We start from the raw sequence: 288,358 nt of genomic DNA on the forward strand, positions 1-288,358 counted from the left end.
ATTTTGATCTCGATGAAAAAAGATGCTGAAAACAAACGGCAAAGCGATATTTTACTGAAACTTCTGCTACGATAGATATTTCCAAAATTCTCGGTTTATTATTCCCGATTTCTCGAAAATTCAAAATGTTCACCCCGATTATGCAATGTGACGGATTTGTGATACGAACGAATCTACACTTTCGTTCGAGTTCGAATTTGGCATTCTTTATTCCGTTGTTCGACTTGTATGGTTCTCGCTCGGTATCACTTGAAATTTCGAACACTAACCATCAACACTACTTACATGTTCTATATTATTTATATTATTCATTTCTTAGTAAACGAAACCGCCATACTTGTATAAACAAATTAGAACGATTCTAAACCGAACAGAAGTAATACCTACGCAAATCGATCGAGTAATGTTTAAAAAATGAACAACTCGAACGGAATGCAGAATGGAAATTGCACATTCGATCGGAATATTTCGAATCGATCGACGCACAGAATTGGGGTACTTACCTTACTTTACCTAACAGCTTTAGGCCTGGGGTGTCCTTTGCTGTATCAAGAATACGCTTCCACATAACTCGGTCCATAGATGCTCGTCGCCAGCCACTCAAGGCACGGAGGATTCTACTTGATCGATCCACCTTGCTCGCTGCGCTCCTTTTCTTCTTGTACCAGTCGGATTAGACTCAAGAACCATTTTCACTGGGCTGTCGTCCGACATCCTCATGACATGCCAAGCCCATCGCAGACGTCCGATTTTAGCTGTCCGTACGATGGGTGGTTCTCCTAGCAGCTGTTGCAATTCGTGATTCATACGCCGTCTCCACTTTCCGTCTACCATCTGCACTCCGCCACTCTTCTCGTGTCACAATATCAATATCGTCAGCGAAGCCAAAAAGTTTTTCGGAATTTCGGAAGATCGTGCCTCGCTCTTCGAATCACACCGTCCAAGGCAATATTGAACAAGATACAAGAGAGTCCATCACCTTGCCGTAGTCCTCTCCGAGATTCAAAGGGACTCGAGAGCGTCCCAGATACTCGGACTTAGCATACCACTCTACCCATAGTTGCTTTGACCAATCGCGTGAGGAAAACCGTATTCGTGCATGATCTGCCATAGCTGTTCTCGATCGATTGTGTCGTACGCCGCTTTGAAGTCAATTAATAGGTGATGCGTGGGTACGTTGTATTCACGAAACTTCTGGAGTACTTTTTTATCGCGAATATGTGATCCGTAGTGGCACTGGCTCCAGTAAATCCCGCTTGGTAAGGCCCTACGAATTCCTTAGCTATTGGTGATAGACTACGGCAAAGAATTTTGGGAGTACCTTGTAGGTGGTTTTCAGTAATGTGATTGCGCGGTAATTGCAACAATCCAGCTTGTCACCCTTTTTGTAGACGGGACATACCACTCCATCCATCCATTCTAGCGGTAGAATTTCCTCCTCCCAAATCTTAGAAATCATCCAGTGCAGCGCTCTAGCCAGTGCCTCTCCTCCATGTTTGAGCAGCTCGCCTGGTAACTGGCCATTGCCCGCGGCTTTGTTGTTCCTCAGTTTGCCGATCTCCTCACTTATCTCCATCAGATCAGGTGCTGGGAATCTGTCGTCGGCTGAGCGTGCACCCAGATTGATTCCTGTGTCGTTCTCTGTATCTTGTGCTTCGCCATTCAGATGCTCGTCATAGTACTGCTTCCACCTGTCGATCACCTCACGTTCGTTCGTGAGAAGGTTACCATTGGTATCTCTGCACATTTCGGCCTGTGGTGTGCAGCCTCTACATGAGCGGTTCACCTTCTCATAGAATTTCCGTGTGTCATTAGCGCGGTACAGCTGTTCCATCGCTTCTTGGTTTTCCTGGTGGCGCTTTTTCCTTCGGAAAACCTAGTTCTGTCTGTTCCGTGCCTGTCTGTATAGTTCATCGTTCGCTCTAGTGCGGTGTTACAGCATCCTCTCCCTTGCTGCATTCTTCTTTTCGACCAACTGCTGACATTCGCCGTCAAACCAGTCATTTCCTCGATTCGATAACCTCGTACCTAGTACGGTTGAAGCAGTGCTACTCACGGCGGACCTTATATTCCTCCAGCCGCCTTCAAGCTGCTCTTCCGTTGGTAGCACCTGCTCCAGTTGTTGCGCGTATTCCTCTGCAGTACGAATGCTACGTAGCTGCTCGAGATTGAATCCCGGCGTTCCTGTGCGACGGGTGTTGTGCACCGTCGATAGTTTTGAGCGCATACAAACCGCGACAAGGTAGTGGTCAGAATCAATATTGGCACTGCGGTAAGTGCGGACATTGATGACGTCGGAGAAGAACCGCCCGTCGATGAGAACGTGGTCGATTTGATTTTCCGTATGTTGATCAGGTGATCTCCAGGTGGCTTTGTGGATATCTTTCCGGGGGAAGAAGGTGCTTTGAACTACCATTCCTCGGGAGGCTGCAAAGTTTACGCATCGTTGACCGTTGTCGTTTGTTACCGCGTGCAGGCTCTCCAGCCCGATCACGGGCCTGTACATTGCCTCCCGGCCTACCTTAGCATTCATGTTGCCGATGACGAGTTTTACATCCCGCCGTGGGCAGCTGTCGTAGGTTTGTTCCAGCTGCGCGTAGAATGCTTCCTTCTCGTCAACGGGTCTCGTCTCATGTGGGCACTGCACGTTGATGATGCTGTAATTGAAGAAACGGCCCTTGATCTTCAATACGCACATTCTATCACTGATTGCTTGCCACCCAATCACGCGCTGGCGCATCTTGCCCAACACTACAAATCCCGTTCCTAGAACGCTGGTTGTCCCACAGCTCTGGTAGAAGGTAGCCCCTCGATGCCCACTTTTCCACAATTTCTGTCCCGTCCAACAAAGTTCCTGCAGTGCTACGCCATCGAAGCCGCGGATTTGAAGCTCATCATGCAGCATTCGGTCGTATCATGGGAAGCCAAGCGATTTGCAGTTCCATGTGCCAAGCTTCCAATCGTAGTCCTTATTTCGTCGCGTAAATCTTTGCCGATTATTCCAAGTCGTATTTCTTCTTTGATTATGCGTAACAAGTGTTTTCCGGGCGGCTTGTTAGGCCTGCACCAACCTCCTGTCTCGCCAGAGGGCCATCGTGTCAGCACTGTTTAGAGTCCCACACTGACACAAGGACGGTAATCAGCCGCTCCTAACATGGAGAACAGACGCTGTTTCGAGCCGCCCCAACATGGGGAACAGACGCTCGGGTAGGCTTGCTCTCTGTAAAGAAAAAGCAAGCCCCCCTTCCCTGTCAGCATACGACCAAGGTCCCACCGGGATTGGTTACCCGATCTTTTTTTTCTGTAGTTACTCGTATCCCAGCCGGCACCGCGGGGAGGTAGGGATAGAAGTTACTGGACAAGAGGCTATGAACCACATTGGGGCCTGAATTGCGCATTGTCCAGTCGTTTACCAACCACAGAATAGGGGTGGTTATATTGATATTCGGATTTGTAAATTACCGTGTTTACCAGCAATTGGTCATTTCGTCGAAATCAGCATGATATCATCCTACCGAAATCTCGGTAAACAACTTTTAGACAACCGAAATTCGGTGATTTATCAAAATAGTTATTTTTCTTCGGTGCAAAACTGATTTATGTAAATAAGTGCATGTGCTCATATGTGAAGTCAGTTGCAAATAAAAATTGAATCCGAATATAGTGTATATGTTCCGTGATATTATAAACAAATTTGTTTAATGTTCAACGATTATTTGTGACAAGCAATCCCTCAGAGCATTCTTACGGGATAAAGATCCACGCAACGCTAATCTACTGCATGAAATTGATTGGACTCCGGTATTATGAATATGTAAAGAAATATTAAATATTCAATGTTTTATGGAGCCATTACGTTCGTTATAGCCGGAATCTGATTTTCTGCGGAAAATCGAATTGTATTATCTACTGTAAACATCATGGAAGTGCATCCATTCTACGGCGTATATGGTTGGCAATATTATCTTCATGAGACATATTTTTTTCTTATTCTACATTTCCTAGTTCAACAGCCAACATAATGTTGAAATAAATAAATCAATGATTACGAGTTTCAACTGGAATGTTTATTTAATATATAAAAATTTAATTATAATTAATTGCTTAAAATCTCGGCATTAGTTCACATGCTTGGACACCGATAATTTGTTTCCAAAAGCGACGAAGATCTCGGTAATTTATAGTTTTCTCGAAACCGAATCTCGGTAAAAGCAAAGTATCTGTCAAATGTATTTTACAGAGAATTTCAGTTGTTTTAAGGTTTGCCGAGCCCTCGGCTGTTCAAATCTCTGCAAAATTTTGCCGAGATTCGGAAAAAAAATTCAAGTGTGTAAGTACTGCATCATTTCACCATTAGGTGAATTAAAACAGGTTTTATATAGAGTTATTAAATTCCGGTTCGAAGGACCACAAAATGTTCGACACAATAGAAACATAATAGTGGACTGTATTATCAAAGTTTAAACTGATTCACGGATGGATGAAGGGATTTCGGACTTTTATCACTAAATCGATACAGCGTATGAATTTGTACACTCTTTGTCTTTAATCGGCACAAGTCTCGGAACATTAGAAGTTTTTTACAACCGTAATACTAGTCGATCTTACTCAGCGTAGATAGTCAGGAAAAAAGAAGAGCTATATCTAGTATCAATCTGCTTTTATACTCGCAGAAGCCACACAACCTCAAGTACAACTTGTCTAACCTTTATTTGTAGTCAAATTCGATGTTTCCTCGAGGGGTCGTCAATAAAATTGTTGTGATGTAATTGCGTGGATTCTGCTCGGCACCTTGTTGTGTTTTGTACATACTCCCCCTTGTTGAAAGGTAGCTTTCAACACTCAATTTTTCTTCGGGACAACTGGCTCGGTGACTTCACTTAATTGTTTCGTCTCGTTGATCGCGGGCACTGGAAGGCTATTATCGCTTATGGGTAGAAAGCTTAACCTGGCCAATGACCGCGTGTATACACCCTTTGAAGTTTTTACTGCAACAACTCGCACAAGATTATCGTCCCCAGGAAACAGTGTTACGATTCTGCCCAAAGGCCACCTCTGCGGTGGTACGTTATCTTCACGAATAATCACTAGTTGCCCAACTGCTACTTCAATCTTAGTATGCCATTTAGAACGCTGCTGTAGTTGATGAATATAGTCAACGTTCCACCGATTCCAAAAATGTTGCACATAGTGTGTGATTCGATTCCATCGGGACAACGAGTGTAAATTACGATCAGCCAAGTTGGGCTCGGCAACAGAATTTAGTGGCTGAAAGATGAGAAAATGACCAGGCGTTAAAGCATTAAAATCGGCAGGATCGTCAGAGAGGGCAGATAACGGTCGAGAGTTTAATGTAGCCTCAATTCTAGTCAAAATTGTGGTCATTTCCTCAAAGGTTAAAATGGCTTCTCCAATTGTGCGACATAGATGGTGTTTAAGCGATCTTACTCCAGCCTCCCACAGTCCGCCGAATGCTGGTGCTCGAGGGGGGATGAAGTTCCACTGAATGGCCTTGTCTTCAGTAAAGTTTGTTAGATTCCGCAAAAACGGTTGAGAGCGGAATTGGTCATAAAGTTCTCTTAGATCGTGATGAGCACCGATGAAATTAGTTGCATTATCAGAAAATAGCTTGGCACATTTTCCACGTCGAGACACGAATCTTTGTAACGCTGCGACGAAGGCTGCTGAAGTTAGGGATCCTACTAACTCCAAGTGAATTGCCTTGGTTGCTAGGCACACAAACACACATATGTACGCCTTCACTCGGGACGTTGATCGAATGGCTGGTTTCAAATATACGGGCCCACAAAAATCCACTCCTGTGTGGTAGAATGGATACACTAGCTCTACTCTTTCAACTGGTAGATCGCCCATATACTGCTGCAGAAGCGTGGGTTTATGACGAAAACATCGTAGACAAGAAAAATTTTTCACGGCGCTTTTTCCACGATGGATCCAGAATGTCTCTCGCGAAGCAGCTAAAGTAAGCTGATTGTCAGAGTGCATATTTTCCAAATGATATGCGCGAATGACAGCTTCAGTAAACTTGTGGTAGGGTGGCAAAACGTACTGATGTTTCATATCAAATTGGCAATTCTTCTTCCGTATTCGACCACCGACACGAAGAATTCCTTGTTCGTCGAAAAACGGTGACACGGTAATCAAATATTGTGGAGGTGTAAATACCTTTACATGCTTCCACTGGCGGACAAGTTCAGGGTACCTTGTACAAGCTTCACCAACTGTTGCAATGCAGATTTTACTTCCTCCCTGCTCATCGATTCAGATCTCGGGACGTCAGATCGATTCTTCATAATGCTGATAAATCTTTGTACGTACACCATGACTCGAATCATTCTACGATAAGAACTACAATTTTGAAAAATAGAGAACGATTCTTTTGGTGGCTCTTTACTCAAAAGGACGACAGATTTCAATTCAGGAACGTTTTCTGGTTCTCGGCACTCATGCGGCCACATGGGTTCGCTAAGTTGTAGGAATTCGGGACCGTCCCACCACATTTTGGATTCTCGGAACTCCTTAGGCATTAAACCTCTCGATACGATGTCTGCTGGATTGTCGTTGGTGCCCACATGACACCATCTCATCGTATTCGTTAGAGCTTGAATTTTTGTAACTCTGTTCGATACAAACTGTTTCGACTGATCGGGATTTCTGGCTATCCACGATAGGGCAATCGTAGAATCGCACCAGAGATAAGTTTTATCGATATGGATTTGTAGGGAACGTACGACCTCAGTGACCAGCTCAGCCAATAGCAAAGCACCACATAATTCGAGTTTCGGTATAGTCATATTAGCGTTCGAGGTTTTGCGTTTTTTGGACCGTTCAAGAGGAGCGACACAAGATTTGGAACAAACAAGTGAGACATGAACATGACCTCCTTCATCAACGGACCTCACATAGATACAAGATCCGTAAGCGTACTTAGAAGCGTCACAAAATCCATGGATCTGAATTTTAGCGTTACTTAATGGAAAAACACATCGTTTTAATTTAATATCGCGTAGCTGATCGAGTTGTGATTTGAACTGAACCCATTTATTCATATCTTCTCTGTCAATTTCATCGTCCCAATTGGTATCCTTTCTCCAAAGGTTTTGCATCATCAATTTAGCTACCAATATTACTGGTCCAGCAAGACCAATTGGATCGAAGAACTTGGATATGTCTGATAACACCGATCTTTTCGTAGCTTCATGCCTAATTGATGTTATGGGATTTACATTGAACATGAAAACATCAGCTTCTGGTTTCCAAATGATGCCTAGAGCCTTAACCGCACTTTCTTCATCAGCAAGAAGTTTTTGTTCGATTTCATCTTGGGGTAATTGGTTAAGAAACTCACTGCTGTTTGAACACCACTTATGAAGATCAAACTTTCCGCTTTCAAATAGTTCAAGGAGCTCGTTTTTTAAGTGAATCGCATCTTCAACTGAGTCGGTACCAGATAAAATATCGTCGATATATGAATCCTTCATCACGATCTTTGCTGCAAGTGGATATTTTTTTTTCTTCATCCAGACACAACTGTTTCACTGCACGAACTGCTTGGAATGGAGCGCTTGCAAGCCCGTAGGTCACAGTTGATAATCGATAAACGTCAGGTTCCATTGCTTCATTGTCTCTCCATAAAATTTGTTGGAACGATTGATGCTTATCAGCCAATGCCACTTGTCGATACATTTTGGAAAGACCTGCCGTAAAAGCGATCTTGTAAACTCGAAATCGTATCAATACATCGCTTAATTTAGGTTGAATCACTGGTCCTACCAGAAGGTTGTCGTTCAAAGATCTTCCATTCGTTGTCACTGCTGAACCATCGAACACTACACGACATTTTGTTGTACTGCTTTCAGGTCGTTCAACGGCGTGATGTGGAAGAAAGTAATCATTTCCAAGCAACGCAGTATAATTTTGAAGAGAGCAAATTCGATGCATATGTCCCAGTGCCACATATTCATTTATGAACTCGGAATAGTCTTTCGCTAGTAACCAGTTTTTACTTAAACGTTTTTCTAACGAAAGTAATCGTTTCAAAGCCATTTGTTTGGAATCGCCAAGATTTGGACAGCCAGTCTTGAAAGGCAATTCAACAACATAACGACCATCCTCCTTTCGATAGAAGGTCTGCATAAAATGTTGTTCTGCTGCATTCTCCTCCATCGTGAACTTCGACTGTGCGCTACAATTTTCGATTTCCCAAAACCGTCGTAAGGAATTGTCTAAATTTTCATTCGTAACAAAAGCCGCTACCAGAGGTTTTTTAACTTCGACATTTCCACCTATTACCCAACCTAAAGCTGTTTCTTGCATGACTGGACTTCCATTCAATAATGGGACGCGATTGGATTCCAAAACATTAGCATAAATGTCCATACCCAATAAAACATCGATTCTATCAGGAATGTTGAATGTGGGATCAGCTAGCACAAGATTGTCGGGAATTGATAGCGCTTCAGACTCAAATATCTCAAGAGGTAATTTAGCTGTGATCTTGGGTGTTACTAGACATTCGATTTCGGTTTCAAAATCGGAGGTAGTAGATCGTATAATTGCGCATACCTTATGTTGAATAGTAGAGGATGATCCACAGACACCAGTAACATGTGCTCCCCCTTTCATCTTCTTTAAACTCAGTCGCTGCACACAGTTTTCAGTAATAAAGTTACACATTGATCCTGAGTCCAAAAGCAAGCGTACCTTATGCAATTCCTTGAACGAGTCTTCGACATATACGATGGCAGTATTAAGCAAAACTTGACGTTTTATTGAAACGGTTCGGTTTAGTTGTGAGGCATATAGCGGTGGTTGAGAAACACTCGAGTTTGACACAGAGGACGTAGCAAGTTTTGAACGGTTAGAAGGACGTGGATCGATAGAACTGGAACTAGTTTCTAGATGCAGCAGTGTGTGATGCCTTTTCTGACATACTCGACACGAACTCCTGGTACATTGACTGGCAGTGTGATTGTGGGAGAGACAATTGAAGCACAAACTTAAAGACTTGATTTTGTCTGACCGTTGCCCTGGTGTCAAATTGAGAAATGTTTCGCATTGGTTTATGTAATGATTTTGTTGACATAAAAAGCAGCTAATTTTTGAACGATCTCGAGTGACAGTTGCAGCCAAAGAACGATTATTCGATGGATATCTTTGATTGCCCATTGGTGTATTAATACGACGATTTCCTTGGGGCATAACACAGCTTTTCGAAAGACACTCAAGATTTTCTAGCATTCTGCAGTGGTTTCCCAAGAAATTGACTAACTCGCTCCAAGAGGGGACTTCTGTTTCGCCAAGATCAGCTTCGTAAGCTCGACGAGTTTTCTGATCTAGTCGCATCATAACCATTTGTACAAAAATTATTTCTGACATTTTATCAAGTTCAAACCCAAGCGCGGATAATGCTCTAATGTGCTTCAAAAACCCATCAATCATAGTTCTCAAAGCAGTTGCATTTTCAGATGTTAAAGCCGAAATCCGGAAAAGGTCTCCCAAATGTTTTTCGATGAGCCAACGTTTGTTTTCATACCGACGTATTAGCGCATTCCATAATGACGTGAAAGTTTCCTCATCGCATTGAAGATCTCTTGCTTCTCCACACAAACACATACGTAAATAATGCAATCGTTCAAAGTCATCCAAATTGTCGCGTCGACGAATGATCGCATTGAACTGGTTTCGAAAATACAACCAATTTTCGTAATGTCCGTCGAATTTTGGAAGCGGAATATCGGGTAACCTTGCCTTTGAAGCACAAGGGTCAATGGGTGGTATAGTCACTGAAGACGTTGACGTTTCTGGGAGCGAAGGTCGGGAGACCTTCAAGCGTCGACGGACAATAAATCGAATTTCATCTAGCGTATCTTCTACATTAAAACCTTGATCATTAATCTCAGGTAAGTCATCTTGCTTCACCAATCCGAAAAGTTTAAGTCTTGTCTCACGGAATTGAGTACGCAAATCATCAACGACATCTAATTTGTCTTCTAGCTCGTCAACGTCGCCATCATCAGGAAAATCTTTTACAAGGGTTAACAATTTGGACGCACGCTCTTGAACCGCTTCGACGGTTCTAATGAGGGATGTAATCAATGCCTTTTTCTCGGTCATGTTCGCAAGATAACTCGAAAGAACGCCTTGACGTGTGGATTTACGCTTGCTCAACAAATGAAAATGGCTGGGTCACTTACCTCCGTTCCAAGATGGGGGCTCTGCGTCACAAGTTGCATCTCTCTGAGTGATTAGCAATGGCTGCCTTCCGTTCTGCTTAATCCAGGATTTCTTCGTAAAATAGGCGTTTGAGGAGATTTTTTTTTTATTCTAAACGGGCCGCTTCGGGCACCCACTGTAAATTCACTTCAATTACCCTTCGGCTTTCGCACTTTAATTAAAGTTTATCACTCGGAACGCTATTTCCTTTCACTATATCAGCACTTGGTCAATGCACCTTTGGTGCTAGTTTTTTGCTTCGGTATAGTTCACAGCGATATCAAATGCTTTCAGTCTTTGAAAGCCACAGCACAGGGAGAAATAACACGCATCTCACACGGTAGTTCGATAGACAATGACGAGCAAACACACTTGTTTTCGGCTGATTGGTTTCTCTCGTTACGTGGCGTGCTATTTGTCTTTCTCATGCATCACTTTTTTGTTAAAAAGAGTAGCGCGCGCAATTCGGTACACAATTGTTCTTCACACACATTTTCACATTTTATAAATTTATTGAACCATCCCTTCTTCCATCCGGCTCGAAGGACCAAACTGTTCGACACAATAGAAACATAATAGTGGACTGTATTATCAAAGTTTAAACTGATTCACGGATGGATGAAGGGATTTCGGACTTTTATCACTAAATCGATACAGCGTATGAATTTGTACACTCTTTGTCTTTAATCGGCACAAGTCTCGGAACATTAGAAGTTTTTTACAACCGTAATACTAGTCGATCTTACTCAGCGTAGATAGTCAGGAGAAAAGAAGAGCTATATCTAGTATCAATCTGCTTTTATACTCGCAGAAGCCACACAACCTCAAGTACAACTTGTCTAACCTTTATTTGTAGTCAAATTCGATGTTTCCTCGAGGGGTCGTCAATAAAATTGTTGTGATGTAATTGCGTGGATTCTGCTCGGCACCTTGTTGTGTTTTGTACAATATTATAACATTATAGTCTATTATACAGATATAAGCTTTAACTATTAATTCCTTATATCCTTATATTCCTTATATTAAATTTTGGTGGGGAAAGGGTTCCAATCAGCTTTTTACAGCCCTGTTAAAAACGTATTGCCCTCCCCGTTAATTTGTATCAGGTCGAATTAGCGCATGCGCGCCATATAAACGCCTCTCTCAATATGAGGAAATTACATTGTTACCCAGCATTTTTTTTAATAATGTTGATTTCCTTACCTTTAGTTTTGTGTTACCTTATCCCCCATTGTTCAATTCAACAGAGTTTTTTTTCCTTCTATTTATTTATAAGTTTTTTATTTATACCCGGTTTTAACCTAATTTTGGTCTTCTCGCCGGGTTTGTATCAGTTGGGGGGTAGGGGATTTTAAGGGGTGGGGGGGGTGGTATTGTGAGGGGTGGAGGTTGGGGGAGGGGGTGAGTTTACATCGAGTAGTAATTTACATTTCATAGAGTAGAGAGGGGAAAGAGAGAGGGAGAAGTGTGATTACAGTTTATTGACTCAAGAACTATTGAAGGAGAGAAGGAGAGAGAGAAAAAAAAAAGAAGAAAGAAAGAGAGAGAGAGAGAGAGAGAGAGAGAGAGAGAGAGAAATATGTGTAAGGAGAGAAGCTTAAAACTAGAGGTTTTTAGTAGATTTTCGGTAAGCTGTCAGGGGTATTACAGTTTTAGGTCGTGGTAAACATATTTCTTGCTGTTCTTTGAGGATCCACTCCAGGCTTCGGGGGGTTCGGGTATGGGTTGACATCATTCAGGGCCGCGGAGAACATCCCTGGGGAACTCGTCCCCAGCGGATGGCCGCTAGCGGGTGTTGGCAGAATCCGTCCATGTGTTGTCGTTCACGGGGCCGCGGTGAACATCCCCGGGGGTACGCCCCGGCGGATGGCCGCTTCTGGGTGGGTCGTGGATGTAAGAGATCCGGTATTCCTCGCTGGTGATTGTGATTGAGGCCGTGGTCGACATCCCGGGGGGTCCGCCTCCCGTGGATGACCCACGGAACGGTGAGGTGTCTCAGGTGGTCGCTTTCCGTCCCTCTTTCCTCCAGCCTTTCCAGGAGATTCGGTATGCCGTTGTTGCTGTAGCCATTCCTTTTTTTTTCCTTCTACATTATTTCCACTCCGTCCTTTGATGGCATTTTATTTTGTTCCTTGAATGTAAAATTTAGTTGTATGCAATAATATTATTTTTCTTACCAACATTTCCAATATTAACTATATTAACCAATATTCCATTCCATTCCATTGCGATATCTCTTTTTTGATGGCGTAAATTAAGACGTAAATTAAGAGAAAAAAAAAATTTTTTTTCCTTCTCCAGCTCCACATTCATCCTGTTGTCGTACTGCTTCTGCTGGTCTTATGATTCCCATTCCTTGCTGCTTGTAATACTCTGTATGTTGCTTGTTATCATGTTCTGTGTACCCAAAATAAAACCCAAATCCAAAATGCAATTTTACTTACAGTTTTTCCTATTTTTCTCTTCTTCTTCTTTTTCCCTTCCTTTTTCCTTTTTTCCTTTTCCTACTTTTTATGCGCTTTGCTTGTTCTTGACGAGTATGGTAATTTTTCTCTTTACTTCTTCCATCCTTCCTTCTTTTTTTATTCCTTTCTTTCTTCTTCGTTCCATTCTTTTCTCTCCTCTTGTTCTGTCGAGTTTTAAAAGCGCTTTTGCTTCATCCGATTCTTTCTCTCATTGTCGGCGTGTCTTGCAAGCAAGATAGAGAAATCAAGGGTTAATGTACTATATATACATTATGTGTGTTTTGCCACTCAGAATGGTTCAACGGATAAGGAAATGTAAACATGACGCTAACGCTCAGTGATATTTGACTATTACGAAATATAATTTTACTTTTTAATTTTTTAGCTATTACTTCTAGAACATGTTTCCATTTCATTATCTTCGATTGTTCATTATCTGTGTTTACCATAAACTCAGGCTTTTTGAGCAGCAAGTAAACCTAGACTCTCAATCGAAATGTATCACTACCAATTTGATACAACGCTCTCAAAGGCACGGTGAAATGTATATTGTACATACACACAAAAACACATACATACACACACAGTTACACATATTCACACATGCATACATACCCACATGTATTCCACACGCAAGCATTACAACATTGAGTTACTATTTCTACTCTAATAGATCCTAACTAAAACTAGTGTGCCAATAGACATCTCATTAGTAGAGTCACCATGTTATTTTAGCGATCACTCGACTTTTAATAAATGAATTGTGATAAAACAGAATACAGAGTCTTTGCCTCTTCTCTAAGAGGCAATAACGCATAGTAGTAGCTCGGAAATGGTTCAATACTGCAGTTTTAGCAAAGCAACTTGTTCTATTAATCAAAAGACACGTTTAATAGTCTTTAACTTTATTTATAAACGATTCAAATATCAGGCCTTTCCTCTTTGACTGTGCGTTACTGACTGACTGATCGTATAAAACGAGAGAGAGCACACTCAGATACGTAAATGAGAAAGCACCCAACGAGGGGCAAGCTAATACCACAACATCCTCCTTACTCTAAGAAAAAAAAAATAATATTACTTGAGATAAAAATCTTTGAGTTTCTCCGGTAGACGCTTGATACGTTGCGGACGAATGATCTTCGACTGTGAGCAGTTCCTTTCAGATTCAGACGTATTTTCTTCTCTTGTGATTTGAGGTTGTATAATAGTAGGTTTTGTTTGTAACTTCGTTGGACGTTGGACTTCTATTTCAATTTCCTTGTCAAGCGATATTGGTTGAGTGACGTGTTTGGATGGCGATGAATACTGCTGCTGCGTTGCGGGTTCCTTACGCTGCTTCAAATGAACAAGACTTCTTCGATATTCCGTTCCGTCTACGTTTATCAAATAAGATCTATCGGACAAACGATTTGAAACTTTTCCAGGAGTCCATAGCTTTGAAGTCTCCGGATGTAGTTGAACATAAACGGGCGATCCTGGCTGAAGTTCAGGTAATGGTTTTGATTTCTTATCATAGTGATATTTTGACCGCTTCCGGTTATGTTCGATCGCAGATGGAACATTTTCCATAACTTTCAGTTGCAAATTACTTGCACTGGTTGGTATTCCACATCGAGTTGCTCTAGAAAATAATCGTGCTACCGGGCTGGATCCAACTTTGTTGGGTATGTTCCGCCAATGTAACAGAGCGTACCAAAACTCTGTTCCGCTCTCTTCGGCTTTTTTAATAAGACGTTTTGCGATTTTAACGGCAGCCTCTGATTTTCCATTTGCCTGTTGGTGATGGGGTGCAGACGTGACATGATTAAAGCTCCACACTTCAGCAAACTGTAACATTTTCTGATTCACAAAGTTTGTACCATTGTCGGTCAATACCAGTTGCGGAATTCCATATCGGGCGAAATTTTCCTTGCACACACTTATCACAGATTCGGGCGTAAGATCTTTCAGTAGGTTTATTTCAAAGAAATCTGAATAATGATCTACCGTACTTAGAAATTTTCGCTTAAGACCCTTGTAATCCGCAAAAAACATATCCATCGAAATCATCTGAAACGGATAAACAGGAATTTTATGGCTCTGCATTGGAGGGTTCGTCTGAGATGCAGCAAATTTAGCACAGATTGCACACTCTTTCACAACGTCTTTTATTTGTACTGTCATTCCTGGCCAGAATAAATTCGCCCTTGCCAGCTTCAATGTAGCTTCTACTCCATTGTGGCTTATATGACAGCAATCAACAAGTTTTCTTCGGAGACTAAACGGTACTAGAATGCGATCGTTTCTGAAGACGAGTCCATCCTGTGTAGATAATTCACTGCGATAATTGAAATAAATTTTTACGTCATCTGGTATCCGATCGATTGAACGAGGCCAACCATACTGAATGTAATCAATGATCTTCTGCATAGAGCAGTCCTTTTCAGTTTCCTCCATAACCTCGCAAAGCCTTGCATCGGAAATATTCAAAAAGTTGCTGAGTTTCAACTGTTCCATATCTTCCTGTACACTGAAGATGTTATGTTTTTCGAACTTTTCCAAATCATTTCCGTTAACCAATGGTGCTCGGGACAAAGCATCCGCCACAACGTTCTCCTTCCCCGTAACGTATTCGATAATCAAGTTGTAACGTTGCAGATTCAATAGCATATGCTGGAGACGTCGAGGTGCTGATAGGAGTGGTTTCTTAAAAATACTGATCAATGGTTTGTGATCAGTTTTCACAGTAACCCTCGGGTTACCGACCAGCAGTTGGTCGAACCGAACACATCCAAAAACAATAGCAAGTAGCTCTTTTTCGATTTGAGCGTAGTTTTTCTCTGTGCTAGTCAACGTTCGAGAAGCATAACCAATAACTCCGTTGTCTTGGAAGACTGCAATACCTAAACCATAGCAACTAGCATCACATTCCATTACAAGTTCTTGTGTCACATCATAGTACTTAAGTGTTCTGATATCCGAAACCAACGATTTTACTGCTTCAAATTCCTTTTCTTCTATTACCGTCCACTGCCATGGGGTAGTCTCGGAGATAAGCTTGCGAAGATTTGTCAGATTAGCACTGAGGTTCGGAATGAATCGACTCAGATAATTCACCATTCCCACGAATCGATGTACCTCTTTTCGATTGCAAGGGGTAGCAAAGTTCTTGATAGCCGCAATTTTCGTTTCATCCGGTCGTAAGCCTTGATTTGTCAATATGTGACCATAAAACCTTACAGAGGTTTGACAAAGTTTCATTTTTGATCTGTTTAACTTTACGTTGTTATCTTGAAGACGACCCACCAGCTGCTGTAAGCACTGGTTGTGATTTACTAAAGCTTCTTCTAACGAATCGCCGGAACCGTAGATCAGCAAATCGTCAGCTAAGCATTCAACACCCTTTAGTCCTTGGATGACCTGTTGCAGTTTCAGCTGAAATATCTCTGGAGCAGAGGCTATACCAAATGGCAGTCGAGTCCAACGGTACCTGCCAAATGGTGTCCAGAAGGTAGTCATCTTACTGCTTGCTTCGTCCAGAACGACATGCCAAAACCCTTTTTTGGTATCAATTGTGGAAAACACCTTAGCCTTTCCCAACTCCGGAAGAATTTCATCCAATGTCGTGAACTGAAGATGCGGTCTCTTCAAAGCTTTATTGAGATGCACCGGATCCAGACATATACGAATTCCCGAATCGGACTTACAATTTTGCACTATGACTAAATTACTAACCCACTCTGTATTCATTTCTTCTTTAATAATTATTCCATCACTTTCCAGTGATTCCAGTTCTTGCTTTAGTTTGTCGCGCACTGCTATAGGCACTCTCCGCGGAGGCTGAACTGATCCTCGAACACTACTGTCGATTTCCAGCGTAACTGTACCCGGGAATTTACCGTAACCTATGAACAGATCCGAATGTTTTTCCATGATACTCTGAGCTTTGACACGATAAATGTTCAAACAATTTTCTAACAACACGTTTCTTTCACCAAAGCTTACTGTTTCACAGAACTTTACCAAGCCAAGTTCTCGACAGACTCTGGCGGACAACAGAGGACGATGATTTACATCCACAACCTGCAGTACCAGTCGATATTTTTTCCCCGATCTTTTGCACGGAATCTTCACTTGCCCTAGCACATTAATTGGATTGCCACCGAAACTCTGAAGACGAAATGATGACGATAATAGTGGTGGTTTCCGATTTCCTGACAACTCTTGCAGACTTGTGTAGCCTATTAGACTCGTGTTTGCTCCGGTATCAATATCACAAAGCACTGATTTCCATATTTTTCCGAATTTTAATTCCAGCTCTGTAAGTACACTACCTCCGTGGTCGGAATTGTCAAAAATTTTCCCGATCTCATACTCTTCTTCACCTTCGTCGGATGTTTGTTCACTTTCCGAAGACGATTCATCCTCTGTAGAACACTCTTCTTTCACTTCTTTGATTCGACGTTTTGATTTGCGATTTTTAACTTTTTCACCAGCTCGACACACCTTTTCCAAATGGTTTTTACCCTTACAACGGTAGCATCTTTTCCCAAATGCAGGGCAAACGCCTTTTACGAACTCGTGGCTATCACCGCAAAACTTGCATCGTAAAGCTTTCGATGATTTCGAGTGAAATTTCGACCGTTTAATTTTATTCACTTCAGTACCGTGTACCAAAACACCTAGTTCTTGCGAACGCTTTGCAGTTATCTCTTCTGCGCGACACAAATCGACTGCTTTTGGCAATGTTATGTCAGCAATAGTTAACATTTTTGTTTTTAGATGCTGCCACTTATTTGACGTTACCACCTTGTATACTATCATATCAGTTTCCAGTTGTCCAAGCTTGGCAGATTTAGCCATTATTTTCAAACGAGTGAGAAAATCGTCAATTGTTTCTTGATTGGTCTGCACTGCTGAGAAAAAATCTAATCGATCTACAATAATATTTCGTTTTGTCACCACTCTCTCTTTTATGGCACGTAGCGCTGACTGAGGATTCGCTTTTTCCTCCGCAGTAAGATCGAAATTAAAATATTTCTTTTTAGCTGCCTCGCCTACAACTGTTAACAGAAAGCTGACTTTCTGTGCATCATCTTCATGGGGCCAACGATCCATGCCGATGGCTTTAGAGTAATCGTTCCAACTCTTTTCAAAGAACTCGAAGTTCTCTTCCATATCCCCCACTAACGATAATGGAGACGGCTGGGGAACTTGCACACTGGCAGCACTAGGCTGCTGCACTTGTTGCTGCAATTGCGCAGCTCCTACCGATGCTTGCATTGATTGCATCATCTGACGTATCACATTGGTTTGATGCTCCATGAACATCTTGAACTGGTTGGCATCCATATCGATGAAGACTGCCACTACTTTTAAATCACACAAAAAAAAATCACACCCGGTACGTAGATTTTTCTTTCTAAATCACTTCGAATTTTTTTTGCACGAGAAACAAAAATGGCCGCCAACCCGATGCGACTGATTCTCTCCACAAACTTATTCAACTTTCTGATGCGATTTCACTTTACTGTCGCCGAAAGTATAACACGAAGCACGCGATAGCTTCTGACACCATGTTCTATTAATCAAAAGACACGTTTAATAGTCTTTAACTTTATTTATAAACGATTCAAATATCAGGCCTTTCCTCTTTGACTGTGCGTTACTGACTGACTGATCGTATAAAACGAGAGAGAGCACACTCAGATACGTAAATGAGAAAGCACCCAACGAGGGGCAAGCTAATACCACAACACAACTTCTGAAGTTAATCTATCAAACAGAGATAACAGATGTCACTATAACAAATGGTTCTCGTATATGAAATGACTAATGGATTTGAGATGAATGGGGGTACCGTTACCCGATTTCTGTCTATTCTAATGGTCGATCGCTAATCCTGAGCTGAAACGGTGGCCTTTATTACCATTCTTGCATGCAGTTACTCTTACACTTCACTCACACATCATCCCACCCATCAGGTCCCAAACGATACATCCTCACAATACAAACTGGATGAACATCGTTTGACAGCTATCAGTGGTTTTTCCTTTGGTTAAGTCATTATTATTTCGTTCTATTCTACAATATTCTATCTCATTCCACAGTAATCCATTGTATACAATTCACCAATAAACGTCAAATATGGACTCGATTCACCTTTCACCTGTTGTCATCGTGTGAAACCCAATTGGGATACGTTCAATCCACTTAACTTCCACTTCACACTTGTAATAGGGACCGGTAGTATGAAAATAAAACATAAAAAGAGCTCAGTTAAGCCCTACCGGCCTCTCCAACCCCGGATGTTGGAGCGTAATGCAATCAACATCTTATTCACTCACAATCGAAATGTATCACCATATACGGTTTGATACAACGCATACATACATACATGTATAAATATACACAGGTACCAAGGCATACTGACATACACACATACATACATACATACACACACATGTGTACATACATATACATATACACAAATATGTAATTACACGCAAACATTGTAACATTGATTTACTATTTCTATTATAATAGTTTTTTATTTAAATTCATTGTGCCAATAGTCATTTCATTAATAGTCACCATATTATTCTACCGATTACTCGACTTTCAATAAATGAATTGTGATGAAATCAAATACAAAATCTTTGCTTCATCTCTGATAAGCAATACCGCATAAAAGTAGTTCAGAAAATGTACGATATCGCTGTTATAGCGACGCGAAATACTCCTAACCTCATCTCACTCTCGAAGTCAATCTATCGAACGGACATAACAGATCTCGCTCTAACCAATGGTTTTCATATATGAAATGACTAATGGATTTGAGATGAATGGGGTGCCGTCACAAATCGTTTCATGCCTCACTCAATAAACTCAATAATTAAACTAAAAGTTATAACACATATTTATATTAAATTGTAACAATAATTAATCGTATTTGATGATGTTTGCAATACCGTCAAGCCCATCAACCACGGGAGGGATATAAGCTTTATTTATTAATTGAATAAAATTTAACTTTGTTTATTGTTTACGGCAACGTTTTCATAAAGCGCAATTACCGTCCGGGATACGGTTCAAATTTGTTGCATATGAATATTCTCAATAGATCGTGACGTATCCGAGTCAGCATAAAAAATCAATATAGTTGTTTTGTATGGAAAATGGAATTTTCCACTGATCGATACTTGACATAAATTACAGTCCATCACAAATGAACCAAAGAATATCGCAATTTAACGGTAAGTTCTCATGAATTATTGTCAGATTGTCCAAATTTTATGTTCCAAGTTTATCTTCCTTAATTTGATTATATTGCTCTATAAGTTTCGATGCTTTTTCAAAATTATGCTTGAACGCTATAGGCTTCAGCTCCTGTTGCTCTAATACATAGTTAATACAGCTTTTTAACATCGCGATATTCTTCATCAAATTTCGATTTGGTGCAGTCTGTTCGGCATCCGTCACCGTTAGAATCGTGGTTTCCTCGAAAACCACATCCCCAACCTGCTTGGGAACGTGATGGCTTTTACGCCGATTTCCCTTGGAACTATGAGTGAAGGAACAGGCTGATTGCTGACTGAGAGGAGTTGGTTGCAAATTAGTGGTACATTCATCACTGCTAGTTATTGATAGTCTATTGGAAGATTTACTGGACCTGGTGGTTAAATCATCTTCTTCGTTGTTGTCACTTATTAATCGTGGCTCGTCAACTATCAACATCATTTCATCATGAGTTTCATCCGACGTGTTCAGTTCATATACTTCGTCAATCATGAGGTTCTGATCATCAGAATTCGATCCGGTATCAGATTCGTCCGAGAGATGTAGCGTTTGTAGTGCTCGTACATTTTTTATTTTCAACGGAGGCACAGTTTTACTTGAAGTACTGCCGGAATCGTCCATGCCGCAATATTCCTGTAATTACCTTGAATTCAGCTTACATCGAACTGTTACGAAGACAAAACTTCAAAAGTAATTACCATACAAAAAACACAATCTCATACAATAAAAACTATTGTATTTATTTCTTAACCAAAATCGGCTAGTCTCTGGTAGATGTTGCGAATTTATGAAACAAAACAAATGAATAATCGATAAAGTACACAGCCGACCAATGCGACCAACTAACCCGATTCCAAAGATGCCAGATCATCTTTTTAAACCAATCTAGTGCACACTTTCCATGACATCATTGCAAATCGGAATCATTTTGAAAGCAAAAAATGCTCTGTCAAAAATATATTTACTCTGTGTTTTCCGTAGTAAATTGATAACTTTTAGGAGCTCATTGACAATCTGTGAAAATGTGATTTTTTAAAATCTGTGCAACATAACATATAGAAAATCTACGCAACAAAGATTAATCTGTGGACCAGGCATCTCTGCTTCTTTGTCGACGAAACTCGGATTATTCAATGGCAGCTAGCGAGGACATGAACCCACAATCAAATTAAAACTCACCGTCGAATCACGAGAAAAATCCAGTAAAATGATTCTAAACGCCAATAGGAATATTCCATGCAACAGAGATAAGAGATGAACAGTGTTAGCCTTTAAAAGGTAAATAGTTGCAGTTTTCAAACAAATCTATTCAAAAGTAACAGAGCAAACATGCTTAGAATTAGAGGTATTAGAAATAGATGTTGTTTCAGGTTGCCTTCTGAGTGTCAAACAAACTCACATCGGCAATACCGGCCTCCAGTCTTATTAGCTGCTATTGATTCTTTATGGTTTCGATATTTGGTTTCGGAGCAATACTCTGGTTTTAGGCACTCTAAGTGTAACGATGAAAACATAAACATGCTCTGATATAAATAAATATGGTCGACTCATGTGGAACAAAGCTACTATTTAGGCTGTGAACCATTTCGCAGTTAATTTTAACTTTTGGTTAAAATCTGACGCTTGAGTGGTTATTTTGAGTCGAATAGTTAAATTTGTTTAAAACTGCGGCCTATTTCAAAGTTTGACTGATGGAAAGTTATTTGGGTTTATTTTACACTGGAAATAATTTTGACTAAAGAATTTATATTAGAATTTTAGATTTTTTTCTGTCAAAAGGGTTATTTTTGACAACATCAAAATAACCACACGAGTGTCAGATTTCAACCAAAAGTTAAAATTGACCACGAAATGGTTCACAGCCTTAGTGTACTCTTCCAAATCAAGCAAAAAACAAGTAATTTCTTTATTGGCGCATGGCTGCGAAACTTAATTACCAATAGCACACAAGCAAATAAACAATGGCACTAAGAAAAGCAAAATTCTTCCTAAAATTTTCATGATTTGCCACGATTTTTCGTTTATTCAATAATACAGATAGATATCAGCAATAAAAGTAAACTCGGAGGGGAAGCAGCAGGACTCTTTACATCCTCGTAAAGCTACTATGTTGAACAATTAGGTTTTGCACGAAGATGGCACAACCTCACAAAATTCACTGAATGAACATCATTTGACAGCTAATTAGGTTTTGCACGATGACGACACAAATGAACTGCCGATGAATCAAGTTCATCTTTGACAGTTGCCGTGTACTTGTTTTGTTTTGCGACTGCAAATTAAAAATTGAAAAAATGACGAAAAGGTGCCTGGTTAAAACGTATTCCACAGTGAAAATAACTAAAAAGATTGCCCTGTATGTGTTTCCAGCATCAAGGAGCGATTTATGTATGAATCTGTTGAGTGTGAGGCGACTTGCAATTTTTATATTCGAACGATGAACTTCTGATGAACTTTTAAACTGTAAACAAGTACACGTCGACTGTCAAAAAAAGTTCATTCTGTTAATTTTTGTGAGGTTATGTCATGTTCGTGCAAAACCTAATGGTGGTTGGTTTACGTGTTCATTCTAATTAGAATGCGTGTTATTGGAAATGTAGACAAACCAATGCTGGCGGTTCAATGCATAGGACGCCGGTCTTACAAGCCAGTTGTCGTATGTTCGAGCCCCGACCTGGAAAGATTCTTAGTGTCAGTAGGATCGTAGTACTAGCCATGCAATGATTCTGTACGGTATGAATCGGCTGCGAAGTCTGATGAAACAGAACGGTCAAATTCCACTGAAGGAATGTAATTCCAGGACTTTACTGAAGGTAAACTTCATTTGTGATATCATCTTACCAAATCTAATAGGATAAGGGAAAGGCCATATAAACAATCCTTCTGAATTGTCAAGGATGAACCTGAGTCCATAGATAAAATAATAGTGACTTGGAACAGAATGGAATGATCATGTCAAAAAACCACCGATAGCGGTCAAACGATGGTCGTCATCAAACGCATTTTGTAAGGTTGTGTCAATTTCGTGTAAAACCTTATTATGCATACACTCTTACCAGCCGCTACCTAATTTTGGGTCAAAACCTACCCAAAATCAACTCCCATTTTTAGGTAACAAGAAATTTAGGTAAATGTAAGTTTGTCCAAAGTGTTGTCATGGTAACTTTGGCAAAGCTCGCTGCCCATTTTTTACGATCAAGTCAAAGTTTGAGTAGATAACGACCTAATTTTGGGCACCGATTTGGAAAAGATAGTGTCGATAAAATCGCGACTTTGTCTAGAACAGAATAAATATCAATATCAGCGGAAGTTAAGTGTCTTCGTTGAAAGTTGAGGAATGGAGCTTTTGGCTAGTTAAATTTTTAGGTTTATTAAAGGATTTCCAAAATCGTGCCATCTGATTAGAAATAATAATAATTATGCATTTAAGGAACACTGACATAAGTTCTTCTTCATCCAAGCTTTATCTAAGCGACATAGAGACCTGAATGATGGAAAAGTTAGTAGATCGATGGTTTATAGATGTTTACTTGGGAAGTAAAACCACGTTGACAAAGCTAAATAATTTGAAGTGTACATGTACAGAGCGGCTTTCCAAGATGTGTTTTATGGATTGTAGTTTTCAGCTTCATGGGATTGTAATCTTTATTTTGGCAGCCGTGTGACTATCGGATAAACGAAAATCAAAACTCCGTTCGGGATTTTTATTTTTATTCCAATAATTACAGTATTAGTTGTTTCCGCCATGTGTGTTAAACTATTTGTCGCTCCCTTTGACTCAATCTCGATCATTGACGATGTTTTGTGTTATTTCTTCATTACCAGTTTCCGTGGTTCATTTTTCAATCGTCTGATAACACATCTCACTTTGTCTGCTTTGTTTAGTTGATTCATTTAATTTGTAGTGACCATGTTTAGGGGTAATAACCGTATGTTACATTTATCTCTCTTAGTTATATGTTCATTAGTTAAGATGATCTTACAGTTCTAAGCAGTTTCGCTTCCACTTCCCTTCATCTCATTTTGGTTTCTTTATTTTTTTTTTCTTCTATTTTTTGTAGTGCTAATGGAGCTTTACGAGAGATGGTTTTGAACCGAGTGAAAGATCGACGCTTTTTGACATTTTGAGTGATTTTTATTTGCAATGAGGGAAAGATTTTAACAGTATGATACACAACGGTAATGGAATGAAAATTTTCGATATTTTGCTAGTGTAATGAGATTAGTGCTGTTCAAATGGGTATGAGCGAGTTTTTATTTTACGTTGTTTTTAGTGATCGGATGTTCTGCTGAGATAAGGAATTTACTCAGACATGGTATCGATATCTATATAATGGAATTATTTTCGAATCCGCGAAAATCGGGAATAGTTGTTTGTCTGTGTGATCTTGATTTAGCTTGTCGTGTTTTACAAATCGATGAGAATAGCCGTGGAATGAACGAAGCAATGATATAGTTTGAAATTTTTTTTCCGAACCCACACGCACACTGCAACGTTTCTTAATTTCTGATATGGTTTAAATTTGGTGGCATCTTCTTTGGAGCATAGCTTCTTTGTTTTTGTCACTGATGGTTTTTGAGTTGTTTCGACTTTGGTGGGTAATTTGTCGTTCAATGATTGGATAACGGAATGGAGTATACGAATGGTATATATTTAGGTGCATATCTGGATCTTTATGTTCACTAATTGTGCGTTCGATGTTGGAAACATAACATTTAAACTTGGGAAAACGGATAAGGTGACAAACTATAGTAACATTTTTATTCATGTTCATTTAACCGATACTTCCGTAGTACCAATCAGACACAATCCAATAGCCAAAAATAATCTCTTATAGCATATAACTTGAAGCAAAGGTGTGTCGTTTCAAAATAATTACAATTCGTTTAGTGAGAAGGATTCATTGGAAAATAACATTATGTCCGTAGAAATGAAAATACTATTTTCGACACACTTTTACAACACAAAATTGTAAATTGTAAACCACAGAGTGGATTTGAAGAGAGTAACGACATATCATCCGTTATATTGGCAACAATTCATAAATGTCATTCGATATATTGTCACTTCTCATATTAAATTTTACATGTCGTCTGCTCGTTTGAAGTGACATTGTCGGCAAATATTTCTTCCAAATGAACAGTTGTGTTTAAAAGTACAACTTCAAAACTTCATCAACGGGAAAAGTTCAACGCATACTTCAATAAGTCACCAATTCCGCGTAACACGTGTGAAAAAAAATCAAGATTGCAAATTATTTTGACAAGACCTACTGTGCTTCGAATTGCATTCTGCAGCTGTCTAAAGATTTATGTTAGAGAACACATTATTCTCACATTCCCCAAGTTTCTTTAGGAAACTGCAAGATTTCAACCAAAATGTTAGTTTCTTCTCGAACATATATTCAATGCGAATAAATTATACCAGCTATACATCGATAATGGGATTAGTGGGAGGTGTTCTTCGTTTTATTTGAAAGCTTCACGCTTTCTTACGACTATCCAAAATGTGTTGTGAAGTGATAGCTTGTTTTTCGTTTGTTTTTAAAGTTTCCGATTTGATATTCACACTGAACGTTTCCGCCAGCAACGTCATCTGATTGGTGTGATTTTCGTTTTCTGTATAATTTTCGCTTCATTTGATAAATGCAATTATGATATCGAACTATCTAAGGGTTTTTTTTTTGTTTTTGATATAATATTTTAAAGATATATAACATATTAATAGGACTTTCCATAGCTGAGAAGTTTCCCACGACTGTTTAAGTGTTGCTTGATTTGGAATAAAAGTTTGATCCAAAACAGATTTTTTGTTTTCTTTTTCCGGACATTACCGTGTACTGTAGCTATATTGACACTAAAATGAACTAGTGTTGTTTTCACACGATGAGAAAGTTACTGCGGTCAGATTGAGAGGACTTTCCTGACTAAACGTTCGCACTCTAACTGTCTCGCTGGAGATTTCAGGTCTTGGCTTAGAGTCAACTTTAAAATATTTCTTCTTTTTCGCCTTACGATCTAACTATAGAGTTCATAGATTCTATATATTCATTTTTAAATAAACAAACACCTCTTGCAGGTTTTTTTTCATTTAGCTCCATTCCCTACCATTCGCATTCGTACTTAATCAAAACTATTCAATAATTCTCATTTCATTAATACTATATGGAAGACGTTATATAAAATTTTTATCTCGTATTTTTTGTCATGAATATGCACAGTTACAATTATAATGACAGACAAAATTTAAAATTAAGTGAGTTCAAAGTTACAACGAGTTATATGCAATCGATAATAATAGAAAAGCAAAACAGTTTATTTTTAAACGATGGTTTTTAGCACTGTTTTCAAGTGAGTCATGCACCAAGAAGTTCATAGAATCGCAAAGCCACTCTACAGAAGAACTCACACAACCATTCCAACCTAATAACTAAACGTAACAGTTCAACCCGAACATTTGGTTTTTCCCAATTTCAATTAGAGCCAATACTGTGGAGTAGATTTATTCTTTCGTCTAGTACAGTTTACATACTCGTTATGTTTGTTTAGTTACTTTAGTTCCACAATCTTAAGATTTCCATGTTATTGCTGATCATATTTTGTATCCGCGTTCTCTTTAATTATGTACCTTTGTTACTTGACCTGTCTGATAGATTCGTTCGTTTGAGTTGATTTGCTTTAAATAAACGTTCCCTTCCGGTTAGTTCCTTGACTCGAGGGAATCAATTTTCAATTGGGTGCGCTATTCTTTTTCGTTTTCTTTGCTGGATTGTTTGTTTGCTTATTTAAAAATCATACCTGTTCCGTTTCCTTCGCCTTTACGCTGCATATAATACTAACTTTATACATTTACAGGCAGTCGATGTGGGATTGTTTGGGTTGAATACTTGAGGAGAATGTCGGTCGAACAACTTTTCGATCGGTTTAAAATTTAAACAAAGTGATGCAAAATGAAACTATGATTTATATTGTTGGGTTAATCCAAAGACATCATGCTACAAATATATCCAGCTCTCACATTTCCCGATCAAATCATTGGCAACAACCTTTTTTGCGAGCATGGCGCCCTCAAGCGAGCCCGCATATAATCTCGTACATAGAAGTAGTGGAGAGAAATGTCAAATTCGTGCGCGCCAAAATAGCAGCACTGCGCACCCATACAATTGACATGATATGTTGAATGTGATGCCGTGCGATGGCGTTGCTCAACAGAAAATTGATTCCGCTCCAAGCAAACAGGGGGTAAATTCTTAGTCGAAATATAATCGATCTACTAGTAGGACTCTGCAGAAAAAAATCGGAAGTGCTGAAATAAAAGTATCTTGAAAGTGACACTGAGATAACTCTCATGTTTCTCCTATGTCTCTACTCGACGATCAATGGAGAATGATGGATCGATGATATACCAAGAAGGGGACAGTCGGCAGCCTTGGGCCATTTTTCACTTGACATTTTTTAAACTGCAATTGAAAGGTATTCCAAAATTCCACAGACTGGTATTTTAGTATGCAACCTTACCTTCATTGTGATTTTTTTTTCAAAGGTTCTTTTGTAATTTATACATAAAAATTGAACTTGAAAATTTGTTGACATATGGCCCAGGTTGTGTGCCTGGGGTCACAACTATCATAATTGATCATCTGTTCATGCGCAGTGGCCTGGCCCAAGGCTGCTTATTGATCTGAGGCCCAACGCACCCGATTGTGCATTCTAAGATCTTTATTGATCAAACATTTTTTGCAACACTCGGATCTTAATGAAATCTATATTTTCATATTTTCTGATAGTCAATTTCATTATTTTCTGAAAAACTAAAACTAAAAAAAACTTACATTCTGTCAATTTAATGATAAAAAATCTTGAGCCAAAAAATTTTCATTGCCGTCGTAAAATTGAGGTTATATTGTTGCCAACTTTCCTAGGCAAGTTTAAAGTATTGTCAACAGATGGCGCATTAAATCTTTTTGAGAATATTTCGAACCTAACGCACTATTTTATTTGAATTTAAAACGTTATATTTATTTTTATTTGATTTCCAGCTAGAAACATACTTTCATTTCGTGTTAAACATGTCGATATTCGAGTAAAAATTATCAGCAAATGGCAGATGGAATTGTGATAGTTCAGTTCCCCACGAGTTACCTATCAGCAAAGACATCATATTAACAAGATATCCAGCTCTCGCCTTTTCCGAACAAATATTTGGCAACATCTTTTTTTGTGAGCAGGGCGCCCTCAGGTGAGTCCGCATCGAATCTCCTATATAGAAGTAGAGGAGAGAAATGCCAACTTCGTGCGCGCCAAAATAGCAGCACTGCGTACCCATACAACTGACATGATAAGATGAATGTGATGCCGTGCGATGGCGTTGCTGAACTGAAGATTGATTTCGCTCCAAGCTGACAGGGTCTGCTATCAGGGTGACTCAATGACAGAGAACTTAAGCACTTTGGAAATGGGTTGCAATTTTGTGACCTCTTTTGTATGCATTCGTAACTCATTTCCCTTTCTTTTATCTGTCTTTTCTGTTTCTCTTTCCGTATCAATAAAAACATCACATGAAGCTCGGATCTCGCTTATTAGTCCGCTCTCAAGATTGGTACTGTTAAATCCACCTGAATTGAGAAAAAAATGTACTGAGTTACTGACTCTTGAATTCTTCACCTGTGAAATTATCTGAAAATGTCAATTGGGTTACAATTCATTCTCCATCATAATTGGAGAAGAGCTGGTCGGCTAAACCATGCTGCATCGACCGGAACAAATAGTAATCGGAAGGATCAATGTGTTCTTTTATGTCGTTGGAGCAATTATTTGTACGTGAAGCACTGGCGCTTGACGTCCCTTAAATTCATACGGCACTCAATTGACTACCTTTTAGATCATTAACGTTGTATAGAAACGTTGGCTAAATAACTCCGAATGATTTTGCAAGTTCTTTTTGCGTTCTTTTTGGTCTTTATCGAGCAATTCCTCCAATTCTTTATCTTCAAACTTTAATGGCGCTCCAGCTGGTGCGTCGTCTTACAAATCAAAATTATGACTTTTAAATCGTGCAAACCACTTTTGATACGTTCATTCAGCTAGCGCATCCTCACCATATACTTCCACCAAAATGCGTTGAGTTTCAGCGGCTGAGTATTGTTGTTTACGCTTCAGTTAAATGAATATATGACAGTAGCTTTGTAAATCATATTTGAAAAATATGGAAAAAAAATCAAGTTACACCATATGTTGGAAAACGGCCCGAACTTATTTAAACAACTATTATTAAAAAACAATAATGTTCATCATCATTAACATAATATCTTCAAGTGTTCAATATCATATTGCCCCAAACAATCGCACACATCAACAGCCACTACATGTGCTTCCACAGCACCAAAACATTCACTTAATGCAACTGATCAGATATCTAAACCTTCAACGGAAACATTTGCTCTTACTGGCATAAACTTAAAGCTTCCTACTAAATATTTGCACTACTAGGGAACAATTCAAAACAGAATGGCCCCTTATCGGGCCCTAGATATATGTACAACTAATTACAAGTCGAAGATCGAACCCACTCGATCCTGTAATGTAGACGAAAAGCAATAGCAATCAGCCTTATGTACGGTTTGGTGTGTGTGTGTGTGTGTGTGTATTCGTTTGATGAAGAGTTGCCCATCCGCAGATCCCGTGGGGAAATTGCGGCAGGGCAGTCACACCATCGCCAATCCATTAACCTTGATTCTAGTTAACCATACCCAAATTTCACAGCTTTTTGAACACTGCTTTCATAGTAAGGAAGAGCACAAACTTTAGATTACCTTTTGATGTCATTGATTTTCTTTTTCCTGCCTTTTGTTTCAATCCATTGAAATGAAAAAACGAAGAATTCCTCCTAAATTAAGCTCGCTTATTTCCAAATTTCAGGTTTTCCCAATAGGTGTATGGTCTAACGGAAACCGAAAATTCATACGTCTGAATATTCATTAGATAAAGATTAATAAACATGAAGGGCCAGGGGCCCATTCATCGGTCAAGGTACTATCGTTCAACAGAAAATCAACTTATTTTGACTAGAATTTGTTATTGTTTAATTTTTCAACTACTAACGAAATTACACTATCAAATTTGTCTTCTTTCTGCTAGGTTTTTTTTTAAATTTCATTTTTGATTTTTGAAATATCTATTTAGTTCTAAAATTCTGCGCTCTTTCTATGTATATATATTATTTTACAAATATAATACAACTGAAAAAGTGTGTCATCATATTTTCGTGTCACATTATTGTAAGAGATATTATTAGCTATGTCACGACAAGATTAAGATTTATGATTTATTTCCAGTGGTTGTTGCGAATAGAACTTAGCATTTCTTCTTCCCCTAAAATGTGATCAATAAATCGGAAAAATGTACCACAGACAGTTGACAGTTTCTTGCTCGGTTTGACTAAATTTTAAACATGATTCAGTGTTTTGGTAAAAGTTTTGTTTAAGCATCGTATTGTCCATTGAATTTTGTTGGTTCCGCATTGCAGAACGCGCTATTCGCTTTCCTTTCGTGACATTTTTGCCCAACTGCTTCGATAGCGCAGTATTTGCTGATGGCACCGATCCTGTTAGTAGTGGGTTTTTCTATGTAGTGTTGGCATTGTCGATTTCATCGCGTTTCGTTCGAGTTCATGAGTTCTTCTTACTAATACTTAATATGTATACATCTATAACATCTCACCTTATGACGCATAGTAGCCCAATTACTCTTATTTTCCGGCATTTGTTTTTTTTCTTTTTGCCTCAAACCTTATCTCAAAACAGGAAAGAATCACATATCATTCACCATTCTAATGTCTCCCTAGGTAATAGTGTTCGTGTAAAAAAATCATCCCGCAGTTGTACATCCTCTACAGCTTCTTCGTACGCTCCTGGTGCTGATATAACTTATGGTATAGTCATTTCAGTAGTATTCTGTTGAAGAGTTAACAGCTGGTTCCGATCAAGATTTATCACGCACAGGTTAAGAGCCATATCAGTACGAAGCTCGCTATCGTTGAGTATACGGACGCCCGGAACAAAGCCGTTGCTTTACCGCACTGCTTGATTTCGATTTCCTCCGGATGATAGCTGATACAGCGGCTAGGTCGCTTTCTCAGCATCTTTTCTTTTGCCATTCGGCGTACGCCGCAAGCTCCTGTAATAATAACAAAAAGTTGTAAGTTAGGTGATGTTATATTGGTAAATCTCGCAATTGGTCACATAACTTCCCGCACGACACAAGAACAAATAAAATAAAAAGGCTCATAAAAAAATAACACCCAAATTAGATATTATTATCAATGAGACAAACTCACTCATAGGCTGTTTACTGTCGTGAAATAAGATTTGAAAAGTCTCGTTCACTTGGTAGATACTGTACTGTACTTTCCAAGCAGAAATCTTCGCGATTCTATGTGGTGAACAATCACCACTTCATCATAGAATCTGTGATAAACAATTTTCTTTGTCCGACCATTTCGAAGGTTCTAATGACCTACGGTCGACTTCAATGATGGTATATCGAGCTCATCACCTAAAACGAATGAGTTCATGGGAAGTTATCAAACCGGCTTCATCGATGGTTGATCGACAACGAACCAGATCTTCACCGTGTGACAAATGCCGTGAATACCAGGTCCCAACGCATCACCTTTTCATCGACTTCAAGGCGGCATACGATAGTATCGACCGCATAGAGCTATAGACAATTATAGACGAGAACAGCTGACTAGAATGATCGAAACGACGATGGACGGTGTGCAAAACTGCGGATGAGCTATCCAGTTCATTCGAATCTCGTCGGGGACTGCTTTCATGCCTACTATTCAACATCGTCTTGGAAGAAGTAATGCGACGATTTACAGATACGATTTTCACGAAATTCAGTCAATTTTTTGTGACATTTTCGTGAGAAACCTTGGAACGGTGGCAGAGTTGTATACTCGCCTGAAACGTGAAGCAGCAAAGGTTGGACTGGTGATGAATGCGTGAAACGAAGTACATGCTAGTAGGCGGATCCGAGCACGACAGGATTCGTCTAGGAAGTAATGTCACGAAAGACGGGGATATCTTCGAGGTAGTGGAAGAATTGGTTTACTTCGGATCCTTACTACCGGCTGACAACAAAGTGAATTGTGAAAAACGGAGACACATCATCATTGGGAGTCGTGCCTACCACGGGCTTCAAAAAGAAAGATTTAGCTCCGCACGAAAAGTACCATGTGCAAAACACTCATAAGACCGGCGATCCTCTACGGACACGAATGCTCGAGGAGGACCTGCAAGCTCTTGAAGTTTTCGAGTGACGTGTGCTAAGGACGACCTTCGGTAGTGTGCAGGAGAACGGTGGCGTGTGGTGGCGAAGAATGAACCACGACCTTGCTGCACTCAACGGCGAACCCAACATCCAGAAGGTGGCCAGAGCCGGAAGAATACGGTGAGCAGGGCATGATGCAATAATGCCGGATAACAACCCTACTAAACTGGTGTTCACCACAAATCTGTTTGAAACAAGATGGCGGAGAGCGCAGCGGGCAAGATGGGTGGACCAGGTAGAATGTGATCTGACGAGCATTGGGCATGATCGAGGATGGAGAGCGGGAGCCACAAAGCGAGTATTGTGGTGTACTATTGTGGATTATGTGTTATCTTAAATGTGATGTAGTGAGAATGCAAATTTCTGGTGCCCGGAAAGAGGAGCGTAATACCATTCGAATCTGTTTGTCGAAATCGCAAAATATTTGTATGAGGAGACCGGGGCGAAAATGGCCAAGGCATGGAAATGGCCACTCGCTATAATTCGAGCACTAAATGTCACATCCCATCGGCTATGCCCTCTATACGTGGGCTCGAGCATTAACTACGGTTAGCCTATGTTCATTTGACATGCCGTCTACTCATGTGAGCCTCAGTAGTCAGTGAGTATAAAAGTGTCGATTTTTTCGCCAAAAATAACAAATAACAGTTCCAGAATTTTTGGGTTGTAAAGATTGTCCCAGAAAGTATGGACGCACTTTGATTTCGCTGTAAATAATTCACAAGTGTTAGATATTCAAATTTTATTCGATATTCTGATAATATTAGACTACAAGAACAGAATATTATTCTCAACATTTGCTACTTAGCCATTGTAGACTAGCTGGCGCACCTTCTTGAGAACGTTCCTCATTAAATTCCGTACAGACTTCTTGGCGACAAGTTTTGACACGATTTTCCAATCTTTTTCGAACTGTTGAATGGTTTCGGCTGCCGAGACATGTTTCCTAAGATGTGCCTTCGTTAATGCCCAAAATTCTTCAATTGGTCGAAGTTGTGGGCAATGTGGTGAATGCAGTTCAAATTTCCAGCAAGAATCGTATTGTACAGCTTTCGAACCCTCAGCCAGATCAATGTTTCATGTTTCGGACTACGTTTTGGTTGTTTCTGCCTCTTATAGGTTCGAAGATTCAAACGTTCTTTAGCACGAAGAACATTTGACTTCAAAGTGTCCACTTTTTTGGGTACATCCCAAACTGAAACCTCCTTCTTTTGCTCGAACGCCTTCAGTATTTGTTATGTAACTGAGGGTTAGCAAGACCTTTTTTTCGACCCGTTTTCGGTTTATCCTCAAAGGTGTTATCCTCACCGAACTACCTGATTGCATTTCGCACGGCTTTTTCACTTACTCCTTCCATTTTTGCTTTCTTTTTCAGTGACAGTCCGCGTTCTGTGCACCATTTGTACACAATTTTTCGATGTTGTTCTGCTGAAAGTCCTCGCATTTCGAAACAAACTAATGAAAACGAATAAACAACTGCACAAGTGGTTGAAGAAGAGTGTAAACAACAGGACGAAGCCATAAAAAATGACAGATTCTGCACCATTGCGAAATGGCAGCGGTTTTTGGTTGAGTCCATACTTTCTGGGACAGTTTTTAGAATATCTATTCCCAGGAAAAACTCGTATTAGAAGGGAGTTTTTAGCTAACTAGGATACGCTGAATTGAATGGTAATAGTCATTTTTAAAATAAAATAAGTTTGGCTTGTGGTATGACCTGGCAAAACCGAAACGAAAAAGTGGAGCGAAAATGGTCACTAGACCGGTCTGAGTAGTAGATTTATTATTGTTTTTTTTTACACAAACTTGCTGATTTTATGAAACTCAATACAACTTTCGAGTATTTGCCAACAAAATAGTCCAAAAATCCCGGAGTCTCGGGCATAACCGATGATCACAAATTACCAATATTACCAACCACATGTATACGTTTCTCAGCGTTTTTTCAACACATTCGCCATCGATAGCACAAAAGATGAGCGAAGATTTCGAACCATCGAATGATTTGGACAGATGTTGAGTTTACTAGGACAAATTACGCAATAATCAGCGCAACAAAGTTTGCATTGAATGTTCCCACGAAGCTTACCCTGATTTAGTAGTCAAGTGGTAACATTTTCACATACGTGAATTGCTTCCCTGAGCCAGACAGTGAATTGGATTAAATTTTGGTCTTAGCTCAAAGGTAATTGCATTTCATTTCACTTTTTTTCTGATCATTTGTCATACTTCAGTCATTTTATGATGAAATGATATTTATCATGTACAAAACAGTTGCAAAATAACAATAAGGCGAAAAAAATCATTTACTAAAGGTTGTAGCTTTCGAACAGTATATAACACTCCTAGTGAAAATATTATTAGCAAAAATATTATTTTTAATATTATTCTGGCACAAGACCAAAAGTGGCCATTTTCGCCCTGGTCTCCCCTACCTATATGTGCAAAAAAAATACACTTGACTTTCTCGGAACTGCCGAACGAATTTTTATGAGATTCATACGGGAGGTCTTACTTTCTTGCTGAATGCCATTGAATTTCATCCGGATCCGATTTCCGGTTCCGGAATAACAGGGAAAAATGTGTTTGAAATCTCATACCATAATTTAGAATTCAAAACTATATCAAACAGCAGTTTATATCTGCTACTGGCTAAAAGAACCCATTTCGTCCATATTGGCTTAAAAGTCCCGGTTTCGGAAGATCAAAAACTCCAAAATGGAACTTACTTAATTTTCTCAGAGACACCTAAATCGATTTCCGCTAATTTATATTTTAATAAAAGCTCAAAGGGTCTCATAAGCTGCTAATGAACTTTGTCCAAATCCGATCTCTGGATCCGGAATTACAGGGTGAAGTGTGCTTAAAATTTAAACCCGTCATTCAAATCTATGATGCGAAAAACGAAACAATTTTCCTACATTTAGATCATAACTGGTTGCGCAGTGAGCAAGGTGGATCGATCAAGTGGAGGATGATCTACGAAGCATCCGAGCCCTGACTGGCTGGCGACGAGCAGCCATGGGCCGAGTTATGTGGAGACGTATGCATGATGCAGCAAAGGACACCCCACGACTATAGCTGTTAGGTAAGGTAACGTGGCCACGATCTGAAAAAGTTATGCTAGTTTAAGCCCGATCAAACTTTTTATTCTTATTCAAGATTAAACGAAAAGTTTCTAAAGCATCCTTTAGTAATATTTATAAAAGTATGAATAATATGAGAAAGGCTCCATTACACCACAAGGTGGATTAAAACAGGTTTTTCTGCTTATGTCTATCCGGTACTAGTAGCATAAAGCATTCACTCTTAAACTTTTATCCATTAATGCTAGCTATTGTCGAAACTCACAACCTTGCACTCAGACAAAGGATTTTCACTAAATTTGAATATAAAAACAGCATTTTTTTTCAAGTATCACTACAGTATTCCAGTTAGATTTCTGCAAAAAAAACTAGTTCGACAACTGAGCAAAACACAACACGAAAAATGGAAACGAATGCACCAATTTTCATCCTACTCTTAGAGTTAATGAATCGAAAAGATACAGAAGATCTCACTCCCATTTAAGGTTTTAGTAAATGAGATAATAGTGGAGCTGAAATGATTGGGAATTCCGTTACCCTATCACATGGGACAATCCAACGTGCTAATATTCGTGTGATTTGTGTAAACTCCATCCCGGTATCTCATATCATATAAAATTATATATAATTTCTCTGCATTACCGCAACTACGTATCAGGGTTTATGGCTCTACCTACATAGTTGAATCTGTGTATGGTAGGATGAAATTGAAGGATATTCTATCACTATTGTGGGACTATTTTGATAATAGTTAGTTGGTCAAAAGGGTTCAGCAATCATCCAGAATTGAATGAAACCTTGTTGTTTTTGTTTTCGGGGATACACAATGATTTGTTTTATGTATTTGTGCAGTCCTTCCATCTAACTCAATACACAAGTTCTTTACATGTCCCCTTTATCTTTCCAAAAGGTACAAATCTTTAAACAACCAGGAGAACGAACAACTTGAGCAGCTTGTCTAGCTCATCCAACATTTCCAGCGATGGAATGAAAATTTTGGGTAAAGTATTATCCAGAAGGATCAATAGGGAATAGGGAAGTCAAGAATAGGGAATGTTTTTTCACCAAGTATAAATACAAGGCCATAAACAGTCATGCGCTGTTGTCAGATAAATATCATATAATCATATAACTCTTTAAAGGTGACTAGATATTTCATTAGACTTGGAACAATCAGTCTACTCTTTATCAACCTTCCGAAACTCCACGACACTAGAGAGATTAATAAACATTCCTTCAAACATACCTGCACCACCGGTTACCTCCTGTGGCTCGATGTCTAGTTGTTTCGATCCACAAGGACACAGCACATCCACCACCAGCAGAATTAAATTGCTATGCGGAATTTTCTGCACGCTGAAGGGTCGCTCACATCCAGAAGAATGACAGTTGGTCAATTTACCCTGTAAAAATTGTAATTGACAATATTTTTCAACAAATTGACTGTCATTCTTTATCCTACCTTCAAAGGATTGTTCTGGCCACTGGAATTCAATCGATCCGGTTGCAATATGTAAAGATCGGTCTTCAGGTCACAAGGCCGGGCATGGGCCGGATCGGGAATCACGCGTGGTCCAGATGTTGTTAGCGATCGGTGTGGGGTCGGGGTCGAATGTTGTTCGTAATCTGGTGTCGTGATATCGTGCCCTGTATGCTCTGGTGGCATCTCGTAATTACTTTCGTATTCGTAAGCATCCTCTTCGAAGTCATTGTCAGAGTCATAGTACGAGTTACTCTGTTGCCACGACGACACTGGAGTCGGTAAAACTGATAACCAGTATGTGGCGAATGTAACAATATATTTTAACAACCACGACATAGGTCGGACCGGTTTGGCTATTTCTCCTGCAGCAGTGTACGGGTTATCCCGATCCGAACAAATCCCCTGATAATCCATCAGGGCAACTCTTCTATAGATACGATCCTGAACCAGGGAATCCATTATGGTACCGTCGATCTGGCCAAAGAACTTGCCGGTGTGTTCGTTGCGTTCAGACAGGATAACAAAACCATTGTCATCCAGCAGATAACAGTCTAGCTCATCCGACGCACAGGTTTTCTTGCAAGACGTAGATCCAGTGCACTGAAATTGAAACGAATGTTTGTGAATGGAGATTTCTTAATCTACAAATGTGCCACTTACGGCTGAAGTGATGTTAATGAAATGTTTTGCCAACGATTCATGTTGGAACTGCAATCCAACGACCGCAGCCGGAGCTTTATGACCACGATGATCTATAAACAATGCATGTGTAGCCGTCACCAGAGTCGTACTGTTCTTACCAGTGTAACTGTTTGAATGAGAAAAAAAAATTATGCATCACCTGTATCAAAGTTACTAACTTCAAGAAGCACTTAACCCGTTTTTGAACGATTTTGCTACTTGCTAAAATTGATTACAACCTTCTAATTGTATAATTGTTCCATGCAAATTTTAAAATAATCTTAAAAAACATTACTAAGACCATAATGCGTATATTTATTTTAAGTACAATATCAATATATTTACTCCACGTTATTCCAGGCGAGTATATGATATATGTATATCGCATTACTGATTTACTTAACACTTAGATTCAAATAAAAGAACGAATCACATTATAGGCTATTGAATTCAATTCGATTCTAACTTCCGGATACGGAGTTATGGATATTTGAGAAAGGGTGGGGAACCATAAAATCCCATTTAAGTCACATCGCAAAAGGGAAACATCTGTGAAAATTTCTACCAAATTGCATAAGCCTGTTGGTCTTGACGATTAATACCTGACCTAAGTTGCGAATAAAATCTTTAAGAGCATTTTTCGGACCCCAAGCGCTGTTTTGGTGGACGGAGTCCCCTCACATACTCCGATTCGGATGAATCGTTGTTAACTGCATGCACTTTCTTCAAATCGATTGGGCATTTTTTTTTAATATACACCGTAGAATAAAGTTGAACACTTTCTCAAGAATAAGAACAAGAATGTTACATACGGCGAAGCTACTTTGGACAAAAGCAACGTTTATCAGCGGTACAAAAATTTGAACATACGCAGCCCGCAAAAATTTAAAATTCGCAATACTTTTTGAGAAAATCTCGTAAACGCATGGAAAAAAACGTGTTTAATCCACCTAGCAGTGAGATGATACCTATTTTTATCAATCCGCATGTGTTTTTTGCATGAATATTCTTCGGTGTTTAAGTTTTCATGACATTATTTTAATGACCCTCGTTTTAAGCGACAATTTGAGATTTTAATCACTCATTACTCTGTAATGTCGAAACTGCAAATCGGATCGAATTTGAATCTAGAAGTGTGATAATCGATTAAACATGCCATGATATGTAAGTTCCACTCTGGAGTTTACGGTAATTTAAGGTACTTCCAGAGCCGGTATTCAGGAACCAGCATAACCCAAACCGATTCGTATGGCCATATGACGAATAAATTACAACAGTTTTGAGTTCAACTTTGAAGCTTTTCGGGATTGTCATCTTCTATATCGGTTTGAATTTTAAAAATTCATCATCATGTAATTCGAGAACCGGAAGTCATAATTGGATAAAATAATTAATTTTTGTATATAAGTTTGTTTTAATTAAAATTTTTGTTTCTGAAATTTGATTAGGCAATTTTTGAGAAAACGATTGAGCTTTGAGAAACGATTTTATACTGGAACCGGAATTCTAAAAGCGGTATGGCCGAAGTCAGATAAATTCACCTGAGTAGCTGTACACTTTACATTTGTTTCAAAACATTTGAAAATCAGTTAAGACATCTTTGAGAGATCATAGCACGAATTAAATTTTTAGGTGCCTTCTGATCGACAACTGAATACCACTAAAACTGAAAAAAGTTAATTTTTTTATCGACTATCCAAATCTGCTAACCCGATAAACCTGATTAAATTATGTGGAATAGACATTTTTATACAATCCCCGAAACCGGAAGTTGGATCTGACTGAAAAGCAAGATGTTTTATAGAACTTTGAAACTTTTCATTTGAATCTTAGATGATTCTTAGATTTCATTTGCATCTTAGATCGGTTCAGCCATCTTCAAGAAAAATGAGTTACACAATTTTGATTTCGTTTCACATATCATCCTGTAGTTCCGAAACCAGAGGTCGGAACCAAACATAATGCAGGAACTTTGTTTGGGAGCATACGACTTTTCGTATGAATCTGAATTTGTAGAAAAGAAATTTTCCGAGAAAATTAATTGAAGTTATTTGTCACACACGCCTTTGCTGATCTCGACGAACTGATTCGAATGGTATATGGATGTTATGTTGTTCCAGCATTTATTGCTGTAAGTAGTTTAAAACAAAATAATTAAAAAAAATTCTGCCATCATCTGGTTTATATATGTCATATTCGAACGATTATGTTGCCAAAAACGAGCCGTGCCAAAATCGGTCCGAGGCTAAATGTCATGAAAAAGAATGCTGTAAACAATCCTTTTGGTTCTTAGAAACAATTGTATGTAACAGTATAAAAAATCGTGTTTTCCGTTGCTCCCAAGCATTTCTTTGTCATACAGCGCTCAAAACTCCTACTGCTGGAATAGGGGGAAAAGTCGCTTACAGAAAAATTTCGATATCTCCGTTAAAAATGGACGGATTTTAACAATCTATGGCTTGTTGGATAGGTATTACCGTGCGGAATCTAAGTCTGAAAACATATTCTGTTTTCAAGGTCAATTGTGACAGATACTGTCAAAAAACTGAAAATTTTGACATAAAACTTTGTATAACTCAAAAAGTAAACATCCGATCTCAAAACCATTCAATAGCGTTTTGGGTGACGGGGAGACCTTTCATTTGCGACTAGTTTGATGAAAATCGGTCCAGCCATCTCTGAGATCTCGACCTCTTAGTTGACAACACACATACGCACACACACACATACACACACACACACACACACAGACATTTGCTCAGTTCGTCGAGCTGAATCGATTGGTATATGTCATTCGGCCCTCCGGGCCTCGGAAAAATTTTCGAAAGTTTGAGCGAATTCTATATCTATTTTTTATATATATAAAAATAGGTAAAAAAACAAAAATGCACAAAATATTCAAATAACGAGTACCCACCCAGAATCAAATGGAACGCTGAACACAAAACCGTCGGGTTCAATTGAGTGATGATCAACAGCTCTTTTATACCAACTCATATCCATAGACCGGGAGTTCGATTCACTGAAATGACTGGAAAAAGACAGAGCAATTATGTTTGAACTCGATCTCTGCGGTGAACATCAAGCAACGCTTACGGTTCATTAGTGTTCTCCGGATGTGGCATATGGTCGACCCACCGAAGCAGTCCAGAGCGAGTGGCTACAAATGTCGTTTTTACCTCGAACATTGAGAATCCTTGTCTGTGAGGTGATAGGTGAGAAATGGAGAAAAAAATATTAGAGAGAATCAAAACAACAAACGATTGCCATAAATCTGCAAAATCCTTCTGTAGTGTTGAAGACATGACGAGATCTTGAACGTTAAAACTTTTTTCTGCCTTACTGGCACACAATCGTGTGATCGTGAATAAAAGGATTCTATTTTAAACGGAAACCCTAGCCCATCATACTTACTCCAATGCAAAAGTGCGAAAATAAACTATTAGAAATATGCTTTATGAACTATTTTACCTGTGCAATAATGCCATCAGTGTGGCAATTGGACTAATAATATAAGAAAAAATCGAACAAATGGCAAGGGAAGGAATACACAAATATAAAGAAGAGGTGCAGTAATTGAAAGTGCATAGTTAGTTTCAACGTATTTATTGTGAGTAGAGGTGCAAAATATATATTAACATATCAGGTTATAGTTACATGAAAACGCCGAAGAAGCTTTTAGCCGGTTTATGCTAATGGATTTGTTGTACTGTTAAACTAGCATACAATAAGGAAAACCAAGCATACATGAAAACAATTCTACGAAACAGCACACTGCGCATGTACATTGTGTACGCTCGGTGGTTATATTCTACCTGTTGAATGAATTCGCATCGAAAACAATATTTACGAATGCCAAATAACCTCGACGAAACTGTTTCTATCATTCGCCAGAACATTTAACGTGGAGAATTTATTTTGAATCTTACATTAAGACGTAACATCATAGTTAAATTAGATATTTTTATCAGGACCTATCGAGAAACGAATTAAAATGATAGAATAATGAAAAATACTCTGATGAATATATGGAGTTGAAAGTTAGTAAAATTTACTCTGTTCAGATTTCTACATCTTCTGCTAAAAGGGGCGTAAATTTTGGATTTCCTTCACAAATAATTCTCGGCAATAATCTGATATTCACAAGTGTTATTTTTACATGAAAAATTCGAAACCATCAAAACTCAGTTGCTTCGAGCACTATTTTTTTCTTCAATACATCCAGTTGTAAGTTATAGAGTTTAAAATGGAAATTTCGTATACTACATTAAAATTCCGTATATTTTGTAGCTTTCCTTTGACAAAGCCGAAAATGCTAAGCAGTCGGCTGTAATTGTGAATGGTGTTTATTGTCTTGATACCGATACTCGATAATTTCGATTTGGTTCGGGTATTTTTGAAGTCAAAGATGCACTTCGCATAATGAGGTTCGTCATTTAAAATGTCGAAACAAATCAATATTGATAATGAAACAGTTTCAAACCATTTCCAAAAATCAAGATTTCCGAGGATAGTTGAATGCCACATTAACAATAAAACAGTGTGGATTGAATTTCCATCTGCGAAGTCTTGGCCGAGAGGAATAAAATCGACTCATTTCTTAAACGGATGATGACAGGGGATGAAGAGTGGTTCGAATACGACAACATTGTGCGAAAACGACTATGGTCAAAGTAAGTCAAACGTGGCTAAACCAGGCTAAACAGTCAGGAAGGCTCTGTTGTGAATTTGGAGGTACTTTTTTTATTTGAGTGCTTTTTTTTGGGAGTGCTTATTTTTTAATTTTTTTGCTTATCCTGTAACTCTGGAACCGGAAGTCGGATCCGGTTTAAACTTAAAAGCGTTCTGTTGGGAAGTATGGCCTTTGAAATGAATCTAAGTTTGTGAAAAACGGTCGTACACACATACGCACACACTCAGACATTTTGTTATCTCAACGAGCTGAGTGGAATGGTATATGACACTCGGCCTTCCGGACCTCGGTTCAAAAATCGGGTTTCACAGCGATTGCATAGCCTTTCTATATAAGAAATACAAAAATTTATTAAATATATTTTGTAGAATAGTCATGTATGCTTTGTTTCTGACGCCGACTGTTGGTCATCTCAGATTTTTTTCAGATCATTAGAAATATACCGAGGAAAAAGCAATTAAAAGTTTCATAAAACTGAGGCTTATAAACCAAGTAGACTTCAATTTTATTAAGGGGTAGAGATTCTCATAAAGAGTGTTATGATTTTATCAATTGTTATCAATGCATGTTATAATTATTAGATTTATGTATTTCATCAATAGTTCGTAATGTGGAAATGTTATAATTTTGTCCTATGTTTTCATCATTGAAAAAAAAAATGCAAACGAGGAAAAAAATTCGGATCCCAACTTTCCGGTTAATTAACTTTTTTAATCCAGCCTTGAAAACAACTGTTAAAATTTACTTTGGAGGGGATTTTTCGGAGAACCGGGTCTCGGGAGGGGTATATTCACGAATTTCTCAGCTTTTTCTAGGTATGAAATTCCACCCACAGACATACTCCAGGTGTGAAGTTCGGTATACTCCCAATAGGGCTTCTGATGCTCCTGGTCTATATTCAGTTGATTTTAACAAACGAACAAATTGATTTAATTTAATTCTATGATTTAAGGCAGTTTAATTTTAGTGGTGCATTTCATCTTCAGATCGAACGATTTAGAAATTCCTAATAAATAAATCACTTGAATTTTAAAGGGATTTTTCATTTCTTCATTCATTTTTCTTTTGTTGCCGAAGCTCCCAGAATTCATCGTCAATTGAACAACCGTACCTAATCACTTGAAGTTTTGCTTACACAGTTTCAAGTGCAAAGAGTGTTTCATTGTCTTCACTGTGGGTAGTGAGCAAGTGCAAATGTATAGGAATAAACATCAACTCGATAACAAAAACTCTCTCCATAATGATCATACTGATAAGTAGAGGGTGACGGTTTTCATTTAGTTTTCAAGCAAGTTTAAATCGATAATTTGAAATGTATTGAGATGTATTTCGCAATATTAAAAATGAAAACTGAATGAGGAAACAATTAATTAAAGTTTATTTTGAAATTGATATTTCGGTTATCATGACTGGTTCACCTTTCATCCATTATCTTGAACCAATGCAAATGTTTATATGAACCTCACTTGGAGGTCCCTCTCTTAATCAATTGTAAGAGAATTTTTTTTTACTTCAAGAGATAAACTGACGGTGGTTAAACGAGCTTCGGTAGAAAGAGAAACGAATGAAGGACGGGATAATGCCCATTCGGTGCGACAGCGAAGGTTGTGTGTTAGAATGTGAAGTTTCCTGAAGTAGAGTGATCGTCATTGTGTGTACACGTTTCAATGGAATGAAATGAAATTTCACAGCACAGACTTTAACACGTTTGAAAGCTACTTTCGTACAGTTTCAGAGTCAGTATATATCATTCAGCTGAAACGTAAACAACAATATTTGTTATTACCATGAAAATGTCGAATCTTGTAATGAATAAAGTCTTTTTGTGGCTAGCTCATCTTCTTTATCTCAATGTGAAGAAAACTGCCGCCAAAGGTCATCGTATTTCGATGGAAGTGTATGATGGTATGGTTTAAAAGTGACAATTATGATTTGGAAGACGAAGAACGAACCGGATCGCTACCAAAGTATGAAGATAAGAGAATTTGACGAACTACTCGAGCAATACCAGTCGCAAACTCAAGAAGACCTTGCAAAATCACTCGAAGTTACCCAGCCAGCCATCTGCCAACGTTTAAAATCAATGGAAATGTACCGAGAGTGTAATTGTCTACACTGCCGAATGAATTCATGCCAAGGGTCGTCGAATGCCGTTTTTTCACATGCGAACAACTGCTCCAACACCATCAAAGAAAAGGTTTTCGGCATCAAATTAGTACTGGAGATGAAAAATGGGTCCGTCATTATACCCAGGTCCAAAATGCAGTCCTAAAATTTGGATTACGATTTTCGCTCAAAAATTGAGGTCCATGTTCTGAAACTAGGTCCAGAATTCAGGTGAAGAGTCAAGGTTCAAGGTTCTAGTTTCAGGTTTAAAAACTCTTTGAGGAGCTGATCCGGGATCAGAGTTCTGACCCAGAACCAAAGTACACGTCCAGGTTGAAAATTAAATTCCAGAATCCAGTTGCAGATTTGGTCCAGACTCTGAGTCCAATTTCAGAATTCAGATCCTGACTAAGAATTCCGGTCCAAAATCGGAGTCCCGATTTTAGGTTCAGAATTCAGATTCTGCACTCAGATCACAAATTCATGTTCAGAGGTTAGGTCAAGTTATTCAATTCAGGTCCAGGTTGAGTTTCAATTATAGTGCGGAATCCTGGTCTGGAATTCAGATCTTGATTAGAATCCATGTACAGAATCCAGATCCAGATTCAGAATCTAGATAAAGAATTCTGTATCAGTTTTATAATGTAGGTCCAGAACTCAGATTCAGAAACCAGGTCCTTAGTCATGCTTCAAAATTTCGACCCAGAATCCAGCTTCCGGTTCAGAATCCAAAATCAGGATCAAGTTCCAGGTTCACGATTCTGGTACATTCCCAGTATCTCTGTCAAAAATTTTGAGTAAAAATCTTGTTTAGAATCCTGAATCCAGCTCCAAATTCCTACTCCAGATTTAGACCCGAAATCTTCATCGAGAGTTCAAGCCAAGAAATCAGGTTCAGGTCTAGAATCCAAATCCAAGCTCAGTATCCAAGTGTATTTTTCAGCCACAGGACCAGAGTCTCTGTCAGAATTCTGGTTCAAAAACCATGTCCAGATTCAGTATTCAGATCCAGAAACCTGGTCGGATATCCAACTCCAGGGTCCTGGTTCAGAATCCTGGTCTAGGTTTAGAATCTCTGTCAATAATTTAGTTTCAAGTAAAGAATTGAGGAATCCTAGAGAACTCCAGAATCTAATCAGACCCTGTCAGCTTGGAGCGAAATCAATCTTCAGTTCAGCAACGCCATCGCACGGCATCACATTCAACATATCATGTCAATTGTATGAGTGCGCAGCCCTGCTATTTTGGCGCGCACGAATTTGACATTTCTCTCCCCTGTTTCTATGTATGCGATTCGATGCGGACTCGCCTGGTGGCGACATGCTCGCAAAAAAGGATGTTGCCAATTATTTGTTCGGAAAATGTGAGAGCTGGATATCTTGTTAATATGATGTCTTTGATCTAATGCAGGTTCACAGTTAAAGTGCAAAATAGGTTCAAAGTTTAGTTACGGAAACTCTGTCAGAAGTTCAGAAAAAAGAATTCTGACGCAGAATCCAAGTCCACAATATAGTTTAAGGTCTCTGTCAGCAGTTCCGATTCTCAATCCAACTTCAGGTCTAGAATCGAGATCCATGTTCCGAATATAAGTACTGAATTCTGGTTCAAGTTCAAAATCCATATTCGGAGTCTCTTTAAAGAATCCAGGTTCAGATTCATTATTCTGATTCCATAAACCTTGTTCGACAGTTCAATATTTCAATCCAGTGTTCAGGACCAGAATCCAGATCTAGATATCGCTTAGTTATCACTGGGTGAGAAGACTTGGAAGTTTTTCGAACAATCATAGAACCAAATACTAACAAATGTAATAAACACAGTCGTGCACATCTTTATCACCAAAACTCGCCGCTTGAGAGTCGCAAAGTTACTCGAAAAGTTACTTTTGAGTGAGCTCTTAAAAAAATCATAGTGTTGTCCCTGAGATTATGACTGATAAAATGAAAATAATAAAATCCAAAATCTGGCGTCATAAGCTTTCAGAGACAGTTATAAATCCGTCCGCAACCTTCTCCAATCCAGGAAAATCGCTCTGCCAACTGAACTACTATGGATGTTATAATCCATAACGCAGAAGACTTCCTGCTAGAAAAGAACTTGGTATTTGATCTGACTGTACACGGTCGGTTAAGTTCACATTTTAGTTGATCCCCTGTGATCCAATTTCGCACTCAAAAACTTCATTCCTCTACCAGTCGATCTCACTTTATTTCTCCGGTTGAGCAATAATATGTGAGGTTTTTTGTTGTAGTTTTGCTTACCCAATGTTTGAACGATAGGATCGTGAATTAACAATTAATTTCTACCGCGTTGAGATTGGAAGCAAATTATTTTTTGTATCATTTCTATCTATTTTATATTTAACTATCGAGTTTACTGCAAAAATGTTGATTGTCGCAGAATTTTAATAATTGTTTTCTACTTGGTGGGCAGTAGAACGAATAAATCTTCAGGTTCGAGGCACGCGTCCAGGTGAAGTTCTAAACGGGTTGAGTTCAAACTTAAGAATTTGAATATAGTGAAGGTCGGCTCGATGTTGAACCTGATGGACTTGAGAATTTGCGTGACCAACTAGTGTTGGTGATCGCCGAAAATTTGACAGAACCTGTTATATTGCTATCTATATTGTATACAACATTTTCAATCCGTTAGAAGATGCTACAAGAAATCGTGTCTCTCAATGCATGAACCGCGAAAGAATTTTTCTATATTTCTTCGATCCACTTCATACTCTGAGTATTTCACGCCCTTAAAAAAAATTACAGTCGTTGCTGTGTAGAATTTCCCAAGAGAAAATCGCAAGTTGACAATTATCGCAGAAAATCGAATCGATGATTCAACTTGATGATTCTCATACTAGGTTGCAATATTTCAAAACCCTTGCATTCACATACATTTTCATAGACACAACTTATACAAAGGTTATATGCACATAGTTATAATAAGCGGCAATAATAAAATGATTCTATCGCAATTATCCACTGCCAATACAGAATCGGATCGCGAAACGAGAATAAGCGACCGTTTGTTGCTTCAGAGAGAGTCCCCACAGCAGCGAGCTAACCATTAATTCTCAGACAGATCACCGAGAGAAGTTCGCTCTCGCACTGGTGTCTATTAGGTTTCTTACCGTCACTGCTAACCTCAATCGGATGAACACATTTTGACAGTTCAGCAGTACTGTTTGTAAACAGAAATTTATTTTGTTTGTTTATTGACAAATTGGATCAGACCATTTACGGTCCGTATCGCCTTAATAAAGTTTTAAAACATTTGTTCAAGATTGAATACGGTTCGTTTTTGATATTTATTAAATAAGGGTGACTAGTTGCAAAGTGTAAAGATGATTGTTTTAGATGTGCTTTTCGATTTTTATTTAAGCTTGTTTGTAAACAGTACCGCTGAACTGTCAAGGATGAATACTTGTTCATTTGTGTCGTCACGATAAAAAACCTAATAAATATCAAAAACGAACCGTATTCAAACGTGAACAAATGTTTTAAAACTTTATTTAGGCGATACGAACCGTAAATGGCCTGATCCAATTTGTCAATAAACAAACAAAATAAATAGAAAGTACCAAGCTAATACTTTAAATTAGTTTCAAAACTCCAAATCTTTCTGTTCGAAAATAGAGTTACTTTTCATTAAAGCAATTCATCACAGTGTGCAATGTGGCCATACAAAAGCTAGAAAAAATTTACCAGTCTCGAAAAGTATTAATTACTACATCGGTTACTTCCGGCAGTTCTGAACGTGTTTATAATTTCTAAGGCTGCCTTAATTGAAAAATTTTAGCTACTATCTTCTTCTAGCATCGATCAATCCAACCAAAAGCTTCTCTCAGCACCTAAAAACAACACAGTCAACCTTACCTCCTGTCTTCCTTTCTAGCCGGATGAGTTGGCGCACGATCCAACCCATCCGTCACGATAGCGTCACGCACCAAGCTCTGAACGAGAGTACGATCGCAGTAATACGGTTCCGCTTTACGCGAACCCTGCGAATTGAAATGATGCTGAGCGTAATGCCCTACCGGAATACCACCGTGACCGTGATGCGGCTGAGGAGACCGCGGACGTACCTGTAAAAGCGAGAACTCGTTAGGAAAGTGCTTCACAGTTGACGCTAGAAACAGTGCAAAGTCTAAACAGCTTACCGACATCCACTTCCAGCCAGGCCTGCCGACGCGAGCCAGAAAGTGGAGTACTTGCTCCTCGGGAGTATCGAAATTTTCGTCCTTATCGCGGTAGGTGGATTCCATCGTACTCTCGCCATTGCTTTCCACATCCTTTAGGCTGTTGTACTCACAGTACACCCAGTCAGGATGGACTTTCCAACTGTTACCTTGTAAGTGTTCGGTAACTGCAAAGACAGATTATCAGCAAAAAATTGCCAAATTGGTACTCATACGTTTACCGTTGGTATGGGAATGCCGAATCTCCTGTTGGGCATTGAGTTCGTGAATGCCATAGTTATCAGGCAAAGCGATTCCCAAAGAAAATGGAGTTCCCTCAATAGGTCCGTAAAAATATCTAGTAGAGTAAGAATAAAAATGGATTATTGCTCCCTTACAATTAAACCGATCTTACTTTTGGGGTCTCATGGCAACACGCTTCATGCCATCCATGTGCGTTAGCACAGTCAACTCATTTTCTCCTTCTTTTTGTAGAACCATTTCATTTCGAAGCTGCAAGAGAAATTAGACGTTGAAAGAATATCAGCAAACTCAAGAAATTAAACTGACATCACACTCATATACCACTGATATAGGGAAAGTGAGTTTTTGGTACCATACACAATGCCTTACCTCCTGGAGTAAATTGGTATATCTGTGCTCGTGACGATCGGTAATTCCATTGCTAGGGTTGTCCACTTCCGGTAATTCAACTTCGGTCAAATCTACCGAGTTATATTTGTGTTTCAAACTAGCACTGTACTGTCCGTTATCACTGAGTGGCCGCAGATCCGGATGATACAGAACTCGACCGTTATTATCCACCACAAATGAATACCCGTTGACGCCTAGCTTGTGTTGAGGAATCATCTTTTGAATTTCTTCGATAGGAACATCGGTACCAACTACTCCCAATAAATTAGCTGCCCTAGCAGTGTGATTCCGTCGGTCGAACACCGGAGTGGAAACTGTAGTAACCAGTTTTCGTCGGTTCTCACTTTCACGGCCAAGTATCCCGCTACGACCTCCGGTGAACACCGGGCTCCAGTGAACCGGATGATCGGCTTGGTACAGAACCATGGGACGAGCCATCACGAGTGCGTATTCAACTACCTTCATCTTTGCCTCCTCGATGCTGTTGATCTGCACGTAGAATCCTGGAAGTGGTAATAACAATAATTAAAATCGGCTTTATCAGTAATGAATCAAGATTACCCTTATTTTCACAGGCCATCTGATACATGTTCTGTCCACTGCTTTTGTCCTTTCCAATTAAATAAGTAAAGATTCGAACCGGCATGTGAGGATGATTGTAGTGTTTGATAATATCCGAGAATGTATCACTTGGACCGTCCGTGATCAGCATGATAGCTTGATTACACTGGCTACCTTGAGAACTTTGATTGTACTGAAAATAACAAGTATACATTAGCCAATATGTTAAAAATTGAAAAAAATATTTTTTTACCCTTCGAAGTAATTCAAATGCAGTCTCCAATGCTGCTGAAAAGTTTGCTGTATTTTCGCATTCCACCGTTTGAATAGCCGTTTTTACTTCCTTCAAATTGTCCGGAGTGGCTCGAACCTGCGATAAAATATCGTTGAGACAGTAGTTCGAAATGGTCTTAAACATAGTTATCGGATCAAAGGAAAATTTACCATCTTGTCTTGGAAACAAGGTACAATCACTCTTGCTTGGTCAGAAAACGAAACCAAATTGAAAAAATCATCGTCTCCCAAAGTATCCATTATAGCAGATGCCGTGGCCATTGCCAACTGGTATTCCTTGCCAGTCATCGACCCCGAAGAATCCAACAGAATAATCTGCGAATAAAAAACAATAATAAAGTTACATCCTTCGCAGCTCCAGCAACAAGTGAATAAAAATACGCATCACATACCACGTCTTTCGGTGAGGAAGCGGCTTGTATGAACCAGTCCTCGGTTCGAAAGTCACTGATCTCTTTACTACCGTACGATGTTTCCGGAGGCCAAGCCGTACCAGGGAACCTGCGGAGAAACCCGGTACTGGATCCAAAATACTGCCAAGACAGGGCCGAATCGCGCTCAATATTGTTCGCAAAAAGGGGATCTAAATGCGAAGACCACTTGATAGCGGCTTGCGTTTCCGAATCTGTGTGGGAAAGACCGGGACGAGAGGAAGGGGGGATATTATGATTCAGTTATGCGTTACGCTAGATAAAATTCGTGAATTACCATCAATATTCACCCCGCCAGGCACGAGCACCGAGCTGAGACTGATATTAACCGGGTAGCCTTCGAACCTTCGCATGTGTCTCAACAGCATCTGTCGTGACCCGTCCGCCAATCGTCCATCCGATTGATACTCGTTAATTCGTCTCGCATCGTAAAAAGCTCCCGCGTGACCCTTGCTGGCACCAGACTCCGGATCTGACTCCGAAAGAGCAGCCTGCTCTGCCGAATCCATTATGCGCTGTTGGGTTCAATGGATGCCATCATCGAACAGTGCACACACACACAGTCAGGTCCGGAAGGCAGCACATGTGAAAATAGAGACAGATAGAAAAAGGAGTGAAAAATCGCATTTTGTTCAGCTAATCCATTTTTAGCTTGAAAGCATCACAATCAGTTCCTTCGGTGTCATGTTTTCGCTTTAGTGTTTTTTTTTCTCTCTCTTTCTAATTTGCAACAGGCAAACACATCACACCAACGAAGGAGAACCATTTGCAGACTCGTATCCTGTAAGAAAATGCATTAAACGAGAAAGACTTTCTGGTCCAGCTAAACGAACCTACATTTCAGTAGAGGGACACTCAAAACTATGTTCTATAGTCGTGTTGAGTGAATGCACTGCCATCATCGCTCTTAAAGGCTGGTAAAATAGCTGGAAATTGCACACTTGTCACAAAATTGAAATATGAAGGAGGGTTTATCGAAAGTGATATTTCAATGGAGAAGCCTGGCTTACAATATCCTTATTTTTCGTATTGCTTTGATAGATAAACTCCATCCCGTCGTCACGACCGACAGATATGACAGCATTTTTTCTAACCATTTACGATTGGGTCTATCAAAAAATTGCAGCATAAAATATAATAAAGAAATGATGAAAATTCTATATTCGTTATAATTATAATTATTGAACTTATATGCATTACAAAAACTGCAAAATTTTCATTTTAAAAATCAGTGTATGGCCTCATGTCTACTGTTTTAATTCGACATTTAATTTCCGTTCAAAATTTAGCTCGCACATCGCGAAAAACCGAGAACTACTCGGAATAGGGTAATAAAATGTCAAAAGCTTAACCTCTCGAGATGTCGCAAGCATGAATGGCAGCTAGCTAAGGTAATGACTTCAAAGCATGACGAAAGGCAAACAACTTCCATAACTGAAATATTTTGCGGCCATTAGAAAAGGAACGGTTAAAAAAAACTAAGGGACATGGAGTGGTAAGCTGCGAAACGCATGGTGCATAACTACTAGAACTAAACATCATGCGTTTCCTTCTGATAGAGCTTCAATGGAAACGCATGGTTGATGGTCAATTTTGTTTAGAAAAAATGAAATGTTGTGGTCGTCCACATTTTAAAAACATATGACACCGAAGCGTTAGAGTGCGTTCAAAAATTAAATATTTATTACTAAAAAAGCACTGGAAGCGGCGAATTAGAAATTTTTGAAGAATTTCAAAACTGGACTAAAATTATTCCAATCGGTAGTCATTAATAGTAGACGGTCAAGAGCACTGATTCCCGGTTTTCGATTCCGGAAACACCGGAAATAGTGGTCATATACTTCAAAATGGAACACACTTACTTTTCTCAGCGACCTTACATCACAAGTTTAAATTCAAATAAAAGGTCTTTACATCCGGATCCGACTTCCGCTACCGGAAATATAGGGTGAAGAGTATTAGAAGTTTTACCTTATGATCAAAAAAGAACCGGAATTTTCATTTTAAAATTCCAACCCTTGTCCAATCGGTGAACTTTTATTCTCTCAAAGTTGACAACACTTTTATACACATTCTGTCAAATTTTGACGCATATCGTACGATTAGTTTTTGTTTCACGTCTATACAAAGAAGTTGAAAATTTTTCGTGAGGCGATTTCTATAATGGATGAAAATTTAGAACAACGTGCGTGCATCAAATTTTGTGTTGCAAATGGATATAAGTGTTCCGAACGTTGAAAATGTTAGAAAAGGCCTTTGGTGAATCATGTCTAGGATAAACACAGGCATGCGAGTGATATAAACGCTTCAAAGGTGGTCGTACAAGCTTGGATCATGATGAGATCCCTGGCCGCTCAACAACATCTGTTACTGAAGAAAACATTGAATCGGCGAAGCAAATCGTGTTGCAAAATCGTTCTGTACCGATTAGAGAGATTGCTGTGTTGTTGGGCATCTCTTACGGATCAGCCGAACACATTTAAACTGATGTTTTGGGTTTGAAACGCGTCGCTTCTCGGCTGGACCACCACCACGATAATGCGCCGGCTCACACAGCGTTGGTTGTGTCGCAGTTTTTGGCCAAAACCTCAACCAATATCATCAACCAAGCACCATACTCTTCAGATATGGCCCCTTGTGACTTTTTCCTCTTCCCCAGACTCAAATTGCCATTGCGGGGAACGCGTTTTGAGACCATAGAGACCATAAAAGAGAATTCGCTGCGTGAACTAAAGGCCATACCTTCGGCGGCCTATAAAACTTGTATGGAAAATTGGATCAAGCGTTGGCATGCATGTATTGCCGCAGGAGGAGAGTACTTTGAAGGCGATAATAAAGATACAAAAAGGATCTCACTTCATCTTCTCAGACTTTGGCAGATTTTAGTTAAACCAATTTTCACTAGCTTAGGATTAATTAAAAAGCATTATTGCCCTATAGGCTGCTATTGAATTTTATCCAGATTCGAATTTCCGGAGTTACAGGGATTTGCAGGTTATTTTAGTTTACGATTGAACAAACTTCTCTGTTTCTATTCAATGAACAGTTTTTTAAAGAATGTTGCGGAAATTTTTAATAATATGTTATATACAACCAATCACTAATTGATTCACGTTTTCCCGCTATTTGGAAGCAATCGTTAACGGTTCCCGTTTACAAAAAAGGAGATAAGCGTAATACGGTAAACTACAGAGGAATTACTAGTTTATCAGCTGCTTCAAAAATTTTTGAAATTGTCGTAAGTGGTGTTCTCCTCGAAGCGATTAAATGCTATATATCGAAAGATCAGCATGGATTCATGGCCAAGCGTTCAGTGACAATGAATCTTTTAAGTTTCACCTCTACTTGTTTTGAAAATTTGGAACTCGGATTCCAGATCGACACTATATATACTGATCTGAAAACAGCTTTTGATTCGATCAATCACGACATTCTCATAGCCAAGCTATTCAAGTTTCGGGTATCTGGACGATTTACCAATTGGCTGCAATCTTACTTGACGGATAGAACCCTCCGCGTTAAACTCGACTCGACAACGTGTTCGAATTTCACAAATTCATCTGGTGTGCCACAAGGTAGCAACCTAGGCCCATTGTTATTCATCTTGTATTTCAACGATGTGATGCTACGACTTCAGTCTGGTTGTAGGATTGCATATGCCGATGATTTGAAACGGTTTTTTTTTTTTTTTTTTTTTTTTTTTTTTTTTTTTTTTTTTTTTTTTTAATAACTATTTATTGGAATATGAGTTAAAATTAAATTATTAAGATTTAAATTGGGTGTTCAGCCACAAGTGGTGACTTTTCAGCCCTGTTATATATATATATATATATATATATATATATATATATATATATATATATATATATATATATATATATATATATATATATATATATATATATATATATATATATATATATATATATATATATATATATATATATATATATATATATATATATATATATATATATATATATATATGATTTGGTTATTACCATGAAGACATCATTTGCTTCCGCAATTCTGAGATTTTTGTGTAGGGAAAATTCTAAACCTACTTGTATTGTGTAATGGGGAAAAGGAACTTATATACTAACTTACTAACTAATACAGAGAGCGAATCGATTCAATTGAAGATTGCATCGATTTTTGTCGGAATTTGCTTATAATATTATGTGACATTACATCTAATGGTTCTATATTTGTGAATCTGTGTAACTCATTTGTACTAAACCAGGGAGGACGCTTCAGAATCATTTTCAGAATTTTATTCTGAATCCTTTGAAGCGTTTTCTTCCTGGTGGAACAACAGCTTGACCAAATTGGTACCGCATAAAGCATGGCTGGTCTGAAAATTTGTTTATAAATTAACAATTTGTTTTTTAGACAGAGCTTAGAATTTCTGTTTATAAGAGGATATAAACATTTAATATATTTATTACACTTTGCCTGGATTCCTTCAATGTGATCCTTGAAAGTGAGTTTTTTGTCATACGTTAAACCTAAGTATTTAGCTTGATCAGACCATGTCAATTCCAAGCCATTCAATTTGAGAATGTGATTATTGTTTGGTTTTAGAAAAGAAGCTCTTGGCTTGTGAGGAAAGATAATTAATTGCGTTTTTGCTGCATTTGGTTTAATTTTCCATTTTGACAGATAATCACTGAAAATATTTAAACTTCTTTGTAGGCGACTGCAGATCACTCTTAGATTTCTACCTGTGGCTAACAGACTTGTGTCGTCACAGAATAGCGATTTCTGACAACCAACGGGTAGATTTGGAAGATCAGAAGTGAAAATATTATACAAGATTGGAGCTACACTCGAACCCTGCGGAACACCGGCTCGTACGGGTAGCAATTCAGATTTACAATTCTGATAGCTAACCTGAAGAGTACGATCAGTTAAATAATTTTGAATCATTTTGATCAAATAAATAGGAAACTGGAAATCAGACATTTTTGCTATTAAACCTTTGTGCCAAACACTGTCGAATGCTTTTTCTATGTCTAGAAAAGCAACTCCAGTGGATAACCCAGAAGATTTATTTGATTTTATCATGTTCGTTACTCTGACAAGTTGATGAGTAGTTGAATGTTCATGACGAAATCCAAACTGCTCTGGTAAAAAAATTGAATTCTCATTTATATGAGTCATCATTCTTAACAAGATAATTTTTTCAAAAAGTTTACTGATAGAAGAAAGTAAACTAATTGGGCGATAACTTGATGTTTCTGCTGGGTTTTTATCAGGTTTTAGGATAGGAATTACTTTAGCGTTTTTCCATCTTTTTGGGAAGTAAGCTAATGAAAAACACTTGTTGAAAATTTTAACCAGGAGTCTCAAGGCAACATCGGGAAGATTTTTAATAAGAATATTAAAAATTCCATCATTACCAGGAGCCTTCATGTTTTTGAGTTTCCTAATAATTGATTTAATTTCATCAAAATTCGTCTCAATAATGTCATCGTGTGATAACACTTGGGTTGAAATATGATCATACTTCAGTGAGACTTCATTTTCAATAGGACTCACAACGTTTAAATTAAAATTGTGGACACTCTCGAACTGCTGAGCAAGTTTTTGAGCTTTTTCACCATTTGTAAGAAGTATTTGATTTCCTTCCTTGAGAGCAGGAATTGGTTTCTGAGGTTTCTTAAGAACCTTAGAAAGTTTCCAGAAAGGTTTAGAATATGGTTTAATTTGTTCAACTTCTTTAGCGAAATTTTCATTTCGCAAAAGAGTAAATCTATGTTTAATTTCTTTTTGTAAATCCTTAACTATGTTTTTCATAGCAGGATCACGAGAACGTTGATATTGTCGTCGACGAACATTCTTCAACCGAATGAGCAGTTGAAGATTGTCATCGATGATAGGAGAATTTAATTTAGTTTGAGCTTTGGGAACTGAAAGATTTCTAGCTTCGATAATATAATGATTCAAATTATCAATTGCTGTGTCGATATCCGCAGAATTTTCTAAAATAGTTTCATGATCCACATGATTTTCAATGTGAGATCTGTAATCCAACCAATTAGCTCTATGATAGTTGAAAATAGAACTAATTGGATTAATTATAGCTTCGTTGGAAAGTCTGAATGTTACAGGAAGATGATCTGAGTCAAAATCAGCATGAGTAATCGGTTCACTACAAATGTGACTTTGATCTGTTAGAACCAGATCAATTGTAGACGGGTTTTTCACGGAAGAGAAACAAGTAGGATTACTGGGATGAAGAACTGTAAAGTAACCAGCTGAGAGTTGATTATGAAGTATTTTACCATTACTGTTATTTTGCCTACAATTCCACTGGACATGCTTAGCATTTAAGTCCCCTATTACGAAAAATTTCGATCGATATCTTGTAAGTTTTTGCAAATCGCCTTTAAAGAAATTTAATTGTTCGCCGGTGCATTGGAATGGCAAATATGCTCCAGCGATGAAATAAATTCCATGAATGGTTTCAACTTCGATTCCCAAGCTTTCAATAACTTTAGTATTGAAAGAAGGTAAAATTCGATGTTTAATTTGCCGTTGGACAAAAATGGCAACTCCACCACCAATTCCAGTAAACCTGTCAAATCGATGAACCACATAATGTGGATTACTTTTCAATTTTACATTTGGTTTAAGAAAAGTTTCTGTCACAATGGCAATATGAATTTTGTGAACTTTGAGAAAATTATAAAATTCATCTTCACTCGATTTCAAAGATCGAGCATTCCAATTTAAAATATTCAAATAATTATTTAACATCACTGTTAAATTTTAAATTCATTATAATATTATTTGCAAATTTCCATCCGATTTGAAATGCTTCAAAAAGTGATGAAGTCGAATTCATTTGGATGATCATTTGAAAAAGTTGATCTTGTAGGTAGATCATTTTATTTTCAGTTATATCGCCTAAATCGACTTCATTTAAAGAAGCGAATGGCATTGAAGGAATATTTGTAGGTAGACTGCCATTAGAAGAAGATGATTTGGCCGGTCTACCTATTAATAAATTGATTTCGTTAGAAGAAGAACTGCAAGGCGGTCCTGTGTTTTGATTATTTACATTAGAAGAAATAGGAGATAGATTTCTACCTAATATACCAGCATAACTGACATTAGAAGAAGATGATGACGAGGTCGATCTACCTGTCAATAAATTGTTTTCGTTAGAAGACGAATTGGCAGGTGCCTTAGAAGAATTTTCAGGTATATTCTGTAAATTTAAGGTCGTTGATTTGACTTGTTGTCTAAGCGAACGAGCGTTTAAAATTTTTTCCCTGACAGGACATTTCAAATAATTGGATTTATGATTTCCATTGCAATTTGAACATGAAAATTTATCAGTGGTTTCATTCATTGGACAAACGTCTTTCGAATGCGATTTACCACAATTCAAACACCGTATATCCATATGACAATTTTTGGTTCCATGACCGAAGCCTTGGCAACGACGACATTGCGTTAAGTTAGCAATACGATTATGCCGTTTATAATGTTCCCAATGAATTTTAATGTGGGAAATGAAACGTACTTTTTCTAAAGTTTTCAAATTGTTTACATCACTTCGATTGAAGTGTATTAGGTAAAGTTCATGGGAAATTCCAGAGCGTGGTTTAGAAGTACCATTCGCTCTTTTTTTCATAAGTATTACTTGGGAAGGGGCAAAACCAAGCAATTCTTTTAGTTCATTTTTAATTTCATCAATACTTTGATCATTTGATAATCCTTTCAAGACAGCCTTGAAGGGTCTGTCTGATTTTATATCATATGAATAAAATTTATGAAGTTTTTCGGACAAATATCGAATAAGACGTTCGTAATCTTCCAATCCATCCACCAAGACTCGACATTCACCTCTTCGTCCGATTTGAAATGAGACTTTTACTTCCGGGAGAAAAGTAGAAAGCTCAGTACGGAATGCTTTGAAGTCGGAAATCATCACCGTCACTGGTGGCATAGATTGATGTTTCTTCCCAGAACGACAAGCGTCCATTTTGGGAATTTTTGAAGAATTTTCTTCTATGTCGCTACAGTCGGATTCAGGAAGAATCTCGTAAATATTGTTAGACGGCATAGGATCAACGGAAGGGAAATCCGTCCGTTGTCTTTTATTTTTACATTCAGATTCTATAAGATCGTGAATGTTATTAGAAAAATGTTGAATAACGGATTGTGATTTATTCCGTATTGAATTATTTTTAGCCTTAGGCTTGTTGCCTTTCCGGTTGGACGCAGGCATTTTTGAAATTAATGAAATTTTAAATTAAATTAACTAGGCTAAATTAGTCTTCGATTAGACTCCTAGCTAGCCTTAAAAAAGGCTGATTAATTTCTTAGTCACTCTAATATCACTCTTTGTATCACTTAGTCACTCTAATATCACTCTTTGTATCACTTAGTCACTTAGTTAGTGATTCAGGTAGCCTTGAAAAAGACTGAAGCCTTGAATCAATGAAACTCTAGGTAGCCAGAAAAAAATTCCAGGAGCCAAGAGCTATACGCGTGCGGTGCGAACGACTGTTCAACACCGACTGATGATTTGAAACGGTATTTTGTCGTTCATACCACCGAAGATTGCATCCATCTTCAGTCTACTTTGGACCTCTTCGTCGATTGGTGTCATCGGAATAAGCTAACTGTTAGTGTTTCGAAATGTATAGTTGTGTCGTTTCACCGTATCAAGAAGCCAATTATGTTTGAGTATAATATTTATGGAGCGATCCTCCAAAGAGTTGACCTGATCAGTGATCTGCTTTGCTTGATCAAAAACTCACTTTCAATCACCACTGCACGGCCGTTATCGCAAAAGCTAATCGACAATTGGGTTTCATATCGAAAATTGCAAAGAATTTCACTGACCCGTACTGCCTAAAAGCATTATACTGTTCACTCGTCCGTCCAATTCTAGAAAACGCATCTGTTGTTTGGCTGCCCAATCAATTCACGTGGAGTTTAAGGATTGAGTATGTACAACGCAAGTTCATTCGATTGGCACTTCGTAACCTACCCCATAAACCTTCCTTCGTATGATGATCGTTGTAGATTATTGAACATGGATACATCAGAACGGCGTCGACGTATTCATCAAGCTAGTTTTGTGGCTAAGTTATTGAATGGTGAAGTTGATAGCTCTCCATGTTGAATTTTCGAGTTCCTCCGAGAGTTCTTCGTAGTAGTACTTTACTTCAGCCACGTTTTCATCGCACTACTTTTGGGTATTTTGAACCAATTACTGCAATGGTTCGAACCTTCACGACTGTCGAGGAGTTTTCCACCCGGTTTATTTCACGAATCAAGTCACGTATTTAGTTAACTGTTTTGTGTATAGTTTTAAGTTTTTATTTCATGTAGACAAAAGTCAGATGGAGCTAATAATAATAAATAATAAATAAATAAATAAATAATAAATTCAAGATAACATATCACTCAATAAGTCATGAATAGCGAATCAGCAATCAGCAAATAGCCAGTAGTCACTTGGGGCAACATCTGGTCTATACAGTGGATGAGGAAGCAAATCGAAACGTAGTTCGTTTAATTTAACGATCGTTGCCATCGACTTATGTGGTTTTTTTTCCTCGACATATGAGGTCGTTTTTCTATGTTTTTTATCTAAAGATCTAACAACTTTATATTGTATTTACGATCGTTTGTTTTTCCTTCCTCAAGATTGTCAATGAAAATTATATCATGTGAATCCCAAAATACTGAAACCATAACCTTTCCAGCTAACTGTTGTTCTTCTGGATGCTTCGAACATGTTCACCGGCTGCACTCAAACGATGATCCTGTTGATTCCGAAGTGAAGTGATGGATCCACTTTCCATCCATTGTCACATATCGACGCAAAAAATCTGATTTATTACTAGAAAACATGAATTATCAACACGTTGATGTTTTTACCTTTTTTATATAAAAAAATAGGTATAGAATTCGATCAATTCGGAGGGCCGAATATCATATACCAATCGATTCAGCTCAACGAACTGAACAAATGTCCGAGTGTGTGTATATGTGTGTTGTCAACTAAGAGATCGAGATCTCAGAGATGGTTGGACCGATTTTGATCAAACTAGTCGCAAATGAAAGGTCTCCCCGTCACCCAGAACGCTATTGAATGGTTTTGAGATCGGATGTTTACTTTTAGAGTTAAGTTTTATGTCAAAATGTTTAGTTTTTTAACAGTATCTGTCACACTTGACCTTGAAAACGGAATATGTTTTTATACTTAGATTCCACCAGATAATAGCTATCCAACAAGCCATAGATTGTTAAAATCCATCCATTTTCAACAGAGATATCGACATTAATGTATAAGCGACTTTTCCCCCTATTCCAGCTGTAGGAGTTTTGAGCGCTATATGATAAGGCAATGCTTGGGAGCAAACGTGAAACGCGATATTTTATACTGTTACATACATTTGTTTCTAAGTACCAAAAAGACTGTGTACAGCACCTTTTTTATGACATTTTGCCTCGGACCGATTTTAGCACGGTTCGTTTTTGGCAACATAATCGTTCGAATATCGCATATGTTAACCAGATGATATCAGCATTTTCGAGTTGAAAGTAATTCCATAATTATGTTGATTTAAACTACTTAAACATAACTTCCATATACCATACGACTCAGTTCGTCGAGATCAGCAAATGCGTGTGTGACAAATAGCTTCACTCAATTTTCTCGGAGATGGCTAAACCGTTTTCTACAAACTCAGACTCATATGAAAAGTAGTATACTCCCAAACAAGGTTCCTGAATTACGTTTAGATCCGACTTCTGATTGCGGAACCACAGGATGATATGTGAAGCAAGTTTTAAAATAATGCAATTCATTTTTCTGGTAGATGGCTGATCCGATCTAAGATTCAAATGAAATCTAAAAATCGTCTATGATTCAAATAAGAGGTCTTAAAATCCTATAAAACATCTTACTTTTTAGTCAGATCCTACTTCTGGTTTAGGAGATACAGGGTGATCGGTATAAAAATGTCCATTTCACATAAATTAATCAGGTTTATCGGTTTGCAGATTTGGATAGTCGATTACAAAATAAATTTATTTCAGTTTAAGCGATATTTGTTCTTGGATTCGGAATATACCCCCAAAGTTTAATTCGCACTACAAATTCTCAAAACTGTCTACACACTCCTCAGGTGAATTTAACTGATTTCGGGTACACCGATTTTAGAATTCCGGTATCGAATCGATTCTCAAAGCTCATTCATTTTCTCAAAAAGGCCAAATCGAACTTCAAAAACAAAAATTCAAATTAAAAGACTTAAGGTTCCATACAAAATTGATGAATTTTATCCGATTCTGGAATTACAGATGATAAATTTTTAAAATTCATACCGATATATAAGATGTAAATTGTTTGGCGTATTAATTTATGGCCATTCGAATCATTTTGAGTTATGGTAGTTCCTTAATACCAGCTCTGGAAGTACCAAAAATAATGACGAAAAACTCTAAAGTGGAACTTACTTCGACATCTCATGAAATGTTCAATCGAATGTCACATGTTAAGATTGAAATTCGATACGATTTGCAGTTTCGACATTACAGGGTAATGAGTGATTAAAATCTCAATTTGCCGTTTAAAGCGACGATAATTAAAATAATGTCATGAGAACTAAAACACCTAAGAATATCCATGCAAAAAACATATGCGGATTGATAAAAAAAGGTATCATCTCGCTGCTAGGTGGATTAATCACGTTTTTAATCGACTGTTAGTAAACGTGGCACCCACTTTGAAAAGAACTTTCTCATGGTCAAATGTTCATGTATAATTGTAAACACACTGCCTTCTGATATCTTTACGGTCTCAGCCATCTCACGAAATTTCAATTTAGGATTGGATATAATTATTTTTTTGACATTTTTTTATGATTTCTGGACCATCTCAACCACGTCCAGTTCAGCAAACCAATAACTCGTTTTTTTTCTTTGATAGAGCAGAGTCCGGATAACACTTTTGAAGCTAATAACGAGCTTGTATAATTTTTTTTCATCAAAAGTAATGATAAATTAACCAAAACAAAAAATTATTCAAAACAAGCTATGTATGCAAAAATTTAAAATAGAAGATTTTTTTCCCATCAATTGATTAGAAATACATTTGATATTACAATCAATGTTGTTTCAAATTAAAAGACGGCTTTTTAGTCAATTGGTTTCTCGTCAAAACATTTATTTTTTGTTAATTGGCCAACGTTTCGAAGGTTACTTTTTCATCTTCAGGGTAGTCGTTTTGCCCTGAAGATGAAGGTAAAACATTCGAAACTTTGCCCGTACACGAAAAATAAATGTTTTGACTAGAAACCAAATAACCAAAAAGCCGTCTTTTAATCTGCAATTAGAAAAACGTTCCGGCTCAAGCGAAAATACTGATTCTTAGCCAGTTTTGATATTTGTCGAAAAATATTTAACTCGTATATTTTTAGTTCATCTCTAAGGTTTATGCTGTCGATTATGAGTGATATTTTTTTTCTCTGAATTACTTTTCTCTCGATATTTTCTTGATTTTGGGTCCAAAAAAATCACCAACACTTGTTTTCAAGATAACTATAGAAAACGCTATCGTCAGTTGTCTTCACTGATGCCATTTTCACTAAATTTTGGGCATTACTTTTATGAATGAAACAGCGACAAACCCAGACTTAGATTATTGATCAGAATTGACAATTACACAAAGAAGTTGGATAATTTCGAAATTTCAGTTCATTTAATACATTTTTCCAAACAAAATTTTGTTTTTTCACGAAGAATCATCTGGCTATAATAAAGCTTTCCTCAGATTGTAAGTAGAACCTTAAACACCACGTCTACTTCCAAAACACAATCCTGCCTAGTTCACTGTGACTGAAGCAGCTATAAATAATAGCAAAAACTGGAACGCAACGAATATGAAACTGCTGTTCGGTTCCGTCTTCCTACTACTGTCACGCGCCAGGAATGTATATTATTGGAAAAATGTCAAATGCCAAGCTACTGGTGCGTTGTGGTATTTCTACTACTGCTCGGAGTTACAAGCATTTGATTCTCAATCAAATGATTCGAGTGAAGTAGGTTGGGTAGTGAATATGAACCATTCGGATGATTTTTAAATATTAATTGGAGACACTAAAACCTAATATTTTCATTGAACTGGTTCTATTACTGATTATAACCATAACAAGTTTTTCCAGAACGAAATAAAATGCATTATCAGTATTTTTCTGAGACAATTTATGTTGACACAAATCTTGCGATTGGAGGATTGAAAAACTCAAAATGTTTAATTAATTTCTATAGCAGATTTTAGGCTTGTGAGCTTAACCCAGCAGTACCTAGCTAATATACTGGTGCGGGAATCAAGCCACGATACGCGAATAAATTTTATCTCTTGTCTTATGAGCCAATCTTATGCACTTTCCAAAAGGCATAGCAGGAAAGACGATAATGGTAATTCCGCTCACGTTATCTCTTTGGAATGAAATTTTGAAAGAAAAGTTGGAGCGAGATTATTAGATTTTCAGTATTCAGACAAGCCAAGCTGATTAATTGGAAAGCAATAACTTAAAAGTGAAGTAACCGGGAGACATTGTTCACGTACGAACGTATTTAATAATTAGCTGTTAAGCATTCCAACTCCTAACTCGATACAAAGCAGACAGGTTTTGGAACGCTTCTTAGATCGATGCTGCTATATTTCCATTTTGTTTAATATTGATTCGTTGAACAATTTCCATTGTTATTTCATTAAAATTCACAAGATAATTCAAACTTTCACATAACCATTTTCTTAAGTAAACCTCCCGGCAAACAGAGCGTCCCTCATTGCCTTCAACAGTTTATGACTAATTTAATAACAAAACACAAACTGATAAAGCTACTTTGACCCGAACGCCTGCTTGCATCCCCGTTTTCCAGCTCCGATCTGACCGCAACTGACAGGCTTCCGTTTCGTCATTCTTCTACATATTACAACTCAAATTGCATCCCATTAGCGCACCGAAAACTTTTCCTATAACTTATCTCCTAGCTGAAATCGCTTTGACACCATTTTATCCCTTGGCGTGGTAGGAAAACTTAAAGCTCCAGCAATCCCTGTGGCTAAATCAGTACTGTGCCTGTTGCGTACTCGATCCTTTCCTTCCTCTTCGTCGGGAGTTTCTCGCAAAAGGATGGAAGATTTCAATCCGAAACAATATCCATGTTTGAGGGGAAAAGGATATTCGGGAATCAGATGGAAGCTGTCTATTTGAAATGGTTCGTTTTAATCGAATGACCCGAGGTGTGAGAAAATGTGCGATAGTACTCTGTCCAACTTTTAATGACAGTTTCCATGTCTAACTTTTAATGACTGTACCCTACGTTAGAATTCTTTATTTGGAATGATTGTGCTTCCTATATCTTTCAGAAGACGATGAAAATGATAAAACATTCAGTGCTTTTTTCCCACTGATCAAAATTAAAGACTGTCCCAGAAAGTATGGACGCACTTTGATTTCGCTAAAAATAATTCATAAGTGTTAGATATTCAAATTTTATTCGATATACTGATAATCCTACACTACAACAACAGAATATTATTCTCGAAATTTGCTGCTTAGCCATTGTAGACTAGCTGGCGCACCTTCTTGCAAACGTTCCTTAATAAATTCCGTACAGACTTCTTGGCGACAAGTTTTGACACTTTTTTCCAATCTTTTTCGAACTGTTGAATGGTTTCGGCTGCCGAGACATATTTCCTAAGATGTGCCTAAGTTAATGCCCAAAATTCTTCAATTGGTCGAAGTTGTGGGTAATTTGGTGGATTCATGTCTTTTGGGACGAAAGTGACATTTTTGGTAGTATACCATTCTACCGTTGATTTCGAGTAGTGGCAAAAAGCAAAATCTGGCCAGAAGACAACAGGATCCTTGCGGCTTCGAATCATGGGTAGAAGTCGTTTTTGTGAACATTCCTTGATGCTGTTCATTGAAGCAGTGGTGATGAAGGGCTTCGAAATCTTACCGCAGCTACAAATTGCTTGCCAGACCATAGCTTTCTTATCAAATTTTTCGACTACAATCGATGTCTCGGGCTGGTTTAATACTTGCCCTTCTCGCACCGTATAATATTGTGGTTCCAGCAAGGATTTGCAATCGAGTTTCATCGTCCATGATTATGCAGTTCAAATTTCCAGCAAGAATCGTATTGTACAGCTTTCGAACCCTCGGCCTGATCGATGCTTCTTGTTTCGGACTACATTTTGGTTGTTTCTGCTTCTTATAGGTTCGAAGATTCAAACGTTCTTTAGCACGAAGAACATTTAACTTCGAACTGCCCGCTTTTTTGGCCACATCCCGAACTGAAACCTCCTTCTTTTGCTCGAACGCGTTCAGTATACGTTTATCCAACTGAGGGTTAGCAGGACCCTTTTTTCGACCCATTTTCGGTTTATCCTCAAAGGTGTTATCCTCACCGAACTTCTTGATTGCATTTCGCATGGGATTTCCACTTACTCCTTCCATTTTTGCTATCTTTCTCAGTAACAATCCGCGTTCTGTGCACCGTTTGTACACAATTTTTCGTTGTTGTTCTGCTGAAAGTCCACGCATTTCGAAACAAACTAATGAAAACAAATAAACAACTGCACAAGTGGTTAGAGAAGAGTGTAAACAACAGGACGCAGCCATAAAAATTGACAGATCTGGGACAGTCTTTATCCAAATCGCGATCAGCTCTTTAATACGAATTATTTACAGCACTGCCCATGCTTGCATATCAGCCCCATATGGAAAATATAAATTTTATTTCCTAAGTTTTTGATTGTTCGTGCTACATAACACAAATCTTGGTATTTTTGTACGGAATATTGGCAACACACAACTAACATTTCAAAATATTAAATTTATGAAATTTGCATTAAATAGGACTAATATGCGGGTATTTTGCATATTGGGCAGATAATAGCGAATGCAATTGCATCTCTTTCACGTTTAAACATAATGTACACACAGTTAGACGCTTTGTTAAATTAAATCTCACTTACATAATTAGCGTCTAGATGCATTCGTTCCTTAAGTAAGATTTCAATTTCATTTGCTGCTGGTCTAACTTTGCAACGCTTGAAATCTATACAAATTGAATTTGGTCTTGTAGGCTAAGATTCAGGCTTTGTTAAATCATATTTGACCATTCCGTACACTCTATTGTTCACTGTACTGTATTGTCTTTGTTTCTATTGTTTCGACCGTAAATGATTTGCGACCGTAAATGATTTTCGACTGCGTCGTGTGAGATGCGAGCACGAACTGTATTGAAATTTTATAATATTCTTGAAAATTGCATGACATTAAATAACACATTTTTTTACAAAATAATTATTTGATGCAGATATTTTGACCGGACTGATGAAAAACCAAAACATTGAAAACTAATCAAAATATCAGGGCTTCAATGTGAATTTTTTTTCAGAATTTGAATACGAGCATAAATTGAAACAAAATAGTATAAAAAATTTTGCAAGGTAATTAAAAAAAATTAGAAGAAATCATTTCATTCTTAAAACCAAACCAAAATATGTGATTATAACAAACAAAAGCGTTATTAGAAATAGCTAAATTTGAATTCATTTATTTCAACTAAAAAGTTTGTAAATTTAAACCGCTAAAAACAAGTAACTTAAACTAGAGTTCGTTCATTACAAACTAATTTTTCAAATTGAATTTACTGTGAAATTGTTTGACAAGGACTTGACAAGAACGTATAAGAGAAATATTTGTTATTTCTTCCAAAATATTAATTGAAACAAACTAATCAACTGAGAAAAAATAATCTTCTTGTTTTGTAGTTTCAAGTAGCAATATATGCAATATCAACCAAGATTTCTTTTTGTCACTATATCAATAAAAAAATTCGTTGAATAAAAACTGAATTTTTCTATTTTTACAATATTTTTCTCTGTGTGATCAAATATGAGAAAATGTGGTTGAAATGTTTAGAAAATTCAATAAAATCTATGATCAAACGGATGGAAAAATTTTTGAACATTGTAACGGTGGGCAGAATGGATCAAAAAACATTATTTAGATTGAAATTCGTATTTCCTTGAATAATGACAGATGAAACTGGAACTCTCATCATATCAACATTTAGCCTTAGGCTGCAGACAGAGTGAGCGCGTGAAGCTGTGCTGAGCTTTTTTTCTGACCAAAGTAGGAAACGTACTTACAGCAAAACAGAGGGACCCTGTCAGAGTGAAAGCTGAGCCGATTTCTCATTTGTACTCTAGAAGAGTCCTTTTGATTTGCTTCTAGTATCATTCCCGCTTTTGATTTGCCAATGTTAGTCACCAGCTCGGCTTCGCTTCTCGCGCCCAACTTTATAAATCTCGAATCATTGTTTGCTATTAATCGATTAGCTCGATTAGTGGTACTGTCGCTAATCGATTACAAATACCCGATTACTTAGCCTTTTATTCGATTATTTTGATTAATCGAGTAAAAAAATACATCACTAATACCACACACTGTGAGCCACAGTAATGCATATGAGAATAAGAATAAAATTCGAAGGTTCAATATTCTATAGTTGAAACTAAGTATGATAAATAACGCATAAAAAACTACAGCGCGTTAACTCAAATTTGAACTAAATAAATGAAAGAAATTGTATACAAGATAGGATGGGCAATTTATTGTACCTATCAGTAAATCTACTAATTCTGATTTATTTCATATGTTTTTTAGCTCTGTATCATTTCTGTATTAGGATTAGCAAGCACACCAACAAACGGTGTTCACATTATTGCTAAATAATGTTTTACGAACGTCAAATGTATCATATAACTAAGCTAGGACATTTGGTCAGTTATCACCTCTATTGTTACCTACATCGAGCTTGAACGATTTTTTCCGCAACTCTATCTCAACCAGTTATCTACCGCTAGCATAAAACTCCTGCCATTTGTCCGAACTTTTTTTCCTGGACCTTTCCTCTCATTTTCTTGTTATATGTGGTCTTCACTGGTACTACGTACCATCTTCCATGTAGCTGTTATTGATTAAACAATCCCTGCAGCGTTTTTCTTCTTCATGGCGTACACATTCTTTCGCCTCTCGTCAAGATTTCTTCCGTTCGTTAAACCCGGATCCAAACGTGGAAAGAATAATCATACATTCTGAAGTGGACAGACAGAGTAAAAAAGCTCGTTTGGTAATTGGTTGTTGAATTAGAAAGTTGCGGTATCTTTACCCTAGCTTCGCAATATCGAAACCGATGATTCGAAAAACCCAGCAGTTTTTGAACGATAGTTTCCAATCATCGATCGCTTAAATCAAATTTTAACTTTTTGCAAAAACGAGTATCTAACAAAAAAAAAGATACGTTTTTCAATTCTGCTTACCCGGTTCAAATTACCAGTTACACAAAGTTTCAATAGGAAAAGTTATGGAGCTACTATTATTCTTCGTTCGGGCCTCCTCGAAATGAGAAATAGTTTAACAATCCTAAAAATCTCGTTGAGAAATATTTTTACGCTCAATACATCTGTTTAGCTAATAATAACTTAACGTTTTATTTGATGATTTCATTTTTTCTTCAACTCGCCAGCGCATTATAGCTGAAATACTGAAATTCTAAGAGTAAGAAAGTAGGAGAAACTGTGAAACGTTGGTATGAAATTGGTGCGTTTTGAGATCCGAAAACCCGCGAAGGATTATTCCTGTGCAGGTTTGCGACGAAGTGAACGAACAGGAGCGCACGAAATTGGATGGTAACAGTGATTGAGCTGCATGCGAGTACACGACCTTCAGTCGAATGTTAAAGAGTGTTTTTTTTTAATTATACTTTTTAAATTTTGTTTTAAACGACTCACAACGGTTTAACCATCTCGCTATACTCGTCCCTCAGTGTTATATTCGAAAAGATATGTTGCAACATGGAAAGTTTTGTGTTGACGGAAAATTGTACCCGAAGTGATGTAGATTCCGTTCCATAATATGTCGGGCTGGGTTAAGATAGAGCATATAAGATATCTAGATTTGGATTTTCACTGCAAATCAATACAAAGTCTTCAACATTGGCATCTAAAAATAATATTTTATCTAACATCATCGGCTACACCACCAACTACAATCAAAGTACTAGAAATCACACAGTTCATAGCAATTGAAATGTATTCGTTACTCAGACGTTACTCACCATAACGATACCTGTGCCAAGCTTTTAATAAGCGCAATGTCGTTTCTGACATCTTGAACCGAAGCGGGATGTCATTTCTGACATCTCGAACACCTACATCAACAATCCAAACAGTCATCGGAACGATAAGACACTTCCTGCGAATCTCTCAACGGGTGAGTACGTTGAATCGTGTTAGTGTGGTGAAAATTCGAGTAATTCGCGCGAAAGTAAGAATTTTTATCCGTACTTTGGCGACTCAACGAAGCCACACAGCGAGATTTTTGCTTGTAGTCCAGTGAAAAGAAAGTCCATTGGACTATAGACAAAAATTAACTGGTAATATAGCTTAAGTTACTGTGCCATCAACCGACGTCATCCCAAGCGAGGTGACGCCAACCAGAAAGAAAAAGAAGAAACGATAAGAAAACGAAAGAGTCCATCAACAAAACTTTTTTTTTATATAATTTATTTATACTCTGCTTTAACCTAATTTTGGTCGTTCGAACAAAACTCTCGATAACATTAAAAACGACTACAACAGCACAGCAGCTAAATTGAAGAAATCAATTAAAAACGATTTAAAGAATCCTTGCATGGTTAGCTATAGGCGATTATAAGCCAATATATTTGGTTTCTTCTAATTGTTGTACGATAAGTGCTGGAGATGTAGTGTTCATTACTTTAATTGATAATGGTTAGAGTAACACAAATGAATCTCAAGCATAAACGTACAGCAACTATGAATCTATCCAGACTTATGCAAGAAGGTAAAGCTTCTATAGCTTTGAACGGTATGACTAATCCACGCGAAATGCCTCGTGCATGTATACTTGCAAATAGTGCTCACGATGTTTCTCTCATTACGGAGCTCACAACTCGGGATATTTGTACTGTCACAGTTGGTATGACTATTGATGGCATAGACAGGAAATATGTCTATTGTTCGGCATATTTACCGCATAACCAACCTTCGCCAAGCGATGACTTCAAAAAGGTTGTATCATACTGCTGCAAAAGTGATTTAGTGAGACAAACTCACTCATAGTTGCAGAATATGCAGAATGTCCACTTCGGATTGTGCGAGCTACTAGAGGAACTCCTTGGTGGAATGCTGAACTTGCTAGACTAAGGAAACTATGCAGAAGAGCTTGGAACCGAAGTGGTTGGAAAAGCCTCTGCACAAATGTCTCTAGTCTCAACGAGGCTAGCAGATTAAATAAGTTACTTGCGAGGTCTAAGGACTTTAATGTCATTTTATGGAACCTAGTCGGTGATGGTTTGTTAAGGAAACTGAATAACCTTGGATTTCCGACTTACGGTTTTACCGACGATTATCATATATTGATGACCGGTATAAGCATTACCACTCTCTTTGGTTTAATGCAGCAAGCCCTGCGATCGGTTGAACAATGGTGTTGTCAGGTTGGATTATCTGTAAATCCGGGCAAAACATCAATGGTGCTTTTCACTCATCGTAGGAGAATCACAGGAGCTCGTCCGTTACAGTTCTTGGGTTCAGAGGTCACTGTGGTTTATCAAGTTAAATACGTCAGGGTTATTCTTGATTCAAATCTGAATTGGTCTGCTCACATTGACTTCAGGATTAAAAGAACTTGCATGGCTTTCGGCCAATGCAGACGAGCTTTAGGAAAATCATGGGGACTCAAACCCAGATACATTCATTGGATCTGCACAACTATCGTTAGACCAATTTTAGCATATGGATGTCTTGTATGGTGACAGAAGGGAGCCGTCGCGACAGTTCAGTCAAAGCTAAATCATCTCCAAAGGATGGTCCTAATGGCGATAACAGGAGCATTCACGACAACTCCTACTGCTGCTTAAGAGGCGCTACTGTGCATTAAACCACTACATGTGTTCCTAAAACAAGAAGCATTATCTTGTGCATACCGTCTTAAAGTTACAGGGCTTTGGAACAGTAACCCCATAGACTATGCTATTAGCCACACTCGCTTGTGATCTCAAATGGTTACCTGGGATGAGCATTTACTCGCTCCTAGTGACCTAATTCTCACATGCAGTTTTCCTTTCAAAACATTCAATGTGAGCTATCCTCCTCGTGAGGAATGGTTGACTGGTTATTTGGAATGACAACATGATGAACACATAGTTTGTTATACGGACGGTTCTTCTTTGAATGGTCGTGCTGGTGCTGGTGTCTACTGTCGTGAAATGAGGCTAGAGCAGTCTCATTCACTTGGTAGATACTGTACTGTGTTCCAAGCAGAAATCTACGCGATTCTGTGTGGAATACAATCGGCACTTCGGCAGAGAATCTTTGGTAAGCTTTAAAAGCACTGAGTTAAAATGTTTCACGGTCGAATCTAGTGATCGCATGTTGAACTCCAATTGAGGAGCCCAGCATTTCAAATGCTGTTTACTTCTTATGGGTACCCGGCCATTCTTGTATTACTGGAAATGAATGGGCTGATGAGTTGGCTAGAGCTGGTGCAACGAATGATTTCGTTGGTCCTGAACCAGCTTTACCACTTTCAACTCACGGAACGACCGAAATTAGCTCTGCGCCTAATTCGTATTACTGTTTTTGAATTAGTTGATTTTGACAACAAAATTTCCAAAATAACTATAAAATTAATTAAAGTTGAGAATTTACTTTGCAGAAAAAACTCTTATTTTTAGAGAATGTGTTTAGTTGGTGAATAGCGTGGACACAAACCAGCAATATTTCAATCCAACACGAAATTCTCATTGGCAACTAGTTTTATAATTAAAATCAGAAAATTTGTTTCTATTTGTCTATCACCATCATTACTGAAGCACAGCACAAAGAAAACAAAACTGAAATGGGTATTATTAACAAGTTTATTAGCCAAAAACTCATGAGAAGTGTCAAAGCAAAACAATCCATTAAAAAGCTAAAAAGGACAGTCTTATTGAAACTGCTTGAAAATTGTTTTGATGTTTTTCGCATGTGTTCGATATATCTTTATTTAAATTTCTAAACCGATATGTAAAAATGTCGTAAACTGTTAGTGGAAATCGTATTTATTCAGAATTTGTGCGCACTTGAAGCGATTGTGCGTAATAATGTTTTTACGCGGAACAGTGAAGTGAATTTCGAATGTTTCACTCTGATTGTGATGAAGTTTTTTTGTATCTTCAAACCTTCCGAGCTGCGCCGTCCGGTGTACTACTTGTATTCGGTTTTTGTTTTCCGAGTGCTCAAAGTTTCCAGTGAGAATGAAGAAAACAGTGATTTAGAAGAAAAAAATTCAAAAAGATGTTTATGTTTCGTTTATGTCTTTTTCTCCAATACAACATCGTATTTATACCTGCCAATATAGAAAAGACAACCGCGTCTGAAATTTTGTCGGCAGTAGTGTGCCATCTAGTGGCTAGTAGTCATTACGGTGTTACCGTTTCGGTGACAGGGCGCCATGTAGCTGCAAATTGCAGAAGCCAATTCAACCATTCATATTGGTTGAAAATAACATTTTATTTCTTTAATTCAACTAAAAAATTAGTTGAATGGAAATGAAATGTGCCTTAGCTAAGAAATGACAGCACGTTTAATTTGTGAATTCCACTAAAAAAAATAGTCATTTCAACAAATATCTAAATTAGCAAAAGTGAGATTTTTTTAGTTGTCTCAAAAAATAACTAACTAAAATCAGCAAATCAACTAAATTTTTCGCAAAAATGCTGATGTCGGTCGTTCCGTGCTAGTTTGATAAAGCACAAGATTCGTTCTTGGGCTGCAACCAAACATGCCAGCAACTGGCGCTCCTTGCAAACTTGCGCTCAGACAAAAGCATTTTTACCAGATTTAAATATGAAAATGTCAAAGTGTCTACTGACAGATGCAGATGGCTGAACCGATTTTCACAAACTCAGATTCAAATTAAAGATCTTTTGGTCCCATAGATTACTATTGAATTTTCTCCCGATCCGACTCCCGGTTCCGGAATTACCGGATGATATGCACAAAAAAATGAAAAAAAATTGTCACTCACTTTTCTAAGAGATGGTGTGACCGATTTTAACAAACTTAGATTCAAACGAAAGGTCTTATAGTCCTATAGATCGCTATTGAATTTTATCTTTATCATACTTCCGGTTCCGAAATTACAATGCAACATGTTCAAATCTATGAGAAAATTCGCACTCAGTGTTTTGAAAGATACTGTGCAATTTCATCCAGATCCGACTTCCGGTTCCGAAATTTTAGGGCAAAGAGCATCGAAACTTTCAAACTATCATACAAAATGATACAAAATCGGTACGCATCGGTACATGCTGGTTCGGAAGAAGAAGAAAACGCCACCACCTATCGTGCTTAGTTCAATTTTATATAGCGTTCAGGGTTGCCACATTTAGGTCTCTGTTAACTTGACATAACTGTTTACAAATTGAAAAGGTAATGGTAGTTTTTACCGAATTTTTTTTTGATTTTACACAAGTTTGAAAAATAAACTTGACAGAATCTTCTAATGGTGTTTTTGAAAACATAAGTAGTATGAGAAAAGCATCATCACACCACTAGATGGATTAAAAAAGGTGTGGGTATGTATGTGTGTTGTAAGCAAAGAGGTCGAGATCTCGGAGATGGCTGAACCGATTTTGATCAAACTAGTCGCAAATGGAAGGTCTCTCCGTCACCCTGAACGCTATTAAATGGTTTTGAGGTCAAATGTTTACTTTTTGAGTTACATAAAGTTTTATGTCAAAGTTTTCAGTTTTTTGACTATATCTGTCACAATTGACCTTGTAAACAGAATTCCGTACGGTAATAGCTATCCAACAAGCCATAGATTGTCAAACTCCGTCCATTTTTAACGGAGATATCGATAATATTGTGTAAGCGACTTTTCGCCTTATTCTAGTAGTAGTATTTTTACGCACTTGATGATGAAGCGATGTTTCAGAGCAAAGTGAAGCACGATTTTCAATACTGTTTTTAGCAGCTAAAGAATTATTCACAGTACCTTTTTCCACGACGTTTCGATTTTAGCACGGTTCGTTTTTGGCAACATGATCATTGGAACATAACTTATGTATTATAAAGATGGCAGTATTTTCAAATTCAAAACAATTTCATATTTATGTTTATTTATTTATTTATTTATTTATTTATTTAATTATTTATTTGTTTATTTATTTAGTTATTGATTTATTTATTTATTTATTTATTTATTTATTTATTTATTTATTTATTTATTTATTTATTTATTTATTTGTTAATTTCAGGAGCTACAGGGTGATTAGTGTAAAAAATTCACATAAATTTATTGGATTCATAGATTTTGATAGTCGACGACCAAATAAACTTATTTTAGTTTAACCGGTATTCCGTTTTCGATCCCGAAAGGTACTCAAAAATTTTATGTGGAACGCACTACGATTTTTCTAAGATGGCTACACTGATTTTCAAAAAAATCGAATCTGTTGAAATGGTTAACAATCCATTAGACAAATTTAACTGACTTCGGCTACACCGATTTCCGTATTCCGTTCCCGAAAATATCGGGAAAAGATAAACTAAAAGAAGGCCAAAATGAAGTTAATAAACAAAAATTCAAATTAAAAAAAACTTATGGTCTCACACAAAATTGGTGAATTTTATCCGATTCCGACTTCCAATTTTGAAATTACAGGGTGATGAGTTTTTAAAATTCAAACCGTCATAGAAGAAGACGATACCCAAAAAATCTTCAAATTTGGACTCAAAACTATTTCAATTTATTCTTCATACTAATTTATGGATATATTGGGTTATGCTGGTCTCTGAATACCACTTCTGGAAGTACCATAAATAATGACAAGAACTTCAAGACGAACTCACTTCTACATCTTATGGAATGCGTTTTCATTTGCCAAACGCTTAGATTAAAAGGAATAATTTCATTGTTTCATACAATTTCTATCTTCGATTCGTCTTGCAATTCCAAAATTACAAGGTAATGAGTGATTGAAATTTCAAAATGTAATTTAAAACGACGGTCCTGAAAATAATTTTATGAAATTTAATAACATTGATTGATAAAAAATAATGTATCATCTCACTGTTAGGTAGATTAAGCACGTTTTTATAATAATAGTTGTTTGAAAAAAAGAAACTCTTTCCCAATTTTTATCATTCTGTTATAAGATGACATTTGATATCTCCAAATTTATGGTACTACTTTAATTTAATTCAGATACTTTATTTTAATTCAGCTATGAAGAGATATATTGAGAATGATTGAACAAAGAACTCAAATATAGTGAAAATAAGTTTTATTCTGTGAGAACAGTTGCAATTTTTCATCAGTTCCCAATATTAAATAATTCACGTTCTTTTGTGGAAGCAAGACATAAATCATAATTTGAATGCACATCTCAGGAAACAGAACGCATGCACAAAGCAATTGAATACAACGGAAAAGATAGACTCAATCACTGTATCAACACTCCCTCATTTTGGGACATCCTAGTTGAAACCAATTCGACCGTGTCGACACTGCTTCTGGCTACCAACCAATGCGAGGACAAAGTTTCATTCATCGGGACAGAATGTTTGCAGCAGAAATTGGCGCACACCGGAAGAAGCTGAAGAATGAAGGAACACACGTTCCACTGAACTTGGGCGGCGGCCCATGCCAAGTTAGCAACGACGGTAGTGAGCTGAGTTTATTGCGTTCGAGGCGTTTTCCTCGCGGAAGAAAACGGTGGATAAATCGTGAGCTCGCATCGAAAACACACCGAAAAGAAATAACCGACTACGCTTGACGATAAAATTTTATGTGGTAGATTATACTCAAATGAAATGATCCTCAATGATTCAAGTTTTCTTTTTTTTTTCTTTTCTTTTTTTTTTGAAAACAGAATCTCTAGCTGATTACACCGCACCCTTCGGTAGGAAGAAAATGCACTCTTCCGCCAAGTAGCGTGCGGGACAAAAATCGAAGCCATGGGCGGAAGCGGAAGATCGCGTACGCGAGAGGGAAATTACACTGCTAGTGCAACCAATTCTCCTATTACGGAATGAGTTTTCGCTCATATTTTCGATGTAATCTTCTGATTTCAATTTGCTTTTTTATGGGCTAGTGAGTTTCATTTTAGCAGTTTTTCTCACCAGCTTTAAGATGTTACAAAGTGAATTTCGATTGGCTGTAGGACTCAAACATCTGGCACACCCTGTGACTACTGTGAGTTCATCCGGCATTGGCTAGTTGCCTTTCCCGGAGTGAAGAAAAAATGTTTGCCAAACAATCTCAACCGTTCAACAAATTGGGTCAACGAGCTTGAGTTTAGTTTTTTTGAGGAGACTTTTAAAGATTTAAACTTCGTCAACTTTTTAACGATTATTATCAAAATTTAACAAATATCACTGAAAATCGCGGCGTTATATAAGTGTTTGTATATTGATGAGCAAGCAGCGTGCTTCATATGATGGTAAATGAAATGCTGCCCAGTGCATATAAACGAAATTGTTTTTGGATCGATTCAATGCGTTCTCCGTAAATGATAGTATATGGATTCCATACTAGGCTGCAATATTCCAAATACACAGTTCGAAAAAATATTATGATTTTACATCTTATAAAATGCACATAAATGGAGCGTCGTATTTCACACAAATTTATATTAAAGAACATGTAAAATTGTGTAATTTGAAAATTATATGGCTTCAATTCGAATGAAATAATGAACAAAAGACCGACGGCAACAGCGCTACTTGAACAGATAAACATTAGGTTATAGATTAGCACATCGACTACTCGACTGAACCACATAAGCTCTTATCTGTTCGTTGAATAATTGATATACACATAAATATATATATATATATATATATATATATATATATATATATATATATATATATATATATATATATATATATATATATATATATATATATATATATATATATATATATATATATATATATATATATATATATATATATATATATATATATATATATATATATATATATATATATATATATATATATATACAGCGGCTGTCGAGTGTAAATTACACTCGGAGCCAGTAAATTTCTATTCGATTGGAATATCGTGTCATTTGAGAAGTTAAGTAGTTATGAATTGTATCGTTTGAAGAATTGTCATAATTTCTTCTTGTGTACGACATATGTACTATAAAGCTATTTTATAGTATATGGGTCTTGAAAATTATGACAAGCATTTGATAAAGCCCAGCATACTATTTGCTTTATTGATTATTTATTATAACGTTCCACAAATGTTAACTTGGAGTCCAGGATTGAACCTAAATCTCGTACAATTTTACTTTTTCCAACCATTTGATTTCCTAAAAATATGTCTACATAACGGGTTTCGTTTTTTCCTACTGAAAGTTATTTGCCTGCTACATTTTTGCCTTTCTCATATAGAAAGGTTATGCAATCACTTGAAAAACCGACTAGTGAAAATTGGCCCGGAGGGCCAAGTGTCATATACCATTCGACTCAGTTCATCGAGCTGAGCAATGTCTGTGTGTGTGTGTATGTATGTGTGGATCAGGGTCATTTCGCCGAAAGCCATTTCGCCGAAAGCCGTTTCGCCGAAAGTCATTTCGCCGAAAGGGTTATTTCGCCGAATCCTAAAATCGTCTTGAAAACGTAATTAGAATTGATTTAAATGATGATGATTTAGAAGATGATAGCGTTAACGCCCGTTTTGTTAACTTACCATTGTACTTCTTGAATAATGATTGATTGTTGTACTCTTGAATAAAGATTGATTCATGAACCTCAGAAAGAAGTTCCCAAGAAAACTTGTTGACTATTAGCTAGTAAGCATCAAAGCAGTCGCATAGGTGTATCTACCAGGCAAATGTAGGTGGTATTTTCCGTTTATTAAGTGAAAATGAAAAATTACTTAGCCGCATCGTTTTAGTTCATGTGCTATCCGACCTCGCTACCGCTCGTTCGGACCTAACTAAAGCAAAGAAACCTAGCTTTGAGTAGACCGGCCAAACGAGGCGGTTACAGGTTTGTATGCAAGAGGCCGCCGCTTCCGACGGCGGGTCGGCGGCCGACTCAGCTGGCGTCGGCTCGGCGGCTTTGTGCCGCCGAGCCATCTTGACTTTGATTATGTGGCTACGCCACATCAGTTATACAGGAGACATATCATGCATGAGATATGACCCTTACGGCGAAATTACCCTTTCGGCAAAATGACCCTTTCGGCGTACAATATGTAACACGGCGAAATGGCATTCGGCGAAACGACTTTCGGCGAAATGGCTTTCGGCGATATGACCCGCTCCCGTATGTGTGTGTGTGTATGTGTCAAATAATCTCACTTGGTTTTCTCGGAGATGGCTGAACCGATTTTGACAAACTTAGATTCAAATGAAAGGTCTCGTGGTCCCATACGGAATTCCTGAATTTCATCCGGATCCGACTTCCGGTTCCGGAGTTATAGGGTAAAGTGTGTTACATATTGTACACCGTCTCTTAAACCGGCGGAACAAAAAACGTAAAAAATTTTCGAAACTGGTCTCAAAACTACACAAATCGATAGTTATTATAAATAGGCAACTAAACAAACTGATTTCGGCTATCCTGGTTCCCGGTATCCGGTTCCGGAAGTACCGGAAATAGTGGTCATATATACCAAAATGGATCTCGCTCACTTTTCTCAGCGATGGTTTGACCAATTTCCACAAACTTAAATTCAAATGAAAGGTCTCGTGGTCCCATACGGAATTCCTGAATTTCATCCGGATCCGACTTCCGGTTCCGGAGTTATAGGGTAAAGTGTGTTACATATTGTACACCGTCTCTTAAACCGGCGGAACAAAAAACGTAAAAAAATTTCTAAACTGGTTCAAAAACTACACAAATCGATAGTTATTATCAATAGACAACTAAACAAACTGATTTCGGCTATCCTGGTTCCCGGTATCCGGTTCCGGAAGTACCGGAAATAGTGGTCATATATACCAAAATGGATCTCGCTCACTTTTCTCGGCGATGGTTTGACCGATTTCCACAAACCTAAATTCAAATGGAAGGTCTCGTGCTCCCATACGAAATTCCTGAATTTCATCCGGATCCGACTTCCGGTTCCGGAGTTATAGGGTAAAGTGTGTTACATATTGTACACCGTCTCTTAAACCGGCGGAACAAAACACGTTAACAAATTTTCTAAACTGATTCAAAAACTACACAAATCGATAGTTATTATCAATAGGCAACTAAACAAACCGATTTCGGCTATCCTGGTTCCCGGTATCCGGTTCCATAAGTACCGGAAATAGTGGTCATATATACCAAAATGGATCTCACTCACTTTTCTCGGCGATGGTTTGACCGATTTCCACAAACTTAGATTTAAATGAAAGGTCTCGTGGTCCTATACGGAATTCCTGAATTTCATCCGGATCCGGCTTCCGGTTCCGGAGTTATAGGGTAAAGTGTGTTACATATTGTACACCGTCTCTTAAACCGGCGGAACAAAAAACGTAAAAAATTTTCGAAACTGGTCTCAAAACTACACAAATCGATAGTTATTATAAATAGGCAACTAAACAAACTGATTTCGGCTATCCTGGTTCCCGGTATCCGGTTCCGGAAGTACCGGAAATAGTGGTCATATATACCAAAATGGATCTCGCTCACTTTTCTCAGCGATGGTTTGACCAATTTCCACAAACTTAAATTCAAATGAAAGGTCTCGTGGTCCCATACGGAATTCCTGAATTTCATCCGGATCCGACTTCCGGTTCCGGAGTTATAGGGTAAAGTGTGTTACATATTGTACACCGTCTCTTAAACCGGCGGAACAAAAAACGTAAAAAAATTTCTAAACTGGTTCAAAAACTACACAAATCGATAGTTATTATCAATAGACAACTAAACAAACTGATTTCGGCTATCCTGGTTCCCGGTATCCGGTTCCGGAAGTACCGGAAATAGTGGTCATATATACCAAAATGGATCTCGCTCACTTTTCTCAGCGATGGTTTGACCGATTTCCACAAACCTAAATTCAAATGGAAGGTCTCGTGCTCCCATACGAAATTCCTGAATTTCATCCGGATCCGACTTCCGGTTCCGGAGTTATAGGGTAAAGTGTGTTACATATTGTACACCGTCTCTTAAACCGGCGGAACAAAACACGTTAACAAATTTTCTAAACTGATTCAAAAACTACACAAATCGATAGTTATTATCAATAGGCAACTAAACAAACCGATTTCGGCTATCCTGGTTCCCGGTATCCGGTTCCATAAGTACCGGAAATAGTGGTCATATATACCAAAATGGATCTCACTCACTTTTCTCGGCGATGGTTTGACCGATTTCCACAAACTTAGATTTAAATGAAAGGTCTCGTGGTCCTATACGGAATTCCTGAATTTCATCCGGATCCGGCTTCCGGTTCCGGAGTTATAGGGTAAAGTGTGTTACATATTGTACACCGTCTCTTAAACCGGCGGAACAAAAAACGTAAAAAATTTTCGAAACTGGTCTCAAAACTACACAAATCGATAGTTATTATCAATAAGCAACTAAAAAAAAATTTTGAATAGAATACCACAATATTATATACATGAGAAAGGCATCATTACACCACTAGGTGGAATAAAACAGGTTTTTTACATTGAGTTAGAGTAAACTTTTACAGCACCAAATGTGGAATGGATTGATTTCGTTCTGGAATATTACAGCGTTGTTGATATTCTTAATTTCCATGGAAAGTTTCATGTCATCTGCATATATAAGCACTTTTAGATTTTTGAATATAAAGGAAATGTCGTTTATATGTAAAATGAAAAGAAGAGGCCCTAGGTGAGAGCCCTGAGGTACACCAAATGTTACATTAATTGGCTCAGAGTTTATGTTTTGGGAACAAACAACTTGTACACGATTCGTTAAGTACACGGGTGAAAATCCATTGCCGATACCATGATTAAAAATCATGAAATCATGAATCATGTATATCATGAATAATAAGTCATGATTTTATGAGCAAAATGATTGGTATCATGCACAATAACACATTTTTCATGAAAATTTGAATGATATCAATCATTTTGCTTGTGAAATTTCATGAGAAGTCATGGTTCATGATTGTATGATTAAAAAATCATGGTACCGGTAATAGATTTTTATCTGTGTAAGATTTAAGCTACTCCAGAAGGCTATGTTTTATACCATACTGTTGTAGTTTGTATAGAAGTAATGGTGTGTCAGTTCGGTCGAAAGCTCTACTAAAGTCGGTGCTAAGAGTTTCTACGTGGTTGTCAGTGTCCATTGCGTCACAAATTCTAGGTGGTTTGTTGTAGTTGAGCGGCCTTTGAAAAAGCCATGCTGTTTGTTAGTTATTACATTCTTCAGTTGGTGAATAAGTTTTTCGTTTATAATTTTTCCAAATAATTTTTGAAAGCAAGAGATAATGGCTATTCCATGGTAGATTCGAATGTTAGATTTTGCACCAGATTTAAATATTGGTACAAGAAGAGAAGATTTCCATGCTATAGGAAAAGTACATTTACTAATGCCGTTTTTCATTGAAAAACACTGGTGGAGTGGATTGCTCTGATTTTGCACTTTCGAGCAGAAATGCAACATTTTGACGGTGTTTCATTGCCATTTTTGCTCGAAAGTGCAAAATCAGAGCAATCCACGCCACCAGTGTTTTTCAATGAAAAACGCCATAAGTTAAAGTTAGTAATTTTAGTAATTGTGGATGTTCTTCAGCAAGATTTTTTAAGAATATTGGTGGTATACTGTCAGGTCCAGGCCCTTTCGAGGCGTCTTGGATTTTCAGTGCTGTCGAAATGTCATATTCCGATAGGTAATTTACGGAGATGGAGTTGGGAAATGCAGGTGTAAAAGAAAAGTATTCACGGTCATTGTCAGTTATCGTATATATTTCAAATTGTTTGCCGATTTCTGTACTATTTTTTTCTACATGTCCGTCGAGGTGCATTTGTAATGGAAAATTGTTGCTTTTAAGTTTAGAGCTTATGTTTAGTTAAGAAATACATTTTGTCAATTTATTATATTTAAACTACGCATGACTTCTTCGAAGTCGATTTTATTGTATTCCGGAACTTTTTCGTAGGTAAGGTAAATAATGAATATTCAATTGCAGTGTGGAATGCTTCATTTTTCAATAAAGGCATGTTTGATGCATTCGCACAAAAGTCTTCTGTGCAAAGTGTTCACTTGATGAAAGCCAAAATTAGAAATTTTGTCGAAAAAGTAATGCAATATTCCGTATTCTTCTACGGCTGCAAGTAAGATGAACTCATTTTCAATGTCAGAAATGAAGTCTGCATTACGTTGGTTGATGTCGCGGAAAATATGAAAGCTTTACTTCAGGTTCCATATTCGAAATGATTGTGTCTATAGATTGAAAGAATAATTCAAAAGATGGCTTGTTTTAATTTTCGGGAGGGAGTAGACGGAGTAGAAAATATGAACTTCACTCGATATTGGCTTTGGCCCATACATGTTTAAATTTTGTACATTTTGAAGTAATAAATTCTGCAGAAGTAAAGCAAGTGTTAATGGCTATGAGGACTCCACCTCTAGATTTTTTCTAATAAAAAGATAAATTTCGGTCGTGGCGAAATACATTAAAGTTATTCACAAATACTTCTTCGCTTCTGACACTTTCATCCCAGCTAGTTTCAGTTCCTAGGATTACTTCAAAAGAGGAGGTTATTAAATTTTGATGAATTTCTTTCATTTTAGCTGGGCTTATCATGCGATTGAAATTTTGGCAATATACCAGAATTTCTGTCACATTTTGTTTAAAAGGCGAAGAAGTTTTTGAAAATTTTGTAATACTTACATTACTTATTTCTGAATCTAATACTTCACCAAAAATGTGAAACAATCCATCCTTATAAAGGAACTAACTTTTGTTGTTATTGTTTTTACTGCTTACATTGTAATATTTGTTCCTGTTATTGTTTAAATTTGCATTATTTTGACTTTTCCTTTTCCGATGTTTCCTGTTAAGGTTTGCCTTTTCTGGTTGTTTTTCTTGCGGTCGTCGAGTGTGCTGTTTCTTGTCATACTCACACCAGTTTCGTTTCCATTCTTTTTACTTCCAATTAAGCGCCAGCCACTGTCGCAAGACTGTATTTTTTTCACTTTTTCTTTCGATGAAGATGCATCTAAACTGATGCATTTCTCTTCGAACTGTACACGGAATATTGGAATTGGAATTGGAATTATTTGGCGATTCTACTTGTGCAGTTTGTTGGTTCAGATCCTATTTAACGAAACGCTGTTGGTTCGCTTAATTGGTTCAATTACGAACGGACCTACAACATGGCACAAAGCCTTCATACAGGAACTGAAAACGGAACTTTTATTCTGGAACTAGATTTTTAACTGAACTCAGTGCCTTTAACCAGGTTCGGAATTCAATTTCAGTTCCGGAATCCTAGCTCAAAATTTTAATTCTGGTTTTAATAAATAAATAATTCCAAAAAGTACTCAACATTTGTAAACATCAGATAAACTCCGCAGCCCGGGTCCTTTAGAATCATTAAAATATTCCCGAACTTTTCCTCTACTCAGTGAATCAAACTACTATAATGTGATTGTATTTTTTTACTCCCATTTGTTCCATACTAATCAAATGTTCATAAGTCGTACTTTAGTATAGATGTACCGTTTCAATTCTAGATTCGAAGCAGTTAAAATTGCAAAATTCACACAATTAACTTATACGAACGATTCGGAAGTGTGAAAGAAACATGTTAGTTTTATTCGTAATCACATCAATCAGTTATGTCTCTGACATTACTCACCCGCTTTTTTTAGCAGAAATCGTTCATTGTCGAACTTTTCTAAGAGCTACCCAAAATTAGGCAAAAAAAAATTTCGGTACTACCCAAATTTTAGATATATAACCGATTACTCTTTCTGAGTAGTAGTACTCAAACATTGACTTGAACGTAGCGTAGTTAACGAGCATTGCCAAAATTGCATGACAACATTTTGGGTAATCTACCATTTACTGAATACTTACGTCATATTCGTTAGTATGGTTTATGCAATACACTAATTATCTTAAAATGTGAAGATGCACCTTAGTTGAATTTGGTATGTTTCTACCCAAAATTAGATAGCGGCTGGTAAGGGTATAAACTTTAGTTTCAATTTTTTATATGCCGACATGCCGACTGTTGGCGAAGCTTGCAAACCTGCACTCAGACAAAAACCTTTATCAGAATTGAATCTGATAAAGCATCATAGCAGTACACCCAAACCTCCATGTACGTAACGTAACGTAAATCAAATTATGACGTAAACAAAGTTTACGTCATTTGGAATTTTTAACATAAAAAAAGTTTCCCTTGTTTATATGCATTATTATGGATATTAATAATATATTGAATAATTATGGAACGTTTTTGCAGGAAAGGGTTGTTCTAAGTAGCATCAATTTTCAACATGATGACTTCCGGTTCATCGATATTCGTTACAAACCATCAGAATATAAGTATTCTCGGAACAAGTTGGATGAGTCCATGTGAGAAAACGATGTTTGAGGTGGTTCTGAATTCCCAGATGGCGACTTCCGGTTTATTGATATTCCTTGAAAACCCTAATAATATGGGTATTTTTGAAAAGGGGTTGATGAGTAAAAAGCCTTGGCATTACATCCCTTTTGTGAAATTTGGCCTTTCTGTTTCAACAGACTTCGCAGCCGATTTTTAGTATACAGAATCATTGAATGGCTAGTACTATGGATCCTACTGACACTAAGAATCCTTCCAGGTCGGGGCTCGAACCTACGACAACTGGCTTGTAAGACCAGCGTCCTATGCATTGAACCGCCAACCCGGGATGTGACCATCTCAAACATCGTTCTCCGACATGTACATGTAAACCCGTTCCAAAAATACCCATATTCTAAGGGTTTTCTAGGAATATTAATAAACCGGAAGTTGCCATCTTGGAATTCTGAACCACCTCAAACATCGTTTTCCGACATGTAATCATCAAACCTGTTCCTAAAATACACATATTATAAAGGTTTTCAAGGAATATCAATAAACCGGTAGTCGCCATCTTTAAATTTAGAACCATCTCAAACATTGTTCTCCGGCATGTGCTCATCAAACCCGTTCCAAAAAAACCCATATTCTTAGGGTTTTCAAGGAATATTAATAAATCGGAAGTCGCTATCTTGGAATTCAGAACCACCTCAAACATTGTTTTCCGACATCTACTCATCAAACCCGTTCCGAAAATACCCAAATTGTAGTAATTGCCATGAAAAAAGGCGGGTGGGTAATGTCAGAGGCATAACTGGATGTCGTGAATACGAAAACAACTGACATGTTCCTAAACACTTCCGAATATCAATTAGTAGATCAATTGTATGAATTATGCAAGCATTCCCCTTTACCACATTTTTCGCAAAAACAAAGTAGGCTTCACTTGATCTAGATTACTGTGAATTTCACACAGCAAAAAGTGCAAAAATCAAATCAAATAGTTCTAGATTTGCACTAAACTGAGGATATTTCCCTTCGATTTGTGAGCAAGAAATCCTAATAGTTCTTTAGAAAACTTTTAGAGCCATTAGTGCGGCTGATTTTGTGTAATGCTCTACACCGTTGTTTTTTCATTAATGCAAATGACTGGCAGCTGTGACGTAATCGCTCTTGTCGGAGTCGAAACTAGCTTTGCAAACAACACAAAATACATCTGCTCGCAGTGGCGATAGAATCCAAACTGATCCAATTTTTGTTGAGAGGCTTGTTTTTACCTGATTTCGTTTGTAGCTTTTTCACTAATGGGCGGTCCTAACAGCTATAAAAATAGCAGCATATAGATATATTTTCGATATTTCACTTCGGATTTGCATTTCATTGAAAGAAACTATCCGGATGCTGTAGGGGATTCATTCCTGCCTTTCAGAAGGACCAAATTGTGGAACATTTTCTCAAACGATTTGTTGTACAGCAGCAGATATATTGATCTCTTCCTCGCGTTCTGATTGGCTAGTGTTGACATGGGTCAAATGAGACCGGTTTTTCAATAGTGTACTATTGAAATACTTCAATGCTTTACACGCTTAAGTTGAAAAAATTCGATTCTATTGGTAGTTAGATTATATAAATCCTTTCACAGATCACTGAGCTATGAGCTTTCAAAATACGAGAAAAGACAAACGCGATACTCGTTTATACCAAACATTTCAGAAAAGTTTAATTTTGAATTATTTGAGATTATGTCACACAACTGAAAATTTTATCATAAAATTGTGATCTTGCCATCGGAAGCATGTAGCAAAAATTATGTTGGTTCGTTAGATACAACAAAAGATATTCACGATCAAAAACTTATCACTCTCTCAGAGGGTAAATTTTAAAAAGGCGCCCCATAGTAAAGTAAATCGTATTCACGACAATATAAATGAGCCGGAAATGATTTTCATTGTATGCCAAAACCTCTTTTTACGAAGTAGGTTCGTAAAAAAACTACGTTATGTGGGATTTGGTTCGTAAAAGATGATTTTGTTCGTAAAAAGAGTTACATAAAAAGAGGTAACGTTAAAAAAGTTTACGTAAACGGAGGTTTGGGTGTACTCTGGTCAGAGCTCTGACAGGACTCTGTAAATTAAGCAGTGTACCTAAAAAAATATTTTAATAAATAAATAAGGACACTGCAAACTATCAAATGGCTACTATTCAGCGTACTGAGTATTCTTGTGATTTGCGTGAATACGATTACGATACTTCATATCATCTAGTACATAACTGTCCTGCATTGACGCAACTACTAATCCACACGGAAAGACCGAAATCAGCATTTTGGCGAAAAAATTAGTTGATTTTCTGATTTTAGTTAGTTATTTTTTGAGACAACTAAAAAAATCTTATTTTTGCTGATTTAGATTTTTTAATTCTAATTCCCTTAATAATAATAAAATATTTGTTGAAATGGCAATTTTTTTAGTTGAATTCACCAATTAAACGTGCTGTCATTTCTTAGCTAAGGCACGCTTCATATCCATTCAATTAATTTTTTAGTTGAATTAGAGAAATAAAACGTTGTTTTCAACCAACATAAATGGTTGAATTGGTTTCTGCCATTTGCAGCTAAATGGCGCTCTGTCACCGAAAAAAACGTTAACACCGTTATGACTACTAGCCACTAGATGACACACGACTACCCACTAGATGGCACACGACTACCGAAAAAAATTTCAGTCACGATTATCTTTTCTATATAGGCAGGTATAAATACGATGTTGTATTGGAGAAAAAGACATAAGCGAAACATAAACTTCTTTTTGATAATTTTTCTTCTCAATTGCTGTTTTCTTCATTCGACTTCGCGAAATTGACTATCTCACTGAAAACTTTGAGCACTCGGAAAACAAAAACCGAATACAAGTAGTACACCGGATGGCGTAGCCCGGAAGGTTGGAAGATACAAAAAACATCATTTGACTTGTACAATTAGAGTGCAAGATTCGAAACTCACTTCACTGTTCCCCGTAAAAACATTATTACGCACAAGCGCTTTAAATGCGCACAAATTCTGAATAAATACACTTTCCACTAACAGTTTACGTCATTTTTACATATCGGTTTAGAAAATTATATATGGATATATCGTAACACATGCGAAAAACATCTAAACAATTTGCAAGCAGTTTCAACAAGACTGTCCCTTTTAGCTTTTTAATGGATTGTTTTGCTTTGACACTTCTCATGAGTTTTTAGCTAATAAACTTGTTAATAAAACCAATTTCATTTTTGTTTTCTTTGTCCTGTCCTTCAGTAATGAAGGTGATAGATAAATAGAAACAAATTTTCTGATTTCAATAACAAAATTTGTTGTCAATGAGAATTTCGTACTGGATTGAAATATTCCTGGTTTGTGTCCAGAATATTCGCCAACTAAACACATTCTCTAAAAATAAGAGTTTTTTTCAGTAAAGCAAATTCTCAATTTTAACTAATTTCATAGTTATTTTGGAAATTTTGTTGTTAAAATCAACTAATTCAAAAACAGTAATACGAATTAGGCGCAGAGCTAATTTCGGTCGTTCCGTGCAGGTTTTTGGTTCTCCATACATGATTGAATCTGTATATGGAGAGCTTAAATTGAAGGATATTCTAGCGTTTCTCACCCAATGTGCTAAGGAATTATAGTCAGAGGGGTTCATCGTTCTTCCTGGAGTGAATACATTCTTAAAAGGTTGAGCTGACAGTTTGGCTTCTCTTAGGGAGTACCGATTTAACTTCTGCTCATAAATATTACGAATCGTTCTTCATTCATCCAGAAGTGCAAAATGGTGTTTTTATAATATCTTTAAATCATTTAGTGGGCTAGAGGTTTTATCAAATGTGCGTTTTGCCACCAGTAGATCTTTCAGCTTCGTTTCGGGGGTGCAGAACGGTTTGTTTTGTATTGTTTTCCCATATCATCAACTACACAATCCCTCTCCATGTTCCTTTTATGTTTCCCTTCCCATTAGGAAAATGATGAGAAGCAATGACAAAACTCAAATCTCCAATCTCTATGGACTCACCATGGCGATTCACCATGCAAATAAATTCATTAACAATGCGCTAAAGCGATGAAATTTTTACTGATGCAATGCGCTAAAGTTCCATTCCCTTACTACACGCTATAAAAACTAGCGATTTGTAGCTAAAACAAAAGCTAAAAATATTTGTCTAGTACTATATGAGTGTATAATACCAAAGTGTTGTGACGAAACTATATTCAACCTCTCTGTCTTTTGGACTGTTTTCGATCTAGTGTTTAGTTCGGTTACACTTTGTCACTTTTTCCCTTTCGTCGCTTCCCAATTTCTGTCCATTTTTGCTTTTATCCTTTTTACTTTTACATCCCCTAATTCATAAGCCAACGTCATTTGTTGAAGTATATGGGGTGTTGATCGTCTTTCTTCCTTTTATACTAGTAGCAAAATCTCAACCAACATCAGCATATATAAATGCAATTATGGATAGCAAACCGTGCTCCGCCAACTCAGATTCCCATACAAACAAAATGCGAAACACTCATCCACTTGGACACAAAGTTGTAAACTGGCACTCCCACCTGTGCATCTCGAAACTTTGGAGTAAAAGTGGTACATGGCAGAAATAAAGGTGAGTAACGTGTAAAGCATAAAAAGCAGGAACCTCACTAGACACCTTGTATTGCTGTGAACAATATATGCAACCACCACTACACTAACCTTTACTGAAGGAACTTGATTCCCCCCGTTAACATAGTGCCAGACAGAAAAAAATGTATAGTTATGCAAAACAGAAACGTTCGCAATGTGTAGCGAAGGCACTGGCAACTGGCAGTGTGAAAAATCTCCAACGAGCGAACGTCACCGAACCGGGCGGTGTGTAGCAATGCATCGACAGGAAACAAGATACGGGAAGAAAGGCGATGTCTATGAGGATGTGTATTTTGAAGTAAAGAAAAAACAGCTAGACGGGGTGAAACGAAAGTGTGAACAAAAAAGAAAACATTGCACTTCCTGGGAGGAAAACATAATGAAAAACGGGAGAAGATAAAGTTTACGTTTGTTTGGCCTACCATGACAAAGGAGAGGGGGAAAATTCCGTTTGGCTTGTAGATGTAACCAGATCAGGAAGAGGCGTGACGCGAAACATTACACGAGAATAATCGTCTTAGAGTCTAGCATTTTCTTCTATTCTTGGTTCAGATAAGAATAAGTGGTTGAACGTTCGGTAATTACCACTACATATATTACTAGTTATATTGAATTTAACAGTGAAACAAAAATGGCAAAAATGATACAGATTTTATTGAACCTTGATCACATAGAATCATTTTGGTAACGCGGACATTATAGTAAAATTTACGATTTGTTGATGTTTTTTTTTGCTTTTACTACGAGAAAGTTTTAACATCACTGCTGGATGATTTCGGATGACTCCTGTCTGGTCTTGTTAAAAGAGTTTCTACTGCTGGTTGCATTGCACTTTCTGGGGTTCAGATTACACACTACTGACTACTACTTAACCCGGAAGTATTTCTGTTTCCGTTTTGCTACCTCATATTATTAAATTGTAACTCCCTGGTGATCGACCTTATGGTTAAAATACAAACTTCGGTAGAATAAATATATTAATAATATTAATATCTAGTACCGTCTTACACTATTATACACAGACAGTGTATCTTAAACAATGCTTGTTTCTATTATACTTCTAGTAGGGAGAGCGCCTTTATTCAACAATTTTTAACCGCCATCTAGTGTTCAGGTTTTGCTCTACATACGCGTCGATTGCTAGCCAATTGTAAGGGATCGAAAGTCTTTTCTGTAATGTTTGAATCCATTTGATGCAAACATTTCATTTAGGCGGGGCTAGTCGATGGAACGGTGACCTCGAAATACGATTTGCTTTCTATACGAAATGGGTATTCGGAATTCGATTGTGACAACACTTCTCTAAGTCCTGGACTAAAGTTATTTGCATCTATAAATAAAACACATGCAAACATCTTTCTTCTGTAAACTGCTGTCAGACAGTGAGGATTGGGATAGGTTAAACACACACACATCCAGTGTTTATGTTTGGCTCTTATCAACAATGGTGCCATTTATACTGAATTATCTGTGATATGCGCATATACGCATTTCAAACAGAATACAGATGAAATGCACCTACTAAAAAAGCGCAGTGTTTTTCAAAACGAGTACTGGGGAGAGTCGGAAGCCTTGACACATTTTTCACTTGAGAGGAATTTAAACATTCCGCACTCTAGAATTTTAGTATACCTCTTCACTTTCATTGTAATTTTTCTGTAAACAGATACTTTTGCAATTTCTACATAAAAATTGAACTTGAAAATTTGTTGACATTTCACAACTATCATCAACTATGAGAATTGAATTTATAATTGTTTCAATTGATAAAACTTTGAACTGTACTGTTCCTTGAAAAAAAAAACAGACTCAATCCACCTAGCAGTGAGATGATATCTTTTTTATCAGTCCACATGTGTTTTTTGGCATAGATATTCTTCGATGTTTTTAGTTTTCATGAAATTATTTTATTGACCGTCGTTTTAAATGACCGTTTTTGCCGAATCAGGGTCATTTCGCCGAAGGCCATTTCGCGGATTGTCGTTTCGCCGAAAGGGTCATTTCGCTGAATGACATTTCGCCGAATGGGCATTTTGCCGAAGGAATCATTTCACCGAATCCTGAAATCGTCTTAAAATCGTAATTTGAATTGTTAAAAAAAGACAAATTTAAGATGATAGCGTTAAGGCTTGTACTTCTTGAATGAAAATTAATTCTTGTACTCTTGAGTTCTCAAGAAAACATGTTGACTATTAGTTACTAAGCATCAAAGCAATTGCATAGGTGTATCTACCAGGCAAATGTATGTGGTATTTTCCGTTTATTAAGTGAAAATGAAAAAATATCTATTGCGGCTACGCTACATCATTTTGGTTCATGTGCTGTCCGAACGAGCGGTAGCGGGAAAGAAACCTAGCTTTGAGTAGACCGGGCGAACGAGGCGGTTACTGGTTTGTATGCAAGAGGCCGCCGCTTCCGACGGCGGGAAGGCGGCCGACTCAGCTGGCGTTGCCACGGCGGTTTCGTGCCGCCGAGCCATCTTGGCTCTGGTTATGTGGGTGCGCCACATCAGTTATACAGGAGACATAGCATATAGGAGACATGATCCTTTCGGCGAAATTACCCTTTCGGCGAATCGATATTCGGCGAAATGCGTTTCGGCGAAATGGGTTTCGGCGAAATGACCCGCTCCCGTTTTAACCCTATAATTTCGTAACTGTAAGTCGGATCGAAAAGAGAAAGTGTATGAAATGATAAAATTATTCCTTTGAATCTATTTATTTATTTATTTATTTGGATCAACAGACATAATTTAGTCCAAATGATTACTTCAAAGTATTTTGAATTTGACAATCGATAGAGCATTCCATGAGATGACGAAATGAGTTCCACTCCATTTTTGGTCTATATTTACGGTACATCCAGATTCGGTATTCAGGCACCAGCATAACCTAAAAAGTTTTTTATGACGGTGAATTATCATTTGAAAAATTTGAATAGTTGGAGCCCTACTTTGAAGTTTTATTTGGGTATCGTCATTTTCTATGACGGTTTGAGTTTTAAAAACTCATCACCCTGTAATTTCTTTATCGGAAGTCGAAACGTTAATATGGAGATTCAGAGCTCTATGAACTCTACTTCCGGTGATTTCGGAATCGGAAAATGAGGACCAACATAATCGAAGTGTTTTGAATAGATTAACTAATGAATACCGAAATGCTAATATGACAGTTTATCGAAAAAGGTAGTAATACTACTTTTATGACTGTATTCGATATATATTAGGTTCAAAGTACTAGGTATGGTGAATGCTACGAAAAACTGATGTCTCATGAAATAAACGTATTTATGAGAAAAAATATTCGAATTGATCCTGTTTCGTCATCAAGTAGAGAGTTTTACAAATTTGATTAGTTTTGAGACCAGTTTTAACTATCTAAACTTTTTTATATCATCATTTATATGAAAGGTTGAAATTTTCAACACACCTGACTCTATAATTAGGAAACCGGAAGTAAGAGCGGTTAAATTTAATGACAATCGATGAGACCATTCATTATAATCTAAGTTAATTAATCTCGGTTTAGCATTAGATCATACATTGGAATGGATATGAGTTCTTTTCCGGAATATTTTGGTCATTATTTCCGGTACTCCCGAAATTGGAAATAGGGGTTCGAAACAGTCGAAGTGAATTTGTTTGTGCATAAACTAAGACGACCTGCAAATGCGAGAAGTTATTTAGCCATTTTAGAAGCATTTGTTTTTTTTTGGAGTCGCCACTTATAAGGGGTGATTTTTTTGCTGGTATCTTTTTGGCAACACTGCTTTTGACAGATCACACATCTTGTGTCATTTGTTCAGTTTCGTCTATAATTTAATCATGAATAGGCGCTGGCAAATTTGGAGGATCCACTTTTTTATCGACAAAATGTGTTCAGCGACGAAGCTCATTTCTGGTTCAATGTCAACAAGTAAAACTGTCGCATCTGGAGTGAAGACCAGCCAGAAGCATTGCAAGAGCATTCAGTCAGAAGCATTAAAAAAAGTCACTGTTTGGTGTGGATTATGGACCGGTGGCATTATTCGTGTAATACCGGCCTATATGTTGGAGAGGATGTGCCAGAATTGGACCTTGCGCATGGACCATCTAAAGCGGAACCGCTGGTCAACATTTGCATGAAACCATCTTCAAACATTAAATTAAATTGATCATTCTATCGATTCCAATAAAAATTTTATCAATTTTATCGATTTTTTTGGATTTTCGTGATATTTTAATTCCGGAATCGGAAATCTGATCCGTATAAAATTTAATTGCAATTGATGGAATCCAAACACTTTTTATTCTCATTTTCTTTCATCAGTCCATTTTATTTTTTTCCCCGTCGAGTACTCTAGATCTTCAATGTTTACGAATAGACGAATCTTAAAGTAATGAAAAAAATACAACCACCCTTATATATAAGGAGATAAATATCCTACTATTTGGAATTTTTAGTTGGAATTTGTTTTCTTGTATAGTTGGCAAATATTTAATTTCTTAGACTGTAAGCCGAGCATTCCATGCACATAACTATGATATGGTGAGCTTCAACACTCGCTGGTCTAGTCGACCCATTGTCGATTAATCATCTTTTAATGAGGACTATGCCAGCTGAACGAGGGATTGGCATTACGTAACTGTTTCAGCCTTGTGTAGTAGAGGCAAACGGACGGCATTTACTCCACGAGCATGGTAAACTTTACCGCGTGGAACGTGACAAATAAAGCATGCTCTCGAACGTGTTATTTATACAAAAATTCTTCGTTGATTCGTGTCCCACCCACCGAATGACTATCTGACTACAGTGATACTATGAGTGGTGTTAGCAAGAAAAAACCTCTTATCATTAACTAAAGGCAGCTTCACGTCCTGTCAAGCAAAGAACGCGTTTTGTCACAGGACATAAAGATTCACAAGTTCTTATGATTAATTGTTTATGTGCTGTGAATAATCGAGATATAGCAAACCGACGGCTCGGGCTGCACAATTGATTATTCTAGAACTACACACGAAAGTTGTGCTTTTAGGTTTAGCCCGTTATTTATAACATTCTTCCAAGAAGTCCACTTACATCTGAGGTTTATTTTTAAAGGCTGTACAGAAGTTGTGAGAGTAGATAAATTCAGAATTCATATAATGTGTCGCCAATTTTTGAAAACCTTATGTTAGTTACGTTCCAATAAACCATAAATCATAATTTTAGGCATCATAATAAAAATATCATAATTTTAGGCTCGTTCCAGACTAAAGTAGTACTGTGTTTCGGAGACTATAAATTATCTTAATAAAAAGGTAAAAAATATTTCAATGAGACTGTGTCGATAAAAAAGAAAAGTTAGGAGGATAAGAAATAGGTTTTTTATATAGTCTAAATATATCACTTATTAAGCACTAACAACGGTTTACATATTAAAACAAGTGCGGTTAGGTAACTAGGGACATAACTGGATAACGTTAAAACGAATAAAACTTTCCTGCATCATTGGCACTTACGACTATCGATAATCGTTCTCATTAGTTGCTTGATTGTGTAAATTCGGCAATCTTTACTTCTTGGCTTTCAGAATCGTTATAAGATTTATTCACGACAAAATGAATGTTGAAGGCACTGATTTCAGAACCTGAAACTGGAACGAAATTCTTTATTCTGGAACTGCACTCTGGGACTGGATTCAATACTGAGCTGTGGACCTGAATAGACCGAAATGAGGTGCTTATGGTCAATAAATTTACTGTGAATCCGGCGTAAAATTGATCAACGTACACCGAGAACATCTTGTCTGTAAATGTTTGATCTGATTTTAACTTTCTCTCTCTACAAACCACTCTTACTCTTGTGAAATCATCAAAACTTTAATCATAATATCTATCTTCGAAGAACAACATTTTAAATGAGAACAATGCATCGTACAATCAAATCCAAACAGATATACTTTTGGTTCGGTCGCAAAAGAGTACAAAATTGTCATGTAGCAATAAAGCTCCAGACTGGACAGAAACAACACTATTTCAACTAGTATGTTGAAGCCATCTTCTGCTTCTCACAGATCTGTCAGAAGACCGAATTAGGTTGTACCAGTATCGTTTTTTGTTTAGATAGAAAGTTAATCTTTTTTCATATGTCTCTACAAAGAAAATAATTCTGAAAAATCAAGATAACTCAGTACATCGGCTTTGAAAACACAGCACATTTTTAATGAATAAAAATAAAATGTAAAAACGATTTATTCTGTTATCTCAATACATTTTTTTCGATTATAGACACTTTAATCTTAAGGTCATTCTCCTCTTCGGACAAAAAAAAACTTTCTGACTCTATGTGCGGGGTTGGGAATCGAAGATTTTTTTAATTTTCCAATGAAAATATGTGTTTTGTCATTCCCATTAGGAAAGGCTATGCAATCACGGTAAAAATCGACTTTCGAACCGAAAGTCATATACCATTCGATTCAGCTCGATGAACTAAGCAAATGTCGATATGTGTATCTGTGTGTGTGTGTGTGTGTGTGTGTGTGTGTGTGTGTGTGTGTGTGTGTGTGTGTGTGTGTGTGTGTAGGATATGACAAAAACATGCACTCACTTTTCTCCGAGATGACTAACAAACTTAGGCTCAATGAAAAACCACTTTTTCCTCATAGAATATTTTTTGAATTTCATATGGATCTTATTCCGGTTCCGGAATTACAGGGTGGCGAGTGAAAAAAGCTACAATCTCAAAAGTTTGCTATAAAAGAATGTCAAAAGAGGGACTAATTTTTCAGAAACAGTGAATGAATTCCTCCATTTCACTGGCCTGGTAAATTGACAACCAGACTCAAATATACCGATTCCCGGAATCCGACTTCCGGTTCCGGAATTACAGTGTGATGAGTGTTTGATGTCAAGCCGTCGTATTCGCCAAGGGCGAAACGTCTTATGGATGAAAAAAATATCATTTTTGCAAACTATCGTTCAACAAAACAAATTAAAATGTTTTGCAAATACAAATACTATATAAAGCATCATTAGAACAACAATTTTGTATTTTTTCCATGGAAAAATATTGAGAAATAAGTCGGTGAAGAAGTATTTTTGAGGACGCTTCTGTTTTTCTAGACCCCAACGTTTCTGTTTGATTTACTTTTTAATTTTTTTTAATTTTCGGTGATTATTCAAAGTCAAAATTACGATGGTTGTTAAAAGTCAAAAATCACTTAGAAGAAAAAGTGGAGGACCGGCCAAATCAACACCAAAGACGCCACCATCCAAATCATCGGCCAAGAGAGCCTAGTCGAAGTCACTATCAGACAATGAAGACTTTTTTCCAAAACGAATCCGAAAAGAATAAATTCCTTTTTTTCTTTGAATAATCGCAGTCTTTACTTATATTTTTCTATTTTTAGCGACATTTCTTTTTAGTGCCTGTAACCGAACCTTTTTTGAGATCGCCAGAATATATTACTTTACTAAATTGATAATAAGTTTCTCAATCAGTGTAGTGTATATATATCCGCATAATGTGCACTTAGTCCGAAGTTATAAGCTTAAAATAAAAGGATGCCGGTAACAGAACACTCTCCCCTACTGTATCTACGGAAACCCATTCAACAGACAACAACACATACCGCATCGCAAGTCTATCTTCACTTTCTGCTTTGCTGTCAAACGGTGATTTGCGATGTTGTTTTTGTGTCTTTTGCTGCCTATGGGGTACATTAGCGTCATCATCTATTTGATTATCTCAGCTGATGTGTGTTCGCAGAAAATTTAAATTCCAGATAATTAGTAAAAATTTCTTCTGTGTTATTTCTTTCAGTCATACAAAATACCCCAATGGAAAGTATCAATACAATGTCAAACAAAGTAAGTTTTTATCGAAGTTCTCCTTTCGTTCTCTGTTTTGCAATTATCATACCACTTGACATGGTTTTATTTTCAGTGCAAAATAAACTCAAATCTCGGTAGATTTTTCAAATGGCCGTATGAACAAATGATAATTTCTCTTTGTTTACTTTCTCTTTCAACTATTGTGACGCGATTATTTTCATGGATTTTACAGCACTAGTCGAAAGTCGAAGGTTTTGGGTATTATTTGACACTTTGTATTAGTTGTGTGGAACTGTCACTTGCTTATACTGCCATTTAAAAAATCAACCAAAAAACTATTCATCCGTCAAACTTTGGCTGCAGTTTCAGTCAAATTTAACAACTCGATAAAAAATTACTACCCGCCAGTCAAATTTTAACTAAAAGTTAAAATAATTCGCAATGATTAATAGTTTGACGTAGGACTACATCTTTAGATGGTCCATGGTCTAGAACCTAGAAAAAATCGTGTACCTTTTCTGAACAGGGATGCCAGAACCATCTATGTTAACAAAAGTTCCCTTTTTTACGTTTTGTCTTCGACTCGTCAGTAAATTTGGAGATCATGCATAACAATTTAAAACTCGTACATACAGCGAGACGAAAAGTTCATCTCTATTTCAAGTAAAGAGTAGACTTTTTTAGAGTGTCTGACGATATGAGAAAAATCTGCAATATGTCAGATAAATCTAGAACATGAAGAAAGAATTCTACTTTTGACACCGATATATTCGAACGTTAACAAACAAGTTTTAATTTCTTTTATCCCTATAATTTGGTTCCTGGATGCTTGAGATTGAATCTCGTTAGTTTTCGCATGTTATTGAAGGTGTTTCTATTTATTTATGATGTTTAGAATAACTTGATGATTTGTGATGTTTAAACTTATAATTGATTATGTTTTTAGTGCATGACATTTTCGGCGAAACAAGACATATCAAATATGTGACTGCCACGATTTCCCCGGTTTTTCCACGAGCCTAAAAAAAATGTCTTCAGCATCTATTCAAATTAATCATGGTTTTATCCGAGACTGCTTTATAATTCAGTGTATCAACTACCGCAGATATGCGCACAACCGGATATATACTGCTCATGAAAACCCCAGCAAACCGCAACAATAACGATCATCGTCATGTTGTTACGCTAAACGCACACATTGGGTCAATTTTTTACCCTTGTCCTGCTTCTTCGGACAGTCTCTGAGATACGAAAATCTCACTTCGAAACGTGTTAGACCGAAACAACCCGATGTCATGATGAGAATATACAATTAATTTACGTCCATCGGCGTCTCCATCGCTTCTCAGTCATCCTTAGACTTCCAGTGACCCCAAGATTGAAACTGTATCCAATGAATTTGGAAATTCAATTAAAACTCCACTCATCTTTTTTGCATTTTTCACACACAAAAAAAAACAATATCGAATTACTGCTTCTTCAGTTGGCACTTTGTGATCAATCAAATATTGGAATGCTTTCTACGTTTCATCTCCATTTAATTTTTCGTTGTCTTCATTTGCTCAATAATTGAAGCATCAATCATTTTAAAACAGACTGTTATGAAAAACGGCCCATCAAAACGGTCAAATTCTGATCCAACCGGTCGTATTAACCTATGAGTCTCATAATAAAATAGCAAAACTCATTGTGTGGCGTCATCTCCGCTTCGCTCGACAAAGGAATAAAGCGGTTCCGCCTACAAACTGCCGCCGCATACTAATGACCGATAATCGATTATTCTTCTTAGCCCTGAAAAGCTTTCCCGGTGCACGAATTCGATCAAAAAACACCAATGGCAGCGAACTGCTTCGGCGTGGACATGAATTATGAGCGTAGGCTTATTAATAATTTAATATTCGTTTAGTCGGAGAAAACCAATCGAGAAGGTCACGGTTGTCCGCGCCCTAATCTGGAACAAACTATATTAGATATTCTGTTAGCAGGGTAGAGGGAGACAGATTTCATAATTTATCTACGATACGAAACAATGCCTTCATGAATGAACTTTGAAAGCCACTTGAGTATTTAACCTAGAACCATCCATCTTTGCTTTGATCTTTCATCCTAACCATTTTATTTGTAGCAACTCGCCTTTTCACACAGACACACCGCAGAAAATCTTCGGACCCACTCCTACCGAAAATAGGCAGAACATCAAAAGTGAATCGCTCGCCAACAAGAAATAACCTTGTCAACAGGAAAGGAAAAATGTTTCCCTCTATCTCTCAGGAGAAGATCATTTAAAATATGTTCCTGCTATGTGCTCGCCATTTCGGGTTGTGTCACGCACATCAGGGATTCCTTCTAGTTGCACGGCATCACAAAATCCTGTGCAAGATTTTGAATCTTGAATCTCGTCGTACTTTAACGTTGATGTTGATAGAGTGAAACTCAGCTGTACATTCATTGTGCAATGTTCAAAATGCCTAATTATAACTACTATCGCATAACCGCGTAATATATTCTTGGTACAATCATACTGTGGATGCTGTTCAAGCTAAGTAACAATTTTCACTGTAACCCGTCACATCAAACAGTGCTTACAACCGGGTTACCATTCACAGTATTTATTGGCTATCGTTTCGTTTAGCTTTAGTAGGTCAACAGTAAAACAAAATCATAAAGCGCCTCAACGAAACCAGCCAGACCGTCATCAAACGGGAGCGCCCCATTCGCTATACATTCATACAAAATGATACGATTCGCAAAACGGCTCTCATCACAAGCTACAACATGGGGATCAAACCCAGCTAGCATCACAATAACAATGATCATTATCAACCGACGTGCACTTACCATGACGGCATTCATTTTAAAATCCATAAAATTTTTCACTTCGGCTGCCAGCTCGCGCAATAGCAGGATGCCATCCTTCCGGTTTACGTCCACATCGTAATCTTTGTATTTCTGAAAACGAGATAAAATGACAAATATAAAAATTGGTTACATCGCAGAGTTTCTTTAGCAATAGAGTATGACCCGGTTTTAATACACGTATATAACATATCCAGTAACTAACAGCAGAAAAGGTTCCAAAACATTGCACCAATTTTCAGTGTAGCAAACGATTTGTTTTTCACGGATGATCAATTTGACTTTCGGCTGGTTTAAAAAAAATGAATTTGTTTTTGTATGAAAATAAAATCGATGTAACTCGGAAAATGCAATTAGCACAAAAATGACTCGAGGTACTTAAGGTTCTACTTATAATCTCAGGAAAACAGCCATTGATGAAAAAGTGAAAGAAGTTTTTTTCTCTATCGCTAGATAAATCTTTAAGAAAAAACATCAGTTTATTTAGAAATTTTGTATTGAATAAACCGAAGTTTCTTTTTTGAATCTCGACTCAACGATCATGGAGAAAACTGCTTTTACATCTTTCAATAATGGCTGTTCTCCTAGTATTGTAAATTGCCCCATAAAAGTGAAATTCAAAGAGCTCAGATTTTTCTGGTATTGTTTTTGTGCCGTTTTTCCTCAAACCGTGGTTACTCGGAGAATGTAGGCTGCACAAAGATGATTTGGATTCAAGTTCAAGTTGAAAATAAATTTATTCTTGAAACATAATTAATGAGACGTTTTGTTTTTAAATTTTATACTTTAAGATAATTTTCTAATTCTCAACTAACTTGTGAAATGGCCCCTTCTGTTTCGCGGTAGTGACACTAGGAATCCATCTCTTTCGGGACTCAAACGATTATGATGGAGTGTGTCTACATTTTGTTATCAATTTGGACACATCCCTACCAATTACGGAACTAAGAAACAGTTGCACTGAGATAACAAAAGGCCCAAAGAACAATGTGTAACCAACATCAAAAGTTACGAGTCCACAACAATAAACCGCAATTAAATAAGAAAAAACTTGTAGTAGGTAATGTTAGGGACATAACCGCGAGATTGACGTAGGACTGCTGTCCATAAGGGGCAGATCACTTGAAAAATGCACATTTATTTGGTAAATTGTTTTACTAATAAATTGTTCATTTCAAGTAAAATCTTATTAGATCTTTGTAAAATGCTTTGGATTCTGAAAAGAACCGAAGGTTACCATTTCTCCTGCTGACAACACAGTTGACAATTATTTCCACGAGCAAAATCCCGAAAACATCGGTTGCTATTCGTTTGGCGAACGGTGCACAAAGTAAATCTGCCACATGTTTGTGTGCCCTTACCTATAGCGCTCCGAGTCGTGGCACCCATGAAGTTGGACGTCGTATGGATTAGTGACGACACTTATTCTGATTGAAAATCGATTTTATAAAATCAAATTAATGTATATAAGTAAATCCAATTAACTCTTTGCTTGATTCTATGTGGAGACACTGAAAATGGTTAGGAACGGAATGATTTGACAGTAATTGCGGATTATATCACTATCATTTTTGAACCTTAGAACTATCGATTTGTATTTATTCTCTTCGTTCTGTTCGTACTTTAATGAATAAGCGGTTCTAACAGGTACAAATATGCAAACGTATAGAATTTGACTACTTCATTTCAGATTACCATTTTTCATTTTTCGGGCCGATTTAATGTATTTTTTTCTTTTATTCGCACGCGAACGACCAGCAGCTGAGTGATGTTATCGCGGGATTCATTTCAGGCTATCAGAGGGTTGTATTTTCTACGATATTGATATGCTGTTTGCTGCCTTTATTTGTATTCGATTCGCACAGCGAAAAGTGCCTAACCTATCAAATTATTCTAGATTTGCACTAAACTGATGGTATTTACCTTTGGTTTGCAAAGAAAGTTGCCTTAATAGTTCTTTAGATAACATTTAGAGCCATAAGATGGGCTGATTTTGTATAATGTTCTCCATTATTGTCCACTTTTCGTTTCCTTTTCCTCCAATGCAAACGACCAGAAGCTGGATGATGCAATCACTTTTGTTTGAAGCGAAACTCTCACTGCGAATAGCAGATCTGTAAGCATAGAAGAACTAGTTGTTGTTTTTTGCATTTAGGCTTGAGGAACGGAACCTCATATTCGTCACCAGTCACCAGCATCAGTTGAATAATGCCGGGTGTAGTTCCATTATCTTGACGTAGATAGAGACCTGCGAACTCGATGGGTCTCCGTTCATGAATTATCACAGCCTGAAGCTAGCAAACATGCAACAGGGGCTATTTATAGATTCGGTTAATTGTAATGTTTCGTGTTTGGACCCATTTTTCACTATTTAAACAATATTTTCGTAAGAAACGAGGTATTCACAACAATCTTACATCTTTATCCATTAGATTCGTGAAAGAATCAGAAGAAATACTCAAACAGGGAAGAAATTATCAAGAGAATAAATCTGGAGTAATGTCGTTACACTTCCGCGTCGTGAATTTTTGAAAATGCACCCAGATGAGCACAGTAAAGGAAGACGTAGTCCTATGTCAAATTACAATGATTACAACCATGGGTTTGTTCGCGCTATTGATGTGGAATTACGCAAACAAAATCTTAAATGATCAATAATTTGACGTAGGACTACTTCTTTCTTTACAGTTCAATTAGTGGAAATCTAGTAAGCCAGCATAGCGAATTAGATTTTTAGTAGTCGAAATAAAACACTAAATACGTTTAAAATACATGGTCTTAGCCAATCAAATCGAAGTGTAGAAATATTTCCAATCAGTAGGTAAATATTACAACTAATCCAAACAAAACTGACTGAGTAGTAATTGTTCCAAACCTGATCACTTTTCTGTATGTCTACATCATTGAATTTTTAGTTTGCATCCCTATATAGAAAACAAAAATGTATTCCACATAAATATTCAATGAACAGTGCAGGAGCTGTGCGCGGATCCAAAAAATCCAAAATTAACGGTGCTAAACAATTTTCGACTGGCGGTAGCGGCGAACCGACATAACGGCGGCGACATTTGGTGTGCCATTTATAATCAAAATGTCGATGTCTGAGGACTTTATAGAAAAAGTCCGGAACAACTATTTTGGGTCCTTTGAAAATTCAATTTCTTGCTCCTTTAAGATTGATGTAAAATATTTCCCAAGTAACAATTTTTGTTACGCTAGCTTATTTATGACTAGTTTGCAACCAGAAATTTGAGTGATTACAACTAACATCTAACCACTTGCGTGACTCAAAAAGCGCAGTTTCTACTAGTTGCTAAGTCGGCTAAGAATGAGTTGTCGTTACGTTGTAATGCCATACTAATGAAGCATATCTTTCCATAACTAGAAAATAACTTGTTTTCAAGTAAACTAGTTGAAACTTAGTCACCATCGACATTATAAACATTGAATGATCCCAGAATGCTTTTCTATCAACAATAAAAAGGCACTAAAGCACTTGAAATCACAAACTTTATACGAGGTACAGATTTCACAACGATTTTAAAACTGTCGTGCGAAATTCAATTTTAATTAACTGTTTTTTTAAGCGCCTCCAATCAAAATCTGTTTATGAAGATATGAAAAATAAACAACGAAGTAACCCTGTTCAGATTGCACAAAATTATTTCAAGTAGAGTGATTTCTCTTTTTTTTAAGCTTATATATCATGAGAATTATAATATTATCACAATCGATGTTCAATTCCAATTTTGTTTTCTTCGTATTTGTTATACTGCATAGAACAAAAATTCCGGTTTTTATTATTTTGGCCAAAAGTAGTTTTGAAAACAGTAATATTCTGGTATTATTTATGTCTCATGCACTTCTTGCGACTCCATAGTGTGTTTGCCATATTGAAGCCAACAAAAGTTTCTTAGGTTGCATTTTCGTTATCATTACGTTGAGAAAACCAACCGATAGCTATCTGAATCAAAGCAAAAATTGTATGTTATAATCTTGTAATATCTATGTTATTGCTATATCAATTCACAGTAACGATTTTCACATTCGTTTACGTATTCATAAAGGATTCGCAACGGAAAATAAACCTTGTTTTAACTAGTAGCTGCATAGCATAACTGTGATTGAAGATATGTTAGAATTAAGTAGCGATAACTTACACATGATAGTTAGCTCAATGTTTATGTTATAAAGATTCACTGCTGTCACCTTGTTTTAACCAGTGTAACATTCGCGCTTTTGTTGCGACATAGTTGGGCTAAGTGGTATCAGAACTAGTTACGGGTTGCTACGATTGAAGTCAAATAAACTTATTTTCAACTAGTAGCTAGACGCATAGTTGTGATTAAACATATGTTGGGATTAAGTAACGATAGCTTATAAATTACAATTAATTCGATATGACGAAAAGATGTGGTGATTGTAAACGTAAATAACTATTTCGTAACTAGTCATGTTGGGAAGAAATATTGCTGTCACCTTGTTTTAACCAGTATAACATAAAAAACATGTTTGTGCTCTTGTTGCAACATAGTTTGGACTTAGTCGTATCAGAACTAGTTGCGGATTGCTACTTGGGTTACCAATTTCTGCGGATGGACAAATAAACACAATTTTTTTGCTTTGGGAACCCCTGGTGTAGAGAGAACATCGTCTTAACATCGTAGTGTCAAGCACTCAGCAGATGAGCGCTGAGTGCACGTCAAATATTAGAACCCACTGAGAGACAATTTGTGAGTTGTGATTTGATGTGTTTGTACACTGAATCAGATTCTTATGAAACTGTCTCGCTTGTATTCCCCATCCACCAGAGTTGCCATAGGCGGCCAACGTTCGAATCGATGTCATTTCAATCCAATTCTCAACACATGTTCTCGTATGCTGCACATCGCATTCGGTTCAGTAGCCAGTTGTGTTTAGCTCGAGATATGAAATTCAATCGTTTATGGTATACATCAAATCTGGGTTGTGTTGGCAGCTCTGTGGTTTGAACATACACTCACCGGCGTAGCTCAGTACTGTGATGCCAAACTCAGTACTCACTTTTTAAATCTAGGAATGAGAGTGAGATGCTATGAAATCAAAACTGAGAACCATCAATACCATCAAAATATGATGTCAGCGGTGCTCTGTATATGCGAGTGTGTTTGTTTAGATCAGTGATGAGTTTCATCTTTACCATCATTTTACGAATTTCATCGTAAATCAAGAGATGAGCTGATGAATTGAAAAAACGGGCCTCATGAGCGAGTTTTTGCCACGCTTGAATTCAATATTCAAAGTACTGTGCATCACTGGCCACTACTTTTAATGTGGAACACATTTTTGTTTTCTATATAGGGGTGCAAACTAGAAACTCAAGAAAAATACACGTAGAAATGTGGTCAGGTTTTGAACAATTACAGCTCAGTCAATTTTGTATCAATTATTAATATTATGTTACCATTTGATTGGAAATATTTCTACGTATTGATTTGAATGTTCATAGGCATGTATTTTTAATAGTGTATCATTGAAATGTTGATTAATAGCTAGCAGTGTCCTATTTTGTCTGCAAAAAATCTCCGGCATAGTGGATTTCCCTGCCATAGTCGACGGTTTTAAAGGAGTAAGCGATATATCAAAGGGAAAGCATTGCTCTGATTGGTCAGTCGATGCTAAAGCGCAGCTGCTGGAAGCACGCGAATCTATAAATAAAAGCAAGATTATAGCTAACGTTTCAGTCCAATGAGTAGCATGCTAGGGGTAGGTTGTTGCTAGACAGCAAGACAAAAAGTGCCATAAAACGATTTGAAGCTTTAATTAGTATGCTCTGATCTTGTGTCATGCAAGTTCGGATGAAATTCCATGTTAGGTCGTTTCACCTGATAAATTGACAACTACTCCAGGGTAAATTTGGAGTGCATAAGATTAATTTCTAATTTATATAAGATAAACTCGATTGATAATAAGAAACTCGCTTCAACCGAAATCGCAGAATGGTTGTAATGGTAGAGAAACGCTATAAAAATAACTGCTTGTATACAAAACTTGAACACAAAATTGGCGAAGAGAAGCTTAAATATCGATATCCGTATCGCAAGCTTAAATATCGATATCCGTATCGTGTACAAGCATATAAATGCGTACATTTGGGCTGTTGGTATAATTTTGTCGGCTACAAAACAAATACAAATCACGACAAATAAAGTCTATATTATGGGTTCGCGTGTTCGGTTTTGGTTTCTAATAAAGTTCAATCTAAGCAGACTCTCATGCAAATTTGCGAATTCAAAAGTGTGACGATTGATTGAACTGTTTGATTGTAGATCATTAGAAATTTTGGTTGCCTTGTTCCACATCAATGGCTCGAACAACCCCATGGGGCTGATCCTTGTAGTTTTTCCCATATTTCTGACAATTCACTGATAACCTTTTTAAAAGATCTACCGGTTTGACCAATCCATCCAAACCTGTTTCAATCCACCTAGTGGTGTAATGATGCCTTTCTCATGTATAATATTGTGGTATTCTATTCAAAAAAATTTCTTCGATTTTTGAAAGAAACCAATAGATTGTTTCTGCGTTAACTAGTATAACATACAGAATAAAACAGTGCTTTGATTGCGTATCCTTAAGAAAACGAAGTGGGTTCACTATTATATGCACTTCCGGCACCGGAACCCGAGAACCGGTATAATCAAAGTCGGTTCGTACGGCCACCAACTAACATTACATACAAACTCTAATAGTACGCACTCTAAATTACGATTTAAATGTTTGTCGCATCCGAAAATATGTAGTAATTTTTGGTAGGACCATAAGACCTTTCAATTGACCTTAAGATTGGGAATAATGATTTAGAGTCCAGTTTATAACATTTTTTACGGTTTTTGTTTCGCCGGTTTAAGTGACGGTGTACAATATTGAACACACTTTACCCTATAACTCCGGAACCGGAAGTCGGATTCGGATGAAATTCAGGAATTCTGTATGGGACCGGAAGACCTTTTATTTGAATCTAGGTTTGTGGAAATCGGTCAAACCATCGCTGAGAAAAGTGTGTGAGATCCATATTGGTATATATGACCACTATTTCCGGTACTTCCGGAACCGGATACCGGGAACCAGGATAGCCGGAATTGGTTTGTTTAGTTGCCTACTGATAATGACTATCGATTTGTGTTGTTTTGAGATCAGTTTAGGAAATTTTTTACGTGTTTTGTTTCGCCGGTTTAAGTGACGGTGTACAATATTGAACACACTTTACCCTATAACTCCGGAACCGGAAGTCGGAATGAAATTCAGGAATTCCGTATGGAACGACGAGACCTTTCATTTGAATCTAAGTTTGTCAAAATCGGTTCAGCCATCTCCGAGAAAACCTAGTAAGATTATTTGACACATACATACACACACAGACATTGCTCAGCTCGATGAACTGAGTCGAATGGTATATGACACTTGGCCCTCCGGGCCAATTTTCACTAGTCGGTTTTTCAAGTGATTGCATAACCATTCTATATGAGAAAGGTAAAAATGTGAAATATCTCTAAGGGGCTGTCCATAAAAGACGTCACGCCGCAAGGGGGAGGGGGGTGTTTCATAAAACGTGACCTTTTGTGACAGGGTGGAGGGGGGGAGGTGTTTGGAATGTGACGTCCAATATTTTCAATGAGCGCATTTTTGAATTACCTAATTATATTGCTGCTTTGCCCTATTTCCTGAAAAAATCCCCACAATAAACATTTACATTCTATAGGAAAACGTGTATTTGTTGATGTAAAAGCTTCTTTTTGTAAATTCGGAAATGAGTGATGCAGGAAATCATTTCTGTTGTGATCAGCAAAAGTGCACGGAGGAGCTAGTAAATTAGCGAAATTAATAAATTTTGCCAAATATGAGTAAAAAAGAAAAAGATGCCTTCAAACGGTTTAACTTAAGTTATGCACTGACAATTTTTTCAGTAATTTGATTTTCTAGCATTTTTTTTTATTCAAGAATATAATGTTTAAGGCACACTGCTTAAGCTCTAAGATGCCAAGGGCTTTTACTAATTTTAATTAACGACTAATTTAAAACTAGGGCTGTATCATTGAGTAATGTCATATTTGGGTCGCAGTGGTTGACTTTGCCAGATCCAGCCTTCAGCTGGTGATCGGTAGTGGCCGGTGAAATGAATGATAGAGTCTTCCATATGGCATTTGTGAATATTCATGTTGGCCGCATTCTTCGGCCGTGTGGGTCCACGGGAAACACCCCCAGGTTACGAATACCCGGCGGGTGGCCCGATTTTCTAGCATTGATAATAGTATATCATAAGAATTTCTCTTATGTGATTCTGATGCAGTTTATTCAATTGTACTCCATTTGAAAAAGGGCGGGAGATCAACGATTTCAGACGTAGATCATGTCATGTCTTATCTTGATCATATGTGATTTTCCTCCACCAACATCAAAGCTTATCGAATCATCAAATGATTGAACTTACATAAATCAAGAATCATTTTAGCTCAAAATCACTACCCATTGTGTGACGGAAGAGCAGTACCGATATTGATGGATGTGATTTAAATTTCACTGATCAACTGATAATGGAAAGATTCTCCGGCAGTGATCTCGTTTTGATGAGGTTTTGGTCTTTATTTTCTCAGCCCTGTATGCTACACTAAGGAAATATTATTCTTTACCTAAAACAATAATATATCTATATCGATTTTTCCCTCATATTTATATGGTTTGTCATACATATTGAATGTATTTAGATGAATTTTATTTATTTTGAATTCGTGACATGTGACATAGGGGTAGTGGGGGGTCTTTGCTTCTGTGACAATTTGTGACAAAGAGGGGAGGGGGAGTAAAAAATCGTCAAAAAAGTGTGACGTCTTTTATGGACAGCCCCTAAGGAGCGATCTCAACAGTATCCTGCTTTTCATATTCGCATTGCCATAAACAACGCGAGATGACACATCACAACTGAAAAAAAATAAAATAAAATAAACACTCGCGGATGAGTTTGCTGCAAACCCAGGTTTCAGATTGAATCACACGATTGACTTGTAAATTTTCACACATTCCAAATAAATCTGATAAGACCAACAATGATATGCAGATGGCGCTTCGATCGGTTGACATGGTTTGATTTTGGGTGATTAATTCGCAGTATCCGTCGCTTGAACATTTGTTAGTTTCGCCAATAAGCATTATTCAACATATAACACTTTTAACACTTTTCACTCAGCTGCACTATTACTCAAAATAGCTGTTTCGACCAATTATTTTACTATTGATTGTTTGATACACATTGAAATTAGACTTTTTTGAGAGCAACATCTAAGCACCGCATCGTACTCTGCCAGTGATGGCATTCTCACATAAAATAGATTACAATTTTTCAAAAATAGTATCCGTGAATTACCAGAGAAATGGGAAAAAAGTAGTGGCTAGCGATGGACAATACTTTCAATATTGAATTGGCACGAACTTATCTACACACCCAGTAGTAAAAGTATTCATCCGGCTTAAAAAAAATTGCACTCGCATAATTTTTATGTAAAGATGGTTCAATTATGCTTTCCATTGATAGACGGGAAGATGCAACATTTTCATCAACACTAATAATAAATCCGGCGGCGTTATCAAAATAAGCTACTTTTGAACGCGCCACCGGATTTTCCTGCAATTAGTGGCATAACAAAACTGTGGTTGGTTGGCCGAAAAACATTTACTGTTTCGCCAAAGTTCATTACGTTGAATCAATCAAATAATATATTCTGAATTTTTCCTCCGGAAGCCATGAATCACCACTCACTCAGGATAGTTTTAAAATCAATAACTTTGCTGGAAAAATATTTCTCCAGTAGGTTGACAAATTGAATTAAACGGTTCACATTGCACACATGTGAGTTTTCATTGCTTTTCCAAATCCACACGCGCGAAGAAAAAATACCGCAATGATAAATCGTTCTTGAGGTCAGTATGGAAAAGATGCTCCCGGGAGGGGGCGTCTCTCGTTATGTTCTAGTGAAACAAACTCATTCATCCAGTTTAGACTTTCGGACTTTATCCGATAACAATACCTGAAAAGAGGACCCCGATTCAGTTAACACAATCAACCTCATCCTGGAGCCCAACCGACACAATAACACATATTCCAGATGGTCGTCGTCGGTCTTTCGAGCGGTTCTGTTGTGCTACCTCCTAACCAAAGTGACGTTTCCAAATCAGTTCGTTCGTTCGATGCAATGTGATTGTCCACACCCCCCCCACCCCCCCTTCACCTAACAGGTCAGTGGGCGAACGGCGTGTATCTGCCGCTAGTCTGTGCCATTCAGGAATGTTTTCCGCTGGTAATCATCCTGTGAGAAGTGTAGGTAATGGAGGTGGCGTTGGTGATGCTGATGATGACGAGGGACACAAGCTAATTGTCGGAGGAAGTAGTACTACGCTACACGGCCGGTTTCCTCTCGATAGATGTTACTGACAACAAATACCATAATGAGATGTATGTCCGTTCGTACAAGCTATACTCATCTGATAACACACGACGTGATTTGGTAGATAGCATGGTGCGCAAATTGTAGAGCGAAGATGTTTAATGAATGTAGCTTTGGAATGCACGATTTTTTTCTGTTCAAACTTATAATTCAAAAAACAACTTCTTTCATTTCGCAAACCCATTGTTGCAGTATTCAAAGACAAAGATTTTCACTTTGATAAAAGTCAGATGCAAAATCCTGTGACGGTAAAGATGGGATGGGCATCCCCAAAAGATACCAGTAGCGCTCTACGTTCGAATGATTACCTTACTAGTCGTGCTGGCCCTAGATGCGAGCCAGTATGGAATTGGTAATTAGATTAATCTATCATTTGACACTAATTTGTTCTCCAATTCCGATGTCAGTTCACTCGCGGAATCTCCAATCAATATGTCTTTCAGTTCGACGGACCAGTATTGATGCGTAACATCGTGTTTCAATCATCCGAATAGGGGAGGTGCACGTATTTTTTGACACAAACGTTTGAGGATAAGATAAATTGAGCAAACTAAATTGATGTTTCGATAGTCGAAGATAAATCATAACTCTAATCCAGAAAACCGTGAAAAACATCAATCATTATTGAAAAAAATTCAACCCTTGCAAAGGTTGATCACAAGCTCAAATCGCATCTTAAGCATAAACATATGGATTAACCATGAACATATGAGACCACTCATGTGTTATCTCCGTTTTAGATCAAATAGATAATAGTCGTGTACACTTCCGGAACTACTGGAAAGTCTGTTGAAGCAGAAGGTCTAGTTTTGCGTCAGAATGTAGTACCCTGTCTTTGCTTAGAATGCTAAGAATCAATTGAAATTTTGTTATAGTGCTTTGAAGAAATATTTTTATGTAGGTTCACAAATGACAAACTGCATTACCGACGCTAACCAAAAACAAAAATCTGAAAGCAAAACAACTAGTGAGAGAAGATATTTGAGTTCAATGCCTAATGCTACTACAATCCCTCCAGAAAATCACCTAACTAACAAACAGAAAACCCAATCGACCTCGCCGATACTTAATCTTGATCACGATTTATTGTACAACCTCACCAGTCACTGTTACTTGGACCGTTAATAGTTTTACTTACGAGTCTCGATTGCGTCGGTAATGCAGTTCACCAGACTTGCATTAGCACTTGTTACGAGCACAGCTTTTTGTTATAAACTTGTTACGGCTTGTCGGGTGTCCTAATAGATATAACGTTGAAATTTAGAGCACATCACTTTTATTGCGACATTCAACCTAATGAAGCAATCTAACAGAATCTAGAATTAGGATTCACTTCCAGAGTCTTACTTTCAATTTTCGAACCTGTATTCTGGAACTAAATTCTGAATCTGAATTCGGAAACTAAATTCTAAGCCTAAAATTCAGTTCAAAATTCAGGTGAAACAGAATCCAGCTTATGAATCTCAGTTCTTGAATTTAATCCAAATGAGGCTTTACAAGCGAAACAGAGCGCAACTTAAGAATTTGAGATTTTATACCAAGCAGGTTGAAACTACTTAAACTAAATACATATTTGAATACATAATTAAATTTGAAATAAAAATCGATTTTCTCTACCAGTTCTAGTGAATGAGTGAAAACTCGCTCCCAAACACCAACCGTTCCCCGGCAGTCTCGAGTACAGCTTAAAAGGCTACAAAAGTTAATAAAATATTCCGTCTACGCCACTTACCAAAACAATATTTATTGAATATTTTATCCGAAAAGCCGTAGATTAATGATCCAGTCGACGTTCCACCGATTGTGGAAGGTGCTTTTGCTAAGCGGTTGTAGGTTCGGGCTTTCGGAAATTGGTTCCTTGTATGTTTACTACTTAGCCCAAAGAGGACAACGATGGCATTGTTCGTCCTATGGAAGAGAATACGTGATTCGCCTGCTGAAAATTCCTTCGCACCATCTCCGACGTGTTGAGTCTGAACAAAAGCAATAAGGCCAACAACTCGGAGGGATCGTAACCGTGAGGATACTTTCTCGAGCCTAATTCTATACCAACAACCTGGTGCAGCTTAGGTCAATTTGGTGAATGAGTTGTTTTGCATTTAGTCAAGTTTGCTATTTTGCTAAAACTCGTGCTTCCAAAACACGATTTACAACTTCAAAACAAATTGGGATACGTGGATACTGGCTTGTTATGGGGAAATATTTGCTGAGTTTAAACTTAAGGTTATATCAGCCTGGATAAAGCGTCCTAAAAACAACCATGAAGTTTTAAAGTATGTTTCGATTTCTTCCCAAGATAACTGATGTCAACTAACCCACGATTACAATCATTTCATTCCAAAGTTCCGAACCCACGCCTACATTTTCAATGAGACTGCTTTCCACCAACACTAAAAACTTCCCAATTTAATAACCTGCTGGAAGGCAAAATTGCTCCAATTCTATTTCCGTATTCTCTTCCTCTCCGCAGAACTGTTTTCATCCTGGAGCAAGTAGAGTAGAAGCAATTTTTTTCTGTTAATTACAATCATAAACGCAATTTTCCCTTCTGTCCACAGAATGGGAAAAAAAAGGGTTACGAATAATATCTGCTCACTGGGGACGGTTACGGTCGCATAAACGTTCAAAAACATTGAAAACTTTCCCAATCATTAGACAGCTCTGCAAACATTCCAATGACACTTTTTTGTTCTTTGGGGATATTCTCGACTTCATCGGGCTCATTAGAAGGAAATTTGTTCATTTCACAGAGATTTTTTTGTGGATGAAATTTCTGATTTCACAACCGACGTTATTCTGTTGACTTATGTCAGTACTGACAAACGATTTGAAAAGGAAACGAAACTAGAGTTACTTAATGATTTGGAGATATTCTTATGATTTGTTACTTTCACTTTCATTAAAAATCTACACGGAAAATAAAAACTACCTATGATTTGACTTCTTTTTACTTAATTTTGAGTTTTTTTGAATCCTTCATTTCATTCGCCCCTTCAATTGGTGTCAAAATACAAGGAGCAAAACCACCCAACATCGGAAATTTCATTCAATAAGTTAAAATTAAATAAACCGTACCAACTTGAAATTGAGTCAATACGACTCAACTGTGGAGTAAATAAGCTATAAGCTTTACGGAAACTACCTAGAGCCACTTTACCTAAATTTAGGTTATTGAACGGAACCCTGAAATTGAGTGGAATGTACTTAAAATTAGGTTGTTTTGCGGTTCCGTGTATGACTTTGTAATATTATGAGCAATTAGCGTATGTTATTGGATATAATGTTTGTTATAAATCATCACTATCATATCTTGAGTATTTAAAAACTCCATGATTCTGAAGTAGCTATAGTCTACCAAATTGAATTTCCGACATCACAAAAATAGCCAAAACATAACCTTAATCAGTACCAGTGCAGTTCGCGTGCATTTTCCCGATCTTTGGCATATTGGACTAAAACCCAACACACGAAATCATTACTGACGAATTTCATCGAAATTTGCAGAAGTTTGCCGAGCTGTTATGTCAGCAAATACATCGAGCAAAAGTTGTTGGCTTTTGGCGTTCATTACTTATTACTGCATTTACAGAAAACAATGTTTTACTTACAGCAAATTATATTGGTAAAACGAATTTAGTGTGTAATCATATGGAAGAGTTTAGTTGGCACAAGGAAGTACAACTATTTCTTGTCGATCTTCACCTTTCTCATTAAGAAAGGCTATGCAATCACTGTAAAAATCCGTGTCATATACCGTCCGAATCATTTCATCGAGATCACAAAAATACTGGGTGACTGGTGCAAAATATATGAAGTTATGCGCACTCACGTTTCCCGACGATCGCTGAACCGTCTTTTACAAACTACGTTCATTTAAATGAAAATCTCATAGAAAATTTTAGAATTTTGCCAGTTGGTTTTTTTTAACTACCGGTTGCGGAGATAAGAGCAAAAATTTTATTTTCGAGTGTACACTCTGATGTTTTTCACGCGTTTCTGAAGCTACGCGGGTTTTTATGAGAATTTCCGAAGTTACGCGTTTTTACACGAATTTCCGAAGTAACACGGTTTTTTAACGAGGTACGTATCACCCGCACAAAAAGAGATATCAGTCTGTTTTATAAGTTTCAGACCATGAAAACAACGGATTCTTCAAAGCCGGTTATCAAAATCTAGCTTGATAACTTAGAGATCTTGTTTATTAATGACTAGATCTTGTTTATTAATGACTGAGCAATCAAAACCACGGGAAATAGTGATTGAAAGCTCCAAAGAAGACAGAATTTCACCAACTTATATTAAAACAAAAATATCTCATGAGTTCAGAGAATACTATAAAATTTTATTCGGATCAAACTTTCGGCTCCGGAATTATAAGATGAGATAAAATTTCCAACCGTCGTTTAAGTCATGCTGAGAAAAATGTACAAATTCTACAAAACAGTGCTAAAAATTGTTCCAATATTCTTGATAGTGGATGGCCAAACGTAACGATTTCACTTGTAATACCGGTCCCAGGTTTTAGATTCCGAAAATACCGGAAACAGTGGTAACTTCAATTTCTCAGGGATAGTTCAACCGAACAAACTATGGGTCAAATAAATGCTCCTATGGTCTCATAGGTTGGTGTAGAATTTCATTGGGTTCCCATTTCCGGTTACATAATTATAGGGTGAAAAGTGTTGAAAATATTAAACTGTCATTTAAAGTGTCAGCGCACAAAACATAAGAACTCTGAAACTATGTTAAAAATTGTTTCTATATGAATGTCTAATTATTTGATGGCCAAACAAACCGACGACCAGAACTTTGGCTATACCCGTCTCCTTTTTTGTTCCCTGAGTACAGGAAATGGTTATCGAAAACTCTATAAAATGGAACTCACTTCAATTTTTTTTGTTTTAATTATAGAGGCTTTAACATTAGTGTCATTCACCTCTTCGGGCCAGAAAAACTTTCTGACCCTATGTGCGGGGTTGGGAATCGAACCCAGGCCGGCTGCGTGAAAGGCATCGACTTACCCATCACACTACACCCGTCCCCTAACACTTCAATTTATCAGGGATAGTGAAATCGGTTCTCGCAAACTTAGATTCAAATGAAATGGTTTATGGTCCCATAGGCTGCTATGATATTTTAGACGGATCCGACTTCCGGTTCAAGAGTTATGGGACGAAGATTACTAAAAATCCAAAGCCTTAATTTAAAATGAAAATCGTTAAAAATCTTCAAAATCTTTAAAACTGATCCAACATGCAGGTATTGTCAATTTAGGACCATGACCTGCGCTTGACGGTTCCAACACCGGAAACAGTAGTCAAAACTGTTGGAGATGGAATTTCTGGTCGATTATCGATTAATGCGTTATTCCAATCATCATTCACTCACGATAGTGGACGATATTAACCATTTTCGCCGGGTTTAACAAATTCATAGTAAATTTTTATTTGCTGATCCCACCATGCCACTTGTCGTTATCCATGATTTTTTACGCTTCTGATTCTCACAATATATCAATTTTTCATCGTCAGTCGCAATTTGATGCAAAAAACTCTCGTTGCATAAAAAGACCATTTCGCTCTAAGTTTTTCGCATCTCCGTCAGTTGCTCGTTCAGTTTATGTGGAACCCGTTTACCAACCTTTTGAATTTTCCCCATGACTCTCAAGTGGTAGTCGAAAATGGCTTTCCGAATAACATTTAACTGCTTCGTCATCATTTGTCGTGTTTGTGTATCATTTTCGTTCAACAACGATTGTAGTTCGTTATCTTCAAACTTTTTGGGTCGGTTTTCGCGTTTTTTTTTGTGTTAAACTGAGCATTATATGTAGTACCACCGCGCATCAAACGCGAGGCAAATATTTCCATCGATATTCTGCTTAATCATTAACATTTTCAAACATCAAATAATTTCAATTATATAGATCCAATAAAACAATATCAATTTTACAGGTGATATAATTCTACAAACTACTTAGCTTTTGAAATTTCGCAATATTCCACTGGTACAGAAATTTACAGGCTGCGAATGTAATTTGCAATCGGCCACCAAGTGCCGCTGTATGGATGTATGGATTTATAAAGTATTCATCAAGTTTCTGTGATTCAGTCGATTGACTGACTTGCTTTGTGCAGTGCAGTAAAACTTCATTCAATTCAATTGAAACCGAATGTCGAATACACTGACGATCACTCTACTGCAGTGAACTTCACACTCTAACACCCAATCTTCGCTGCCATGCCGAATGTGCTAATGTTTCTCGGTTCAAGTTGTGCCGCTACAATAGAAATTTTGTTTTTTATTTCATACGATTTCAACTCAAGTAAATTCCAAATCACACAATTTGACATGTTGTTGAATGTAAATTTGTGTGAAATACGACACTTCATTTATGTGCATCTTAACAGATGTAAAATCACAAGATTTTTTCGAACTGTGAATCCAAAAAAACGGATTACGAAATCTACCTCCATTGCAATAAACTAATCCATTTTCTTCCTTTGAAATATGCTGATCTTCAGCTATTTACAGGAAATGTTCCGGTTTAATTTGTATTTTTATTTCGGTTATGTCAGTGACATTGCTCATCCGCCTTATTTTCACTTCCAAAAAATACATTTACTATCTTATTGTACAGAACACTATTTTATTCGAGGCAACTATTCTTTATTGTAACCTCGACAGAAGACGGTATATGACTGTGTCTAAGTAGAATCGAAAAAGAACAATACAATGACGTTGAAATTAAAATAAAAATTAAAATAAAAATACTATTTTGTGCATCTTACACAAGTTTGTGATGATTTTTACTCAAATTCGGGTTGACATTTTCAACTATTAGAGTGTGCCAAGACGGAAACTTTAATACGAAAATAAGACTCTTTCAAACAAGAACGACAACAAATAGCTGTGAGTAAAGTGAGCACGCATCATGAGAGCGCGTGTTTATTTTCTTTTACCTCTAGCACTGAATCACACCAAAGTGCTCGAGCAGAAATTCTCTCTGGTTTATGCTTTGCGTAGAAGAAGCGTGGGGCACGAAACAGCAGCGAAATAAAACCATTTATCGTTGAATTTTCGTGTTTCCTTGAAAGTTTTTCATAGCAAGGCCATATTTACTCTCTATTAATTGAAGTTCACAGAAGTGTTCGCTCACCATCACGCGCCATTGATCACTTGGGTGTATTTACGCGAGAGCACAGCGATTCATGCGAAGAGAACGTGGTCCTCTAGCACCAGCTTCTTTCAACACAAGCACACACTCAAAGTCTGTCTAATGAACACTGAGAAGAAGTTCGCTTTCCTTTTTGTGTGGAGCCCACCGAATGCATCCACAGTGTAGCAATGAAACTTACACACTGGTGTATCACTCTAGTGAAGTGCCATCACTGTTGTCAAAAAATACAGACGTTTTTGCGTATGAGTAGATAAAGAAAAATTCTATATCGAACTTATTTTCACTAGATCCTTTTCTAGCTAAGTTTAGAACCATTGTGAAACTATAAAACCTTTCGTGGAAAATTAGTTGATATACATATTAGTTGTAATCTCAACACAATTATGATAATTCTGTATTCTAATGACAAGTAAATTTTCCATAATATGGAATCAACATCAGATAAAATATATGAGTATATGTGAACATTGAAACGACAAGAAGTCTAACTATGATTGAGCCAACTAAACCAGAATGCCATCTGTATTAACTCTTCTCGTGTCATGCAATAGATAATAGAATACTATTCATATTGCCCCCACCTTGAATAATGGTCAAACCTCGAAGCTCTGCTTACACCCTTAGTCCACCAATATAGCAATTGTACATGTGTGCGCCTCTTTTCGAGGCCAAATTTTATATATATACACATACACAAAGGTAAGCCAGTCGGTGTCAAAGAGAAAGAGAGAGATAGAGATAGTGGGCTAGCTACTGTCGTAGCTTTGGAAGACATAAAATCGATTGCTTGCCGTGAAAATCCTTCCTCATCATTTACCGATGTGATGCATCCTATTTCAGAAATGGTTCGGTATCCCCTTCTATAAGGGAAGGAAAGTTTCTCTTTTATTCGCTTCCGCTACAACTTTGCGGCCTGTGAAGGACACACATAAAACTGCGGAAGCCAGTCTGATGAACACCTATACATATTGAACCGTGCGGGGATATGATATGTACAGTAAGACTGGTTCTGTGCGCTAGATGGAGTCAAGTGGTAAACAGGTGAAACTAGCCGAAACGTTCCTTATTCCAGGGCTTCGGAAAACCGCACTTCCTTTTGTGAAAGGATAAAATTGTTATACGGAAACGTGTGGCCTTCGCTGCTAGTATGCCATCCATAGGCATATGGCAGGATCTGTACATCGTTGCACAAAATCCTTGGAAACAGGAAGTCCCGTTCAAATAATACTGTACGTAATTTCTTCGATAAAAGCTGGATATTCAAGAACAATAATATCGTTCTAATAGGATAATAGTGTTTGGTTTGGTTTGCTGTGGCTCGCAACAGCAATATATAATTTATTGTATTTGTATGACACTGGAACATTCCTTGTTTACCCAAAAACGATTGAACCGCATGAAAAACGATACTTCATATTAATCCTTATACTTACACTTCTAATGTCGTTGACTTTGGTGAATTGACGACCGAATTCCCAGAGATCCACTCCAAACCGAATAGCCCAGTTCCGGACTCTGTAAAGTAAACGAAATTCATTATTAAGGAGTGTTAAATGTACTACAGTAATGCATATAACTAAGCTAAGTTGAGCTGTCTGGGCATTTACTGTGATAGCCAGGTATGATATAGGAGGACAAGACAAGCTCAGCATTTGTCTTGGAACTGTTAGGATTAGAGTAGCTACCGAGCATATAGTTTCATTGTGAAACAAACCGAGAATCTCTAAACCAGTGCCATAGTTTTTCATTTATTCGCGAAAAATCAAACATACATTCTAATAAGCTAATTATTGTTTTATTTTATCATTATCGTAGCACCTCAGCTACTCAGGTCTAATTGGGCTTCAATTAAAATAACTCCATATTTATCTCTCAGTAACCGGCTGTCTAGAGATTGAGGAAAAAATTATAGGTTTAAGAACTAACATTTCGTTAGAAATTTACCAATGCATTTCAGGTATTGTTAATCAAACCTCTATTATGAATATATTGTTATTTCCATTTTTGAAGATTATTTCTATGAAACAATTTTTATTGATATCGCGTTTCTAGTTAAGATTTGGGATTCGGTTGATTTTAAATTGATTGATACTGTCCTGAGAATTAAAACGTCATCGTAATTCGGTATTTTGATAAAAAAAAAATTATAGATTTTATTTATTTTAAGATCGGTAGATTTTCAAATAACAATTTCGTATTATCTACTAAGATAAATACTGATCCTTTCCTGGCCTCACTAACACCACCTCTTCCTGTGACACTTGTGGTCAGTACTAGCAACAAGTGTTGAACTAACATTCCTTCTCTTCCTACAATGACCTACACGGGCGTGGCCATCTACGTTACTGATCATCTCATGTTCTAAGTCATTTTAGGTGGCATGTTGAGCAAAATTCTTCCAAGTATCATGCATTTGGTTCAAGATGCAATTTCAACTGGTTTCAATCACGGGAAACTCACTGCCGGTAAACTGAGCTGAGCTACCCCATGATATACGATTCTACTGTCACTAAGAATTTGTCCAGGTCGGTTCTCGAACATACGACAACTGACTTGTAAGACCAGCGCTCTATGGATTGAACCACCAACCAGCCGCATTCTCTTAGCTTAACGTTACTCTCGAAAATAAATTTTTTACACGTTAGCACCATTTTCGAAGACGTTTTCAATTTGTAAACAGTTATGTCAAGTTAACAAAGATTTAAATGTGGCAACCCTGCACGCTATACAGAACACGATGTGTGCTAGGCGGTGGTGTTTCCTTCTCCCGTATAAGCACTTACCGATGCGTACCGGTTTTGCATCATTTTATATGACAGTTTTGACACTCATCGCCCTATAATTTCGAACCTATTAGAACAACACTTTAATTTGAATCATGATTTGGAAAAATCGGTTCAACCGTTGCTGAGAAATCGAAGTGAGTTCCGTTTTTGGAGCTTTTCTTCACTATTACTGGTGCTTTCGGTAGCGGAAATATATAGTCTCAAAGTAGAATTATATATCGCCTAACTAACAAGTTCTGCCAACTAGATGAATTTACCAGTAAGTTTTGTGCAATAAATTCTTTTGCACCTCGTTACGTCATCACTTGTGAAAAAATACTCATGAAAAAAAAAATTTCCACTTATCGCGCTGTAATACCGGAATCAGAAGTCGGATCTGGATTCAACACTTTTTGAAGAATTTCAAGACCTTTTATTTGCATCTAAGTTTGTGAAAATCGGTTAAGAAATTTCCGACAAAATTGAATGCGCATTTTCTCATAGATTTGCACATGTTACCTTGTAATTCTGGAACCGGAAACCGGATGAAGATAAAATTCAATAGCAAGCTATGGAATCATAATACCTTTCGTTTGAATCAGAGTTTGCGAAAATCGGTTTAGTCATCTCTGAGAAAATTGAGTGACATTATTTGTAACATACACACATACATACATACATAAACACACACAGACAGACATTTTGTGATCTCGACGAACTGAGTCGAATGGTATATGACACTCGGCTCTCCGGGCCTCGGTTGTAAAGTCGGTTTCCACAGCGATTGCATAGCCTTTCTATATGAGAAAGGCAAAAATGAAAAAAAATGGCTCTCACTTTTCTCAGAGATAGCTAAACCGATTTTCACAAACTCAGATGCACAAAAAAAAATGAAAAAATAGTCACACACGTTTCTCAGAGATGGCAGACCCGATTTTCACAAACTTAGATTCAAATGAAAGGTCTTATAGCCACAAATAAAAGGTTTTAAAATTGTTTAAAAAGTCTCTGACGTCCGGTTCCGGTATTACAGTGCGATTAGTGAAAATTTACAATCTCATGAGTATTTTTTCACAAGCGATGGCGAAACGAGGTGCACATTTTTTTAAAACTTACTGCTATATTCATCCAGTTGGTAGATCTTGTTAGTTAGTGAATATATAACACTACTTTGGAACTACTAGTCTCCGGTTTCCGCTTCCAAAAGCACCGATAATAATGAAGAAAAGCTCAAAAAACCGAACTCACTTCGATTTCTCAGTAACGCCAGTTTTCACGAATCATAATTCAAATTAAAGCTCTCATTGGCTTTAAATATACTGTGCAATCCCATCCTTATCCGACTTCCGGTTTCGAAATTATAGGGCAATGAGTGTCAAAACATTCAAATTCAAAATGACGATGCAAAACTAGTACGCGATGTGCGACTTTTCTCCGTTAGCAGCGTGCTTTGTTCAATTTCGTATAGCGTGCAGGGTTGCCACATTTAAAGCTGTATTTTTCAGGTGTAAAATATGTAAATTTGTAAATCTGCCATCCAATTTGTGCTTATTTGTTAGTATTATCACAAAATTATGATAACGATGCCTTTCTCATATGGAAAGTTTATACAATCACTTGAAAAATTGACTAGTGGAAATTGGCCCGCAGGCTGTTCTATATCATTCGACACAGTTCATCGAGCTGAGCAATATATGTGGCTGTGTATGTGTATGTATGTGAGTATGTGTCAAACAATGTCACTCATAAAATAAAAAATCTCGTAGTCCCATAAGTTGCTATCGAATTTCACACCGTCATTTAGAGCGACGAAGGGTAAATTTTTTCTAGATTTGGCTTAAAACTGATTCAATTTGTAACCTATATAAGTTACTTACTAAACGAACCGACTTCGGCTATACTGGTTCCAAGCTCCCGGTTCCAGAAGTACCGGAACACGATTTTTCTAGGTGTGTAATTTATGCATTACACCTAACGCATATTTCTAACATGTTATTAAGTGCTGAAACATGTAAATTTACACGTCTACTCGAAATGCTGGGTTTGTTAGACACACATTTAAATCATTCTTGTAAAATTCGGTCATTTTACGAATTACGTCCTCTTGAATAGAGTCATATGCGGAATTGCGTCGCAAGTAAACTTAATAATTTATTGCATTTTACATATGTAAGAGTACGTTAAATAGGTATGTGTTAGATCCAGTGTTGGTGATTGCCGAAAATTTGACAGAAGCTGCTATATTGCTATCTATATTGTATACAACATTTTCAATCCGGTAGAAGATGCTACAATAACTCGAGTCTCTCAATCAGAGATGCCAGATATTTTCATAGAAAATCTGTATTAGGTGGAATGGAAAATCTGTATATATCTGTATTCACCAAAAAACCGAATTTTGTATAATGAAAATAAAGTGCGGTATTGTTATTCCAATATTTCTTGGTTTTATAGTGAGAAATTCAATAATACACGACGAAATTAAATGTTGGCAAATTTACATCAACAATCAGAATCAACAAAACGCAATTTCGATTTCATATACTTTTATAATATTGTCTTGGTAAGTTGATGTGGGATCTAAGCGCTCAACTTCAAATACCAACACCATTTTAAGATTTACAGATCAGTTTGTGATTTGCCCATTGATTACGAAATTTTTTTCTCGTTTCGAGCTACCGAAAAGAGCTCAGACGGAAAAAAATATGTTCTTTGCAATTTTTTGTGAAATCTGTATAAATCTGTATTAAGTTTAGGAAATCTGTATAAAATCTGTATTCTGTATGAAATCTGTATGCGCATGTTAAAATCTGTATAATAAAGATAAATCTGTATAAATGGCATCTCTGCTCTCAATGCATGAACCGCGAGAAAATTTTTCTACATTTCTTCACTTCACTTCATACTCTGAGTATTTCACAGACCTTAAAAAAATTTACAGTCAGATAAGGATCGTGTTGTGTGGAATTTCCCAAGAGAGAATCGCAAGTTGACAATTATCGCAGAAAATCGAATCGATGATTCAACTTGATGATTCTCATACTAGGTTGCAACATTTCAAAACCCTTGTGTGGAGCATTCACAGACATTTTCAAAGACACAACTTATACAAAGGTTATATGCACTAGTTAGAATAAGCGGTAATAGTAAAATGATTCTATCGCAATTATCAAACTGCCTGTATAGAATCGGATCGCAAAACGAGAATAAGCGACCGTTTGTTGCTTCAGAGAGGATCCCCACCCCCAGGATGCTAACCTTTGATTCTCAGAAATGTCATCGAGAGAAATTCGCTCTCGCGCTGGTGTCTATTCTATGTTAAATGAGCCATGCCGGGTTTTTGTTATTGCGATGATATCCGTCTCTCTTTGATGGCACTGATTCAATCGTGTGAAGAGTTGCTGGTGAGCGTTCTTTGATACGATAGAAGCCATCTTAATTTACAAGATGTAAAAATGTGAATTTAAACATCAAAGCAGACAGAAGTTTTCAATAAAAACAATACATTTCATGTGTAATTTGAATTTTTTTTAAGACTGCATTCAACAACAAAATTGTTTTTGCTTATTTATAAGCAAACGATATATTTACAACAATTAGGGCTGTGGCTTGCTTCGATGAACTTTCAGTTTCATTAAATTTTCTTGGTAATTTTTGGTATGTTCAAGAAGACCGTTCTAGCGCTACTCTCAACAAATCGCATACTAGTTTGTTCCACTAAGTGTCTTCGCTGTACCGTATTCACTCGGACAAATTGCATTCGCAACATCGATTAATCAGCTGTACACGTGAAGGAGATAGGAGCTCGAAGATTTTCAATCTATATTAAAGCGCTTGACATATTTCTCGACTTCCGTTGAAACTCTTAACTAGTGAGCATGTCTTCTCGTGTTGGTGCGATGAAAATTCAAAAATTTCGCAATTTGTTTTTTATTTGGGTAGTATGTACAGTGAAAAGAGAGTTCATTGGAGTAATTGAAGAAAATTGTCTTGCAATATAGCCTAGTAACTGTGCCACCAACCGACGTCAAAAGTGATTCTAAATTGACAAAAATGACTTTTTCATAGCCGTAAAGTACAGAATAAGTTCCGCCTGAACTTTCTATCCAAGCAATCAGAAGGTCCACAATTACTCAAAACCTTTACTTTTTTGCTGCTTGTTGCTCCTGCTTAAGAAAACACGTGGTAATTTTTGACAGTTCGAAAAACAGAACAAGTTCCGCGCGAACTTTCTCGCTGCATATAAGCGAAACAATGTATTCTAGAACTTGCTTAGAATTTAGTTCGGTTGCGTCATGGGAACTTTCAAGTGAGGATAATTACTTAAAAAATGGGTTGCTTTGAATGCCATTCATGAATTTCGTAGACTGCTTGAGCCAAATCAGTCCCTTTTATCCGCAAACTTTCGGTTAGTTAGGTAGCTGCTAAAGAAATCACGTGCCTTTTATGATAATTTGAAAATACAGAACAACTTCTGCGTGAACTTTCACGCTGCATAAAAGCTGAATAATGTATTCTAGAAGCTCCTCCAAATACGTACGGTTGCGTCACGTGTACTTCCAAGTGAAGATAATAACTTTAAAAATGGTCGCTTAAAATGCTAATCATGATCTTCGTAAGCTGCCTAAACGAAATCATTGGTTAGTTGGGTAGTCACTATTGTGAGAAAGTGAAAAGACACAATTTGAAAAATCTTTCAAATATTTCATGCGAATACATTAATAGCAAATCAAATCACCTTAGGCATCAATAATGCCCTGATACCTTGGACGAAACTTTGTGCGTTTTATTCGTTCTTTTTCAAACAAAAGATTTGAGAAAATTGATGGAATCTTAATTGGAATCGATAGAACGATCAATATAATTTGATGTTTGAAGATGATTTCACGCAAATGTTGGCCGCGGCTCCGTTTTAGATGGCGCAAGGTAAAATTTTGGCGCGCTCTCTCTCCAACATGTCGGCCGGTATTTCACGAATAATGCCACCAGTCCATAATCCACAGAAAACAGTAACTTTTCTGGGATACATTCGTAGCTCTTGCAATGCTGCTGGCTGGTCTTCACTTTAGATGCGACAATTTTGCTGGTTGACGTATCCATTCAACCAGAAATAGCTTTGGCGCTGGACTGGACACAATTTTTTGATAAAAAAGTGGATCTTCCTCCAACTTTGCCAACACCTATTCATGATTAAATGAAAGACCAGACGACGATTCATGATGATATATAGACCAAACTGAACAAGCATGGCATTGATACAAGAGGCGATTCCCGCATGATCTGTCAAAAACAGTGTTGCCAAAAAGATACCAGCAAAAAAATTACCCTTTATAAGCTTGGTGAATTGCTTTAAACTATCAGGTTCGAATCTTCATTTGAATACAGATGTCTCCAATAGCGCCTATTGGAGACATCTGTATTCACGTTCCAAGTTATATTTAGGATGTTTTTGAACATGTTTTTCACCAAACATCAAACTAACTGCGTTCAAGTTTCTACGAACTACAATTTGGAAATTTACCGACATTTTTCACGCACTTGTTTACAAACTTGGAATGCGTGCACAAAATAAAATGGACAGTGAAGCCGATTTTGAAAAAATGCAGAAATCGAATTGAAAACATTTGATAGTTGATTCGTTTTGACAGAACAATCAGAAAAAAATTCATGCCATTCTACATTACCGATCACAAAAAATCATGACTACGCTTTTTTAAACCGACTTAAACATAAGTTGTTTATTAATTCAGTTTTTGAGCTTGATCCTCAGTAAGTTATGTAATTATGTGAAACTTGGTTACATCTAAGCTTTTGAGCGTCACTGAAAGCAACTACAGACTTTTGGCCTGTCACGTACCCAGAAGTCGGGGCCCAAGGGGCCCTGGTCCCTGCCGAAATCAGAAACAGAAACAGATATATTATGGGGCTGTTGATCCTGTAGATTACACCGTGAGATAGAGGTTTTGAGAGTTACGTGATGGTCAAAACTCCACTGCCGATTAAGTATGCAGGCTGTACGAAACAGAACAGAGTCAAAACTACATAAAATGGAAGATGAAACCGGGGTAAAATGAATGACAATAATAATAATACATAATATACATAAGATAGTAATTTAACTATTGAAGATATATACGTTACGAAAGTTTTTGAGGCCTATCTGAGTCAATGCCTGAGTAAAGGTACTATGGATTTTTTTTGTTTCAATTAAAGAAGTCTTAACCTTAAGGTCATTCACCTCTTCGGGATAGAAAAACTTTCTGGCCCTATGTGCGGAGTTGGTAATCGAATCCAGGCAGGAAAGTTACAAATCATATGAGTTATTTAAATGTTAAAACCGTTATAAGGGTACGATTCTTGCGGTAAACGAGTTATGGTGCGTTGCTTCTAAGGGAGTTACAGGTTTTAGTTTTATATACGTCGCTGTTTGGTAAGTTATAGGTGTTACGAAGCGTTAGATGTGTTACTTTTTTGTAAGTTATAGGTGAACAAAGTGTTACATGCATCACTTTTTTATAAGTCATAGGCGTTACGAAGCGTTACATACGTTACTTTTTTGTAAGTTACAAACATTACGAAGCCTTACAAACGTTACTGTTTTGTAAGTTATAGGCGTTACGAAGCGTTACATGCGTTACTTCTTTATGAATCATAGGCGTTACGAAGCGTTACAATCTTTACATTTTAGTAAGTTTTAGGCGTTACGGAGCGTTACGGAGCGTTACGAAGCGTTACGAAGCGTTACTTTTTTGTAAGTTTAAGGTGTTACCAAGCATTACATGCGTTACTTTTTTTTAAATTATAGACGTTACGGAGGGTTACATGTGTTTTTTGTAACTTGAAAGCGTAACGAAGCGTTGCATGCGTTACTTTCTTGTAAATTATAGACGTTACGAAGCGTAGCATACGTTACTTTTTAGTAGGTTATAAGCGTTACGAAGAGTTACATGAGTTACTTTTTTGTGAATCATATGCGCTACGAACCGTTATATGCGTTACCTGGCCCCTCCCGAAATCATAAACTCCACTGCCGATAAAGCACGCAGGGGTAGGTCCTAAGAGGCAGAACAGAGTCAAAACCACATAAACGGAGGATAAAACTGGAGTAAAATAAATTATAATAATAGTTATACATAAAATTGTACTGGACGACCGGAAAGAGAAAGTGCGCGAGCATGCCTTAGTTAAGTAACATTCTGCAGATGCGAGAGACATCCTGCGGGATCCAGCACATACTTATTTAGAGCTAGAAAGACGAACGCAAGCGCACTTCGAGTACATGTCTGGCTGAATCCATTGTTATACGCCAGAGAACAGAATAATTACCCGACAATAGACTGAAGTCAGCACGAGTGTTTTAAAGCGGCACGAGTGCCACGAAAAACATCTTATTGGAACGGAAAGATCATAATGTCGGTTTTATGGGATATGGCCTTCCTTCTCTCGGGCACAGTCACAAATTTTATTTGAATACTCCATAATTACAGTTTCAGTGGAAAAGTTTAAAGTGTCTGTTAAAAACGCCGAAAATTGGGTACATAAGTAATTTTCAGTAACATTATTTTTTTTATCTGAGGGCCTCTTCCAAAATAAAATCCTGGGTACGAGCCTGCTTTTGGCCATCCTTTTCAGTTTAGACTTTCTGTATAGCTTTCGGATAGACTCAAGGACTTTCTTTGAACTTCACATGTTTAACTGCCACACACTAGACTTATTGGAAAAAAACGTTTAACATATATAACAAAATTGAAAACATGCTAATCGTTCGAATGTTCGAATTCGAGAAATTGAAACCTTTACAATCACTTTGATTATAAAGTGTTGAAATAAGTATTTTGGGTGTCAAAATATACACTTGATACCAAGTAATGAAATATTGTGACAAATTAATTCAGAAAGGATTTTTCTTCGCTTCTAAAATTGGTATTGTACAGAATCTTGCAACTAGCATTCTTATCTGACAACTTGAGCGGCATAGTTTGGGGGAAATTGTTATACAAAACGGCAACCAACGGTCGCCTGTTCAAGTTCTTGATCTCTCCGTTAGTTTGGAAGTTTAAATTGTTTAAATTATCTCGAAAAACTTCTGGATCAAAACGTAGTGTACGCTCAGTAGTGAAAATTCATATTTATTCGGGGCGAAATACATAAGTACCCAGAAACTTTTGTTCTCCCTTTCCAATTTGAAACTGCAGTCGTGATAGAGGACAAAGTAGCTTCGTGTGTGCATGTCCGTAGGGATGCTAAGATGATTCGACTGAAGCACACCAACCTGATTCACGTATCAGTGCATTGAGGAAATCATCGCAAAGGATTTGTTTAGATTAAGTGGAGTTAAAAGTTTTAGAAAAAAATATAACTCAAAACCAAATGTTTTCGAACCACATTTAAATATTTACCAAACATAAATAAAAAATGGTACTCCATAGGCTAGGGCTATCAGTGCACCAGTCTGATCGTATAATTTAGAATAAATTAGTTGGTCTAAATACAATTTGAACAAGTAAAGCGATGCTGGATTTCATCTCTATTAAAATACGCAAACAAATCACTTACTAGAGAAAATATTTGCCGAGATAACTATTACTCAACTAGCGCGGCTGGCACCGCCTGTATAAATGGCTCACACCGCCAAACGAGCGAGAAAAACGTTTCGCTGCAAAAACACTTCCCGAGACTAGACCGAATTCATTATCCATCCTCTTCAAACTCATTATTCCACACTTCTACGGCGATGATGCTGGAGCTGCTGACTGACATCTGCTTCGTATGTAGCACCTCACTCGTGCCATTGCTGCTGCTTCCTTCTGCCTGCCGGTTCGTCTCGTCAAGTGCGTCGTCCCCTTTATGCCACTCGACTGAACCTCAAGCCAAAGGACGAGTGCCCCAAACAGAAGCACTCTCTGGTGGTTTGCTTGCACTCGTACACTCAACCCTTTCAGACCATCCTGGAAGTATCCTCTTCTCCCGAGTCATCATCGTGCCCGGCGAAAGGGCCATCGTGCCTAGTTCTTTTAGGATAGTGGGGATGATTCTTGTTAGTACGAGACTCTCAAGCTTCTCCATTTTTCATTTCCACAACAAAGAGCCAAAATTACACATGACTTCTATTAACAATTGTATAGCTTACAAATTTCAGCACATGTACCTATATGATCTTGTGTTTTGGCCCCGACGGGAGTGCCTTACAATAGAAACAAACAGTTATCTGTCCCACCAGGAAATGAATAACCCCCTACTCGATTTGTCACTTGGCATGTTTTATAGCATAAGAAAAATGATTGATATTATTCAAACAAGCAGTATAACTGTTGCTTGGATAGGTGGTTAGCAAATATTTTGATGTTCCTCGTGATCAAAATTACATCGGAATAATCTATTAATCACACCCTCGATTGAAGATCAAATATACTGGAAGTGGGGTTAAATAAATCAAATTCTCAAATGAATTCATCTTAATGATAAAATGATAATAAAGATAAAAATTTTTGACTTCAAAAACCTCAAGATGTATTTACATCGATTGCTCGAATCTGACTGAACCTATATATAAAAGTGGGATGGTACTTCGGATCCTACTTTCGATTCTAGAGCTTTTTTGCATAGAGAAAATCTAGGGATGAACACCAGAACGAACCGGAGTTAAATAAAAACAAATAATAACACCAGAACGGAATCTACTCCAACACCTCACATTGGGTAAGAAACTTTTTCTAACTCCAGCGGCGAATGACCACCAGCTTAAAATGACTACACTATTTACTCTGAACTTCGAAATAATTAGTAATTTTGTTCCATGTCGAAAATGATTATTATATTCCAAATGGTTTAATAAAAAAATCTTTTTTTTTTATTTGAAAAAAAAAATTACTTTTCAATTCCCGGTTTCGAACTACATTTGAATCACAATTTCTTCTTTGATTTGGTACTCTCAATACCGCTACCATGCGTCTCCATTGATATAAAGCAGCTGCCACGAGGTCACATCAATAGCAGTTACATTTACATCCCTATTTATAAAAAATGCCGGGGCCTTCTAGAAATACAGTATATTTAAGGTTAAATATAAAGGAATACGGAAGGAATTCCCTCCCATGAAACCAAACCAAAATTGAACGGCTGAATGCTTAGTTTGGAAAACTAGTTTAAATATTTTTGAGTGCAGAAACCGGATGAAAACATTACGTGTAAAATCCGAACACGACTTGTGCAATGATAACATTTTATTTTTGGAAGAATCGGACAAAAAAACTTTAAATGCAAAAATAGAATGGAAACTTACCCCGTTCTTCCGAAACCAACATATTTATCCGATTCTTGCATTTAAAGATTTTCTGTTGACTGTCGCTGTGGGACGTAGCATGGATCTGGCCGCTCGTAAATAGGAAAAGCCGTGGTTGAATCAAGTTAAAACTAACTAATTCATTGATAACACCTGATTCCACAATGAAAAGAAGTAGTTTTCAAAACAATAAAACAGGTCTTTTTTGTATTTAACTACGTGTCAGCTCGAACCTGAGGTTTGGTTACAAGTTATTGGTTTGTACTGAGGTCACATGACTGTTTATAAGTTGTTTTATTGTACGTTTTGCCTTCAACTCGTCAGTGCATAACAGTTCATGTTGAACTGTCATGCTACTCAGACGTAAACTGATCTCTGCTTGAAAGTCTTTACTGATGACTTCCCGTATGTAAGCAAATGTACACACCAAAAAAAAATTGAATTTCACAGGTGAACTAATCCTTCATACGATGTAATTCATAAAGACCTAATTTGTCAAATGACGGAAAATCTCATTTGTAATGACTTAATGTTAGATGAGCTTGAATTTTACTGGTTTCGACTGTAACTTGCGTTCTGCTAGGAGATGCGACTGTATGAATTTAAATGCACCTTTTACCAGCCAAACAGATGCATGCTTCTGTGGCTCAGTCGATTAACAGACGTACTTGCGATCCAATGATTCTCGGTTCAAGTCGCGACGGTTGCTCTCAGTATTCTTTTTTTTTATTTCAATGTATTTCATGTATGGAGTTTTAGACACAATATTAAATGTTCTTCCACGTAAATTTGCGTGAGCTGCGACGCTCCATTTATGTGCATCTAAATGGAGCAAAAAAAAAGAGATGTAAAATCACAGTTTTTTTTTAAGTGTGTAGGTCATGCTAAAACAATAAACAAACAGTAATGCACGTTCAGTACAAACCAGTTACTTGTAATCAAATATCTGAATGACTACTAGCTGAAAACGACCAGAATGTCGTAAACTTGTCCTACGTTTGGAGCTTCATCACTAACGACACTGTACTTTGGTACAACTTAAGTATCCGAAATAAAGATAACTTTACAACTTACTGCTTTCTTGCAACATGAACTGCTATGCACTGATAAGACGAAGACGAAACATAAAATAAAACAAAAAAGATTCTTAAGAACTTTTGCTCGAGAAAAGGATATGGAACAAAAAAATCAATCGAATTCATCTCCTCGACCGTGCATAACAAATGATTTGTTATATTGTGAAGGCGTGTGCTAAATTTCCGCCAAATGAAGGCTCACGGAAAATCCTTCAATCAACAAAATACGATCTCGCAAATTTTGATTTGTGCAGTTGTTGTTTTAACTAATAATTAGTTGATTCAACCAATTTGCTATTTGATTTGCACATATTGAAGTAATTGAAAAATATGTTGTTTTTAATGCTGTCTAATGTCAAAAACAGCACAAAGCAAAACAAAAATCGCAATGGAAAATCAACCATTACTTTAGTTGAAATTCAAACGCGTTTCTTAAACATTTTCATGCAAACGAAATTCGCTTATTATACGTTTGTAAAACTCGCGAAGAGTAATTTTTGAATGATAGTAAATTAATGTTTATCATAACACTAGTTGTCAGAATATTAATGTGATGATAAATTATATACATCTTTACTGCTCTAGTGTTACAAGTAGAAACGATTGATATAAAGTAGTGCTATGCACAGAACTGATAGCCGTTAGAGATATTGCAATTAAAAACGTGTTTAATCCACCTAGCAGTGAGATGATACCTTTTTTTATCAATCCGCATGTGTTTTTTGCATGAATATTCTTCGGTGTTTTCATGACATTATTTTAATGACCGTAGTTTTAAGCGACAATTTGAGATTTTAATCACTCATTACTCTGTAATGTCGAAACTGCAAATCGGATCGAATTTGAATCTAGAAGTGTGATAATCGATTAAACATGCCATGATATATAAGTTCCACTTTAGAGTTTACGGTAATTTAAGGTACTTCCAGAGCCGGTATTCAGGAACCAGCATAACCCAAACCGATTCGTATGACCATATGACGAATAAATTACAACAGTTTTGAGTCCAACTTTGAAGGTTTTCGGGATTGTGATCTTCTATATCGGTTTGAATTTTAAAAATTCATCATCATGTAATTCGAGAACCGGAAGTCACAATTGGATAAAATTAATTAATTTTTGTATGTAAGTTTATTTTAATTTGAATTTTTGTTTCTGACATTTGATTGGGTTTTTTTTTTGAGAAAACGATTGAGCTTTGAGAAACGATTTTATTCTGGAACCGGTATTCTAAAATCGGTATGGCCGAAGTCAGATAAATTCACCTGAGTTACTGCATAGTTTACATTTGTTTCAAAATATTTGAAAATCAGAGAAGACATCTTTGAGAAATCATAGCACGAATTGAATTTTTAGATGTCTTCTGAATCGACAACTGAATACCACTAAAACTGAAAAAAAATATTTTTTTTTATCGACTATCCAAATCTGCTAACCCGATAAACCTCATTAATGTATGTGAAATACACATTGTTATATTGATCACCATGTATCCCCGAAACTGGAAGTTGGATCTGACTGAAGAGCAAGATATTTATAGAATCTTGAAACTTTTCATTTGAATTTCAGATGATTCTTAGATTTCATTTGAATCTTAGATCGGTTCAGCCATCTACGAGAAGAATAAGTTACACAATTTTAATTTCGTTTCACATATCATCCTGTAGTTCCGGAACCAGAGGTCGGAACCAAACATAATTCAGGAACTTTGTTTGGGAGCATATGACTTTTCGTATGAATCCGAGTTTGTAGAAAACGGTTGAGTCGTCTCCGAAAAAAAATTGAGTGAAATTATTTGTCACACACGCATTTGCTGATCTCGACGAACTGATTCGAATGGTATATGGGTGTTATGTTCTTCCAGCATTTATTGCTGTAAGTAGTTTAAAACAATTTAATTAAAAAAAAATCTGCCATCATCTGGTTTATATATGTCATATTCGAACGATTATGTTGCCAAAAACGAACCGTGCTAAAATTGGTCCGAGGCTAAATTCCATGAAAAAAGATGCTGTACACAGTCTTTTTGGTACTTAGAAACAATTATATGTAACAGTATAAAAAAACGTGTTTTCCGTTGCTCCCAAGCATTTCTTTGTCATACAGCGCTCAAAACTCCTACTGCTGGAATATGGGAAAAAGTCGTTTACACAAAAATTTCGATATCTCCGTTAAAAATGGATGGATTATAGCAATCTATGGCTTGTTGGATAGGTATTGCCGTGCAGAATCTAAGTCTGAAAACATATTCTGTTTTCAAGGTCAATTGTGACAGATACTGTCAAAAAACTAAAAATTTTGACATAAAACTTCGTATAACTCAAAAAGTAAACATCCGATCCCAAAACCATTCAATAGCGTTTTGGGTGACGGGGAGACCTTTCATTTAAGACTAGTTTGATCAAAATCGGTCCAGGCATCTCTGAAATCTCGACCTCTTAGTTGACAACACACATACAGACACACACACATACACACACACACACAGACATTTGCTCAGTTCGTCGAGCTGAATCGATTGGTATATGTCATTCGGCCCTCCGGGCCTCGGAAAAATTTTCGAAAGTTTGAGCGAATTTCATACCTATTTTTATATATATAAAAAAAGGTAAAAAACATGTTTAACCAAAACTAGAACCCAGTGAATTGTATGCGTTTGAATTTTGATCTTAAAATCAACTTGATTCTCCATCGTGAAATGCATGTTAATGAATGAAATTTGAAACAGAGCAGCGCTGTTATCGAGTGAAAATTGAAATATATTCTTAATTTTGTTTCAAATGCAAATTTTGAGTTTTCTGTATAATAGTTCGATGATGAAAATTAGATTCTCTAAGAGGGCAACGACCCAGAACATCCAAGTATTTCTTGTAGAAAGAGCAAAATGGTGTCGAATCGGCCTAGTGCCTCGACCTGTCAAATACAATAAGAAACTTACGAAACTGCCAGCGTATCGGATTAAATTTTTCGAGTTTTTGCCAATATTACGGATGAAATGTCGTCACTTAGAGCTTATAGGCACTCTCATTCTATCGTTCTCGACACAAAATACATAACACTGAATGTAATCCATTCCATAGATTTTTTTGTTAGTTATATTTTAGGACAACTAAAAATTTTTCGCTTTTGTTAAATTTAGGTTTTTTGTTACTCTCGATCCTCTAAATAACGCAAAAATGTTGGTTCAACTTGTTATTTTTAAAATTATTTTTTCAAACTAGAAATGCTGTCAGTTTTAACCGATAAATCATTCCATTGTCATTTATCTAAGAGTTTAGTTGAGTCTGTTATATGCTGGATCCTTTCAACTAATCAAGCTCGTTATTTTTTTAATTGCACCTAATATTATCAGTAGATTTTTACAATAATACATTTTGAATATAATGATATTTCTAGTAAATTCAACTGGTATCAACTATTGATTTGAGCTATAACTGATGAATTAAACGGAATATTTGTTCGAATTCAACGGATATTGACAGTTTCTTTTTTTTATATCATTTCTTTTACCCCGGCTTTAACTTTTTTGGTCGTTCACCGGAGACAGTTTCTATTAATAATAATACTTAAGTTTTTAGGTAGCTTAGAAGACTGTTCTTCTTTTGTTCCAATTATAGGGGTTTAAACCTCAAGGTCATTCGCCTCTTCGGATCAGAAAAACCTCCTGACCTTATGTGCGGATTCGGGGATCGAACCCAGGTGGGCTGCGTGAAAGGCGTCACGCCATCCACCACGCAATACTCGTCCCCAAAACTGATTTCAGATACATTTTTATATTTATATTTTTATATTTATTCCTATGAAACATTTCGTTGATTTCAACTGATATAATTGTCTTTTATATACAGAAAGATTATGCAATAACTGTTTTTTGCCTTTTATATACAGAAAAGTTATGAAATAACTGTAAAACCCTATTTTTATCCAAGACCCAGAGAGCCGAGTGTTATATGCCATTCAAATCAATTCGGCGAGATCAGGAAATGTCGGCATGTGTGTATGCACAAACTTTTCTCAGAGATTGCCGAACGGATTTCCACAAACTAAGCTTCAAATGAAAGGGAATTAATTCGTGTAAAAACATTGATTTAAGGTGTTTTTATTTTCGTATATGGCCATGTAAAAATCTACAATTTCCTGGAAAATTATTCATAAATTTCTCTATATTGTAGATCTTGTTGGCAGATGTCCAAATATTCTCATTTCAGTTACCCCGGTCGGCAGTTTTCTATTCTGGAAGTACAGGAAATCGTGAGAAATAACTTGAAAATGGAACTCTTGGAAATTTCTCAAAGTGGATGAGTCCGATTTTCAAGATCTTATCGTATCTTACAAAACTTTTATTAGGTTTAAATTTAGCTAGCTCAGTTAACTAAAAACTATTCCAGTATGTGATACATGTTAGTTGATGGCCAATCGAACCTACTTTGACTATAGCTGCCGTAGTTTCCGGTTCCGGAAGTCGTCTAATATTCTCAAACGAAGCTCATTTCAATTTCTCAGACATGGCTGAGCCGATTTTCTCAAATATAGATTCGAATGGAAGATGTTATAGCCATATACAAAACTTATGAATCTAATCCAACTTTCGGTTTTGGAATTACAAGGTGATGCGGGCTTATAGTTTCAAACCGTCGTTTAAGAGCAGCTATGCAAAAAAAAAACGAAAACATTCTTCTAAATTTGACTCAACACTGTGTTTAAAAATTGATACGGTTATTCTATTTTTTGACCAAATGAATTTTCTTGTTATCATTAAAATTTCAATAAAAAACTTTTTAAAGAATCACTTAGTAATATTTATGAAAATATTAGTAATATGGGAAAGGCATCATTACTCCACTAGATACAATTAAACAAATTTTTTCTTCATTTATCTATTATTAAATAGTGAAAAAATGTTTTTTTGATATTTTTTAAAAAATGACGAAGCAATTTTGTTCTCTTTTCCGCTTACTGACTAGATATTTATTCATCTCTTTTGTCTAGATTTATAATCAATATTTTCGTCGGGGCCTTTTTGTTTTTGTTTATAACAAACAAATTTGTCAAGATACAGAAAATGCATCGGTATTCCCTAGAAATAGATTAGAGGATAATTGAAAAAAAATTATAAAAATCAGTCAGTGTCTTTATACTGAGTTTTGGAACATGGTTTGTCACCTAAAAAGAATCTTCATACTATGCTGAGGAACTATCGTGAAGACATCAAATAACTGCAGCACAACAAATGAAAGTCAAATCATGTTACGACCACTAGCAGCAGTGATGCCAGTGATGGAATGAGCCTTTGCTCGGATCTTGTCCTTTGTCCAGTTTTCCTTTGATAATTTTTTCTACAAATGTTTGTAAATTGCGGTCTTCATACGTTTTTTTCCTTGTTTAGTTTTCTACGAAAATGGCATATGCGCTGATTTTTAGAGTTTATAGGTTGATCTACAGCCGATTTGTTGTAAAAAGTCGATTTCCCAACTGTAAACCTCGAGCGAGAAAATATAGTTTTACCGATCGCGCTAAAATTTTGCATAGTTCTTATCATCAGAATCATTTGGGACCCAAAAGGAATACGAAAAATTTGGTGGAGCTGAAATCAACACTTTATCCCACAGTGCGTGCACTTTTCAGATTTTTTTACCGTTAGATTTTCTCAGAGATAGCTGAACTGATTTTAACAAGCTTATGCTACTATTAGACCGTTGATTAAGATCTAAGATCAAATGGCTGTCACTTCTGGCTCCGGAGATATGCTGATATAAGTGACGTAACCGACAAAACACATTGATTTTTACCGCTTAATTTTCTCAGTGATGGAAAAACCGATTTCTACTAGTCTAGGCTCGGTTGAAAACTACTATTGAGTTCTGTTTCTGAGGATAGTATAGTATAAATTAAACATGGCTCAACGAATGTAGATAAACTATGGCGAACAATTCCGGCTTGAGAGATGTAATTTTACATGTGTTTTTTAAAGCTACGAAAATTCTCGGAGGTGAGAGAATCAATTTCGAAAGTCTAAGACTAATTTGAAGAATTCTGTTGAGTTATTTAATATGCTCACAATACTTATGCCCGAGGGTAGAATATTACAAGCGTTTTGAATGACAAAAGATAGGCACTATCATACCACTAAGTGGATTAAGAAAGGTTTTTTAACAATCAACATTTAATTTTTTTTCAAATCTGCGATATTTCGGGTTGATATAGAAATTTTTTGATTTGATGGATACCTAATCGTTTAGTTGTTCAAACAACCGAGATTTTTCTGCGTGTACGAAAGAATAGTTCTATTGATAAAACTTATGTTTAAACCCCTTAAAAAACTCCTGTTTGAACTCCTTAAAAACCACGTTATATTCAGGTAGGGTCCTTTTACCTTATTGAGACTCCAGCCATACATACATGTTTGAGCATAACTTTGTTTGTATTTGATTTATTTTTTGCCTTTCTCATATAAAAAGCTATACAATCACTGTGAAAACCGGCTATAGAACCGAAGCCCAGAGGGCCGAATGTCATATACCATTCGACTCAGCTCGACGAGCTGAGCAAATGTCTGTGTGTCTGTGTGTATGTGAAAATAATGTCACACGATTTTCTCAGAGATGGCTGAACCGATTATCACCAACTCAGATTCAAATAAAATGTCTAACGGTCCCATAGATCGCTTTTGAGTTTTATCTTTATCCGACTTCCGGTTCCGGCATTACTAGATTATATGTGCAAATCTATGAGGAAATGTGCACTCAATTTTCTCGGAAATTTCTTTACCGATTTTTGCAAACTAAGATGTAAATGAAAGGTCTTCAAATTTTTTAAGAAGTTCCCGAAAAGTCTGTCCAGATCCGACTTTTGGTCCTGGTATTACAGCGCGATAAGTGAAAAATTTTCAATTTCATTAGGATTTTTTCAAAAGTGAGGTGCAAATTTTTATAAAATTTACTGGTAAATTCAGTGGATATATAAATCTTCTTTGGGACTACTGGTCCCCGGTTTCTGCTTCTGAACGCACCGGTAATAGTGAAGAAAAGCTCCAAAAACTTCTCAGCAACGGTTGAACCGATTTTCACAAATAAAGATTCAAATTAAAGCTCTCAGAGTTTTAAAAGATACTGTGAAATTCCATCCAGATCCGACTTTCGGTTCCGAAATTATAGGGCAATGAGTAACAAAACTTTCAAACTATCATACAAAATGATGCAAAATCGGTACGCATCGGTACGTGCTGGTAGGGAAGAAGAATTATTCACCGCCTAACACACAGCGTGCTTTGTTCAATTTTTATAGCGGGCAGGGTTGCCACATTTGAATCTATATTAACTTGACATAACTGTTTACAAATTACAATGCTGATGGTAGTTTATCCCGAAGAAAGTTTTTGATTTTATTCAAGTTTGAAAAAAAATCCTGACGGAATCTTCTAATGATGTTTTTGAAAATATAAGTAATATGAGAAAGGCATCATTACACCACTAGGTGGATTAAAACAGGTTTTGTATTCCGTACTATTCATTAATCCTCTACAATTCAGTATTCAAAATTCACTTTATTTGGTATTTGCAATCAATATTATCACTAACATCCATTTGATTCTTATTATTTCTGTAGAAATTTCTTTTTACTAACAATTAAATTGACCAGATAACTCTCAACCAATGTTCAAATAGAGACGAATTCTTAAACAATGCGCAAGCTCCTTCAACACGAACCATTCTGTTTTTGTTTTGACATTACTCAGTTAACATTTGCTTGTATTTTCAATTAATAAATTATTCAGTTAAAGAACATCTAGTCTTGTTTCCCATGTGCTGTCATTTGACTGTGATGGAGACCATTAGACAGCATAAAAAATTTCTGATGTTGAACATATAAATAGTTGTTAAGGAAATTTTCATTATAAATTGAATTCTTACTGGTTTGTGTTTGTATTTCTACCAAATAAATATATCTCTCAGAATTAATAATGATTTTCTGCCAAATAATTACTGAATAACAACTAAAACATTGTTGGTTTTGCAGTTTTGCTGTTAGATTAAACTAATCCAAAATCGAAAATACAAATTGCAAAGCAAAGCCTTCATAGTACACACTTAAATTGTATTGTTGAATCTCGGCAAAAAATGCCGAGATTTACACAGCCGAGTGCTCGGTAATCGTCTCGGCAAAATGTATAACTACTGAGAATCTCGGCAATCCTGAACTGTCAAATTGTCAGCAGAAATTTAACTTTAATTTTAGTTCGGCAAAAGAGATCAGAATTGCCGAGTAACCGAACGTGGAATGGATTTTTCTTAAATATTGTATGTAAAATAAGTCACAAAATCAAAAGTTGGAGAAAGATGGTGTTTTATTATGTTCATTTGAATCTAGCATGCAAAAAGAAAACATCACGCCTAAAGTCAATTTTTTGTTGTGCTCCTCAACGCACCTACCTGTAAATAAGACGATATCTTTAATTTTATTTGCGAAGCAGATAGTTTTCTTATTTCACTTATCTTGTCAAAAAATAAAAAAAAATCTGTTTACCTGCTTCCAATGTTTTCCAGTTCCACGAGCAAAGGCGACGTGGTGCTTTGCAAAATCGAAAAGAAACATTAGATGACAAGTATCTCAACGAGTTTCAGTAAAAACTATCTCACTGCTCGAAATCTCGGCAAACGGATTTGCTGATTTCGGTATATTTGTTGTTTACTGACAAGTTCAGCATAACATTATGCCAAACTTCGGCAAAAGTACGCGCTTTACTGAGATATCAGCATATTACTTTAACGAATTCCGGAAAAGAGCCAGTGGATTACTGAACAATCAGAAAAATGTCGTGTTGCCGATCTACTTCGGAATTTCAAAATGCCGAGCTCAAGAATCGGTGTTAAGTATGTACGTTCCTTTGGTGGAATCTGACCTTCTATTTCATCAGACTTTGCTGCCGATTTCTAGCATTATGCAAATTTTTACCGGGCGATCAGTTTTATGCAAGTTTTCATTACATAATTCTGTAAATAGATATACAATTTATACGGTAAATCAGAATAGTCGGCGAGCATTCGTCCGTATGCTGCTGTAAATACTGATTGTCGTGAAAACTAACTTTCAAACAGTCACTAGCCAAACTAAAAAAAAATCTTCAAGATTTTTGGTCGAATCGAATGAGGTAAAAATGCACAAGTTTCTAAAACAGAACTAGCTTTTTGTTTACTTATAGGCAAGAACAAATTTTTTCTCAACACTTATTTTTTTTCTTGGACATACAGTGCAAATTTTCTTCAATCGTTTCTGTGAAAAAAACATCCTAATCCGAAAAAATCTAATCGTGAATTGAAAATTATGTGTTGTTTTTTGAAATCCGAAAATACATTCAAATCCAGCATTTTAACAAAAGACAACAAACATAAAAAATACCGAACCATTCGTTAGATCCATTTGGTTCACAGTTTACGGTAGTTGTTTGACAATTCAGCAATAATCGAACTTTCGGTAATCAATTTAAGTACCGAACTGGTTACCGAACGTTCAGCTGTTGAAAATTCTGTAAAAAATTACCGAATTCTGCGAAATTTTCTAAGTGTATATAATAAATCTGTATTCAAAACGACAAAAACGTGTCTAAAAACTAGATACAAAGATTTTACCGGGACTTTTGTTGTTATTCGGATTAAAAAGTGTCACTAGACGTTACATATTAAACAAAGAGTTTACTTCACTTTAACGTTCATTCGGTTGAACTCAAAATTTAGAACTGTATAAAAAAAACTAATGCCAATAATTGTCAAACTCGAACCTAAATTGAAGACCTACCGAACTGAATTTATTAACTGACTCAACGGCAACAAATTTCTCACAGGGAATGGAATGTAAGCTGACGGACGGATAAAACGTATTGATGATTCTCATTAACAGCAGCGTGTCAACATGACCGTATAGGTATGTAAGAAAATATTCCAACCGAAGAAAAAAAACAACGATGAAGTTACAATATACTTACTCGTTATGAGGGATATCTTCGTCCGGATCTCCTGCCACTGACTGAATCACTACCAGAAAGACAAACGCCATTATCCCTGTCAATAAACGCCGCCTTGTACGACATTTTCTCGACAGATCCATCATTTCGATCTTATTGTTTAAGTTTTACTTCTGCCACGATAGATATTTTGTTTGCTGCAATGATGATGTTTTTTTCTACCAGTATCAGATTTTATGATTTATTTGTCATTTCATTTTATGGGTGTATATTCCACGATTTTTCGTCACAGTTTTCCGAAATCCACTCAGTGCAAAGAAAACTGAACTAAATACATCATTGGGTGCTTATGGACGCTGAGAGGTTCGGAAATCACTGCACATGGGTCATTGATTTCCCGCTTCTTTTTTTCGGTTGCATATCAATAAAATATTCAATTTAAATATAAATTACACCATCAGAATAGCGGAAACGAATCACACTGACATTTTTCACCTCCCTTGATAGGCGCGTACGAGCACTGCTGCAACTGCTGAAAAACGCCGCTTCACTCAGCGGGGGGTGGTATCCAATGGTTTGGGTGTTGCACGAAGGACCCGAAAGGGAGTGCGGGTCGTAGGAAAAGATTTGCTGTATACACTAACACCAACACAAATGGGAAAGCAGTAGTTTACACACACAAAAGCGCCCATAGACGCGCGTGTCGTGCCGAAAATTTTACACCAAAATTGCACACACTGTCAGATTTACTACCCTTTTCATGGTGAGATAAAAAAGCTTAAGATTTTAATAGAGATTTCTCGTCTTGTGGTTCGATTTTAATTCTATTATACTGAACTCTTCCCTTGGTTAATCCATTTGTCCGCCGTCACTGTTGATTTCACTTTTTCGATTATTTTATTTTCAATATTTTCACCTCAATGAATGGGGGCACACCAATAAAGTTTGTGCCTTTCGAAAACACTCATCAAACGATATTTCAGCCTCGAAAATGTTGGACCACTGGTTTTAACTAATGAGGACGGAGCTGAAATTCCAAATCAAACCAAGCACCAAAAGCACTGCATCGACGAACTTCTTTGAGTTAACAATTCTCCCGACGATTCAAGTATAGTTAAATCGTGGTCGGAAAATATCCTGTACGCTGTATTCGCAACACGAATTCCTCCAGAATACTGGAGCTTTTTTCAATTTTCTCACGAATTAACATTCGATTATCCAAAAACTCTGGAATAGATCCCGCTTCAAGGCCAAAACTGCATCTACTCATTCGCCAGAGACACACTGCACAACTCATACATATCCTACTACGAAAATTTCCTCCTCTTGTTCCTTCAGCTATCGTAGAATAGCTTTTCCTCCTTCACTCGCACCCGAAAAATGATGAGCTGATTTTCCAGAAATTTTCACTCTTCACAAAGTTTTCTCGTGGTTTCCATATTTCGTTTTTTATCCATGTTCGAAACCAACCAATTCTATCACAAAACACTACTCGAACCAATTACTGTACTGCTGTTCGCTATTTGTTTCAATTTTTTTCCAGCAGGTCGAGTTTTCCTTCAAATCGTGAAGAAAATTTTCCACCTACCAAGCCGTGCAATGCGAACGCAGAGTATCCTATTATTTAACCTTCCCGTCTATCGTGCCTCGAAGAGTAGCGTACGTCCTTTTCGTCCGTGCCCCAACCCCGCTTCCTGTTGACGGCGGCTCTCCCGTACGACGGAGTGGAGTGTCATGCCAATGTGATACGAGAAATTGAAATTACTACATGTACTAAACTACACTAAAAGGAAACCGCCAGCATTGAGAGGGAGCGCTTCCGACCATCTTGAGAGAGGGTGTTGTACGGTATAGAGGAGTTATAATGATCGTCGAGCAGCAAGGATGTGTCAGCCCCTCGAATACCGTAAACGAGAGATAGAGTGAGAGAGACCGTCACTGCGCATAACCCCAACGGCCCTTCCCGAATCGCAAAAGTGTGCACATCTTCATACAATCTGGCTCTATCTGACAGTTACAATTGACAATTGGAAGATAATTTGAAAAAAAAAACACACTATTCCTGCCTCCTTGTCAGGCTCATAACTCGTATATCGGGGGACTTCTTTTCGTCCTCTGGTGAGTCGCAATACGAGTACGGGTTTCAATTTGACAGTTGATATGTTCGGTCCTTCACCTTCATACGTCATCGGGATGAAAAAAAATATTCTCACAATTTCGAAGAAATTATAAAAGGAAATAGTTTCAAACGATTCGATTTACTCTATTTGACACATTGTCCAGTGTCACAGTGACAACGTACTGTGGAAGATTATCTATACACTATATCATAAATACTGTTGATTTTTCGAGAACATGGAAAATTTAAACAAAACAAACAAATTGAGTGTGAATGATTATTTAAAAAAAAATTTTTTGACGAACCCTCTAACCAAAGACATCATATTAACAAGACATCCAGCACTCACATTGCCCGAACAAAATTAAATCATGATTTAATCATTGGCAACATCCTTTTTTGCGAGCGTGGCGCCCTCAGACGAGTCCACATCGAATCTCGTACACAGAAGTAGGAGAGAGAAACGTCAAATTCGTGTACGCCAAAATAGTACTTGTGCGCTCCCATACAATAGACAAGATATGTTGAATGTGATGCCGAGCGATGGCGTTGTTGAACTGAAGATTGATTTCGCTCCAAGCACTAGCTCTTATTGATTCATGAATGCCAATAAAAACTATCACATTGTAATATATATTTCATCTAGCTATTCTCGAATAACATATCATTTTTTTTAGTAAGTTAATTACCGAACGCATTTTTCAAGAAATGAAAAATTAACAGAAAAAAATCAAATCATATAAATAACATCTCATCATTTTTCTTTTAATAATTTCAAAAAAACCTAAACTTTAAGTCCACATTTGTAGTTAATTTCATTATTGTGAATTTAAAAGTAAAGAAGTTACAGCTGAAATAATTTCAGGCATTTTACCAGCCTTAAGTTGCTGATGAAATTCATTCAAACAAGAGAATACGATTCTACACATAAAAAGCAATAATCTTACTCATAGTGATCTTAAAAACTCAGATTTTCAAAGAAAAACATCGTTTCAACTCTACTCAAACAGGAACATTACTTCTAAATGAAATATTCATTAATCTGTAATTTGTTGAATCGACTGTTGAATTTATTAGAACTTCTTCATCGACACTTTTTTTGTGCAAATAACATCTTCGAAAAAATTCAGCCCATGCTAATAAATGTGCTGTAAGTCGGTAACGTTACTTATACCTTTATATCTCCGGAGCCAGAAGTGACAGCCAGTTGATCTTCGAGCTTGATCAATGAGTAGCCTTCAAACGAGCCTAAGTTTGTTAAGATCGGTTCAGCCATCTCCGAGAATTAGGTGGAAAAAAAACTTCGCAAAGTGCGCATACATATACAGACACACAAACATTTTCTGATCTCGTCGAGCTGAGTCGAGACCAACAGTGTTATATGGGTCTCCTAGGCTCCATTCGAAAGTCGGGTTTACCAACGATTCTGTTTCTGTTACAAACAAAAAAACCTGTTTTAATCCACCTAGTGGTGTAATGATGCCTTTCTCATGTACATATAATATTGTGGTATTCTATTCGAAAAAATTCTCTTCGAGTTTTGAAAGACCAAGAGATTGTTTATGCATAACATACAGAATAAAAGAGTGCTTTGATTGCGTAAGCCATCCTTAAGAAAACGAAATAAGATCACTATTATATGCACTTTCCGGAATCCGGAACCGGATACCGGAAACCAGGATAGCCGGAAACAGTTTGTTTAGTTGCCTACTGATAATGACTATTGATTTGTGTAGTTTTGAGACCAGTTTAGAAATTTTTTTACGTTTTTTGTTTCGCCGGTTTAAGTGACGGTGTACAATATTGAACACACTTTACCCTATAACTCCGGAACTGGAAGTCGGATCCGGATGAAATTCAGGAATTCCGTATGGGACCGAAAGACCTTTCATTTGAATCTAAGTTTGTGAAAATCGGTCAAACCATCGCTGAGAAAAGTGAGTGAGATCCATTTTGGTGTATATGACCATTATTTCCGGTACTTCCGGAACCGGACACCGGGAACCAGGATAGCCGGAATCGGTTTGTTTAGTTGCCTACTGATAATGACTATCGATTTGTGTAGTTTTGAGACCAGTTCAGAAATTTTTTTACGTTTTTTGTTTCGCCGGTTTAAGTGACGGTGTACAATATTGAACACACTTTACTCTATAACTCCGGAACCGGAAGTCGGATCCGGATGAAATTCAGGAATTCTGTATGGGACCGGAAGACCTTTCATTTGAATCTAAGTTTGTGGAAATCGGTCAAACCATCGCTGAGAAAAGTGAGTGAGATCCATTTTTATATATATGACCACTATTTCCGCTACTTCCGGAACCGGATACCGGAAACCAGGATAGCCGGAATCGATTTGTTTAGTTGCCTACTGATAATGACTATCGATTTGTGTAGTTTTGAGACCAGTTTAGAAATTTTTTTTACGTTTTTTGTTTCGCCGGTTTAAGTGACGGTGTACAATATTGAATACACTTTACTCTATAACTCCGGAACCGGAAGTCGGATCCGGATGAAATTCAGGAATTCCGTATGGGACCGGAAGACCTTTCATTTGAATCTAAGTTTGTGGAAATCGGTCAAACTATCGCTGAGAAAAGTGAGTGAGATCCATTTTTATATATATGACCACTATTTCCGCTACTTCCGGAACCGGATACCGGGAACCAGGATAGTCGGAATCGGTTTGTTTAGTTGCCTACTGATAATGACTATCGATTTGTGTAGTTTTGAGACCAGTTTAGAAAATTTTTTACGTTTTTTGTTTCGCCAGTTTAAGTGACGGTGTACAATATTGAACACACTTTACCCTATAACTCCGGAACTGGAAGTCGGATCCGGATGAAATTCAGGAATTCCATATGGGACCGAAAGACCTTTCATTTGAATCTAAGTTTGTGAAAATCGGTCAAACCATCGCTGAGAAAAGTAGGTGAGATATGTATATGACCATTATTTCCGGTACTTCCGGAACCGGACACCGGGAACCAGGATAGCCGGAATCGGTTTGTTTAGTTGCCTACTGATAATGACTATCGATTTGTGTAGTTTTGAGACCAGTTTAGAAATTTTTTTACGTTTTTTGTTTCGCCGGTTTAAGTGACGGTGTACAATATTGAACACATTTTACTCTATAACTCCGGAACCGGAAGTCGGATCCGGATGAAATTCAGGAATTCCGTATGGGACCGGAAGACCTTTCATTTGAATCTAAGTTTGTGGAAATCGGTCAAACCATCGCTGAGAAAAGTGAGTGAGATCCATTTTTATATATATTACCACTATTTCCGCTACTTCCGGAACCGGATACCGGAAACCGGGATAGCCGGAATCGGTTTGTTTAGTTGCCTACTGATAATGACTATCGATTTGTGTAGTTTTGAGACCAGTTTAGAAATTTTTTTACGTTTTTTGTTTCGCCGGTTTAAGTGACGGTGTACAATATTGAACACACTTTACTCTATAACTCCGGAACCGGAAGTCGGATCCGGATGAAATTCAGGAATTCTGTATGGGACCGAAAGATCTTTCATTTGAATCTAAGTTTGTGGAAATCGGTCAAACCATCGCTGAGAAAAGTGAGTGAGATCCATTTTTATATATATGACCACTATTTCCGCTACTTCCGGAACCGGATACCGGAAACCAGGATAGCCGGAATCGATTTGTTTAGTTGCCTACTGATAATGACTATCGATTTGTGTAGTTTTGAGACCAGTTTAGAAATTTTTTTACGTTTTTTGTTTCGTCGGTTTAAGTGACGGTGTACAATATTGAACACACTTTACACTATAACTCCGGAACCGGAAGTCGGATCCGGATGAAATTCAGGAATTTCGTATGGGACCACGAGACCTTTCATTTGAATCCTAGATTCTCAAAATCGGTTCAGCCATCTCCGAGAAAACCTAGTGAGATTATTTGACACACACACACACACACACACACACACACACACACACACACACACACACACACACACACACACACACACACACACACACACACACACACACACACACACACACACACACACACACACACACACACACACACACACACAGAGACATTGCTCAGCTCGATGAACTGAGTCGAATGGTATATGACACTTGGCCCTCCGGGCCAATTTTCACTGGTCGGTTTTTCAAGTGATTGCATAACCTTTCTATATGAGAAAGGCAAAACGTACCCCTTTTTTAAATACGACAAAATTGTCATACTGAAGATGAGTTCAAAGTGTTATCCAAATCGAAACAAGACTACCCTGATTTTGCTTTTGATTTTCTACTGTTAATTTGTTGCAATCGGTTCTGAGTTGGGTTTTGCTCCAAACCAAAACGCTGAGAACTGGGTGAAAAAAGACATCCAGCTTATGTTTCCAAACAAGAATTAGTTTGTATCGGCGAAAAAATAATTATTTCAAAGATCTTTTATGTGATGAAATACTTCATGTTCAATTTCCGAGATATTGGGCCGTATGAATAAAATGAAGTAAAGTCTGTTGTTTGTAGTATCTTCTCAAAAACAAAGTCCACAGAGTATAACGCGGTTTGGTATGAATAAAAAACAAGTTCGATCATGTAGTTAATGCTATTTCCGAATTTAAGCATTTACTGCATTCCGTATCGACACAGAGCCGGAAAAGCTGGCCAAAGCATGCACAAAGCAAGAAACGTACTTACATCTGTAAAAATGCCACTTTTTAAATTTATGTACTTCACTTTATCAGCAAACACACGAGTAGCAACATCTACACCCTCATTAAACATAACTCAAAACACATCACTCAAATTCATAAAAAGTGCACGTACGCTAAACTTGAGTTACCACCTATCTACTCATTTTTGAGTTGAGGGACGAAATTATCAAAACTTGAGTAATTTTTACTCAAAATAAGAAAAAAATTTTTGTTCAAAATTTGTGTAAGTTCAACTCAAAATTTGAGTTCCTTGCTCTCAAAATGAAGAAACTTTTCATCGTTATTTTCATATACAACGTTATTCTTCTTTCTTTTGAATGTGCAAAATAGTGATTCAAAACCGTTTCCTTTTGAACGGTTTGGAGTCAAAATTGAATTATTTTGATATCCTTATGTTGGGCTTTACACTAAGCATAACATCGATGATTGACGTTGATTCATGTTTTTAAAATCGGATCTAGAAACGGCAATGGAAAACGACGTATTCTTGCATTCTTTATTTCGATAGGAATATTCCGAGAATGAAAACGCTCTGAACTGCAAGAAATATTTTTTTCACTCAAATGTTTAAAAACTCAACGCTTACTCTAATGTATGAATAAATGCGAGAGAACTCATGGCAATGAGTTTACTTTACTCAAATCCATACTCAAATTTTGACATATAATTCTAGTTTATAAATTTGAGTGATCGCAACTCAAACCATGAGTTATGCTCAAAGAGCGTGTAGAGCTACCTACCGAAAACTTGTAGTAAATACTACAGTTTGTAGCATGTTTTGACAGGAACGTGGTCCACACGTAGCATTTACTACCGAAATTCAAGCAAGCTACGTTTTATTCATACGGCCCATTGAGATAAAACCAAGTATTGACACGCATTACTTCTGCATTCTCATAGAAAAAATAAAAGACGAATTTGCACACAGATTTCAGCGATTCAAAGCCGACAAACCTACTCTAACATTTAAAGTAAATCCTGTAAACACAGAAAAAAACAATATCCACGTTAAACCATTTATATCCAGTATTTTTATGAATTTAAAACCGTTTTTAATCCACCTAGTGGTGTATTGATGCGTTTCTCATATTATATTTCCAAAAATAGAAGATGCTGTCAAGAAACTTTTGTTTCAATCTTGAATAAAATAAGAAACTTTCTTTGGGTATGAACTAGCATAACTTTTTCAATTTGTAAACAGTTATGTCAAGATAATAAAAATTTTTATTATTTTGCATCGTCGCACTGATACACACTTTCCCCTATAGTTCTGGAACCGGAAGTCGGATTCGGATAAAATTAAACAGCAACCTATGAGACTATAGTAACTTTCATTTCAGCTTAAGTTTCTGGAAATCGATCTAATCATCTCTGAGAAAATTGAAAGAGTCTCTTTTTAGAGTGTTTGACCACTATTTTCGGTACTTCTGGAACCGGGAACTTGAAAATAGGACAGCCGAAGTCGGTTCGTTTAGTAAGTAAGAATTTTACCCTTCTTTGCATCGTCACTCTAAATGACGATGCGCAATTTTAAACACACTTTACCCTATGAAAGCACGATAAAACTCAATAGCAACCTCTGGGACTATGAGATTTTTTATTCTATATACCGACACGTACCAGTTCTACACCGTCATTTTGAATGTTTTGACACTCATCGCCCAGTAATTTCGGAAACGGAAGTCGGATCTGGATTAAATTACACAGTGTATTTTAAGACAATTAAGGCTTTAATTTGATTCATGATTCGTGAAAATCGGTTTATCCGTTGCTAGGAAATCGAAGTAAGTTCCGTTTTTTGATTTTCTTCAATATTATCGGTGCTTTCGGAAGCGGAAACCGGGAACTAATAGTCCCAAAGTAATTTATAAATTCACTAACTAACAAAATCTGTCAATTAGATGAATTCAGCAGCAATGTGCTCATGAAATTGAAAATTTTCACGAATCGCACTATAATATTGGAACCGGAGGTCGGATCTGGATCAACTTTTCGAGTACTTTTTAAAGAATTTCAATACCTTTTATCTGCTTCTTAGACTGTGAACCATTTCGCGATTAATTTAAACTTTTGGTTGAAACCAGACACTGGAACGGTTATTTTGATTTTGTCAAAAATAACCCTGCTCGAAAGCACGGTTATTCTTGACAGATTGTTGATTATTTTCCGACACTGAAAAAAATCTTGCAAAGAAAATTCTAATATAAATTATTTGGTTAAAATTATTTCCAGTGCAAAATAAACCCAATTAACATTCCATTCGTCAAACTTTGAAATCGGCCGCAGTTTCAGTTAAATTTAACTACTCGACACAAAATAACCGCTCAAGTGTCAGATTTCAATCAAAAGTTAAAATAACCGCGAAATGGTTCACAGCCTTAGTTTGAGAGAATCAGTTGAGAAATTTCCGAGAAAACTGAGCGGGCATTTTTTCATAAGTTTGCTCCTTTTTCCTTTTAATTCCGGAACCGGAAGTCAAATCCAAATGAAATTCAGGAAAATTGTAAGGGGCCATAAATCCTTTCATTTGAATCTAATTTTGCGGTTTAACCATCTCAACGAAACGTGTGTGACTATTTCCTTTTTTTTTGGTGAATATTACCCAGTAATTCCGGATACGAAAGACGGATCGGGATCTGAGTTTGTGAAAATCGGTTCAGCCGACGACACGACCTGCCACTCGTCTATCAAAACTGTATCACAAATTTAACCACCCCTGAGTAACTGGTACGCCCTTATTCTAAATAACGACGTATTGATTTTTCGATCGAATGTGGTTCGATCAGCCCGGTGGCAACAATAAGGCGCTCCAGCTAGTGCTATCGTAACCAACACTCAAATAAAAATTCACGTTCGATTCACTTGAACAATCACGTAAAATGGTTTCAAATGTCAAATTGAATATTTTACGTGACGAAAATGAATGTTATACGAACATCCCCTAAAATGAATAGAGTCATCACATAAGGTTTACGTGAATTGGCCAAACGTCAAACAATCTACGTGAATTTCCAGTGTGAAAAACTCGATTTTGAAAATGGCGAGCAGTGACCCTCGAAGTGTAAGTAGTGTAAATATTTCTGAGAAAAGTTATTTAATTACAATTTTTTACTCCATCGACCGGACCATTCCAGTATGAAAGTTTCCATGTGTTCAACTGGACCGAGTGCCTGCGTGACTCTGGAAGTTTACCCGCTCCTGCCGAATGCTTCAAACAGGCCGTCGGTATGAAGCTAGAGACACTGGAACCATGTAATGCGACTTCAACCTGCATCGGTAGTGTTGTGGGAGTTCTTGGATCTCGACTTCGGCTTCGGTTGGATGGCAGTGACAACAAAAACGATTTCGGGAGGCTTGTCGATTTGAGATACCACGACGTTATTAGTTGCTTTTTAAGCCATTGGAATTATATGACAATTTTCTGACATAAATGTTTTATATTTCATGGCTTTTTTCATTTCATAGATTTATATAAAAATCTGAAATCTCCCTTTTGACTTCAACCAATATATAAAATAGTAATTTTCTGGTATCTAAATTTGATATGAACTGATAGATAAATGTGATATGAACAGTACATTACATTTTACCTATGAAACACGTAACTTTTACTGGATTATGCATTAAACAGCTTTTAAATGCCAGTCCATTAAAACCTACGTGAAAAGTAAGGTGGAAAATATTCACATAACTTTTCACGTAACTATTATATGATTATTATTTTGAGTGAACATCTCAGTCCTTCGGGGCCATCAAAGCTAGCAAATCAGTGAGAGCAAAGTAAACAAAATGAAGTAAAATACAACACTTCATTGATTGTGAAAGTCAGTATTACAATTTGGCAGCGCACGTTTCATAACGATATCACATTTATAATCAAACATTAAAAAAATCAACTTTCACAGCTAAATATCAGATATTAAGCTACAACGAACTTATATACTTCTTTGTTGTTTTCGTCTTTGCGGGAAAGATGATGGTCACGAAAACATGGCGGCCTAGCAGAGACTTGGGTTCGATCGAATCATAGCTACCTTTGATTTTGCTAGCGTTATGGGGAATACAAATGAAATACGAGGGAAAAAACGTCAAAACGATATTGCTTGAAAAGATATTGAAACTGGCAACAAAGGTCGAAAGCTGTTGATTTTAAATAGCATAGTGAAATCTAGTACAAAATGGACACTTTTCAATTAATTTCTTCAATAGATCTTAAGAGCAAGTGACTGTTGTTCCTCTGTTTCCGTTCACGAACGATTTGTATTAAGCTTTCCGGTTGAATTCGGAACGTTCCGGTAAAGAAAGTATCAAACTAATTTTTCCGGAATTTGACGTTCCGGTGACGGTGACGGAAAAAGGTGCACCGTCTGAATCGTACATAAATCTTTTGGCGATCATTTACGAACAGTGTGCCGTTCTACCGAACGAGAACGGGAGTGTCTACGCTTGAGTTTAGGGAGCGGGGTCGCTACAGATATTCGAGAATTCAATCCAGACCGTCGTAAACATCTAACAGAAACCGCATCCAACCGGAAGGGCTATTTTCTTTAGTTTTTGTTGAATCGTTTGGGAATTCGTGATATGACTACAGAGCACTACATATAGAGAAAAAAAAACTTTTTACTATTTCTAAACGTTTATAAATAATGTTAATCTTTACCTACTTAACGAAATATGCCATTCCGTTAACCTAGAATCGAATTTCTAGCGATGCCAAACGAAAACGTTTCTTATCTAATGGAATAATAGTTTGTTTTTATTTATTTGTGCTACAAAATAGGTTCCTTGGTAACGAGCTTGTACACTGAAATGAAAATCTTACTTATATTCATCAGATTTGTCATATGAATCATATGAAGAATATAATTTATAGAAGTTATATGGAAACTCATAATCTTTATTTAAAGTGTACGTTAAATCTAAATAGACGTTACCATAATGAAAGTTATAAGAATATTCCATATAATGTATATTGAAATCCGATGAAACCTAACTCGATACATAATTTATGTTCATTGGATTTGTCTTATGAATCGTACACAGATGGTATTTCACAAAAGACATATGACAACTTATGACCTTTAATGGAACTCTACATAAAATCTAAATGATGTTCAATAAATTTTATATCTTCATAATCTTTATGATATTGATAAACATACCATATACAAGTTATGCGAAAAGTCGATAAAACTTAAGCCAATATAATTTTAATATTCATTACATTTTTCTATTAATCGCATGCTGATTATTTGACAACTTATAATTTTCATTGGAAGCGTACATCAAATCTGCAACAAGGAAGAAAACGAGACAGCTGAAGAAAATAACAAGGAATAATGTTTTTAACTTAGATATATAATGGAGTTTGTTTTTACAGAAGAATAGTTGTGAATCGTACTACTTGAAGCTGAAGAAAGAGTTGTGTCCTCGATATTCATCGACTGCTCCAGACAGTTTTTTAGGAGGTTCTATTATTTGAAATAGCTGACAAGACAGCTCATTCAACTTTGTTCAAGGATACGCCCTTGAAATAAATATCCGGTAAGGTTTTATTACTCTGTCTGTCTAGTATGAGGATTTAAATTTTTCATTTATAGTTTCTGGATCCCACGTCTCCTCCGCAAATATCAGGAGGTGCTCCCTTACGGAACTTATGACTAGTATAGCTTGAATCTTCGAAAAAAGGAGTAGTTTCCGATTATCAGCTTTTCAGAGTGCATCTGATTCGTCTGGTGACAGTAAATATCCGATGAAATCAGCCAGTCCCAAAGAAGTAAGTGTAGTTGAAATATTAAAATAATATTTCATTATGAAACTCTTTATATACGAAAAATATAACAATAAGTTTTTGATAAGACAATTATTTTTATTGTTGTTTTTGATTCCCTTAAGCACCATAATCCCAGTATTTTTTTTTTATTTGAATCTTATATGTATTACTTATTCAATAAAATAGCAATCATTTGATCTATATATATATATATATATATATATATATATATATATATATATATATATATATATATATATATATATATATATATATATATATATATATATATATATATATATATATATATATATATATATATATATATATATATATATAACTGCTATATAGAACTGGGATGACCTCCATTAAAAGTTATATATAAATTTTATAAAACTAGTCATATGGTATAAAATAAACCTATCTATATTAATTCGAAATGAATGTAATATGTGCTTCATAAATTGTTTCAATGTATGCTGTGTGGATATCTAGTAATGGTTATAGAGCGTGCCAATAAATTTGACTCAGACTGGAAATTTCATTCGTTATATGAACATTTTGTAAAAATAACGTTACGAAGAGTTTTATGTTTCATAAGATTATCTTATATTTTTAACATGATGTTCAATACACTTTGTAGCTATCATTGGAAATGCTAATAGTGAAAAATCATTAGAACATCATATTACGTGAAAATGAGAATTTAGCCCAGTGTAGCAACCAGAAAAGTGTTGCTGGAAATAGTATTTTCAATAATTAACAAGGGTAACAAGGCGCTATATTTGTGGTAACTGGTGGTAAATCGGTCACGAACACGTATTATTCCGATTTTTCTTCGGAGTGTCTTGTCGTGTCGTCGGTTCAGCCATCTCTGAGAAAAATGAGTGACATTATTTGTCACATACACACATACACACAGACATTTTGTGATCTGGACAAACTGCGTCGAATGAAATATGACACTCGGCCCTCCAGGCCTCAGTTGTAAAGCCTATTTTCACAGTGATTGCAAAGCCTTTTTATATGAGAAAGGCAAAACCTGTTTTAGTCCCACCTAGTGGTGGTGCCTTTCTCATATAACTTGTATTTTCATTGATATTACTGAAAAAGCAAAGTCTTGGCATTACATTCCTTTTGTGGAACTTGGCCTTTCTGTTTTAACAGACTTCACAACCGATTCTTAGTGTACAGAATCATTGCATGGGTAGTACTATGGATTATACTGACACTAAGAATCCTTCCAGGTCGAGGCTCGAACATACGACAACTGGCTTGTAAGACCAGCGTCCTATGCATTGAACCGCCAACCCGAGACATAATATTACTGAAGGATTCTTCAAAAAAACTTTCCCACGGATATTGAATAAGAACAAAAAAGTTTGTTCTGGTATACACATGAACATGACCTTTTCAATTGTTAACAATTTTGACCCAAGTTTATAGGAATTCTTCGCTTTTTTGCATTTTTGCTCTAAATGACAGTTTAAAATTTCAAAACACACTTCACCCTGCTGTTCTGGAAGTCAACCGGAAGCCAGATCCGAACAAAAATCAATACAGTCTATTTTTATAGACATTGACTCTTTTATTTGAGTCTAAGTTTGTGAAAATCGACTCAGATGTTTCTGTGAAAATGTAGAGATTACCGTTTTTGAGTTTTCGATCATTATTTCCCGTAATTCCGCAACCTCATTCAGTAATAGCCGTTCAACCGAGAAGGTTGTGTATAGAAGCGTACAGTTTAATAACGCTGGTTAGTTTACACGCGTTAAATACGACAACGGTTGAACAACAGGTAGAGACCTGTTGGCAGCAGCCGTTAAAACGTATAGTCGTGCTGCATAAGAGAGCCCTAGTGCTGGGCCAAGCTGGTGAAGGAAACAACAAAGGGCGTTTCCCAAGCTCTACCCAGGCCACAATACACAGCCACAAGTGCTGAGCAAGAGAGTGCAAAGCACATCGAAGAAGGAGAGTGCAAAGGCACATAGAAGCAGGAGAGTGCAAAGGCTCACCGGTGCGAAGGCACTTCGGTGCAGAAGCATATCGGTGCGGAGCACAAGGAAGAAGGAGACAAGACAACTCGGTCTTTCCACTGCCATACAACACGCAGGTATACACCGGTGACCTGCGCTGGTTACAGCTGGCGAAGACAAAAGTAAATCGGAAATCGAGTGGTGCTTGATGTCAGGTAGCAGTAGCATCACATCCAACAATCAGCATCCAACAAGAACATCTAGAGCAACGAGAATCTACACGGCAGTGCAACGGAGATAGACAACAATTTCAAGGTAGAAGTTTTTTCTTTTCCTTTTGATTGAGTACTGTGTAGTGTTGGTTTCATTTTTTATTTAAAGTTTGATTAAAAATTTTAATGTGATGGATGAATCCATGGACGTAAATCCTAGCATGAATCCGATACCCCCACGAACGAAAAAATATCAGGAGAGCTCTTCTGGGCCTTGGATAGTCTTTTTTAGACGTATATCAAAGCCATTAAACATTTTACAAATTAATAAAGGTTTGACATCACGATACTCTTCAATCAAAGAGATCATAAAAGTAAATAACGATAAAATTCGTGTTGTGGTAAATAATTTGAAACACGCGAATGATATTGTCTCTTCGGAACATTTCATTAAAGAGTATAAAGTTTACATACCCTCCAAAGATGTCGAAATTGACGGTGTTGTTACCGAAGCGAGTCTTTCGGTAGATGATTTACTCAAGCATGGTGTTGGTCGTTTCAAGAACTCTATGCTTGAGGGTGTGAAAATACTGGAGTGCAAACAACTGTACTCAGTAGTTCATGAAGAGGGAAAGAAAGTTTATCGCCCATCAGACTCGTTTCGAGTGACATTTGCCGGGTCTGCGTTGCCGTCCCATGTCTATGTCGATAAAATTCGCCTCCCTGTTCGGCTTTTTGTTCCAAATGTAATGAATTGTACGAACTGCAAAAAATTCGGCCACACAGCTACTTACTGTAGTAATAAACCAAAATGTATTAAGTGTGAAGGGCCTCATAAAGATAATGATTGCAACAAGGAAATTGAAAAATGTATTTATTGTGGAGAAAGTCCTCATGAGGATATTTCAGTATGCACTGCATTTAAAGTACACAAAGACAAAATTAAGCTTTCTTTAAAAGCACGGTCTAAGCGCACATATGCAGAAATGCTTAAAACGGTCATTGATGTCCCCCCTTTGAAAAACGGAAAACGGGTTTTCAAATCTAGAGGAACCAGAGGACTCTGACTCTGACGAAAATAGTGAAGGTAATTCGTTTATCACTACCCAAGGGTCAGTTAAGAGAAAGAAGTCTTCTTCCAAATTACCAAAAAAGACACCTAAAATTTCATCTTCAAAAAAAGATCCCCGTGTTAAACAAAAAAAGTCAAAACCAAAGACTGTGCCTCCTGGTTTGTCAAATTCACAAACCAATCCAGGATCTAGCACAGAAAAAGGTAATAATCCTGCGGGCTCCATTTCACAGCCACCAACAGGATTACTGAAGTTTTCGGAAATTGTTGAATGGATTTTCTCAGCATTCAATATATCTGAACCCTTAAAAACCCTCATAATGGCATTCCTTCCAATAGCTAGAAATTTTTTGAAGCAGTTATCAGCTCAATGGCCAATTGTCTCAGGTTTTGTATCTTTTGATGGATAATTTATCACCCGCCGCAAATGATACAATCACTGTCCTGCAGTGGAATTGTCGAAGTATAATGCCAAAACTTGATTCATTTAAAATTTTATTGCATAGCCAAAAATGTGATGTATTTGCTTTATGCGAAACATGGCTTACTTCAAACATAGCTTTAAATTTTAATGATTTTAACATTATACGTCTCGATAGAGACTCTCCGTATGGTGGAGTGCTTTTGGGAATTAAGAAATGCTATTCCTTTTATAGATTAAACATCCCTTCAACTTCTAGTATAGAAGTTATTGCTTGCCAAATAAACATTAAAGGCAAAGATATTTGCATAGCTTCGGTTTATATTCCTCCAAAAGCACAAGTTGGACAGCGACAGCTTAATGTAATGGTTGAAGCCCTTCCTGCTCCACGATTGATTCTGGGGGATTTAAATTCGCACGGAATGATGTGGGGTTCCGTTTACAATGATAGCAGATCATCTTTAATACAAAACATTTGTGACAATTTTAGCATGACGGTATTAAATATGGGTAGCATGACACGGATCCCAAGACCTCCTGCACGCCCAAGTGCATTAGATCTATCTCTTTGCTCAACATCAATTCGACTAGATTGCACCTGGAAAATATTGCCTGATTTACACGGTAGCGATCATTTACCAATCATCATCTCAATTAGCAATAGCAATTGCATTGCTACTTCAGCTAGTATTCCATATGATTTGACAAAAAATATCGACTGGATTAAATACCAAAGTAGTATCTCTAGTATTTTGAATTCAATGGAAGAGCTCCCTCCACTTGAAGAATATGACTTCCTCATTTGTTCGATTCTGGAGGCAGCAGAACAATCCCAAACTAAACGCTTTCCTGGGCCAACGACTAACAGAAGGCCTCCCAACCCCTGGTGGGACAAAGAGTGCTCAGAGGCTAAACTCGCAAAACAAAATGCTTGCAAGACGTTTCTAAAACGGGGAGGAGGAACTCCTCAGAATTTTGAAAAACTTATGGCTTTAGAAACCAAGTACAAGAGCATACTTCGAGCCAAAAAATGTAGCTATTGGAGACATTTTGTCGAAGGTTTGTCAAGAGAAACCTCAATGAGCACTCTTTGGAACACGGCCAGACGAATGAGGAATCGTAACGTGGGCAATGAGAGTGATGAATACTCGAACCGATAGATATATGACTTTGCTAGGAAAGTTTGCCCAGATTCTGTTCCTACGCAGAGCATTATAAGGGAATCTCCTCCAAATAATGGTTTTATTAATAACCCATTTTCAATGATGGAATTTTCTATAGCACTCTTGTCTTGTAACAATAACGCTCCTGGGTTGGACAGAATTAAATTCAACTTGGTGAAGAATCTGCCCGACCTCGCAAAAAGACGTTTGTTGGAATTGTTCAACAAGTTTCTTGAGCAAAATATTGTTCCACCTGACTGGAGACAAGTGAAAGTTATCGCCATTCAAAAGCCGGGGAAACCAGCTTCCAATCACAACTCATATAGACCCATTGCGATGTTGTCCTGCATCAGAAAATTGTTCGAAAAAATTATTCTACGACGTCTCGACACTTGGGTCGAGACGAACGGTTTGTTGTCAGATACTCAGTTTGGCTTCCGTAGAAATAAAGGGACGAATGATTGCCTTGCATTACTTTCGTCTGACATCCAAATTGCCTTCGCTCAAAAGCAACAAATGGCATCTGTATTTTTAGACATTAAAGGAGCATTTGATTCAGTTTCCATTGATGTTCTTTCAGACAAGCTCCACCAACATGGACTCCCAGCGGTTATAAATAATTATTTGCACAACCTTTTGTCAGAGAAACGCATGCATTTTTCATATGGCGATTTGACAACATTCAGAATTAGCTACATGGGTCTACCGCAAGGCTCATGCCTCAGTCCGCTCCTTTATAATTTTTACGTGAATGACATTGACAGCTGTCTTGTAACCCCATGTACACTAAGACAATTGGCAGATGATGGCGTGGTTTCAGTTACTGGACCCAAAGCTATTGATCTGCATAAACCATTGCAAGATACCTTAGATAACTTGTCCGTTTGGGCTGTTCATCTTGGTATCGAATTCTCTGCGGAGAAAACAGAGTTAGTAGTCTTTTCAAGAAAGCATGATCCCGCGCAGCTTCAGCTCCATATGATGGGAAGAATGATACAACAGGTTTTAACTTTTAAATACCTCGGGGTGTGGTTCGATTCCAAATGCAAGTGGGGAGGACACATTAGGTATCTGATAACGAAATGCCAACAAAGAGTAAATTTTCTTCGAACAATAACAGGATCTTGGTGGGGTGCTCATCCGCAAGATCTAATAAAATTGTATCAAACAACGATACTTTCAGTGATGGAATATGGATGCGTTTGTTTTCGTTCCGCTGCAAACTCTCATATTATCAAACTTGAGCGAATTCAGTACCGTTGTTTGCGAATTGCCTTAGGCTGCATGCATTCAACACATACAATGAGTCTTGAAGTTCTGGCGGGAGTTCTTCCATTAAAAGATCGATTTTGGGAGCTTTCATCACGCCTGCTAATAAGATGTGAGCTGCTGAATCCCATGGTAATTAATAATTTCGAACGACTAGTCGAGCTTCGATCTCAAACAAAATTCATGACAGTATATTTTAACCATATGTCACAGGAAATCAACCCTTCAAGATATATTCCTATCCATGTCAGCATCCTAAATGTCCCTGACTCAACTTTATTTTTCGACACATCCATGCAGCGCGAAGTGCGTGGAATCCCGGATCACCTACGCTCGACGGAAATCCCAAAAATATTTTCAAGTAAGTTCAGGCATATTGACTCTGAGAAAATGTTTTACACGGACGGATCGCGAATTGAAGAAGCGACAGGGTTTGGTATGTTCAACAATAATGTTTCGGCCTCATTTAGGCTTCAAGAACCTGCATCTGTTTATATAGCAGAGCTAGCAGCAGTTCATTATAGTTTGAGTGTAATCGTCACATTATCTCCAAACCATTATTTCCTCTTCACAGATAGTCTGAGTGCAATTGAAGCCATTCGCTCAATCGCTGCTGGCAAAAATGAACCGTTTTTCTTGGGCAAAATGAAACAGTGCCTGAACGACATATTGAACAATAATTATCTAATCACTATAGTCTGGGTCCCGGCTCATTGCTCCATTCCTGGCAATGAAAGAGCCGATATTTTAGCCAAACGTGGTGCTATTGAGGGTGAAATTTATGAGCGACCGATTGCTTTCAACGAATTCTATAGCTCGTCTCGCCAAAGAACACTTGCCAGCTGGCAAGCTTCTTGGGATAGAGATGATCTGGGTCGGTGGATGCACTCAATTATTCCGAATATATCGACAAAGGCATGGTTCAGGGGACTGGATGTGAGTAGGGATTTCATTCGTGTGATGTCCATACTCATGTCCAATCACTACACGTTAGATGCACATCTCCTTCGAATTGGGCTCTCCGAGACTAATCATTGTGCTTGCGGAGAAGGTTATCGGGATATTGATCATGTCGTTTGGACATGCGTGGAGTATCGTGATGTCAGATCTCAACTAATAAATTCTTTGCGTACCCAAGGTAGACTATCCAATATCCCAGTTCGAGACATTCTTGCTTGTCGTGACCTTTCATACATGAAACTTATTTATCATTTCATAAAGAAAATTGGAGTTTCAATTTAATAAAGGCCCCTTTTAAGACTTAGCTCTGATCCCAGCAGCGTCCATGAGTTCAACCAATAGCTAAATTAGAATAAAAAAAATGTAATGATACAAACAAACTCGAAACAGTGTATGAAATTATCAACAAAAGTTCTGAAAATAACAGCTTATTTTATAATTTATAGAAGTTAATCATTTGGTTCAAATAATATTTCCGAGTAGATTTCATAATTAATGACGAGTTACCTAAGATGATATTTAAGCTATAAGAGAATATGTTTTAATAAATTCAAAACGTTGTGACTATGTTAGAATTAAATTAGGATAAGAATATTATGTAAAAGTGATGCTACGTTAAGAAATAAACGTATTTATGAAAAAAAAATTCCGCAACCGGGAGCTGGGTACCGGTATTGCTGAAATCGGTTCGTTTGCAACTAGCGTAACCTATAAATTGAAACAGTTTTGATCCAAGTTTAGAAGAATTTTTATATTTTTTGCATTATCGCAAATCATGTATAAACACACGCTAAAGACTGTCCCAGAAAGTATGGACGCAACCAAAAACCGCTGCCATTTCACAATGGTTCAGAATCTGTCAATTTTTATGGCTGCGTACTGTTGTTTACACTCTTCTCTAACCACTTGTGCAGTTGTTTATTCGTTTTCATTAGTTTGTTTCAAAATGCGTGGACTTTCAGCAGAACAACGTCGAAAAATTGTGTACAAATGGTGCACAGAACGCGGACTGTCACTGAGAAAGATAGCAACAATGGAAGAAGTAAGTGAAAAAGCCTCGCGAAATGCAATCAGGAAGTTCGGCGAGGATAACATCTTTGAGGATAAACCGAAAATGGGTCGAAAAAAAGGTCCTGCGAACCCTCAGTTGGATAAACGTATACTGAAGGCGTTCGAGTAAAAGAAGGAGGTTTCAGTTCGGGATGTAACCAAAAAAGTGGGCACTTCGAAGTCAAATGTTCTTCGTGCTAAAGAACGTTTGAGTCTTCGAACCTATAAGAATCAGAAACAACCAAAACGTCCGAAATAAGTAGCATCGATCAAACCGAGGGTTCGAAAGCTGTACAATACGATTCTTGCTGGAAATTTGAACTGCATAATCATGGACGACGAAACCTACGTGAAACTCGATTACAAATCCTTGCCGGGACCACAATATTATACGGTGCGAGAAGGGCAAGTGTTAAACCAGTCCGGGACAACGATTGAAGTCGAAAAATTTGGTAAGAAAGCTATGGTCAGGCAAGCAATTTGTAGCTACGGTAAGATTTCGAAACCCTTTATCACCACTGATTCAATTAACAGCGAAATATACATCAAGAAATGTTTACAAAAACGACTTCTACTCATGATTCGAAGCCACAAGGATCCTGTTGTCTTCTGGCCAGATCTTGCTTCTTGCCACTACTCGAAATCAACGGTAGAATGGTATACTACCAAAAATGTCACTCTCGTCCCAAAAGACATGGATCCACCAAATTGCCCACAACTTCGACCAATTGAGGAATTTTGGGCATTAACGAAGGCACATCTTAGGAAACATGTCTCGGCAGCCGAAACTATTCAACAGTTCGAAAAGGATAGGAAAAAAGTGTCAAAACTTGTCGCCAAGAAGTCTGTACGGAATTTAATGAGTAACGCTCGCAAGAAGGTGCGCCAGCTAGTCTACAATGGCTAAGTAGCAAATGTTGAAAATAATATTCTGTTGTTGCAGTCTAATATTATCAGTATATCGAATAAAATTTGAATATCTAACACTTGTGAATTATTTACAGCGAAATCAAAGTGCGTCCATACTTTCTGGGACAGTCTTTAGTGAAAATGAAATTTTCATACTTATCAGTCTGTAATTCTGGAACCCGAAGTCGTATCCGTGTGAATTTCAGTAGGGAATATGGAGATGTAAGACCTTTCATTTGAATCTAAGCTTGTGAAAATTGAATAAGCGGTCTCTGATAAAATCGAGTGCACTTTTTTAGTTAATTTTTCACATTTTACCGCGTAACTCTGGAACCGGAAGACGGATTCATATGAAATTTAATGGAAACCTATGGGACTATATAACCTTTAACTTAAATGTAAGTAGAGGAAAATCGGTTGAGCGCTCTCTGAGATTATAGAGTGTACTTTTTCATATTTTTTGCACATTTTACCCCGTTACTCCCGAAACGCAAGTTCGATCCAAGTAAAATTCAATAGGATCCTACGGGAGAGACCTTTCATTTGAATATAAGTTTGTAAAAATCACACCAGCCATCTCCAAGAAAATCGAGTGCACATTTTTGTTACATACACATACAGACATTTTGCGTACTCGACGAACTGAGTCGGATGGTATATGACACTCGGCCCCGGTTCAAATGTTGGTTTTCACAATGATTGCATAGCAAGAGGCTCTTTCGACTTGAGGTTACCGACCCCTACCCTAGACGCGAAGTGATCGGGGAGATTGATGCTCTTGAACTGTGTCATAACCCTAGCTTTCGTGTGTCGAATAGATCACTGCATAACATCACTCTGCTTCAACACAGACCAACATCAATATTTCATTCAGAGTCAAGATTTATTTTCTTTTCTACATAATAATTTCCATTATTACATCAAATTACATAACCTAAACAAATTATATTAGAGATAAAGTGATGCAGCAAACACAATATCTCGTTTGAGCAGGCGTATCGCTTCGGAAAACTTATTCTCCAGATCAGAGTTGCCGATTGTCTTAGAAGCTTGCACCATCTGCCGCAACAGCTCCTCAAGTCGTCGCATACAACGGATGATAGAGCCTTCAAATATGTCCGTCATCTTGCATAGCTGCAGAAACGAAGATCCTTTGCACCACGCAAGCACCACATCCATCAGAAATGGTTTGAAGGATTCTACGTATCTTTCTTCGTCCAGCTCGACCTTGCACTCGTTGGATACCTTGGCAATGCGACGGGCGAGATCCTGCATTTGTCGCAAAGGCCCGGACAGTTCTTCGGTAGCAGCCGGTACTTCCGAGCTTTTCTCATCGCAAACAAAGCACGAGAGAAGAGAACACGCCTGGGCAGTTGTGAGGTTTGTGAAGGTACCATTGAATATCATTTCTGTTAAGAGTAATTCATCGGCACAGCTCAATTCACATGCGACACGGCCTTTAAACTCGATAACATCTGCCGCAGTGCAATAACCTAAACGACGAAGTACTCTTTTGCGGTGCTTCAGCTCATCCATGTGCAAAAGACTCTTTGCTTCACGGAAAGCATTTTTTTCTTGTTTCAACTGCCGTTCCAGCTCCAACTTCTCCATATATTTGGTGTACAGTTTGTCCAATTCCGGTGATTCGTGCAAAGGATGAGCGTACAAGCGTTTCTCGAACTTATCGATCATTTCCACTATAGTTTGAAAATCTTTTTCCTTGATATGCATATCGTTAATTGGATGCAACAAGGGAGGACCTTGCGGAAATCTCTTTTTTACTTCGTTGATAGTTTTAAGCACTGACCGACGATTGTCTGCTGGGCGAAGATCATTTGGATAATACACCCGAAGTGAACTGATTCTGTACACCAAAGTATGAAGTACAGGCACTACTTCTACCGAACCTCGTTTGTTCTCGGGACATGGTTTGGGAATGCCTTCTTTTTCGAAGCCATCGTCAACATGCAGCAACACATCGATGATAACTTTCATCTCGGATTTTATTGGATTACTTTTGGCATCACCAGTTTCTTTCTTGAAGTTCACAATGATGCCCCACTCGAACTCTCCTGCATCGGATTGAATTTTGATCATCCTACCAGGCTGCAAAAAAGGTACTAAGTAGGTCGGTTTTGTAATGTACTCCCGAAATTGCTTCCCAAGCGTGTCGAGCTGATCCCGGACATGATGGTAGGAAACTATGGACTGTTCGTCTTTAATGTAAACTTTCTCCAGTTCTTTTTGCTTCTGTTGTACTTTTTTGTAGATTTCTGGGATGGATGATTGATTCTGGAACTGGAAGAACGACCGTTCCAGCATGTACTCCGGATTGATTTCCTCTACCCGCAACAGATTCAACACCATGTTGTACGACAAATGGAAAGCTGAATTGATCGGATCCGGCTTTCCCTGGACGATTTCTTTTCCAACCGATGGAGAGACTGCTTCGTCAATCATCAGAATCACAATACCCTTGTCATCTAGACCTCGCCGACCGGCACGACCCGACATCTGGATGTACTCCCCAGACGTGACCCAACGGAAATCTTTTCCATCAAACTTCCGCGGTCCCGTGAACAACACCGTCCGAGCCGGCATGTTAAGGCCCATGGCGAAAGTTTCCGTAGCGAAAAGTGCTTTTATTAGACCTTCTCCGAACAGAATTTCTATGGTTTCTTTCAAAATCGGAAGCAATCCGCCATGATGGATCCCGATACCTCGTCTCAGAAGGGGAAGTACATTTTCAACCTGGAAAAGGGAAAAATTCAGATAAATGTTTCGAATGCTATTTTATTATTCGAACCAAACCAAATTTACCTGCGGCAGCTGTCGATCTTCCTCGCTCAGCACATCCATCGCATTATTAAATACCTCGTCGACTAATTTCTTTTCCGTCGTCGAGTTAAAATCTAGTTTCGACATTTGCATAGCGAAAATCTCGCAGTCCTTCTTACTGAAGGAAAAAATTATGACTGGCGCAAAATTCCTTTCCATAATCATTTTGACAATTTTGAAAATGTTCGTCTCACCCGAACTTGTCGGTTTTAGGCCTCCTTTCCTCCCTTTTTGGTCACCTTTGGCAGCGTCACCGGCATTCTGAAGTACCGCCATGGCCGTATTGAAATTATCCTCCTTGAACTGCCCTTTTTCGTCGACCACCAAATGAATACCGTCGCCTCCAACAGGAAACAAGTAATGCTGCAAAGGAGTTGGACGATAATCTGTGTAAACCACGTGACACGGCTGCTTGTGAATGTGGCAAACCCATTCAGCGAATTGTCGTGCGTTCGGAATGGTAGCGGACAGGAATACGTAGTGTACATTATCTGGTAGGAGGATAAGTGTTTCTTCCCACACAACTCCACGCTCTTTGTCTCGCATATAATGGATCTCATCAAAAACAACCCAACCAACTTCGCGCATGATTTCCGATCCTCGATACAACATGTTCCTCAAAATCTCCGTTGTCATTATGAGACACGAAGCTGAAGGGTTTATTGTCACATCACCGGTAACCAAACCGACGTCTCTAAATTCCTCGTGGAATTCCCGGTACTTTTGATTAGAAAGTGCTTTGATCGGAGTCGTATAGATGACACGTTGTTTCTCGGCCAATGATTTGGCTATTGCGTATTCGGCAACTACAGTTTTACCAGCAGAAGTGTGTGCCGATACCAGAACCGACTGCTGATTCTCTATGCATAGGATGGCCTCCTTTTGGAAAGGATCAAGTACAAACTGATACTCTTTGGCTGGCTTACCGGTTGGAGGTACTAACGGTCGATATTTATGATCCGGATAGACAGCCACTTCGTGGGTACAAGCTTCAGGAGATTGAATCGTATGCACCTTGATACGAGATTCAATATTGTCCAAGCTGAAAATTAAGATAATAGAATTGGTTTAGTTCAGTTATAATAATTACACATAATGTTGTCAGTTTAATAGAAACCGGTAAAATAAAAGGAAGATTCTTCCTTTCTTCCAAGGTTGGCCAGCGCGGAAAACCACTGCATCAAGCAAAAATTACACAAACATGGTTACAAAACATAACTTACTTGATATCATCCAGTATCGATTCAATTTTTGCCCGTTTATTAGGCTCTTCGTCGTCAAAATCATCGTTTTCATCGTGCTCCCGTTTAGATGTCTCACTGTGAAAAAAAAAAACGTTTCTAAATAAGAATGAAAATGTGTAAATTCATGGCTACATACGCTTTTACCGGTTCCAGTTGCTTTCCTGCCTGATCATCGTCAATGACTATTGGAACATTGCCACTTTCATCTTTATCGTTATCGGCTTCAAATAGATTGAACAGATCGTCTACGTCTGCCATGGCTCTTACGTACAGCTTTCCGGAGGATTTTTATCCGGACAATTCCCAGAAAATTATACTGAAATAATTGAAGAGCGTGTTGTTTACACTCATGCGGGCAACGTGAACGAGATGATGCTTGACATTTTGACACTCTAAAAGAATTTTAGTCACAAGCGAGTAACGCGTCTTACCTATAGCATTACCAGCCCAGTATCAAGAAGATGGTGCTAGAGAAAATAAGGTCCCACTTAATACTGGCAGCCGTGCAAATTAGCCAATCCTCCATTTCTTCCCTCTTAGAAAAAAAACGTTCAAAAGTGGTCCTTCATTGGTCCAATACGATGAATCAACTTCTGTGAAGTTACCGACTAAAAAGCTCACCGACCAAAAAGCTCACCGACCAAAATTCTCATCTTTAAAAAACTCTCTCTCAGAAAAATGCTCAGTGGGAAAAAGCTCATCTCAAATAAATCCCTATAAGAAATATACCCAATGCAGAGCCACGCACCCTAGTGGTGGGAATCGTAAAAACTGGAAATCAACGACCAAAACGGAAATTCTATTAAAAGCATTATTTTTGAAAATAAAGTAATCTATAGCATGATACCAAGTATTTTCATTTAAACTAGAAAGAAATTTAGTTATGTTTTTATACCTGAATTATATTTTAAATTTCAAATATTTTAATCCAGTTGAAGATCATAGGTAGGCGTCACATATTTTAGAAACATACTATGTAAGACACCAAAAATACCCAAGCTGGCATACTGCTGAAAAGGTTTCTGATACATTCAGCTAACTTCAGGTGTAGTGGTTGCTCTGGGAAAAGGGTCAGAGTCGTGCAGTATGCTGGAGAGTATGGGTAAGTATAAACATACTAAATTATTTCGATGAAACGACATATGAGACACAAAAAATACCCAAGCTGGCATACTGCTGAAAAGGTTTCTGATACATTCAGCTAACTTCAGGTGTAGTGGTTGCTCTGGGAAAAGGGTCAGAGTCGTGCAGTATGCTGGAGAGTATGGGTAAGTATAAACATACTAAATTATTTCGATGAAACGACATATGAGACACCAAAAATACCCAAGCTGGCATACTGCTGAAAAGGTTTCTGATACATTCAGCTATCTTCAGGTGTAGTGGTTGCTCTGGGAAAAGGGTCAGAGTCGAGCAGTATGCTGGAGAGTATGGGTAAGTATAGACATACTAAATTATTTCGATGAAACGACATATGAGACACCAAAAATACCCAAGCTGGCATACTGCTGAAAAGGTTTCTGATACATTCAGCTATCTTCAGGTGTAGTGGTTGCTCTGGGAAAAGGGTCAGAGTCGAGCAGTATGCTAAAGAGTATGGGTAAGTATAGACATACTAAATTATTTCGATGAAACGACATATGAGACACCAAAAATACCCAAGCTGGCATACTGCTGAAAAGGTTTCTGATACATTCAGCTAACTTCAGGTGTAGTGGTTGCTCTGGGAAAAGGGTCAGAGTCGAGCAGTATGCTGGAGAGTATGGGTAAGTATAGACATACTAAATTATTTCGATGAAACGACATATGAGACACCAAAAATACCCAAGCTGGCATACTGCTGAAAAGGTTTCTGATACATTCAGCTATCTTCAGGTGTAGTGGTTGCTCTGGGAAAAGGGTCAGAGTCGAGCAGTATGCTAAAGAGTATGGGTAAGTATAGACATACTAAATTATTTCGATGAAACGACATATGAGACACCAAAAATACCCAAGCTGGCATACTGCTGAAAAGGTTTCTGATACATTCAGCTAACTTCAGGTGTAGTGGTTGCTCTGGGAAAAGGGTCAGAGTCGAGCAGTATGCTGGAGAGTATGGGTAAGTATAGACATACTAAATTATTTCGATGAAACGACATATGAGACACCAAAAATACCCAAGCTGGCATACTGCTGAAAAGGTTTCTGATACATTCAGCTATCTTCAGGTGTAGTGGTTGCTCTGGGAAAAGGGTCAGAGTCATGCAGTATGCTAAAGAGTATGGGTAAGTATAAACATACTAAATTATTTCGATGAAACGACATATGAGACACCAAAAATACCCAAGCTGGCATACTGCTGAAAAGGTTTCTGATACATTCAGCTATCTTCAGGTGTAGTGGTTGCTCTGGGAAAAGGGTCAGAGTCGAGCAGTATGCTAAAGAGTATGGGTAAGTATAGACATACTAAATTATTTCGATGAAACGACATATGAGACACCAAAAATACCCAAGCTGGCATACTGCTGAAAAGGTTTCTGATACATTCAGCTAACTTCAGGTGTAGTGGTTGCTCTGGGAAAAGGGTCAGAGTCGAGCAGTATGCTGGAGAGTATGGGTAAGTATAGACATACTAAATTATTTCGATGAAACGACATATGAGACACCAAAAATACCCAAGCTGGCATACTGCTGAAAAGGTTTCTGATACATTCAGCTATCTTCAGGTGTAGTGGTTGCTCTGGGAAAAGGGTCAGAGTCGTGCAGTATGCTGGAGAGTATGGGTAAGTATAAACATACTAAATTATTTCGATGAAACGACATGACACGCGATATGACACGCCGTTAACATAAAGGTTCGCGAAGCAGGACGAAAAATGCTTAGGAAAGGTGGATCGTTAGCCGATTTAATTGTTAAGGTTCGAGGTTACGATTTGGATAAAGCAAACGAAGAGATTTTCGCGAAAACTCACCCTAAGGTTTTGCATTCTGGAATTGCCACATTAGCATATAATAATTCAAGGTCACGATACTCCAATAGTAAGTTATCTAACTATTCGCGAGGGGAGCCACGATACGTTGGAAACTGGAAAAATTTTCGCAATCAAGGAACTGTATATGATAGAGCTCATGAGAAAAAGTCAGAAAACATAACAAATCAATGCTGGAGATGTACGAGTCGTTACCATTTACCTTCTGAGTGCCACGCGATACGAAAGGTGTGTCGAAATTGTCAGGTCGTTGGGCATATAGAACGAGCCTGCCGAAAGATGCCGTTGCCGAGTTTATTGAAGCGCAAAGATAGTAGTCCAGATGGAAGGGAAACTAAATCCAAAAGGATAGCTGTAGTGGAAAAGGATGAGAAAGATTTAGAGGAAACACAGCCTTGCGAGAAACAAGATACTTTTTCGGTAAATAAATACACAGGGTCAAAAGATCAAGACGGTGTTATCGTTGGTCGTATAGCTGGTATATTCGTGCCCTTTTTGATCGATTCAGGAGCTGAAGTGAATACGATTGCGGAAAGTGTATTCGATTTGCTAATGAGCTATGATCTGTGTAGAGAACAACTATTCTGCTTGTCGCAGGGCACAGATAAGCCATTGAAAGCGTATGCTAGTCCAGGTGAAATATTAGTAGTTGCAACATTCGTCGCGGAGCTTTTCATTTCTATGGATAGACCCTCTTTTTTCGAGAAGTTTTATGTGGTAAAAGATAGTAAATCCCTTTTGAGCCGAAATACGGCTATTCGCTACAGTATCCTTCAAATTGGTTTGAATGTACCGATCCAAAAGTCTTCTCAGTGTACTACTAATAGTCGTAATGCTGGTGAGATATTCGCTGTAGCAGGTCAACAAGAATTTCCGAAATTCAACGTTCCACCTGTTATGCTGGCATATGATACATCGAAACCACCGTCTCGTAACATCTACACTAATATCCCCCTTGCTTTCCGAGCAGAAGCGCAACGGAGGCTAAACGATCTCTTGACTTCGGATATAATCGAACATGTTACAGATTCAATGGACAAATCATTTTGTTCCTCATTACTAGTCGTTCCCAAGGGTAAAGACGATATTCGCTTGGTAGTCGATTTGAGAGGTCCCAACAAACTCATAACAAGAACACCCTTCAGGATGCCTACATTGGAAGAAATTACGTCCAAGCTACATGGTGCAAAATGGTTTTCAACCATTGATCTTACCAGTGCTTTTTTCCATGTCGTAATACATGAAGATTCACGCCACCTCACTAATTTTTTCGCTGGAAATGCTACATATCGGTTCAAAAGAATGCCATTTGGGTTATGCAATGCTCCTGACATTTTCCAGGAGATTCTACAGACAACTATTTTGGCAGATTGTCACGGAGTTTGCAACTATTTAGACGATATATTGGTACATGGCAAAACAAAGGAGGAACACGACCACAACCTCGAGACAGTCATGAATCGTCTAAGGGAACATAACGTGAGCATCAATAAGGACAAATGTGTTATTTGCCAGAAGAAGGTTAAGTTCTTAGGTTTCTCTATGTCTCATAACGGCTTACAAATCGAGGAAGAAAAGTGGAAAGCAATAAGAGATTTTAGAACTCCACAAAACCAGTTGGAAGTGAAAAGCTTTCTTGGATTGATGAACTTTTCGGAACGTTTCATATTCAAGAGAGCCGACAAAACAAAATTTCTAAGAGATTTAGCAAAATCAGATGTATTCTATTGGACACAGACTGAAGAGGAGGAATTCAACTTTATCAAAACTGAAGCATTGAAAACGATCGCTAAATTGGGGTTCTTCAATGAGGAGCACGAGACTGAATTGTACGTTGACGCTTCGCCGATCGGTTTGGGCGCGGTGTTGGTACAGTTTGATAGCAAAGGAATTCCTAGAATTATATCTTGTGCTTCTAAAGCTTTAACAGAAGCTGAGCAGAAGTACCCTCATACTCAAAAGGAGGCTTTGGCGATAGTGTGGGCAGTAGAACGGTTTACTTTCTATTTGACCAGTAAATTCTTCACTATCAGAACAGATTCAGAAGCGAATGAATTTATTTTTGGCAGTGAGCACAGAACTAGTAAACGTGCCATTTCTCGTGCAGAATCCTGGGCCTTGAGATTACAGGCGTACGATTTTGTCGTAAAACGTATACCAGGACATTTAAATGTTGCAGATGCCCTTTCCCGCTTGATTTCAAAATCTTGTGAAAACGAGGCATTTGACGAAGATAACGATAAACACATTCTTTATGCTATAGATAGTGGGTTTATGAGTATATCATGGAGAGATATTGAAATAGCCTCTGAGTCGGATGCTGAACTTATGGCGGTTAAAATGGCCTTGTCGTCCGAGAGGTGGCCGGATAATCTTCGACGATACGAATCTGAGGTTAGAGCTCTTCGTAATTTGGGACCAATAATATTTAAGGATGATAGAGTTGTGTTACCTAACAAACTTCGTCAGCGAGCAATGGCTACTGCTCATGAAGGTCATATAGGCTGCGCCGCTATGAAGCGGATTATGAGGGAATATTTTTGGTGGCCAGGCATGAGTAAAGACGTCGAGACCTTTGTTAAACTTTGCAACACATGCTTAATTATTTCAAGAAAGAATCCGCCAATTCCTTTGACGAGTCGGAAACTTCCAGATGGTCCATGGCAGATTTTGCAGGTTGACTTTTTATCAGTACCAGATTGTGGATATGGCGAGTTTTTGATTGTAGTCGATACCTATTCCCGATTTTTGGCGGTCGTTGAAATGAAGAACACGGACGCAAAGAGTACAAATATGGCTCTCATGAAGATTTTTCACTGTTGGGGCTTGCCGGTAATGATGCAGAGTGACAATGGACCTCCATTTCAAAGTAGAGAGTTCATTGATCACTGGGAAGAAAAAGGTGTGAAAATAAATAAGTCCATTCCATTTCATCCTCAGTCCAACGGAGCCGTAGAAAGGCAGAATCAAGGAATGATAAAGGCTTTGGCAAGTGCAAAGCAGGACAAGTGTAATTGGAAACATGCCTTGGAAAAGTATGTCCATACTCACAACACTGTTAAACCACATTCACGTCTCGGAATTACACCCTTTGAACTTTTGGTAGGGTGGAAATATCGTGGAACTTTTCCATGCCTCTGGGAATCAAAGTTGACTTCGGAACTAGATAGATCAGATGTACGAGAAACAGATGGTTTTACCAAACTTGTCAGCAAGAAGTATGCGGACATACATCGCGGAGCAAAAGATTCTGACATAGCGATTGGAGATAAGGTTGTGGTTTCGAACTTTCGAAAAAGAAGCAAAACGGATGCTAGCTTTTCTACTGAAAGATATACGGTATTAGCAAGACAAGGAGCCAAAGTGGTCATCAGAAGCGAGCGAGGTGTACAGTATAATCGAAATGTTCAGGATCTTAAGCGGGCTTTCGTAAATGAAAACGAAGATCGCTCAGAATATTCAGACGATCATTCAGCAGAACAAGAGTTTACATACACAAATAGCTCAGATGATGAGACGAAATTTGTTACCAATTTAGCTGATACAAAAAGAAGATCAAAAAGGACTGTGGGACAGCCTGGTTGGATGAAAGATATGGTTTTGTATAGTATATATCAATAGAGTAGGGGAACAGAGAGAATGTAGGGGATAAATGATTAAATAAAAGAAAAAGATTAATCTGGACTAAATAACTTGAAAGAAATTCCACATGATTATTTATTTCAGTGCATATTAAGTGCGGTCAAAAAATCGGGTATCGACTGCGAGAAAATGTGTCCAGTGTGCGTAATGAGTGAGAATTAGTTGTTCGGTCGGTAACTTGTTGAGAGAAGCAGTCAGTTTTCGGAAAGACGGCGAACGTTACAGTCGCATGAGATGGAAGGCAGTCGCATCGGACACGACAATACGCTCTTTTGAATACAGGTACTTCATCTTTTAATACCAAATCAGCCTCATAGCCCCGAATGGGAGATGAGAAATCTTGTATAAAAATAGAAGAAAATTTTCGCTTTATTTCATTTAGCACGTCACTAACATTTTGTTCAAGTAATCTATTTACATTTAAAGAATTTTGAAAGAACAGTCTCCAGCTGGGATAAAATACATCCAACCAAGGACGACCCATCAAGAGAATAAAATTATTATCACCAGTTAGTACTAAAAGTTTTAAAAATTGCTTCTTTGAAACCAATTTTGACTGTTACATCAACCTCTCCCTCAATTTGTAATTTAGAACCATTGATTACAATCAAGTTTTTATTAAATTTGACTAATGATTTGGAAAAACTAGAAAAATATTGGCTTTTACTTATTACAGAGACAGATGCTCCACAATCTACCTCCATCTTAATTGGTTTGTTTTCAACAATAATATCAAGTAAACAGGGATTACTTATTTTGTTTATTGACGACACAAACATGCATTGTAAATCACCTTCCATTTCCTGATCATCCTCGCTATCCGAGTCCTTCGTCTTCATACGATGTAACAGCTCCGACAAACTGCTGCTAGGTTGATCGCTCTCTCCTGGTGAAATAAATTTTACTGAATCCCTTTGATTATTTTTCAACTTGAAACACTTCCTTCTGAGATGACCTTTGACCTCACAATAACTGCATACACGATCCTCATAACTTGACCGCTGTCCATATTGATTTTTCCTCCATTTTGCTGAATGGGCATCCTCATAACTACCCCCATTTCTATCGTAATCTTGTCTGTAAAGCCTAAAACCTAAACGACTTTTTATCGGCATACGCCCGCCATTTTTTTTTCTTGCCAACTCTACCGTTGCTATAAGCTTATCCAAAGCATTTCCGCCTTTCCCTTGAATCGAATTATTAGGAAACCCAAATTGAGTATAAAAATTTTCCACTTTGGAAGTGTTATTCAATGTTTTAGCATTACTACTAGCCATCTCCCATGTCGTTAAAATAAATTATCCTCATTTAAGAGTCGTTGTTGAAGGGCCTTTTTTCTAACACCACCAACATAACGATCTCTAATAGCTTCTATTTTAAAAGTGCCGAAAGAGCAGAACTCAGCCTGCAGTTTCACCGAAAAAACAAAATCCTCAAGGGATTCATCGGGTTGTTGAACCCTGTTATAGAATTTAAATCTCTGAATTAGATCAGATTCTGTTTTATCTAATCTTGACTTTAATCGACCAATCATATCGGCGTACGCTACTTCAGAAAGGTTTTCATTTGGATATAATAGTTTCAACTCAGTGTACACCGCCGGACCGCTAAGCGTAATAAAATGTGCTTTTTTTGCGGCGTCAGTTATATTATTAGCAACAAAAACATAACCCAATCTATCAACCCAATCGGCAAAGGAAGTGCTCCTTCGATAGGGTTCAATAGAAGTCATCTAACTAGATTGAGCCATTTATCACAATCTTTTATAGATAATTATAAGCAACAAAAATTGGAATAGAAATGAAAACGCTTACCGAATTAAACTGCTTTACCAATCAACGCTGACAGTGGCATCAAAGCACAACCGCTTTAAAAACTGTGGACAATATTTATTTTTACAGCTTTCCGGAGGGAATTTGCCCAATCCGTTGTCACCAATCAGCGACCACTTTGCTTCGAAATAATAAAATGGTTCCTAATTGTAAAATAGAAATAAAACTCTCTTAGTAATGAATCTTACAATCGATAGAAAAAAATAGTATTGTCAATTGTCTGTACACTCTATTGTCTGTAAACTTCTGTTCTCCTTTCTCTTAGATTCACTGGTTTTTTTTTCCCATAAATACGTTTATTTCTTAAGGCAGTTTACATAAGTTTTTCTTCGCCGTAGCATCACTTTTACATAATATTCTTATCCTAATTTAATTCTAACATAGTCACTACGTTTTGAATTTATTAAAACATATTCTCTTATAGCTTAAATATCATCTTAGGTAACTCGTCATTAATTATGAAATCTACTCGGAAATATTATTTGAACCAAACGATTAACTTCTATAAATTATAAAATAAGCTGTTATTTTCAGACATTTTGTTGATAATTTCATAAACTGTTTCGAGTTTGTTTGTATCATTACATAATTTTTATTCTAATTTAGCTATTGGTTGAACTCATGGACGCAGCTGGGATCAGAACTAAGTCTTAAAAGGGGCCTTTATTAAATTGAAACTCCAATTTTCTTTATGAAATGATAAATAAGTTTCATGTATGAAAGGTCACGACAAGCAAGAATGTCTCGAACTGGGATATTGGATAGTCTACCTTGGGTACGCAAAGAATTTATTAGTTGAGATCTGACATCACGATACTCCACGCATGTCCAAACGACATGATCAATATCCCGATAACCTTCTCCGCAAGCACAATGATTAGTCTCGGAGAGCCCAATTCGAAGGAGATGTGCATCTAACGTGTAGTGATTGGACATGAGTCTGGACATCACACGAATGAAATCCCTACTCACATCCAGTCCCCTGAACCATGCCTTTGTCGATATTTTCGGAATAATTGAGTGCATCCACCGACCCAGATCATCTCTATCCCAAGATGCTTGCCAGCTGGCAAGTGTTCTTTGGCGAGACGAGCTATAGAATTCGTTGAAAGCAATCGGTCGCTCATAAATTTCACCCTCAATAGCACCACGTTTGGCTAAAATATCGGCTCTTTCATTGCCAGGAATGGAGCAATGAGCTGGGACCCAGACTATAGTGATTAGATAATTATTGTTCAATATGTCGTTCAGGCACTGTTTTATTTTGCCCAGGAAAAACGGTTCATTTTTGCCAGCAGCGTTTGAGCGAATGGCTTCAATTGCACTCAGACTATCTGTGAAGAGGAAATAATGGTTTGGAGATAATGTGACGATTACACTCAAACTATAATGAACTGCTGCTAGCTCTGCTATATAAACAGATGCAGGTTCTTGAAGCCTAAATGAGGCCGAAACATTATTGTTGAACATACCAAACCCTGTCGCTTCTTCAATTCGCGATCCGTCCGTATAAAACATTTTCTCAGAGTCAATATGCCTGAACTTACTTGAAAATATTTTTGGGATTTCCGTCGAGCGTAGATGATCCGGGATTCCACGCACTTCACGCTGCATGGATGTATCGAAAAATAAAGTTGAGTCAGGGGCACTTAGGATGCTGACACGGATAGGAATATATCTTGAAGGGTTGATTTCCTGTGACATATGGTTAAAATATACTGTCATAAATTTTGTTTGAGATCGAAGCTCGACTAGTCGTTCGAAATTATTAATTACCATGGGATTCAGCACCTCACATCTTATTAGCAGGCGTGATGAAAGCTCCCAAAATCGATCTTTTAATGGAAGAACTCCCGCCAGAACTTCAAGACTCATTGTATGTGTCGAGTGCATGCAGCCTAAGGCAATTCGCAAACAACGGTACTGAATTCGCTCAAGTTTGATAAAATGAGAGTTTGCAGCGGAACGAAAACAAACGCATCCATATTCCATCACTGAAAGTATCGTTGTTTGATACAATTTTATTAGATCTTGCGGATGAGAACCCCACCAAGATCCTGTTATTGTTCGAAGAAAATTTACTCTTTGTTGGCATTTCGTTATCAGATACCTAATGTGTCCTCCCCACGTGCATTTGGAATCGAACCACACCCCGAGGTATTTAAAAGTTAAAACCTGTTGGATCATTCTTCCCATCATATGGAGCTGAAGCTGCGCGGGATCATGCTTTCTTGAAAAGACGACTAACTCTGTTTTCTCCGCAGAGAATTCGATACCAAGATGAACAGCCCAAACGGACAAGTTATCTAAGGTATCTTGCAATGGTTTATGCAGATCAATAGCTTTGGGCCCAGTAACTGAAACCACGCCATCATCTGCCAATTGTCTTAGTGTACATGGGGTTACTAGACAGCTGTCAATGTCATTCACGTAAAAATTATAGAGGAGCGGACTGAGGCATGAGCCTTGCGGGAGACCCATGTAGCTAATTCTGAATGTTGCCAAATCGCCATGTGAAAAATACATGCACTTCTCTGACAAAAGGTTGTGCAAATAATTATTTATAACCGCTGGAAGTCCATGTTGGTGGAGCCTGTCTGATAGAACATCAATGGAAACTGAATCAAATGCTCCTTTAATGTCTAAAAATACAGATGCCATTTGTTGCTTTTGAGCGAAGGCAATTTGGATGTCAGACGAAAGTAATGCAAGGTAATCATTCGTCCCTTTATTTCTACGGAAGCCAAACTGAGTATCTGACAACAAACCGTTCGTCTCGACCCAAGTGTCGAGACGTCGTAGAATAATTTTTTCGAACAATTTTCTGATGCAGGACAACATCGCAATGGGTCTATATGAGTTGTGATTGGAAGCTGGTTTCCCCGGCTTTTGAATGGCGATAACTTTCACTTGTCTCCAGTCAGGTGGAACAATATTTTGCTCAAGAAACTTGTTGAACAATTCCAACAAACGTCTTTTTGCGAGGTCGGGCAGATTCTTCACCAAGTTGAATTTAATTCTGTCCAACCCAGGGGCGTTATTGTTACAAGACAAGAGTGCTATAGAAAATTCCATCATTGAAAATGGGTTATTAATAAAACCATTATTTGGAGGAGATTCCCGTATAATGCTCTGCGTAGGAACAGAATCTGGGCAAACTTTCCTAGCAAAGTCAAATATCCATCGGTTCGAGTATTCATCACTCTCATTGCCCACGTTACGATTCCTCATTCGTCTGGCCGTATTCCAAAGAGTGCTCATTGAGGTTTCTCTTGACAAACCTTCGACAAAATGTCTCCAATAGCTACATTTTTTGGCTCGAAGTATGCTCTTGTACTTGGTTTCTAAAACCATAAGTTTTTCAAAATTCTGAGGAGTTCCTCCTCCCCGTTTTAGAAACGTCTTGCAAGCATTTTGTTTTGCGAGTTTAGCCTCTGAGCACTCTTTGTCCCACCAGGGGTTGGGAGGCCTTCTGTTAGTCGTTGGCCCAGGAAAGCGTTTAGTTTGGGATTGTTCTGCTGCCTCCAGAATCGAACAAATGAGGAAGTCATATTCTTCAAGTGGAGGGAGCTCTTCCATTGAATTCAAAATACTAGAGATTCTACTTTGGTATTTAATCCAGTCGATATTTTTTGTCAAATCATATGGAATACTAGCTGAATTAGCAATACATTTGTTACAGCTAATTGAGATGATGATTGGTAAATGATCGCTACCGTGTAAATCAGGCAATATTTTCCAGGTGCAATCTAGTCGAATTGATGTTGAGCAAAGAGATAGATCTAATGCACTTGGGCGTGCAGGAGGTCTTGGGATCCGTGTCATGCTACCCATATTTAATACCGTCATGCTAAAATTGTCACAAATGTTTTGTATTAAAGATGATCTGCTATCATTGTAAACGGAACCCCACATCATTCCGTGCGAATTTAAATCCCCCAGAATCAATCGTGGAGCAGGAAGGGCTTCAACCATTTCATTAAGCTGTCGCTGTCCAACTTGTGCTTTTGGAGGAATATAAACCGAAGCTATGCAAATATCTTTGCCTTTAATGTTTATTTGGCAAGCAACAACTTCTATACTAGAAGTTGAAGGGATGTTTAATCTATAAAAGGAACAGCATTTCTTAATTCCCAAAAGCACTCCACCATACGGAGAGTCTCTATCGAGACGTATAATGTTAAAATCATTAAAATTTAAAGCTATGTTTGAAGTAAGCCATGTTTCGCATAAAGCAAATACGTCACATTTTTGACTATGCAATAAAATTTTAAATGAATCAAGTTTTGGCATGATGCTTCGACAATTCCACTGCAGGACAGTGATTGTATCATTTGCGGCGGGTGATAAATTATCCATCAAAAGATACAAAACCTGAGACAATTGGCCATTGAGCTGATAACTGCTTCAAAAAATTTCTAGCTATTGGAAGGAATGCCATTATGAGGGTCTTTAAGGGTTCAGATATATTGAATGCTGAGAAAATCCAGTCAACAATTTCCGAAAACTTCAGTAATCCTGTTGGTGGCTGTGAAATGGAGCCCACAGGATTATTACCTTTTTCTGTGCTAGATCCTGGATTGGTTTGTGAATTTGACAAACCAGGAGGCACAGTCTTTGGTTTTGACTTTTTTTGTTTAACACGGGGATCTTTTTTTGAAGATGAAACTTTAGGTGTCTTTTTTGGTAATTTGGAAGAAGACTTCTTTCTCTTAACTGACCCTTGGGTAGTGATAAACGAATTACCTTCACTATTTTCGTCAGAGTCAGAGTCCTCTGTTTCCTCTAGATTTGAAAACCCGTTTTCGGTTTCCAAAGGGGGGACATCAATGACCGTTTTAAGCATTTCTGCATATGTGCGCTTAGACCGTGCTTTTAAAGAAAGCTTAATTTTGTCTTTGTGCACTTTAAATGCAGTGCATACTGAAATATCCTCATGAGGACTTTCCCCACAATAAATACATTTTTCAATTTCCTTGTTGCAATCATTATCTTTATGAGGTCCTTCACACTTAATACATTTTGGTTTATTGCTACAGTAAGTAGCTGTGTGTCCGAATTTTTTGCAGTTCGTACAATTCATTACATTTGGAACAAAAAGCCGAACAGGGAGGCGAATTTTATCGACATAGACATGGGACGGCAACGCAGATCCGGCAAATGTCACTCGAAACGAGTCTGATGGGCGATAAACTTTTTTTCCCTCTTCATAAACTACTGAGTACAGTTGTTTGCACTCCAGTATTTTCACACCCTCAAGCATAGAGTTCTTGAAACGACCAACACCATGCTTGAGTAAATCATCTACCGAAAGACTCGCTTCGGTAACAACACCGTCAATTTCGACATCTTTGGAGGGTATGTAAACTTTATACTCTTTATTGAAATGTTCCGAAGAGACAATATCATTCGCGTGTTTCAAATTATTTACCACAACACGAATTTTATCGTTATTTACTTTTATGATCTCTTTGATTGAAGAGAATCGTGATGTCAAACCTTTAGAAATTTGGTAAATGTTTAATGGCTTTGATATACGTCTAAAAAAGACTATCCAAGGCCCAGAAGAGCTCTCCTGATATTTTTTCGTTCGTGGGGGTATCGGATTCATGCTAGGATTTACGTCCATGGATTCATCCATTACATTAAAATTTTTAACTAAACTTTAAAATAAAATTTGAAACCAACACTACACAGTACTCAATCAAAAGGAAAAGAAAAAACTCCTACCTTGAAATTGTTGTCTATCTCCGTTGCACTGCCTTGTAGATCCTCGTTGCTCTAGATGTTCTTGTTGGATGCTGATTGTTGGATGTGATGCTACTGCTACCTGACATCCAGCACCACTCGATTTCCGATTTACTTTTGTCTTCGCCAGCTGCAACCAGCGCAGGTCACCGGTGTATACCTGCGTGTTGTATGGCAGTGGAAAGACCGAGTTGTCTTGTCTCCTTCTTCCTTGTGCTCCGCACCGATATGCTTCTGCACCGAAGTGCCTTCGCACCGGTGTGCTTTTGCACTCTCCTGCTTCTGTGTGCTTTTGCACTCTTCTTCTTCAATGTGCCTTTGCACTCTCCTGCTCAGCACTTGTGGCTGTATATTGTGGCCTGGGTAGAGCTTGGGAAACGCCCTTTGTTGTTTCCTTCACCAGCTTGGCCCAGCACTAGGGCTCTCTTATGCAGCACGATTTTACGTTTTAACGGCTGTTGCCAACAGGTCTCTACCTGTAGTTCAACCGTTGTCGTATTTAACGCGTGTAAACTAACCAGCGTTATTAAACTGTACGCTTCTATACACAACCTTCTCGGTTGAACGGCTATTACTGAAATGAGATTAGATTCACTGGTGGCCAACAATAAAATAATATAATAGAGAAAATAAAATGGCGAACAATAAATTACTTTGTTCTCTAAACTTTACCTTCAACCTCCACTTTTCACCTGGATAAAATCGATTTCACTCCGGGTTGAAGTCTTCCTCGCTGTACCGGATAATTCCGTAACGATTGTTCAACAGGATATAAACCCAATATAATTCAATCCTCGTTCGTCACTGTTATGTTCCTGATGATTTCGGATGAGAGATGTACGTCTATCACTTAAGGTGAAATGTTGTGTCATAAAATGCGCGCAAAATTTTATCCGCTTCAGTTGAACGAACCGTCGCACAAAGCATACCAAGAAAAACGGACACATAGAAAAAAGAACTTTTTTCAATGATTGCGCGCAGTGGGCTTACCTCTCGTTATATTGGCTTTAAAAAAGACTGGACGTAATGGATTTTTGAATCCTTCACACTTTGAATGTATGCTAATTCAATCGTTATTGTTAATGATTACTATTACACTAGAGCTATAAATCATGAGTAATTATGAATGACTGACATGAGGTTATATGTATATGTATTGACCAATTTGCTAATCACGTATATGCCTGTTATTGTATCACGATAACATTTGGTTTGTATTTCATTCAGTAGCTTGTCAATGGTGAAGTTATAGTTTTGCTATAAAAATTGCTACAATCTAAAATAATACCTGTTATACGATATCACACAGCCAGGCTTTATTGCTTCAGCAACATCAATGCATTGAACTCAACAGAATTGGACATTATTAGCATTATAAATGACAGTTACTTAGAAAATAAACAATTTCTTACAATACCCATTTTATTGTATTCAACTCGTTTTTATTTCAACACAAAACCCAATGCTGCACAAATTCGCGTCATAATTTTATATGTAATTTTTGCTCACGATATAATGCCACTGTGCCCACCGTGCATTTCTCACACCACCTCAATACGATACACCAGCGCGCAAGCAATAAAAAAAAATGCGAAAAAGTTTATGTAAACTTTTTCAAATTTCGGTTGTTTTAGCTAAAATTTTAGAATTTTGAGTTGCATTTTCAGATTCTTTGTGAAATTCTGCTACAAACACTACTTTCCAGTTCTAAAATCATCCCCGTGGAACGGAACAGTTACCGTTTATACATTTCAAAAACCAATTACGGCTCGGCAAAGCAAAATTTCAAAATTCTAAGAATACTTAGTTATGATAAATTTGATTTAAAAAATTTAAGTGTTTTTGCTTTTTCGAAAATCGGTCTAGTTTTTGAATAATTGATCAAAAACGCGATTTTCGCATTCCGCTACATTTCACCTTAAGAGTTCACAGGTACAAGTGCCCGCTTTTGCTTAGTCGTATATTTCTTATCTTACGTGTGTTACACATGCGTTATGCTATAGATTGACGTTTGAAGGGGTGTAACAAATGTCTGTTCTCTGTACGTAGGCTGTAATTGGAAAGTATGGACGCAACCAAAAACCGCTGCCATTTCGCAATGGTTCAGAATCTGTCAATTTTTATGGCTGCGTACTGTTGTTCTCTAACCACTTGTGCAGTTGTTTATTCGTTTTCATTAGTTTGTTCCGAAATGCGTGGACTTTCAGCAGAACAACGTCGAAAAATTGTGTACAAATGGTGCACAGAACTGTCACTGAGATAGATAGCAAAAATGTAGGAGTAAGTGAAAAAGCCGTGCGAAATGCAATCAGGAAGTTCGGCGAGGATAACATCTTTGAGGATAAACCGAAAACGTGTCGAAAAAAAGGTCCTGCTAACCCTCAGTTGGATAAACGGATACTGAAGGCGTTCGAGCAAAAGAAGGAGGTTGCAGTTCGGGATGTGGCCAAAAAAGTGGGCACTTCGAAGTCAAATGTTCTTCGTGCTAAAGAACGCTTGAACCTTCGAACCTATAAGAAGCAGAAACAACCAAAACGTAGTCCGAAACAAGAAACATCGATCAGGCCGAGGGTTCAAAAGCTGTACAATACGATTCTTGCTGGAAATTTGAACTGCTTAATCATGGACGACGAAACCTACGTGAAACTCGATTACAAATCCTTGCTGGGACCACAATATTATACGGTGCAAGAAGGACAAGTGTTAAACCAGTCCGAGACATCGATTGAAGTCGAAAAATTTTGTAAGAAATGAACAGCGAAATATACATCATGGAATGTTTACAAAAACGACTTCTACCCATGATCCTGTTGTCTTCTGGCCAGATCTTGCTTCTTTCCACTACTCGAAATCAACGGTAGAATGGTATACTACAAAAAATGTCACTTTCGTCCTAAAAGACATGAATTCACTAAATTGCCCACAACTTCGACCAACTGAGGAATTTTGGGCAATAACGAAGACACATCTTAGGAAACATGTCTCGGCAGCCGAAACCATTCAACAGTTCGAAAAAGATTGGAAAAAAGTGTCAAAACTTGTCGCCTAACACGCCGCGGAGCTAACACATGGATCAATAAGTCCCGAGACTAAAGCAGAGATGGCGCTCGTAGTAAACCAGTAACCACGTCTTTCTAGAGTACTAACCTTTGCTTGAAACGGGTCAAAATTTTAAGTCGATCCGACCAGAAACAGCTGAGTTATCGAGGTTGGTGTAAAGTTGTTTTGTTGTTTGTTTAAAAAATGGAAAAAACCGAGTTTCGTGTTTTGATAAAACATTGTTTTTTAATGGGTAAAAACACCGTGCAAGCGAAACAATGGATTGAAAAATGTTATCCGGACTCTTCTCTATCAAAAGCAACGATTTGTCGGTGGTTCGCCGAGTTTAAACGTGGTCGTACAGACACAAATGACGCGGAACGCTCGGGTAGACCTGTGGAAGCCGTTACACCGGAAAATGTGAGTGAAGTGACAAAAATTATAATGAAAGATCGTAAAGTGAAGCTCCGTGAGATTGCTGAGATGACACAGATATCACATGGAAGTGTATTTACTATCCTTCATGAAAAAGGTTTTGTTCCAAGTGGGTGCTGCGATTGCTTTCGATTGAACAAAATGCACCCTGCCCTAAATCGATGAAAACAATGGCGAAATTGAACGAATTGGGCTTCGATCTGCTTCCCCATCCCCCATACTCGCCAGATTTAGCCCCCAGTGACTATTGGCTCTTTGCTGATCTTAAAAAGATTTGGCTCAAATGAGGAGGTCATCGCTGAAACTGAAGCTTATTTTGAAGCGAAAGATAAATTTTTTTATAAACATGGTATTGAAAAATTGGAAAAACGTTGGAACCATTGTATCACCCTAAAAGGTGATTATGTTGATGAATAAAAAAAAAATTTCAAAAAAAATGTTTCCATTTTTAGTCTCGGGACTTATTGATCCATGTGTTACATTCAGAAACGCCAGTTTTTATAGTAGCTTCCGTTCAGCTATGGGATTCCAGCACCGTCTTTCACCGAAGAGCCCATATGCTGATGAAATAACCGATCGGAATGCTTCGAGTGTCTGAATTGGCATGAATTCATGTCAACGATCACTCCCTTATTTCAAGGTTTTAAGGTATTTGCTTTGCTTACTATTTTAGCTAGTTATGAAGCTATGGCTATGATTGGTTGGATTCGAAAGGTGAACAGTTTCTTCGACGTAGTATTCGTGAGTTGGTGGACAAATGAGAAAAAAGTATAGCTTTCGAAGGCATCTACTTTGAATAAAGTATATTGAACTCATTACTTACAATCAAATGTATTTCGTTTCAAAAAATCCCGCGTTGCTAACCGACACATTTTGTATATTTTTCTCTTTTTCGCATGGGTCATTTCGGAGTATACTGAAAGCATATTTTTTGCACATGTCACTGAGATTCCGGACCTGGATGTGAAATTTAGATGGAAATCGAAAATTATTTTAAAAACAAATAATTGAATCTCGGTTCGAAAGTCGGTTTTCACAGTAATTGCATAGGTGTCACTAGGATTGTAGCACCAGCCATGCAATCGCCCTTATTCTGAATAACGACGTATTGATTTTTCGATCGAATCCTAGCTACCTTGGATTTAGCTAGCGTTATCAGGAATACGAATGAAATACGATCAAAAAAACGATAAGTCGTTATTCAGAATAAGGACGAATGGTTCTGTGCGTTATGAATCCGCTGCGAAATCCGTAGAAACAGAAGGTCAAATTCCACAAAAGGAATGTAATACCAAGACTTTGCTTTTTGTTCTACTCCCGAAATGCAAGATAAGATCACTGGAGGAGACGAATAAGGGAAATAAAACAAATTTTTATGTTATAGCTATCTTGAACTCTAGTTACGAGTTTCTGTAATCTTTTGTTTCTTGAAATCAAGCTTTATTTTTTCCGTTAGTCACTCACGAAACTTCTTGTTGCAATATGCCGATCTTTGAATAGTTGCTTTTTTGTCTATTTTTTCTCTTTTGTATTTTTTTCGGCAATATATTTTTTTTGTATTTTTTTTTTTAATTTTACTTGCGGATTCATTTCTGTCGGATTTTTTTACAATACAACCATAATTAATAAGATTATTTGACTGCCTCTTATTGTCGGGTCTGGTTGGATTGTGCCATGTAGAGTTGTCGCTGTTGGAGTGGTGCACTGTTATTTTCTGTAAGAAATGTGAAGAGAAGTAGACAAAAAAAAACGCAATCATCCAGGCAGTTTCTGCAGCACATTGAAGTTCCGGTCTAACGGCTGCTCGATGCGTTGATATCCGTCTGCTCCATATTCAGTCCTCATTTGTGTGGTGGATTTGAATATATATATTATAGTTACTTTAACATTTTCGCGCAGATTTAGATTACAAATCACTGTATGTACACTTATAATTTATTAGTTGTTTTTCACAAACTCTAGCTTTTACATCTATATGTATATAGATTTGAATTTTCTCATAATAATTAATTATTCGTAGTATAATTACTAGACTTTACTCAATAAAACTATCATCGTTTTGTTTCTTTTGTGTAAAAGCAGTTAGACTTTGTTTTACTTACGAAACTTGTTGTCCACCTATGACTTTTATACGGACCAAAAACAATTTAAATATCAGTGCCAATTAGAGACTTCCAAACGACTCAGCCTCAATCAACTTGTACTATTTTTTCAATCCAAAATAGTATTTTTGAACAGTAAAATCTAAACTTGTTTGTTTGTTAATGAAAACTCCTACCGATTGGTACTGAACCGGTTTTGTAGACTTTGCGGATGCGTTTTCCAACTGCTTCAACAAATCCAAACATTACAAAACTGTCGACTAAAAAGTTAGATAACAAAAAACAAAGTGGAGTGGAAAAAAGCTTACGAACTACATTTTGAAAAAAAATCCACTTAAAACGCAATTACAATGAAAAAATCAATTCAGTGAACTGTTCTTCCCGACGACGAGTGATGGCTCTTGCTATTCTAACTTTCTCCATGTCGAGGTTTCCGATTTCATTTCGCGAAAGAAGGAAATTATCAACGACGCCAAGAGCGATCCTCCGATTCCATATCCTCTTCTTCCTCTTCTTCTTCGACGAGTCGTACTTCGGACGTTTCCTCCATTGAACCCGTCTCCGTCAGTGTATCCATCGAGGCAGCCGAACTGGTATCCACTCCAACACCAGCCCCCACACCACTGTCACTGCCGGTATTGCTACCAACAGCTCCACTGTCCAATAATTTTTCGCAACTATCTGCGCTCGTCAGTTTGTCCTCGGAAGCAGAATCTCCAGATAATGACTTTTCCTTAGCCTCGACGTTGCCAACAACGGCATTCGATGTCGAGGTAACGTTGTTAATAACAGCCCAACCAATTTGCAGAGTTATGTCACGGAACACTTTCCCACGAACCAATGCTTTTTCCGCATTCTGGCGAATCGAGTAGCTGATCAGGAGTGACGGCACCGTCCTGTCCAGTTGATGTTTGGTTATTTCGCCAAAATGTTTGAAATGCCCTAGCAAAGCGTCTGCATCCTCTTCGGCAAATCCAGAAATGGCGATCGTTGTTGGACGCCGATCAACGCTGGTAGAACCGATGGGAGCCAGTCGGTTGTTGGATCGAATCGAGCGCACTCCCTGAGGCCCATACAGTTGTGGTTTGTTGTTGATGTTGTTGTTGTTGGAAACAGGAACATTGCCAACTGACGACACTGGTACCGAACCAGGAACCCGATTGGTGCGCTGCTCCTGGGCAATCAAATCCAACTCTGCATCGAGCATGTCCTTTTTCTGTTGCTCTTTAGTTTTTCGTTTCGGCAGCATCTGGGCTACGAGTTGATTCTGTTCGCTAGCGATTTCCTTCTTCAACGTATCGATCTTCGCTTCTAGTTCCTTAATAGACGTCAGTAGTTTGCTACGAGTCGGATCGTTTGCCTCGAATTTCTCCACCATCACGACCAGCGTGCGTAATTCTTTCAAATAACCTTGCATAAGATCATTCTTTCGCTTCTGTAAACTCTGGGAAAGTTCTTGTTTTTTCTTCATCAGTTCATTGGTAGCTCGGTTGATTTTTGCTGAATTTTTCATCCTAATCTGATTGGCGGTAACGATCGGAGTAGTAACCGTGTTGACTAACTTGGTAGCAGTGTTGGTGAAGGCATTTGCTACAACCGCCGGAGCAGCAGAAGCCGCCGATTCTCCTTCACTACCAGCAGCAGCAGCAGTACTGCTGCTGGTTGTTACTTCCTTCGCCGGTACGGGAGTTACATTCGTCGTAGTGTTTGCTACTGTCACAACATTATTGTTGTTCAGATTGTTAATGCTGTACTGGTTGGGATAAGATCTACGCAGTGAGTGCTCTGTCTTGGCTGCCGGAGTAATCGAAGGTTGATCGCCAGCCACCGCGGGACTGTGCCAAAATACTTTGATGAAACGATTGTTCAACACCGCTTCAGTGCTGCGATAGGCAACATTCGCTTCGGCATGCGTCGAAAACGTAACGATCGCTGCCTCCGGATCGCCGTCATAGCTGATCTGGATGTTGACGATTTTACCGAATTTCGAAAAATGATTGTTTAGATGCGCTATGGCGTTTAACCCTCTCGGAATTTTCCGCAACTCAAGCGAACAGTTTTGCTGAGGATTAACAGCTCCTCCGGTGGTGAGTTGGTGTCCAGTCACCCTCGGACCCAGTCGATTATTTAGTGGAAGTTTGCGCTTCAAATGTCCATCGGCTATAGCAACGGCATCTTCCGGTTCGAATCTTCGTTTGGGTTGCTGAGCAGACACATCACCTCCTTTATTGGCATCTACTACCGGTACCGAGATCAGTTCCCTCTGAAGCGGGGTAGTTCCGATTGGATTTCCCGGGAAACCTGCCGGAAATCCGGGTGCGCCGCCTCGGAAGTTCCCACTCAACGCAGCTCGAGGTCCGAATCCACTCACACCCACCCCGGCAATGTTTCCCAACCGTTGAGCAATCGATGGTCTGCCCGGTGGAAAAGTTGGTGGTCGATTCCACAATTCCGGTGCATCGGGGCTGTACTCGGGATGAATCGGGCCGGTTCGCAGCTGAGCAGCTGACTGAATCGTAATCAGTGCCGAATTATTGATATCTTCCAGCACAACCGGATCAACACCGTGATCCCAGGGACAGGTTTCCCCTCGCATGCAGTAACCTTTTTCGTCGAAATCCCGACAACGCTGACGTTTCGCAGCCAGCAAAGTTGACTCCACCGTAGAAGAAGAATGTTCCATCGTGGTGGCAGGAGTAACAGCCGGAGCGGTTGCAGTAGCCGGCGATTCCGAACGTGCCATCTTACGGCGATCTACCACCGGCGATGGAGACCTGCTGCCAGATTGACTTCGATTGACGGTGCGCACAGTGCTGCCACTGCCCGTACCACCACTGTTATTGGCATTACCATTCCCAGTACCACCGGTGCGTCGATTCTCGTACGAATAGGTCTTTCGTTCGTAGCGCCGAAAAGAGTCTGCGCGTCCGACGGGTGATTTGTTGCGATATTGACGATTCAACTTCTCCCGGTTGGACTCGCGTACCGGAACTCGATCTCGAGAACGCGAGCGCCTCGACTCACGCGATCGTTCGAAGGACCGAGATCGGGAACGGGACCGCGAGCGAGATCGGTTCGATATCCGGCGACCTCTGTTGCGACTTTCCTTGCTCTGTGGAATGAACAACAAAAAAAAATAACAATGTTTTAATTGATAATTAGAAGCCAAAAGTAATTAAGGCTTTTTGTTGCATTGAGTCGATGATGTAAATGGAGTTCGAAAAAGGCAAACCAGACAACTAATTAACTAACACAGAGGGCACATTAATTGGATATAATTCAAATCGCGAAACTGTGTCACAAGTCACAGTAGCTTCGATGACGTCACCGCGGTAATAATTCAAACTGCTCCGCTCGACCAGTGCACTCGATAAATAAAAATAACACGCGGCTGACTGTTCCGAGGTTGAATCACTTATCAGTTAAAAGTATTAAACGTATTTTGAAAACGAGGGAGCTTTTAATCTTTAAAATTTGTGTGACTGCTGAACTTGGTGTTCAATGTATCTTATCTCGACTAAATATACAGAATATTAGTAATTGTCAAACCGGTCACTTACATGGTCGTCTTTATTGCTCGAACTTTTTATGGGAGCCTTTCCGATGCTAGTAGTGGTGTTTGGAGGTGAAACTATGCTATTGGTGGCAGATACGGATAATGCTCCACTGCTGGCGCTACTCAAGGGTTCGTTCGAATCTTGAAGCGCACTGCCAACTGATGATGTTTTCTCTACTGCAGGAACATTTCCGGCTAGGGGATCTTTGGAAGTCTTATTACTGTTGTTGTTGCTACTGTTGCTGCTACTGCTACTGATGTGATTTTCGTGCAGGGGAGGCGTGAATTCTCTTTTGATGCGCACTTTCGATTCTTCCGTGACCGTCACATTTGGGGTCTGGGTGTCGACAGGGACCGTCGGTTGCTGAAGAGCTATGGCTGCCGCCAAAGCTGCCTCCTTGGCTTGGGCAATCTTTATGTATTCTTCACCTTTGATTGATCGAAAAAGCTGCTCTAGAAATGGTTCCGTTTCTTGGCCGAGAAACACATCCAGTTGCTCTTTCATACAATCTCGTAAATCTTTTTCTGGTTTATCTTTTTTCAGTAGAGCCAACACATACCGAGCTAGGGCCGCCGGATCTGCATCACACAACGGTTCTAGAACTTCGGTTAACCAAGCCTTCAACGCATCCGGATTGTTGATGTGCATTGCTGTACTTTAGTAGTTCGAATTGACCTCCCGGATGAATCGTTGACAACACGTAGATATTCTTACTTTCCTGCCCCGAACACAAAACACGTTTGCCGTTCGACACTATTCCTAATAAAATCCACACACGGAGATATTTCGATGTATTGTGTAATAATGGCGCTGCCCGTTGGGCCGCTAGTGTGCGTACAGCTGCTGCAGAAAAATTTTCTCCTCTACGATTGCTTCTTCTTCTTCCTCTTGACTATCCTTTGCGAAAATGCAGCGAATCAACTTGATTGCTGGCTGAATCTAAAATAAGAACACATCGTTTTAGTTCAACACACTATTTACATTAAGCGTAGTAGGATTCACATTTTTAAAAAGATTTTCTGCTAATCAACACACTAAAAACTGGTGATAAAATGAAAAGAAATTCCGTCCACTCTCACTATGCTCTTGCCTTATTCAACTCAGCCTACCCGTGTAGCAGCGCTGCCAGTAATTTAAGTAAACTAATAGACTGATGCATTCGAGTAGTTGTCAATAAAAAATTGAACATAAATTTGAATTTCTTCCGAAGGGATAAATCACACTGAACTCAGAGCTACCCGTAAAAAACCATTGATTTAACAGCATAAACAATTGATTCACAATTAGATCTATGAGTTACAATACATTTTATTGTATCTTGACAAGATTTTTTTCATTTCCAACAATTCAATATACACAAGATCTTTTTTATGCGATATTTTATGCGACTTTTTTGCGAATTTTCAGAGTTATGCGGTTTTTTTTTATGCGGTACGTAAACTCGCATAAAAAAAGACTTCAGTGTACTTTATCATCGATTCTACAATTGAATTTTCTTGTACACGTTATCCAAGAAAACGAGTATGAGCAAATTTTATGATTTGAATTGTTACGATACTTAACGACCTATGCATTCTATTGTAAAAAGCATGTTCACAATTAATTGAATAGTGTATAACAATACATTAAAATATTTTTCAATGGTCAAAGCAAAATTGTTAGAGGTTTTGTGACCGCAAATCGTATTGTTTTTCTAACATATTTTTTATTCGGGAAACTCAGACTAAGAAACTAATTTTATTTCGAAATACTATCAGGTATTCTCATAAGCGGCCCTTACACGAGTCATCAAAAAATGCATTACTAAAAAATAATATAATTTTAATGAACGTGTATGGTGCAGTAATGACGAGTTTTCTATCAAATTTGAAACACATCATTACTTAGTCATCATTAAAAATTACAAAAATAATTCTCGTGTAAGGGCCGCTTATAGCGTCATTAAAAGTGTAACTACTAATATGTAATGTCATTTTTAATGAACATGTAAGGATAAGTAATGAATTCTCCATACAAATTTGGAATGTCATTACTTTAGTTGCCATTAAAAATGACGATAATAATGCCCGTGTAAAAGCCGCTATAGAGACCAGCGTTCACTTTCACTTTCACAAATCCCTTATAACTCCAAACAATTTTATTCGATATAGAAATAGAATATTTTAGAGAAATTTTCGTGATGATTCCAAGCCAGGCCTTTAAACTATATATTTTTCGATCTCTCATTTCAATGAAATTATCGAACATATCGCAAAACGTCACCATGTTATTTTCAACATAGGGCCAGAACATTTTTCTGGCCCGAAGAGGCGAATGACTTTAAGGTTAAAACCTCTATAAACGAATAAAAAAAAACATGTTTTGATATGTTTAATTTTTGGGTAATCAAATCTTGAGGAAACTATGAAAGATAGAAAGCTTTTCAAATCTCCTTCGGTAATTCCATTGAATTCTCATAGTTGAACAATTCAATTTTTCTATTCTGACGGCTATATAAAGACAAAACAACATATGTGGAAAAGGCAAACTCAAAAGTGTTAATTGTTTCAATGCATCTCAAACACGCAGAAGAATCTCGGATGTTTAAAACAACATAACGTTCGTAACGCACATCGAACCAAAACCAACCGAGATTTCGAAGATTCAATCAAAATATGCTTGCTACAAACAACAACTGCTAAAACATTTGTTGTTTAAAACAAAATATCGGTTGAATAAAAAAATCTATACTATAACTATATCAACAAAAAAATTAATGATTATCCGGAATTTCTATTATATAATATATTTTTCTGCGTAAGCATTGTGTACATGATTTTCAACATAGATTTAGAATTTAATGTTTAAATTAGCTAAATTTTTGTTATGGGTAATCATTCAGTGACATCACAAATAACAGACATACAACTTCAAACCTTATCTCTAATCTTTCTCAATCGGGGACACCCTTTTTTTTTGTTCACTAAATCATCGATTGGAACCGGCAAACACGATTTTGTCCCGGCCGTCAATTTTCCTGGGTACACCACTACAGCACACAAAATAGTCTTTGTCTGGCTGTTCATTTGAAATTGTTCTTATACGAGCCCATGCATCTGTTATTTGTAGTGACATCTTCCGTTTTATAATAAAACCGGAAAATAAACCCAGAAATGACTATAAAAATATTATAAAAATAGTAGTATTTCGGTCATAGTGACCGAAAAGCTTAAAATTATTATTAATTTTCCCATGCTTGATATACACAAAACTTTGTTTAACCAACACCTTGAATGTATAATTGAAGTAACTGATCCAGTACTCAAACCACTCGTTTCATAAAAATCAGAATCATGACAAATACACTCAAGAGCGATTCAGGATAACTCAAAATTACGATAATTATTTGTGTTAATCTTGTCGTTTTTATTTGAGAAAACAAACTGGTCCAGGGTAGTTTCATCAAACACTTTTCACGAAACTACGTTGGGCTCGCAACAGGGGTTGAAGCAAACCTGACATAAAAACCAGGTTTGAAACTAATGTCGTTTTCGCTTGATGCCAAACCTAACCCAGTTTCCACTCTAACTGCTGTCAAACCGTTTGTTTGAAGCTAGTTTCGAACCTAGTTTTAACGTTGTTGAACTGAAAATCGAGTCAGTTTCGAACCTGGTTGTTATATCAGGTTTGCTCAAACCCCCGTTGCTAAGTGCTAAATCAACACAGTTTCGTGAAAAGTGTTTGTTTGATGAAACTACCCTGGGTCAGTGTCAGTGTTCTCAAGCGAAAACGACATAACTAAATTTTCAGCTCAACAGCGTTGAAGGTAGCTTCAAACAAACGGTTTGACAGTAGTTAGAGTGGTAACTGGGTTAGATTTGGCTGGCATCAAGCGAAAACGACATTAATATTACTCGTCTATTTGCTTGACAAAACAACGGCCGATAAACTGGCAGCTCTGCTTTGTGGCTCGTGATCGTCCTTCATGTCATTTCTCGTACACCTCACGAACGTCGTATACGCCGTCAGGGAGGTTGAAAAGTTACATAAAAATAGCTCAATAAACAATCGCTCCATGCAGCGATTTTTTCCGAACTCCTCACCTGTGCGAGATGGAATCCAGTGGCAACAACTATAACATCCGTTTTTCACACTGATTTGCGTGTAACACTTAACATTCCTAAATTCAATAATGGCGTAGAAAAAAGAACAATCTTTTTCTTTCGAAAAACCTTCCACTACGTTTTTCACTTTGAATACGCAGCATACAAAACACTTCTCGTCTACTCACTTGCTCTTTCGTTACTGTCTTATTTCTACTTTGCGAGAATTTTCCCGAAGGATGTCAAATCATTACAAACCACTGCTAAATAAATTTACATGTATGCTTGAAATGTCAGAATGACACATCTTATCATATTCATACGAGTTTCAACCCACTGGGCATTTTGTTTTTCTTTCTGCTGCTGGCTGAGTGTGCCAGTCTAAAAAATTAGCTTTTCAATATCGTCGTCGTTGACAAAAGTGAACGATTTTCTACGAGTGGCTTATAATATTTGAAGTTACGATGACTTCCCCGGCTTCCCAAACCGGCGGTGCAACGCCCATGACCATCACGGGCCGAATGGTCCGTGAACGGGAGCGTTTGCTCAATATGACCCCGGAGGAGCGTATGTGGCGTGCTCAGTGGCTGAAGGATCAACAATTGTCCCCTAACGAACCTCGTTTCGTTCCGGAATATTGGAGAGAGCGTATAAATCCAATTCGACGATTTTATCGTGCACCTCTTGATCTAGTGCAGAAAGGCTTGACTCCGGTTATAGTAAGTTTACAGAAGAATGCAGAATTTGCATTCCATGATTATGTAATTGTGTTTCTATACAATTTTTTAGGGCCATAATTGGGCTTTTGCGATTCGTTTCTGGACCGGTAAAATTGCATTGGCAGCATGTTCTATTTACGCAGGATATTACTATTTCAAATACAATCAAAACGTAAGTGACTGATAATTCTTCATTGTTTGAAAAATGACAATGATTATTTTTAGGACTGGACTCGAAAAGGTGGTTGGCGTGTGATTAGCTCCCGAAACGCAGTATTTCCGGGCGATGAGGGTTTCCCCAATTATCCACAACGTTCCAGTCATAGCGATTATGCTGCTCGTGGCTTCAAAGAATCACCGATATAAATAAAGAGTTTTCTTTTAGTACATTTGTGGGAAATAAATAATTGCACATATTTATTGTTCTGGTTTGATTTTCTGTATAATTTGAGTCATATTAACATTCCCGTCTCGAAGTAAATATTTTACGTAGATCTCGCCTGACTCTAATCGAATTTAGAACACCAAGATTAAATGGTTCAAAGCAATTCTCCGGAGCTAAATTGACCGAATCGAAGATTCCTAGATTATTTTTCGATTTTGCATGTATAACTAGCATCAGGGGGTGTACGTTATTTGACTGAAATTTGTTTGGCATGAAATAAAATTTATGCCGTCGGAACCGTAAAGCAGCTTGAGTGACCCAATCACTAATCGGAAGCGATGGCCTCTGGTACCGATTGCACGCATACCAATATGATTTAAATGTTACAAGAGACGAGAAAAAATCTCGTCGAGCTGAGTCGAATGGTGTATTACAGTATGGGTCGGTGAGGCTCCGTTCGAAAGTTGAAATTCCCAGAAATTCTATTACTTTTCTATAGGGAAAGGTAAAACCTTTTCTTGGCATTCAAACATTGCATTCTCATTGAAACATATTTTTGCATTTTCTATAGAAAGGTAGTAACATTGCTGGAAAACCCAACTTTCGAACGAAACCTCGGAGACCCAAAGCGACGACACGACCAGGCACTTCGAAGAAAAATCGCAATGAAAAGTGTTCGTGAGCGATTTACCGCCAGTTACCAAAAATATAGCGACCCCTTGATGACGATCAAAATAATCTTCTTGAGCAACACTGTTTAAGTTGCTACGAACTAGTTACCAAGAAGCCCCATAATAAATAAACAAACCAGTCGAGAATGTTTTGAAATAGTTTTTTAATTTAATTTTTGTGCCATCAACGTAAAATTAAAAGAACTCAGAAGCTAAGATTGTGAAAGTTGCACGAGACACCGCGAGCTATCGGCCGGGGACTGGTACCCCTGAAAAATTTAATTATTAAATACGACAAAGTTAGACGATTTCACAATACGCTAGGTACGATGAATGAATTAATAATAATTAAAAATAATTAATATATAATTTATCATGAATTAGAGAATTATCCTGCACCAGAGCCCACGTTCAATAGTTGATCATGAACGAATTTTAATATTAAATGATACATTCATCTATCAAGTGAAGGTTACAACGTTCTTTTTGTATTCGCGCCGACCGGAACAATATCCAAATCTGACACTAAATGTAGTGCTACGATAGACAGGCTTCATTCTATATAATCATCAAGTTACGGCCTATATTCTGCTTGAGAACCAATTATAAAATTATTTAAAGTAAATTAAACATGAATTCTATTTATAAGTGTATTCGCATCTGCATATGAAGTGCAATTGCATTTCGTAGAATAGTACTGATATACCGGATTGACTCAGCTTTGTCATTCATATTTCGGTACTAAATCATCAGATTGATAATAAGATTTATTATGACGGATTCAATGACTCTTGCAGTTTGCCAACATTTTAAAACTCATTTATTTGGTTTGCTAACATTTTAAAACTCACGTCACAGATCTGATCTGAAGACTGATTACTTTGAATTATTTAACAAGTATCAACGGATATTGAAATGTTATGTGAAACCGACAACTTTGCCGCGAAATAAGGATCTTCCACCTGTGGCAGCTTATTATGTTTACATTCCTCAAGTCTTCAATATGCAGTAACCATGGTTTTGGTAACTGTTATTCAAAATCAACAATTCATCAACTTGTGTTGCCAGTTTGAATAGTTTTTCAGGAGATTTCATTTTGACATTACTAGTTACTGAGGGGTAGTTCAATTTGCGATACAGTTTTGATAACCGAGTGGCAGGTCGTGTCGTCGCCCAAAGTATACACTAATGTCTGTGTGTGCACCTTTCAATGTTTTTTTTTTAATTTTTTATAACCTATCATTTATATCAACTGCCTAGTTTTTAAATTCAAAGCACAGTAACTTCTTTTCAAACTGATTTTGCAAGTTAAATTTACTATGACAATGTTTGGCAAGAAATTGACAAGTAAAATATTTATTATTTTTATCAAAATATTTATTTATATTTATTTAATTGAAAATATATCAAATATTTTTGCTCATATTTGCTACTCATATGGTCAAACTGAAGACGATCAGTATTACGCAAGCTTTCAATGCAGAATTCTGTAAATAGTCATACGATTCATACGGTAAATCTGAATAGTCGCCGAGTACGGTAGAAATCGTTTTGTCCATATGTTAAAATTATTTTCCAATATCCGAACTTCTGTCAATACTGATTGTCGTGAAAACTAACTGTCAAACAGTTAATAAAATTTTCAGTGTGTCTTTTTATTGATCAAACGAACCCAATCTTGAAGCCTTTTTCGAATAAATTGAGGTACAGGTGAAAAAGTTTTTGAAACATTAGAACTACTCAAAGCTTCTCGTTTACTTATAGGCAGAAAATAATTTCATATGACTTGTTCACTTGCTAGCTACACATATCGTTCGAGGGAAATTTCTGGTAGACTCGACGGATTGTACAGTGTTCTGGAAGGCGGAATTTCGGCCAATCGGGACATTTGGTTTCTAAAACACTTTTTGTCGTGAATACGACTTACTTTACTATGGGGCGCCTTTTCAAAATTTACCCTCTGGGAGTGTGATAAGTTTTTGATCGAGAATATCTCTTGTTATACTTAACGCAACACCATAATTTTTTCTCCATGCTATCAGAAATATAATCAGGAATTTGTGAATAAGTTTTCAACAATGTAAAATAATCAAAAATGATTCAAAAACTATGTTTTCTCAAACTTTTGGAAACAATGAGGAAAACTCACCACGTATGCTTGCCATTTTCGCACCAGGACGACGGTTTTGAGGTAGTCAGCCACATATCAGTTCCGATGTTCTACTGGCCGAGTGTAATAGGATTTGACCGAGGATTGTTATTTTTTCTAGTAAGTAAGACGGAACTGAATATTGTGCTGAGTTCTTCCACCAACATTAGTAACAATGGGGTGGTAAACCTAGATTGTGGTCCACCTGAATTCTGAAGTTGATTTTTAGTTCCAAATTTAGTTTCATACTTCTATTTCAAAATTTAGTTCTAGATTACAGGTTCAGAATTTTAACTATGAATCCTATTTCTGGATTTTGAAATTGGTTTCAAATTTAGTTCCTTATTCAGGGGTTCGAATCATTCCAGAGATATGATTTAGGATTTTATCATACAGAATTAATAAACGAAATTCAGGATATGAATTTTAGATTCTGATTCTAAATATTAGGTCTGAACACCGAACCTTTATTCAAAAAATGAATTCAAAACCAGAGTTTAATTCCTAATCTAAGTTTCAGAATTTATTTAATCAATTCAGTTTCAGCATTCATTTCCAGAATTCAGAAACTACATGTTGGAACAGTGAATTGTGAACAAGATTTCTGGAACTAGATGCTGGAACTGAATTTAGTTCCTTTATTAAGACTTGGAATTCAAGTTTAGAATTTAGTTCTATAACGCAAGTCAGAAAATTCTAAAAATAACTTCAGTTCCTTACTTCTAGAGCTAGATTTATGACCTGAGTTTTTGATCTAGATTCCGTTGTATATATTAGTTCTTGAATTTTAACAGTTCTAAACATTGGACAAATTACGCAAAGCGGTTTTTTAGAACCACTAAAGTATTTCCAAAATAATTTGAAGAAGTTTATTTCTACTGAGTATCTAAATCTACAAAACTGTATTTATTCCGTGTTATTTAATTGTATGGTTGAATATGTTTGCCGTCAATTAGTTGTACTGTAGTAGAGATGCATCGTTAAAATTCTGGGAGCGAAGCAATGAAAGTTGCAAAATATACACAATCTAATACGAATGATTATCTTTATCCGGAATTGAGAAAGAAACATGTCTGTTTTATTCGTATTCATGTCCTCCAGTTATGTCTGTGACATTACCCACCCGCCTTTTATTTTTTCGTGGATGTACAGTGTAATAAAACCACAACAACGACTGATTCGAATTTCCTTCATTCGTGTCTGTGAAAAAGATCCAAATCCGAAAAACCTAATCGTAAATTGAAAATTTATGCTGTTTTTTGAATTCCGAAAATCCATTCAAATCCTCAATTTGAACCAAAAGAAAACAAACAAACAAAATTACCGAACCGTTCACAAGATCCATTTGACTTGTATTTTGCATTAGTTGTTTGACAATTAAGCAATTACCGAACGATTGGCAACCAATTCGATTACTGATCTGATTACCGAACAGCTGTTGAAAATTCGGTAGATAATTACTGAATTCTGCGAAATTTTCTAAGTATATACTCCAGCCCTAGGGTTGGTTGGCCGATTATTTAGCCGCATTTGATTGTTCACATCTTTTTCCCCTGATTTTTCGTTCAAAATGATAAAAGTTACATACACACTTAATTTTCTTTACCGAACTCAGTAATAATTTTACCGACTTTTACTCAGCTGAACGTACCACAATCAGTTCAGTAATTTATTTATTGACGAACGTTCCGTAATACTGAAGTTTATTCGAGCTGTCATTTTTCACTATACTGATCAGTAATTTTTGATGAGGGCTCGGTAATATTATACTGTTTAGTCAGCACGGGAAGATAACCGAACGTATTCTCATAAACAACCAATTAGTTCAGTTATTCGTACAGTTCAGTACAGTATGAAATCAATATCGAATATTTACTTTAATGTTTGAAATTTCGGTTTTTCATTTGATAAGTTGAAAAATCTCAGTTTACTCCTTCATCGTCCTCTGTCTGTTGGCTCCTGACTTTATCGACCTGTTACAAATGAGAAGAGCATTGACCTGTAACTGGTACTTTGCTAACTGAAAATGAATGAAGACAAATAGAATTGCCCGCAGAATTGCCTTAATCGCGAGAACCAGCCAATATCACGAAAAATCACACAACACAGTAAATTCGAACATCGAACGTATCGTGCACGAAAGCTTTTGATTGCATTTGGAACAAAATTTAAGTTTACATTGTGTATCGCTAGAAGAAAAGACTGATTATAATCTATAGATACCAAAGCAAAAATCACAATGATGAAGACGGGTATAGCTTCTCTTTTCTTCTTTGCCTAACAGCTATAGTCCTGGAGTGTCCTCTGCTGTATTTAGCATACGTCTCCACATAACTTGGTCCATGGGTGCTCGTCGCCAGCCACTGAAGGCACGAATAGTTCATAGGTCACCCTTCACTTGGTCGATCCACGTTTTGTAGATGCCCAATTTCGTGCGGTGGCGTACTTTTCTCGACCGAAGGGTTTTTCTGAAGGGTTCGAAGAGCGAGGATCAACACAAGTGGCACGATTTTCCGAAAGCTTTTAGATTTTCCGAAAGCGCACTCATGATGCGTGCACACTTTATACAACAGTGGTGTATGTATGTGAAAGAGATGAATTCTCGTTGAAGTTGTCAGTGCGAGGGGAGAAATTTTGCTTGCTCTTCGTCACACAGAGGAGAGGAGATTGACATCTCTGGTATCGAGAAGATATTTTTTTGTTTGTCTTCAATAATGTTTCGTAATTCCCAGTGGATTTTGTCGACCTGCATCGGTTCGATCATCGCTCCGCATATCGGACCGCTTGAGTACACTCTGAGAAATGAGGCATGTTTAAAATAGTGAAACTGTTAGTAGATTTTTTAATGTGATTTAAGATGAATTCTAACCATATATTTAGCTAATTGTTCTTAACAATTTTTTCCTTCAACATCAACAATGTTCTTTGTTTGATTTGAAAAAAAAAATTTGTGTAGTCAAATGAAAAAATATATTTTTGGCTGATTCTATTGTTGAAATAAACTAACTATTTATTACATGTCAACCAAAGTTGAGTTGATGTTATCGGCAATGTCTATGTTGATTCAATTCTGCTATACCTTTATATCAAGAAAAAAATTGGTTCAATTTATTCATGATCTTTTTTTGTGTTTAGATACAACAAAGACCGATATTTAAATGTACCATATTAAGTTTATGTCTTATAAACCAGAGAGCTATTTTTTTCCGCGTGAATAAACAGCGTTTTTTTCGCCCTAGGATAGAGTTTGTGCGCGTTTTGAAAGTAAAATATATATGCTTTTGGTTTTGAACAATTATACGCTTGGATTGAGTTATTTATTATTTGATTGCAGAAATCTTGACCGGACTGATAAAGCACCAAAACATTGAATACTAATTAAAATATCTGGGCTTCATTGTAGTTTGTAAATAATTTTTATGAATTTGAAAACGAGCATAAATCGAAATAAAGTGATATCAAAAATTTCCTTGCAAATTATTTCAAAAAAATCATTTATCTTAAAAACAAACAAAAATGTGTGATTATAACGTTAATTGAAATAGCTTAATTAAAATTCATTTATTTCAACTGAATAGTTTGTAAATTAAAAGCGCTAAAAATAATTAACTTAAACTAGAGTTCGTTCGTTTTAAACAAATTTTTCCAATTGAATTTACTGTGAAATTGTTTGACAAGAAATTGACAGGAACGCGCAAGTAAAATCTATGTCATTTTTATCAATATATTGATTGAAACAAACTAATCCACTATTTCATTAATCATCATGTTTTGTAGTTTTAAGTAGCAATATTTGCAATATCAACCCAGATTTTGTTTTGTCACTATTTCAATAAAATTATTCGCTGTGAAAAACCCAAATTTGGTTATTTCTGCAATATTTTTCTCTGCGTGTACGATATCGGTCCGATCGTAGCGCTCCAATTGGCCGTCATCGGACGATTCTGCACCATTTTTATCAACCGCGGCAACCTGAAAAGGCTTTACGCTCACATTATGTATCGCAAGCGCAAAAGAGTGAAGAGATACCAAACAAGCATTATCAAGCCCGATGTCTCCTAAAGTCATTCGCTTCTTGGGGTCAGAAAAATTCAGGCCCTATGCCCAATCGAATCCCGTTTCTTAAGTATCTGGCACCGTTCGTGCTCCTTGCTTTGGATACCTTCACTTTTTCGTTGTAGCGAAACACAATGCAAGCTTTAATTCAGCTCGAAACGGAACCAAAAGCGTTCGATGTTCCGATTTACTGGGATTATGAGAGTTCCACATTTGATCAAACTCTCATCAACCCAGTAAATCCGAACATCGGACGCATCGTGCAAGAAAGCTTTTGATTGCGCTTCGAGCTTGCATAGTGTATCGGTAGAACAAAAGAGTGAAGATATACCAAAGCAGAGAGCGGATGTCTGATTACCCAGGTGATGAGATATATCGGGGTTGGATTTCCAACCTCGAACATAGGGTCAGAGTTTTTCTGGCCCTAAGAGGCGAATGACCTAAAGGTTAAAGCCTCTATGATCGAAACCAAAGAATGTTTAACACTCTTTCACACCCTATCGGGAAGATGTCGGCTCGAAAATGCCTTGTTTGATATTCCTTCGCTCTGTTTCTCTAGCGATGCATAATGTAAACATAAAGCTTTTTTTTATGTCGACGCGGTTGATGCAAATGGTGCAGAATTGTCCGATGACGGGCCGATTGAAGCGCTACGATCGGCCCTATATCGTGCTCAATCGGTCCGATAATCGGACCGATGATCGGACTTATGCGGGTCTACAAATTTCACTGGGAAATAATATCGGCGGGCAAGTTGAAACTTCCCACTTAGAAAAAAACGTTCAACGGTGGTCCTTCATTGGTCCAATACGTTGGATCATTGGTCCAATGAAAGTCCAATCAATCGTTCAACGGGAGGCCAACACGGGTCCTTCGTTTGCCGATTTTGAAACAGACCGTTGAACCGAATGCCATTTTTTTCGTTCAACAAACCCGGCAGACAGAGGTCCATTGTTGAGCCATTTTTAACATGAGGAGTTGGAGCCCCGTTGGACTAGTTTTACTGCAGAATTTCTGAAGTTTTCTCCACTCATTTGTTTAAACTAACAATACATACCTGCACAATACTTCTACTTCACGTAGAATAACAACAAATTTTCTTTGTATGTAAAGGTAAAACTTAATTTTCACACTATTTTTGCAAGAGAAAAAACAACAACAAACCGTTCCAGCAAATTGAACGAATATTTCGTGCAATATATCGTTCAACAAGCGATCAAAAATCAACAAAATTGAACGGCCTGCTGAGAGGGTTCCCTCTCAGCAGGCCGTTCAATTTTGTTGATTTTTGATCGCTTGTTGAACGATATATTGCACGAAATATTCGTTCAATTTGCTGGAACGGTTTGTTGTTGTTTTTTCTCTTGCAAAAATAGTGTGAAAATTAAGTTTTACCTTTACATACAAAGAAAATTTGTTGTTATTCTACGTGAAGTAGAAGTATTGTGCAGGTATGTATTGTTAGTTTAAACAAATGAGTGGAGAAAACTTCAGAAATTCTGCAGTAAAACTAGTCCAACGGGGCTCCAACTCCTCATGTTAAAAATGGCTCAACAATGGACCTCTGTCTGCCGGGTTTGTTGAACGAAAAAAATGGCATTCGGTTCAACGGTCTGTTTCAAAATCGGCAAACGAAGGACCCGTGTTGGCCTCCCGTTGAACGATTGATTGGACTTTCATTGGACCAATGATCCAACGTATTGGACCAATGAAGGACCACCGTTGAACGTTTTTTTCTAAGTGGGTTTCATAATGGCGTCAAATTATATGCTGCCCACTAAATCGGAAAGCGGCCCTTAGAGCAAATTCAGCAGCTGCAAGATTCATATGGGTGGTCTATAATGTAAATGAAACTGAAACAAACGTATCTCCAGCAATCCGTTTTAGTTTTATTTATTCGACCAGTTCTACTGTCAAATTTAAAACTGGTATACATTGCCGTTCTATTTTTTCTATATTTGAAACACAGATAAAACGCTGCTGGGGCTGCCAGTTTATTTTGCTATAATTTCTAGATTTAAATTTTAAAACTGACATAAATTATGCATTTAGAACTAGAAAACTCCTGAATATGCCATTACACGAGAAATATTAATGTCATTTATAATGATTACTAAGTGATGACATTCCCAATTTGTTTGGAAAATTCATCATTACTGCTCCTACAGGTTCATTGAAAATCACATTACTTTGAAGCAGAGATGCCATTTATACAGATTTATCTGTATTATACAGATTTTTGCATGCTTATACAGATTTAATACAGAGCACAGATTTTATACAGATTTCCTCAATTAAATACAGATTTGTACAGATCTCACAAATAGTAAGAAAGAAAAAAGAGTATTTGATTCCTGTGACGAGATAAAAGTCTATCAATCAACGGACAAATCACAAATTAATATGTAAATCTGTTGTGAAATCCATTTATTTTATAATTTGAGACCAATTTGAACTGATATTCAAGGAAATGATGGCATCATGAAACTTTACTGTCAAACTGAGAGTTGTATGACGTTGCATATTGAGTGTTAAAATTCCATGTCAAATTATGAAGTCAACAATTTAAAACTAGATGAATATATGGAATTACAATTCAACTGTTGTGGGTAAAACATTTAAAAAAAACTATGAAAATCTACGCCTACAACCACAATCTATTGGAATAACATCTTTTAGCATCATTTTGTTGTAAGAATTTCATTTTATTAGTGAATACAGATTAATACAGATTTTTTGTACTAAGCAATACAGATTTTCTATGGAAATATCTGGCATCTTTGCTTTGAAGTAATGACACTTCTAATGACCGTGTAAGGGCCACTGAACCATAACTGCAAACTGTTTTTTTTTTTCAAATATCTGTATTTGGCGGAAAATTTAGTGAGGAAACTGATTTTGCGAGGAAAAAAACAAAGGTCGCTCAACCTGTTTTACTTCTATGGAACCAAACACAAAACTGAAAATCGGTATTTATCATAAATCGATATAGTTGGCAGCGCTGCGCTGAACATCGGACGCAGATCTCAGTGAGATCATCTCACCCTATCGGGAAGACGTCGGCTTGATAATGCCTTGTTTAGTATCTCTTCGCTCTTTTGCTCTAACGATACATAATGAAAGCATAACACATTTTCAGGTTGACGCAGTTGCATCAAATGGTGCAGAACTGTCCGATGAAGCGCTACGATCGAGTTGATATTGTGGGAATTTAGAATGGAATTGCACTCCGCATGTCATTTTTACTGTTACCACGTCTTACCTTCTCAGTGACTTGTAGTTAAAAGTGGTCGAAGTCAGTCACTGTTTGTTCTCGTTCATAGTCAAGGATTGCTGCGCCGAATGCTGATGGATGTCACTTACATAGCTGTCAAGTATGAAACCCTTCAGACTTGTAGAAGACGCATTGATCGTTCGTATACTATTGTCGTATCTATATCCCACATCTTCCCTCTTCTCTATATCATAAAAAGCGGTCTTCTGTCCCGACGTCATCTTGTTAAGATCAAAATCGAAGTTTCAAAATCAGGTGTTTGCATTGTAAATAAACAATCAGTTATTCTATCGTCGATTGGCTCAACGTAATCGGTGTACTTTCAAATGGCTGGTGCTAATATACCAGTGTCAGATGGTTGCTAAAAAGCAACCACTAATTTGTATTAGTATCCCGTAAAAAAATAAACCATTGATTTTACAGCATGAACAATTGATTCACAATTAGATATATGGGTTACAACGAGGGGGACGACAGATCTGGTTTTTTCAAATAAAATACAAAAAGTCAATGGAAAGCGAAAAAAACTACATTTATCTAAACATCTAGATCGATCCGTTTGAAAGCGTTTCTAACCGTGTAAAAGAAAGTCAAAGAACTTATGATCTCTTAAAAAGTTTCTGTTATTGGTCTTGACATTCACTGAGTGTCAACATTGATTCGTCAGCAGATTGGTAAAATAAAATTAGGGTTAAACAACATTGAAAATTTTTTCTCTTAGTAGCTGGGAGCATGAAGATGGAATATATTTCAATTTATTGTAGCCCTTTGAAGGTTTACCCAAAGATATCTCTGTCTGTGATATTAAACTGGTTTTATATTTTGTTAGATGCTAAGACTTGCAATTTTTATGTTTAGAAACGTTTTTCATTAATACTGAAGCCAAAATTGAATAAAGCTGTGTTTAATATGTTATTGAAAATCTTATAGAAAGGATAACAATTCATTTTTTTTTACTTTAATACAGATTAACAGCAAACTACATACTTATTTACTTCACGATTTCCCTTCTTGCATATTTTGAAGGTTTGCAGACGTTAAAAAAAAATCAGACAATGGAACGTCTCTACAAGAGAAACCACACAGTGTACGATGTAGATGAAATTCGGAATAATTTTTGGTTCGAGTTGAATATAGAAACTGTGGAAAATGACGCAGATATTAAACGAGAATGGCCAACATTCCGACAGGATATGGCAGATAATCCGGAGCACACGCTCTCGGTGTGTGGGTTAGCTATGCACCAGAATATAACAAAACTGATTTTACAGGACGATAGTTCACAACTTTCCGAACTGTCTGCATCTGGCATCTTCATGTGACATTTGTAACTTTCAGGTTTCATGGCCTATTACGATACATCATATCTCCATGATTATGTTGTTAACCAGCAAAAATCCAAGAAAAGACGATCGATCCATATTCAACCGCTACTATGTGTAGCAAAGAGAATGAAAGTGTGCATAATCGTATGCAGCGTGAAAAAGCCTAATCGAAGCGAAGTGCAGTTTTCTTGTGTCGTCCCCCTCGGGTTACAATACATTTCATTGTATCTTGACAAGATTTTTTCCATTTCCAACGATTCAATATATTGTTTCTACGATTCTACAATTGAGCTTATTGTACATGTGGTGTTTCAAACAATTTGCAAACTGTACATTTGATGTATGAGAAAATTTTATGATTTGAATTGTTACGATGCTTAACAACCTATACATTCTATTGTAAAAAGCATATTCACAATTAATTGAATAGTGTGTAACAATACATTAAAATATTTTTCAATGGTCAAACTAAAATTGTGGCAGGTGTTGTAACAGAAAATCGTTTTGTTTTTCTACAATATTTTTAATTCGGGTAACCTGAACTTTCGCGTTTACAGACTCGTATGTAGTTATCATTACCTTCAACATTCCTGTAGATGGTATTTTCGTTACAGTTTGGGCCGTTTCATTGTAGGCGCTACCGCAGCTTGGGGATTTTTTTCTTGTAGCTGATCATGATCTTTTTATTGAGGTTCATTTATTCCTCAATACAACCGTTGTGAAAAGAATTGAGTTTTAACAACAGTTGAGTTTTTTTCTCCTTGCTTACAGCAAAACATATTACATTTTAAGAATATCCTTCACGCTTGAAAATATTTTCTAGTGCCCTTTTTAATGCTCTTGAAACTCATAGACCTGACTGGACAATTGGACGTGATATTCTTATTCTATCTAAAGTATCTAAACATTGGTCTCCCAAGCCGTATTAGGAACAAATGACAGGGTTTTCCTGGCCTACCGATAGTAGTGCATGTTTTATTTGCCTCAACCAAAGACATCATATTAACAAGATATCCACCTCTCACATTTACCGAACAAATCATTGACCACATCCTTTTTTGCGAGCATGGCGCCCTCAGGCGAGTCCGCATCGAATCTCGTAGAACGAAGTAGGGGAGAGAAATGTCAAACTCGTGCGCGCCAAAATTTCGTTAAAAGCTGACAGGGTCTGCCTCAACCCAGTCTTAAGTGTGCATCTACCTTACCATCAGTCACCAGTTTCACGCAGTATACGCTTTATCTTAGCAGGCGCGAGGTTACAGCGGTGTGCAACATTCAAAGCCATCCTTCGTTTTAGTATCCTGTACTTCTGTCTCTTCCACGGAGTAAAAGTCTTGTCGAACGGTTAATCAACTGCAATATTAATCCGGGATTATGAGCCTGCTATATTGTTGTCGTCTCGAACGAATTTAACAGTATAGGGATTCGAACACCGTAAATGTCAAGGCCTTCGATGAAAAACTGTATAATACGTGTCAACCCAACAAAGTCTCCAGCGCGTTCAGTGAAGCATATCATATTCCGTAGAATACAGCTTACACTGACGATGAGTTGTTTCAATCGGTACATGCCGCTTTCGGCTGGTAAAACGTGAACTTTCAGGCGGTTATCCCAACTCGCTACTTCTTAGTGGTCATGCAAATCTCACAAAATGATATAACTGCGGTTATCACAACTCATAACAATTTCTTCGTGGTCATCCCGTCAGAATAATATTAAATCACTTCTTCTTCAATGTCATTATTCTGAACCGCTTGTGGTCATCCCGATCTCGACATAAAAATGTTAGTATTCGCTAAAGCGGCCATCCCAGGTCGCATTTTGAGGCATTCAAATATACCCCTTTCAGCAGGCCGTTCTATTTTGTTGGTCTTTGAGCGCTTGCTGAACGACATATTGCATGAAATATTCGTTTAGTTTGCTGGAACGGTTTGTTGTTGTTTTTTTCTCTTGCAAAAACAGTGTGGAAATGAAGTGTTACCTTTACATAGAAAGAAAATTTGTTGTTATTCTACATGAAGTGGAAGTGTTGTGCAGGTATGTAGTGTTAGTTTAAAAAAATAAGTTGAAAAACTTCAGAAATTCTGCAGTAAAACTAGTCCAACGGCGCTCCAACTCCTCATATTAAAAATGGATCAACAATGGACCTCTGTTTGCCGGGTTTGTTGAACGAAAAAAATGGCATTCGGTACAACCGACGACACGACCAGACACTCCGAAGAAAAATCGGAATAAAAAGTGTTCGTGAGCGATTTACCACCAGTTACCATAAATATAGCGACCCCTTGAAAATGACAAAAACTAACTGTTCGAGCCACACTGTTTAAGTTGCTATGAGCTAGTTACCAAGGAGCACCAGAATAAATAAACAAACAGTTTGAAACAGTTGTGGAATAATTCCACATTTCATGATTATTCAAAATCATTTACAAAAAACTGCAAAAAATAACAATAATTCATTCGAGGCTAAATTGTGTATAAAGTTTGTCAAACGCTGCTTGGTGAGTGGTTATCTTCATATAAATGGATTTCTAAACGCTTTGTGTTTTTAGTTCGATCTCGAAAAACGAAATTCTGATGGATTGGTTAGTATCATTACTAGTGAAGTTGTCTGGAGCGAGTTATCAAAAAGTCTACATTGAATCGGCTTGGTGGACTAGTTTTAGACCAGGAAGCTCGAGCATTGGCTTCATTCCTTACGGGAGGTAATCCTGGTCCGTTTGCGATAAGCTTGCCAGATTGCAACAAATAGCGACAATTCTAAATCTAGAGAGCGTTTCAGAATTACCTGAGTATTAGGATTCGTCTTCAACAACATGCCGTCTGACACCTAGCGAAGTCCGGACAATTCTTGCGTTAAGGTAAGCATTTACAGGTCATTCAGATCCCCAACGCAAAAGCAAAAATGTACATTTTTTATTGAATCTGCAGGCTGGACTTCAAAATAGACGACATAAAAAGTTGAAACTTTAAACGAGGAATGTAAGTATTTCTGGGAACGTTATGAATGTGATAAATGCTTAATTAGATGAATATATTCCCTCTGAAGATAACACACGATAAGTTTTTTATTGCCCTAAACAACCGAAATCAATTTTTTGGTGGTGAATAATTTGCGTTGCCGGTACGGTACGCCACTTCAAATTAATTTTCGTTATGAGACAAATACCCCAGAAGTGTCGCGCCATTGACTTCAAAGCGGCATACGACACAATCGCTCCCACATTATCGAAATGACGGAATGAGCAATGAAATCTTACTCGACTGCATGATTTTTTAGTGCTCGATCGGTTCAGTGCTAGAATTTTCGCCTGAGTTGACTGCTCGATCAACCTGATTGACAGTGACATTTTAAATGTCATTGAATATTCGCTCATTTTATGAATGTGTTAGTGTGAAATTTATGCGACTTAAGCCATTTCACTACACTCCAGCTAGAGGAATGGATGATGCTGACTAAGGTAGGCCGTTTTATTAATTTCCAGCGAATTTCAATAGTTTATGTTGGGATTCTAAGAAGAACTGGTTATTTACTAGTTCTGTATATCCGAAAAACATGAAGATTTAAACTTGTATATTCAGTTATATGTTTTCGTTTAAAAATAAACTGAAAATCAGCACGAAAACGTGCAAAATCAGGAAAGAAGAAGAAGAAGACGAATTGACAATTCAGTCCGCATCTTCTCACTCAATTCCGAATGATTTCCGAATCAACCGGTTGTAGGCGAACCGGTTCATTCGGAATCGGTTGTTGCACTGGAGTTGGAATTGATTCGGAATCCATTATGATTTCCACATGAAATTCCGAATGAAAATTTCTCGCCGATTCGGAATTGATTCGGAATCCATTCGGAATTCATTCGGATCTGATAATGTGGGCTATGGCAGATTATGCAGCTATGGCAGATCTCTGAAAGAATAAATTTAATATCTACCAGCCGGCCAACTACACTCAGTGGTTTCGTTTTATGTGAGAATCTCCTGTTTATGTTTACATTTCATATGTGGTTTCCAAGGATACTGGTAACTGTTTTTCAAAATCAATAATTTACCAACTTGTGTTGCCAGTTCCAACATTTTTTCAAGCGATTCCGTTTTGATATTACCAGTTACTGAGGGGTAGTTACCCTCTCAGCAGGCCGTTCAATTTTGTTGATTTTTGATCGCTTGTTGAACGATATATTGCACGAAATATTCGTTCAATTTGCTGGAACGGTTTGTTGTTGTTTTTTCTCTTGCAAAAATAGTGTGAAAATTAAGTTTTACCTTTACATAGAAAGAAAATTTGTTGTTATTCTACGTGAAGTAGAAGTATTGTGCAGGTATGTATTGTTAGTTTAAACAAATGAGTGGAGAAAACTTCAGAAATTCTGCAGTAAAACTAGTCCAACGGGGCTCCAACTCCTCATGTTAAAAATGGCTCAACAATGGACCTCTGTCTGCCGGGTTTGTTGAACGAAAAAAATGGCATTCGGTTCAACGGTCTGTTTCAAAATCGGCAAACGAAGGACCCGTGTTGGCCTCCCGTTGAACGATTGATTGGACTTTCATTGGACCAATGATACAACGTATTGGACCAATGAAGGACCACCGTTGAACGTTTTTTTCTAAGTGGGTAGATTTGCGATACAGTTTTGATAGTCGAGTGGCAGGTCGTGTCGTCGGTACAACTGTCTGTTTCAAAATCGGCAAACGAAGGCCCCGTGTTGGCCTCCCGTTGAACGATTGGTTGGACTTTCATTGGACCAATGATCCAACGTTTTCTAAGAGGGACATGCGGTCATCCCAACTCGCACGAAAACTATATATACGTTTTTTCGCGATATTTTTAATAGCACGAGGAAAGAAAATCGTCATCTTGTAATAAAAACAGCCGTATTCTTCGCATTTTTCCGAACGTTTAAACGAATCTGCAATTTGCAGAAAAAGTAAACAAAGAGAAACTGTCACTTGCTCTTACGGCCTTCTGAAAAATGAACCGAGAGATATCGTGCTCAATCGGTCCGATGATCTGGCCGATGATCGGCTTGATGCTGGTGGACAAAATCTTCCGGGTGGCTATGTATGCTTTCCCGCCGACTGAACAATCGCGCAAGCTGCTATCGGCAAAGGCAGCTGCGCAAGCGGGATGGCATGGCTATGTTTATGTGCTTGAACTTCAAATGGTAAAAGACGAAAAAGGATAGAATGCGCTAGCAGCTGATCCTTCCTGGTAGTATGAAAAAATAAACGAGTGAGAGCTTTGCTAGCTTCTGGCCGGCCTGCAATCAACAGCCGCTAGTTGCGAGTGGAAGAGGTGTCGTCGGTGATTGCTACTGAAGTTTAATGAGTTCAGATTTAGTTCAATATGTGATTTTGGATAATGGTATCGATTTTAACTAGCTATTATTCCTCATGATCGGAAGAACAGTGAAAATTTATGTGTTGTTTAATATATTCAGCGGCTGAGGTAATTTATTAATGAAATGAAGCGTAAACATGAGGCTAACCTCGAAAATGGCAGGATGATGAAGGAATTTAGTGATTTCATGAATGAAAAACGATTCTTGTGCTATTATTAAGTTTTGCAACGGTTTCTGTATTGTACAGCCATGACCAGAAACATTAAAAGCTGTGAGAAATAAAGATGCTATCGACTGATTTGACAGTGACAATTACTCAAAAGTGCGGGAAATTTTTAATGTTTTAAAAGTTCAATAAATATCAAGTTTAAAATTTATTGGATCCTAATTGTGTAATTTTCGAAGGACAATTTTAATGTGAAAAGGATAATAAGTGTTGCATTTAGAATTGTAAACAAAGATTACCCAATGTTCGAGAGTCGACTACGTGTCGTCTTCGAACGGGATTAAAGTTTTGGCGCGAGAGTGTTTTTCCAAAGGGTTTTTGACCTATTTCCCGATATCTAATTCAAATTAAATTTATATGTACTTGTAGATTTTGTTGTCCTTATTTAAGTTTCACTTCAAATATTTATTCAGTTTTTATGTTTTTGCAAAACTACGCGCCAAATTTGCCATCAAATTCGTAGTCATCTTCCTCTTTTTACGACAGATTACCATTCATTTTGTGCCAAACCTTCGAACGTGTTGCCTCGTTGGAGCAGCTGGTGCGATAAATTCCGGATCAAATATTCAGCACATTAAGCCGGTCTCGCGGGAACAAGATTGCTCAGTGCCGGCCGTACCCGGACCATTTTACATTGAACCGATAGTCGAATGAAGTACAGTGAAAATCAGTTGTAAAAATTATCTTCTCCGGGCAAATAGTCAGCCATTTAATTTTTTCTACCTACTTCATTCTCCTGCCTTTTTTCGAGCGTTTTGGTTTGTGCGTATGTGTATTACGCATCCCAAAACGAATTCCTGCAGAGTGTTAACATCTTGGTGCTGGTTCTCTAGGAATTTCTGGCCCGGTGTAGCCAATAACGGAAGGCAGAATTATCAAGAAGTCGAAGAAAAGTGGCAGGTTCTGCGGCTGAAAGTGTTGCAAGCGGATATAGTGAAACCCTCTGTCGGAAGCAGTTTCTCAGACGGGATCCCGGAACACCGATTTCGACGAATCTGGGTGACCTGGGTCTCTGAGGACGGCGACGATGGATCTGCATAGGTAAGAAAGAGATAGTTTTTTTCCTCCGAGTTTTGTTTTATTTTCTACCTGGAACTGATCCTTTTCTAAGCTTTTCTACTTTGGCTTGTACCTTCGTGGTCCTTTTTAGATAGATTTTCATTGCAACAAGGAAGACGTTAGTACAAAACTAAAAATGACCATGGAATTGCATTCTCATGTTCATCAGGGTAGAGGGAAGAGGTTTAGTAAGATATATCTTATTCTGTACCGTGGGATACTGGATTCAGGTAAAGCGTAACTGTCCAATTTGAATCTTTTTAAGTAATATTTCCTGTTAATCTTTTCCGAACAATCAACAACTTATTTGCTTAGGATATAAGTTATTTTAAATAATACTATTGGACCAACTTCTGTCCCAAGTTGATGTTAGAACCAGTGTTAGGATGTTTTTTTTTTCTATTTTCAAATGTTTGGTCGTTTAAAAATGCTCGTTTTTTTGTTTGTTAATATGATCACAAACTCTTGGCGCTCAGAAAACCGTCAATTTCATTGCAGTTTGGATCGAATGATTGTTTAGTAAGTACCAAAGCTTTGCGTTTGCTTAGCGGTTTGTGTTGAACTGCGAGGAGACATAAGCAGTGTTTTCACATAAATTGCTAATGCACTGATAAGTCTAAGGCGAAACGTAAAATAAGCTAGTTTTTTGTATGTACTGAAATAACTTGTTCCTTACATTCTCACTCCGCAAAAAACTTTGATAAATTGTAATACAATAAACAGTCCATTTTCAATGAATTATAATGCCATAATTTCTGTCATAGTTCGTGGCATATATATATTCTTGGATCCTTTTGAGCTTGCTGCTTGCGCGATCCGATTGTACAAATTCGGCTGTAGTTGCATTTTTTACAAAAAAGTAAGACTTAACGCACTATTGTATTACCATTTAAATACACTATTTTCATTCGTGTTATTTGTTGTGCCAAAGTTTCAAACGGAAACTACGGTGCCAATGTTTCTGAATTTGAACAGTATCTAACGGGGAAAACAGATTGAAAAAAAAAATGAAATAGGAATACAATTATGTAATGAAAACCAATAAAAGCTACCGCATAGATTGGACTCGAACCCGTAGCTACTTTCTATCCGGGGAAATCGTTTTGCCAATTCCACCACCCTGAATGTAAAACACCTAAAGAAACAGGCTAATTGAACAGAAGATCCAAACATGCTGTTCTACGTCTTAATGGGACTAACACAAATCATCCAATGTTTCTAGTTTAATCACACTCATGAACTCTAATCTATTCACATTGTTTGATTATGGATCCGAAAAATTTCTCGTCTCAATCGCTTTAATCTCTTGAAGTTGTATGTCTATACTGTGTTTTTCCACTGTGCTTGAATTTATAAATAAAGTATCAAAAGAACTTATAAGAAGGTAATTCATAAATAATTCAGTAACTTTTGCTACAAAATTGTTTGTTGGGATCGTAGTGAAAACATGTTCAGAGTAACATCATCGTCATGTTTTCTTATGGAATTGATTATTTGTTCTGATTAACCAGTAATGCATATCCGACTCAAAGTGACTGGAGAGTGATGCCAGCTGTCCGTTTAGAAGAAACATTTCGAGCGTACAACCACCGAAGGACCTAAGTGCAAATGATAGCCAACCCCCTTTTGATAGCTTTCTGTATTGATTGTTGCTTGTTAAGGCAAAAGTGGTGAAGGTGGTAGTAAAACGATTAGCACAATCCCACATTATCAGATCCGAATGGATTCAGAATCAATTCCGAATCGGAGAGAAATTTTTAATCGGAATTCCATGTGGAAATCATAATGAATTCCGAATCAATTCCAACTCCAGTGCAACAACCGATTCCGAATGAATTTCGCCTACAACCGGTTGATTCGGAAATTTGTCGGAATTGAATTTTTTATCGTGACGTCACGAATGAACAAAAAAATTATCCTTGACAGTTCAGCGGTACTGTTTACAAACAAGCTTAAACAAAAATCGAAGAACACATTTCAAACAATCATCTTTACACTTTGCAACTAGTCACTTTTATTTAAAAAATCTCAAAAACAAACCGTATCAAATCGTGAGCAAATGTTTTAATACTTTATTTAGGCTTAAATGCTCTCATCCAATTTGTCAATAGACAAACAAAAAAATCTCTGTTTACAAACAGTACTGCTGAGTTGTCAAAATGTGTTCATCCGATTGAGGTTAGCAGTGACGGTAAAAAACCTAATTAGGTTTTGCACGAACATGCCATAACCTCACAAAATGAACAGAATGAACTTTTTTTGACAGTCGACGTGTACTTGTTTACTGTTTAAAAGTTCATCAGAGGTTCAGGTATGAATCTGTTGAGTGTGAGGCGACTTGCAATTTCTACATTCGAACGATGAACCTCTGATGAACTTTTAAACTGTAAACAAGTACAAGTCGACTGTCAAAAAAAGTTAATTCTGTTCATTTTGTGCGGTTATGGCATGTTCGTGCAAAACCTAATTGAGTGAGAAGATTGGGCTGAATTGTCAACTTGTTTTCTTCTTATTCTTTCCTGATTTTGCACGTTTTCGTGCTGATTTCCAGTTTATTTTTAAATGAAAACATTATTTAACTGAGTATATAAACTCAAACCTTCAAGTTTTTCGGATATCCAGAGCTAGTAAATAACCAGTTCTTCTAAGAATTCCAGTATAAACTGTTGCAATTTGCTGGAAATTAATAAAAAGGCCTATCTTAGACAACATCATCCATTCCTCTAGCTGGAGTGTAGTGAAATCAGCTCGGTGGCATGGATAGGGCGCTCCAGCAAGTGCTATCGTAGCCAACATCTGGGGCATTTGGTGGGCAATCAGAGCGCTCAGAGTATGGTAAACAAACATTCGAGCATTCCAATTCGAGTAAAATCTTAATTTCCTTATCGTAGTGATGATATTCTGATCGATAATTTGCGGGGAAGTGCTTTAAAGGGTACTGAATAAACAAGTAGTTTGTAATATCCAATTTTTCGTTAGCCATTTTTCTTCATTGTTTTGGTTTTTGCAGAATGATGCTGGCCACAGTTTCATGACGCCATAGCAGGGGCTAAGTGAAATGGCTTAAGTCGCCTTTACACTAACACATTGATAAAATGAGCCAATATTCAATGACATTTATAATATGACTGTCAATCGGGTTGATCGAGCAGCCAACTCAGGCGAAAATTCTAGCACTGAACCGATCGAACACTGAAAAATCATGCAGTCGAGTAAGAATTCATTGCTCATTCCGTTATTTCGATAATGTGGGATTATTTAATTTTTTATCGTGACGTCACGAATGAACAAAAATTCATATTTGACAGTTCAGCGGTACTGTTTACAAACAAGCTTAAACAAAAATCGAAGAACACATTTCAAACAATCATCTTTACACTTTGTAACTAGTCACTTTTATTTAATAAATCTCAAAAACAAACCGTATCAAATCGTGAGCAAATGTTTTAATACTTTATTTAGGCGATATGAACCGTAAATGCTCTCATCCAATTTGTCAACAGACAAACAAAAAAAAATCTCTGTTTACAAACAGTACTGCTGAACTGTCAAAATGTGTTCATCTGATTGAGGTTAGCAGTGACGGAAAAAAACCTAATGTCGCGATCACGATTGTAAATGGACAGGTGGCAATATTGTTCTATGTGTGAGCGCGATTTTTTCTTGGAAAAATAGTAAGATGTGAGGAAAAAAAGTAAACATCGGAACTTACTTAGGCTGTGAACCATTTCGCGGTAAATTTTAACTTTTGGTTAAAATCTGACACTCGAGTGGTTAATTTGATGTCAAAAATAACCTTTCTCGAGAGCATGGCTATTTTTGACAGATCGATGATTATTTTGGCAGATCAACACTGAAAAAAATCTTGCAATGAAAATTCTAATATTAATTCTTTAGTTGAAATTATTTCCAGTGGAAAATGAACCCAAATAACTTTCCGTCCGTCAAATTTTGAAATGGGCCGCAGTTTTAATTAAATTTAACTACTCTACACAAAATGACCGCTCAGGTGTCAGATTTCAACCAAAAGTTAAAATTAACCGCGAAATGGTTCACAGCCTTAGGATCATTCGTCCGTATTGCGAAGTCGTCACTCTCCTTAATATTACTCTAATTCCACTAGTCCTTAACTTTCTTGGATTACTCAATAATGACGCGGGCTACGTTATAAAACTGTGTTACTGAAGAAAGGAAACAACCAAAATAATTGCGAAGTACGCGAAAAGTTTTCTCTATGAACATGTATGAAAAAGGGACGGGAATTATCAATTCAACTTCAAATTGATGGAAAAAAACTAAAGCTTTTGTTGCGATGTAGGACCGGCGATTCGAAGTGTACAAAAATGTTGATGACTATAATGAACGGGGTTCAGTGCGAGCTATCACAATAACAATAGAAATCTCACTCTCCGATAGCGTCAGGCCCGAGCTCATGTGATTAAGGAAGTATGTGTGAGCGCAAACACTATTCAACGGTGTTTACAAGAAGCGGAGGTGAAAGATCCGCTCGTGATTTTGAAACACGTAGAATCTACCAGCGATACAGATTCCATCCAGCGTAACGTCCAACATCTGGTAAAACAATCAATTTTTGTTTGCATGTGCATGTCTGAAAGAAAAAGTTTTTTCACTTCGGATTGCAATTAATAATGCTAAATAGGTACATTTTGAGAGTTCAACACGCTAAATAACATGGATAACGCCAGCACAACCATCAACATCGAGTGCGAGACCTAATAGTTTTGAGAAAAAGACTATGCTAATGTAAAATCCGGTGAAATGATTAACATTGATCACTACCGTACATATATAATCAACTAGAACAACACAATAATCGAAGAGCGGCAACAATGGGCTCGACGACACGGCGAAATAATTCTTCTGCATGACAACGCTCGTCTCTCCACATTCAGCAAGAGTGATCTAAGATACAGTTTCTACGCTTGGTTGGAACTTCAACTACACTCACCATATTCACCAGATCAGGCTCTTTCTAATTTTTAGTTCTGTTCATCGATGGAACTTATTGAGCAACATTTTCAAACGAAAATAACCCGATGAATTGATGCTAATGAAAGGTGAAAATTTCTTTTAAGATCATATCCATTGGCCAAGACATGGACAAAATGTGTTGAAAACGAGGGCCAATTCTTTGAGCCAAAAATATTTCGTCATTGTTCTTGAATACTCGATTAGTTTTGATGAAAACGACATTTTAAACTTGTGCATCTGGTATACCCTGAGCACAAAAAAGCTATCGTCCAAATGACCACTACCTTTGATCGTTTCAGTGAAGATATTTCGTCTCGACGCGATTGACATAATCTTGCCGCTCAAGAGAAGAGTATGCGTTCTGCTGGTTTAAGGGATTGCATACCTTCCGGCTCGTGCAAAGAATCCCAATATTTTGATTACTCTGGGAAGTGTGAATTCTATTTTATTTCAATGAATTAAAAAGCTCCGAATATTATTGTAGACTGCTTCCAAAGCTGAACTTTTGACACCGTTTCTTAACTACACTCTTTTTTTTTAACAAACAGTTGATCGTAACAGCAAAAAAAAAGTTTTTCTTTAGAACTTTCTTGAATATCTGCATAACTGGTAACCATGCTTACGAATTTGACAACGAGCAGAAAAGGAGCAAAGAAAAAAAAACAGAACCATACACTGAAACAAGGAGCATTGTATTCGGTACCACATTGATGGGTTAAGTTTAAAATAGTGTACTAGAGAATTTTGGCAGAAAATTTATTATGTTTATCAAGTGAATGATTTCTGTTGCTGCTACCATATCCATTCATACACTATCACATGGTAATCTCGGTACTAACATGTGATTAGTAACATGTTAGTTAGTTACTTTTTGAAAGTTACGAAAAATAATGCTCATTACTCAAGTTTTAAACATGGAATTCAAGCATATTGTGCAAAACTTCGTAGAATGGTTCGAGATTATATCGATTGTTGTGTAAAGGAAGGTTGTAGAGCCAAGCAATGAGCATTATATTTTGTAACATTCGCAAGGGCCTCTCGTACGATATGTCCTAATCACATGTTACTACCGATTTTCATAATTTCATGCTTTCTCTGTTGAAGCTAAGAATTGATATAATCATGTGCATAGCTGTATTCAATATTTATAATTGGTTTAAATCTACTATCTAATTTTATCATGAGGTAGTAGAGTAAATAGTATGACACAGTTTATCACTTGGAACTGAATCTATTGTTGAATAACATGCTTTGGTCGTAGTTACGATCGGTTCACAGGAATTTTTCGAAAAAAATCATAAAATTTAAAAACAGTGTTGGAGTGATTTTTAAATAAATATCTGACTTCATTTTTATAGATCAGGTAGCAAATCAACCTATTTTAATGTTTTCCATTTGAACTAGTCGCAAGACTTTAAATAGACACACTGAGGTGTTTTGCACGCGGTTTAATTTTACGCGGCTTTTTTACACGGATTTTCGAAGTTATGCGTTGTTCGCGGATTTAAGATGTTCTACTGAGTTTTCAAAGTTATGCGGTTTTTTTGTTTGGTCGCAGAAATGCGGGAAACGTCGAGGTCTGGTGTGATACTGAAATTTTTATTTAAGTCAACTCTCCAACATTTAGAAAATCGGTGATTTTCTTCAAAAACTGTTTTTTCGATCAAAATTTCATCAAAAAAAAAATTTCGATTTTGCAAATTCCAAAAGTCGGGGTTTTTCAAACAATTGTTTGTCGAGACAACACCAAATCGCGATGTTTCATGAATTTTGGAATTGACATTTGTTAATAACATTTTTTTTCTATAATTTTGCGTTTTTTTACGAGAATTTCCGAAGTTTTTTTGTGGGCAGTACGTTTCCCCCGCGTAAAAAAGGTCTCAGTGTACATTCATTCGCGCACAACAAAAGTCTTAATTTGTCAAGGCTACTCAATTCCAGCACCTAAAATACCATGTTCATGGTAATTATAAAATTTAAATAATGTTTAGTTAAAACCCGCTGGTAAATCCTTTCAACTTACTATATTCATAGTAATTCAAATGGAAGTCACAGTGAAACCGTGGTTATATCGAATACGATAACAGATTTGGATTAAACATTGAAAATAGTAACGGCAACCACAATTATTTAAGCCCAGTGCATGATCGTTTCAATGTTATTATGGCATATTATTCATTATTTATGGTAAATTCGATAATTTATTGTTGGTAACGGAATAGTGTTAAAAGAATGAATTCAGATCGACACGAAATGCACAGACACAACAGACATGATTTTCGGATATACAGAACTAGTAAATAACCAGTTCTTAGAATTCCGACGTAAACTGTTGAATTTCGCTGTAAATTAACAAAACGGCCCACCTTAGTCAGCATCATCCATTCCTCTAGCTGGAGTGTAGTGAAATGGCTTAAGTCGCCTAAATTTTACACTAACACATTGATAAAATGAGCGAATATTTAATGATATTTATAATGTCACTGTCAATCGGATCGATCGAGCAGCCAACTCCAGCGAAAATTCTAGCACTGAAAAATCATGCAGTCGAGTAAGAATTCATTGCGCATTCCGTCATTTCGATAATGATAGACTTAAAAAGTCAGCTCACAAGAGAAGAGAAGAAAAAATAGAGAAGAAGATAATTCGTTGACTATGGTTTTTTCTGTGTTAGAACTACCATGTCGTTATCTTCAGTGTATGATTGTGTTTTTTTTCTATATACGTCAGAGTTCTGTCAATACAAATCTCGATATCTCAAAAACTAATGAATCGATAAATTCCAAATTTTCGGGTGTTGTTCCAAATTGCTATACCGAGCTCTATTGAAGGCTTTTGCGAAAAAAAATGTTTCATGATTGGTAATGCTTTTTCCGAATAAATCAATATTTATAAATTATTTTTTTCGAAAAAAAAAACATTGCCAACAATGCAAAATAAACAAAAACAAACAGTTAATTCCAAAGATTGACCTTTTTCCTCGATCCGGAATGAATGTAGTCCCTTAATTGGAACTTCTAAGTGTCACTAAGAGTTCAATTTGAACTGCAGTGCACGAGCGAATCGAAGATGAAACGAACAGAATAATCAAACCGGTTCTGGACGCTTAATACAAAACGGATATTTTTAACCAAACTTCTTCATAAAATCGAATATCATAAAGGATGATTTTTTTTACTGTTTTTTGGGCAACACTGTTTTTGACAGATCACGCGTGAATCGTGTTTTGTGTTATTGTCAAACTTGTTCAGTTTAATCATGAATCGTCGTTTGGTCTATAATTTAATCATGAATGGGCGCTGGCAAAGTTGGATCCACTTTTTTATCGAAAAATTGTGTTCAGCGACGAAACTCATTTCTGGTTGAATGGATACATCAACAAGCAAAATTACCTCATGTGGAGTGAAGACCAGCCAGAAGCATTGCAAGAGCTGCCAATTTTTTCAAAATAATATCCTATACCTCTTAAAAAATCTACCTTCATAAGTACCAAGTCGTGGTCATTTTGCTTGTTTCATGTTATCAATCAAAATTTGGTCGAAGCGAATAAAATTTATTTCACTGACAGCAGTTTGTTGTTTCATAGTTTTTTCACGATAATGACATTCTCATCATCCCAACTTCCAATAAATTCAGGATTCGATCCGGGATAGATTCAGGAGCAATCTAAGGTTGGATCGGAAAAAATAGCATCAAAAGTTTTCGACATAAACCAGGTTTATTTTAAAATTCGGAAAACTCTACTCTTCAATTTAATAGCGTAAATAGTTGTTTTATGCGAGTTATTCTGCTTTAAAATAGTGCTTCTTTTCTACTATGTGGCATTAGCTATAAATTCATGTTACAATAATACAACTCGTCACATTTTCCGTGTTATCTAAAGCGAGAGCTCTAATCGAATCCAATGGGGTTTGCCTGCTGTGTTGATGTGAGTGTACTCTTCCTCTGTGCTATTGGTTGACAGCCCGCCAGAACTTTAATCATCTTGTTTTCTTTTCCCTCGCTTTTATATACTTTGGCGCTCGATTTGTCGGTGGTACGGCTATGTTTTTGTTGCCATTGCACTTTGTATCCCGCTTCTTTGCTACAGCGCCGGTCAGAAAGCTTCGTTAGGGATCGACCGCAATTGGATCTGATCGTAGTATATAACAATCCGTGGCTAGTATTTCCTAATGTTTTTGATTTATTCTTAAATTATATAAATTTTAAAAATGCGAAAGACTATCAAGTTTAATAGGAATAGCTTTCAAAAGTGAATTCTCGAAAAATATTTTGTTCCATTATAACATCGACTTATCGCACTTTCCATCGCGACTTTTCCGCGTTGTTATTGGGCTGTGTTTCATTTGATTCCACGTATGCACGACTACGTCATCTACGAAAGCCGCCAGGCCATTTAAATCTTGCCCCCTCGAACGAAAAAAAGACACAAGGAAAAAAATATTAAGAAGTGGAACATAAACAGAGAGAACTTTAGCGGGCGCGCAATCGAGCAATGTTCACCAAAAGTGATGAATGAAAACAACAACAAGAAAAAAAGGTGTAGAAATGGACGTACTATCAAGAGTATGTTTGCCTTGAACAACGCATGCGAGCAGAGCACTGATGGGACCATCACGCAACAGTCTCTCTGATTCGCATAGGACACAGAGGAAAACATCAAAATCTCAGAGAGAGTAGAACTGGCGCGAAGCAAAAGAAGCGCCAACGGGGGATCCGCTTTCCATTGCCCCTCGCTGACGAAACGTTAATCTTCTTGCCAGGTTCAAGATAGAAAGCATCCACTACGTGATGATCGTGTAATCGTCAGTTGATACACTATTTTGAAGGAGGCGAATGGTACTTCACTTGTAAATGGTCAATCCGATGTTGAATTAGAGGCTAAAATACGATGAAATCAATTCACGGTTGATTTTTAAAATAGCCTTTTAAGAAAGTGACAGTATGTGCATGTTTAGTTTCTAACAAATAATAGCTAAGCAATTTCCACATTTACAACTCAACTTTTCGTGTCAAATGATACCCAAAACTTACGATTTTCGATCGGTACTGTAAAATGCATGAAAATCTTTATAATCGCGTCACAACAATCGAATCAAAATAATTATGATTCAGAATAGACGAGTTTTTAATGCTTGAAAATAAATTTGTACTTCTTAATCACTGGTATGAATCCTACATCTCGAAATTTTATTACTTTGTTGCTCGAACAAATGGCTAAACAAGATTTTTTAACGTTAATATATTAGACCAGTATCAAAATATTACTGACCCAGATTTGAATTTTTACTTTATCCTTGATAATATAAATTTTACTCTGTTTAAGAATATCTTCGCTCAGATCAGGAAAATTTTCGTCAAATTTGATCATAAATTTTATACCCATACAATTTATATAAAACAACCGAAATTTGAGTTCACTATCTACTCTTAGGGGCATCGAAGAAAGTTAATTCGTACGAAACTCGGCATTCGCAAACAATCATTAAATTACCATCAATGCCTCATTGATTCGAGAATATTATGTAAATTTTTAACGAAAAAATTAAAAGTGGGTGGGTTATGTCAGAGACATAACTGGATGACGTGAATACGAATAAAACTTCACACTTTTAAATATCTAAAATCGTTCTTATAAGTTGATACATTGTTTAATTGTATAAGGTTTCATTTCTTTACTTCCCGAATTGTAACGGTTCACCCAGTATTCACGTCATACGTATTCCAACACACAAATTAATAAGACAAGGCAAATGTTTTGAGCTGCAGAAGTACTCACAGTACAAATTATAATAATTTCAATGAAGAAAACTTCAACTTCTATAACAGCGTTGGCTAGAATTAAGGAAACGTGTCAATTTTTACCTTTTATACCTTGATACAGAGAGCGATATTGCACTTTCGGATTTCCAACTAGGTACCCGAAAGTGCAATATCGCTCATTGTATCAAAACCGTCGTCCGAGCACGAGAAAGACAAACAAACTTCATGAGTCAATTCCCTTTCAGTTGTGTTTTTTTCATACTATAGAAAATTTTATCATAAATTGCAAATCATATCTCCGATAGCGTGGAGAAAAATTTATGTTGTTGGATAATTATCAACAGTGCGGTAAAATTTCAGATTCAATCGAATAATATCAGATGAAAATAAATTTATGACCACTGATCGTCAGCATATCGATACAAATTCATTTGACTTTTGCTGCCATTTTCTAGTGAAGCTCTCAGAATTTATCGTCAGTTTCAAGTGTCAAGTAGTCTAGCTGCTTCATTGTCTTCGCTGTTGGTAGTGAGCAAACTACTAATTTATGTGTATTCTGTAATTGACTTACGTATATCGCATAAAAAAAGACTTCAGTGTATAGTACTATTTCAGAATTATCAATGTCAATCAGAAATCAGATTTACTATTTTTGATTTGAACTGTTTTGCATGTTTGCGATCAAAATCCAAAATTCATAAAATTCGTGAAAAAGAGTATCCCACCAGAGGTAATATTTGACCTTGGATGCCACCAACTCCAGCCCGTGGAGGAACGTCTCAACCATTGAACTAATCTGCATTTCTGATGCAGCTCCCAGTGCGCATTATTTCATGATCAGTGCGGTGAAATTTTGAGTATTTCGCTAAAAACGAGAATGGCTGACGTGAAGGTTAAAGCCGGGGAAAAAAAAAAAACGATATAATAATAATGATAATTGATGAATTCGTAGCTTATAATACTCAACGACAGCGTACTCAATTAATGCGCTATATAAGGAAAAATCTCAGATGCTTTTGAGATTGTATATTTTACATGACCTTTGAAATTAAGTTTAGAATCCAGTAACACTCCTAAATTCTTGATTGATGACTCCCGTTTTAGGACCGTTTGCAAAATAGTGTAGTCATACGTGATCGTTGTTCTTTTGCGAGAGAAGGAGATGACGGAACATTTTGAAGCATTTAGCACCATTTAACGTTGCACCAATTGGGCAATACATTTAATTGAGACAGCAAAAAAAAACCAGGTCATCAGGATTCTTGATGAGATGAAATAGCTTGAAATCATCAGCAAAAGATAGCTTCATGCACTTCAACGCAAAATTCAAATCATTGAGATATATTAGAAATATGAACGGCCCCAGATGGCTTCCTTGTGGGACTCCAGAACTTGCGATGAATGATGAAGTAACACAGTCACCTATTTTCACTGACATACTGCGACCCGTTAGGTAGGATACAAGACAATTAAGGAATGATCCACTGAATCCTAGCTTATCAAGATTGGCAACTGCTATCTGGTAATTAATCTTTACGAAAGATGCGGAGAAATCCGTGTAAATAGCATCTACTTGAGGTTGCGCTTGCAACGATCGAATGATGTAAGACGTATAAGACAAGATTTGTGGACGTAGATCGTTAATCTACTGCATGAAATGATACATTGGATTTCTGTATGATATATTACATCAAATAATCAATGTTTTATTGAGCCATTACAGAGTTGTTATGGTCGCGCGGATTCCGCGGTTTTCGCGATTTTCGCGGATTTAGCTCAGTTTTTTGCTATGATTTTGATGCTATGACGCGGATTTCGCGCGTATTTCAAAAAAACTTCTTTCCACATTTGTGAATCATTTGTTCGAATAAAAAAAGTTCTTTGCTAATTTTTGTAGCTTGTGGGTTTTATGAAACCCTAAAAAATTGAAGATGGGCGAACGTTTCAGCAATTGGTCGAGCTGGTGAATTTGGTGAATTTTCCCATTCCAATGCGGAGATCGAAAGAAGATTTTCGCACTCAAGGATATTGATGTCTGATGGAAGATATCGTCTCAGTGAAAACACATTCAATAATGCAAAAAATGTAATGAATGGAATGCTATTCTTCAATAATATGGTCACAAATTTTGTGTATGATAAAAATCACATTCTTGAAGCAAAATTTGCACGACAGGCTTACAAAACGAAGTTGGACAAGAAATGAAATGGAGAATGTCTGGGATTCTATCCGTGGTGATAAGAAATTGTTCTAATAGTTTGTTGGTTCCACTATCCAACATTTTCAATTGTTCTTTGCGTTCTGGAATTTTTCCTGAAATATGGAAGAAATCCTATGTGAACAAAGGTATAGCATCCAACTACCGTGAAATTGCTACTTTGTGCACTGTATCGAAGCTGTTTGAAATTATAGTTCTGGATTTTATAACGCATAGTTGCTCTGACTACATATCTGAGACTCATCATGGATCCATGCCAAAGCCTTCAACTTACCCAAATTTAGTAACCTACACTTCCTTCATCATACGTTCTTTACAGGCACGATTACAAGTAGATTCTATATACACCGATTTTTCTGCTGCGCTCGACAAAATCAATCATCATAGTGAAAATAGGAGACTACCCCCTCACCATTTGCTCTTACCTCTGGAGTTCCTCAAGGAAGTCATCTTGGACCGCTTATAATTTTATTGTACCTCATCGATCTAAATTTTTCGATCAAGTGTATCGTTCGCCGATGACTTTCATATTTCATATTTCAAAATGCTTTCAAAAACCACTAAATGCTCTGTGATCTCTTTTAGTAGTAAAAAGTCTGTATTCAAGTTCGATTATAATATTCCACAAACTGTTCTCGAACGCGCATCGTCTGTTAAGGACCTCGGTGTTCTTCTGGAATCCAAGTCCCAGAGGGCTCCTAATGTGAGCTTTTTGGTGCGGGGGAGTGTGGAGGGCAAAAAAAAAAAAAAAAGTTAAATTTTAAAGAGCACATTGAGCTTACTATCTCCAAAGCCTCTAAGCTATTAGGATTAATTTTCCACGTTACTAAAAAATTCTCTGACGTACATTGCTTGTAAGCTCTGTATTGCGCTTTAGTTCGCTTAACTCTCGATATCCTTTGAACTTACCGAGTTACCATGACCGCTGCAAACTGATTGGTCTCGATTTATTATTTGTCCGTTGCGATGTCTGTAAGGCTATTTTTGTGGCACCCTACTTCAGTCGCAGATCAATTGTGACCTACTTCAGTCGCAGATCAATTGCTCCAAGCAATTGCAATTGTTACAATCTTCGATCCAATTTTTCCCTATATTAGAACTAATTATGGATATAACGAGCCCATTGCTAGCATGTGCCGCATATTTAACAAATGTTACAATTTTTTCGGCTTTCATTTATCACGTAATGTTATCAAGAAATCGTTTCTTATATTACTGTCTCATTAGATTTAGTTTCTATAGAAGCACTAGATTGAAAAAAATGTATCATTTGAATGATTTTAATCTATTAATGCAAAAGATGAGGAAGTTTTTATGCCTGCTGGAAAACAAGTTTGACAGATACTAATTCCAGTGGGCTTTTCCCTGATCCAAATAAAAGAGCAAAAAAATGAGGAGGAAAAGAAAGACATTCAGAGTAAAATCTGACAACAGGACAAGGCGCTATTATAATTGAAACTGAAATTAAAAAGAGTAAATCAGATCATCCTGATGTGGTCTATCTTAAAAATCTTCTTATCAAGAAGAAAATGCTTGGACAGACAAAAAAAAGAATCAAACAAAAAATATGTTTTCGCTGAAATCTGTTTAACTTCTTTCAAAATCACAATTGTGAACCTTTTTCTTTTTTTACTGTAACATTTTCCGTACATCAGATAGTATTAAATAACTAAGGACATCGAAAACGAAGGAAAATAAAAATAACATCGTTTTCATGGGGTTTCTCGAAATGACGTGTTGTATGCAGACTTATTTATTGTGTTCATATGACAAACTTATGCAGATTTTTAAATTATATTTAAGTGAATTTTCATGTTCTGCGGAAAGTATCACCTGCATAAAAATAGTATGTATGAATATGGCGCGTTTTAGTTTTCAACTTCGCGCGTTTTGATTTTGAATTTTTTTGTAACAACCCTGCATTACTTTAGTTGTCACCGGAATACCATTTTCTTGAGAAAATTAAATTGTGTTCCCCACTGGCAATGACATGAAGGTGCATCCATCCTACTGTGTAAATGCTTTACAGTATTTGGATCATCGTCTTCTTAATCTGATAAATTCTTTTTTTTTTTTTACATTTCAGAACCTATCGGTCCAACCGCCAACATAATGTTTGAAATCGATAAATCTAACATATGATAACGAGTTTTAACTGGAATAGTTCAAATTGAACCGCCATTACCAGTTCAATTTGAGCCGAAGACGAAATGCGAAGATATCGAAACCGAATATGTACTTATTGTGCTAACCAAAAAAAATCCTAAGTGTGGAACAGTTATTTTATATTTAAAATTTCATTTTCATTAATTGCTTAGACTGATAATTTCGGTAATTTATTTCCAAGAGCGAAGAAGATCTCGGTAATTCGGGTAATAGTCTTCCCGAAACCGAAAATCTCGGTACATGTACATTACCTGTCAGATGAAGTATATTGTTAATACTCAGTTGTTTTAAAGTTTACCGAGATGATTGCCTAGCACTTGGCTTTACAACTCTCGGCAAAGTTTTTGCCGGAATTGGGAAAAAAGTCGAAGTCTTCATAGTCAGTTATTCAGGATATAAGGCGCTACTCTCGCAAGATAGTTGTTTTAAGTTTAAGATTCGGTCGTAAGAATTTTTAGAATCACAAGCCATTTCTGATCACTTACAAATCATGTTAAAACATAAGACATGAACTGAATGCCTTGCTTTCAATATCATCGATTCGAACACTTCATAATAAAGATCATATTTTATTTTCTGTTCACTCCCCAGTTACGAAGATGCCAGCAAATCGTCATCATCGGATATTTCATCAGAAACCAGAACCAGGCACGGTCGGAAACGAAAATACATTTCAAACGGTGATACGGTAAGTTTTAACGATCTTCTTTCATCGACATATTGTCGAAGGAACGCGGTAGAGTGAGTAGTAAGAAAATATCCTTCCCGTAGCAAAAGTCGTTACTCAAGTTTCCTTTTTTTCCTGTTACGTTTGTGCGTGTGTGTGAATGCGTTAACCTATTGCGAGTCCTGGAGTGCGAGTGCAGAGAAGGACGAAGGCAAAAGAAAACATTCGCTAAGGAATCGCAACTATTAGGCAGATGTTGCGTTCGTTCGACATCTTCCCAACGAAAGACTTCGGTTGGTTTTATTTTTCCTGGGTAAGGGTGTAAAACATTTCATTTCTAATCGTATATCTTTGAATGTATTATTCATTGCTGCAACCGTAACTCCATATGTTTTGCCGTAGAGATAAACATTAAACATAAAGTTTAATTGATTAATATGTCCAACTGGACTGTGGGTGCCATAGTCATTCACTACGCAGCAATCTAGTGTAAATGATTTCGCAAGATTCGCTTCGTTGGTCTGCCGAATCACTGAACTTGAACTTCTTACTAACTTCTGCATTGCATTACCATTCGGGGTGAGTAGAGGTTATTTCGTTTGGTTGCCTTCTATCATAGTTGGTGCGAAATTCGCGGTTCGCAAATATCTTGAACTATACCGTGCTTCTTGTTTACATAGCAGTTTTCGACGTAAATACGTCCGTCTTACCAGGAAGCGTGGATGTAGTTCTTGTGATACCGAAATTTTACCTATAATTTCTTCAAATTGGGACTGAACGTCAACAGAAATATTTGTTCCTTTCTATTTGCTGTAAAGGCGAATCGCCAACAAGTGTTTGTACATTCCCATGTATTTTCTGTAGTTGCCATGTTGCTTACATTTCGTAGGGGGTAGGGTCTTTCTAGCCCCTGCTTATAGCAAATAGAGCTTGTTATTTTGGCGCTCTTTGCCGGCGTTGCCTGACGAAAGAGAGTTCGAAGCAAATTTGGCTTTCCCTCCAGATTTCTTCTCTGGAAGCGAGAATTATTATTTTTACTTGAGTCAATCTTTGTTCCCTTTTTTTCTCTCCTTTTTCCGTATTTCGTTGCTGGAATTGCAACGTCTGACCCGTCTTGATGGTATTTAAAGGCAAACAGTCAGTGTGTGTTACCGCAGGACGAGACGCAGCTCAGGGAGAAATTTAAATTTGATGTTTAAAATTTAAAACGAACGAGGAACCAAAATAAACAAACTGAGAAGGCTGTGTTCTGCAAGAAGGAAATGAAACCGGTTTCATGGGGATGCTCAAACCGGCCTGAGACTGTTGAACTTCTAATAATAGCTTTTCAGCTATTTGATACAGGGTCTACACAAATTCTCTCATGCTTCTGCTGCATCTTGTGAATCATAAAATTTCTAAAACTTGTTTGTCGTGAATTTATATCTGGAATACGTCTAGAACTAGGACCACGACATTTTTTTCTGTGTTTTCGTTTATTTTTTGTTCATATTTTCGCTATTTAAGATGTTAAAATGTGCATACATTAATTATATTAATTCATAACGAATGTGGTTCCGCGATCTAGTGTATTAACTGTCCTACGAATATGATCCCATTATTTTCAACATGCATCGTTTGTTCCGCATCCTAAGCTTACGGCAGTTTTTTTTCTAGTGGTTAATTCATGCCTGAGCAGACGATTAAAGGACCCGACAGCAGGACACATGCAACACACGCCAGAACATCTCGAAAGACATTTTAAAATGTAAGGCCACGTACTTCTTTTTTTGCTCAACTTCTTTCATTTGTTATGTAAAGGGGTCGTTGAATTCGATTCGCCTGTTTCCAGTTTTTTTTTGTCGTTTGTTATTTTGTCTACCCAATTCCACGTCGCTCCCGCTAACCGGTCTGCCAAATTGATATCCTGCGCGCCCAATATCTCTGAGTGGTGAGTTTGCCTTGCGTCGTATTTTCGACGTACTCTAGCTGGGAAATACCGATACATTATTAAAAAACATGGTTCTGTTGTCCTAACGTAAATACATATAAAATGCTGAATAAATAATTAAAAACTAGGGGAGGAAAAGACAGGGCCCCTATCGAACCAGTTGAAGTTATGAATGATTGCAAGAGAGTTTTTTTTTCTCTTCTCCAGCAGTTGTTGATCGCTATATGCTTGGTGTTAATGCATCGGAATGAAGTTGCCTTTTTTAAAAGGCTCGTTAGCCGAAAAGCATATACATAATGTAGCAAGGAATGTAGAACAAACATAGAGGAAAGAAAGCAGACGCCAAGCGCGTAATGGCATAGCGGTTTCGCGCCAAAAGTTGTATCAAAGGAATAATGCTCATTTGATCGCGTTTGTAAGTTTCGAAAAGGAACTTGATTAGAGTCCAGAAAGTATTAAATTGGCGATTCCAGGAAAAGTTTTGGTTTGCACGTTTCGTCAATAACCATTCTTTATTATCGGATTTTATTTTGATTGTACGTTTCTTTATTGGCTCTAAAAAAAAGAAACTGTTCTTTAAACAGATAACTAAGGATTGCATTCGTAAAATGGAAAACACAAAGCATTGACATCTTCTAATAATATGGGAACTAAATACAGCACTTTGTGTTATATTTTATCATCATTACGGTACTAAATCTCTTCTCAGAATCTACTAAAGAGAAACTACTGACATCTTTGCCATGGTACTGTAAATTAGATTTTAAGGCCATCGTCCAAGTACCATGCGCGCGGGTGGTTTTAGGAAATTTTCGATGGAAATTTCGAAAAATTTGCCAAAACCAAAAACATACAGACCTTTGAAATACATTTATCTATCTACAGGGTGAAAATGGCTGGAAAATTCGGAGGATTTTCCGAGTCTTATCAAAAATAGCTCTGAAAAATGAGTGTTTTTGTGATCTTTCACAATTATCTGGAAAAATAACGCGATGACATAAACTTTTTTTTTCGAATAAACTTCATTATGGATACACAGATTACATTCGGACACATTTTTGGAAAACCTTTTCACGCTTTTCATAGAAAATCCACGAATTTCAAAAATTTGCACGAAATCGGTTATATGAAATTCGTTGATTTTCCATGAAAAGCGTGAAAAGGTTTTCCCAAAATGTTTTCGAATGTGATCCTTATTGCCAGCATGAGTTTTTTTTTGAAAAAAATTTCATTCCATCGAATTATTTTTTCAAATAATTGTGAAAGATTGCAAAAAAAGCTCTTTTTTCAGTGCTATTTTCGATAAGACTTGGAAAATCCTCCGAATTTTCCAGCCATTTTCACCCTGTAGATAGATAAAAGTATTTCAAAGGTCTGTATGTTTTTGGTTTTGTCAAATTTTTTAAAATTTCCATCGAAAATTTCCTAAAACCACCCGCGCGCATGGTACTTGGACGATGGCCTTAATTGAGCTAATTCATGCTTACTCGGTTGTCCCGGGTTGGCGGTTCAATGCATAGGGCGCTGGTCTTACAAATCAGTTGTCGTATGTTCGAGCCCCGACCTGGAAGGATTCGTAGTGTCAGTAGAATCGTAGCACCAGCCATGCAATGGTTCTGTACACTCTGAATCGGCTGCGAAGTCTGTTGAAACAGAAGGTCAAATTTCACTACAGGAATGCAATACCAAGGCTTTGCTTTGCTTCATGCTTACTCGGGACCAACTCCGAAAGTGCCAACAATATAACATTTGAACTTGCCCATATGAAACAAGCAGAAGTTTGTCCAAATTGGTTACAGTTTTCTGTGAGTGTCGTTTTTCGATTATGACGTTTATTCAATTTGGTATCCAGAACCGAAAGCGTTCCGCATGATATATATGAACGTGATCTGTAAGCACAGATCAGATACATAACTGGATGTTGTGAATACGAATAAAACTGACAATCTTTCTTTATACTTCCGAATATCAATTAGTTGATCGATTGGGTGAATTGTGCAAGCTTTCCTCTTTTTCACTTCTAGAATTTGAAGCGATACACCTAAACTGAAGTACAGTTTAGTTACATTGAACATTCTGACAAACAATTAAATATTACGAAACAACCAGTATAGTTCTTTATGGTATCCATCTCCTTCATAAAAGATTTTTTTTAAAACCGCCATTATTTGGTTTAAAAAAAAATCTTTTATGAAGGTGATGGAGAGTGACGAGTTGAGTCGATGCTATGCATTTTATATAGCAAATCAGCAGAAAATTCTGCTGCTGGCTGATTTTGCATAATATTCCCCATTGTTCTCTACTTTTCGTTGAATGTTGCTTCAATGCAAACGACCAGCAGCAGGATGACGCAATCGATCTTCTTTGAAACTGGCTCTGCGTACGTCCTGTAATTGATTCATTACAGAACTGAATTATTGGTACTGGAACTGAGTTCGGGACATGAACCAACCGGAATGATAAATTTACATAGTAGGAATTCGTCGTGATTAGTTCTATAAAGAACCGAATTATAGAATTCAGAAACTGGACCTCAGTTCAAGAACTAAACGAAACACGAAAACTTGCAATTCAGTTCTAAAACTGAATGATGAATTTAAAGTCCGAAACTGAGTTTAGCAGTTCAGTTCGGTAGGGAGCGATCTGAGCGTTTTAGGTTGCCGTCGACTATTCCTCCTAACCTAAGTCCAAATGAGAGCACGACCTGAGCGTTTCACGCTTTATACCTAGTTTGTTCTTACTAATGTTGGAGAGAGAACCTCACCTCGATGTCCAGTTCCATCTGAAGCACTAGTAGAAGAAATCAAAGTTGACCTTTTATACTCGTCCAGTAGATAATCGGAACTGATACTTGTGCTTGACTACCTCAAAACCGTCATCTGGGTGCGAAAAAGGCAAGCAAGCGTGATAAATTTTCCTCATTATTCCCAAAAGTTTTAGTTAGTTGTTTTTAAATTATTTATGGTTATCTCACCCCAAGTAGCAATCCGCAACTAGTTCTGATACGACAATGTCCAAACTCTGTTGAAACAAGAGCACGCATATGTTTTTTATGTTATACTGGTTAAAACAAGGTGACCGCAGTGTTTCTTTATAACGTAAACATTTAACTCACTATCATTTGTAAGTTATCGTTACTTGATTCTAACATATCTTTGATCATAGCTATGTTTTAGCTACTAGTTGAAAAAAGGTTTATTTTCCGTTGAGAAACCATTCTAAATACATTAACGTATATGTGAATCGTTACTGTGAATTGATATAGCAATAACTTAGATATTATAAGATTATAACATATAATTTCCTCATTAATTCAGATAGTTATCGGTAAGTTTTCCCAACGTTATGATAACTAAAATGCAAACAAAACAACCTTTGTTGGCTTGAATATGACGAACACAATATGGAGTCTCAAGAAGTGTATGAAACGTAAATTAAACCAGGATATTACTTTTTTCAAAACTACTTTTTGCCGAAAATAGTGAATGGCAGAATAGTCATTTTTGTTCTATGCACTGTCATAAACACGAAGAAAATAATACAGGGATTGAACATCGATTGTAGTAATATTATAGTTCTCATGATATATGAATTTAAAATGATGAGAAATCACTCTACTTGGAATAATTTTGAGCATTCTGAACATAGGGTTATTTTGTTGTTTATTTTTTATATCTTTATAAACAGATTTTGATTGAAGGCGCATAAAAAACAGTTAAGTAAAATTGAATTCCGCTCGACAATTTTTGGATCGTTGTGAAATTTGTACCTTGTATCAAGTTTGTGACTTAAAGTACTCTTCTGCTTTTTTATTGATGATAGAAAAGCATTCCGGATTCATTCAATGTTTATAATGTCGATGGTAACTAAGTTTCAACTAGTTTACTTGGAAACAAGCTATTTTCAAGTTATGAAAAGATAAGTTATTTCAGTATGGCATTACAACGTAACGACAACATATTTTTAGCCGTTTTAACAACTAGTAGAAACTGCGCTTTTTGAGTCATGCAAGTGGTTAGATGTTAGTAACAATCACTCAAATATCTGGTTGCAAACTAGTCACAAACAAGCTAGCGTAACAAAAATTGTTGCTTGGGACGCAGGGGTAAATTTTGAAAAGGCGTTCCAAAGAAAGTCGTATTCACGAAAAAAAACTGTACGGATAGAAAATAGGGCCGTTTGTCGATTACGTCACTTATACGATTAAATCTCCGACACCGGAGCTGTTCGCCATAAATCTTCCAGACTTGATCAATAGTCTGATAATGGCCGTCATTTGGGGGTTTTGGCAATTGACAAATCGTAAGTTCTTTTGCATTTCGCATTAGCAGATTATAGCGCTAAAACGAGCCTTAGATTGTCGAAATTGGCTCAATCATCTCTGAGAAAATTGAGTGGATGGGAAAAAGTGCGATTCGTCAGTTGTACGATATCTCCGGAACCGAAAGTGTCTGCCATTTACCATTTGAAATTATTCAATTACTCAATACTAGCTTTCCAATGAGCCTAAAATTGTTGAAATCGGTTCTGCCATCTCCGAGAAAATAGGAAGGATAGGAAAAAAGTGCGGTAGGTTGTTTGCGTCACTCATGCCATTATATCACTGGGACCGAAGGTAAAGCAAATCCTTGGTATTACATTCCTGTAGTGGAATTTGATCTTCTGTTTCAACAGACTTCGCAGCCGATTCAGTGTGTACAGAATCATTGCATGGCTGGTACGATTCTACTGACCCGACCGAAGGTGTCAGCCATTTAATCTTCGAACTTGATGAATGAATCAGTAGTAGCTTACAAACGAAACGAAATCTTATTGAAGTCAAGTTACTCCTGATGAATTTGTTAACAAAGATTAAACACAGAAACCAAACTTCATTTGACGAATTTCGTGTCCACTCGAACAAAAGCATCTTCTCAGATTTTCGTGAAACTTTCAAAATATGTAGAATTTTTCACAAAAAGCTACTTTGCATACTTTTGGCGTTCTTTTCTTTTATTTTTTCAAATGGCCCAACATGTTATGACAAAATCAGTTAAATTTTCGATAAATTCTCTACTTTGGAATTTTGTTTCAGTATTTTTATTCGAAAATTTAATTGATTTTGATTTGGACAAGCAGAATGTATCAATACTGGACAAGCAGAAGTAATAGTTAGAAAAACATTTTTTTCCTTAGAAATTTCCATCATATTGCAAGATGGACGTTTTTAGTAGAACATAATTACCTATTTTGGGGTAAAATTTCATTTAAATGAATACTGGTCTTTTATTGAAAATCGATTTGGCATATTTTACTAAAATTTGACTGATTTTGTGAAAATCACCAGTACAACACTTTTTTTTGTAGGATTTGACATTTTTCGACTACAGCTATTTGAAAAAAAACAAAGGTATGACATGTAGGACCCTTTTCAAACGGCAGCTAGATCAATTTTAGAAAAACAAAGTGCGCAAAATGGTTTTCTGTGATAAATTCTACATGTCCTGAAAATTTCATTAAAATCTGGGAAGCTGTTGCCACGATTTGGTGCGAAATTTGTCGTATAAAGCTCTCTTACATAAGTAAAAGCCAATAAATCAATCAATATACTTTTGTGTTGTTTCGGCCTTGACATCTTGTTCAAACGTAATTTAGTTTAAGTGAAATCTGCTTTTTTTATAATAAAATTTTTATTCTGGCTTTTTTGCGTAAAAGCTTTACGTGGCCGAGGATCGGGGGTCACTTCGTCCGCGGCTTATCTCATCATCCATTGCTTCATCGTCGGTGTTGTGTGTGATTTCCGTTTTATTTTCGTTTTCCTTGTTGATCGTAGTCTTGGGCTCGTTGAGAGTTGCTGTAGATGCGCCTTGTTGTACATTGGTTGCAGTCGCTGGTTGGTTGGAGGGTCCAGTTTATCACATGGCTTACCGTAGTGAACATCTTTTTGGCAATAATGACATCTGATTGTCATAGGTAACAAGCACAGAATTCTTGTATCTTGACCGAAAATCACATAAGAAGGTATAGGCTTCTTCAAGTGTATGCATAATAAACGTACGCCATTTAGAATACCGGGGAAAAAATTCTTCCACTTTTCTTTTCCCATAGAGAGAAGCTCTCCGTATTGGGACATAGTTTTGCGAATATATGAATCGGTGACGCTTGAGGGATCATGCACACGCACTTCTATAGCACTGTCTTCCATATATAGTGGAATGTTGTACTTATTGTTCTCGTGCTCCACATAGTGCACATTGTTATTGTCTTTTGCGAATTGAATTGCATCCAACTCTTTATAAAACTGGATTTAAATCACACTATTTGTATTATTGCATTGAAGTAAATGCACACGTTTAATGTCAAGATGCATTTGCTCCTTAAGCAAACCTTTAAGTTCTCGTATCGAAGGTCGAATTTTGCACTGTCTGAAGTCAACAATAATTGTATTCTTTCATACCGGCGGTAGCTTTTGTTCGTTTGGTTCACTCATGTCGAGGTCGTTCTATTGTTCACTACACAATACTGTACTTGGTATCTTCTGTCCCGAACGTAAGCGGTTTTGTTATATCGACTGACTTGGATGAGATGTACGAGCGAACTGAAATCTGCTATTTGTGTTCAATGCTTTGGCTCAAATGATGAGATAAAGAATAGTGATTTCGATTCGAGTTCTCGTGTGATATTGGCTAAAATCAAATCGCAATCCGTTGATTGTAAGTTGAGTAATCTTCGAAGATATTTGGCTCGACTAGGGGAAGACTTCTTCCCTATATTGTAAAAAATGAATTCCACAAAATGGCTTCTATTATTCCTGCTGATGTATTGTAGTCATGTTTCGGCTTGAAGTGTGCAGAACGGATGTTTAACGCTTGAATGAGATTTGGAGCACTTCGTACCCACTGCAATGACACTTCTTCGGTTCTCTGGCGAGTAATAGTGGGACAGGTTCAGTAGTTACTAATCAATGTCAAAAGCTCGTCCGCGTCCGTGCATCAGCATGACCAAACACGCTTCGGAAGTGCGCTCGCGTTTAGTGTTTTTTGATTCGGACTCGGAATCTCGCCCTAAACATGTCATGTGCTCTCAGTACTAATCTTTGTGGTATTGGCTAGCTCACGTGCTTTCACTTTTCGATCGGTCTCCGCCACCACGAAACTTTCGAACATCGTTATTTGGCGGTGTAATCTAAAGGAGCACTAGCTCTATTATATAATGGATATAATAGAGCTAGTGCTCCTTTAGATTGCACCGCCAAATAACGACGTTCGAAAGTTTCGTGGTGGTGTTTTATGAGTGAATTAAATTTGAACTCAGATTTCTGAAATGGTTTGAACCAGATTTAACGAAACGTTGCCAAATCGATCGTTTCATAAACATACACTCTGAATCAATCCATGTAACTTTAAACGAAATTATCTGCATAGTCAAATGTCTGTAAGACGGCTCAAATGCAGACGACTTTAAATTCGTCATGCACAGATGCCAACAACTTATTAGAATCTTGATAGCGAAAACAATTTTTAACATATTTGGTGCAATAATTTTTTTTATCCATTTCAAGGTTAAAAATGTTTATGAATAACCTTCATACAAAAAGATATCTCTCCTCAACATTCGCATACATATATCGATTTCTGTTTGTTCAAAAGTGTTATCGAATAGATCTCAGTCTCCTGTTCGTTTGTTTGGTCAACTCGGTGGTCCTAGAAAATATATTTCATCCGGATCACTATTGATATGAGAATGTTTGATGGTTGATAAGAAGAATGAAACCAGTTTTTGTTGTGTTTTCTTTCTGTTCTGTAATAACATAACTAATAAAAAAAGTAAAAATTTGATTTTGCAATTGTTTTTTTTTTTTCAAATACTGTTGCTCCGTTAGCACCGTCAATTGTTTTAGACCCATTACTGATTATTCTACCGCCGGTGTTTGCTTTCAAATTTAGAGCATTTTCAAACACCCCACATTAATAAAACAGGAACTTCATATTCAATTTTCTATCGATGAATCAGTAAATTTAAAGAACCTCTCGGGAATTAATTATCCTAGATTAACTATAGTTTTTGGCATTATCACGTCAGTAACGCCCGGAAGTTTGCGAAACACTACTATCGCAATCCTTTTTTTTCTATCTGTTGGGTTACATGTTCTGAGACAGATGCTGTAGGGGGTAAACGGTTTTAGGCTACACGTAAGTCCGTATGAAGAAAGCAGTCAAGCTGCCACGATTCTGTTGACATTGGGGAGGTCCTTTACGCCTTTGTTTTCGGGTACAATGCTCAATTTTACTCGAACGATATTTCGCTGTTCAAATGAACACTTGCCAGGAACAATGAAGTTCGTTATCGCCTTCCAAATAATCGTTATTGATGGTTTGCTTCAGACGCTTGTTCTTGTTCCGGCAAGCACCAACTGTCGGAACCGGTTTTAAATATCCTTGATGGAATGCGGTTATATTTTTCGCATGACCATCGTCAGTCGGTTGTCGCTCGTTGCGGTGCGAAATTATGCTTTCATTGTTGTTTGTCATTGATTATATTCTAGTGAGAAATGATGATTCGATTTTGAACAATATTAAAAAAGTTTATTTTCTGTTCTCTACAGGACATAGAAAACCAACGGCCCTCCAAAAGGCATGCAGTCGAGCGGCGTTCACCGATCGCGGCCTCGTCGGCTCCAGTCATGCCAGTGCCCAGCGTGGTCAGCTCGGCAGCATCCAGCCACAGTGCCAGCAGCATCACCATCCACAGTAGCGAGTACACTTCGGATACGCAAAGTTCCTCCGATTGCTATTCGACGACGGCCGAGTTTGACACGTTCCCCTTAACTTCACCACCATCTGTAAATAGCAACATCCTCAGTCCTTCCTGTGATGGATCCCGCGGTAGTTGGAACACCAAGGGTGACACGACGCCTCACGGCAATCGAAAATCCTCTTCACATCATCTGCAGCATAGTGATAATAGCAGTAGTAACAATAGATGTAGTGAATCTCGTATTCCCTCCCTGCCATGCTGTGTAACACCGTCCTCAGAGCTACGAACCTGTCCGTTGCCGAAGTTTTCTTGGGCCGATTCCAACGATGTGTTCAAGCTCATGTGCCGTAAGGACGAAAAGGCTTCTCTCGAACGGGAGCCAAATATGTTCGATCAACATCCAGGTAAGCAAACCTTTTTATGGTTTCCCATTATCGCTTGCTTTGTTCGGTCCTTCGTTGAAAGAAAAGAAAATATTTCATTGCACTCAATCGGGCTAGTTGGTGCCATTATAACTGTGTATTTTTTCCCCATTTTCAAAGATCGCATTCCGTTTTTTGCGGCTTTCTCACTTTCGGGCAATTTTTTTCAACTGCGCATCAAAAATTAAAGAAAACTCCTCCCATGATTTCACCGCCTATTCAATACATTATAATAATGAATTTATTGATTCTATTCTATATCCTCCCAACATTCCGCATTCTTTTTCAGGACTCCAACCACGGATGCGAGCGATCCTACTAGACTGGCTGATCGAAGTGTGTGAAGTCTACAAACTACATCGTGAAACGTACTATTTGGCGGTGGATTACATTGACCGATACTTGAGTCGAAAGAAGGAACAGAAAAAGACTCATCTGCAACTGCTTGGTATTACATCGCTCTTTGTAGCAGCCAAGGTAGGAAAACAATCATTTTTTTCTCACTATCGAGTTCAATTTGTGTATTAGAATATTAAGTTTGGTTTAGTTTAGTTCTTGATTCCTAGATTCAATTCTTGAAGTTTTAACTAAACGTTTTCGTTTTGTAGGTCGAAGAAATTTATCCCCCTAAAATCGGCGAGTTTGCGTACGTGACGGATGGTGCCTGTTCTGAGGAAGATATTCTACAAGAGGAGCTGCTGTTACTAAGTGAACTTCAATGGAGCATCAATCCAGTGACTGTGATGGGTTGGCTGGGACTGTACCTGCAAGTTAATGTCACCAGCAGGCAGTCGGAAATGGTACCGGTGTACAGCGGAAGTGGTCGAAAGCAGCAATATCAACAACAGTCGGCGAAGGCGCAAATCGATCAGAAATCCTCCGAATCGTTCATATATCCTCAGTTCTCCGGGATGGAGTTTGCTCAAACCGCTCAGCTGATAGATCTTTGCTCACTGGACGTAGGTCTGGCAAATTTCCCCTATTCTGTGATTGCGGCGGCTGCGATTAGCCACACTTTCGATAGGTACCAAAAAAATCCAAGACTTGATTGTAAATATTTGCTTAACCGATTCCATTTTTAGAAAAACTGCCATTTCCCTGTCTGGTCTGGACTGGGATGCAATCGCGCCATGCGCCAGATGGATGGAACCGTACTTTCTGGTAATTTGCGATGAAAATGAAATCTCACCACTGGCACTGCTCGAGACACAAGAGCAGGTCAAAGCTAGCTTTGGCTTGGCACATGTTTGCCCAAACCTTGTAACCGATAGTTCTCATATCATTCAAACACACACCACTTCGTTGGATATGTTCGTAAGTGAAACATTGACATGATTGACGGACTTTGCATTTAAATTTCGTTTTATCTACATTACAACCAGGATCGAGCAACGCTTCGTCGTGAGCAAATGGAAGCTCTGGCTTGTATAATACAGCAGGAAGCATCCCCGGCACCGCTGCTGGATCCAGAAGGTCTACTAACCCCCCCAGCCTCGAGTCGCAAATCTCTCGATTCAAACAACCCAACAAATCCACACGAGATAGAGAACAGTGCAGTCTGCGCAAAGACTTGATAGGTAGTTTAAATTATTTCTTAGCGTACTGTCAATCCCAGACTCTTTCTAAATGTATGTTGCCCAGATAATTGTAACGTAACTATACACCTCACTAGCATTCAGTAATTGGTCAACATTTTCACTTAAAAGGTTAGCATTGTGCCACCTACCGAGTTGTGTTAGCGAATGTTTGAAAATATCAATCCATAATTATAGCATGCTAAAGTAGTTAAACGCAAGCAGTCAGTGTCATTTGACATAGTACTCATGCATAACGGTCAATACTTGCAATAGTTAATTAGGACACACAGCTCATATTCTATTCTAATAAAGTGCCGATCGTTGTCAATCAATTTACATTTGCATAAAATCAATTGTTCAACTGAATTGTACAAATGTTCCAACGAACTACTAGTGTTAGAAGGCATTCATTGATAATTCTCGAAAATTGTTCCAAATTATTTCCTTTATCCTAACTAAACTTAAACTAATTTCTGAATCATTCCCAATAATACCTAATACCATAACCAAGCTTTTAACTACCAAAACTAATGCTATATCTCCCTAAAATTCAATGGCATCCTGTCCAACTAAACTAAAATAGCAATCTCTACGCTTATCCTACTAACCTTGTTAACATTGATGAAAACACTAATAACTAAAACAATTTCCTCACAGAGAGCTCAGAACCAATAGGAGAAAGTATCGAAAAGGGCCCGTAGTTGAACAATGATGTATTTCACCCCATCATATCCAGAGACAGAATTCAACAGTTTATTGTACGGCTTAGTTAATTGAAAGACTGTTGAAAACTGAATTAATTGTAAAGGGGTTTCAAGTGTTAAAACTGATCATGATCGTAATGTAATGAAACAGTGAGTGTAAAACAATCAGCGGTTGGGCTGTTAATAAAAAGAACATTGAACATGTATTGAAATTTTAAGTCGAAACTAGAAAATAAAAAAAGGAAGATAGTCGAGTGCATAGCTTTTCTTGTATTTCGAAAGGCAAATAGTACGCTTATTATGTAGTATAAAAAATCGTTCAAGTGACTTTATTAATATAGGTATTATGATAGATAGTAATGGAGACCGGGGCTGGTTGGCCGAAGGGGCAAATTGATTGAGTGCCTTTTATGAACAGGCTATTTTGAGGAAGTGGTGACATCTATCGAGATTTTATTTAGTAATTGAAAAATCCACATATATGCTCAAAAGTTGTGTCTTCAAGACAGCGCAAACCGTTTATCAAAAAGTCTAACCAAGAAAAAGAGTACAAAAATTCCTATACAAAACTTGGTCAACCAGTCCCGGTCTCCCCTAGTGGATTTCATGTGAATAGATAACAAAAAATGTATGCAATGTCATGCACCCGATTGGAAATTTATGCCACTCTCAGAGACTTTTGGTATATGTAATTCAACCATATGTTATGATAGATTGATCGACTCATTAATGTTCCTTTCCTATTCTATCATTCATTTACAGTAGGTTGGACAATAATGGGTTAATGAGTTGTATAAAAAGGACTGTAATATTAATATTAATAAAAATTAATAAAAAAAGATACAGTAATATTTTATTTTATTTTTGAGCATGAACTACGCTATCACTCAATTTCCAATTGCGCCATATCTTAAAACAGACAGCTGAGAAAAATGTGAATAATAATCGAAACTAAAATTTATAATTAGAGAAAAATTGTGCACCCAGAAACAAGTATAGGTTTCGTCAGAAACCTTATTTAAAACCTACGTTAGGGTAGGGTGGTCTCATTCCGGCCGGTGGTTCCATACCGCACTTTTTTACCCATCCTTCTATATTACCCATAATTCATAGGTGTGCCGCCATTTTTCTAAAGTATTGCAGCTTATCAACAATTTGTTTTTTAGTCGGAGTATACATATATCATGCATCTCATTCACCACGTAAATAATATATTACTTGTAAGGTACAGGTTACGTACTTTCATGTAATTTTCTACTGATTCTCACGTGATGATTACATGAGGCGAACATCTATTTTGAACATAGGAAATTCTCATAATATTCACACGAAAATGACGATATTCCAATATGAATAGAAAGAGCTATGCATTGGTAATTTATTTACTTAGACGGTCTTCCAACACAATTCAACATAATCTAAGGTCGATATTTCGTCTAAATTGTCATCCTTTTGATAATCATAAAATTTTTCTTAGCCTTGGTCGATTCGCTGAGCTCGATGTTTGATTAATGGTAATCCTTTTCTCGCGAAATACTCAAATTTTCACCGTTCACTCGTTGAGGGTTCCACCGGAGGTGGCACAGAAGTTCAATGGCTGTAAAAGCCACCAGCTACCGCTAACATCGTGGATGTGGGCTTGTGAGGCTTACAAAACGGGCATAGTTGACAGATTAATTTAAATCAAAATCATAATTCATTTTGTTTCGTAGTAAAAAATTGTAACCAAAAAAAATTCTCACGAGTGTTCAAACTACTTACACTTGAAGGACTCACTGTTCACCATTTTCAAAATTGAAGTTTTCACACCGGGAATACACGTACATTGTTTGATGTTTGGTCAATTCACGTAAACGAACTGATGGTACTCTATTCATTTTAGGGGATGTTCGCATAACATTCATTTTCGTCACGTATAATATTCACTTTGACATTTGGAACCATTTCACGTGATCTTTCAAGTGATTCGAATGTGAATTTTTATTTGTGTATCAAGATAATGAGCACGCTTACTTGTGGTTCTAAAGAATTGTATCAAAAGTCGCACTGTTTCGTAAAAACCATACCTAACCAAAATTGAATACAACGGGTATTACGACATTTTTTGTAAATATGCTTCTCGAAAAATTTGAGTAGATATTACTCCCTTTTGTTGACATTTGTAAATGAGAATAAAGTACCAAAGACATTGGAAATCTATTCGTGCTTCACAGTGTATTCATATGTTTAAATGTAAACACGTAACACGTGTAATGTATTTTACTTACCAACTATAGCCTGATATGGCTCGCTATCTAAAAAACATTTTCTCCATCCTGAATTTCGGTAAAATTTTTACCACTCATTCGGGTCGGGTACAGGTAATTTTTAAACGGGTACGGGTAATTTTTTTTTTATCGGGTACGGGTCGAGTACGGGTATTTTTTTTTTTTATTGTTGATCGGGTACGGGTCGGGTACGGTTTTTTTTAAATTTTTAATCGCGTACGGGTAAATTTTTTTGCTGATTACTCGGGTACGGGTGTAAGAATTTCTATACCCGACCATCTCTAATAAGAACGAGCTCTTGCAAAATAAGAGTTTTTCAATTATTTTTAATTTGCTAGGGTTTCATTTTAATGTCAGATCATTGGTATACCTTTTAGTTGAATACTTGTTAAAAATTGAATATCGATAATTGATTTAATAGTAACATAGTCACCCCTATTCTGTATTTCGATCGAATCGGATTTTGTCGAACGAATGTAAAAATTTGCATTCTCTAATTCGATCGAGTGATGCTTTTGTATGGAAAAATCGAACTCGATCGAACTACAGAAAGCAATTTTTTACATTCGTTCGACAAAATCCGATTCGATCGGGTGAGTACCACGATTTTGCAATCGGTTCATAACGGAGCAAGTTCGCCATATTGCTATGGGGCAGGTGTGCCATAACAGATGATGGACAAACCTAACCTCAAAGTCGATCAGTGTTAAAACACTCAATGTAAAAAGTGGTGGTGGTTTAACGATTCGAAAGGCGGCTAAAGAATCTGACATGCCGCGGAAAACTTTAGAGAAGTAAGTAAATGATGATGATTTTTTTTAAAACATGTAATCACCCCGATTCTGCAATCCGTCGGATCCGTCAACACTTTCGTTCGAGTTCTAATTTTGCATTTTTTATTCCGTTCGACTTGTATGATTCGATCGAATCTCGTTCGGGAGCACTTGAAATCTCGAACACTAACCATCAGAGCTGTCAACACTACTTACACGTTATATTATTTATATTATTCATTTCCTAAGCAAACGAAATCGTCATACTTGTATAAACAAATTAGAACAATTCTAAACCGAACAGACGTAATACGTACGCAAGTCGATCGAGTAATGTTCGAAAATTTAACAACTCGAACGAATGATATTCGAGTTGACACCCAACTCGAACGGAATGCAGAAAGCAAATTGCACATTCGATCGGAATACGTACAGAATAAGGATGAATATCTAAAATGAACGTGAATCTTATTGATTGTATTAAGGAAAGCAATACAGTAGAGGAATTCTAATTAAATTACGGAGAAAATGTAATTATTGGTAGGGTGGCGGTTCTGCTCCACATAGCCCGCTTTGTAAATATTGAGCTGCTCAACATGCCTCCGAAAATTAAATGTGGCAACCCTGTACCATAAATTAAATAAACATAGATTTCCCAGTGTAATAGTAATGTAGTTGAGCAACCCGTGACACCAAAAGCACCGTCTGGTGGAGAATGGGTGCGTAAATGCTCCTAAAATGCATGCAAAACGTTGCCTGCGCATTTAACACAACCACAGTAGCTAATGGAAAAAAGTACACCCGTTTGTCACTAGAGGTGCTGTTAGTGTCACCGTACAGTGAGAAATCTATGTTTATTTGATTTATGCCTGTACGCTATACGAAATTGAACAAAGCACGCTGCGAACGGAGCAAAGCCGCACGTACCGACGCGTACCAGTTTTGCGTTTTGAATGACGATTTAAATTTTTTGACACTTTTGACACAATTTCGGAAACGGAAGTCGGATCGGGATGAAATCGCACAGTATATTTAAATACAATGAAAGCTTTAATTTGAATCATGATTCATTGAAAATCGTGGATTTAGGCGTTTTTCTTCACTATTATCCATGCTTTCGGAAGCGGAAACCGGGGACTACACACCAAAAAATTTGAATTTTACAGGTGACTCGATCCCTCATACGATGTAATTCATAAAGACCTAATTTGTCAAATGACGGAAAATCTAATTTGTAATGACTTAATGTTAGATAAGCTTGAATTTTACTGGTTTCGACTGTAACTTGCGTTCTGCTAGCAGGGGCGACTGTATGCATTTAAATGCACCTTTTACCAGCCAAGCAGATGCGTGCTTCTGTGGCTTGGTCGATTAACCGACGTACTTGTGATCCAATGATTCTCGGTTCAAGTCGCGACGGTTGCTCTCAGAATTCTTTTTTTTTATTTCAATGAATTTCATGCATTGAGTTTTAAACACAATATTAAATGTTCTTCCACGTTAATTTGCGTGAGCTGCGACGCTTCATTTATGTGCATTTAATAAGATGTAAAATCACAGGGATTTTTTTAAGTGTGATAGTTTTATATATTCACTAACTAACAAGATCTGCCTACTAGATGAATTCAACTGAAAGTTTTATAAAAATGTGCTCCTCGTTTCGCCATCGCTTGTGCAAAAAAGACTCATGAAATTGAAAATTTTCACTAACCGCACTGTAATACCGGAACCGGAAGTTGGATCTGGATCAACTTTTCGATTACTTTTTAAAAAATTTCAAGACCTTCTATTTGCATTTAGCTTGTGAAAAACGGCCGAGAAGTTTCCGCGAAAATTAAGTGCATATTTAGTCATTAATTTTCACATATTTTCTTGTGAATCCGTAACCGGAAGTCAGATCCGTATTAAATTTTAACAAATTGTATGAGGCCATAAGACCTTTCATTTGAATCTAAGTTTGTGAAAATCGGTTCAGCCATCTCGAAGAAACATGTGTGACTATTGTTTTCCTTTTTTTAGTGCATATCTCCCTGTAATTCCGAAACCGGAAGTCGGAACCGGATTAAATTTAACAGCAGTCTATGGGACCATACGATCTTTCATTTGAATCTGAGTTCGTGGAAATCGGTTGAATAATCTTTGGGAAAATTGAGTGACATTATTTGTCACATACACACATACACACACAGGCATTTTGTGATCTCGACGAACTGAATCGAATGGTACTCTAACGTCTCTTTTTACACGGTTTTTTCCGTACGGTTTTTTTTATACACGGCTTTTTTTACACGGATTCCGGAATTATCACGGTTTCTGATGAGAGTTTAAGAAGAACTGTCATTTGTTTTTTAGAGAAAAATTTAAAAAAAAGGGAACAGGTTGTCTGTAAGAAAACGATTATGAGAGTTAATTTAAAGTTTGAAAGTGAACTAAAATAATTCATTCAACAATTCACGGAAGTATTGATTGTTGTTCCATAAAATGATTTATCAGTATTCAGATCTTGAACCCCTGTCGTAAATTACACGACAACGTCTCTTCCGCTCAGTTGTGGTGTATGATGTCAGCATCGTCATTGATATCATCGAGAATTTCGGAGCGTTGCAGAACTAGTCAAATTTATTTCAACTCTTCAGCATATCGAGCAGTACAGTATTTCATACCCATTTGAATGATATAGCTCTAGTAGTATTATGATTAACGCCGATGAAATGAGTTGCTCCAGCATGACACATAGTTAACGCTCGTATCTGTACTGTATTTTACAGTATTGTACTGTATTTTCGACTCAAGTACTGTGTACTGTTTTTTACTCTCAAATCTACTGTATTTTAATTTGTACTGTATTTTTACACTGAAATGTACTGTATTTTTTTCACTAAAATTTAATACAGAATTTTATATCTTCAACGCATCGAATTTCGATCTGTGGCAGTACACGAACAGTAACAACACGTAGCGAATGTGAATGAGAACACAACAACAACACACACAAGTTTTTTCGTTAATAATTCTTGTTCAAAGCGCGTCACAACCAAAGATAAACTCAATATGGAATAGTCTATGATTTTTCATATACCATTCAAATAGGACCCCCCGATGAAATCGGTTCACCGTCAGTTGCAGTACAAGTGTTATTTAAAACAAAACAATTAGCGTCGAATCGCTACAAGCGTCGTAACTATGACAATGTTTGTTTATGTAGAATTAATCTTAAGTTGCAATATGGAAGAAATGGCGGTATTTTGCTGCTTATCGAGTGGATCTTGAGACAGAAAAGCAAGAATCTATTAAAAATATTACTAAGAATTTATTTCATTTGTTATATTCTTATCTTAAGTGGCATTAAAGTGGATGGATGTAACAAAATATTGTGTGCGGTATGTTTACATATGTTCACTTCCTTCTAAACTTGTATTGTTGCTATGGAATTTTACCGTCGTTTTCCAATGTTTAACGATGCTTATAACCGAAGGGTCAACAGAATTGCATTATTACGAAGTTCACTGTTTCACGGTTACTAATATTTTTGATGGCCTGTATGGGACATTGTAATCTTGAGTTTATCTTTGGTCACAACAATCAAGCGAAACTTTGATGATTAAAAAAAAGAAAAATGTCTCAACCAAAAATAAATAAAATACTTTCGCACATTTTTCAGTTTTTGACGAATTTTAAAATGCCCTAAAAAGGAAATAAAAAATAATTGAGTTTATGAACTTTCTATGAACGATTTGTTTAGTCTTGACGTAGAGCCGTATTGAGTAAGTTTTACATGATATGCGAATACAACTGTGTGATGAAAACCGCGAAAAAGCTACCACAGAAACGGTACTCGAACCCGAAAATAGTTCCTATCCTCCTAAATCGTTTTGCCAATTAAGCTTTTCTGCATGTGAAACATACAAAAAACGGACTAATTGAGGGCTGAAACACCTTGCGGAGGGGTTGTTATTGAGAAATGACTACAAATGAACGCCGTAGGGCCCGAGAACAGCTGAACATGCTCGGTTCTTATGTTCAGTTAGTCTGTTTGTATGTGTGTCACACATGTAGGATAGTTGAATAAGCAAAACGATTTACCCGTATTTGGCTTGCTACGGGTTCGAGTCCCATCTCCGCGGTGGCTTTTTCGCGGTTTTCATTACATAGTTGTATTCGCATGTCATTTTCTCAATCTGTTTTCCTCGTAAGATGCTGATCAAATTTATTTGCTTTTGTTTTTTAATTCACTATTTTTAGAAAAAAAGGGTACTGTAAAATGTACTGTATTTTCAAAGTCGATGTACTGTATTTCCTTGATTTTTTCGCCAAATGTACTGTTTTTCGTGAAAAAAAAATATGCGTGCGTTACACATAGTAATACCATTTCTAATTTGATTTATTTTCATCTCTATGAATTCTTCCCCTTTAATTATGTCTCTGCGTGCATAGATCTTCATTCAATACCCTTGTTTAGTTGAAAATGACTGTTAAGATCGTTAGTGTTTACTACACATCGCACCTTCGGAATTGAAAAGAACTGATTCTCAAGCTTGATTTGTAGTGAAAGTGTTTATTGGTGGTATTACTAGCACTTCTTTAGTCGAGCGTTCTAATTTGAAAGTATTATCGGTTTTTTGAAAACCGAATGCATGATACAGAAGGCATGAGCCATTTAGAATAATTTGCTTGTCGTACAACGCGTTTTTAAGTATTCTAATTTTAATTTATCATCCAATGTGTTTTATCAAGTATGACTGGACCCTTCTCGTAACCTCTGGTTGTTTTTTAGATTTCCGTTTTTATTGTGAAACAACAATCCAAAACAAAACAAACAAATAACCAAATCTACGGTTTCTGGAATTATTATGTCAATTTTTCTACGCGGTTTTTTTTGCACGGTTTCCGCAATTAACAAGGTTTTCTTTTACACAGATTTTTTAACACGGTACGTAACCCCGGTGTTAAAAGAGACCTTAGTGTATATGACACTCGGCCATCCGGGCCTCGGTTGTAAAACCGTTTTTAACAGCGATTGCATAGCCTTTCTTCATGAGAGTGGCAAAACAGAGATTTTTCCTTTATCTTGAAGCCATAGTAAAATAAATATAGTTTTTGATCAATTTATTAGTTCAAATCAATTAGTAAATTTTTTACATTATTATTCAAAATTCTAAAATCTTAAAATTATTTTTCTATCGTCTACCGCGTACTGCTGAAGCAGAAAAATTATACTCAATAATACTTAAATGGTAATCAATCAATACTAATCATCACTATATGTACATGTCTCATAAATGCTTACCATTTAGTTGTTATATAAGAAAAAAAATATTCCGAATGATAGCACAAAACAGATGAAGGTAGGCTAACATGTACATTATGTAGGAATGCATAAACATGGAAGACAATAAATATTTACACGATCTATTGAATAAGATTTTAAGAGTAACAATATTTGCACAGCTTGGCCTAAAATGTTTGCTTTGATTGTTTGCTCTCGCAGATGCGATATAACATACAGACGAAATAAGTACTTAAATAACTAAACGAAGAATTGAAAACTGTGCGACAACTAAAAATTCAAAATCTGTGAAGACATCATTTAACGGAGAAACACGTTATCACGGTACACTTAAACAAAATTGGACGGATACACTGACACGTGGACATGCACAGCACAGCTATGTACATAAAACATAAAACAAATAATTAATTTAACTAACATTCAGTACGTATTTGACTCCCAACTTTAGTTTCTGAGTCCTTTATCTAAACAAAGTTAAAACCTAATTTGTGTGATTCGAAACTATGATTGTTTGAATAGTAAGGCACTTGGTGCTGATTTTCCCTTACCAACTAATGTCAATCTATTGTAGATTTTATCGTTATCTCACTACAGTACGGCTTCGATTGTCCTAGCGTTTTTATTTTACCTAATCTAACCTAACCTAATCTAGCCTAATCTAATCTAACCTGATATGTTATGATTATCAAGGTTGTTTCTATTTGATTGTGATGGGGATGCGTGGCAATTCATGACATCGATCGTCATGAATAATTACACTAAATCGTAAACATTTATATATTCTTAAATAACTTTCCTATTCTGCCTGCCTAAACCTCGGTCTGTGGGATTCCTTCGATTAAATTAGTTCGACTTGCATTGTTGCTCCGATCGAAACCAGCGCGGCTCCCTCGCCCTGCCGGTTGCGGTGTCGGTTGCTGAGATCGTGAAACATTTTCCACTGGTGTGCTGGTGGCGAATTCCCTTGACTTGGTATCATTCAACGTCGTTTTCGAGTCCGACCGTGGATATTTGCCATTTTTGTGTATTTCAGTGTCCACTCCCCTTTCGGCGTATTTGATGTTGCGATCGAAGTTGGATTCGGATCTCGGCGTGGGACTAACGGTTGTCGATTCTTTTAACGAGATACCACTGCGCAAGGAACTTTGACTTCCGGAGATCGATTTCCCGGTAGTTTGCGTCATTCCCAAAGAGCTGGGTGATCGAAAGGATGCGGCATCGGGATGCGGTTGTTTGCCATACTTGGACGGAGAGTCACGGTACTCGTAAATATTGTCTCTTGTACGGAGTGGCTGTGCTTGTATTACGTTATTATCGATACCGATTTCACGCTCGGATTCCGGGTTATCTACTACAAACACGCCTTCATCGTAGAATCGGTCCGATTGTCTAGAAATAAAAAAAACATGTTATGACTGGGTCGAATATTTGATTTTGCCTATGTGTAGGTATGCGGGGATGAGTATTAGTAATTCTTGTGTTTCGTTTCAAAAAATATCGAGATATCAAATCTAAACGAATTGCGTCTTCCTACAAACTAAAGTAAATTGTAACATTCATGAGGAAATGATATTTTTGCAAGGAAAGTTTGTTGAACGGTGTTCTAGTTAGTTTGGCCATCAACCATTTTCAACTCCGATCCTAAGACTTGGTTTATTTGGTGCCTGTATTCAATGTAGGGTCCTAATTAACCTGATGCACTCAGAGCAATGTACAAGATTTGAAGATGATTTTCATGCTTTCGATAGTTTCTGTGGCGGAGCTTGTTCGTAAACTAAAATTGTTGAAAAATGTGTACGCAAGATTTTTGACTATAAACTTTTTTGTTTCAATCTATTGGAACTAGAATTTCGTAGGCTGTAATTAGTTAACCGCTTTGTTGGCCTTTACCGGTTTGGAAAGCGAAAATACTATAAACGATAAAGTAAATTTCTGACCCAAACTACTCCATCACCTGTCAGGTAGGATGGTGCGAACTAAAGTGAACTGAAATGATCTTTAAACGTCCTACCTATCCATACCTCTTAGCGTTTCTCCACAGTATGCAGCAAATTACCACTATCACAATTAGTAGCATACAAGCGACGGACATACTCCAAAATGCAATCTGCAGTGGTTCCTTTGGTTCCCACCAGAACTCTGTTGACGGTGGGTACGTGGGAACGAGAACTCCAACCACGGCAGGAATGTACTAGTTGAGGAAAATGGGAATTAATTCATTTGCTTTGAAACTTTGACCAGTTTTTCCTTACCTGTGTCCAGAATGCACTTTCCGTCTGCCGATAATTCATCAGAATAGACGAATTGTACGTTGTATTCAAGTTTAAATATCGCAAATCTCCGTTGGTGGCCTTTTCAAAGTGTAATCCAAGTACCCGTTGAGGTGTTGGATTACCATAGCGTGCGAAGTCCGAGTAAGTCTTCATGAAGAAATGGCTCATGTTCCGATCGTTATCAGTCCACATCAGCCGATCTAGGCGTGCCTTTCGCGGGAAGAACTCGACATCCATAAATGGTGCCCCCGTCAAAAGATAATGTTCAATGTCGTGCGGAACCTTACGCCAATAAGCAAGTTTCAGACCCTCTATTGTGGTGTTTGTGACATAACTGTAAACGGGAACTTTACGCTCCACGAGAAGTTTAATCATTTTGTCAGCTGGTGCGCGGTACAGAAAGTCCGAAAGAAGCTGTAAGAAAGTTGAGATTGATTTTCAACAAAGTAAATACTACAAATTGCATAGCTTACATTGATATACTGCTCTCGGATGAAGGTCGTATTTTTGGGATCGGGCCAATGAGTGTACATGTATTTGACGGCTTCGTACGTTCCATTTAAGTTGAGCGTATAATTATATCGGTAAACTAATTCCCAAACTTTCTGCTTAAAGAACTTTTCGTCTATTTCATAATACGGTGCGAGAGTTTCATTTTGAGTTATTACAAATGCTGCCTCTTGCTGCGTAACTCCACTCATATAGTGAAGTCCTCTGTTGAAGTGGCCTTTCCGGATTAGTTCCTCTGGGGTTTCCGACAGAAAATGCCAGTCACGTTCTCTCCATCCTTCATACCATTCATCACCCGGATAAGTAAAGTTTATGTCCAGCACCGGTCCCCAGGGAAATAATCCAACATGAGGTGCAAACTCGGCATTACCCAGTTCATAGAAGCTTCTGCCTTGCCGCATACAGTTCACCAATTTCCACGAAGTCTCTATCGAACAACCAACCATCTGACCAAACACTCTGCTCGTATTTTGTGCGCGGTATTTATCTACGATTAACGCCCAATCAGCTACTGCCGATCCTGACTGTGCTATCACCCTGGTTACGATGTCCTTCGTCTGGGGAGCCACCATCAACAGGCCGGCTGATGCAGCCCCGGCTCCTGGTCCAAAGAGTGTTATCGAGTCGCGATCTCCGTTGAACGATTCGATATTATCGTACACCCAACGAACGGCCATGATCTGGTCCAAAATGCCATAGTTTCCTGGGGAGTTTTCGTCTCCGGTTGAGAGGAAACCAAGCGCACCCAACCGATAGTTAAACGTTACCACTACCACTTCGTAGAAAGCGGCCAGCATGTGACCCGGGAAGGTGTTGGATGCCCCACGGACGAATTCGCCGCCGTGGATGTAGACCATTACCGGATATTTTTGAGCGACACCCGATTGAGTCTGCAAAGGACGGTAAAAATTTTTTACGATTAGTGATTTATGAATATTTTTTTCAAGTTTACCAGGTTTAAGGTCAGTAGTTGAGATAGATTAGTGTTCACCGATTATTTGATATACAATCAACGGATTACTATAAAATTTGTGCCAAAATATTGTCAAACTATTCTGGGTAGGATGGCCATTGTTCCGAAATGAAGTCACTGGTCATTACAGTACAAATCTTATAACTCACAATAGATAAAAACCTGTTTGGAATCACCACACACACGTGGAACGTTTGGCTCCTTGAAAGTACAGAACAAGTTCTGAGCGAACCTTCTCGCTGCATACAAACTGAATAGTGTATTCCCTGGGCTGCTTAGAAGTGAGTGAAAATAACTACTTAAAAATGGACATTTTAAAATGTTATTCACAAACTTTGTAAGCTTAAAGGTCGACCCGCACCAGGCCAATCCGACCTATCCGCACCGACTTTTTTTTATACTTCTGAGGCTGTGTGAATGTGCAGCTCAGCCGACGACACGACCTGCCACTCGTCTATCAAAACTGTATCGTAAATTTAACTACCCCTCAGTAACTGGAAATGTCAAATCGAAAACGCTAGTGAATTTTTTTAAACTGGCATCACAAGTTGATATATTTATTGATTTTGAATAACAGTCACCATAACCATGGTTACTGCATATCGAAGGCAAGATGAATGTAAACAAAATAAATTTCAGATCGGTTATTATATTACGGAACATTTTAATGGATTTACCTGCCTCGAGCGTAATGTAAAAATTGAAGAGTATGAGTTATGTCTTTTATAAAGCCAAGTTCAAAATTCAGGTCTTAGGGACATTGGGATGCATAATTCACTGCTGACTTGAAACCGTTGTGTGATAACAGCTCAGCGCAAACCAACGAGGAAGACATGGAAATGACCGACAACGAGCTGAGCGAGGCTAGTGCTCTGCGGTACCTGCATAACGTACGGTAAAATGATTTCTTTGTGGAATTCCACTAGTAATCCTCGAATAGTGGCCAACAAGGTGAAATACTGTTTCCACTGCTGCGCAATCAATCGACACAAAACAATTTTGACACCGGCATATTACACCGAATCCTACTGCCCAGAAAAGCTAGCAGTTGAAGTGTACGGATGAATCGCTGGAAGCAGATCATTGTCCTCGTTCGTTGGTTTCATCCATAGTTTCGATTAAATTCCGAAAATCGAGTTCATTTAAATGCATTTCTGGTTAATTTGGACAAAGTTTAACACTAATAGAACTATTCCACCGCTTTCAAAACATGTTTATTTGTTTTGGGGTTCCTTGGTAACTTGTCCATAGCAACTTAAACAGTGTTGCTCGAGAAGATTATTTTTATCATTTACAAGGGGTCGCTAGATTTGTGGTAACTGGCGGTGAATCGTTAGCGAACAGCTTTAATGAAGATTTTTCTTCGGAGTGCCTGGTCGTGTCGTCGGCTCAGCCATAACTGAAGCAGGAAAAGAATCTCGTTTCCGGATAGGAATAAATCATTCCCTTTCATGAGGATTTCTGGTTACTTGGATCCGATGCTTTCGTAACCGGAATTAGAGTACCTACATGACGGAGGTATGACTGTTTGAAATTTTCGAGAAATTTTTCAGAACGAAACTACGCGATTGGAGTCCGATCTAGAGCGACCCCAGGTTGCTAAAACAAACATCTCCTAAGTTAGTTAGTTACTTAGATAGTTGTTTATTCTAGCCCTGTTTTAACCTATCGGTCATTCACCGGGGGATCTCATAAGTTGTTTGAGCGACATTTTTAATATGAGGAATTGGAGCCCCGTTGGACTAGTTTTACTGGAGAATTTCCGAAGTTTTTACCACTATTTTTTTAAACTAACACTACATACCTGTACAATACTTCACCTTCACATAGAATAACAACCAATTTTTTTTCTTTATGAAGGTAACACCTAATTTTGACACTATTTTGTAAGAGAAAAAAACAACAACAAACCGTTCCAGCAAACTGAACGATTATTTCGTGCAGTATGCCGTGCAACACACGCTCAACGACCAACAAACTGTAATCGCATGCTGAGTGGGCGTTCAGTCAAATCACTAACGCTCAGCACTGTTTACATATTTTTCCGTGTTGATTTACTTATTACTGAACATCGTTGAAATTTTTACTGAATAGCTAAGATGCGATGACGTTTCAATGTTTACAAAATACGCCAGCAAAGCAAAGTTATCGTGTGAATTACCGACAACTGGGTAATGTTTTACCGAAGTTGGTAAAATGAAATAACTTTACATTATTCTTTGTAAAAATTAAATTTTACATATAAAAAATAATACCGAACAACAAAATTTGAGTTTGGTGTGTAAAATATACATTATACATTTTGTATGTTTATACGGAAATAAAACGAAATCTTGGTCCCCAATTGAATGTTTACAATATAAAAATACTTTGTTGTTGTCTTCATTTAGTTTCAATTACATAAGGCTCAGTAATTCATAAATTTCACTTCGTAAAGATTATGCCGAACAGACAGCAATTTTTGACTGACAATTTCGATAATAACTGACGTTTGTCAAATTCAATATTGAGAGATTCCGCAATCTTATCCTTTGCCAAGATGATTATAGAGTACTCGGCGGTGCAAATTTATCAAGATTCAGCGAAAAAAAGTGTATATGGGATCGTAAGAACTTTCGAGAAAATCTAGTGTCATTATTTATCATATATACAGACATTTTGAGATCTCGACGAGCGGAATCTAATGTTATTCAATCTTGCGGAAAAGTTTTCGGTCGAAAAGTCAAATTGAAAAAAGTTGTGTAAACGTCGACCAATAAAAAAATACAAATTTATAGATCAACGAATGGCTAAATTGCCAATTTCTTCATACAAAAGCTGAGCCAATTCATCACAAAACCTATGTTCATGTGTTCCACATTTTTGAATGAAGACCTAGTCCGTAGCAAGCATTTATTGAAAATGTTGAAACAAACCGCTCGTTTCATTCATCCCGTTTTCCTTTTATAGATTTAACTGCCCACTGACCGCCCATCAATTATCCGTTCAAATGTTATCAGCCACTTAAGATGCAGTAGCCTCCACCATTGGGTGGTATGAACCACTTTGGGTATCAATGACTCACGTGATTTGCTTATTACCATTAAGACTTCTGTTGCTTCCACAGTTTAATGATTTTTGTTGAAGTACTTGATGATAGACTTATCATATGGAGTTCCTTTAACCTGTATTTTCTCTTTCCATTGAGCTAACGCCACATTTCGTAAGTGTTAGTAACCTATGACCATAGGAATATTTCATTAGCTGCCCATTAAGATCGAATTCTATTATTTTTAGCTAAAGTCAGAAAAATCATAATGTTACAGTACTCTTCTAATTTGTCCGACCAAGTACCTTAGGGAGTGAACTGAAACTCGCTGATGATTCTCCTTAAACTTTTGGCAGATTCTTTCTAAATAAAAGAAAACCTTTTACTTGAAACTGTTGCGTGAAGTTCGGGTATTATTCCTCGCTCCTCCCAGTGTCAAAACTAAGTGAAAGTAATAATAAAAAGACACTAAATTGTATTGGATGACTGGAAAGAGAAAGTACATGAGCTTACCATATTTGGGCAAGATTCTGCAGACGAGAAATTTATCATGCCGCTGGATGCCGCACATACTTATTTAGGACTAAAAAGACGAATGCAAGCGCACTTCGAATACATATTTGGCTTAATCCATTATTATACCCTAGAGAACAGAATGACTACCCGACAATAGACTGAAGTCAGGACCAGTTCTTCCAAGCGGCACGAGTGCCTCAAAGGAGGCCTAATGGGTCGGAAAGATCATGATGCCGGTTTTATGGGATTGTCATAGTATGCTTCTGGAGAACAACCTCAATGCATTATTATCGTGCATTGATGGAGCGATTGCAGACCGAACTAGCTGTGAAAGGGCCTAACATGAAGCACATGAGCATGGCTACCATAATTTAAATCAACGGTTTAGCTTACCTGCTCCCGAATCATCTTTGAGAAATCGATGTGAATTTAAGATCGCTACTTCCGGAATCGTTTTGGAATTTAAGATCGCTACTTCCGGAACCTGATACTGGAACCTATATAGCAAGTTTGTATTGCCATCAACTAATATGACCTACAAATTTAGAAGATGTTTTCCGTTCTCCACGAATCGAAGTAAGGGAGCTATCTTGAATCACTTCTGAAAATCTATCACAAGTCTTGTTGATTTTTGTGCTCTAGAAACAGACATTTAGAAGGTCTTTGACATGTGCGACCGAAATGGTATGACAGTAAACGTTAAGAAATGTAATATAATAACCTTCTCTCGGTCACAGTCACAAATTTTATTTAAATACTTAATAATGTCAGTTCCAATGGAGTTCAATGAAATCCTGGGTATGGGCCTGGTTCGGGTAGAAGTATTTACTTGCAAACCTGCTACGAAATGGACAAAAACGCGATTCATTCTCAATTGGAATACAAAATCGTACGAGTATTCTCCAGGGTAAAAGGAACCCCGGTTCGCGATTTGGTTGAAAAGTAGAATACTTAAAAGTTCAATGTTCAACGAGACAAAGACAGCATCGTACGACACTGTTTTTGTTAAAAGCTAGTACACGCCAAATTTTCTTTTTTGGCGTGCAAAAACCATTTTTATACCGCGGACCCACACGGGCCGAAGAATGCGGCCAACATAGATAATTACCAACGCCATTCTTTTGTTAAATTTTTTCTGTGTTACAATTGTCAAAAACTACTTAAAACTTCAGGCAAAAGTTGCTGTTTCCAATGGAATGTAACCAGTTTTGAACAAAAACGTTTTCCATTTAACAAAAAAGTGCTAGAAAATTACTGCTAGACCCAACATGTAACAATGTTATCGATACTTACATTGGGAGAGAACACATTTAGGTAAAGACAGTCTTCATCCATGTCACGAATGCCCTTGGTAGCTCCAGTGTATTGTACCGGTTGTGGACAAGCTGGCCCATAGTCAACGGCTTGCAGTAACTGCCAGCCTCTATGCTGACGCGGAGGTTTAAATCTTCCTTCAAACGTTGGCGGCAGTGCGTAGGGAATTCCCAGGAATGTCGAACAGGTACCCATAATCCGGTCGACCGGACTGTGCCACGGTCGGTAGAATGATTTCGGATCCGGATTGTCGTAGAGATGTACCTTAAAACCTTGCACCTGTCCGTAGTTGGTAGTCACAAACACATCGCGATCCAGCTGCAATGAGTCACGGCGCAGTTTTCCCTGCAGATCTTCCCGCCAACCGCCGAGTACACCCGGGAACGGCGTCTGCACGTTGTTTGGATTGGTCTGCAAATGAGGAAACATTTATACGTGTCATGAAAAGAGTCAGTCGACAAAACATGTGAATTAATCGGAATGCAAACAACTGCTCGTGATTACGGAATGAAATGAATAAACTTTGCAAATGGTAGAATGGTTGGTGGTACGTGACTGTGGTGCTCGAGATACCGTTGATAAAATCGAGAGTACCGCCCGTTGGGAAATGCGTGACGAGATGCGATAAGAAAAGAGAGCATTGTAATCTCAGCTGAGAAGGTTTTGCTTACGGCCAGATTGAGATCGAAAGTATAATGCTAATGTTCGTATGGTATATTCATTAAGTCATTCGATGCGTTAATGCATGAGTACTCACTAAACGATGTAAACTGAATGCTCTGGCGAAGGTAACGTGAGCATAAAAGTACCGCGAATGAGTTCAACGTTTTTACCGCTTATGTACGAGCACAGTTTTTTTCTTGTGAGTCTTGTTTCGACTTGTTGATGGTTATAATGGAAGATGAATGCGAAGAGTAAATTATTTACAGATTGTAAATTATGTGAAGTACGTTTCAAACCAGGCGTTTCGCATAACATGCTTAAGCGATTCGGATTTGCAGTTAGAACAATGCGTTCGTTCATGTTCTTTACTTAGGCTTCTGCTGATATAGGTCAGTATGGTGTCTGTTGTACACTACTTACCGGGTCGAACTTGAACCGATCTTCCCCGAGACCGGTGTTTTGCGGATATTGACCTGGCAGATTCTGGCCAGGGTATAGTTGACCATATCCATTCGGTTGATAGTAACCGTACCGGCGGTTGTTGTAGGTGTATGTTCTGAAAAAAAAACTTTCGATTATTAGGGATTCTGAGATGTCTTCACGACGATTAAAGCGATATTTCATGGTTAGTTTCAATGATTTTTAAAGTTATGTAATAGTGTTTTATGTTTGAATATGAGATAATTATCTTAACTTGTAAGAGTTTATATAGAAGATCTATAATAGACAATAGAAGATTTATAATAGGACTGAAACTGGAACAAACGTATCCCCAGCAAGCCGTTCTAGTTTTATTTATTCGAGCAGTTCTTCTGTCAAATTTAAAGCTGGCATACGATGCCGTTCTATTTTTTCTATATTTAAAAAACCAGTTTTTCTTGTTTCAAAATCCAGATTTAAATTTTAAAACTGACATAAATTATACATCTAGAACTAGAACACTACTGAATATGCCCCAAGTGTTGTAAAATGTGCGATTAATAATAAAATCACATCACATTATATTAGTAAACTTGCTTATCACTCGTGGCGAATTAGTGAAATTGCAAGGTTAAGAGTTGTTTCGAGTCGCGAAGTTACCAGTTTTTATCACAGATATCCCTCATGTCAAGCCTTGATAACCCAAGTAGCAAATCGCAGCTAGTTTGAAATACTAGATCAGGGTCTAAATCAACTAGTTTTAAAATACTAAATCAGTGTTACGGTTAATCAAAATCGCAAATAAGTTATGTTTTTGCATTTCTCATATAAAAGGTTTATGCAATCATTGAATTATCAATTAGTAAAACTTGTCCGGAGGGAATTCCTGGATTTCGTCTGGATCCGAAAGTCTAGGGTAAAGTGTGTTAAAAATGGTATACCATCACTTAAAGCAGTGAAACAAAATACAGTGGGGTCTCGTACAAAGCGGATTCGGTTTTGCCGGTATTCGTTGTTGCCGGATTCGTTATTGCCGGATAACCGCGATAAACGGGACCCAGAGCATATGGGATTTCGACTGATTGGGGCTGTGAACGATTATCTCGCTTCGGTCGACAGATAGAGCTATACAATCTTCGGCAAACTTGTTGTAGATACTTAGACCAACAATTTAGTGTAGTTTGACAGACAATTAGTTAAGAACTGCTCCGCTAGGGGCGCTTCGAAAAATGCATGATATAAATCATTCGCTTAATACAGACAAAACGATTTGTAACTCACAAATTATAGTATTTTGAAGAATGCGGGAATTCGGGAGTTTGTCAAACAGCAAAAGTATTAACTCGGACTTACTCCATCAGATGTAGCTAGTGTGCTTGAATACAAATATTAATTATCAGAATTTTGTTCTTATAAAAAGAACTTAAGGATATAGAGTGGTTTTGTTTGTTGGAAAGTTGTTAGGAATGAATTATGAAAACTATGTTAGTTTAGAACCTTCCCACAGAATGGCGCTATTGTGATCACATAAAATTTATTATGTTATATCTCTAAAACCTGATGATATAGATTGGCGGTGTTTTCGGAAAGAAAGTAAAGGAGGTAAAAACAGATTAAATAGTGTGAACAGTTGTAAAATTTTTTCTCACTTGGTGACGTTGGTGTGCAATTCTGGGTTGGCAATTCCTGTAATCTTGATTTTGTTGATTTATTAAGATCGTTTTTTCGAGGGTTTACAAACTGGTTAGAAGATTGATAAAAGCTTGTGTGTGATAATTTAAGAGCAGTGTATCTTCATCAACATTGCTTGGTTTATCAAAAAGTATTCGATAATGTGAACAGTAGTTTAGTATTCGAAAAAAAGGTTTGCGCTATTGTGATCATGATGACTAAGAAATCTATTTTTTGGGAAAATTATATTTGTTTGTTTCGTGATTTATATTAGTTGACGGTAGAGATTTCTTATACAATGCTTGTATAGGAATTCATAGCTGTCTGGTCGTGAACAGACTTGATGAGAAATATGATTACTTTTATGGGATTTCTCAAGTTTCGAAATATGCGGTTTCTATATAGTTTTCTGAATTTTTCGGTTTGTTAAAATAGCTGTTATTTCGGAGGATTCGCAAAATGATGCGAACTCATGTGCTTCCCTAAGTCATAAAATGATTCTGTGTCATGCGATTCTCTAACAAATCTACTAAGCATACATCCTACGCGACGCTATCGTAACTGTGTTAGTGTGTTTCTGAAGAATTACTGTCTCGCATACATACTACTATATACTAGTTGAGTCGCGTTGAAAGCTAGAATATAAAAACAACTACAGTGCAACAGAGAGAACGATCATAGATTCTTTCTTTCGTTTTATTTGGTTGTGTTAGAGACGTGAATATGTAATTTTTTCCTATATATAAGTTGTAGCTAACTTTCTGAGCATCCAGTAGAAATTAAGCAGATAGGGCATTTTGGGCGCGTGTAAAAAAACCTGGAACGAAAAAAAACGGTCTGCTACAAAATGTTTGATTCAATTTACGAACTTCACAAAATTCGTGGGTGTAAAATTTATTAAGATTCGTTGAAAAACAGTTGAGCTATGACAGATCGAAGTAACCGTTCCAACTTTTTTTCAGGCTTGATATTTGGAGTGTTAATAATGTACCAAATCACGTGCTTTAAAAAATTTTCAGAGTTCGAATCCCCCAGTAGCCGGAGCAATAAAAAAAGCTGGATGACTCGAGAAATTTCCAAAGATTGAATGAAAAACTGTTTCATTCCCGAGTTAGAATAATTTTGCTTAAATCGCAACATCGGAATTACTTTGATTGCATTCAATCAGTTTTAGTTCAAATTAAGTCATCAACGTTGAAAAATTGCTGGAAAAAACTACTTCCATCTTTTTTTAGCCTGGTACACAAATCGATTATATTGAGAACGAAAGAATAATTTCTGAAATTAAGGATTTCGGTGAAAAGATGGGTGCTGAACATCTTTCTCGTGAGGAAATTGATGACATCATCGCTGATAAATTGATTACGGCAATGGTACTGTCTTTTTGGCTCTTTATTGTTAACTTGACATCCACCGCGTCGAAGCCATTCAGAATAAACTTCTTCGGTTTGCTTTTCGTAGTTTCCCTTGCAGTGATCCCTGCAAACTTTTCGATTTTTGCTTCTTATCAGTTCACCAAAATATGTCTTTGGTCGTTTACGTAGCAGCTTTTGTTACAATCTCGAATTGGTTATCCGCACTTGTTACAAAAACTGAATTTATAGATTTACTGCCTGATGAAGAGTGTGACTATGAAATTTTCGCTCCATTGGGCTTTTCCCTGTTCAATAAAAAAGGTTTAATTCAACTAAAAAATAAAATCGAACTATATGAGCAATATATGTCACATTTTATACACTTGACATTATGTAATTGTATAAATAATCAAAACATTAAGTATGAAATTCTAGTTTTCACACTATCGAATTCCTCACATTTCAGATGTCGATAGCTTATTCATTTTAATACTTTAGTAACTTACTTACTAAAAACAGTTCAAAATCTGTCTCTCCTTCATCAACTTATTCAAAAACTGATCGATAAGATCACTCTCATAAACAAGTATGGTATTCAGTTACAGAACATCACATTGTAGATACAATAAGAGCTGTTTCATCAATCGTTCAATAGGTATTGGAACCTTGAAACACCTTCTCGAAGAAACCATCTTAATAAGTCAACATGATTTTGAGTTGCAGGAATTTCGAACGTTGAATGGCACACAAGAGTCAGCCATGCGAGAAATTTCAATTACTGTTTACACAATTTGATCTGTTTTGACCTCCGGAACATTCTTTCCGAAAACGCCGACACCACCGAAAGTAAAATATTTGCGATATTTCATGTTCAAACTGTTTTTCTATTGTGAACATATGAATTATTTCATGCTCTTTTCAAAGCGCCCCTGGCGGTGCAGTTCTCAACAAATTGTCGGTCAAAATACACTAAATTGTTGGTCCAAGTATCTACAACAAGTTTGCCGAAGATTGTATAGCTCTATCTGTCGACCGAAGCGAGATAATCGTTCACAGCCCCAATCAGTCGAAATCCCATATGCTCTGGGTCCCGTTTATCGCGGATTCGTTTTTCACGCCCCCGGTGTACCGCGTTATACGAGACCCCTCTGTACGCAAAAAAAAATCCAAACTACCAACCGATCTCGGCTATCCTAGTTCCCGGCTTCCAATTCCGGAAGCACCGGAAATAGTGGCCATATGTTCGCAAATGGATCTCACTCACTTTCCTCAGCGATGGTTTGGCCGATTTTCACAAATTTAGGTTCAAATGAATCCAGCTTCTTATTCCGGAATTCCAGTTATATGGCGAGGTGTGTAAAAAATTTTGTACCATTACTTAAGCGGGCGAAATTAAATTCATAAAAAATCTCTAAACTGGCTTCAAAACTACGCTTATCAGTTGCCATTATCAGTAGACGGTCAAACAAATCGATTCCGGCTTTTCTTTCGAAAATCGAAGAAAATTATTTTGAAGAATACCACAATATTATGAACGGTGATTTTTTTTTGTAGGCATCTTTTTGGCAACACTGTTTTGACAGATCGCGCGTGAATTGTGTCTTGTGTCATTGTCACACTTGATCTGTTTGGCCTATAAATTTTTCATTAATTTACTTACGAACGAGCAACGCTTTCAAATTATTGAATTTTACTATAAAAATTCATGCTCGGTTAACAGATAAAGCGATCTACTTTTTTTTAGAGAAATTGAGTTTAGCGACAAAGCTCATTGCTGGATACGTGAACGAGCAAAATTTCCGTATTGGGGATGAAGATCAGCCAGAAGCATTGCATTGGCTACAAATGCATCCCAAAAAAGTCACTTCTTCAAAGGTGACGATGGGAGGAACGTTACTGTGAATGGCGAGCGCTACCGTGTGATGATTGACGATTTGTTTTAGACCGAAATGGAAGAATTGGATATGCCTGATATGTGGTTTCAAAAAGACGGTGCCACATCCCACACGGCACGCGAAACAATGACCAAATTAAGAGAAGCCTTTGGTGAACATTTTTATCTCACGTTTGGGGCCCATCAATTGGACTATTTCTTGTGGGCCATGTTAAGGCTTATCTCTACAAGGGTAAATTAGTAATTGTTGACGCACAGGAAGCCAATATTGAAGCATTTATTCGTGAAATATCGGGCGATATGTTGGAGAAAGTGTGCCAAAATTGGACGCCATTTCGCCGAAATTGTCATTTACCGGATTCTTCAATAGTCTTCATATCGTGATTGGAATCGATTTGAAATAAAGACAAATGAAAAATGTTTACTTCCGTTTTGTTGAACTACAATCGTACTTCTGAAATAATCCAGAAAAACTTGAATGATTTTTTTATACTCTTTCTTATTTTTTTCATAATCTTCAGAACAGAATTCCCAAGAAAACTTGTTGACTTTATTAGAGTATCTACCAGGCAATTGTTTGCGATATTTCCCGATAAATGAGTGCAAATGAAAAATATCGGCATCTCACCCTGAATTCTTTGCGGCATTAATACCGACCATATTAATTTTTTCCAGATTCTCACAAACATAATCAACAACGCATGGATTCGTAAACAACAACACCGGGGAATACAACTATTTCCAAAAACAGCACTGAAAATTTAATTACCTCCGAAACGTGATCGAGAGTAAATAGTTATTAATTATCGTTTTTTGACTGAGCAGTTATTACATACGTTTTCTTTTGCGTGATGAATTACACACTCACACATACACTTGCACCAATGTATCGAATTGATATACGAGATCTCGAAAGAATACCATCTCATCCGGATTTATCCTAACTCAAATTTTCTTCCCAGATGTCACATCGAACTTTTTGAAACAAGTGGTAATGACTAAGCATGGCTGCTCCCTTCATTTGCAATCGCAAAAATTATATTTTGTTTTAATACACGTGAATGTATTCTTATACAGTTAATGCTGTTGATGCTAAAAGAATAACATTCTGAGAGCTAGCGGAAACCAAAGAATAAATTCTAGTACAAATTTAGAACTCCGTCGAATGAAAAATCATGAAAATATACCTTGCTTAATCACTTTGTTCGAGTTATTTCATAGAAATAACATCACATGCTGTTTTGACTCACCTTAATAGATTTCTGTACACATTTAGGTCATATGATGTATATAAAAGGTATAGATTATTTATGAATAACATAATTACAGAATGATCAGCACCAGAGCCAAGTTCAACAAATGATCATGTAGGGTAACGGAAACAAATGATCATGTGGCCACTAATAAAACATATCAAAATCGGTTATGTGCCCTAGCACACAATTTGGCTAACCCCTGAATGACCAAACCTGCATCGGCCAGAAAAAGTCGAAAACAAGTTTTCGTTCGGCACGTCAGTATAGACATTGCATTTCGATACAAAGAAAACGAGTGTTCTGTAAGTAGCAGAAACTTTACGTCTGCTTAGCGGTTCGAATTGAACTGCCGAGTTTTGCATAAAGCAGTTCAATTTGAACTGCTTTCACTGATGAGTCAAAGACGAAACGTAAACATATCACTTATAAATGTTCTATGTTATAAAACTGAAGTACATCGATTCCCGGATTTTGAAGACTTTTCCATTCATAAACGTATTAGATACATATCAACAAAAAAACAGGGTAACGTTTTTTAAACAGTAGAAAGCCCAGTTTAAGAAGTTGTTTATCCCTATCGCACAAGTTTAAATGACTATATGTCCCCATGATTGTTTGCGTAATTTTTAGCGGTTCAAAACTGGTTTCGTATAATTGTTTTGATTGATTAGAATCTACGAATTAGATAAATGTTTTCACTTGAAGATACCACAAAGATGCTAGCACAATTCAGTATCTGTTAAATTTCAAATACTGTCAGGGCAGCATTAAAAATAAGTAGATCAAACACCCTGATTTTGAATAAGGCGTATTGATTTTTCGATCAATTCTGCTTGCGTTATTAGGAATAGATTTAAAAAAATAGCGAATATTTTCGCTTAGAAAAGTTTCTGGTATTCGAAAACGTCAATTGCGGAACTCGATATGGTATATGAAGATCTGATAAATTATGCACAACTCCTCTAATGAATATAAATACTACGAGTATTTTAACCTATGTTGGACATGAAAAAAATAACAATGTGGCTTCGAGAACCGGTGCAAAGAAACCGCATGATCACCAAACGAATGATATTCTGTAGAGATGGTAGAGCTTTCTCTGTTAAAAATATTTAGATTCAATTTCCTCTTTCAACTGTTGTGAAGAGATTGATGTAAATAAATGTAACTACGGTAACGGTAGCTGTTATTTTACAAACAACAGTTTTCAAGCTGAGTTGCCAGTTTCATACATTTTTCGAGTAATTTCGTATTGACATTACGAGTTACTGAGGGGTAGTTAAATTTGCGATACAGTTTTTAATAACGAGTGGCAGGTCGTGTCGTCGTATCTACTCTGTTGTTTTTAAAGTTTATATAAGTCCTAAAATAAAAATTTAACGAAGTAATCTTATTTCTTTTAGTTCAATTTGGAGTTACTCAAGATCAGGGGCGGCGAGATCCTTGAAATGAAATAAAGGGGGGGGGGGGGGTAAGTTTCTAGTAATCTGTTAGTTTACTTTTCAAGTAAAAGAAAAATTCAATAAACAACATGAAACCTATGTATAAAATGTAACTATTTAATTTACTTATACCGTTTACGTTTTTGAACCTACACGCGGGCGACTCTGACTCCGAATAAAACGAACACGTGGTACGCGCCCTAAACAACAACTCATACAAAAAAAGAAAAAAAAACAAACTCGCATGAATGTCGTGGTGCGACCTGAGAAAATTTTCAAAGCGAAACTACGCGATTGAAGTCCGATCTAGAGCTCATCTCAAAAGATATTTTGGGTGACTCTGGGCATAAATCAAATAAACATAGATTTCCCATTGTACGGAGACACTACCCGCACGGCCTTTTGGCTACCTGGGCTGCCATGGGCACCAGACGGCTACCAAAATTGTTTCAGTGACGGCTGTCAAATCCAATTTGGCAAAACATAGTCGCCTATATCTTAGTTAGCCGAGCGTTTTCATCTTTTCACCTTCGCTGAAAATGTCAAAGATTTCCAACGGTATGACAAACAGCTGGCAGTCACGTCTACCTTAGAAATCCTGGTGGATACGGTTGTATCGTTTAAGTTGTATGTCTGGTAACGCTGAGGCAGCTAGACACCAGAATGGCTGCCAGCCATATTGTGCCCGCTGGCAGTCGTTTGGCAGCCAAGCCAATGCGGGTAACAGCGCTTCTAATGAGAAACGGGTGTACTTTTTCCATTAGCTACTGTGGTTGCGTTAAATGTGCAGGTAACTTTGTACATGCATTTTAGGAGCATTTGCGCACCCATTCTATACCAGACGGCGCTTTTGGTGTCACGATTTGCTCAACTACAGTACTATTACACTGGGGAATCTAGATTTATTTTATTTATGCTCTAGGTCAGCTCTCGGACTGCTCTCATCAATAAACGAAAACGGTATTAGTGTTTCATAATTGAAAAGCTGTATGCAAAAGTCGGATTAGTGCAACATAGTTTGAAAAATTTAGCGAATAATTTTAGAATGCAGAAACCGGACATGAGCTTTGTATGGGTTTGAATGCAAAACCCAAATAAAACCATAAGAACTCACAGTTAAGTAAACCTCATGCATTGAATTGTACCGGGAAGAATTCGTAATATTTCGTACGAAATTATTTGAAATTGTACTCGTGATGTTCTGATAAAAGTTTTCAAATAAGTTAACCAAGAACATTCAAGGATGACGGAATGCAGTGCGCATTGTGCTCGAAGCAATGGGACGAATAAGCATGTGCAAACTACATCGTTTCCACTCACCCATAACTTGTACCGATTAAACTCCTTTAGTAGTATGCACCGGATGAAAAATATGTTCCTTATACGTAGTACTTTTCATGAAAAAAAAATTCTGCAGCACATACCTGTAGTCTGGGTCGCCGGGATTGGGCAAATGATAGCTATAGTCTCCTTCTCGCGAGTACCATCGCGGATCTCGCGTAGTATGATACTGTCCGCCCACACCGTAGGTGCTGTAGCACAACAGAAAAGCAGCGCAAATTAACAAACTCGATCCAAAGCTCAAATAAGCACACTTTCTTCGGACACTACGATAGGATGTGCCAGGAGCGATTTTCACTAAAACTAAACGACGTTCGTTTGAACCTACTGCCATAATTAAAACACTTCAAACTACTGGCAGTGGTGTTATGCATCAGGATACACTAAAATAACTCTACGAATAGACTTCGAAATGCACGACTGCTTCAGTTGGTGTACAGGAACCGATTATTTTCATTGCACCCAACACTCAAGACTCAGATGTGTTGATTGGTAACCTGTCTTCGAATGCGTTCTGATCAATTTTTCGCCTTTTTTCAAGGTTTATATTTTGAAACAATTGTACTAAACAGATTCACTACAACTAAAACCGATATTAACGACAGGCGATTGACTGCTACCGAACAGAAATTAGTCACCAACACAGCACACGACACAAGCAGCACAGGTGACGCGCCTCGCCTAAGTGCCACCTCGAGTTTCACAGTCACATTATACCGCACTGAACACTGACATATTGTAGAGAACTACGTCTGGATCGGTATGTGTGCTAATTGAGGTCCGCTTCTAGGTAATTGTTACTCATTCATGAAATGCATGCTGAAATTCTTCCGCCACTCGGCGTAGTGATCGATGAGTAATCTGAAATGGAAAACAAGTGGAACGGTCAGTTAGTTTGGATACTCAACATAAGCATAGTCAGGTGACATTGATTTTTTCCCCATACGGCGTATAAGCGCATTGTTGGTGAATCTAAATACACTGGACTAATACAGAATACAAGATAAAAGAAAAAAACTATGCAGTGGGTATGCAACCGATTTCTTCTTATCTATGATTGTCCAAAATTATAGTGATAGGTCAACCTTCAAACACCATATCAGTTACTTAAACTTGATACTTGATTCGATCAGCATAGCATAAGTAGTTCAGGGGCATTGGTTGTAGCTCTGATAGTAATGGAGAATGTTTATTGATACTACTGCTTGAAATAACTTCCTAGGCATCTTCCATAGATCCGTCATGCACCTGTTTCCTAGTGACTTATGTTGTTTACCTTGACAGCAGCAAAATACCTACCTTGAAAATGTAGGTTACTGGAGTTTGTAGCGCTTGTTTAATGTTTTGCAACAACAGGCTAGTCTTATGTTCCGTGTAACGGTATACCTGCATAAATGTAAATATTTAACCAGGAAGAATAAACGACCTGTCTTATGCCATGTCGAGAGACTCGAACGAGCAGACAGAAGCGAAACTGATGGTGACAACAAATTTAATGTACGTCTCAGTTAAAGATTTAAACTGATTCGAACGCAATTCTCAGGAGGTTATATGAAACGGAGGCGAAAATTATTACGACAGCGTTGTTCTATCATTCTCTAATGGATTCCATGTGGACTTGGGTAAGCAATCTTATCTGAGAGATATAATAATGCATGCAGCGATCTATCCAGTGATGGTAAGAATGCGACGGAACAAAAAAAAATACCACATTAGCAAAATGAAAAAAATATCCAACTCTGCCATTTTCATCCTCACGAGTTTGAATCAACATAAAGACAAGAAATTGACCTAGCCAAATCAGATGCATTGTGCTAAACGCACTTTCACACACACCATCGATACAAAGGTTTTTTTTTGTATTATTTATTTTACCCCGGCTTTAACCATTTTGGTCGTTCACCGGGGAAATACAAAGGTGGGTGGCTACTTTCATTACGATACTCTTCCTTGGTTGAAGTATATTTTCCATTAACCCTGTTTCCAATACTGTGTTAGCGAATCAAAGTCGAATGACAGATTTGCTATCTGTCTTCGTCACCCTGTCTCTATCTTATCGCTACTCTTTTCAGTTTATTGTGAACGAGTTTCAGTGCAGGACTTTAATATTGGATGGTTTGACTTTTTTATGCCAACTTTGAACTGTCGAAATTTTTATATGCGATCAATATCTTCAAATATGGTAACAAAATTGCTTCAACCCTTTGAAGAAGGCAATTGCCCTCTATGCAACCAACCTTGATTAAATTCTCAATGCTTTATAGCTTAAAGAACTCAGGTTTTTGTTGGGTTGCGCCGGTTGATTCAATTGTGCACTTCATTCAAATATACAAAACTAACCGAAAAATGTATATAATTTAATTTCCTTTGTAACAGTTTCAGTGGCGTCTCGTGACAAAATTGACTAGTTGTGCACTGCTTATGTGGTATGATAGCAGATATAACAGTTCGTTGTAAGTGAAAACTAAAGATTGAGGAATGGTGATTCGCTTGTGTTTTTCAATGAAATGAGATAACGATATATTTTCGGATGGGATTTTTATTAAACAAACAAATCTCATAGCTGAACTGAGTAATTCTTCTTGAATCGGTGCAGTAACTCATGTGCACGGAAAAGACACTAACACAGCGACAACAGATACTTGAAATTTTATGTCTGATGTATATGAGATGCGTGTAAATACACGCAATTTCGGTGCGATCCAACCTGCCTTGATCGAATAATTAAAGATTCCAAAAAAATAATTGCATTTGGATGGGGTTGGGGACGCAGTTCATTCCTTCAATTCGAGCGGTTGTGCAGTGCACGAGGTGCACATGAGGACGAGACGTCACTGAACAGTTTTATTATGGCCTTGTTACTAATTAGAAGACGTTACAGCTGAAACAATTAACAAACATTTGACAAATTTCAAGTTGTTGATGCAAAGTTTACATGAAAAATCAATCAATTAGCTTATAGTAACATTTTTCTTAGAAGTTGCTACGCTGGAGATATTTAGACATGAAATTTAAATATGATCAGTATATAACGGGTAAAACATATTGGAAAAAATGACATGCAAATGCAATTATGTAATGAAAACCGCGAAAACGTTACCGCAGAGACGGGATTTGAACCCGTAGCTAACTCCTAACCGGGGAAATTGTTTCACCAATTAAACTACCCTGCATATGAAAGCACATAAAGAGATATTGATTAGAAGAAACAAGCATGCTTCGCTCTACTTGGTCGCCACGTCATTCACTTGTAGTCCTATATCTACGGAAACAAATTCAACAGGACGGGTTCAAATCCCGTCTCTGCGGTAACATTTTTGAGGTTTTCATTACAGAATTGCATTCGCATGTCATTTTTCCAACCTGTTTTTCCCGTTCGATACTGACCATATTTAAAAACTAGCTCAAGACGACTCTACGTCTTACCAAAGAGTAGAACACAAATCGATGAAATTAAAAAAAAATCCCGTTTTTGAGGAAAGATTTGACAAACAATTCGAAGAAAAGCGGAGCAATTAAAAAAATAGTTCTTTGAAATCTATATCTCGATATTATATATCTAATATCTCGAGTTCAGTAAGGTCTATAAGAGTAAATTTTTTAGTCGTAACTTTTTCATTTTTAAAAAGGCTGATCAAATCATTTATTTATTTATTTTTCTCTAATTCATCCGAAAATAAAAGGTCTCAATGAATATAATGTAGTCAAGTTATAAAATAGTGGAACGTGACACTTTCTGCGCAAATTTATGTGTAGGTTCGCCGAAATCGAAGAGATGTTCAACAGTTCCAAATGTTCTGATGCATGCTGTTATCGGATCGGTTCATAGAATCCGAACGTCGTTCGGTGGAATCTCGGTTAAAGTAAACTAGTAGAACGTAGTGACCGTTGTGATGCACGGAAATCAAGACTCGATAAAAGCTTCGAAGAGTCAGTATCGCCGTTTACTATTTTCGCAACAATAATTGCTTGCTGAATTTTTCTGCGCCGTTTCAGTGTGTCCAAACCAATCAGACGGCAGCGATTGGGATACGGTGGAAGATCTAGCGGAGTTTGCCAGCGTGCATCCTTAGAGCGAATCGAACAAATCTTTTCTGCACACGTTCAATTCGTAAACTCCAAGCTAGTTGATACGGACTCCAAACTATGCTAGCATTTTCAAGTATAGGCCGAACTAGCGAGCAGTATAATGCCTTCAAACAATATGAATCCTTAAAATCACGTCCGATCTTAGCAATAAATTCTAATTGTCGAGTCGCTTTTGTAATTAATGTGGAACGATGTAAATTAAAAGTTTGTTTGGAATCCAACATAACACCAAGGACATTAACACCATCAACTCTTTAAAGCGTTTGTCCGTCAATTTTATAGTAAGAAAGTAATGGATTCAAAATTCGGTGGAATGTTATGACCTGACATTTCGCTATGCTGACGATAAGCCAGTTCGTTCGACACCAGGCAACGAACTAATCCAGAAGCTTTTGAAGACGCACGCAGCCGTCAATAGAGCGTACCTCAAGGTAAAGTTTCAAATCGTCGGCGTAAACTAATATGCATCCACTTTCGAGCAACAAAATAGCGTCAACAGAACGCGAGAACAGAAGTGGACCCATGTTGCTGCCTTGAGGTACACCTGATATGTTCGAGAACGAGGATGACATACAGGAATCAAGCTTGACTCGTAAGACTCTACCACTTAAGTAAGAGCAAAGCCAGTCAATGAACTTTTGTGTTGCGCCCAGACGCGATAACTTGCACAAAAGAATTCGGTGATCAATTCGGTCGAACGCCGCTTTTAGATCAGTATATACGGTATCAATTTGTACTTTTTCCTCCAAACGCGAAATACAAGTCGAGGTAAAATCCAGAAGATTAGTACTGACTGAACGCCCGGGCATAAAGCCGTGTTGATCAACTGAGATGTAATGTTTTGTACGAGAGATCAACTCATTGCTTACTATTATTTCGAAGAGTTTTGAAGCAGCAGACAAATTCGTTATACCACCGTAGTTCCTTACATTGTTATGATAACTGGTTTTGTAGACGGGAAACATATAAGACTGTTTCCAAATTATCGGGAAGATTCCTTCCGCAAATGATCTGTTGAATATCAAACAGAGAGGAACGGCTAAAACAGTTGCACAATGGCTGTAGACTGCTTCTGGTATACCATCAGGCCCGATTGAAAATGAACGTTTCAATTTCTTTGCCGCTGTAACAACCATTTCAAGAGTAATATCGAAAGTGTCACTAAGTTCTCAGGAACATCCAACGCTGCAACCTTAGCTTCGATGTCAGAGGTAGTATTTCCAGCAAATACTGAAGCAAAGAACTTTGCAAACAAGTCGCAAGACTTCAATGTTGATTTGGATACAACACCATCGTAGCAAACAGATGAAGGAACTGATGAAGATTTACGTTTAGAATTCACAAAATTCCAAAAAATTTGAGATTCCGGCGAAGATAAGTTTGAACCCGCATAACGTAGGTTTTGTATAACCCCGCATTCAACCTACGATAGTTTTCACTAGAACTTTTAAACATTCGTAGTGTTTCAGAGCTATCGACGATGTTTACGCTGCCAAACATTGCGAACCCGTTTTAATTCACGCAACCTTAAATAAACAGAAAAATTAAAAAAAAGCAAGTTTAAAATAAGAACGTAGAAAAAAAAGAGACACTTTCTTTTTAATCTTGCTTTTTTATTACTAATCAAGTGTTAGACTTTTTATTCCAATGCATATTTTCTAATGTCGTTATCGCTTGATGCCAAACCTAACCCAGTTTCCACCCTAACTGCTGTCAAACCGTTTGTTTGAAACTAGTTTCGAACCTAGTTTCAACGTTGTTGAACTGAAAATAGAGCCAGTTTCACAAAAGTTTAAGTGATATTACCAAATTAGTTAAACTACGATTTGCTGAAGAGAATCAGGCTAACCAAAAAAATTAAGTTCTTCGACTCTTTTCGTTTGAAGTTGGTCGAACAAACTACCCTATCTAGTAGTTATTGATTAATTATTTTCTGACTCGAAAAACTTTCGACTGTTTTTCGAGTCAGAAAATAATCCATCAATAACGACCGAAAGTTAAACATTTGCAGCATACCTTAAATAACTGGATGCAATAATTATGACTCAAGACTGTATGTAATACACACTTTCAGAAAAAAAACTTCCACTTGACGTAAACTCAAACATTCCGTAATTTCTTGGGAGACAGAATATTACATCTATTAATACGTAAAAATCAATTTTGTGTCTGTTTCGATGGGAACTTCAGATAAATTAGCTGTGAAGTTAATCATATGATTCATTTTTATATAGTTGTTTTTACTAATTTAAGGAAATTTCGAAGCTAGTTTAATGTGCATCTACAGAGACGTAAATTTACAAGATTATTTTTTAATGTGCAGAAGCCTGAACTTATAAGTAACATCCCAGATGATAATTGAACGTATACAATACAGGCGTAAACAAAACTGTTATGTTTTTTGTGTTATGTTATTACATGTTACGTGTTAACACGTGAAACTTAATTTGAGTAAGTTTAAATGTCAAACTCAGCCACATACACTGTAAAATTACTGTACAATACATATTTTAACATCGTTGCCTTGTACGTTAAGGTAAAATGAGACATTATTTTTATGTATACCTAACGAGACGTAGAGTTATTGGGTATGTTTTTATTTAACGATATTTAATAATGCACACTGCTTTAGCTCTAAGATACCGAGGGTAATAGTTAACGAGTAGTAACTACGTTAGTAAGTCCCCCACAGTTTTACAAATCATGGCGGCATTAGTAGAATGTGAGCAGAAATGTCAGATAAGTGGCATATTGAAAGCTTGAACAACACTCCATTGTCATATTTGTCCATTTCTATCGCTGTTGCATGAGAAGAGTAAACAATCGGTACCATCAACGGCAAATTATATAAAATAGAACTCCTCGTTTATTTATACCCGGTTTTAACCTAGTTGCGGTCGTTCACCGGGTAAATTAATTCCTCCAGAAGCGCCTGCTGTCTTTGCTCCGGTCCCACGAGGTGGCACTCTGTTTTGGTCAGATCGTGGCCGTGGCAACGTGAAACCGGTGATGGAGTGGTACGAAGCCAACGATGTTTTTGTGGCGATGGAAGTAAATCCGTCGATATCTCTAAAGCTTTGCCCAATAAAAAAACTTTGGGCGATTATGAAGGGACAGCTCCGACAAACAAGAAAGGTCGACAAAAAAGGACAAGTATTTGTGGAAACAGTAGATGAAAGTGTGTAAGAAAGATGGCGCAAGTGTTGCACAGGATTTGATGAGTAGCGTTAGGTCCAAAGTGCGTGTATTTAGGGTAAATCTCAATCCGACTTTGCATTCTTGCAACAATTCACAATTCGTCGGTTTATAGACGGCTTAACGAAAGAAACATCTATGAGCACTCTTTGGAACACAGCCCGACGAATGCGCAATCATAACACCACGAATGAAAGTGAGGAATACTCCAACCGCTGGATATTCGATTTCGCTAAAAAAGTATGCCCAGACTCTGTTCCGAAACAGAAGATCACCCGCGCCGCGACACCAAATACAAACGAATCACCGTTTTCGATGGTAGAGCTTTCACTTGCACTTTTGTCATGTAACAATAAAGCCCCGGGATTAGACAGAATAAAATTCAACTTGTTGAAAAATCTGCCTGACCCCGCCAAAAGGCGCTTGCTGAATTTATTCAACAAGTTCCTCACGGGTAATATTGTCCCACACGACTGGAGACAAGTCAGAGTTATCGCCATTCAAAAACCAGGGAAACCAGCCTCCGATCACAATTCGTATCGGCCGATTGCTATGCTTTCCTGTATCCGGAAATTGTTCGAAAAAATGATTCTGTTTCGTCTAGACAATTGGGTCGAAACTAATGGTTTACTTTCAGATACACAATTTGGTTTCCGCAGGGGCAAAGGAACGAACGATTGTCTTGCGTTGCTCTCAACAGAAATTCAAATGGCATTTGATCGTAAAGAACAAATGGCGTCAGTTTTCCTAGACATTAAGGGGGCTTTTGACTCAGTTTCTATAAATATCCTATCTGAGAAGTTGCATCAGCATGGTCTTTCGCCAGTTTTGAACAACTTTTTACATAATCTATTGTCTGAGAAACACATGTACTTTGCGCATGGTGATTTGTCGACAATACGATTCAGCTACATGGGTCTTCCTCAGGGCTCATGCTTAAGCCCCCTTTTATACAATTTTTACGTAAGTAATATCGATGAATGTATCAACACATCTTGCACGCTAAGGCAACTTGCCGACGACAGCGTTGTGTCTATTATAGGACCCAAAGCTGCCGATCTCCAAGGACCATTACAAGATACTCTCGACAACTTATCATCATGGGCTCTTCAAATGGGTATCGAGTTCTCTACGGAGAAAACTGAGCTGGTTGTATTTTCGAGGAAGCGAGAACCAGCACAATTACAGCTTCAACTAGGGGGTGAAACAATAGCTCAGGCCTTCACATATAAATATCTCGGGGTCTGGTTCGACTCCAAAGGCACCTGGGGATGTCACATTAGGTATCTGAAACAAAAATGCCAGCAGAGAATCAACTTTCTTCGTACAATAACCGGATCATGGTGGGGTGCCCACCCAGGAGACCTGATCAGGTTGTATCAAACAACGATATTGTCCGTGATGGAATACGGATGCTTCTGCTTCCGATCAGTGGCGAACACTCATTTCATCAAGCTGGAAAGAATTCAGTATCATTGTTTGCGTATTGCCTTGGGTTGCATGCAATCGACTCATACGATGAGCCTCGAAGTGCTGGCGGGCGTTCTTCCACTGAAAAACCGGTTCTGGGATCTCTCATATCGTTTGCTCATTCGATGCGACATTTTGAATCCTCTGGTGATTGAAAACTTCGAAAGGTTAGTTGAGCTTAACTCTCAAACCCGTTTTATGTCCTTGTATTTTGATTACATGGCTCAGAATATTAATCCTTCTTCGTTTGTTTCCAACCGTGCTCATTTCTTGGATACTTCTGATTCTACTGTGTTTTTCGACACATCCATGAGAGAAGAAATTCGTGGAATTCCGGATCACGTGCGCCCTCAAGTGGCCCCAAATATTTTTTATAATAAATTTAGAACAGTCAACTGTGAAAAGGTGTTTTACACTGACGGATCAAACATCAACGAGTCCACAGGCTTCGGCATCTTCAATCAAAACATCACCGCTTCTTACAAACTCAGTGATCCGGCTTCAGTTTACGTCGCAGAATTAGCTGCTATTCAGTACACCCTCGAGATCATTGAAACCATGCCCAAAGACCATTACTTCATTGTCACGGACAGTCTAAGTTCAATAGAAGCTCTCCGGGCAATGAAGCCAGGAAAGTATCCCCCATATTTCCTGGGGAAAATACGGGAACATTTGAGAACTTTATCTGAACGGTCTTATTTAATATCGTTAGTCTGGGTCCCTTCGCATTGTTCCATTCCGGGCAATGAAAAGGCAGACTTATTGGCTAAAGTGGGCGCATTGGAAGGTGATATTTATGAAAGACCAATCTGCTTCAATGAATTTTTCAGTATTTCTCGTCAGAAAACTCTCGAAAGTTGGCAAACTTCATGGACGAATGACGAACTGGGACGATGGCTACACTCCATTATCCCTAAGGTATCGACGAAACCTTGGTTCAAGGGGATGAACATGAGTCGTGATTTCATTCGCGTTATGTCACGGCTCATGTCAAATCACTATACATTCAACGCACATCTCCGGCGTATCGGGATCGTGGAGAACGGGCTGTGCACCTGTGGCGATGGTTATCAGGACATCGAGCATGTCGTGTGGTCGTGCGTAGAGTATCGTGACGCCAGGTCGAAGCTACTGGAATCCCTCAGGGCCCGAGGTAGACCGCCTGAGGTGCCGGTTCGGGATGTGTTGGCGAGTCGGGATAGTTCATATATGCTTCTCATATACCAGTACCTTAAACACATTGATATACAAGTGTAATGTGTTATTCCTCGCTCAGAAAATATAATCTCCACCTACAGGTTCGACACTAACATCCGCCCGATTCTCTCGATCCCCGTCCCTGTTCACCATCTTCATTGGAATTAACAAGATCTTTTTTTTTTGTCACTAACTTTTTCGTTCCCCTTTCCCTGTTTTTTCACCATCTCGATGGCAACTAATTAGATCTCTGTCGTTTTCAAACATTTTGTTCCCACACCCCTTTTTTACCCCGTTTCCCACAATATTTACTTCTTTTTTTCATTCTCTTCCGTAACATCACCATCACCGGAAGACCGCTCCAGTCAATGACCAGCATGCGGGCCACCCGCCGGGCCTTCGTAGCCTGGGGGTGTATCCCGCGGACCCTCACGGACCGAAGAATGCGGCCAACATAGAAAATTACCATCGCCATCTGGAATCATCTCATCCTAAATTCAATTCACCGGCCACTACCGATCGCCAGATACTATATTACATAATGATACTACTCTAGTTTTAAGTTAGACGATAATTAAGATTAGTAAATACCCTTGGCATCTTAGAGCTTAAGCAGTGTGCCTTAATATTATATTATATTATTGACATGCTAACTAGGTTTCATTTCAAACGATTTATTTTAATCTTTTTTCGTTTTCATGTCACAGTATTAACTGCTTTATTATTATGAAAATATGAAGATTTAAAATTCCGCTGGTAGCTTGAAAATAGATTTCTCTTGTCCTTACAATATTTTTCATTGAGTTAATTTTTACACAAATTTAGATAGATCTAATAGCGATTTGATTTTTAGTCTTTGTTGAGACGTAGAGTCGTCTTGAGCCAGTTTAAATATGATCAGTATCTAATCGGAAAACAAATTGAAAAATTGACATGTGAATGCAGTCATGTAGTGAAAACCGTGAAAGTGTTACCATAGAGATGGGACTCGAACCCATAGCTAACTCCTAACCGGGGAAATTGTTTTACTAATTGAACTACTCTGAATATGAAAACACACGAAGAGAAAGTCCATTATAAGACTGTAAAGTGAATGCCGTGGTGGCCAAGTACGGCGAAGCATGCTTGGTTTCGTCTAGTCAATTGGACGTTCTGTTTTCCCGTTAAGTACTGATCATATTCATAGATCTTATAGTTTATAGATCGATTCGAATATTAACAAAAAAAGTGCAATCAAAACGGAAGGTATCAGCTATAGAATATAATTGAATTTAATCATAAAACCTCTTCGCAAATTACAAACGAACCCGATATCGGTTGAGCAGGAAAATCTCTTATTTTGCCCTGGGTGCAAAATTTCCTCGGTACGCCACTGTAAACCGGAATGGTCTATTTACATATGATCTAATGATAAATAATAGTTACAGAATGCACTTCTTTTATTCTCTAATGTGTGGAAATTATCTGTTGAGGTTTATTATTTGGCTCTGGAAAGTCATGGAGTAACAAACAAGCAAACCATACATCGTCCACAGCGGCAGTAATTAAAATTTTTGAATGCAGAACCGGATGAAAACATTGGTTTTGGAAGAGCTGGTTAAGTTTTTGTACGGTTCTTGTAAAAGAGATGTTTATAAACAATTCTTGCATGCAAAATCCGTGTCCGGTTTTTTTTTTTAATGTTTTTATCCGTTTTTTTTTTGCATTCAACCATGCGTAAACGGGTCTTCCAAACCCGTTTTGCGTTCAGCCTTTCAGCTGGTTCTAAATACACACGCCAAGCCCGACTAGTCTGCAAAGTCAACGCCAAAGCGTATAAAAATCACGTAGGTAAATTCATGCTCTTCAAATGGTAAACTCGCGATAGCAAACGTCAAATCGTGAAAATTCAATGAGCCTTCGAATCCGATTAAAACGAACATCAGCAGCTTGCTACAATCATTACACACAAGAATCGGATGAAAAAATTTGTTTTGATAGAACCGACTCATCCGGTTGTTGCATTTAAATTTTTTATGACCGGTTTTTGTATTCAATGTTTTTACTTATGAAAATATTTGAACAGATTTTCTAAACCAAAAAAAAAAACGAAAGTTTGTCTTCAAATAACAAAAATTCAACGGCTCTACAAAACCGGTTGAAACAATCATAGAAGGCAAAACCGACGACACGACCTGCCACTCGTCCATCAAAACTGTATCGTAAATTTAACTACCTCTCAGTAACTGGTAATGTCAAAATGAAGTCATTTGAAAAATGTTTGAAATTGGCAACCCAGTCCGAAAATTGTTGTTTTTCGAATAACAGTTACCGCAACCTTGGTTACTGCTAATTCGAAGACTTAATTAGATTGTAAATAAGAAAATTTTTGAGACGATCCCTCTTTGCTGCTTACCAGAAGGCCAAATATTCTAAGAAATGAAAGCCAGCAATCCAAAATTTAGTAGAGAAATTCTCTGGCGAAAAATTTCGTTTCTAACTTCGGTAACGGTAAAACTAAATTACCAAAACCCTACACACTCGTAAATTTGGTGTAAAAGTATATTTATTTCCAAAATCACAAAAAAAATTCTATGACTGAATTTGTATGTGTTCTGAAAAATCAGATAATCAAGCGAATTTTCTAGAGAGTCTAGAGATCTTCCAATTAGTGATTGTGATTTCTTTGTGTAGAAAACCGAATCGCATGTGTTACATATGATTATATCGTCCTTTACTCTTCGTACAAGAGTAAATTTTGAATATGCTTTCGTAAATTTAGTTTAAGCATATATTTCGAGTCGCATTGTGTAGAACATTGAAAATATTCCTCATTTGAACACCTACAAATAAAAAAAATACAAAAAAGTTCGACTTAGTAAAGGTAGTCTTACATCTCTTTTTCCATTTTATATCTTCAACCTATTATGCTGATCGAGTACTATCTTTAACGGAAATAATTGTCCATAGAACTTGTTTGTTTGAAGAATTATGCTTGCGCTACTTCTGTTCTACCCCCTCGATTTCGAGGTGAATGATTTTGGGCACTATTTGTTATAATTGCATTATATTTAGATCAACCTGGATGGTCAGGTTTCACTGAGGTTCGGTTCAGCTGTAATTTCACGAAGTACTCAAAGATTCGATCATTTTTTTTGTTTTGATGATGGTAAGACTTTAGGAAACCGCAATAAGGAGGAATTCGTTTCTCTCCGTTTTTTCCAAAACAAACAATTTGTTTATTTATGCTGGGTTTCTTAGTTACTGTTCGTAGCAAATAAAACAGTGTTGCTCGAGAATTTGATTTTTATTATTAACAAGGGGTCGCTTGATTTGTGGTAACTGGTGGTAAATGATCAACAAACACTTTTCACGCCGCTTTTTCTTCGGAGTGCCTGGTCGTGTCGTCGGCAAAACGGTCGAAATTTAGGACCGTAATTTTTCATCATAACAACGATTGGACACATGGAAAATAGTGAACATTTAGAAAATAGTGGATACAATGTCTGCCACTACTTGTTTCGATCGGTACAGAACGCTCTATTTGTCATTTCAGTGAAAAGAGTGAAAATTGGATTGAAAACCGCGTTTGGTTAGGAATTCATGAATTTTCAGAAAGATAATAAAACATCCCTATGGACAATACTTAGAATAAAAAAAAATATGTATTTTGCTGTTCTTATAATACATTGATAACATGGTCTTGTCATACTGTTTGATTTAGAACATGTTACATTCCATGTGCATATTCAGTTGTGTTCTAGTTCTAGATGCATAATTTATGTCAGTTTTAAAATTTGAATCTGGATTTTGAAACAAGAAATGCTGACATCCCCAGTAGTGTTTTACTCGTGTTTCAAATGTAGAAAAAATAGAAATAGGCATCGTATGCCAGTTTTAAATTTGACAGAAGAACTGTTCGAATAAATAAAACTAGAACGGCTTGCTGGGGATACGTTTGTTCCAGTTTCAGTTCTATTATATATGTTCCACATAAAACTTCTAGCTGCTGAATTTTCTCTAAGGGCATATTCAGGAGTGTTTTAGTTCTAGATGCATAATTTATGTCAGTTTTAAATTTTGAATCTGGAAATTATGACAAAAAACTGGCAACCCTAGCAGTGTTTTACTCGTGTTTCAACTATTGAAACTAAAAAAAGGACGGCCAGTATACAGGTTTTAAATTTAAGTAAAATTTTTAAAAGTAGAAAGTCGAAAGCCTTCATCTTCAATTTGACCAGATTAAATTAATCAAATAATCAAAACAAGAATTTATTTGTTAGTATAGAATATAGATTATATATAATATTTATATATATTTTTATATTTCGTTTCATGAACTAGGAAGTAGTTTTTCAAGAGTATCTGTGAATCATGGTAAGTTATAACTAGTGTGCTTGACAAAAACTTAATATGGAAGCGCGAAATTCTGCAAGGCTGAAATCCTGCTGAGATTATTGAGAAGTATTTTCTATAAGTTAAAAATGGAAACCGAAATTGAATGAGTAGCAAAACCAAGAATGCATGTTCCCTCCGAGACATTGCCATTCAACACAATAACTAAACTGTTTGGCAAGTACCTTTAACTTTACGTCTTCCTCGCTGTTAATTTTGAACTTCAAAGTTATGCGAGCAGTTCAATGTATACTGTTAGCATAAATTGGGGGTACTTTCGACATCTCAAAGCAAGTGAAAATTTTCAGCCCACATCCACATAAATTTTAACTCGAATTTGGGTTTTTAATTTTTAAAGCTGAAATATTTATTCGTAACGAGGTAAACATTCAGACATCGATCACAGTGATACGTCCCCTTAAATGATTTTTCATAAGGTGGCTTACTTATCAATATTACTCAACAATAGCAAACATGAGTTTCATAAAGCAACAAATGATCACAAACTATCCTATAATTTAATGAAATGGACGTTTATGTTGTTAAAAAAAACTATGAATAGAATTGTGACTTCTTCTGAATAGAGAATTCTTCTTGAAAAAAAACAACATGCAACATGTCTGCACAAGTAATGCAAGAATATGCAGCAAAATCAGTAGAACTAAAAAGGCTAAAGAAAAGCAAAGTCCTGGTATTACATTACTTCTATGGAATTTAGCCTTTCTGTTTCGACAGAGTTCGCAGCCGAATCTTAGCATACGAAATCGTTGCATGGCTATTGACACTAACCATCCTAAGGCTAAAGAAACTTGAACTATATATTCATGAAAAAATACCTCATTTGTAGTAAAAAGACGAACGAAATATTGCATAAAATCGTTGAGGTTTTCTTAATTGCTTTTTGGTTTCTTATTTTTAGTTACTTCAACAATGTTAATCATTCAATGTAGTTAAAAATCACTCTATCTGGTAATCATCTACCCCAATCAAGTTTTCGTTTTTTTTGTATTTTGTTTTCGGATTTTAACTGTCCATCTAATCTGGGTTTCATTTCTTTAGAATAGTTATACATCCAGTTGGGGTGTTCAATGAATGGAACTTCGAGCAGTTTAGAATTAAATTAGGAAACACAGGGAATGATCTACATCTAATCAAATTGGTCATGGTTGAAAAACAAGTTGGTTCTAGAATGTAAAGAAGATACCCTGCTTGCAGGTGTTTGCATCTGTACAAATACACGGTGAAAGAGCCGAAAATGCAACAGTCCCTGACCGATCATACAAATTGTGCAAGAAGAAAACACACCGAAGGTGGAAAGAACAACAAAAGTAAAGATCGTTTGGTCTCAGAGCCTTGTAAATACCTGATAGCTTGTTTCGAACTACCGTTTGCGTGTAGGTGAAGGAATCTCTCATTCGACCCTCTGCCAAAGCCACAACCAAACGTCGAGAAGTCAACCTATATGGACGTAACACTGCATACAATACAATGATACCTGTAGGTTCTACACCTTGTATCTACTTAACACGCATACATTGGCTGGCAGCCAAGCGCAAAAAGGTGGAAAAACAGGTTTTTGGCTTCTTTTATATAAAAACTTTGCCTTATGGACGCTTCTTTTTCCTTTGAACCCAAAGCTTTATGATTCGCTTCATATTAAAACACTCGAAATGCTACTATTCACTATGGCGTATGTGACGTCATCAAATATGAAGGGATTTTTCTCATAGGTATGCACCTTCAACCGAAGCACGAACAGACTTCTTTTGTCACGGTTTTATCCGGAACTATACGGAATGGTCCGGTTGGTTCATTTGAATAACCACATTTTTAGCGTGGATTTAAATTTTTTCGAAGTGGTTGACCTGCTATGTTTAGGCTTTGTTTAACACGGTTCATAACGGAATTCAATTGAGGTTTCCATTCACTTTTCCTCAGTGTTTTTCACGCGCGTATTCGAAAACAACGCCTCACCTACAATAGACTATTATATTTTGAACTTATTTCCCATGATGTGATTGCACAACTTCCCCTGCGGAAAGGTTACAATCCAATTCAGGCGTTGATTAATCATTCACCTGTAAATATGGTTTATCGATTTTTGTATTGTACCACCTGAAGTACGACACACGTTTATCAGTGAATGTTGTTATCTTCCCGTAGGTTACCTTGATAAGCGTTCGCCACAATTCGCCAACTAACGATGCGCGGAATTCGTATAAGGCGAACGAAAAGGGTACCCCGTCCTTTTCTAGGCTTCTACCACACGCGAATGTCGGTCACTACACGCTTGTATGTTGCCAACGCCCTGCTTCGGTTGGCCACAACTACCACACTACCCAAAAAGCCACAATCTGATCACTGACTGTTTCACAGCGTACCGTCGAAAACACGTCCGCAGGTTGCACGATGAACTACACAACTGAGACCCTCGCTTCGACTGGTGCGGAGAGTAAGCACCCACAATGAGCGAAACGCCGCCACCACCAGTTACTTGCTGGCCGGGCTGGGCTTACTTCGCGTGTTAAGCGTAGCGGTGGTGCCGGGCACGTTTGCTTACAAACTTAATCGCGAGCTGTAACCCGAATGGTGAAAAACAACAGATTCAACGCGAGAATGTTCAGTTTTTACGTTATTATTTTCACTTTTTTTATAGAATTGTCGATTTCTTCCGATGAAAATTCGGAAATTTTCTGCCATGAACAGTAAATGGTAAATGCATAGTAAATCATTAGCTATAAACAAATTGTTTTATTCATAATTCTTTAAGATGTGGATTAAAAAAGTGATTAGGAAAATACACGAAAAAAATAGTGATATCTTGTAATTTAATCTTGAAGAATTTCATCTGACTAAGACACAGAAGAAGCCTACAAGTCGTAGACGGAATACGTAAAAGTTCAAAAGACGAGAAAAAATTGAATATAATTTAAGGGAGGGATTTATGGATTATCACTATATGAAGCATTCTCAATCAAAGGAACTACTCGAAGAATCAAAAGCTCCGACTCAATTCAATGCTATGAACCGTTTCATCGTTCTAATTCTATTTCGTTTTAGACTAGTTAAACCTACAATCTCGATGCAATGCGTTGGCTGAAACTATGAGGTAAAACATGGAACAGATGAATTGTATTTCCTATTGATGTAATATAAATTATTCGCCATTTTAACACCAATTTCGTTATGAGTAGCAATTTATCACATACTCCAATTTGAAAATTGGAACATGTTTTCGGCATGACAAACCATTTATTTTACGCGAAAGAAATCTGAAAATAATGGATGTATTGTAAGGATGTATTGTTGCAAGCACTTTCTTTGAATCGTGAATCCCTTTTCAAGAACCATAAAATTAACCGAAAAAGAGAAGTAAAAATAAGCGAATCTTAAATTTGTT

The 288,358-nt window shown here is 37.3% G+C and overlaps 8 protein-coding genes across 15 annotated transcripts in view; 2 read left to right on the top strand and 6 right to left on the bottom strand.

The window, feature by feature from the left end:
- Positions 1-6,188: 6,188 nt before the first annotated feature.
- LOC131429118 (uncharacterized) lies at positions 6,189-10,137 on the bottom strand. Its single transcript, XM_058593166.1, has 2 exons — positions 7,469-10,137; positions 6,189-7,407 (listed from the first exon to the last, which is right to left on the bottom strand). The coding sequence occupies exons 1-2, from the start codon at positions 10,135-10,137 to the stop codon at positions 6,189-6,191; spliced, it is 3,888 nt and encodes a 1,295-aa protein (XP_058449149.1).
- A 9,837-nt stretch (positions 10,138-19,974) lies between these two features.
- LOC131427404 (uncharacterized) lies at positions 19,975-20,806 on the bottom strand. Of its 2 annotated transcripts, none has more exons than XM_058590561.1 (2): positions 20,681-20,806; positions 19,975-20,615 (listed from the first exon to the last, which is right to left on the bottom strand). In XM_058590561.1, the coding sequence occupies exons 1-2, from the start codon at positions 20,681-20,683 to the stop codon at positions 19,977-19,979; spliced, it is 642 nt and encodes a 213-aa protein (XP_058446544.1). In that variant the 5' UTR covers positions 20,684-20,806; the 3' UTR covers positions 19,975-19,976. The 2 variants fall into 2 exon arrangements, with proteins under 2 accessions (XP_058446544.1, XP_058446545.1); XM_058590562.1 differs by having other exon boundaries at positions 19,975-20,625; positions 20,681-20,800.
- Positions 20,807-23,676: 2,870 nt separating this feature from the next.
- Positions 23,677-143,922, bottom strand: LOC131427405 (voltage-dependent calcium channel subunit alpha-2/delta-4). Of its 2 annotated transcripts, XM_058590563.1 has the most exons (20): positions 142,180-143,922; positions 119,511-119,592; positions 100,405-100,515; positions 50,762-50,999; positions 50,446-50,678; positions 50,204-50,368; positions 50,013-50,129; positions 49,760-49,952; positions 49,178-49,701; positions 48,960-49,057; positions 48,787-48,902; positions 48,527-48,732; positions 48,243-48,451; positions 41,040-41,072; positions 40,665-40,769; positions 40,486-40,599; positions 37,548-37,695; positions 36,867-37,487; positions 36,651-36,807; positions 23,677-31,157 (listed from the first exon to the last, which is right to left on the bottom strand). In XM_058590563.1, exons 1-20 carry the CDS (start codon positions 142,302-142,304, stop codon positions 30,973-30,975), a joined length of 3,780 nt encoding a protein of 1,259 aa, XP_058446546.1. In that variant the 5' UTR covers positions 142,305-143,922; the 3' UTR covers positions 23,677-30,972. The 2 variants fall into 2 exon arrangements, with proteins under 2 accessions (XP_058446546.1, XP_058446547.1); XM_058590564.1 differs by lacking the exon at positions 41,040-41,072 and having other exon boundaries at positions 142,180-143,921.
- A 20,737-nt stretch (positions 143,923-164,659) lies between these two features.
- LOC131427407 (exosome RNA helicase MTR4) lies at positions 164,660-168,238 on the bottom strand. Its single transcript, XM_058590567.1, has 4 exons — positions 167,997-168,238; positions 167,840-167,935; positions 166,599-167,658; positions 164,660-166,529 (listed from the first exon to the last, which is right to left on the bottom strand). The coding sequence occupies exons 1-4, from the start codon at positions 168,116-168,118 to the stop codon at positions 164,727-164,729; spliced, it is 3,081 nt and encodes a 1,026-aa protein (XP_058446550.1). The 5' UTR covers positions 168,119-168,238; the 3' UTR covers positions 164,660-164,726.
- Positions 168,239-186,895: 18,657 nt separating this feature from the next.
- On the bottom strand, positions 186,896-195,477 carry LOC131427408 (zinc finger protein swm). 2 transcript variants are annotated; one of them, XM_058590568.1, is made up of 3 exons: positions 195,267-195,477; positions 191,188-192,123; positions 186,896-190,739 (listed from the first exon to the last, which is right to left on the bottom strand). In XM_058590568.1, exons 2-3 carry the CDS (start codon positions 191,830-191,832, stop codon positions 188,091-188,093), a joined length of 3,294 nt encoding a protein of 1,097 aa, XP_058446551.1. In that variant the 5' UTR covers positions 191,833-192,123; positions 195,267-195,477; the 3' UTR covers positions 186,896-188,090. The 2 variants fall into 2 exon arrangements, with proteins under 2 accessions (XP_058446551.1, XP_058446552.1); XM_058590569.1 differs by lacking the exon at positions 195,267-195,477 and adding an exon at positions 192,187-192,298.
- A 122-nt stretch (positions 195,478-195,599) lies between these two features.
- LOC131427410 (NADH dehydrogenase [ubiquinone] 1 beta subcomplex subunit 6) lies at positions 195,600-196,405 on the top strand. Its single transcript, XM_058590570.1, has 3 exons — positions 195,600-195,985; positions 196,056-196,157; positions 196,211-196,405. The coding sequence occupies exons 1-3, from the start codon at positions 195,731-195,733 to the stop codon at positions 196,349-196,351; spliced, it is 498 nt and encodes a 165-aa protein (XP_058446553.1). The 5' UTR covers positions 195,600-195,730; the 3' UTR covers positions 196,352-196,405.
- Positions 196,406-213,110: 16,705 nt separating this feature from the next.
- LOC131427426 (G1/S-specific cyclin-E) lies at positions 213,111-244,447 on the top strand. 2 transcript variants are annotated; one of them, XM_058590595.1, is made up of 8 exons: positions 213,111-213,294; positions 214,247-214,454; positions 230,203-230,299; positions 240,793-241,348; positions 241,656-241,843; positions 241,975-242,390; positions 242,449-242,680; positions 242,749-244,447. In XM_058590595.1, exons 2-8 carry the CDS (start codon positions 214,441-214,443, stop codon positions 242,938-242,940), a joined length of 1,695 nt encoding a protein of 564 aa, XP_058446578.1. In that variant the 5' UTR covers positions 213,111-213,294; positions 214,247-214,440; the 3' UTR covers positions 242,941-244,447. The 2 variants fall into 2 exon arrangements, with proteins under 2 accessions (XP_058446578.1, XP_058446579.1); XM_058590596.1 differs by lacking the exons at positions 213,111-213,294; positions 214,247-214,454; positions 230,203-230,299 and adding an exon at positions 240,680-240,731.
- A 5,135-nt stretch (positions 244,448-249,582) lies between these two features.
- LOC131427429 (acetylcholinesterase) overlaps positions 249,583-288,358 on the bottom strand; it is a 217,780-nt gene continuing 179,004 nt past the window's right edge. Inside the window, exons 1-9 of one of the 4 annotated variants that reach the window (XM_058590606.1) lie at positions 287,127-287,377; positions 270,717-271,494; positions 270,613-270,636; positions 261,675-261,810; positions 260,571-261,002; positions 254,724-255,650; positions 254,230-254,664; positions 253,999-254,168; positions 249,583-253,366 (exon numbers count right to left, since the gene is read on the bottom strand). In XM_058590606.1, the coding sequence (XP_058446589.1) occupies positions 252,787-253,366; positions 253,999-254,168; positions 254,230-254,664; positions 254,724-255,650; positions 260,571-261,002; positions 261,675-261,810; positions 270,613-270,636; positions 270,717-270,967 (2,955 nt within the window). In that variant the 5' untranslated portion in view covers positions 270,968-271,494; positions 287,127-287,377 and the 3' untranslated portion in view covers positions 249,583-252,786. Of the gene's footprint in view, positions 253,367-253,988; positions 254,169-254,229; positions 254,665-254,723; positions 255,651-260,570; positions 261,003-261,674; positions 261,811-270,612; positions 270,637-270,716; positions 271,495-287,126; positions 287,378-288,358 lie in introns of those variants that run through there. The other 3 variants (XM_058590609.1, XM_058590607.1, XM_058590608.1) reach the window with 3 other exon arrangements.

Source organism: Malaya genurostris, chromosome 2 (assembly GCF_030247185.1).
Source record: "Malaya genurostris strain Urasoe2022 chromosome 2, Malgen_1.1, whole genome shotgun sequence".
NCBI classification, from domain to species: domain Eukaryota; kingdom Metazoa; phylum Arthropoda; class Insecta; order Diptera; family Culicidae; genus Malaya; species Malaya genurostris.

What these genes read in the sequence shown, in the direction of transcription:
- LOC131427405 (XM_058590563.1), bottom strand. Translation starts at nt 142,304, where the DNA reads ATGATGGATCTGTCGAGAAAATGTCGTACAAGGCGGCGTTTATTGACA. An exon ending in TGGCGGGGTGAATATTGATG is followed by an intron (nt 50,679 to 50,761) that starts GTAATTCACGAA and finishes TTTCCCACACAG; the next exon opens with ATTCGGAAACGCAAGCCGCT. An exon ending in CATTTGAATTACTTCGAAGG is followed by an intron (nt 49,953 to 50,012) that starts GTAAAAAAATAT and finishes TGTTATTTTCAG; the next exon opens with TACAATCAAAGTTCTCAAGG.
- LOC131427408 (XM_058590568.1), bottom strand. Translation starts at nt 191,832, where the DNA reads ATGCACATCAACAATCCGGATGCGTTGAAGGCTTGGTTAACCGAAGTT. An exon ending in CGAGCAATAAAGACGACCAT is followed by an intron (nt 190,740 to 191,187) that starts GTAAGTGACCGG and finishes TTCATTCCACAG; the next exon opens with AGCAAGGAAAGTCGCAACAG.
- LOC131427426 (XM_058590595.1), top strand. An exon ending in ACATTTCAAACGGTGATACG is followed by an intron (nt 230,300 to 240,792) that starts GTAAGTTTTAAC and finishes TGTTCTCTACAG; the next exon opens with GACATAGAAAACCAACGGCC. An exon ending in CGCTCTTTGTAGCAGCCAAG is followed by an intron (nt 241,844 to 241,974) that starts GTAGGAAAACAA and finishes TTCGTTTTGTAG; the next exon opens with GTCGAAGAAATTTATCCCCC.
- LOC131427410 (XM_058590570.1), top strand. Translation starts at nt 195,731, where the DNA reads ATGACTTCCCCGGCTTCCCAAACCGGCGGTGCAACGCCCATGACCATC. An exon ending in AAGGCTTGACTCCGGTTATA is followed by an intron (nt 195,986 to 196,055) that starts GTAAGTTTACAG and finishes ACAATTTTTTAG; the next exon opens with GGCCATAATTGGGCTTTTGC. An exon ending in ATTTCAAATACAATCAAAAC is followed by an intron (nt 196,158 to 196,210) that starts GTAAGTGACTGA and finishes GATTATTTTTAG; the next exon opens with GACTGGACTCGAAAAGGTGG.
- LOC131429118 (XM_058593166.1), bottom strand. Translation starts at nt 10,137, where the DNA reads ATGACCGAGAAAAAGGCATTGATTACATCCCTCATTAGAACCGTCGAA. An exon ending in TATCGACGATATTTTATCTG is followed by an intron (nt 7,408 to 7,468) that starts GTACCGACTCAG and finishes ACTATTTGAAAG; the next exon opens with CGGAAAGTTTGATCTTCATA.
- LOC131427407 (XM_058590567.1), bottom strand. Translation starts at nt 168,118, where the DNA reads ATGGCAGACGTAGACGATCTGTTCAATCTATTTGAAGCCGATAACGAT. An exon ending in CAACTGGAACCGGTAAAAGC is followed by an intron (nt 167,936 to 167,996) that starts GTATGTAGCCAT and finishes TTTTTTTCACAG; the next exon opens with TGAGACATCTAAACGGGAGC. An exon ending in AAGATCGACAGCTGCCGCAG is followed by an intron (nt 166,530 to 166,598) that starts GTAAATTTGGTT and finishes TCCCTTTTCCAG; the next exon opens with GTTGAAAATGTACTTCCCCT.